This window comes from Xenopus tropicalis, chromosome 3, assembly GCF_000004195.4.
Source record: "Xenopus tropicalis strain Nigerian chromosome 3, UCB_Xtro_10.0, whole genome shotgun sequence".
Taxonomy (NCBI): domain Eukaryota; kingdom Metazoa; phylum Chordata; class Amphibia; order Anura; family Pipidae; genus Xenopus; species Xenopus tropicalis.
The window spans coordinates 69,906,526-70,185,002 of record NC_030679.2 but is presented as its reverse complement, the minus strand read 5'-3'; the positions used below and the strand labels follow the sequence as shown (position 1 = coordinate 70,185,002).

Here is a 278,477-nt window from a genome sequence, read left to right as displayed (position 1 = left end):
TTTCTGTCAGAAAATGGGCAGCACTTCTCCCTATAATTCCAGAATAATAGTGATAGTGAGGTGGTAGAGCACCTAATGCAATTGCGGGAGATGAAAAGCTTTGGTACTGAGATTTCTCACTTCCGGCGCACTGCATCAAAATGATACCTGTGCCCAATTCTTTAGATGCAAGTGCACTGCATCTATTCATGCAGACCTGCACACAATTTACAAAATGGGGTGGGACAAACCAAGTGTTAAAGAGTAAAATATGAAAAAGTGAAAGGAACACCTTTTGATGCAAGTAAATGAATGAGAGTGACTGCAACTTGTAAATGAATCATTATTTTATGATAGCAGGGCTAATCTATGGTTGCCACCTGTCTGGGTTTTGAACCAGGAATCCTGAGTTTTCTTTTATACCGTGTGGGGTGTGACGGCATACCTCTGTCCCCCAACATTACCAGGCCCATCCCTCAAAGTCATCAGCTTGCCCACACTCTTTGTCCGGCTTTTACTGCCAGGAAAAGAGGCAACCACAGCCTAATCATATGCACACATGCTATTTTACTTTATATCAGACAGATTATCTGATTATTTGATTATCAGATTATCGTCTTTCTTACTATTATTCCCTAATGTAGTTCTCAAAATGCCAACCTAGAAGCAGAAGCCTATATCGTGGGACAATTTGAACCCCAAAGTTTTGCGGCTGTGCTTAATTTAAACTGACTTGAAATGTTTTGTTGCATTTTGAGTCTACTCAGTTCCACAACAGAATAAAATGAACGCAGTAATTTATGTCCTTTTTCCTTAAACCTTAGCACTATCCTCTCTTTTTATTTGTTTTACACTTGGTTGGACATGGCCTGCTATCCTCTGTTATTACATTATTTTTGTGAAGCATTCTTTTTCATTAATATACATGACTCATATCCTCTACTAAAAATTGAGGCAGGATAGAGTTTATTTACGTAGTGAAGAACAGGGTGCAATGTTCAAAATATTAAGCAATCTGCCATATTTCACCACTCTGTGCCTTGCCCCTCACATTGAAAAGTTGCTGCTGGTCTCTGCACTCCATTTCAGAACAAAGAGACCTGTTTCCATCCCATGAATATAGCACTGCCTGCAGTGGGATTTTACTTTTTATGAAAAATAGTTTTTTAAAAAAGTAGAGCATTTAATGTAAGCACATGACAAGAGGACTCCTCAATTGACCCTTTGCCTTGAGGCACCCCACTGAACCCCCTTGTTACATACCTTAATAAAACACCAGGAGACAGAGGTGGAGAAAATGGCCACATAATTTATTCACATTTTATCAAATAAATAGGACCTTGCCAGCCTAACCCAAGGCAATATTCCATAAGAGATCGCTACTATGCTCCGCCGTTCCTCTCTGAAGACTTGAATGAGTATTAGACTGCCTCTACCTACAGAGAGGATGGCCGCAAACTCTGCTACCAGCAGGAGCTTTATTACCAACCATGAGAGATGATAGGAAATCCAAGCAGGCTGTCACCTAGCACAAGCAGTAGTAGCGTCTGTACCTATCAATCCACCGTGCAGTCACAGGATAGATCCTCCTTTCTCCCTCTGCTAAAATGACCTGTGCAGTACTCTGGCAAGGTCCTACCGTTTCTGTGACAAATAAAACTTAAAATATATTATCATATATCCACTGTTTTAATCCAGAGGAAGGCAAAAAAAACAACCTGAAGCTAGTGCCAATTATGCTTCAAGAGGGAAAAAATTCCTTCCTACCCCCTTGGTGATCGGAAACATTCCTTGGATCAAGCAATCGTAGTTAACATGAATTAAATACAATGCTGACTTTCAAGTTTATCCCGTATAAAGATACAGAAAGCACAATATAGCAATGCATTCACGAAAACATCCACATTCAGTTATTAATAGATAATATGAAAACAAAAAGAAGAGAAACTCCTGACATTTTGCAAAATATTCAAAAAGGGGGAGGGTGGGTGGGATGTTTCTACCTGTTCAGAAGATACAGAAGTGAGTGCTTATTTTTTCTGACATCACATCCCTCTCATTTTCTTCACCCCCGGGCCGGCTTTCTCCTGCCTTAACTCTTTCCCCAGACCCTTCTTAAGTAAGGACCCCCACAACACACTATTCAACATTGAACCTCATTTTCCAGTTTGCTGCCCAGTTTTCCAATGTTGTCAAATCGCTCTGCAAAGTGGCAGCATCCTGCATGGAACTTATAGTTTTGCACAATTTAGTGTCATCAGCAAAAATAGAAACAGTACTTTCTATGCCCCCCTCCAGGTCATTAATAAACAAGTTAAAAAGCAAATAACTAAGGACTGACCCCTGCGGTACTCCACTAACAACAAATGTTCCATTTACATCCACTCTTTGTCATCTATCCTTCAGCCAGTTCTCTATCCAATTACAAATATTATTTTCTAGGCCAATATTCCTCAATTTTATCATTAACTGTCTGTGTATTACTGTATCAAATGCTTAAGCAAAGTCCAAGAAAATGACATCCACTACTATCCCAGCATTGAGGTTCCTGCTCACCTCCTCATAAAAGGAAACTAAATTAGTCTGGCAAGATCTGTTAAGCATAAAACCATGCTGGTGCAAACTCAAAATAATATTTGAAAGAATAGATCATGGTAATGCACAGATATATGCATGGTTCAACTAACATTAACTTAGCAGAAGTTATTAGAAACAGATAAGAGATGCAGAACAACTTATTATCCTGCCCCTCAGCATGTCAGGAATCCTCTATGCAGCAACTGAACTAGCACAAACTTTGGCGCTGTGAATTGGGGCTGACTGGTAACAGGTTGCACACATTCTGATGCAAGAGTCTAGTTGCCACAGGCATTGAAAGCAGCCAATAAATTATATTATAACAAACATGATTTAGGATATCAAATATTGTTTTGGCAATGCAAATGACATGTTTTGCTTTGTAACATTTTTGTCATGTTACCAAAACCATGTTTCATGTTCTCATGAATTTTACAAAAAATACAAAACAGCAATGTATATACAAACTATTAATATAGTATTCTGCAACAGATCCCCATAAGCAATGGTAAGGAGAACAGTGCACATATAATGCCCTCATATAATGGACTTTAGTTTATCTGTGCACTGTTAATCTAATTATCTACCTTGCACGGCACAAACAGGGCATTCTCCTTATTTGCTCACCTCTAAACATTAAAACATTAGTGCAATAAGGCTGTGACCTCAAAATTCATTCATTCTTAATGTCCTATATATTTTGATAATGGGTTAGTGCAGAGGTTCTCTTGTCTTTGTCTATATGAATTTTGTGGTCACTGCCTCATTTAAAAAAGCTTTCAAGCTAATGCTGGCATTTAAAGTGTTCTGCTATGCGTTTCTTAATCTAAGGGGAAAAACAAACAAAATTATTTTTCAATATGATATAATGGTTGAACGATTAATATATCTATAACTATAAAATACATTTTAAAAGTTAATTGTTCATTGTGTATTATTTTAAAAAGTTGATATATTTGAATTCTATAGTTAAGGATGTTTAATATAGTCTGGCAAAGTGGGAATGAAGGGAATACCTTGGAAGAGGGTTGAGCCAAGGCAGAGATAAATATTGCATACAGTGTATAGTGAGCACAGAAATGTCTGCATGTAAAGTTCAGTAAAATAATTATGGATTGGAAAATGCTGTGAGCAGTATGGTATATGCTATTTAGGTAACATAACTAGATAAGTAAGGATGACAATGTTATGTAACATTGTGATTAGCAATTATCTCTACAGAGAAAATAACATATCTGTTTTCACAGAGAACCCAAAGTCTAAACTACAGTCTAAGCAAGATGGAAACTTCTAATTTCACACTTGCAGTATATGATAAAACATTTATAAACCGAGCCAAATATTTGTTAGATTCCATGCAAAATGATTTGAAGCATATAAAGAATATGAAGAAAATATAAAGAAATTTCTGGACTTTGAATAAAAATTCCATTAAGATGATAGAAATGGTAGGATAAACAGATCAGTTAAAAATAAGTTAGCAAAGAAGAAACCTGTGTAAGGAAATGTGGATCTATAAAAGGAAAGAAACCTTTATAATTCTATTTCCTTCTAGTGCCCTTTGGATATTGGTATTTATTTAACCAGACAGTGAGGCAGGGGCAGCCAGTTACCAGGGGTGGCAAAAAGCCATCTCTGGTAAATTTAAGAGGCAAATTTTCATTTTTAAAAAGGAAAATTTAGCTTTGCTAGTTCAGAGAGCGCATTAGCACTAGTGATGCAACCCCCTCTGGACCGGCTACAACGCTAAAGTTGTAAGAGTTGATTTAGGGCATTCTATGCAGAATAGTGATGAGTGAATCTGTCCCGTTTCACTTGGCCAGAAAATTTGCAAAACCTGGGAAAAATTAATGAAATGGTGGAAAATTCATGAAACACAACTCTTTCTGACGCAACCGCAAATTTTTCGAGCCAAAAAAAAAAAACCGCTGATGGTGAAATTGCGGAGTTTCGCTGTGAAATTGCTGAAAAAAGGTGTAAAATCCAGGAAAATGTAAAATCAAGGAATATTGTTAAAGCAACTTATTTTTCAGTTACTCAACGATATAAGCACAGAAGTCAGTTCTACTTTAAAATACAATATTTACAGTCTTTAAACAGTGCATCAAAATGAACAGAGCAAAATGTGCATCAGATTAGAATTTTACATTTCTTAATTTCATTAAAATATTATTCAGAATACACAATTAGCCATTTTTGTGAAAAAGGATAACATTTTGGTGCAAAATCTAGAAAAGGCACAGGTTGAAAATAATTATGAATTTGTGAAACCACAAAAAATGATGTAAAAAGCAGGGTTTCCAGATATTGGATCCTATACCTGTAATTCAAACTAAAAATGATTTCCTTTTTTTCTGTATTAATAAAACTTGATCCCAACAAAGATATAATTAATCCTTATTGGAGGCAAAACAATCCTATTGAGTTAAATTAATAATCACATGATTTTGGAGATTGGAAAATTACAAATTTCCTTATCAGGAAACTCCCAAATCCCAAGCATTCTGGTTAACAGGTCCTGTACTTGTATTAGGAAAAGCACCGAATTTGTGTAATTTCCCTGTATATTGTTGTATGATACTGTTGTACTAAAAGTGATTTGCCCAAGTTTAGTTAGGCTCTGTAGGTTTCCTCCTACAGCTCTAGGAATACAAGGGTATTTGTGTCCTTTTTGGCCACTAAAAAGTCCAATAGGACTAAAAGGGTTACAGCATGACTGTGATGGTGAAGGCCCAGCATGTTCCCCATCTCAGCTCAGTCTCTTAGAGGCAGAGGTTGTTCTGTTTTTGTGTAAAACTAATAATCATGGGAAAACTAAACAGCTATTTAATCCCTATACAGTAAATTCTGATTTCTGAACCTTTGAAAGCTAAAAACCTGTTACACAGAAAAAAATCATACATTGGCATCTGCATTATTGAAACAGTTGTTGGCACAAATATATTTGCTATGTTCCAGAAAAAAATTGAATTTCTATGGAAACTGAGATTTTCTTAAATTCTCTATAGCCAAACATAACAAACTGAGAAGCATATCATCCATTAAAATGTATAAACAGATTCCCATAAAACTACAAAATGTAGTGATGAAGATGGCAGCAGTTAATGTACATCCTGGAAATCCTTATATATTTTTATGCTAAACACTGCTTTTGGTTGCACACATACATCAGGCTAGGGTCTAGAAATCAGTTAAATATGTAAGTAAACCAATTTAAACCTGGGCCTAGCATCTACCTGCATTTATAACCTTAAACACATCATGGTTTTCTAAGATTTATTTTTAAATCAAACCACCATTTTTTCAACAAATCATTTCAAAATATGGTATGATCTGAATGTTTTTACTTCTCTGCTATAATAAAATAGCAATGCAAAAACCTAAATAGGGGGAACTACCCGATATCCCTTCTAAACCCAAAGTAGGACACCAGTCGACAGATCAGATACTAATGGCATGAGGCCTCTTTATGGAAAGACAGCATAATATCTACAGCTACACATTCCAAGAAATCTAAGCAAATTATACAATTTTGACAAAAACCTTCTGAATATTGGGCATTACCAATGTTTGTCTGTATTGACAATTCTAAAAGGTATTTTACGGGGTCTTTTTTACATATTTTTCATTGCTTTCAAGCTTTACTTTGAACACTGCTTACTCTTCTGTCTTTGGTGTCAGCTTTACCTGGCTATTCTGTATTAATATTCACTAGGTTTAAAAAAAAATGATCATTGCTGTTACGTGTTTTCTTCTCAGCTACTTATGTACTGAACGGTTACATTACAAGTGAAGGAAAACAAACTGCTGACTATTTGATCATATTTGCAGGAGAATTGCAACACATTTCAAAAGTGTACTAGATTTCCAACAACACAACAAAGGAGTGGATAAGTTGCCCAACTGTACTTTAGAATGGGAGAGTTTTGGAGACGTTCACCTACAATGACTTTTGTCAGTGATTTTAATGAACCACAAATCATTTACAGCCAAGCACACATATATTAATTCCTGGGACGGTAAAACTTCCCAAATACTTTTTGATAAATCATTGTGTCACCAAACTAGGGATAGAGCACAATATATTTTAAATAATAAACACTGTCATGATGGTGCTGATGTTGTAAATGCCTGTCATGCTCTCCAGGTAAATTTCTATTTGATATTACATGTTTGCACAGCCCACATCTGGCCTTTTTTAACTGTTTAATTCATTTCTAAGGGCACCCTACTAGTGGGAGATATTGGCCTAGATTCTTATGGTTGGAGTGTGAAATCTATGTTATTGTTATAAATATAATTTAACTCATTTTATCCACAAAATTATTTCTATATGCTTGCTAAATTATATATTAATTATTATTATAACTTATTGTAGATTGTAAGGGCCCTCTTCACCGCTTGTATCGGTTATTGATTGCTTTATATGTTACTCTGTATGTCCAATGTATGAAACCCACTTATTGTACAGCGCTGCGGAATATGTTGGCGCTTTATAAATAAATGTTATTAATAATAATAATAATAATAATAATAACTTATAATTATATTATAACTTACAATCTAGAAAAAGGTACAGGGAAAGGTGAAAAAGGTACAGGGAAAGGGGCCGTGTTCATTAATACTAAACTGTAATAATCCAGACTTGTTACGTGCTATCCATCTCAACATGATTCAGCAATTTTTCTTCTAATTAAACTTTTTCATTGCCAGGAAAAAAAATTATACTAGTATAAGTATTTGATTAAAACATACCTTTCTATGACGGAGATTCCAAAAAGAATTAAAGCATTCATTGCCAACAGTTTATAAGGAAAAAGAATCTTCAGACCTTTTTCATGACTATAATGATATAGAATTACGGAATAAGGTGTACTTAAACATAGTCTTTCATTGCTTGCTTTAGTATTGATTTTGCTTAAAGGCACATTAACCTAAAAGTTTTAAGAAGACAGCGTGACAGGGTGCTTTTCTTCAGTCCTAGGTAAGTATATATGTGCACACATATATATATATACTGTATATACTAGTCAGTTTATAGTTAATGCAAAAGTAATCGTTGATGAAAATGTAATGGAATAATTGTACATGATCTCTGTGAAAATAATATTGCTTAAATGTTACACACCTTTATGTATATCTTAAGCAATGTTCAGCCCAAATGTTTTTCTTGAGAAATTATATTATATGCCTGTAAGAAATATTATGCTTTCTTAGAATGCCTTGAACACAAATACGTTGTGTTTACACTGCTATAAAGAAGATACACTTCCAGAGAATAAAGCTGCATAAATGTAAATAGATAAATATATACTGTATACTATATATAGAGAGAAAGACAGACCGTCAGACAGAGATCTATCATCCATGTTAATGCAAATAATGTTTTTTTGCATAGTGAAAGAAAATGTAATTCTAAAGAACATTCAAGTTATATGTAAATGAAATTGCAGTTAAAAATAGTTTCTGTCTGCCCTTTGCTGTTCCCTTCTGAGTTTGCCTGATTACTGGAACGTCAAAACAAAGACTCCAATTCAGAGCTATATTTTGGCTCAGTGCTGCCCAAGGCACCAGACCTCTGTGCCACCATTCAGCAGAAGTGATGTCATAATGTAAAACCTGTGTGCACAACTTCACTTCCATGTGCATGACATCACTTCTATGTGCATTGCAGCACGGTTAGCTCACCACCCCCACCGCTTTCGTAGGAAAGCATCTAGCGGCAGTGGAAGAATTTTTTTCCAAATAAGTTTTGTTTAACAATCTGAGGGCCCCCCCTGCTGCCCTTGGCACAGGCCTTTAGTTCCTATATGACAAATATGCCATCAATTCTTAAAGTGCCTTGCACATTTTTGTTTAATTTCTTCTCAAGTCTGTTAATAACCACATGCAAGGCATTATGGGATTGTTTCAATGGCATAAGTAGTCAGGAAAGCAGAGAAAGGAATGCAGGTTATATGGTAAGCATCTTACAAAGGGAACTACAATATTCTTAAGGGCAAATGCCCATACCTGGTGTACTCTTACCTTCCAGTTTGTGCCTGTATGTTACCCAACCACTTAGATTGTAAGCTCTACGGGGCAGGGACCTCCTTCCTACTGTGTCTCATACCACATGGCACTTATTCCCTGTGCATTTATATATATATATATATATATATATATAAACTTCCAAGTAAATGCCGGCACTCACGTATAGATAAGTTGCTGTTGCCTGGGTGCAGGTCCAAATAATGTTGAAGGTGCTTGAGAGAGGGTCAGCACTCACAGGACTTATACAAACAAATTATTTTATTAAAGAGGAGACTAACGTTTTGAAAAAGGCTAGAGTGCTAGCCGAAACGTTAGTCTCCTCTTTAATAAAATAATTTGTTTGTATAAGTCCTGTGAGTGCTGACCCTCTCTCAAGCACCTATATATATATATATATATATATATATTTATTGAATGTATTTATTATCTCACTTGTCCCCTTGTACCCTTGTGGCGCTTTATAAATAAAGTTATATATACATTCTCAAAATTTGCTGTGGTTGTCATCTTAGGTAGCCAATAAAGGGAAGCCCTGGAGCTATAAGGGCAGGGGCTGCATGACAAGGGATCCAAATGACCAGCAGCCAGATTACACTGGTTTATATTTAGAGATTGTAGAATCAGGTGCAACAGTGATTAGTTAGAAGGAAAGAGTTAAGGCAGGAGTAAGCCAGGCTGGGGGCGGAGAAAAAGAGGGATGTGATGTCAGGAAAAAAATCACTCACTTCCTTATCTTTTGAGCAGTTTGAAACATGAGGCAGAGCTCTCTCTGTAATATAATTCTCTTAGCTGCTGTATACATAGGGTTGCCACCTGTCTGGTTTAGACCCGGACAGCCCGGCTTTCAGAAGGGCTGTCTGGGTCAAAACCTCCTGCCCGGTTTCCCAAATTAAGAAAACTAGGAAGGACTCACTAACTGCATCATAGCCCCACCCTGTGACAGCACAGCCCCGCTTCTTCACCACCCCACAATGTCACGGCACTACCTCTTCCCCCCCCCCCGCTCCCTGCTAAGCTAAGAAAGCTGGCAGAGGTGGCAACTCTATGTATATACACATTAACTCCTCACTATACTGTTTGCTTTAGGAGTAGAATTATTTGGGCAGGTTGCTTGTTAGTCTCTTGATGTATATTAACTGTTTTTGAGCAAATACTTTCACTGTTGTCACTCAGACAGCATGGAAATCTGCCTTTGCCCAAAGAGTATCCTCTGTATTATATATAAAAATCTAGGCTCTGACACTGAGATGCTGCTACTGCAACTCATTACAGTATACAGAGAGCTATAATTAGAGAATACAGAGAGCTGTAGTTGAAGTATACAGAGAGTGCTGTAAAGCCTTTGCTTTATTAAGCTGCCCATTTCCATAGATTTAGTAACTTTATTCAGCAGCCTGATTCTGACCCCAAATTTTACTTGGTTTATTAAATCTGTAAAATAATCTCAATATAGATGACTTTGTCCATGCAGAGCTTCTAGGCTAGTTATATACAGTGGCTTGCAAATGTTTTCGGCCCCCTTGAACTCTTCCACATTTTGTCACATTACAGCCACAAACATGAATAAATTTTATTGGAATTCCACGTGAAAGACCAATACAAAGTGGTGTACATGTGAGAAGTGGAACGAAAATCATACATGATTCCAAACATTTTTTCCAAATAAATAACTGCAAAGTGGGGTGTGCATAATTATTCAGCCCCCTGAGTCAATACTTTGTAGAACCACCTTTTGCTGCCCTTGCCCATTCTTCTTTGCAAAACAGCTCCAGCTCAGTCAGATTAGATGGACAGCGTTTGTGAACAGCAGTTTTCAGATCTTGCCACAGATTCTCCATTGGATTTAGATCTGGACTGTGACTGGGCCATTCTAACACATGGATATGTTTTGTTTTAAACCATTCCATTGTTGCCCTGGCTTTATGTTTAGGGTCGTTGTCCTGCTGGAAGGTGAACCTCCGCCCCAGTCTCATGTCTTTTGCAGACTCCAAGAGGTTTTCTTCCAAGATTGCCCTGTATTTGGCTCCATCCATCTTCCCATCAACTCTGACCCTGCTGAAGAGAAGCACCCCCAGAGCATGATGCTGCCATCACCATATTTGACAGTGGGGATGGTGTGTTCAGAGTGATGTGCAGTGTTAGTTTTCCGCCACACATAGCGTTTTGCATTTTGGCCAAAAAGTTCCATTTTGGTCTCATCTGACCAGAGCACCTTCTTTCACATGTTTGCTGTGTCCCCCACATGGCTTGTGGCAAACTGCAAATGGGACTTCTTATGGTTTTCTGTTAACAATGGCTTTCTTCTTGCCACTCTTCCATAAAGGCCAACTTTGTGCAGTGCACGACTAATAGTTGTCCTATGGACAGATTCCCCCACCTGAGCTGTAGATCTCTGCAGCTCGTCCAGAGTCACCATGGGCCTCTTGGCTGCATTTCTGATCAGCGCTCTCCTTGTTCGGCCTGTGAGTTTAGGTGGACGGCCTTTTCTTGGTAGGTTTACAGTTGTGCCATACTCCTTCCATTTCTGAATGATCGCTTGAACAGTGCTCCGTGGGATGTTCAAGGCTTTGGAAATCTTTTTGTAGCCTAAGCCTGCTTTAAATTTCTCAATAACTTTATCCCTGACCTGTCTGGTGTGTTCTTTGGACTTTATGGTGTTGTTGCTCCCAATATTCTCTTAGACAACCTCTGAGGCCGTCACAGAGCAGCTGTATTTGTACTGACATTAGATTACACACAGGTGCACTCTATTTAGTCATTAGCACTCATCAGGCAATGTCTATGGGCAACTGACCAAAGGGGGCTGAATAATTACGCACACCCAACTTTGCAGTTATTTATTTGTAAAAAATGTTTGGAATCATGTATGATTTTCGTTCCACTTCTCACGTGTACACCACTTTGTATTGGTCTTTCACGTGGAATTCCAATAAAATTGATTCATGTTTGTGGCTGTAATGTGACAAAATGTGGAAAAGTTCAAGGGGGCCGAATACTTTTGCAAGCCACTGTATGTATTTAGACAACATTCTAGCTGCCCCTGTTATATCCTATAGAGGCTACTCATTTTCATTTGTTCAGTGTGTCTAGGGCTGAAGAAGTTTTACTGTGTTTATATATAGGTATTTAGGGGAATACAGTACAGTTGCCACGTGAGTGTATCAGGAGAGCCTGCACACAGTAACTGCAGCTTTAACACTGGTTGACCTGGCTCATATTCAATTTGGGGCAGATATAGCTTTTCCTTGATTTATCCAGGTGTTCAGCGGGTAGTGCTGCCACTGTGGATGGAACCTACACACAGTAAAATCCTGTGTTAGTATGTCTATTAGGTTTTGATATATGGATTTATGTATTGTGAGAGATGACATTGGAAAAGATCATTGTTTGTGTATTTTCCGCCAGTGTTGAAGGTGGGATACATGTAGCGCCAGGTAAAATGCCTATTTTGCAGCAGCTAATGATGTTTGCAACTTACTGGCATAGGAAAAGTCAAATTAATAGGTCCCTGGAGTGAATGGAGGGAGAGCAGGAAGGACCTTCCATTCCGTACTCCAGTTAGTTTTTCAGTTGGCCGGCTGTAGGGAGCTGCCTGATTAGGCTGCAGGTGAGCAGCAAATAAAAGGTCTGTGTGATTACACAGCAAGGGGGGGTTCAGTACCTGAGAGAGGCCGGTGGGACTGAATGCAAATTCCCCTGATTCTGGGACTCCAGAGAAGGACTGCCGGGCACTGGCAGTGAGGACTATGTTAAAATCATTTATGGAAACTACAGTCTGGTGAGACTTTGTCTTGTTGAATTTTTATTTGCAAACACAAAGCTGTGATATTGTTTTGCTGTAGGAAATAAAGTACAGGCAGGAACCTGATCGTTTTGTTGCAAACCAGAGTTGCCTGTCTCATCTGTGAAGCCCAGATTGCTATCCACTACCGGCTGCTACCAGCTAAACCCCCACAGTATATATTCATATGTGTGTGTGTGTGTAAGTATGGCATACAGCAGCAGGACACTGTAGGTCCCACAGAGCCCAGTTTATATATGACTGGAGCAAATAGATTTTGCCACATCATATAGAGCCAGCTCACTATGCTTGACTTTTTGTGTGCCTGGGGCAGATACAATTCTACTCTATATATACTTAGGCTGCAATCCAGACGTGCCTGTGAAAATATTAAGCTCCTGCAAAATGTTGCTTTCAGGTTCATAGCACTCAGTTTGTATATGCAATTTCACCATATCTGTGCACAGATATAGAATTTGACAGCCCCAGAGATTATATCATTTAAGGCCTGCTCCAGCTTTCCTTTGTGTGCCGGGGGGCAGAGGTAGGTTTACTATATTTATATTCATTTAGGTTATCATTTAGCACCTCCTGGGACTATATCATATAGTGCCTGCACAATATTCACCTTCATTTTCATAGAGCTTCGGTTTTAGTTGAACAGGCATAAAAGCAGTTTCACCTTTGCTGGTATAACATTTGGTAGCCATCTAGCAACCCCTTTTGATTACACCTTTCAGACCTGCCCAGTGCTATATTGTCAGTACTGCAAATTTTTGTATGTAGCTTGGAATTGCTTAAAGCAGTTAACATATATGTGGTTCTTTTTGCAAAGTACTGTTTGGCAATATTGGCAATTTTATAAAGAAGAACGGATCTATTATATGTGTGTTTTTGTGGACCCTGCATATTACAGACTCTGCATAAATAATATTACCCTTAATAGAATAAGGTAACAAGGGAAAATGCTGTATGGTGCTCCTATCCGGAGGTGGGTGGCCGCAGTAAGTGTGGTCGTCTAATGCTAATAAGCAATGCTTTTTTTTTACCTAGTGTAATCAATAATCAGAATCACAATTTGAATATTTTGCCTAGGCCAAATTAGTTTTTATAGACAGAAACAAGCGAACACCTACGCAGAACTGAATATGCAATAAAATGGCTAAAAACAAAATAAAATGACTAAAAATGCACCAAAAATATAATATTATGACTGAAATAACATACAAAAGGTATTGCACAGTGCAGTTAGAAAAAACACTTTGCAATGGCAATAAAAATCATTTTCAGTTGTGTAAGTAAGAGCTTGCATATACAGTACTTGACATAATAGGTGTTGTATGCGTGTGTAAGTATGAGTGGTGGGAATGCTTGAAACCTCCCCCACATTCCCCAAAAAGTGTGTGTGTGTAAGTGTTAATATGTCTATTAGTGTAAAAATTGCATGATTGTGAATTTTGTGTGTGTTTTTACACTCTTGGGTAGGTATGCAGGCTGTAGATCCATTTTCAGACACACTGGAAGAAGTGCAGGCAGCAGCTGATACATAGTTTCACCGGCTGCTGCCTATGGAGCCTCTAATTTCCTCGCTCTGCTCATTGTCTAGGGGCTTGGAAACAAGTGGGGAGTAAAAAAGCATCTTTAAAGTCACTCCTCCACTTTCCAACCCTAATGTGCTGCAGATCATAGAATCTGCAATCTGTGGCACTGCAGTCCCTTTAACTATGGTAGATTCTACAATATGATACCTCCCAACTTTCCCAAATTTTGAGTAACGGTTCCCCTTTAAACAGCCTCAGCCAGCAGTCCCAGATTCTTACTAAAAAGTGTCTCATTGGAGAGCCCAGGAATCTTAACAAGCTTTACCTGCAATACAGTGTTTCTCTTGCTTAATTTAATAAGTGGGCTTTTGGCAGGGAGCCCAGAAAGTTAACAAGGTACACCTGCACTGCGATACAGTTGTAACTAATAAACTAAACGGGTCCTGCAGCTTAAAGGGCAATTTCAGCTTCATTAGGAAAACTGTAATAACAAAAAACAACCCCTAAACCTCCAGAAATGTGTTCAAACTTTAAATAACCTGCCAAATTTAGTAAAATGGGAGTTAGGGGGTGTGGTCAAAAATTTTGCTGCGCTATGAACACCATTTATTTTTTTCTCTTCCCTGGAGAATCCTTCTTTTGCCTTGAAACTTTAGAGGTTTCAGATTTTTGAGCCTGTTTTTTGTTTTTGTGCGACATTTCGAAAAAGTCACAGTTTTCATACAACAAGTTAAAAAATTCTAAATTTTCGGAATAACTCGGCTGCATAAATCCATATTGGTGGCAAAACAATCCTGTTGGGTTTAATAGATATTTCAATTAGTAGAACTAAGTTATGTTAAACCAAATTATAGAAAGAAACCCCAGGTTCCAAACATTCTGGATAACAGATCCCATACATGTATAATACATTTTGCCTAAAATGCCCTTTGGTTTTGCACACAATATAACATGGGTGATGTTGATGATGATCCAGATGTCTTACACTTAAGGTGGTCTAAAGCACACTTTTTGTTGGAGCCTAGGCCATGTTCCGTCAGTTACACAACCTCTTGCTTCCTTGAGCAGCTGCATCATATGATCACAAGATCTTTTTTACATAGTTGGACTACAATAAGCTACAGTATACCACTATCTTCTACTCAAAGGAAACAATCCTTATGTACACTAAGGGCACCAAGTACAGGGACACATTCAAAGGCTAATGGCCCATGGTTTGGTTTCTTTACTGATGTATAAATAACAGTGGAGAAAAGCTCTCCATAAATGTATGTGCACTGACAGACATGGGGTCAGCCAGTCATTGTGTACACAGAATGGATTTCAGATCTGAAAATCCAAAATGCAACTACCCCTGAACTACCCCTTTAAACAGCCCCGACCAATGAGTTTTCAGGTTAACACCTGATCAATGTTTTTTTCATTTGGGAAAATTGGTCATGGCAGATGCAGCAATTAAGCCTGTTCAGAAAATGTGCCCTTGTAAGTATTGTAGCATGTGTAATAAAACTTGGAATCATAAAGTTAGTTTGATTCATTGTTACTGTATATGACTATGAACTCTTTTCAGGGTATCACAAGATAATGCAGTAAAATTATACATAATACATTTAAACATACTGTAAGTTAAGCTTAACTTCATATGAAAATACATAGGTGTGTAGTTAAAAAAGCACATAACAGTGAACTTTGAGCCACTAAAAGCAAGTAGCAACTTCAACAGCATAATGCCTTTATTGGTTTCATAAAACAATGCCTGATGCTGTGCATCCAGCAAGTGGGGAAAAATATGTTTTTAAAGGTCAACCAGTTACATTTAAAGGAGGTAAATTACTTTTAAGTTAACTTTTAGTTATTGAATGTCCTCTTCATAGCAACTTTTAAGTTGGTTATGTTTATAATATAAACTTTTTATAGTTTTTTTAAATAATTATTTGCCTTACTTTTCTGTCTTATCGAAGCATCAGTGGGTAATACTGACCCTGGCTGCCAATAAGTAAGGATATAGTGCAGGGGTGGGCAAACTACGGCCCGCGGGCCACATCCGGCCCCTTGGCCTTTTGAATCCGGCCCGCCGACGACGCCAAGTCTCATCACGCGAGACTTGGTGTCATTGGCGGGCTGGAATTAAAGAGACGAAGGGGGCGTAACGCTGGCCTGGTCCTGCCCGCCCTGGCCCGGTCCAGCCCGGGGGTAAGTAAATGTGGCCCGTGAGCCAAAAAGTTTGCCCACCCCTGATATAGTGTTATTGTTGTTTCTTTTTGTCACTTATCTTGCTATTCAGGCCTGTCATATTCAACTTCATAGGGGGCCGTTTACTAACCATATTTTTTTCCCCTGATCAGATTTTTTCAGTTCAGGCACTTTAGTAAATCTGCCCTAATAGTCACTGATTTAAACCACTTGGGTAAGATAATATGAAAACCGCAAAAAATAAAGAATTAATACCAATTGCCCATTGTCTCAGAATATTACTACATCACACAAACACCTACATATCCTAACTTCCTAGGTCTAACATTTGATTATGTAGTACAAGTTATGCTGATGTAGTAAGTACATACTGTAATTCCTTTATGGCAAATACTAATGCTGGTGGACTCCCACACGTGTATTACAGTAATGCCCTCACACAGGTGAAATTGAATCTAATGTACCAACAGCTATATAGGGGCACATGAGATAAAAAGTGAAAAAGAAGTTGCTATAAAAATTAAATCATTTTATTTAGACATGGAAAAAAATTTCCTGATGTGTTTTGTGTCTGAATTGAAACTTTGGGGCTGATTTCTTTATAGATTTTTTTTCCAAGCTAAAAGCATGCTTTCTGTTCAGCCAGTCAAACACATTCTAAGGAATGAACACACTGATCTAATCTGATGAATGTGCCAACTCATTAAACACCTGCCAGGAAAATGTTTGCTAACTATGAAAAAAGAGTTAAACTTTGAAGTTGAACACTTCAAAGTGTGCGCCCCAGGAACCAATTGCAAAGTTTCTAGAAATAGGATGTTCTATAACATATTAAAAGTTAACTTAAAGGTGAACCACCCCTCTAAGAGTTACTTGCACATCTAACAGCGTTAAAAATAATTTTGGGGGTTGTACAGAGGACTTTGGTTTCTTTTCAAGCAACACATTTGGGTTAGGATCTTATATTCATTGGATTAGGATGTGACATTATGAACTTTGCTCTTACCTCGCAAACTTTATTAAGGAATCCTAGATCGCAATTTCATCATGCTGTGGTTTTACATCTCCTGAACAGCAGTCATTAATGATATGTATTTATCATTCCTCCAGAATGAAATTTGCTGAGCAGTTGAGTGGGGATTCATGCACAGCCTATTTATTTTCGAGAGAGAGCACAAACTATGAATACAGTTTCTGCTAATGCAAAACAGCACACCAGTTAAAAAAGGGCTTAGTTACAAACAATTCCAGTCCCATTGAGTCCATGTGTGGATTTGTGCTTGGTTCAGTTGTGTCCAATGCACTAAAACGTGCTTGTGCATTTTGACAAATTAGGTACAACTGCACTCAAAATTGTTGGTGGGGATTGAATCATTTATAGTTCTTGGCATAATGGGAATCGCAAAATGGAATTACCACCTGTGAGGTGGAGGTACTTCAGGATTGCCCTGTGTTCGTAGAAGAACGTGTGTGTGTGACTCATCAGAACAGAATGGGTAAGCACTATAGCACTTGAAGAAAATGCAAACAAGTCTAGGGAGATGGTTTAGGTGTAAATACTTACCTTTAACAAACGCTATAATATTAGATTATATGTCTATAAAAATATTCCAGAATAGAAAAATACTAGGAGCTTGTTTTGATTTCATACAGAAAGAAATACACATTTTAGTTCAGGTAATAGGCAAGATAAGTTTGGCCCATGTTATTGTAGTAGTAATTTTGGAAAATGTGTATAATGTGTGTAATTCATAAAACTATTGCTAACTATCTATTCCAGGCCTACTTCTTACTACTATACCAATTGGCATTTGGCCAAAGTGCCCTCCATCACCCTACAGTATTTATACTTTTTTTAATCAGTGCCCATAAACACGTGCAGCTTCATTAGCTGCTGTTCAAAGTGCAATTCACAACATACCTTGGATTATGTCATTCTTCCAGGTCATGATATACAGCAGGGGTGGCCAATACGTTGATCGCGGTCCACCAGTTGATCCCACGTGGATTTCTGGTGGGCCGCGATGAAACCGGGGATGCGGATGTGCTGCGTGAAAGTGTATGTACGCCGCATCGCGTAAGTACACATTCACGCCACACTTCCGCATTCCCCGGTCGTCAGTTGATCACGGAGGAAGAAATCTGCCCACCCCTGATATACAGTATCTAGTAGAATTAAGTCTAAAACTTAAGACTTAATTCTACTAGATACCTTGGATTAGCAACTTGAAAACTGTCATGGTGTGAGAAAGCTGTTGGCTATTAGGGACGTGCTATTATGCCTTTCCAAGGCTTTGTCCTCCTAGAATAGTACTGAAACTCAGTGAGCAAATCAGATATTGTAACTAGTAAATTGTACAATTTATTATGTGCTTTAAGCTTTCCTATGCTGTCCACTGAGCCTTTTATGTTTGCTTTAGTATCAATAGCATGCTTATTGCACTGCAGCCATCAATTAGCACTTTATATTTTTTTTTGTTGTATTATATAGAAACTCATATTAAATTGCTTTTTCTAAATCTAACAACCAGAATTTGTATTTAGAAAAGTGTGCTTATTAGTGATCACCCCACTAGGAACCAAAATACATCTTATACAGCCTCCTTAAGTCAATAACTTGCACATGCATCTACCAAATCATTATATATAATTCAGTTCTATGTGTTTATCTTACAGTAGAGATATGAGATCCGTTATCTGGAAGCCTGCTTTCCAGAAAGATGCAAAAGCCACCTCCCACAGACATTTTATGCAAATAATTCAAAATTTTAAAAGTGAGTCACATTTTCTTTGTAATAATAAAACACTACCTTGTACTTTATCCCCACTAAAATAGAATTAATCCTTATATGCAAAGCAAAAATAGTAATTTGAATTAATGTTTAAATTATTTTTAGTAGACTTAAGGTTAGGAGATCCAAACTACAAAAACACAGAAAAATAATAAATCCGGGCCCCAGACAGCATGCAAATCAATAAACTCAAAAAAATATACGGAGCACCAAACGAGAACTGGAATATAAGAGTAACCATTTATTTAGTCATTTAAAACAGCATGTGCATGTATGGACCATACACTTGACGCATTTCGCAAATGCTTCCTCGATTTATTACTTCCTCAGCCTGTAAGTTCTTATTGTATGTTTTTTCCCCACTTTTCCTTGCTGATCACTTCTAATTCCCAGCTATTTCTGGGCCTTCTTGCATGCTTAAGATTTTCACCTTAAGCCAGGGGACTGTGAGGGCCATTTCAAAATCTTCAGTTTGCTTTTCTTCAAGTATCTCATGGCGGCTTTTGGAGTATCTTTAGGATCATGCGCAATTCAGCTTCTTGACTGGTTTTATGTTGGAATAAATAGATGTTTCCTGTGCCACTGGTTGCTAGACAACCCCATAACATAATTTATTTTCAACAAAGGGGGCTCCTTTTTTTCTACAAACAAACCTTTGGCAATTGAGGCCAAAGAGCTACATAAATTTCCTTTAAGTTAAATTTACTTTAAGTTACTTGGGTTCACAGCTGTTGTTTCCAAAGGGCATCTGGTTTGTCTACGTGCTGCTTGCATACCTCAGTTGTTGATGTTTGGAATAAGGTCACAGGTAAGCCTTCCTTCTGGTGACTCTTCCACAAGATCCTGCAACAATGCACCACCTTCCATGTGTCAGCCAAACATTGCTGCAGGTCTTTTTCAGTCATATGGTGCCTTTGCCTTTCTGGACAGCATACAAGCAGTTTTCTTTGAAAGGTTTCTTGACATTCTTGACTCAAAGGTCTCTATTCCCCTCAATTGTCATTTCTTGATGACTTTACAGACAGTGGAAACAGTGAGCTAGAAGCTTTTTTCTATCTGTTTATAGTCTTTATCTGTGTTGTAGGTATCAGTTAGCTTCATTTTTAGATCCTTACACAGTTGCTACCAGGGGCCCATGGTTGTTGAGTAACAGCTCAAATATTTTATTGGGTGCTGCAGCTGTCAACAAGTGACACCTCCTAACAGTTATTAAGGACTAATGAGGTAATTAGAGTCACAGACTGTGAAAAAATTGTATTTTTCACAGCACTGTTTGCTTATCTAATAATATTGCATGAATCTGCTTCCTTATATTTGGCTGAAAAAAATTGTTTAATAATTTGCCATCTCTCATCACTGCAGTAGGGAACCCTGGAGTTACCGCCACCTCCTGACCAGGCAATAACTCCAAGGTTCCCTCAATGCCCTGTGTCAATTTGCAGAGTTCAGTTGCCTCATAAAAATCTGGCATACACCTCACTCGCAAGTTGAACACCAGAAATGATACCAGCGAGCATTCATATGATAAGTAGATAATTTAATAATTAACCACATTTTCAGTCTTGTCCTCTAAAAACAGAGTAAGTTTGGAAACTTGTTCTTTTGATCATACGTATTTGTTAATTTAATAAATAAATAAATAATGTATTTTTAACAATGGTGAATAAAAAGCTTGATATGCAGTAACTGGCAGTTGGCAGCAACCATTTGATACTAAAAGTTCATACTGCTCCATAAGTGCCTCAGAGTTGATCAATACTGAAGCTAGTAAAACAATAAAAATTTATCGTTAACTAAGTTTGAAAAAATGTTTCACTGGTTAAAGGTGATTGCTTAGAGAAACATTAATCAGGGCTGCCTATTTAAGGGTCATTTCTTGAGTTTTTGCACTTTTACAGGTGACCAGAGCCTGCTAACTACCACAATGCGGGCTTTTCTCAGATACATATGGATGTACCGTAGGCTTTGCTTGATTGTACTTACACCATTACTATTGCTGCCTGTGCCACTTATCCTTAAATCAAAAGTAAGTTCTTTTTGCATTGTTTATAAGTAACATTGTTAATGTGATATGTAAATGCTAAGCTACAGAGAGTAATGAAGCAATGGCACTTAATTCCATATTGCTATATAGTATATGGCTAAAACAGTTGTATCTAGTTAAAAGCAAGGATCTCTGATTCAACTGGACAAAGCTTTTATGATACATGTTATAAAGCATAGAATCAAGGACTATAAGAAAGCAAGGCAGAACCCACTGCCTATAGCATACTAAATTAAATTTTAAGGAGAGCAGCCTTTTTAACTTTGATCTATCTTTTGAAGTTTGGATAGGCATAATTAGCACAAAGTAATGCATTATAGAACATTTGTAGTAACTATTACTAAAAGTACACCAAACAATATTTTTCTAGGCTATTTTTGAAAATAAGATCCAAGTAGGAGTATCATTTACTTAAAATGTAACTAAGCACTATTCACTAATTATAGGTTATAAAATGCATTAAGACATGCCAAATTGGCAAGTGGCAAAATGCAAAGTGACGTTTCATTGAGGATATTATGATTTCATTACTTTAACAGAAGGTCAGGACACTGTTCGCTCTAGGCTAGAATACTGGCTTTATAGCAGTTAGTTATGCAAGGACATAGTGTGAAAGCAACACATATTTTTCCAAAAGTTTTAGGAGAGGGCTTGATTCATTTAAGAGAAGATTGGACATCTTTTTTATTTCAACAAAAAGGCATTCTAATATAATAAACCACTGGAAATGTATAGAATTCCAGAGTAATTTTTCTCATATTTTATCGTTAATAGCAGAGAGGACATTAAGGGTTTTATGTATTAATGCTCTAATATTTTTTTTTGCACTACTAATCATGAATTTGAATTATAGTTTAAAAAAAGGCTAAATTTTTATATTTATCGAGTGGGAAAAACACACAAAAAACTTGGATGTAAAACTTCGGCATCTGAAAGCTTGTGAGGTCATATAGAAGTCAATATAGTCAATTTAAGTTTTTCGAGTTTCGAGTTGAAGTTGTAAAATTACAAATTCAAGGTACTTTACGGTTTTATTCCATTCAGATTTCTAAACAAATAAGGTAAACATTCGTGTTTTTTTTTAATTTTTGATCGCTTTTCAAAGTAGATACCAATATGAAAATAAATAAATAAGCCTTCACAAGATAATAACATACCCTGGCCTTTAGTTTTATCAACAGTTATACTCTCTGCAAGTGCAGAGAGTATATCTTAGATGAAGATACATATTTATAATGATAAAATAATTATAATCTGTAAAAGGGTGAACATATTGCATTTATAAATAAACTATGAGTGCACCAAATCAATGTCCCTTTATGACATGTCCCTTTAATGACTACACTGCGACATCATGTAAATTAGATAATAAGTAATGGCACTTATAGCACACAGTCATTATGAATCCCTGCTGCTATGTTCCTTCCAGGGAATATTCTGCCATGAAATCAGGTGGGAAGTCCTGTAATCAGCAAATTGCTTTCCCCTATGCACACATGTTCATGGACCAAGTGCAGTTTGGGGCCACTTGCTTTTTATTGGCACATTTTCACTTCATGCCAGTACTGTAAATCCATGGCTCTTAAGATGTTTCACCCAGTCTTCAGCAAAAGTATATTTATAGTTTATTTATTAAATGCTTAATTTACTTTCTTACAGCAGATCATATAAATATGCTTTTCTCACAGTAAATCTATCAAATCTAAGCCAGAAATCCATTTAATTTCAGAAGTCTCTCACATTTGCAAGCATACTTCTGTTAAAGCGGGCAGTCATTAATATAAACATACACTCAAAAACTGTAATGGATAAATGATTATTTTTGACAAATCTTGTTTTTTTTTATTTATTAATGGTTAATTAATGAAGCTGACATTTTTCCCTACTGCAAAGAACCCAAGCATGCTGTTTGTCAGCTGTGCATGCAAATTGCTGACATATGCTGGATTCGGTCATTTTGACCAGGTCAGGTCCACCAGCAGCTCATAAATGTGTTATTTGAAACTGGAAAAAAATAAAGCTAAAGAGCTATCAAATAAATCATTAAATATCTAATCAACTGTAAGAATAAAACACAATACAGACTAAATGCTTCACCAACCCTGGGTGGGCAAGGTGCAAAGTGCAAAAAAACATGCACATCTCATCACCCCACAAGTTACACCTGTGCAGAGCATGACAATGAATTATATTCTGTTAATAGCAATGTGTGGCAGCCCTACTTGCCTGTTATTCATGACACAAAAATAGAAGTGCATGCAGGTGCAAGGTGCTTTAGAAGCCTTTACATATTGTCTGCTTACAACAAGAATTAAGTACAAGGATCATTTGTGCAGCAAAGCACTGTGCTTTTTCAGTTCAACACTAAGCAGAGCAGAACTTTCACTGGGCTATGGTTAGGCACAACGTATTTGCACTACTTACTGTATGCCACTATAATGAGCACAACATTGCATCCCTTAGTACTCCAGTAAATGAGATGGTATATATGTACGTTTATTGAATTTTTTAGGGTTAGGGTTACCCTGTAATTTTATTTTTGTACATATGTTTTCCAGCTATTGTTTTCTGTTACTTAAAGCTCTTATTCAATGTAATGCTGCACACATACTTACTGATAAACTTGTTTTATTTGCTCTGAGATGCAAAGTATTTTTATGTTTTAATAAATAAAGCTTATATCACAAAATTTTAAAGGTATGCCAATGATAAATCAAAGATCACCTATTCTGCTTATGTCAGGTTGTATAATGTTAATACTAATATTGCTTTTAATTGTGTATAATTTCCTTTCCGTTACAGGAAACAGAATGTGCTTATGTGCTTTTTGTAGTTGCCATTTTCTGGCTCTCAGAAGCTTTGCCCCTTTCTGTGACTGCTTTCCTTCCAGCTTTGATGTTTCCACTGTTTGGAATTCTACCATCTAAAGCAGTAAGTGCTACATAAAATTCTACCATCCAAAGCAGTAAGTACCACTTAGTCCTTCCTGCCTTTAATTCTGAATTGAGCACTGCTGCTCCTATTGATGCAGGGGAACCCTGGAGCTACCGCCTGGTCAGGAGGTCAATAGCTAACTGCCTAAAAACTTGGGCACAGACACAAACATGCCAAACACCAGAAATGACGGCAGGACTTCCACACCTTTGTGCCGAAATGCACACACAGTTAATTATTCTGTATAGGATCTGCAATTGCAGCAGGCACAGCAGGTTTACTGTGGCAAATTCATACACAAAAATATACTATGTTGTTAATTAAATAAATTACTACTTTTTTTTTTGTAAACTCATTTGAACTTTATCAGAGTTCTGCAGCATTTCCACTTGCTTCTAAAGCTTTGTTACTGTTGACATGCTCTAAAAATGTACAATGCAGAGCTAAGAAATAATCACTAGGCTACGATATTTGCACAGCTTCACTCCTAAAGATGTTTATGGTGATGATTTCTATGCTTCTAAAATATTGTCCTGTCTATAAAGAATCATGGATATAGCCTAAAGTTTGCTAATTCCTCATTGTCTGCTAACATTATCATGTAATCCAGTTTTAGAACACAAGGATATAACCTTAAAGCCTATATATAACAGATTATGTCATGTTTACTTTGATTCCAGGTTGCAGCTACCTATTTCAAAGATTTTCATCTCTTGTTGACTGGGGTAATTTGTTTGGCAACCTCAATAGAAAAATGGAATTTACACAAAAGAATCGCCCTAAGAATGGTCATGTTAGTGGGTGTAAATCCTGGATGGTATGTTTTTAAATGTGTAGTAATACGCTATTTACGGTAATTTGGAAAATGTTCACTTTATGCATTTCATCAAGTTAATCTTCTTCTTTTCATAGGTATGCTGCAAGTCTATTTACAATGTCTGAATTAATCATCTGCTATTTCCATGTATTTATAGCAGAGTAGATTATAGGGATGGTTCACCTTTAAATTAACTTTTAGTATGTTATAGAATGGCCAATTCCAAGCAACTTTTCAACTGTTTTTCATTATTTTTTTATCGTTTTTGAATTATTTGCCTTCTTCTAACTTTTTGCAGCTTTCAAATGGGAGTCACTGGCTCTTGGAGCCAAAAAACTATTGCTCTGTGAAACTACAGTTTAAAGGAAAAGTAACACTAAACATTTTTAACTAAAAAATCTATTCTACCCTTCCACAATAATTGCCCTATCCTGAAAACCATTTGTTATTGTGAATGCTTTAGTAGAAAATTCCTGTAAAAAACTTGGTTTCCGGTCATTTTAACAAAGGCGATATGGCGATGCCGGGGAAAGTATCAGGGATGCATCAACTATGCGGCGATTGATTGATTAAGCCTAGCCTTCCTTCTGTATAGGAAGGAGTCAGGCTAGGCTCAATTAATCGATCGCTGCATATTTGATGCATCCCTGATACTTTCCCCGGCATCGCCGCATCGCCTTTGTTCAAATGACCGGAAGTCAAGTTTATTTTCTTCTAAAGCGTTCAAAATAACAAATGGTTTTCAGGATAGGGCAATTATTGGTACAGGGTAGAATAGATTTTTTAGTTAAAAATTTTTAGTGTTAATTTTCCTTTAAACTGTAGTTTAAAGGAAATATGTTTGTTCTCTGTAATAAAATAGTACCTTGTCCTGTACTAGACTAGCAAAAATCCATATTGGTGGTAAAACAATGCTAAATGTTTTTTATTAGACTTAAGGAATGGGCAACCCCCTAGCATTCCAGCTAAAAGATCCTGTTCCTGTGTTTTGTTAATGCAAAATATTAACATGAATGACTACTGAGAAGAAGAAAGTGTTTTGTGATTTATGAAGGTAAGAGTAGTTTATGACACCTCATCTGGATGCAGTGGAGGATGATGGAAAATGCTACAATATACAGGTATGGGACCCATTATCCAGAAACCATCAAAATTACGGGAAGGCCATTTCCCGTAGACTCCATTTTAATCAAATAATATACATTTTTAAAATGCATTTCTCTGTTATATTAAAACAGTACCTTTTACTTGATTCCAACTAAGATATAATTAATCATTATTGGTGGCAAAACAATTATTTTGGGTTTATTTAATGTTTATATGATTTTTAGTAGATATAAGGTATGGTGATCAAAAATATGGAAAGACTCTTTATCCAAAAAAAACCCCGAGTATTCTGGACAACAGGTCTCATACTTGTACAGCATTTTAGTTCTCCTAATTTCACAATAATCTAGGCCTGAAGCACTACTAAATAGCTGCTATGCTACATCCCATTTGTTGGACACACATAATGCCATTCAGAAATGAAGCAGAGCTGATATCTTTTGGGTCAATGAATGACCTGAAATATGCCATGCTATTAATGCTTTTTCTAGTGGAAACCTTTAGTATATTAGCTTAAATTATTTCTGATTCTAAATGACAAGAGATTCTACTATTTGGCAGAGATTCTAATATTTTTAGTTCTAAACAGAAAGTCTCTTTTCCTAGATGTCAGTAGCTGACATATAATAATGCTATTTTAGGGACTTCATCATCTAACCAGATGCATGTCAGCATTCAGCAACTTAAAATATATCCTTTTTAAAAGTATTTTAGTTGAAATAAATATATATATCTTCTTCACGTCTGCAGGCTTATGCTGGGATTTATGTTTAGTGCTGGATTCCTGTCCATGTGGCTTAGCAACACCTCAACGGCTGCCATGGTGATGCCAATAGTGGAAGCTGTAGCACAGCAAATCATAAATGCAGAAGCAGAAGTAGATGCAATGCAAACAGGATCAACAGGTGGCATAGACAATGAGGCTTTAGAACTTGATGGTAAATATATGTTTATATTTTTCAAAAAAAAAAACAGATACGTCTTCCAGTCTGTCATACTTACAAGTGTGTTTTTGTTTACATATGGTCCTTAGAACAGTACTGCTCAGGCTACAGTTGGAATCACCAACTGCTATTAGCTTATGACTGCACTGAATACTTCCAAGACTTTGTAGCAGAATTTTATGATACTAATATGCAAGTATTATCTTCCTTTCAAACATACACTTTACATTCCATATTCCTTCTGCAGGCTCAGAACTCCAGTTATAATAGCCTAAGAGTAAATGCTGTTTCCATTAATTTGCTTTGCAATCTGAAACAGACCTGTGATGAACAACAATTGTTTATGTTTATAATCAACAGAAAAAAACTGTGAGAGTCAGCCAAAAAGTTCTGAATTGAAACCTGTTAATGGGTAAGTGAGTAAGCACATTTACTAAGCCACCAGGTGTCACAAAGTACCCGATCCTTACCAAGGATTTGCTCCTAATAAACACTGCACAAATCATGAAAGGAAAACTATACCCCCAGAATGGATACTTAGCCCACTAAATATGATATAAACTATTTGTTGGTTATTAAGGAATCCTACGAAACTGAAATATGTATATTAAGTAAATATTGCCCTTTTACATCTTTTACCCTATCATTTTATGATGGTCTGGGTGCCCCCTCAGATATCACATGACAGGAAATAATACAGCGCTAATTGTAACAGGAAGTAAAAGACAGAACTTTGTTCATTAATTGGCTGATGTGACCTAACATGTATATGTTTGCCCTTGGCTTGTTTGTTTGCACAGTGAATCGTTAGATCCCAGAAGGTGGGCCTTATTACTTGAAATTAGGTATGCACCGAATCCACAATTTTTGGGTCCGTCCAAACCCTAAATCCTTTCTAAAAGATTCAGCTGAATACCAATTCCAAATCCTGCAAATTAAACCATGGAAGAGTTTAATAGAAGTGCACGCAAACATTTTTTTACTTCTGTGTGTACTTAACCAAAAGTCGAATGATTTTAAGGATTTGGATTTGGTTCGGCCAGACACTTGAATGTGGCTAAATCCAAATCCTTCCCAAATCCCAAACCGAATCCTGGATTTGATGCATCCCTACTTGAAAAGACAATTTTCTGTTACTACTTAAAACTAAATTTTTATGTAGATGGTTTGTTTAGATGAATCAGGGTATTACATATAAGCTGCTTTATGCAATATAATTTATATATTTTTACATATATTATATATAATATACACATAATAACAGACACAGCTGCTTTGATCACTGCTATTTTTAAATTGAGCTCATATAGTTAGGCATATAGTTAGGCATATAGTTAGGCATATAGTTAGGCATATAGTTAGGCAGGTTATATATAGGCATTATGGTTGAACTTGATGGACGTATGTCTTTTTTCAACCCAACTTACTATGTTACTATGTTACTATATTATTATGTCATCTGGATATGTCGATGATCACATTTTTAAACCCTCTTTTTACACATATTTTTCAGATACAGTAATGGTTGTGTTACAAGTTATAATACTGAAACAAAGGCGGTAAGTTTAACATTTTTGTATTTAAAAGTTAATCAGTAATTAATTATTATTTTTAGAAAAGAACAGCTATAGCTTCTGACAGCGTATTGATTGGCAGATGTGGGGAGTGGGCAACGAAGATCATTGATAATGGAAGGAAGGAAAACTCTTTAGAGATTACTATCAACTAATTATTCAGATTTTGAAAATTAATACGAAACTAAATAATAAATATGACAGTTTGACTGCATGGTTAAATCATGGTAATGCATTAGTTAGCAAGTATTGTCTCTGTTTAATTCAAACTCTAGTAATCTTCTATTAAACCTTTACATAAATTAAATGCTATGCTAAATAAACAAAGAAAATGAATGCCAAACCAAGCATTACTGTTATTATAGGACTTATTAAAGAGAACTCTGGAAAAAATGTGCATTTGTATTATATCTGTTTACTATGCTAAAAAAACAAATTAAAACAATTGTTATGTGCTCCACAGGCATGACTAGAACAGTTCTGCCAAATGAAGATATCTTCAATTTTTCTTAACTAATGATTAGGAGGATTTTTGTATTATAACATATTAAGTATTTGTGAAAATAATTGTGCCACATCACTTGTCTTCACAAATTACCCAAGGAAAAGTTTGTTTTAGTACACTAATGTTCCTTTGCACTTATATAGGAGAACTGTATATGAAGTGAGCAGACTATAGTGCAGTATATTAGCACATAAAATGAGAAACAGACCATAGGGCCTATTTATAAATAGTTCACAAAGTTCAAAAACATTAGTTTAAATACTACAAAGATACTTGCACCATTACATGCTCCTTGCTCGTGCACCTGTAGGCACCCATGATAGCAATGCAACTAAAGTACTAATGATGGGTAAGGCCTTAATAGAAAAAATATTTCTTAAGCATTGGACCAAAAAACATTCAATATTGTGCACACAGGTCAGCTGTGTTGTTGGTGTTCTTTATGCTGCACAAAGCTGTGCCTCACTGGAACTTCAAATGATTTGCAAAGTAAAAAGTGTGAACATAAAACATAACTATAAACATAGACTGAGTACATTGTGAGTCTAAATATCTAAGCAGCATTAAACAATAAACACCCATCTCAGATAACCCCCTTTTTTATTAACTCCATTGCTGTTAAAGATTTGCAAAGATGTGCAAACTTTTTCCAACTAGAAATTTGAATTGTTAAAAATAATTAACGCATTCACTTTTAGAGACATGCCAAATCAGCAAGCAAATCTTTACCTCGGCTCATGCAATTTGGTTAACTCTTTTAGCAATAACACTGTAGCTATGTAATGTAACAAAAATATAGCATTTAATTTAATCAATAAAAGTTATTTTTAAAAGATTCCCGGTAAGCACCAATTCACCTATGGACTTGTGTGTATGTATATAAATATATATATATATATATAATCCACAGAATATATTTAAAGTGTGTTTGTGTTTGTTATTAAATTAACACTTACAGGTTTCAATATATTTACAGTGCTATTTTTGTAACCCATATTCCTGAGGATCTCTAACTGTTGTTGAAAAAAAGTCCTACATTTTTCTGTCATGAACATTCTTTGGAATAGTGTAGGGAAACTCCACCAATAAATATAGTGTCCGTAACAGGTACAAAAGACAAAAGGCCACAAAATGACACTGTTCCTCTTGTATAAGTTATGTAGCGTAATGCAAGTATACAACTAATACGTTCATGATTTTATTTAGAAAATCCTTCATTGTCACTCCTTTTATTTAGGCAATGGAAGAATACCAAGAATACCAAAATGAAGCATGCAGTGAACTGAAAACAGAATTAGAAGAGGTAGGAAGTATACTGAACAGGCAAAACATATTACATGCAATCTTTTACTACCTGTTAAAAAGGCCTTTCTGGAGCAAATACTGCACTTAAGATGTACTCCAGGTAATTGCTTTCTTAACTTAAAGTATGTGACACTACTAGTTATTTAAGTAAATGTAATTTCGAGAAAGGTGTCAAGGAACTTGTTGAATAATGTTTGAGGCATATTCTTAAACACCTCTGTAAGTGAAACTTGTGACCCCACTAAAACTGACCTCAAAATTACTATTATTATTATTAACATTTATTTATAAAGCGCCAACATATTCCGCAGCGCTGTACAATAAGTGGGTTTCATGCGTTGGACATACAGAGTAACATATAAAGCAATCAATAACCGACACAAGAGGTGAAGAGGGCCCTGCCCAAAAGAGCTTACAAAAATGTAAATTATAGTGTAACTACCATTATTACTGCCATTGCTACAACAACATTTTAACATATCATAAATAAAAAGGTACCCTGTTTTGCTAGAAATGCATTCAGTACATTTTTAAATCCCAACAACAAATCACTTATTGCCACTTGTGCTGCGTTACATATTCTTCTATATGTTGTATCCTGTGCAATATTCACAACTCAACAAGAAAATGGAGCAAGCCTGCAAAGAATAAATCAGCACTCATTTAAGTTGTAAATAATAAAAAAGGACAACAAAAGTGCAAGGCACACAGCTAAGTAATTCCAAAACTTTTTTTACAATGAATAAAAAATTAGATTCCATGGGTCTTTAAATAATTTTTGCTATGCAGTGGTTCTCTGAAAAGGGGTATAAAAAGTAGGAAGCAAAAAGCAGATCTAGTAACTTCAGGGGGGTCCAGAATATTAGAGTTTTAAATATATGTTTTTGAAAGAAATCAGCTTCCAGGGATACCTAAATATGTGCAACTACTTAATGACACATATTATATTAGATATTAAGCACACAGCACTATGAGATGCAGATAGCAGCAAGCTCTGGTGCAAAGGCCACCTTCTATCTACCACGTGCCATTAACAGGTGGTGTATGCAGGGCTCCCTTTGTGTATATGCCTACAGTCACATGCTGTTGCCCCAGCTAAATCAACATTCAATTGGATGTACACATTTTGAGTGTCAGAAACACTGTGCATGCTTAGGGTGCTCTTAGCTGCTAAGAAGTTTAGCTTAGAGGCTGTTTCAAATCATCAGAGATTAGCAGAGGTTAGCATTAGTGAGGCTGCATCTGCCATAGATGCTAACACTCCGTTCTAATGCAGAATGCACTGGATGTTATGCTACCGTGTAATCTGAAAATGAATGAGCTATCTCTCTTGTATCAATAATTTAATAACTATTAAATTATTGATACAAGAGAGATAGCTCATTCATTTTCAGATATATATTATCTATATGATATACTGGGAATCCGTCTCTAAGTTCAGTACTGAGGTCATTTTAAGATGTACCGATTTTCACTGCTAAGAGGCGTTTGTGAGGTTGAGTTGGTAAAGAAGCACTTACTACAAGTTACCGTATATACTCAAGTATAAGCCGATCCGAATATAAGCCGAGGTACCTTATTTTACCTAAGAAAACTGGAAAAACTTATTGACTCGAGTATAAGCCTAGGGTGGGAAATGCAACTGCTACTGCTAAGTTTCAATAATCAAATAAATAACAGATAAATAAATAGATAACTTTAGGGAAAGAAAAATGCTACAGCAGCAGACAAAAGCAAGTTTGGGAAGGCTAAGGAAGCTGCCATACTAATTATCAAGTACTTGGATCCCAGTGTACAAGTCCCACCACAGTACTACAATAGTAGTTACAAGGGCAAAATAATTCTTGATGCTGAACTTAGTACAAATTTAATTTTTGTAAATAACAAGTTATTGAACCAATTACTTAATCTGGCTCGTTGTGCAGATGGATGTGCAGATGTAACGCGCTCGTTGTGCGCACCCACCCTCCCTTCCTCCACTTGTGTCCGTACGTCCGTACGTCCGTACGTCCGTACGTACGTACGTACCTCCCTCCCTCCACTTGTGTCTGTTTATACCTCCCTCCACCTGTGCCCGTTCATACCTCCCTCCCTCCACTTGCGTGCATACCTCCCTCCCTCCACTTGCGTGCATACCTCCCTCCCTCCACTTGCGTGCATACCTCCCTCCCTCCACATGCCCACATGTGCCCGTGCATACCTGCAGTTGCGCGCACTCTGGCTGACTCTGGCTCGTTGCGCGCACCTCCCCCCAAGGACTGACATGAGTAAGTGCAGGCATGTGTGCACACGTCCGTCCACGAGTATAAGCCGAGGGTTACTTTTTCAGCACATTTTTAGTGCTTAAAAACTCGGCTTATAATCGAGTATATACGGTAAGTGGGCAATTTCAGATGCAATCACCATATTTTTTAGTCACAACGCAACACCTTTTTACATAACTTCAGAGTCATTACATCAACAAGGAAGAGATGTGCCATTTTGGCCGATTATCTCCAAGGGGGTAGGACAAGGGTTACCTTGCATCAATGGACTCCCTTGAATGTACTGTACATCCTAATAGCAACTTTTATAACAAAGTCAAAAACAATTCATGAAGAGAAACAGCTATTAAATCTCATTTTCATTACATAAATTAAAGTAGCTAATTTCTAACAGAAATGCAATGTCATGGTTGATGATAATATTTTATCTAGTGCATAATAAAATGTTTAATTCATCTATTCTAATCTTTAAAGCATGGCACTTTCTCCATACTTACTTCCTGCATACTTTGTACGTAAATGTAAAAGCAGTTTTTATGGTCCTGACATTTTGCCCGTCATAATGACTTTGTAATTCACTCAGATGTTTACTATCTCTTAGTTACACAATAAAATAATAAAAATGCTCAAGCCAGACAGCGTTCTTCAATCAAATGCCGGGTAACTTCTTAGGGCAGTGACTATAGGAACTTATCTCAGAACAGCTCATTAATTTTCAAAAGTTATTTACAGATAATAGGTACAGTTAAAATGCAATATAATATAAATGATGAGCTGAGGGCATAATAAATATACATTTACCATGAAAAACATGTTCCAAAGTTTCATATGACATACTGTGTAATATAAAAGATAATCACCAGTTCTTTCCAAAAAGTTTGAATAGGAATAGCAGCAAAATGCAAAGTACAGGTATGGGACCTGTTATCCAGAATGCTTGGGACCTGGGTATTCCGGATAAGGGGTCTTTCCGTAATTCTGATCTCCTACCTTAAGGCTACTAAAAAAATTTTTTTTAACATTAATTAAACCCAATAGGATTGTTTTGGTTCCAGTAAGTATCTTAGTTGGGATCAAGTAGAAGGTACTGTTTTACTATTACAGAGAAAAAGGAAACCATTTTTAAAAATGTTAATTATTTCACTATAATGGAGTCTATGGAAAATGGCCTTTCCGTAATTTGGAAGTTTCTGGATAATGGGTTTCCGGATAAGGAGTCCCATACCTATATGTAAAAGTGTCTGTTAAGCCTGATTGGTAAATAATCTCTTTACCTTTGTAATTTTGTTATCTTTACTATAGCTGTCTAATGTAAATGTATAAAAATGATACTTTAAAGGAACAGTAACACCAAAAAATGAAAGTGTATAAAAGTAACTAAAATATAATGTGCTGCTGCCCTGCACTGGTAAAAGTTGTGTGTTTACTTCAGAAAGTCTACTATAATTTATATAAATAAGCTGCTATGTAGCCATGGAGGCAGCCATTCAAAGGAGAAAAGGCACAGGCACATAGCAGATAACAGATAAAACACCATTGTATTCTACAGAGCTTATCTGTTATCTGCTATGTAACCTGTGCCTTTTCTACTTTTTTCCAGCTTGAATGGCTGCCCCCATGGCTACACAGCAGCTTATTATATAAATTATAGTAGTGTTACTGTAGCAAACACACCAGTTTTACCAGTGCAGGGCAACAGTGCATTATATTTTTATTACTTTAAAGCTCTTTCATTTTTTGGTGTTACTGTTCCTTTAAAGGGCAAATTTATCAAAATGTGAGTTTAGGTTAATACATAAAAACTCACCCACGTTCTATTCATTCCTATGGGATTTTTAGAATTGTATTTATCAAATGGTGAGTTCTAACTTTTACCCATTGATAAATAAGCTTCTAAACATCCCACAGGAATAAATAGAATGTGGATGAGTTTTTATGTATTAAACTGTAAACTCACATTTTAATAAATCTGCACCTACGTGTACACGGTTACAAAAGGCTTTAAAGGGGATGCACTTTTTTTTACTTGTAGGAACAACCAGTTTCATCAGACAAGAAAAGATACAGGTGTAAAAAAGACCACATGATGTGCAAGGCAATGGGTCTCTGTATAGCCTATTCATCAACAATTGGAGGACTCACCACAATTACAGGAACATCAACAAACTTAATCTTTGCTGAGCAATTCCAGTCGTAAGAAGTATTTGCTTTATTCTCAGTAGAGTTTTTGAAAATTAGAATTAAACTAAAGTTTGTAAGCATAGGGACCCTGCCCACACCCATCTAAACCCTTAGGGGCTGATTTACTAAGACACGATTTCGAATCCGAATTGGAAAAATTCCGATTGGAAACGAACATTTTGCGATTTTTTCGTATTGTTTGCGATTTTTTCGGCGTCTTTACGATTTTTGCGTAAAAACGCGAGTTTTTCGTAGCCATTACGAAAGTCGCGATTTTTTCGTAGCGTTAACACTTGCGCGCAAAGTCGCGCCTTTTTCGTAGCGTTAAAACTTAAAAGGCGCGACGTTTCGCGCAAGTTTTACCTCTACGAAAAAATCGCGACTTTACGCAACTTTCGTAATGGCTACGAAAAACTCGCGTTTTTACGCAAAAATCGTAAAGACGCCGGAAAAATCGCAAACAATACGAAAAAATCGCAAAATTACCGATCATTACGAAAAAAACGCAATCGGACGCATTCGGCCCGTTCGTGGGTTAGTAAATGTGCCCCTTAATGTTACTGCTTTCCAGACCTGCTTCCCTTGCAAGGTGACTTTACTTCTCCTTTAAATACATGTTATGGCTACCAGAATCAAAAGCAAAAAATACAGAAATATCTTAGACAACTATTTGGTGCATGTTTCATCAATTTTATGATATATACAAACTGAACTGTACAGAAGGTTAATTGAAAACAAAACACATGTTGAAAATGCTACATGATAACTATAAAAAAGGCAGAGAAAAGATCTGCTGATTTCTGATCGCTTTTGTGTTTGCACTGGCAGGCACAGCATCTGCCTGTTAGCACACTCAGAGGTCAGATTTTGGCTTATTTTGGCTTAAAAATGTATACAGGTATAGGATATATTATCCAGTATGGGACCTGGGGTTTACCAGATAAGGGATCCTTCTGTAATCTGGATATCTATACTTAAATCTACTAAAAAAAATCATTTATATGTTCAGTTAACCTAATAGGATTGTTTTCCTTCAATATGGTTTCATGCAGTTAAGGTAGGATTAAGTACAAGGTACTGTTTAAAGGTCCCTATACATGTTGAGATTCGCTTGCTTGACGAGATCACTAAGCGAGCGAATCTTCACCCGATATCCCCACCTATGGGTGGACCGTGTAGCCTGGGGCCAAATGATCGAATTATATTGGCGGGAATGGGGCAGTCGGTTCGGGGACCGCATCAACGAGCCGATGCAGTCCCCGATCCGACTGAATTTTCTAACCTGGCCTATCGTTATCTGGCCAATTTCAGGACAGATATTGGTTCGGCAGGCCCCTCGTTTCTGCCCTTACATGGGCCGATAAGCTGCCGAATCGGTCCAAGGGACTGATATCGGCAGCTACTATCGGCCCGTGTATGTTTACCATTGGAGAACAATGGGAAGGTAGCAAGATAGCAGCTCTCAGTAGATATCAGAATAGCATTCAATAGTAAAAAAAATCCAACCTATTGTTATTCTACTCCAGTTACACAGGAGTAGGGTAACAATAGGTTACCTGAAAGCATTTCTAATGTGTAGCGCTGGCTCCTTCTGAAACTCAAACTCAGGCACAATGCACTGATGGCTGCCACACACCTATATTACAACTAAAAAAATATATTTTTTTGGATCAAGAATAACATTTTAAATAGTAGAGTGAATTATTTGCTATGTAAAAAGTGTAATTAAGAAATTAAAAAGTACACCATAGGGATAGGGGGTACAGATCTGGACAACTCACCAGAGGTCAGAATTAGTCAGATATAAGGAAACACAAAGCATGGTACATGGAATAAGTGGCAAATAGTCAGGCATGAGAGTTGTTCCATAAACCTATGTTATACGTGTCATATGGAGGAAACAAAATTTTGCTAAGAGAAACAATGAAAATTAGGATAACCGCAATATAAATCAGTGGTGCTCAGAATGGTATAGGTGTACCATGGTTTCTAAATTTTTAGGACTTTAGCGTATTTGCCCAGGAATATAATGGAAAGCTTTTAATTGACCGTGATCCAATTCAATTTATTAAGTAGAGAATGGTTGTAGTTTTTCAAATGTAGTTTTGCAATGGTTATTTGCATATATTTATATTTGCATTATATAATTGTCATTTTCACCTGTTTCTATGCAGGAGTAGAAAAACCCTAGTGTTCCACTAGCCCTAATTACTAAATTCCTTGCTGCGTGTTTTTCTGATATTCAGGCTCTCCTCCCTCAGTCAATAAACAATGTGATTATTAAAACAAATGTTTCACCAAGATGCAGTCCTTACACCAAACTTGTTTTGTACTAAACAGTATTGTTGTTTTACTTTCAATTATTTTACTTAATTGCAACATTTTTATATTCTTCATGCAATTCTTTTTAGGCGCTACCCAGGTAGCACAGACATAAATTTTGGAACATGGTTTATTCTTTGCATTCCGATCGCTGTTATTCTAATGATTCTTTCATGGATTTGGTTACAGTGGCTCTTCTTTGGATTTGAGTAAGTTTACATGTTTTATGAGAATTATGTGAGTTACAGAAAATTCATTGGGATGTTTGCCTTTAAATTAACTTTTTTTATGCTGCAGATGGATTTATTTTAAACCATTATTTAAATTAAAAGAAAACTTCTCTTAGAACACAGCTGTCTACATTGTAATAATAAAACATAAATACAATAAATTAATTTTTAAATTAAGCTGCTCCTTATATAATGGAGATTCCTGGATTCTAACAACAAAACATTATGTGGATGCTTTACGTTTTATTTGTATACTTCTTTTAATACAGGTATAGGATCTATTACCCAGAATGCTTGGGACCTGGGGTTTTCCAGATGAGGGGGGTCTTTCTGTAGTTCGGATCACCATATTTTAAGTCTACTAAAATCATTTAAAATATTAAATAAACCCAAAAATATTATTTTGCCTCCAATAAGAATTAACTGTATCTTAGCTATGATCCAATATACAAGGCTCTGTTTTATTATTACAGAGTAAACAAAATTATTTTAAAGAATCTGAATTATTTGGATTAAACAGAATCTATGGGAGATGGCATTCCTGTAATTTGAAGCATTTTGGAGAATGGGTTTCCTGATACATGATGTAATGTATAACAATTATAGTTAGCAGTATACATTTTCTTACACTGTATAACCTAGCTACTCTGGGCTGGACCCCAACCATGAAAACATTTTGGGGGGCCTGGTGCAGAGTAGCAAACCCTACCAGCCCTTGCCCCCTACCCTTTATCCACTTTCTACTTTGATTTTTTTTTTTTAAATATTTGCAATTGTAATGTTTATATTTAGGTGCACTGTTTGCAGCACTAATGCACTTATTGTACAATAAAGTTCTCTACCAAGGGATACCTTGATAAGTAACATATACACCCATATCTAGACACAACTATATACAGTCATGGCCAAAATTGTTGGCACCCCAGAAATTTTTCCAGAAAATCAAGTATTTCTCACAGGAAAGTATTGCAGTAGCACATGTTTTGCTATACACATGTTTATTCCCTTTGTGTGTATTGGAATAGAACAAAAAAGGGAGCAAAAAAAAGCAAATTGGACATAATGTCACACAAAACTCCAAAAATGGGCTGGACAAAATTATTGGGACCGGGTTTCCGCTGTCAACCCAAAAATGGAATGTGGCCATTCATGCAGATACCATGCAGGACCAACCAATAAATGGTCAATTTAAGGGATTATCCGAATGGCAAATTAACTATGGGTGCTAACAAAGAAGAATGTGTAAAGGAGAAAGAAACAAGACTTTTAATAACAAATACACAAAGATACACTTGATAAGATTACAATTTGATCACATCAGGAAATAACCTGAAGGGTTTTTCAAACATGGCCGTTGCTTATCCCATATATCAGTTATGCAGGTTTGGTAGTAGTTACTAATTCTGAGTAAAGATAATTAAAACTTATATTTCTAGGTGTTTATCATGTATTTGTGTTCTATCACTTCAGCTTTAAGGAGATGTTCAAATGTGGCAAGGAAAGGACAGACAGAGAAAAAGCTTCAGCAAAAGTAATTAAGGATGAATATGAAAAGCTTGGGCCATTAAGGTTTGTACAATGTAACATATTCTAACTTCTTTGACAAAACAAAAAATATATTTACATACAAATAACAGTTTATTTGTTCACCTTTTTATTACAGCTATCAAGAAATTATTACTCTCATACTGTTTATATTAATGGCTTTACTATGGTTCACCAGAGATCCTGGTTTTATTCCTGGATGGGCTACTCTGTTTCCAAAGTAAGTAGTTTATTTTATAACATATTGTATTTTGTTGCTTTCTGTAAGCAAGTTTGTGATGTCTCTATATTCCAAGTGCTGAAGTAATAGTAAAAACAGTAAACAAAAAAACAGTTTCCTGGGTTTTCAAACAGTACAAAGAAAAAACATTACAACTAATAGCAATTTTGGTCAGCAGTAAGCTGCAATGGTTATTTTGGCAGTAAGGAAAATACATGTTACAAAGTTATTTATAAGCATTAATATTTGTGTTTTAATATTTAGCTATGCAGTTTGTGAGTCTTTCCTCAGATTCATCTGGGTGACAGAGGGAATAGTAGTGTTATCAAGAGACTAAAGCTGGCCATACACGCACGATAATATCGTATGAAATCTCGTTTCGTACGATATTCGGTGCGTGTATGGCAAGTCGGCGAGTCGACCGATATTGCAGGAGGCTGCTGATATTGGTCGACTCGCCGATCGGGCAAAATCTGCCTTCAGGGCTGAATCGACAGAAGGAGGTAGAAAACCTATTGTTTCTACCTCCTTATTTGCCGTTTCAGCCCTGAACGCTAGTGGGCCCACCGGGAATTTTCTTGGTATCCTGGTGGGCCAGTCCGACACTGCATGTGAGTGTAGATGGACATAAAATAATAGGAAAAACACAATACACAAAATAACAGTTTGTTGTTGCTACTAAGGTGTTAATAAATTACAAAGGTAAAGAGTCATCTTGGATGACTCTGCAAAGATAAGATCATAATGCTGCTGTGATAAATTCAAGCTGTCATGACTTGAAGTACAAAGGAGAACAGGTGGAGGTACTTGTGGGCTGCATCCAAACACAGTATTAGCACTTCCTACCTGCTGTAAAACACAACAGATGATTGTAAAAAAATACTTAGCAACTGTCATGTCTTTAAGGCAGCAAGGACAAAGCAGTTAGGACTTTGGAGAAAGTTAAGTGCAAGTCAAATTTTAATGTACCAGAAGACAAAGGTAGAATGGTGAACTAAATATCAAGCAAAAGTTAGGCAGACATTTGTCTTCACTCATCAGTAACAGGCCAGGAGTCAATATACAGAATCATAGATTAGAAACCATCCAACAACCATCAAATAAGGTTTTATGAAACAAAATTAATCACATGTAGTACAATGTTGCATAAAAGATAGTAAAACTGTACCCGAAGCTTAGCTTCTCAACAGCTGCCCAGAGTGTCGCAGAAATTTCTAATAAATCACAGATGGGGAGCTGCTGTGACATGTTTAAAGGCCTGTATCATTGCTGCTACAGAGATGCTGAACCTTTAGGCTGATGCAGGAAGTTCAGCATATAAAATTTACATTCATTTTAAAAGTTTCTTTCTTGTTATTCATTATAACAGAGTTGCTGTCACAGTGTTTTTTTTTAAATACATCATTTACTGACCTTTATTCAAATACTATCAAATTTAGGTTAATAATTAAAGGTTAACTGTTGCTGTTGGAAAAAAAATCCACTTAAGTGTAGCAGGTATTTAATAACCGTGTTTATTTTTTTTCTGTTTTACAAACAGAATTTCTGTTTACATTTGTAACTTTATTTTTGAATTGCTCAGTTTAACTTTTTTTTTGCGCCAGAAATTTGCTGCTCTACTGACAAACAGCATCGTTTTGGAATTGTTAGATTAGGGTTGCACCCTAATAAACCATACACATTTCAAAAGCTATAAAATAAATAAAGGTATGGAATCCCTTATCTGGAAACCCGCTATCCAGAAAGTTCCGAATTACAGAAAGGCCATCACCCATAGACTCCATTATAAGCAAATAATTCTAATTTTTAAAAATGGTTTCCTTTTTCTCTGTAATAATAAAACATTATCTTGTACTTGATCCCAGCTAAGATATAATTACCCCTTATTGGGGGGAAAACAATCCTATTGGTTTTATTCAATGTTTAAATTATTTCTAGCAGACTTGAATTACGGAAAGATCACTTATGCGGAAAACCCCAGGTCCCGATCACTCTGGATAAGAGGTCCCATACCTGTACAACCTATTTGTCAAAAAAAATTATTAAGCATACACTACAATTTAGGGGATTATTTCTAGGAGTGGCAGTTTCTCTTGAATATCCAAAGAAAAAAACAATGTTGATGTAATCATTAATCATTAATTACTGATTAAAAAAAATTAGTCAATATTTTCCAAGGTACTTAACATACATAAAGCTTTCAGCAAACAAACTTTATAACCATTACACAACAATAGTATACTCTTCCATTTAAAACTGAATCAAAGGAATTATCTGTCTATTAGGTATATGGGTTATGCTACAGATTCTACAGCTGCCTTGCTTTTGGGCCTTCTGTTCTTCATCATACCAGCATATCCATGGATTCGGGGAACCAAAGACAAAAGCAGTTAAGTACTGTTGTTTTGTTGGGAACATTTATTATGTCGCACACAAACAAATATTAAAATGTCATTTTAGAATTACATTTACAGTGAAAAAGTATCATTATCATATAACATTTCAATGACCATTTTCTCCCTTCTCTTTCTTTTTATGAACATTTAAAGGGGCAGTATACTCCTTTTTTCAACTTCAGTGCAAACCAGCCCCTTGGCATATGTTGGCACTTCATAAATATGTGTTGTTAAATAATAATAATAATAATAGTGAATAGGGCTTTGCTGAACATACTTTTTTTAGCTGTCATTTTCATGAAGAAATATGAATGTTTTTTTTTTTTATAAATTCACATTCTACTGGTTCATACAAGACCACTTAGAAGCCCTATTTAAAGTATTTTTTGGCATTTTTTTTTATTTATCAGCGGCTAAAATAAACTAAGATCTTTTTCTAAAGCAGATTAATAGTTCTAGTTTTCTAATTATTTTCAATGTCCAACACATTATGAGATTCTAGTAAAATTATTTTCCTAGGAATGCATAAATTGTGTCCATAGAATGTGTTTCCAGTGTGGGAGGATGAGATTGTGAGTTTGCCAAGAAATTGACAAGAGCAGTACAAATATTCTATTATTTAGGACATTATAACATCCATGTGTTTGCATTCCTCATAAAATGGCATAAACACACACTGTAACTACTTTTTATTATATACCGTAACTGCAGATATTTGCATCTTTTTATGCCCTTATTTGTGACATTGTTTTAATTCATTACAAGGCAAAACTTTAAACCAAGGAGCAATGAGGAATAGAGTAGTAAAAGCACGGAATTGATGGGGTGGTAAACTCTGAATAATTATTATTTATGCTAGCAGCTGTGGGAGTAGATCTCTGTCTATAGGGCGGAACACAAAAGTTTCAGCAATTTTCAGTGATATTTTTGATGTTTTTGCTGTTAGTAATACAAAGTCAATGAGTAATTTTATTTTGTAATATTGCAACATTGTTAGAAATAAATATATTTTTATAGATTCTTTTAGCTACGTTCCACTCATCACTTGGAAGGAATTTCAGGCCTGTATGCCATGGGATATTTGTATACTTGTTGGTGGTGGATTTGCCCTGGCAGAAGGTTGTGAGGTAACATGCTTAATTAACATACAGCTGTCTTTAATCATTTACACTTATTTAATACACTCAGTTCTTTTTTCCAGTTATTCCCTACATGCTACATAATAATCTTAGTTTAAAAAGCGTATGGACACACTGGTAGAACTACACATGTTAATGTATGCAATGGTGCAGTTTACTTGCTGTACCTATGCCATGACTGAAGTTGTTTTCTTGCTTGTTTCTTTAAGGAAATAAGGTTACTGTGTGCATAACTGTCACAAACCTAAGCTGCTCTATAGTATTGGCATGCATGTTCCATTACAGCACACTTACTAAAACGCAGTATCAAGCTACAAAAAGAGAGAGAAAAGATTGCCATCGCAATATAAATACCTTATAAATTCCTTATACAGCAACTATGTGTTATTAATTAAAACAGTCCCCATGAATATGTTAGGCTAATGCCACACGTAGCGTAGGTAGCGTATTCTCGGCAAGCGTATGGGGCATATTTTTGGATTGCGTTTTTCGGCCGAAAAACACAATCCAAAAATATGCCCCATACACTTGCCGAGAATACGCTACCTACGCTACGTGTGGCATTAGCCTTACAGCCAACATATCAAGGTGCTTATTCTAATATTTGAGTTAGTGGGGGGTGGGAATTTGGGGTCTCAGTGCAACATAGTTTTTAAGATTTTTTTTTTTTTTTACCATTGTACATTGAATAGGTGCAGTGTATGGTGTGTAGTGTCTACTTGTTTATGTCAGTTTTGCACAGGACATGTATCAAAAAATATATTAACCATAGTTCTTATCTATATAACTTTATATTGAAAATCCTTTAGGTATCTGGTCTATCTCAGTGGATAGCTAACAAGATGACTCCACTTGGGTCATTGCCAATATGGAGTGTGATTCTTATCTCAAGTTTAATAGTTACAACAGTAACTGAAGTGGCAAGCAACCCAGCTACAATCACAATCTTCTTGCCTATTTTAGCACCTTTGGTGAGTTTCATTTTAATTCTATGAGTATTACTGTTCATTTTTCCTCAAAAAATATGAAATCAATATAACTTTTCTTTTGAAGTTCCAGTTGAAAAAATGGTCTGAGTTTAATGAATAATAATGAATTAATCATAACTGATCTTGTGTTATCCAATGAGTGAGCTCACTGGCCATCAGCAAATACAGTACAGTTTAATAAATAAGCAAATTTCACAAAAGATTATACAAAAACTCCATGTGGGTTGAAGCTCCTATAATTTATTTGGAAAGGAAAACACTAAAGAATAGCATTAAATAAAATCTACCAACCCTGATTGAATAAGGAAATCAGATTCCAAAGTATAAAGTAATTTAACAAAGCCAACTTAGGTTTGCGAGAGATTGATAAAAGAACTATAGACAGATAGCAAAAATAATAGGAAAGAAACCCACTCCAGCCATGGAATGGATGCTGTGCATTGTAACTGGGAAACTTTATTTAGGAAAAGCAGATAAAGCTTAATTAGAAAAATGAAGTAATTACAAAATTAATCAAAATTTTTCGATTTTAAAGCCAGAATTTCCTCTCTAACAATTGCCAGAAGCATATGTTTACTCCTCTGGTAGCCCGCAAGGCATTGCTATCTTAATTTTCTTAGTGGCAGCATTTCCCCTGCATCTTTGCTACATTTTTTGGCAAGAATTAGAATGGAAGCCACCAAAAAGAAATATCATATACCGTATATACTCGAGTATAAGCCTATCCGAATATAAGCCGAGGAACCTAATTTTACCTAAGAAAACTGGAAAAACTTATTGACTTGAGTATAAGCCTAGGGTGGGAAATGCAGCCGCTACTGCTAAGTTTCAATAATCAAATTATTTAATAAAAGGACACTCACAAGTGCTTACATGACTACCATATTAATAAACATTAGGTATGGGCTGAAAAATAAGGGCGCATCCAACATAAGATAACCACATACAAGGTTGTACAGGTTAATATGTCATTTAATTTTACATACATATACAAGGAACTAAGTGTGAGCAATGTAAATCCAGTGAAAGAACTGTATATGTCTCTGAACAATGCACCAACTGATTTGTCTAACTCTTTGTGCAGCCACACTACAAATGTGGGAGAATCTAGGGATGCCGCTGCAAATGCAAGTTCTTTATCTAGTGGAGAAATATTGCATTTATATCACAAAACAAACTGTCCAGCTCTTGTTGAGCCAAAAGCATCAGCAAATACAGTTTTAGGTTTGTGTGACGGTGTCCTCAGCAACAACTCTACTATGGGAAGCAGTGATGGCAATTACAGTCTCCCCTGGTTTATCTCATAGTGCTGTACAGGCATTAGATATTTCTGATGCATGAAGCCTTAAAGGGTACCTTTACAAGCCCTTCCCTTGAACTCGGTTTCCATGATGCCGATATCAACCACTCGTAGGTGAGCATATCGGGAGTAGATCCTTTCTCTTGGTGATTTTGTCAAACAAGCGAATCTTACAATGTATGGCTACCTTAAGAGGTTAATTTTTACCATCCACTTAATATCAGAATATATCTAACCTTAGATAATGACAGACTTCCTAGCCTAAAATGCCAAAGGCAGCTACAGAAGGGTAGAGGGCTGAGCATGTCACATAACAAATGAATGCCTCCTCCCTTCCTCATTGGGTATATTTATCATGCTGTGTAAAAAGTGGAGTAAAACATTACCGGTGATGTTGCCCAGGGCAACCAATCAGCAATTAGATTTCAACAGTTAGAAAACCAAAGCAAAGCATCTAATTGGCTTAGAGTATGGCTTCAATTTTTCCCCACCTTACTCTGGTCTGGTCTTACCTAACTGATAAAGTGTGTTCTTAGCATGCCAGATTCTTGCAAAGTTCTTATTTTGCAGATTTGTGGTATTCTTGTTTTGTGAGAAATCACATTAAAATAAACAGATTCTGTTATATTTTTTCTTTTTTTTTTTTTTTACAGGCTGAAGCAATAAACGTAAATCCCCTTTATATCCTCATTCCCACAACTCTCTGCACCTCTTTTGCCTTTCTACTTCCTGTATCCAACCCACCAAATGCTATTGTGTTTTCCTATGGTCATCTGCAAGTTATGGACATGGTAAGTTACCTATAAGATTGAGCATTTATATTACAGAACCTAACCTTATAAACTGAACAAGACATGAAAAACCCTTAGGTGTCCATATCCCACAAGGCCACCCACTGGTTTGCCTGTCTAAAGGGGAACCCAGACTGAGGGGCCCAAACTTTGGGATCCCTACACAACCTATGCTCTGCTTCTGACCTTCACCTCTCTTCTTCTCTCATCACTTTATCCTATTCCCAGCTGCAAGAGTCTTGGGCTTTTGTCTGTCCTTGCAACTCCCCTTCCTTCCAAACTTTTAAACATTCCTTAAAGACCCACCTGTTTAGGGAAACTTATTCAATGTATCTTGATTGATCCGATATTACCTTTTCATAAATCACCAATTGTATTCATATTCCTTACGTTTTAAATGAACCCTAACCCTTTAGATTGTAAGCTCTTGTAAGTAGGGTCCTCTAATCCTATGTTAAGTTTGTAACCCTTGTTTCTTAAATTACAAACTGGATTCCAAAAAAGTTGGGACACTAAACAAATTGTGAATAAAAACTGAACGCAATGATGTTGAGGTGCCAACTTCTAATATTTTCTTCAGAATAGAACATAAATCACGGAACAAAAGTTTAAACTGAGAAAATGTACCATTTTAAGGGAAAAATATGTTGATTCAGAATTTCATGGTGTCAACAAATCCCAAAAAAGTTGGGACAAGTAGCAATAAGAGGCTGGAAAAAGTAAATTTGAGCATAACGAAGAGCTGGAAGACCAAATAACACTAATTAGGTCAATTGGCAACATGATTGGGTATAAAAAGAGCTTCTCAGAGTGGCAGTGTCTCTCAGAAGCCAAGATGGGTAGAGGATCACCAATTCCCACAATGTTGCGCAGAAAGATAGTGGAGCAATATCAGAAAGGTGTTACCCAGCGAAAAATTGCAAAGATTTTGCATCTATCATTATCAACTGTGCATAACATCATCCGAAGATTCAGAGAATCTGGAACAATCTCTGTGCATAAGGGTCAAGGCCGTAAAACCATACTGGATGCCCGTGATCTCCGGGCCCTTAAACGACACTGCACCACAAACAGGAATGCTACTGTAAAGGAAATCACAGAATGGGCTCAGGAATACTTCCAGAAACCATTGTCAGTGAACACAATCCACCGTGCCATCCGCCGTTGCCAGCTGAAACTCTACAGTAAGAAGAAGCCATTTCTAAGCAAGATCCACAAGCTCAGGTGTTTTCACTGGGCCAGGGATCATTTAAAATGGAGTGTGGCAAAATGGAAGACTGTTCTGTGGTCAGACGAGTCATGATTCGAAGTTCTTTTTGGAAATCTGGGACGCCATGTCATCCGGACCAAAGAGGACTAGGACAACCCAAGTTGTTATCAATGCTCAGTTCAGAAGCCTGCATCTCTGATGGTATGGGGTTGCATGAGTGCGTGTGGCATGGGCAGCTTGCATGTCTGGAAAGGCAGCATCAATGCAGAAAAATATATTCAGGTTCTAGAACAACATATACTCCCATCCAGACGTCATCTCTTTCAGGGAAGACCCTGCATTTTTCAACAAGATAACACATTCTGCATCAATCACAACATCATGGCTGCATAGGAGAAGGATCCGGGTACTGAAATGGCCAGTCTGCAGTCCAGATCTTTCACCTATAGAGAACATTTGGCGCATCATAAAGAGGAAGGTGCGACAAAGAAGGCCCAAGACGATTGAACAGTTAGAGGCCTGTATTAGACAAGAATGGGAGAGCATTCCTATTCCTAAACTTGAGAAACTGGTCTCCTCGGTCCCCAGACGTCTGTTGAGTGTTGTAAGAAGAAGGCGAGATGCCACACAGTGGTGAAAATGGCTTTGTCCCAACTTTTTTGGGATTTGTTGACACCATGAAATTCTGAATCAACATATTTTTCCCTTAAAATGGTACATTTTCTCAGTTTAAACTTTTGTTATGTGATTTATGTTCTATTCTGAAGAAAATATTAGAAGTTGGCACCTCCACATCATTGCATTCAGTTTTTATTCACAATTTGTTTAGTGTCCCAACTTTTTTGGAATCCGCTTTGTATTTCAATACCCTTGTTTTTTATAAATTAATGCAAAGCTCTGCATAACTTGCTGGCGCTATACAAAGAAATAATAATGTTGATGATATTGTATAAAGCTCTGCATAACTTGCTGGCGCTATACAAAAAATGATAATGATGGTGATTATATTGTATAATCCTCTTTTTATAGGTGAAAGCTGGCCTTGGAATTAATATCATGGGTGTTCTTGTGGTAATGCTGGCTATCTCAACATGGGCAGTTCCAATGTTCAATCTAGATACTTATCCTTCATGGGCACCTATCATCACTGCTCCTACAAACAGTACTGTAATACCATAAAAGAATTTGGAAAATGTAATTAATTTTCTGTATAAACCAGTACTCATTTACTGCTCTATAAACTGTATGATCCATATCAGTTTGAATCTGTATAAAGCTTAAAGGACATGTAAAGCCTACATTTGCCTACAATGTATATCAGTTGGGCACATCTCCCCCACCTAAATGGCATCATTTGTACTGCATATATCACCCTCCGCTTGCTAGCACCATCACATTTTCCTAAACCAAATAGCAGCTTTCATCTGGTGGCCATTTTTCCTCTGATAAATAATTATCACCCCCAAGTGACTTTAATCGCTTACCTTGTACCCCGGGCTGGTGCCCCTGTTAGGAGAAAACAGCACCAGCCCGGGGTACCTGTAGCGAGCGCTTCCTCCCTTCTGCTTCGTTTTACCGGCAAATTCCTGGGACCGGCATTTTCACTCTACTGCACATGCTAGTGAAGCAGGAAGGAGGAAGCGCTGCAGCTACCCCGCGCTGGTGCTCTTCTCTCCGAATAGGGGCACCAGCCCGGGGTACAAGGTAGGCGATTTAAGTCACTTGGGGGACTGCAAACAGCCTACACACACAGACCCTTATTCAGCATACATTTAATCAAGAATACAGGCTCACACAGGCACAACTGTCTGATAAAAGTTCTGCTTTGTTTGAGCTGAGCTCAGGAGGGTAGGTTGAGAGAAAAAAATTGAAGCAGACAGCTAGAGCTGAGTTTCTATGGGAACCAGCAATGCCATCTCTTCACTGGCTGCTAGATTTAGTAATCTGAGCTTAGAACAACTGAGCATGCCCACAAGCCAGAAGTCAAAGCAAATTCCTGAGGGAGGGGGGCGAGTGGGTTACATGAGGTTAAGCAAATCTAAGTGATTAAGGGGATGCTGCAGCCTTACTATTAACCTCTGGACAACCAGAGCGGCAGGTATTGAAAGATTTCAAAGAGGCTGTTCACTGATTACATTTTTGTGTGGGGGGGTTTACATGTCCTTTAAGAGTAGTTCTTTTTAACTGCTGACCATGTAACTTACAACTTTCTTTTGTCATGCTTATCTTCAAACAGCATATTCATTTTTTCTTGTTTGCAGGTGAGTTTTAAAACCATATTTACCATTTTTTCTAAATGATAGATATGTTGTTGTGCTCATTCCATTGGAATGTATGACAAACTCAACGATTTGTAATGGAGCATTATTTTCAACCAGCTTTTCTTTAGAACAGGCTTCCTCAATTTACAAGATAAAAAAATATAAAAAAAAACTTCACCTGGGTGATTAATAGCTTCACGGGCTGGCAACAAAATGCTCAGAATTGCTGCTTATTTCTACCATCCATATCCATGAACAGTTACAAATATTCTTCAAGCCTGCCTATATCAAGTTGTGAGAAACCTAATACAATATCATTTGATCTATAAAACATTTAAAAAAATATAAAAGCCACACAAATCGTCAGTTTATATTGGAATAACTATACAACTAAAATAATCAACAAACTAAGACAATTACAAGATGAGAAATTAAATTTGCTTATGTCAAGCTTCAGTACAAAGATTTAGTGGAAAATTCAAATAGGAGAACCCTGAAGAATTTTCAGCAGTTAGAATATTAACATATTTATTAACATTGTCCTTATTGTCGTAAAATATTTGTATCCAGATAGGTGATAATTTTGGCATTGTTCTCTTGCAGAGATTTTCAAGTTGCTTGAAATTACATTTTCTGCCACAAATGTAATTATTTGATTGGACATACCTTTTTAGCACATAGTATAAGATATTACATAACATAAATAAATAGGATAAGTAAAGACAGAAATACAAAAACAAAAGGTCAACTGAAAATTGTCTCAAAACATTACTGTTTTGAAATGGAAAACCTTCCCATTTAAGTCCTAATGCAATAATACTAACAGAGTAAATTAGAAAGATTGACTTGCAATGAATGTCCAAGCAATTGGACAATGCATACATATATATTATTTTTGTTTTTGTATTGACTTTACAAAATCAGTAATAGTTCTCACATAACTATTTATAGCAGTTCAGAATTGAAAGAACAGGATACATTTTCTAAAACAAAGCATGCCTTACATAAACTAGCATTTGAAGGTTTTATATATAAATATATATATGTATAAATATGTGAATAGAATATAAATAATGAAATTTATATACCTAATGTGTATGGTTTCAAATATGAATGTATATATTGCTAAATTTTTTATTTGGTTTGTGAGGAAGAAATTTGAACATTTAGAGGGGAACTGGCACTATTATAAAAAAAATATCCGCTATAGTGGATATCAAATATATTTCACAAATGGCTTTTATTTACTTTTTTGTTTTACAGTATAAATATTTAAATTCCTCATTAATATTTCTAGCTGCAAGCAGCCGATGCATGTTGCGGTCACTGACAGATGTATCCTGCTCTAACATTCCAACATGAGTCAGCAATATATCACAAAAACGATAAGAAAATATAAAAAAAAGTAAAAATCTGTTAGTGAAAATGTATTATTACACATGAAATATAGTTTCGTTTTTTTTTTAATAATAGTGATAGTTCTCCTTTAAATCTATTTATGCATAGTGCTATGGCAATTTTCTCAATTGTGCATTCTTCAAAGTCATGGGGTTTACCCTAAACTAAAGAATTTAGGGCTGAGGGATATGTCTGAGTGAGCTAACACAAAGGTACACTATGGGGCACATTTACTAACCCACGAACGGGCCGAATGCGTCCAATTGCGTTTTTTTCGTAATGATCGGTATTTTGCGATTTTTCGGAAAATTGTTGCGACTTTTTCGTAGCCATTCCGAAAGTTGCGCAAAATGTTGCGATTTTTTCGTAGCGTTAAAACTTGCGCGAAAAGTCGCGACTTTTTTGCAGCTTTCGCGCAGAGTACGAAAGATTCGGATTCATTCAAGCTTCAGTATGGTGACTTTTCTTGGGCCAGGTTGGAGCTGCAGGGTGCCATTGAGTCCTATGGGAGGCTTCCAAAATCATGCTAAGTCTGAAAGTTTCGGCCGCCGCTTACGAGCGCTCAATACGAAAAAGTCGCGACAAGATACGAGCGAATCGTAATGGCTACGAAAAAGTCACGTTTTTTTGCACAAGTCGTAATGGTTACGAAAAAGTCGCGACAATTTCCGAAAAGTCGTAAAGGCGACGAAAAAATCACAAAAAATACGAAAAAGTCGCAAAATGTTCGTTTTCCAATCGGAGTTTTTCCAATTCGGATTCGTGGTTTAGTAAATGTGCCCCTACATGTGTATATGTGGATGGTAAATTGTCTTTCAAAATATACAAAGAACTTTTTTACAGCAAAAATAACTCTACTTAAAAATATATTTTTATTTAAAACATAAATTTGAACTAAAAGTACTGTTTTCAGAAGAGACACAAAATGAGCAATTCAATCAAGGAAACAAATACTTCTATCAGGTTGTTTTAGATGTACTTTAGACTGTACTAGGTGTACAGAATGATGTCCTGTAGACAGACAGAATTTGTAATGAATTGTGCTCTATTGTTCATTGTTTTTTAAAGGTCTGTCACAAGACAGGAAATTCATTTCCTACATGGCAGTTTACTAATTTAAATAGCTTTTTTTTACTATATTTTTATGTGTGCACATATACATATTTTCTTTTTTCTCTGTTAATATGTTTGTAAAGTACTTTGAATTTAAAGTAACATAGAGTTGCATTAACTAGTTATTATATTTCACTATTAAATAAAACTTAAATGTGCTTTTTAAGAAATCCTGATATTCATTGTTTGTAAGTTTGGATCCTATTTCAGTTCCACTAACCAAGGGTATCCTGGTTAAAATAAAAATGATGTATTCAGGTATCTCATATTTACTAATATTGAAAATATTCCACATGTGTCCACAGGATGCTATGAAAAACTGCAGATTAGTATGGTTTATAATTTCACCAACTGGTTCAGAAAAAAGATTCACAGGGTGAAAGTAAAAAGATCCGACAACTATTGCTAGAATAACCAGCATATTCAGCATTTGTAAGAACAGAACTGTTTACAGGGTAACCCTTTTGAAATAAAAAATAACAAAAGTGGTATAAAGGTGATACCTTTATTGGCTAACTAAGATAATCATAGCAAGCTTTCAGAACATTTTAGTTCCTTTTTCAAGCTGATTACCACGGTACATCACCTTTTCCTGTAAGAACAGAACTGAAACAGCAACACATTCTTTATAAACATTTTCCTCTTTCAGTCTTTGTGGCTGGTAAATCAATGTTATTAAAGGAAAAGTAACGCTAAAAATTTTTAACTAAAAAATCTATTCTACCCTCCCCCAATAATTGCCCTATCCTGAAAACTATTTGTTATTTTGAATGCTTTAGAAGAAAATAGCTGTAAAAAACTTGGCTTCCTGTCATTTGAACAAAGGCAATATGGCGATGCCGGGAAAGTTTCAGGGTAAGCGTTCACTATGCGGCGATCGACTGATCAAGCCTAGCCTTCCTTCTGTATAGGAAGGAGTCAGGCTAGACTCGATCAATCGATCACCACATAGTTGATTCTTCACCCGATACTTTCTCCTGCATGGCCATATCGGCTTTGTTCAAATGACCGGAAGACAGGTTTAACAGGTATTTTCTTCTAAAGAATTCAAAATAACAAATAGTTTTCAGGATATGGCAATTATTGGGGGAGGGTAGAATAGATTTTTTAGTTCAAAATTTACTTTTCCTTTAAGTAGTTTTAAAAGGAATGTGTGTGCTAAAACATACTTTTTATATGTAAAAAAAATCCATTCTGACTTCAAAACTGCTTTCAGTCCAGTCCCTGGATCAGCACTGTACTATATGGATAAATACCAATAGCCTTGTGTTCAGTCATGTGTTGAAAGGGCATTGAATCCTTTATTGAAAATAGCAGCTAAATCTGGCAGTGCAAACTCTACTGGGAGAAAATTAGTACAACTTTGCTGCTTTCTGTATTAAGAAAAAAAACCAGTTTGCACTGCTGTAATACAGAGCAGAATGCTGTCATGGGATTAAATTAAGGCTTCTTGAAATGCAAAATCCAACATTGATTGACCACATAGGTCAGAAGGTCTTTTTATAAAATTCTTTGTTTTGTATGGCATATTTCATTTATGTTATTTACTTGCTCAAGGATAAAACATGAAAAATCTGTGTAGTACTAATGATAACACCAAAATGTTACTTTCCAACACAAACAATCCAAACAGAACCAACCTATTTTATGAACAACTAGAAAACATAAAAGGCCAGATTCAAATCAACGAAAATGTTATTTTATCACATGAAAACTTATGGGTAAGATTTAATTTTAGAAGAAAACCAGTTTCAAGGACATGTCAACCCCAAAAATATTTTTTTGTCTAATAAAAGTAAACTTAATTCTAAGCAACTTTGCACTTTACATTCATTACAAATTTGTAATGGTTTTGAGTTATTTATATATATATAATTGCTATTAAAAGCCCTGCCCTGAAACAATGCAATGTAAAAAACACCAGCAGATTTTACAGACCTGTCTTGCTGGAGGGACCTGGCACTTGCATCGTTGTTTATAAAGTAACAACCAGGAGTTCAGCAAATGCTTCTTTCAAAAGCAATTACATTTACACATAACTTTTAAAGCACTAATAATTTTTAATCAATTGATATTGAAAAGTTGGTTAGAATTATGTTTTCTTTTATTAGGCAAAAAATAATTTTTGGGCTTGACGTCCTTTCAGGTAGGAGAAAATTCCATAAATCTGGACCAGAGTGTCTTAATTGCTCTGTATTACAATACAGAATGGCTTTCCAACACACAAAAAATAGCACAGAAAATGAAACAAAAATTATGCAATGAAACCGTGCATGTTGCAAACTACCAGATTGGCATAGCTGTGAGGTTCACAAAAAAATATTAATAAAATACTCATCTGGCACAATCTCTCCTCTTACTACCTCTGTGGATGGGCATATTGAATATTTTTTTTAACTAATTTAAAGGGCTATATAATGCCTGATGCTGTATGTATTTATAACTTTATTTATAAAGAGCTACAAGGATACACAGCGCTATAGAATCTTACACTGTACAAAAGTACACACACGGTGGACAAGTATTATTATACATACAATGCATACATTTTTGGAGTTAACAAGCTCAAAATTTTGAGTTTGAGACTATGGCTTGATTTTGCCTATGACAACTCCCATTGACTTCTATAAATATTGCAAGCTTTTACATGGCAAATTTTTACATTAAAGTTTTGGGGTTTTTTTGCACTTAATAAATACCAGACATTCAAATTTGAGTTTTTGTTTTTTTTTTTAAATTGTTCTTTATTGAGTTTTATTTAACATAAAGAGAAGAAAGAAGAAGCAAAGGAAGATAGGAAAAAGTAGAAAGAGAGATAAAACATCATGTCAAATTTCTTAATATAGTCAGTCTGAACAATGAGGTCCTTATGTAACAAATCAGTACAGGCATTCAGTTTCCTTGCATTGTTATGTTATGAAAGTATAAGGCCTTTACATAAATGACTGTATAGACAGCTGTATATAGTTGCAAACTTAAATTTGTGCTAATAAACTATTTCCCAACTTATGATGTTTAGTGTTGTTTCCAGGGGGGAGGGTAAGGGAAGGGGGGGGTGTAGGGGGGGGGGGGCTGACTCTCCTTTATGGTGATAATGCAGGTAAGTGTTCAGTTAGCCAAAAATTGTTTGGGGACAACCTCTGCATAAGTACGTCAGGTGATATAAGGGGACTGAGCTGTTGATTAGGTAGATCCATTGTCTTTTTTTGGGGGGGTGCTTCGAATTCCACTGAAGGGTTATCAATCTCTTGGCTTGTATAAAGAGAAAGCATAATAGTGTTCTTTCGGCTGGGGTTGTGTCCTCCACTTGATTTAGTAACAGTAAGAGTGGGTCTAGAGGTATTATTAGTGCCAGCCGGCGTCTAATTTCTTCAGTTATTTTGATCCAGAATCTTTTTATTGTGGGACAGTCCCACATCATGAGTATATAGTCAGCCGGGGACTGGGAGCATTTTGGGCAGATGTCAGGGATTTTGGGGTTGATTAGGTAATTTGTCATAGAGTTTGGGGAGTATGGGATTGCTCGGTTTGTTGAGTAGTGCGTAGAATTGGGATCCTGGTTTGAGTAGGTTTGGTTCAAAGACCATTTCCTCAATTCTTCTGGGGGTGACATCTATTTTGTTTTTCCCAAATTGGGCTTGCAAAGCATGGCGCAATTATAGGAATCTACAATTTGTTGGGCAAGTTAAATTTCCCTTTTAGGGTGTCAAAGGTGGGTATTTCACCTTGTTCCATGATTTCACCTAGATATTTTATTTGGTATTTGGCCCATATATTGGGTTCAGGGATTGTTAATAAGTGAGGGAGATGTGGATTGTGCCAGAGGGGTGTGTTTTTTGAATACCAGTTTTCCTTTCTGGGAAAGTACACTAGTGCCGTTTTCCAAGTGTTTACTGTGGTTTTCATTGGGGGGGGGGAGTGTTTTGTTATTATTGGTGCCTCGGTAGAGTAGGTTTTTTAGTGTTTCTAGTGAGTTAGCCAGCTGGGCTTCCAGTATAGTGGCTGCATTGTCAATGGATGGGGAGGCCCACCACCGGACATTTACTAGTTTAGTAGCAATATAATAGAGAAACATATTGGGGGCGGATAGCCCTCCCATGTCAGAGGGATATTGTAGTGTTGTTTTTGTTGAATTTTGGCTAAGATTTTTGCGTCTACGTTTATTAAGGATATGGGCCTATAAGAGGCGCAATTAAGGGGATCTTTGCCCGGTTTTAGTAATAGAGTGATAAGGGTCTCGCTCATAGATGCCGGCAGGTTTGCCCCCTCTAAAACATTGTTAAATAAACAGGTTAATAATGGAGCTAGAATTTGCACATATTTGCAAATTTGAGTTTTTTTAGTGCAAAAAAACTTGAATTGAGAAAAAAAGAATCAAACTCGACCATTAGTGCCATGTGGTAAGAAATATAGCAGGAAGTTGGTTACTCCTTATTCTGTCTGTTAAAGATTATTGCTAGTGGGGCTCTTAGATTGCTACTTGCATAGTTTTACAAAAAAAGAAAACAAATTATTAGCCCTGCAGAATATGTTGGCACTTTATAAATACAGTACACGTTGTTACTAATTACAGTTTGGATGCTTTGAAAAATCTAAGAAGAGTATATACGTAAACATGTCAAGGTACAAAACTATAGTTCATGTTATAATATGAGGTATTAGTGTAATGGTCAATTAGTGTTTGTCACGAAGTACAGAGAAAAAACCCATCAAGAGATTAAATACTGAGCTTTTTAGCACAGAAACAGGACAGCCTGCATATTCTTCTTCTATGCGAGTGTATCTTTTATGGTATGATTTGTACAGCTATGTTGTATATTTGTCACCTTTCACCAAAATGCTCATACATGTAATAAAATTACCTTTGGTGCGGCGGAGACGCCCGCCGCACCATCGGCAGGGACGCCTGCCGTGCCGCTCCTCTAGCCGGCTCCTTCCTAATGCGCGCGCGCCGCGCACGCCGGCTATTTAAAGGCGCAGGCACGCTGGCGCGTGACGTCAGCGCGCAATGGCGCCAAATTTGAAAAATTAAAGGGGTATTTATAGGGGTTTTCTGGAATGCTTCTTTGCCCGTGATAGGTTTATTCCTGGTGCCTTTCTGTGCTTTAAGCTTCTGCCTGATTCCTGATTCCTGCTTTGACCCTGCCTGGCTTTGACTATTCTGAATACCTGTATCCTGACCCGTGCCAGTTTTTGACTACTGATTCTGCTTAATCCTTCTGTCTGATTTCCCGGTGTGACCCTTGCCTGCCTGACGTTCCTCGCTATCTGCCTGCCTCGACCCGGTCTGTCTGACTTCGTATCCGCTAACTCCAGTCTGTACCGTGACCGTTGGCCTTAAGACTTTTTATACTGTCGTGCCCCATTGCTGGCCAGAACTCCTGCCCTGCACCTCTCGTTTAAGTCCAGGTGGCATCTGAGTAGCTGAGGGCTCCTCCCGAAGCCAAAGGCGGTCACATTACTGGCGAAGCACGAGCCGAGACCAGGGTGCTTAGCGTTTGTTCTGGCATTGGGTGCCGACCGTGACATTATCACGGGCCAAAAAAAAAAATGGAAGACAATGGTCACGAAGCTGCTGCTGCTCCTTCTACCACTGAAGTGTTGCTGACCACCTTACTTCAACGCCTAGAGGAACAAGAACAGAAACAAAACTATCTTCTGCAGGGTTTCCACAATCTGACCCGTAAGCTGGAGACTCCTCAGCAGTCCAGTCCTGTATCTTCTCCTCCGGTAGGTTCTACTTCCATGTGGGGTAACACCTTTAGGCCCCAAGAACCTAAGATCGCCTTCCCCGATAAATTCTGTGGGGACCGATCTAAATTTTTTATATTTAAAGAGGCTTGTAAGCTGTACCTTAGTTTCTTTCCTCATTCTTTTTCTACTGATGAGGAAAGAGTAAGGTTTGTAATGACCCTCCTTCAAGGTGACCCTCAAATTTGGGCCCTCAGATTGCCCACTGCTGACCCAGCCCGTTCCTCCCTAGACAATTTCTTTGACTCCATGGCGATTCTCTACGATGACCCGGATCGTGCATCCACTGCCGACGCCGCGATTCGTAGGCTTCGTCAGGGGAAACGGGATGTGGAGGTGTATTGCACTGAATTCCGTCGGTGGGCAGTGGAAACTGGTTGGAATGACATGGCCTTGCGCAGTCAGTTTCGTATAGGCTTGTCTGATGCTATCAAGGATAGTCTGGTCAACTATCCCCTATCTTCCAACCTGGATGACCTCATGTCTTTAGCCATCCAGGTAGATAGGAGACAGAGGGAAAGAAGGGGTGAGAGGAATACCTCTTTTCGTTCTAATTTTTCCAGCTCTTCTAAAGCTGTGTCTAACTTTGAATGTCCTGGTCCCTCCGTACCTTTACCTCAGGAGGAACCCATGCAATTGGGTGTTTCCCGCTTATCTCCTGAGGAAAGGGTTCGCAGGCGTTCCCAAGGGTTGTGTTTATACTGTGGGGAGAAAGGTCATTTCTTAAATCAATGTCCTAAGAGGCCGGGAAACTCCCAAGCCTAAATGGAGAAGGGGAGCTCCATTTGGGTGCAGGTGTTTCCTCTCCCCTATCTGCCTCTAGGATTTTGATTCCGGTCAAACTGACCTTGCCTAGGGGTTCTATTATTTTAACTGCTTTCGTGGATTCAGGGGCGGAGGGTAATTTCCTGGATGCTGCTTTTGCAGCTAAACATCATATTCCTCTAATACCTCTAAGTACCCCCCTGAGAGTTTTAGCAGTGGATAAGAGACCCCTAGGGTCAGGTATAGTCTCCAAGAAGTCTATGTTATTATCTATGTGTGTTAACAATCATCATTGTGAGGAGATAGCTTTTTTCCTCATTGAAGGCGCTTCTTCGCCTCTCATTTTGGGGTTGCCATGGCTCCGGGCCCATAATCCCCTTATTGATTGGGTATCTGGGGAGATTATTCAGTGGGGTTCCAATTGTGGGGGGGTCTGTACTCTTTCGGTAGTAGCAACTACCTCACTAGAGGGTTTACCTGCAGCTTATTCTGAATATTCTGATGTGTTTTCCAAAAAAGCTGCAGAAACATTACCCCCACATAGGCAGTATGACTGCCCAATTGACCTTATCCCTGGCTCTACCCCTCCTCGTGGTCGAACTTATCCTCTTTCCTTGCCGGAGGCCCAGGCAATGAAGGAATATATTAATGAAAATTTACAAAGAGGTTTTATTAGACCCTCTAGTTCTCCTGCCGGGGCAGGTTTTTTTTTTGTAGGTAAAAAAGACGGTAGTCTACGCCCTTGTATTGATTATAGGGGTCTGAACAAGATCACCGTAAAGAATCGTTACCCTCTTCCTCTGATCTCTGAATTATTTGACCAGGTTAGGAATGCAAAATTTTTTACCAAACTTGATCTCAGAGGAGCTTATAATCTCATCCGTATCAGAGAGGGGGATGAATGGAAAACTGCCTTTAATACCAGGGACGGCCACTATGAGTACCTTGTTATGCCATTTGGCCTTTGTAACGCACCTGCAGTTTTTCAGGAGTTTGTAAATGATATTTTCCGGGACCTATTAGGATTATTTGTAGTGGTCTACCTAGATGACATTCTAATTTTTTCTTCTAACCTGTCTGATCATCGTAATCATGTCCGGGAAGTATTGTTGAGGCTAAGAGGGAATAATCTCTATGCAAAACTTGAAAAATGTATTTTTGAGGTTCCTTCTGTTCAATTTCTAGGTTTTGTCATATCCGATGAGGGGTTGGCAATGGATTCTGTGAAGGTTAAGGCCATTCTTGAATGGGCTCAGCCTTTGTCCTTGCGTGCACTTCAGAGGTTTCTGGGGTTTGCGAATTATTATCGTCAATTTATAAAGAACTTCTCTTTAATTGTGGCTCCCCTCACTGACTTAACCAAGAAAGGTGCAGATCCGAGTTTATGGTCCTCCAAGGCAGTTCATGCATTTGAATTTCTTAAGAAGGAATTCGTATCTGCCCCTATCCTTCGCCATCCTGATACTTCCTTACCTTTCATTGTTGAAGTAGACGCCTCGGAGGTGGGAGCAGGGGCAGTCCTTTCTCAAAGGCACCCGACGACCAACAAAATGCACCCCTGTGCCTTCTTTTCCAAGGAATTTTCACCTGCAGAGGTGAATTACGACATTGGGAACAGGGAGTTGTTAGCCGTCAAATGGGCCTTTGAGGAATGGCGGCACCTTCTTGAAGGTGCAAAGTATCCCGTGATGGTCTTTACAGACCATAAAAATTTGCTATACATAGAGTCTGCTAAACGCCTTAATCCTAGGCAGGCCAGATGGGCTCTATTCTTTTCTAGATTTAATTTTTCCCTTACATTTAGACCGGGATCCAAGAATATTAAAGCGGATGCTCTTTCTAGGAGTTTTGAATCTATCCCTTCGGACTCCAGAGAGTGTTCTCCCATTATTCCTAAAGACCTAATTGTGGCAACTTTAGAGTCCGACCTCTCTTCCTTACTGACCCCTTTACAAACTTCAGCTCCTGTTGATACTCCTTCGAATAGATGGTTTGTACCTGAAGAGTTTAGGGAGCAAGTATTGAGGGAGGTACACGATTCCAAAATGGCAGGTCATCCAGGTATTGCTAAGACCATTGCTTTGCTGTCTCGTCATGTTTGGTGGCCTTCACTTAAATTAGATGCTAAAAACTTTGTTAATTCTTGTCCGATTTGTCAAAGGTCTAAATCCTCTCATAATTTATCCCAGGGTCTGCTAAATCCATTACCCATTCCTGTAGAACCATGGACCCACATTTCCATGGATTTTATTGTTGATTTGCCCCCATCTCAAGGGAAAACTGTGATTTGGGTGGTAGTAGACAGGTTTAGTAAGATGGGCCATTTCATTTCCCTCCCACACCTCCCTTCCGCTAAAACCTTGGCTGATCTGTTCATTTCTCACATTTTTAAGTTACATGGCTTTCCAGTAAATATTGTTTCTGATAGGGGGGTTCAATTTGTTTCTAAATTCTGGCGTGCTTTCTGTTCCTTAGTTGGTACTGAATTGTCCTTTTCTTCTGCTTACCATCCCCAGACTAATGGTCAAACCGAGAGGGTGAACCAATCCCTTGAGCAATATCTGAGGTGTTATGTCTCAGATAACCAGTCCACGTGGTCCGAACTCTTGCCTTGGGCAGAGTTCGCATACAATAATTCTACTCATTCTTCCTCTGGGGAATCTCCTTTTTTCATAGTTTATGGATTGCATCCCAAAGCCTTTTCCTTTTCAGGTTCTGCTTCTTCGGTACCCTCTGCTAATTCTTCTGTGAGACTGTTTTCTGACATTTGGTCCCGAGTTCACGATTCTCTATCAGCGGCTTCCTCTGCTCAGAAAAAGGCTGCTGATAGATCCCGTAGGGAGGCACCTCAGTACAAGGTGGGGGACTTAGTGTGGTTGTCTACCAAAAATATCAAGCTGAAAATTCCCTCTCCCAAACTTGGTCCCAGGTTCATTGGTCCGTATCCCATCATTTCCATAATTAATCCTTCTTCAGTTCGTTTAAGGTTACCTGCTAATTTCAAGATTTCCAACTCTTTTCATGTTTCCCTGTTAAAGCCTGCTGCTGGTGTTCGACATTTGTCTGTTCCTCCCCCGGTACTGGTAGAGGGGCAGCCGGAATATGAGATCCAGGAGTTCCTCGACTCCCGCATTGTGCGGGGTAAGCTGCAGTATTTAACCAGGTGGAGGGGCTTTGGCCCTGAGGAGAACTCCTGGGTCTCAGTTGAGGACATTAAGGCTGACCGCCTCAGAAGGCGGTTCCATTTAAAGTTTCCTGGGAAACCTGGGGGTCCGGTGGCCCCCCCTAGAAAGGGGGGTAATGTAATAAAATTACCTTTGGTGCGGCGGGGACGCCCGCCGCACCATCGGCAGGGACGCCTGCCGCACCGCTCCTCTAGCCGGCTCCTTCCTAATGCGCGCGCGCCGCGCACGCTGGCTATTTAAAGGCGCAGGCACGCTGGCGCGTGACGTCAGCGCGCAATGGCGCCAAATTTGAAAAATTAAAGGGGTATTTATAGGGGTTTTCTGGAATGCTTCTTTGCCCGTGATAGGTTTATTCCTGGTGCCTTTCTGTGCTTTAAGCTTCTGCCTGATTCCTGATTCCTGCTTTGACCCTGCCTGGCTTTGACTATTCTGAATACCTGTATCCTGACCCGTGCCAGTTTTTGACTACTGATTCTGCTTAATCCTTCTGTCTGATTTCCCGGTGTGACCCTTGCCTGCCTGACGTTCCTCGCTATCTGCCTGCCTCGACCCGGTCTGTCTGACTTCGTATCCGCTAACTCCAGTCTGTACCGTGACCGTTGGCCTTAAGACTTTTTATACTGTCGTGCCCCATTGCTGGCCAGAACTCCTGCCCTGCACCTCTCGTTTAAGTCCAGGTGGCATCTGAGTAGCTGAGGGCTCCTCCCGAAGCCAAAGGCGGTCACATTACTGGCGAAGCACGAGCCGAGACCAGGGTGCTTAGCGTTTGTTCTGGCATTGGGTGCCGACCGTGACAATACACTTATTAAGTATTACCCCAGAATTAGCAATTTCCTTGTAAAGAAAAGTATAAAATCTTACTGATAATAGGGTTAGAAAGGATAAGTTTCAGTGTTTTCACAAAACAATGTAATTAAATTTTCTTTAAAAGATATTAATTTTCTTCACCACATATAGCATTTTCTATAAATTAAAGCAAAAATATGATCTTTAATGATAATAATTCTACAGTTTGATATTGTAATAAAGGTAATTAAGATATTTTAAAATGGATGATTATAGCTTCCAAAGCAAGGTTCTAATTTGTTTTAGTTTCTTAATACAGTTTAAAAAACAGAGGGATCATTTACAAACGAGCGTTATGTGTATACCACAAGCTCACACAAATCACTGCTTTTTATTACAATGCAAGGTTTCTCCGTGATAATTCCTCTGTAATAGCAAAAGCCCCTTAAACAATGTGCGCAACTGGAATGCAATTATCTAATAGAGGTGCAGGAAACAAGTCACTTGTGTGTGAATTCACAATATGCTCATGAAACTCTGCTCCCTTTTGTCCACATGGGCTGTATATTTAACAATTATAACTGTGCACAGTGCAAAGTAAGCTGAACCAGCACACTTGGTGCAACTATATTTGTAAATAGTGTTTAAGCACATAAGATTGTTGTAGTAATATGTTTGGGGACTGTGCATACATACCTGCAAGTGTATAATTTTAGTATCATTTAATTGTATGAATGTACATAGGGCACAAGATATCTTTATAGATTTAAACAGTGAGTCAGTCAGATGTTAATTAAGTTGCTTAATTTGGGAATGCTTTGAAGTGCCTTTGTGTTGGTTACCTTGGTATTTATTATAGGGGGGTGATCAACACCAAGATATCACAGGAAGCCAACTGGAGGGTCTTTAGCATTTCAAAGTTGAACTGTGTGTACAGTTGTTTATGGTGAGACGGCTCCTTATGGGAACTACCAGACTGACTAACACAATAAGATTCTGATACCTGATTATCTTGTCAGCCAATCAGAACACATCCCTACTTTGGTCAGTGAGATTCTAAGAGTATAACTAAGGAAACTCTGATACTCACATAGATGGACAGTAACGTAGAAACACACACAAAGATAGAGAGGTTAGGTTAGGGAGAAGTCCTGAAGGCTGATCCCTATAGAACAGATCCTGTGGGCATATTTAAAGGAGCTCTGTATCATTTGCTGTCTCTGGGCTGGATAATCGAAATAAATTAGCTTCATCTCTGGAAAAGAACCGTGGTTGTTTCCTTTTACCTGGCTGTGGTAAATATTGGAATATCCAGTATATTTGTAATAATATACTACATCTACACTATACACAACAATTGTGTGCTCATTTTAGCTCTTTGAAAGTGCATTTTTGTTGGTAATTCTGCCCATATTTGTAATCTGAATTTAATACAGCATGTAGTATTTCTAGCAGCCAATCATTTCCAAGGGACTAATAATATATGAATGTTCATTAATGTATTCATATAATTACTTCTTTCATTATCCTTAATGGATAACAGCAACTATACCATTGAACTCCCAGGAGACTGCCACATCAATATAATTAATGGTATTTATGTCAGACAACTAGAATCTTATTACTGATATTTACTATATTAATACGTTTCACAAGACCATCCAGCAGAGCTATTTCTGTTTCATTATCTTTGGGAAGCATTGAGACTAAGCATTTACTTGACAAAAATAATCCTGTCACACAAATAAATATACAGTTAACAGTGAACAGGCCATCTGTTAATTCAATTAATTTAAGTAACTACATTGTCCTTTAGACTAAATTGATTTATGTAAATTCTTTGCATTTATAGGATATGTCTTGGCAGTTTCCCCAATGAACAGATTATCGGTACATGCACTCTGTAGTTCAAAACAAAGGCTTTTGCATGATTCAGTATACTGTAGACTATTTCTTCTTGGTGTTTCATATATCTAAAGGCTGTTCCCAGTTGCTTTCCCCTCTTTGTGTAGGAGGCAGTTATTCATGCAGCTGTGATTTATGGTTTATAAAACTCAAGAGGCACTTATACTACCACTAGTGAAGATACAATGACACAATAGAAAACTCAGTTTTAATCATACAAATATTTGACCCCCAAAACATTGCAACTTAAAGCTTAATTTTCTCTTAAGAACTCATGACTTATTTGTATTTCATCTGTAATATTATACATCTATGCTCAAAAATCAGTAAGGAAAAAAGAGACAAATTTGAGATTGTTACTGAATGTACTTTTATTCTGTTGACATTATGTTACATACTTTTGTACAATGATTACTTTCACTAAAGGCAAAAAGACATATACCTGAAATGGCAGATGCAAGTGACATTTATGTTTAAAAGCTAGAGGGGCCAATTTATTGATACATTTCATTCCAGAGCAGAAGATGAGTATTGGATTGGGATTAAGGATTTGGATGGTTCTTAGCATTCAGCACTGCTGAGTATTGACACCCATTCAAAATGAATGTGTGCTACTACTCAAAGCAATCAAACATATTCTGACAAATCGACACATCTATCTGATTTGATAAATTTATAAATTAGAGTCAGAAAAGTGTTGTTAAAAAGGAATAATGACTGAACTTCTAGAAATCCTCATTGCCAGTCTCTATAAAAATATATGACATAATATAAACCATATTTTAAACACTGTTTCAAAATAATAAAAACTTTTCTTGAGAAATATATTATTCCAGTCCTATGCACCATTGGTGAATCCCAATCTGAATCAATGATGTTAACCACTTACATACAAACCAAGGCACTGAGCTAGCACACACAAATCAAGGGCACTCACACATTAGATTACAGCAGGCTACAGCAGGAAAGAAATGGAAGGGGTTTTGCCTTACAACTGATCAGTAATGGAGCACACAGACTACATAAAAGGAGACTCAAGGTAAAAGACAATATTTATTTGCATAAGATTCTTTAATAGGTCACTTACAGTGGTGTGAAAAACTATTTGCCCCCTTCCTGATTTCTTATTCTTTTGCATGTTTGTCACACAAAATGTTTCTGATCATCAAACACATTTAACTATTAGTCAAAGATAACACAAGTAAACACAAAATGCAGTTTTTAAATGAGGGTTTTTATTATTTAGGGAGAAAAAAAATCCAAACCTACATGGCCCTGTGTGAAAAAGTAATTGCCCCCTGAACCTAATAACTGGTTGGGCCACCCTTAGCAGCAATAACTGCAATCAAGCGTTTGCGATAACTTGCAACGAGTCTTTTACAGCACTCTGGAGGAATTTTGGCCCACTCATCTTTGCAGAATTGTTGTAATTCAGCTTTATTTGAGGGTTTTCTAGCATGAACCGCCTTTTTAAGGTCATGCCACAACATCTCAATAGGATTCAGGTCAGGACTTTGACTAGGCCACTCCAAAGTCTTCATTTTGTTTTTCTTCAGCCATTCAGAGGTGGATTTGCTGGTTTGTTTTGGGTCACTGTCCTGCTGCAGCACCCAAGATCGCTTCAGCTTGAGTTGACGAACAGATGGCCGGACATTCTCCTTCAGGATTTTTTGGTAGACAGTAGAATTCATGGTTCCATCTATCACAGCAAGCCTTCCAGGTCCTGAAGCAGCAAAACAACCCCAGACCATCACACTACTGCCACCATATTTTACTGTTGGTATGATGTTCTTTTTCTGAAATGCTGTGTTACTTTTACGCCAGATGTAACGGGACACGCACCTTCCAAAAAGTTCGACTTTTGTCTCGTCGGTCCACAAGGTATTTTCCCAAAAGTCTTGGCAATCATTGAGATGTTTTTTAGCAAAATTGAGACGAGCCATAATGTTCTTTTTGCTTAAAAGTGGTTTGCGCCTTGGAAATCTGCCATGCAGGCCGTTTTTGCCCAGTCTCTTTCTTATGGTGGAGTCGTGAACACTGACCTTAATTGAGGCAAGTGAGGCCTGCAGTTCTTTAGATGTTGTCCTGGGGTCTTTCGTGGCCCCTCGGATGAGTTGTCTCTGCGCTCTTGGGGTAATTTTGGTCGGCCGGCCACTCCTGGGAAGGTTCACCACTGTTCCATGTTTTTGCCATTTGTGGATAATGGCTCTCACTGTGGTTCACTGGAGTCCCAAAGCTTTAGAAATGGCTTTATAACCTTTACCAGACTGATAGATCTCAATTACTTTTGTTCTCATTTGTTCCTGAATTTCTTTGGATCTTGGCATGATGTCTAGCTTTTGAGGTGCTTTTGGTCTACTTCTCTGTGTCAGGTAGCTCCTATTTAAGTGATTTCTTGATTGAAACAGGTGTGGCAGTAATCAGGCCTGGGGGTGACTACAGAAATTGATATTGAAATTGATAAACTACAGTTAAGTTATTTTTTAACAAGGGGGGCAATCAGTTTTTCACACAGGGCCATGTAGATTTGGAGTTTTTTTTCTCCCTTAATAACGTAAACCTTCATTTAAAAACTGCATTTTGTGTTCAATTATGTTATCTTTGACTAATAGTTAACGGTTTTTGATGAGCAGAAACATTTAAGTGTGACAAACATGCAAAAGAATAAGAAATCAGGAAGGGGGCAAATAGTTTTTCACACCACTGTATGAGTATAAAAATTATCACATAACATATACTTTTCCAATGGGCTATATATAAGACTCATGTCTCATCAACATTATAAGACTCTCATGAACAGTAATGCTTTAAAAACCTCATACACTGTAGCCTTAAAGAGATACTTACACCAAAAATTAAACCTTTTTTTTATATTTATCTTAACATTGTCTTTGCATGCAATTTATAATTTTGCTTTTAAAGGACATGTAAATTCCATACACAAAAATTTAATCAGTGAACAGCCTCTTTGAAATCTTTCAATACCTGCCACACTGGTTGTCCAGAGGTTAATAGTAAGGCTGCAACATCTCCTTAATTACTTAGATTTCCTTCTCCTCCTGTAACCCACTTGGCCCCTTCCCTCGGGAATTTGCTTTGATTCCTGGCTTGTGGGCATGCTCAGTTGTTCTAAGCTCTGATTACTAAACACACCCTCCAGTCTAGCAGCCAGTAAAGAGATGGCATTGCTGGTTCCCATAGAAACTCAGCTCTAACTGTCTGCTTCAATGTTTTTCTCCTGAGCTTAGCTTTACCTACAGTGCTCAAACAAAGCAGAACTTTTATCAGAGACAGTTCTGCCTGTGTGATGAAATGTATGCTGAATAAGAGTCTTTGTGCGTGTATGCTGTTTGCAGATTTAAATCTGATTATGTATCAGAGGAAAAATGGCCACTATTTGCTACTATGTGCTTTAGGAAAATGTGATGGTGCTGGCAAACGAGGGGACATATGCAGTACAAATTATGCCATTTGGGTGGGGGAGACATGCCCAACTGATATACATTGTAGGCAAATGTAGCCTGATGCTTTTACGTTGCCTATTTGATCCCCCATGTTCCTCTATGAGGGGGCAGCCATATTTGTGCAGCAGGAGTCCAATAGCATTAGAAGCTACAACTGACAGGCTGAGAAGGGACAGTCAGGTTGGCAAAACAGTCAGGTCTAAGAATTTCAAGTAACAATTACTTACAAAAGCAGGCATATCAGCGAAAAACGATCAACATGACTTATATGTAACTTTTTATGTACATTAATATTTTGAAGAGTAGTTTTCTAGTGTCAGTATCACTTTAAGATTTGCTTGTAGGTTTTGCCCTACGATAAACAGTCACAGAGCATTATTCCCCCATCACCAAATTTTACCATGAGTTTTATGCTCCCAGGCAGGTAATGTTCTCCTGGAATCTGCCAAACCCCAACATTGGCAACATGTGGCATTATACATAATGCTAAGTTATTCTCTAATCATTCAATAAAAATAGTTCCTGTGCAGACATTGCCTCTTGAGACAGCTTAGATCTCATCAATAAGCGCTCCAACTGAGGACATAATTTTAGACATTGTCTAGATAGTTTTGCCCATATAATATAATAATAGTATATCTTTGATAGATCTAAATATAAATCACGTTAAAGGGACATGATCATCAAAATAAAAAGGTTTTTTTTTATATTCTACTTGCATAATCTAAGTGCATAGCAGCTGGTGAGAGGGAGTTATATAGCTATAACTGCAATTATTTAAAAGACCAATAAAATCAACTGTGCAAATGAACCATGCATAAAGGGTGCAGGGTGTCCATATTTGTTACATATGATAATGAGCTTTTGTAAGGCTTCCTTGATAATAATTTATATTATCATATGCAGAATTTTGCTACCTGATACTGCAGTCTTTTAGATGGTGTAGGTCCATTTTTCAAAAATATATGAGAGAAAAGAAGTTCTTTGGCCATCAAAATTTTTTAATTCAAATGGTACATTTTAATCTTAAACTAAATTTAATATTTCTTATTGTCATTTTCTATTTTGCACCGCTGAGGAACGGCACATGCAAATGGGCAGTTTGCTGGTTAACCTTCCTGCTAGTCACTCTTCCCTTGGTAGGTGCTCTATTAATTTTGTATCATGACCTGATATCTGTTAAAGACCTCTTCTTGACCATGTATGATCTCTACCTGCCTTGAACCTTTACCTGAACTTTGAGCTTTGTTAAACCTTGAATTTTTCCTTGCCATGCCTGCTTGTTACATGTGCCAGTACCTTCATCCTCCTGTGTCTTATTACCCTACCAGTGCAGCAACACCTTGTTTTATTAGGCTGATGTCCCATGGAGTGTGTTAGTTGCCTGTGATAAATCTCTGCTATCGGGGGCGACTAACCACTCCAAAATGTATGCAGTCTTTCCAATTCAAGTTTTTAGAGTTTTTTGGGGGTTTTTTTTAAATTTTTTGAGACTTTGTAGACCCATTTAATATGATGGGTAAAATACAAATTTGATTGTTCAAGTGTTTCTTTTCCAAATTTTTAATAAATAAGTAAACATTTAAGTTTGGTAAAATTTCAAGTTTATTACATTTGAAAAAAAAAAAATCTCTAAATTTCACAAACTCAAAAATTGATAAGCCTTTAAGTATACATATATTTATTTTAGTATGCTTGAAATACCATACATTTGATTTTATGAAACTAATATGAAGCATACTGACTTTTTAATTAGATAAGCTTGCCAAGAACCAGAAGACAGATGGTTCTTCATCTCATACTGTTATTTGGCTGAACATAATTCTTTTAGGAAATGTTTTTTTATCTGTGAAACATTTGCATAGTCTGCATGATTTGTGTGTCAGTGCTATGTTAACCAACATAAATATTACATTTTAATTACAGTCATTAAAAATGTGTTGTATTCACGGTGGTGACACATCTTATGTGTAAAAATCAAAAAAGACAATTCAGCAAAAGAATACAGGTGCTAGTATATTTAATACATGATTATTATTGTTAGGTATAGAAAAAACATAGATTTTGCTTTATAATATAACATTGTTCAAGGTGGAATGCCTTATAGATGAGACATTTATACTTTATTTACCCTCTTGTAGTAAACATGTAAGACACTACATTGGTGGCTTGCAGCATCATTTCAAAAACAGCTACATGTGAAAATGTCTCTGCTATTACTAATTTTTGGAGGATTAATAGCAATCCTTTGATTTACTTTTCAAGATAAACTAAAGCTCAGCAAGAGATCATTATTTTTTCCACTTTAGGCCTTGTTTGCCCTGCAAATATATTAATGTCCAGCAATTAAATAGGGAAAAGGTAAACTCAACATAATACAGAAATAATGTATTACATAAATAAACATGCAGGCACCAGCAGCAAACACTTTATCATTCCATGCAAATAGAAATTCCCCCTCATAAATAAAGAAAACAAAAAACCCTGAAGCAGAGATAAATGTTGTGAACTCAAGAGGTAAATCAAGATTTTTTTTTGCCTCAGCCACATTAGTTCATCTTTACAGTACTTTTTGCTTTATTCACTGAATATTTGATACACCATGAAACTCTAGATATTTTACCATTTCTCTCCAACAGACAGATACATGTTTGCTGTAGAATTTTTGTGCTGTTCAATAATGTAAACTAAAAAACAGCAATTACTTATGTCTCATTTCCTGTAAATACTTCCTGTTTAACTTAACCTCTATTCCCCCCCCCCCTCCATTGAATTTCCAGCTGCTTGTATCTCTCTTTATTGGCTAATATTTCTTCTCTCAAGCTTTTCTTTACTTCTTACTTACTTCTTTTATGGTCTGCCTCTGTATTTGTATCCACTTGTCTTCTACTTAATCTCTTTCTGCTTAACAGTGCTCATGTCAGATTAAAATCAAATCTGATGCCAGATGATGAAGATGATGCCAGCAAGCAGCCATATTACTAAAGGATTGCTAGCAGGTGATACCATGTAATGTATTGTGGAATACAAAAAAATAATAGATACAAGTATATATACAAGAGAACTACAAATCTTTCAATTTGACAGATATCCTTTTTCATTAAAGGACAATGAAAGGTTAATATAAATTAAAAGTAAGTCTAAAGGCATTCTTTTTAAGTACTTACTGCATATCTAAATTCCCAGATCCCTGCTTGCTTCTCTGAGATATGGCGCTGGCAGCCTACAGCAGTGTGAAGACTCCAGTGACATCACTGAAATCTCTCTTCCCTTCCTGTAGGCTGCCAGCGGCAGCTTCCCTATTCTCTGAGCATGTGTGTAACTTGATCCTGTCTCCTGTTCTGAGCTACACATGCCCACCAGCCAATCAGAAGCGGATCTGGCAGAGGGGGGGGGGGAGGGAATGAAACACATGTGCAGTATGAAGCAAGGAGGGAAAGGAAGGGAGAATACCTTTTTAGAGATGGCTGCCTGTTCTAGAAAACGTGAAGTAAGTGTGACTGAGTAAATATTTGATTAGGTGAGCCAAAAGTGGGGCGTTTTTACTAAACAATAGGAGGATTATTGGGCAGTATGCTTTTTAAATTTTGACTTGCATTCTCCTTTAAGGCATTTAACACTAATTACTGTGAAAGCTAACAAATTATATCCAACAAAGAGCAGAATGAGTTTGCTTTATCCTCTTCCAATGTTTTAACATTAGAAACTACATTCTGTAAAGTTACCATATTATGAAACCCCTATAATAATTATTAACCAAATTTCTCTTTACTGTTCTAATTCAGTTTACTAGTGTGCCTGTTTACAATGAATATTCTAATGAAATCCAACGCTCAGTAACTTCTAGTCTTAAACAATTGTCAGTGCCGCAGGTTTGCAATGCATTTTTATTTACATCCCCACACCTTGCGTCTCAACCACTTTTCCTATTAAATTGGAAGCTATTTTGGGCAGGGCCCTCTTCAACCCCTGTATCAAATTTGGTTGCTTTGTATGTAATTCTGCTTGTTCAGTGTATGAAATGATTTATTGTACAGTGCTGCATAATATGTTGGTGCTTTATAAATACATGTTAATAATAATAATAATAATAATAATAATAATCCATCTTTCCTATTTAGTTCTGACCATGATCACATTAAAATATTGCTTAAAATATTTAGAAAGCAGAAACTAAGGGGCAGATTTATCAAAACATGAGTTTAGAGCTCAATACATAAAAACTCACCCACGTTGAAAGAACTTGAAAGTGAGTTCACCATTTTATAAATATGCTTCTAAAAATACCATAGGTATGAATAGAACGTGGGTGAATGTGTATTAAAAACTTGTAACAGTAACGCCAGACACGCCGGACAGCAGTATATATTTCTAAAATGTAATCTTTATTCATCCATTAAAAACAAGCACATTTGTGTACGAAACGCATCAGGCGTTCTTGTTTTTAATGGATGAATAAAGATTGAATTTTAGAAGTATATCCTGCTGTCCGGCGTGTCTGGCGTTACCGTTACAAGTTTGGAATTCTCCCTTGGCTGCGGGTTCGGGGCCCTGGGTACCCGGACCACTACTGGATTGCGGTGAGCTTTGCTAATGCACATAGAAGCATTTATAAACTTTGGATCGGGTGATTGACCCGGGGTATTTACACCTGGGTCCCTGCTGTACTTGGTGTGGTTTTGATCCTTATTATCTCAATTCAATATTACCACACTAATTTACTATTTATTTACTTATTTACTTACATTTATTGTTTTGGTGCATTTCCCTTAATAGTTTTGAATTTGAATGTGTATTAAGCTCTAAACTCACATTTTGATTAATCTACCCCTGCAATCTGCATCCCTTTTATCTTACTAGCCACCATCTCTTATTCATCTTCCATTGTCATTCAATCCACTGTCTGGTTGCTAGGTTCTAAAACAGCAACCAGTTAAAATAGCTGTATTTGAAAATGCAAATATACAAAATGAAGGCCACATGAAAAATGTCTTAGAATATTTAGCTAATTTGTCTTTTGTTTTGCATAATTAAAGCAATGATAATTATAAGAAACTTCTCAATACACATTTAATTAAAGTGCTTAGTGATTTAAAGTTATTTGTAAATTTGTTTGATATTGAAAGCTGTATGTCTTTTTTTCATCTTCTCTCTCCTGGTTCTGAAGCAATGTAGCAGAAATCAGTTCTCCTCTAGGTCTGCAAAATTTAGTGGCTTCTGCTACATTTTTCAGAGTCAGAATAAGTAGTGCAGAGAACATGAACAGATACTGCTTTTAATAGCATGCATTTACATATATTGCACATATTATATTTACACACATTGAACATTTTAAACATGTTTTATTAATGCTTATATAAAAGTTGCTTAAAGGAGAAGGAAAGGCTAAGTCACTTGGGGGTGCCAAAATGTTAGGCACCCCAAGTGACTTAAATCGCTTACCTTGTACCCTGGGCTGGTGCCCCTGTTAGGAGAAAATAGCACCAGCCCGGGGTAGCTGTAGCGAGCGCTTCCTTCTTCCTCTTTCTTCTGCCAGCGAAATCCCTGGGCCAGCGCATGCGCAGTAGCGTGAAAGGCCGACTTTCTTATTTACGTTCGGGTTTTCACTCTACTGCGCATGCGTACGCATGCGAAACAGGAAGAAGGAAGCGCTCGCTGCTACCCCAGGCTGGTGCTGTTCTCTCCCAACAGGGGCACCAGCCTGGGGTAAAAGGTAAGCGATTTAAGTCACTTGGGGGTGCCTAACATTTTGGCACCCTCAAGTGACTTAGCCTTTCCTTCTCCTTTAAATGTACATTTTCACAAACTTCATTACGTAAGGCACTGGTGGAGATCCACTTTAATATAAAGACCTTATCCTTTAAAATAAGTTGAAGGCTACTGCAGGCATTATGTTTGCCATAGTGTGATTAGGTTTTCTCAGAACATGAAAAGTTCAAAATGTTCACATCAGACAAGTTCTGGCTACAGACCAAGACACCCGTTTTGTTTAAAATGTTACAGTCTGTCTATCAATAGAGTTACTTATCAAAGTAGTGAACAAACAGACTCACCAGCAGATCACTTATCTGCATTTACATGTTATTGTGCCAATATTCACAACATGTTTGGGAATTCTTCCCCTTTTATGAAGTATGTGATAACTTGATGTGTGTATCAAAACAGTACATGCAGAGAATGCAGAGAAGGGATCTGCTGGTGATAACTACATTGATAAATGAAACATTTGAAATGGCTGTTACTGTAAAGATATATTTTTGAACTAGAAAGGGAAGTTTGAGAACAAACTTCATGTTGGGTTGAAAAACGTGAAGTCACTGAATGAAACCTGATCTGTTGGGCCGGGCCACTTTTTCTAACCTTGAACCAAAGTTATATAGTAAAAACCACAGTGCAAAGTTTGGGGCCCTGGTTTTAATATGGTCTGAATGGCAGCAATTTAAATTTCCCCACTGAAAATCAACGAGTGACACGTGATTGGTGGCTCCGCCCCCTTTTTCTAACCTGGAACTGCAGTTACCCAGTGACTAACTCTGCAAAGTTTAGGGACCCTAGGATTAATAGTTAAAAAACGGCAGCAGTTTAAATTTAAACCAATAAAAGTCAATAGGTAAATTGGTGGTTGGTGAGTGTGCCCACTTTTTCTAAACTTGAGTCAAAGTCACCCAGTGACAAACAGTGGGCACCCTGGCATAAATAGTGTGAGAATGGCAGCATTTTAAATTTAAATCAATAAAATTCAATGGATGGAATCTGATTGGCTGTTAGTGGCCCAACCCACTTTTCTTATTTCTGAACTGCAGTCCCTCAGTGACCAACTGTGCAAAGTTTGGGGACTTAGGCATAAAAATTGTGAGACTGACAGCATTTTACACTTCACCATTGAAAGTAAATAGGTGAAATGTGATTGGCTGTTGGTGTCTCCGCCCACTTTTTCTAACTTTTGAACGGCAAATACCCAGTGAGTAACTCTGAAATGAATACTTAAATAATGGCATCAGTTAAATATAAACCAATGAAATTTAATGGGTGGAAATGGGTTGGCTGTTGGTGGCCCCACCCACTTTTCTAAACTTGGAACATAGTCACCCAGTGACTGACTGTGCAAAGTTTGGGGACCCTGACATTAAACATGTGAGAATGGCAACAGTTAAAATTTCCCCACTGAAATGAAAAGAAAGATATGTGATTGGCTTTTGGAAGCCCCGCCCACTTTTTCTAACTTTGAGTACGAAGTCACCCAGTGACTGAATGTGCAAAGTTTGGGAATCCTGGCACCTAACCAATAAAATTCAATAGGTGAAATCTGGCTGTTGGTGACTCCGCCCACTTTTTCAAAACTAAAACTGCAGTCCTCTACAGTTGAACAGGTTGAATTCCCCTAATAAAAGTCAATAGGTAAAATCTGATTGGTTGTTGGTGGCTCTGCCCACTTTTCAGAAGTAAAACTGCAGTCCCCTAGTGACCAACTGTGAAAAGTTTGGGGACTCTGGTGTTAATTCTGTGAGAATGGCAGCAGATTGGATTTCCGCCAAATCAATAGGTAAAATCTGATTGGCTGTTCACAGCTCCGCCCACTTTTGGGCATCCAGCAATCATCATATTTTCATTCAGGCTGACCCCATGACTATGTGATTCAAGTTTGGGGAGTGAAGCCTCAAAGCTGTAAGATTGGCAGCAGTTTCAATTTCCCCATTAAAGTCAATGGGTGAAATTTGATTGGCTGTTGTTGGCCTCTCCCACTTTGGGTTCATCCAACAAATGTCGCTGTTTCATTCGGGGTGACCCCATTATTAGGTTATTCAAGTTTGGGGGCTGTAGCTTTAAAGCTGTAAGTGTGGCAGCAGTTTAAAAAACTTCCCTGTCAAAGTCAATAAAAAAATTGGGGTGTTCGGAGGGGCGCCACAAAAAGACGGGGGGCCGGATCACTTAGAAAAGCACAAGCAACCTGCTCCGCTATAGGGCGAAGAAGCATGGAGAGTTTGGGTGTTGTACCCCTAAAACTGTAGGAGGAGTAGCGTTTAGAAAATGGGGGGCGCTAAGAAGAAGAAGAGGAAGCGGAAGAAGCGGAAGAATAAGCCAAAGTCGAAGAACAGTATGTTGGGGTTTTCAACCCAACACAATCAAGAGTTCCCAACAGTTTTGATGGGCTACAAAGTTTCTACAGTTACAAACTGGGCTCAGCTTGGAAGAGATAAGAGCGTATCAGTAGTAAGGTGACCAGGTAACTTAAAAATTCAGGGACATGTTTAGAAAATTCAGCTAGAAGTGCTGCACTGATTGCAATTAAAGGGGACCCGTCACACTAAGAAATAATTCCAAATTGTTTTTTATTGTGTTTGTCAAGCAAAATAAACTTTACTTACACCATATAAATTATTTGAATCTTATTTTCTTCAGCCTTGGAATTCACAATTGCAGCAAGCAGGCAGGTGCCATTTTGTGGACACTGTTATCAAAGCAGGCATTGCATCCTGCCAAAATCTTGTTTCTGTGCCAGTATGGGGGGACCTGATGCTCATGCCTATGCACTGGTTACAAAATGACATGGTGAGGAGGGAGGGGGAAAGTGAGATGTGCAGTGACATCTAATAAGGTCTGAATTGAAAGTGAAAGTAACTCTCTGCCCCACCCCTATGCCTAAGGCATAGAGGCGGGGCAAGCAATATATGATTGACAGCTGGGATTTTTAAATGCTTTTATAATGGGTTTGGATGTGTTAATATAAAAATGAATTTGAGTTTGATGTTTAATTTGAAAAGGGCTTTTATTATACAGCTTTTTATGTCTGGGTGACAGGTCCACTTTAAATGTAAATGCAGGGAGGCAGACACACCTATTTTGGCGCAGTGATATCAGATTTACCAACCTTAACACAATAATGACATAGGAACGCATTTTTCTTTAGCTAAACAGACCACATAGTGAAACTAGAATTTTGCTGTCAAACTATGTTGGTGAAAAAGTTTGCTTAACCCTACTCACACTGTATGCACTGCAGACAAAGCTAGTATGTTAAGATGGACAATATTAAAACAAAGAAGGTAGAAAAAGGTTATGGCATTCAGACAGACAATTTAGAAGATACATTCTGATAATATTTCAGATATTTCTGTTTTAAATGCACATTATGATCTAAGCAATAAGTATACAGCAGAACCCCATTTTTACATTTCCCAGGGAACTGCATTAAAACATTGTTAATTCCGGGATAATGTTAAATCCAGGAAAGAAAAAACACAGCTCATCCGAATGGGACTGCAACAAAAGGGCGTCTGTTCTGAGAAATCATAACATCAGGGTTTTACTGTATTCATTAATCACCACTGTGTAACGATACCTGGTGGTATAGTGGGGTGGTGGTGACGCCTCCTTCAGTGCGGGGACGCCCGCCATCTTCCTTAGGCGCGCGCGTGCGCTTACACTCTTTTGACGCACGCATGCGCATACGCGTTCCTTCGCTCGGCTCACGCGTGACGTCATTTTGCCACCAATTTTGAATATTTAAAGAGCTTACTGGCCTGTGTTCATTGCCCAATGTAGGTTTTTCTTCCAGAAAGTTCTTGGGTGTTTTCCTGTTTTGAATTGCTCCGTTCTGACCCTTGCCTGTTCCTGACCATTCTCATATTGCTGCCTAAGCCGACCTTTGCCTGTTTTGACTACTCTTCCGGATTCCGTTTTGGTACCACGCTGTCTGATCGTTGTTGACCCCAGCCTGACCTCTGACTACGCTGACTTGTTCCCCTTCTCCCTGCCCCACGGTTCTGGTTCCCTTGCTTGCTCAGAACTCTCTCCTTGGGTCTCTCACTATAAGGACCTGGCGGCATCTGCGTAGCGAAGGGCTCCTCTCGACGTGAAAGGCGGCTGTTATAGGCAGAAGCATGAGCTGTGACAGGACCCTTGGCACCTGTTCTGAGTTTTGGGATAACGACCGTGACACACTGTTTGTGTTTGGTATCACTTCTTTAGTGGCTATCAGTTTTTCAATTGCTTTAAAGGGGACCTGTCACGCTAAGAAATAACTCTGAATTATTTTCTATATTGTTAGTTGAGCAAAATAATATTCATATTATTTATTATTATAAATAATATAAATCTTGGTTCCTTCCGTCTTGGAGTTACTCAATCACAGTAAGTAGACAGGCACCATTTTGTGGACACTGTTATGAAGGCAAGCGTTGTATCATACCAAAATCTTGTTTCTGTGCCAGTATGGGGGGGACCAGATGCCCATGCCCATGCATTGGCTACACAATTAGATGATGAGGAGGGAGGGGAAAAGTGAGATGAGCAGTGACATTTAGGTAGTGCTGAACGGAAAGCTAAAGTTATTGTCTGCCCCTCCTCTATGCCTAAGGCATTACATCCAGTGTCAAAAGATACCCCAACTCAGTGTAGGTTACTTTGCCAGCCCATGCCTATAGCCCTTTGCATGAGGAAATTGGATTTATTTTTTTGTGTGATCAAAGAAAATTGCTGACTAAAACTATATCAACCAGTGATGATTGCATTTGTGTGTAGTTTTTTTTTTTCATGGAAAACAGTCTCACTGACAATCCCAAGTGGCAACATAACCTTTTCTTATTAATTAACACTAAAAAAAAGTGGTTACTTAGGGGCCTATTTATTATGCTTTGCAAAGTGGAATTCACAAAAAAAAGTGTAAAAAGCACCCAGGAGCTGTGTGTGTTGTTACAATTGTTTCCAAATCAGCCTAGCAGCTATCCTGCTGACAAGGGTCAGACTTGCTACTTTGTTTTGAGTCTCAAGCAAGGGGATCCAGTAATAGTGTAACTTTTGCCTTATAACAAGAGGTGACTAAAGGTTCTGTATTCAAAGGATTTGAGGAAGGCGAAATACATTTCTGTCCCACATATAGATTTAATATCAGATCCGACGACTATGACACCAGTAAGAAACAGAGGATGCCTTCCTACACTGATCGAGTGATGTACAAGAGCCGGCATCAGGATCATATCCATGTTCTCAAATATGGCTCTTGCTCACTTATAAGACAATCGGACAACAAGCCTGTTTTTGGGCTATTCAAAGTATGGATAAAACCAGGGTCCAATAACATTCCTTTGACTGTTTGAAAGAGAACTTTATATAACAGGACTAAAAAAAGAACTAACATTAAAGACAAGAATTGAGAAAACTGAAAACTAACAGTTTATTGGCATGGGGAGGGTGGCAGGGCCAATGACTTAGTTTTGTCTTTGAAAAAAACACACAAATAAAGCACTTGCACATTTAGTGAGGTACACAATATGATATAACACTGCGCTATATGAATAAAAAGATCAAGAAAGTAAATTAAACTAAGCAGCACCACAAAACCATGGATCCAAAAGTCCACTTGAATAAAGTAAAAGTCCTCCAAAGGTGCGCTATGTACAGCAACTCACTCCACGTTCCAATGGTACTCTGCAATTATAATTAAAAAAACGCACAATGGTGTCATACGATTTAACCAGTGTATAACCACATGTAGAATTCTACTTACAGGATAGATTTTTCATAAAGCATCTCACTGCAAGTAAAGCCGCAGTGCTCCTCTTCCCTCTCTCCACTCCAATACCTAGGCAGATAGCCGTGGATCGTGAAGAATGTAACAGTGGTTGTGCGCAATACCCCTGCTATTAGAGCTACTCACCGTGTGTCCAGGTCCATCTCTCACTGTTCGCCACTCCGTAGGGAGAACAAGCAGAAGCCTTAAAGATAGCAGGTCCCATCACTATGAGCTCCTTGTTGAAAAGGCTGATTGCAAAGGAAGCCAGAAAACCGTAAAGGCAGAGGATACTGAAGATTAGAAAACCCTGCATTACAATGATGAGCCTCAAGGCAAAACCGGTCTGTAGTTGGGAATCTGATCAGCTATTATAATTATCATTATATAACAAATTATTAATGATTTGTTTGTAACGCCACACAATGACTCTACCTAAGCTGATAAGAAAGCCCTGCACTACACTAATGAGCCTCAAGAAAGGCGAAACCGGTCTGTAGAGCTTTGTGCAGTGGCAGTATCATAGCCAATGAGGTCCAACCGAGGCGTGATTGAGCTTTGGGTGGAAGCAGAGGAGCTGTGATCCCATTAGGGAGGGCTGCTCGCTTATTTTTTAGTCAGGGGCTTTGCACATGACTCCTCCTGCCTTATCATGCTTTACTTCCTTTGCCCCAGCCATTAGGTGGGCGGGAGGTTTTTTTTTCTTTTTAGCCACCAGCTGGAGCCTTACCAAGGCAATTAATGGCATTGCACCCCCACACTTCTGCACCCTTTTTGTGTTTGATTTGTGCACCCTGGATAGGTGTCATAGTACTCTGGGCTTGACCCTAAGCCAAGACTTGGTGGTTCTCACCCTAGCTTTGGCAAAGGTGGATCTGCCCGCACATGCTGTGCATTGGCAAAAGCCTTGGACACATGAGCATCGGAGCCCTCAAATTTCCCCCATCTACCTCTGCATAATGTTTATGTAGGGATCTCCAAAATTGGGCCCTTAGAATAGTTCCCCTAGTACAGGCTCCCAAGGGTGGTTTGGGAGGTTAATAGTTAACAGGGAGTAGCCCTGCAGTTTTAGTTAGCAGCCACTGGGTGGTGCATTAGGTATATAAGGGAATGCAGCCATGTGCTGCCAGGTCTTTCTGCCTGGGGCCCCCTCTGCACAGAGGTTAATGACAGGCTAGTGTTTAGATAGTAGATCTGTAAGTAATAGCTCACTCTAGGAGTAGGAGACAGGTTATTTAGTACGGGTAGTCATCACCCCTACAGGAGATTTCCTTATCCAGTGGGTGCTTGGGCGTGAGTACCGGGGTGAGGTCTCAGAGGGGTGTCCCCTTGGCGGGAGTACCGGGAAGAGCCCTAGAGAGGGTCTTCTGGTGTAAATACTGGAGGGAACCCCAAAGGAGGATCATCTGGCGGGAGTACCGCGAGTAGCCCCAGGGAGAGAGGGTCTCCAAAGGGAAGTGTGTGTAACCTGACATGTAAGTGTGCTCCTGTATAACCGGCCTGTCTGCAAGTAATAAACTACATTCTACTGGTTCAACATCATACCAGTGTCCTGGTCTCTTCCTACAAAGAGGATCATCACTGCCTGGTAAGCAGCTACCCCAAAGGGAAGGGGCAAGGTACCGGGAGTGCTGGGAGTCCCTAAGCAGAAGTACAATATCAAGTTCTCAGGGAGGGGAGTTACAGTTCAATCTGTCCCTATCCTGGGTGGAGGCACGCCAATAAGTAAAGTAACATCTGTTCCCCAAAGTAAGCGGGGCTCAGGATCCGTTAGCGCCATAAGATCTCAGCAGGTAGCAGCACTGTCACTAAAGTGGGCTACATTTATATAAAACAGGAATTGGTTTATTGTTTTGAAGCATGATTTTCGACCTTTTTATGACCCCTCTATGTTCCCCCACTTTTAGTTTTACCAATATAATAAAGAACACCGTACATAACCTTTCTGAACAAATTTACATCTGACACATTTGTTGCACTTAAACATCCCTACTAAGGGAGACAATATACATATATTTCTCTCTCTGTTATCTTTAATTTATTCTTTCTTAATCTTGATGGAGCTAACATTTCTTTAAAGGAAAATGCAAGTCAAAATTTAAAAAGCATACTGCCCAATAGTCCTCCTATTGTTTACTAAAAACGCCACACTTTTGGCTCACCTAATCAAATATTTACTCAGTCACACTTACTTCACATTTTCTAGAACAGACAGCCATCTCTAAAAAGGTATTCTCCCTTCCTTTCCCTCCTTGCTTCATACTGCACATGTGTTTCATTCCCTCCCCCCCCCTGCCAGATCCGCTTCTGATTGGCTGGTGGGCATGTGTAGCTCAGAACAGGAGACAGGATCAAGTTACACACATGCTCAGAGAATAGGAAGGCTGCCGCTGGCAGCCTACAGGAAGGGGAGAGAGATTTCAGTGATGTCACTGTAGTCTTCACACTGCTGTAGGCTGCCAGCACCATATCTCAGAGAAGCAAGCAGGGATCTGGGAATTTAGATATGCAATAAGTACTTAAAAAGAATGCCTTTAGACTTACTTTTAATTTATATTAACCTTTCATTGTCCTTTAAAGTTACTAGCACGTCTAAATACTATTCTAGGTTTATCTCCTATAAAGGGCTCTAGATCTTTATTTCACTTTAATATCTCCCAATTTTTCTTAATCAGCTTCGTAATTGTATAACTATCTGCATCTTTTTACTTTCTTGGTGATCCCCTTTTGCTATCAACAGTTTATCTTTTGCTTTCTCTATGGTCGATGATGGCAACTCCCATAATTTATACTGGAGTTGGCATCCACCTCCTTAAAATATAAGGAAGTGAGAAAATTCAACACATTTACTGCATTTTTTATTGGGTAAAAACACAAAAAAATATCTGGACCCCCTAAACCATATACAGAGTTGCAAAATTGGGAAACAATAGCATAACATTTTTTAAAAAGTTGTTTGGAACATGGAAAACTATTTTACTAGGACATAATGCTCAGTGTAAGCAGAATGGCATTGTGGTTGTTGTCTTAAACATCAGCAACCCCTGTAGCATCCCTGACAATACAGTATAATAAGTAGGGTTGCCACCTTTTCTGGACAAAATACCAACCTTTCTATAGTTTCTTCCCTGTTAATAACATGGGGAGCAAGCATCATTTTAACCAGCCACATGGTATGTATGCATGTATGTATTATGTATAACTTTATTTATAAAGCGCCACAAGGGTACACAGCGCTGTGCAATCTTACAATATACAAAATTACACACAGGGAGGACAAGTGTTATAATAAATACAATAAATACACAGGGAGTTCTATTTGGTTAGACCAATGCTATATATCTAAGCACAGGCTCCATCTGCTAACTTTAACCCAATTTCAAGTATTAACATGATTATGAGCTATTGTGATAGTAAACATGGCTTCTTGGAATCGATTGTAATAAGCAAATGTCTGACACATGTTATAACTTGCTATTTCTGTATGCCTGAAATAACCAATAAAAATTTTAAGTTACAAAAAAAAAAAAAATACACAGGGAGTAAGTGCCATGTGGTATGAGACACAGTAGGAGGGAGGTCCCTGCCCCGTAGAGCTTACAACCTAAGTGGTAACCCTAATATCAAGATATAACTGAAATAACCAAATAACCCACCCACAGGCCCAATAAATCCCAACTGTCTACTACGGCATCTTATAGCAGCCCCTTTGTCATTTGCCAGAATCCACAGATTGCCAGTCCAGTCCAGGCTTTCTAAGGGTTATAACACACATACTGAATACAGAAAGAAACTGAAATGAGAAATAATGTTAAGAAATCCTCTGAATCCCTGTTTGTGTTCACACCTTGTAAAGCACTGCATACAATTTTGGTACTATATAAACAAATAAATACATTCATACACCCCATTGTACCTCTTCACTTACTCACTGAGCTACAAGAGCACAACATGAGGAACCAGAGAACAAATATTGGTGTTTCTCCTATAGCTTTCACTAGTAATTCAAAGGCTGCATCCATACAAAAAGATCATTACACTTCTGCACATTTAAATAATCTGTGACTAGTCTCCAGAGCTAACACTTCATTAGCATAGAAGCCAAATGTGACACTGGAGAAGATCAAAGGCATTCCAGCAAGCACCTTCACAAATGTGCCTGTCTTGGGTTTTACAATGTGTACTGAGTGACTAAGCTCACTAGGAGCATCTAGTGGTGACCTTTTCATTGCATCTTGGGTTAACTAAAATAGTTATCTTGTGATATCACAACTGGTTGTAACCAGACACATTTTGGGATGCCCAGCACTGCATCTGTATCTATACTTACAAACACAGCTTCCACTTGCATGCTGGTACAACACAGTGGAGTGGAGGTAAGTCTGAAAATGCACCAACAGTCCAAGTGCACTCGACTTAACCAGACTAAATTAGAACATTTAATAAATAACACTGAATCTTTGTTTTGTGGGTTTAAAACCAATTTAAAATTAATGCATTGTCTAATCTGTTAAAAGTCTTCTATAATGTAAAAACCTCAAAAGAAAATGAGTAAGTTAATTGTTTTTTAAAAAATCTGAACAAGAAATATAGTGACACATGCAAAAAAAGTTCTTTCAATGCAATTAAAGCTGTCCATACGCGTTCATACACTGGCCATACTACTACTATGGGGGTTATAGGTGCGTTTTAAGTATTCATTTTGAAATTTAACAGAATATACACCAGACAGACATCAGATTAAACTAAACTGTCTGGTTTCTTCACTACCAATTGGCCATATTCCCTAAACTGAAAAACACAAAATATATTCCACCACATTTCTCATATGCAAGATGTGCTGATAAAAATTGAGAAGCATTTTGATATTTTGACAAATCTGCCCTTACAATGAGTGTGTTTATCATTGCACACAGTTACTAAGCTACATGCCATCAGTGCACCTTCTCTCCTGTAGCCACTACTTTACAGTACATTCTGCCAATCTGCAAAGGAATCATGGTGGAGATTAGCAGCATCTTACACTACGGCTGTGTACACTTTTGTAAGCTGGCAATGTAATCATCACATTTGGAGGGGGGGGTGGTAACGGTGATTCATCACCAAGTGTATTCCAAACATTCTTTTTTTAACAAAATGCCAAAATGCAGCTAAATGTGTACTAACAGGGGCACATTCCTATCCTTCCTCTAATCAGTAAAATATTTCATCACTGTTGATTTGCTCTTTTTATTAGTGTGTGAGATCTTTAACAATGCAAATATGCACATTCCTTTTTTTAATCTAGATATAATTATAGAAACGCGTTAGCGCTTTGCTTTCATCAGAAACATTTCCTGTCCTATATTTGGCTGCCACCTACAAAGCTTTTCACGCTAAAGAAGCTTTAGCAAATATAACTGGGTATAGAAATATAATGTAGTTTTATGCTTGACAAGATTTTACCTTTGTCATTAACATTAGTGATGGGCGAAATGTTTCGCCAGGCATGGATTCGTGGCGAATTTCCGCGTTTCGCCATTGGCGGATTGTTTCGCGAAACGGATGAAAAAATTTGCCGCGGAAAAATTCGCCGCACGTCCAAAAATTGTCGCCAGCGTCAAAAAATAATTGTCGCGGGCGTCAAAAGAATAGGCGCGCAACAAAATAATAGCCGCGCGCCGAAATAATAGCCGCGGGCGACGAAATAATAGCCGCGTGCAACGAAACAATAGCCGCGCGACGAAATAATAGCCGTGGCCGACGAAACAATAGCCGCGCGACAAAGTAATAGCCACGGGCGACGAAACAATAGCCGCGCAACGAAATAATAGCCGCGTGCAACAAAACAATAGCCGCGCGACAAAATAATAGCCGCGGGCGACGAAACAATAGCCGCGCGACAAAATAATAGCTGCGGGCGACGAAACAATAGCCGCGGGCGACGAAACAATAGCCGCGCGACAAAATAATAGCTGCGGGCGACGAAACAATAGCCGCGCGACAAAATAATAGCCGTGGGCGACAAATTTTTTTTGTCGCACGACATTTTCGCCGTTTCGCTAATTTTTCGCCGTTTCGCGGATCTTTTTAAAGATTTGCGAATTTTTCGGCGAAGCGAAACGGAACAGATTCGCTCATCACTAATTAACATCCATTTGCTTGGTTTCTTGCATCAGCATATATGGTAATGTGATATTTTTTATATAATGAGTTGCTGCTTGTTTTGAAGATAACATAAAATACTTAACTATATACAATTAAATAAATAATAGCAAAAAAGGGAAAGTTGTGCTCAACCACTGAATTAAAATTCATGGGTCATAGATGTGCCTTAAGAGTGTAAATATATAAAATTGACTCCCGTGCGTCAGCCCTTTCAAATCATGCTCTGAAATTGACTTCTCGATTAAATAATCATGTAAATAGCTTAATTCAGAGTGTGTGCGTATATATGTGTGTTTTTAATTTATCCATGTCACTGGTTGACATGGACTAATGAATTGGCATACTCACTTATAAGACTATACATGTATGGATTAAAAGATATGTATTAATTTATCAGATGAAGCACTAAATTGCTTTTGTTTTGGGATTATTGGTTTGGGGTATGTTTGTCTTGGGGCCCCTTTATGCCAAATATTTAGTCAAACTATGCATGTCGGGCATCAAACTGTTCAGTGGACCCCTACCTTTCACACTTAGGCAGTTTCATTCTGGTATATAAGGTTACGTGGAAAATAAGATGCCGCATAATGGAAGCCCAGAGGTGATTTTTGTCAGTGTCATTGAAATCGCCATATTTAGCCAACTCTGCGGCTTGTGCCATTAGGTGGTGGTGCAATGAGGTTGTAACCACAAAATACATATAGAGAACAACAGAGATCCTCTGAACTCACCCATTATCAATATATAGGACATTTTAAGGGGTATATTTATCATGCTGTGTAAAAAGTGAAGTGAAGCATTACCGGTGATGTTGCCCAAGGCAACCAATCAGCAATTAGATGTCAACAGTTAGAAAACCAAAGCAAAGCATCAGATTGGCTGCTATGAGCAACATCACTGGTAATGTTTTACTCCACTTTTTACACAGCATGATAAATATACCCCTTAAGGCACTCTGTGCATTAAGCTACCAAGAGATGCCCTCCCATTTAAGCAAAACAGGGATTGTGTGTCCATATTTTGCAATATACCTCAATAAATATATAATAATTGAACAGTACAGAAGTATAAAAATAGAAGGCATATAGTACAAAGAATATGGTCGAACAGTCCCAAAGAGAGAAGAAAATAAAGTAGAATATAATATTATACATAAACACAGTTGTACAATTTTATAGTGTAGAAAGGTACACACACAGGAAAAACAAGCATAATAATAAATAATAAGTAACAAGCATAGTAATAATACATTAAGTTCCATGTGCTAAAAGACACAGTAGGAAGGAGGTCTCTGCCCCATAGAGCTTACAGTCTAAGATTGGAGATACAGTCTCAACATTAAGCAATACTTTTTACATAGTTTCATTTTTACCAGAACATAATTTACATGAATAAAACTAAGAGTAATATGCCTATTTTTTACTCGCAGTTACAAATCTGCTTATACTCATTGTAAGTTTGTTACAGCTGTGATTGGCTGTCCAGCTGCAGCTACCCAACCTCCAAATCCTGTGGGGTTTTGGGCCGCTGTCAGAACCGGATTAAGGCTAAATGGGGCTCCTGCCTAGTTTTGTGTCCTCATTCACAGTATTGAACAATAAGTAATTTCATGGTAGATTCAAAATCATCAACCTAAAGCAGCGTTTAGTTTAGTCTTCTGCTGGCATTAAGAAGGCCATACATGGGCTGATCCAAGTTACTGACTCTGTCCCTCTGGACCAAGTTGACAGCTTATTATTAGAGATGTAGCGAACTGTTCGCCGGGGAACTAATTCGCACGAAAATCGGGTGTTCGCAAGTTTGCGAACTTTTAGCGATGTTCGCAATTTTGGGTTTGCCTTAGCTGGAGCCAAATTTTGACCTCTCACCCCAGAGCCAGCAGATACATGGCAGCCAATCAGGCAGCTCTCCCTCCTGGACCACTCTCTTCCATATATAAACCAAAGCCCAGAAGCCATTTTACATTCTGCCTGTGTGTGCTTGATGAGTTAGCATAGCGAGAGAGCTGTGCAGGGGTTTGAGGGACAGTTTAGGTAGCTTTGCTGACTAGTTATCTACTTTCTACTGCTCTGTATGTAGCTGCTAGGGACAGCTGTCCTGTGCTGATCATCTGCTGTAACCCAATAGTCCTTGTAAGGACTGCTTTTATTTTCTGATTACTGTTACTCTAGTCTTCTTTTCATTGTGTACTGCAGCTCCGTCCCAGTGCTATTAGTCTAGCTTTGTTGGGGAGTGGTGTGCTGCTCCTAGTAGTTCACCCCCAGCACCAACCAGAGATCACTTTTTTTTTTAATTTTTTTTTTTTTAATTTAAGTTACTGTTCTTTAACGTGTCCAGTGCTCTTTGCTGTTATTCATAGTAGTGCACCAAACATGTTACACATAGTAGTGACATTGCATTGCAATAAAATCACCTGAGCGATGTTTTTCCACCGGCAATAATATATTCCGTATCCACTACTGCAGCGTTTTGTCTTTGCGTGTGAACCGGCTGTAACCTTTACACGACTTGATTGGCATGTAGACGCCGGACGTTTTAAAGCAGTTTATTACACAAGTTTAGAAATGTAGTGTGATTTCTGCCCTTTACAGCACAAAACGCAACGCTGTGTCAACAACATATTTTTCAGAGAAATTTTTGCCCTTGATCCCCCTCCGGCATGCCACTGTCCAGGTCGTGGCACCCTTTAAACAACTTTAAAATCAGTTTTCTTGCCAGAAATGGCTTTTCTAGGTTTTAAAGTTCACCTTCCCATTGAAGTCTATAGGGTTCGCAAAAGTTTGCACTTTTTGGCGGAAGTTCGCGAATGGGTTTGCGAACTTTTTTTGTGAGGTTCGCTACATCTCTACTTATTATCCATGTATGGGACTCACTATAGGGCTAGTCCAATGGTTATCTGCACTCTCTGTACTTATTAGTATGAAAGAGTTTAGTCTAACTGAGAAGAGTAAAATCTTTAATTTACCTGAAAAATTCTGAAGACATGTTCCACCCATCTTGTCTAAATTGTCTTATCTGAAAAAAAAAATCCCACAGATACTATAGTTAACATATTCAGCAACATTCAACTGAACTAATATGGCTAGAACAGCTTTATAAATTTTTTTTTAGATTATCTATAAACCTTCATACAATAGCTCAATCCATCTGTGACCATCGCATCAGAGGTGCTGTTGACTTAAAAGGATCACTAATCTGTAGCATAATCTGAGCAGCACTGAGTACTGAAAGCCATGAAAATGTACATGTTTGACTCAAAGCAGCTGATCACATTCTGGTGAATTGACACATGTACCTGTATTGATACATGTGTCAATTTGTTACCACAAAAGTTTTGCTTTGCTGGGAATCCTTCTCTAATCCCCACTTAGATCTTTAAAAAAAACCTGCCCCTAACAGTATAGACTGTATCTCTGCTGCAGTATACAAGATAGCGGCTTCCACTCATTTAGTAGTGGAAATGCAATAAACGCAAATATACAGAGAATGAATATGTTCACACATACACATTTTTTTTTACTAATTACATAGAAAATTTGATTTTTATGTATGCCTTTTTTCTTATTACAAGGTTCTATGTAGCTATAGAACAATATTATGAAATAAAACAAATATAATAATGCTGCATATACAGCAGCAAAACAATGAGTAGATGAGAGAATAGCTTTGTCTTGCAGATATCATTAAACTTTATTAAACACTATTAAATAACAAAGACAGTACTGTATGTGACAAACTCAAAACCCTCTTCCTGTGTAAGTTTTGAATTTTGCTAAAATAGGAAATGCCTTTTCAAGCATGCATGATTAAACATTGTTCATGATATATGAACTCTTCCTCCCTTTCCTACAAGGGTAACGTGATCATGTGTAACTTTGCAGCTTATGAGAGCTAGAATGAGGCAATCAGCTATAGACTGCAGGTGGAAGGGACAAATCTTCTGTTTTTAAAAATGTATGCAGCTCCATAAAATGCATTACATGATTTTTTGTTGCAACTATACTTAAATTAACCCCTTTACCTCCTTTTTTGATGGTTTATTTTTACTTAGCAATTATTCTTAACATTCTGGCTTTACTTCTACATCATTGTAGCACCCCAAAACCTACATTCATGGTAACCTAATGCCTTTAAAACAGAGTGCTGAACTTGGAAATGTTTTCCATGTAGAGGCATTTCATCCTTCAAAATGTACCCAGGAAAGGAAGATGCCAGCCTAAAAAAAAGCATGGCCGAAGATCAGTTGACTTCTAGGATACCAAATTACCAATGAAAGGGCCCCACACATGGTTTTGTAGCTCTGATCAGCTGGATAGATATCCTTTAACTGTAAGGTAGAGGCAAATTAAATCCTTTCTCACCTAGATTTAAGTAAGAGGAAAATAATTGATTTAAATAATGATGCTAAATGCAATACTTATCGTGGGAAGATATTTTTGGTCTTTTAGCATGGGAATACCTTGTTATTTCCTCTGTTTGCAAAATTCTCTATGCAAGCATGGCCTCTCAGTTAATTCAGCAACACTTATTTTGTCGTAATAGGCAAGTAATTCCAGTACAATGACAGTGCAGCCATATAATAAGAGAATATTTACTGTGTACCAACTGATGCTCGTGTTACCAGCCTCTTGTTGAACATGACCGGTTGAAGGATGAACACTGAAAACAGTAGCCAACTCTGACAGCTCTGCTTAGGTCTCCTGGAGCTACAGCCTTTGTGATAAATATTTTTCAATTCCTCCAAATAGATGAAAATGTTTCAAAGCTTTTAAACAGATTTGTTCCAATTCATATCTACTTGTTAGAAGCATCCAAAAGAGAAACATATGAAAGAACAGATGTTGTGGTGTATCCTAACATTTAATACATCAACTAAACATTTATGTTCTATATTTATCTGATTGTTAAGCTTCCAATTCTTCATCACTACAGCTATTCAAAATATTTTTAATGATTTCTGTCAGCTGTACTTCATATCCAAACAGGGTAAAATTAGCTGGATTTGTGAATACATACATAAATTAACACAATAACTACAAATTGAAAAATGCTTTATGTAGCATTAGTAAGCAGTTTTATAGCCTTTGATCTGTACTTTACAATAAAAGGATAAATGGAACTGAGGGCTCAGTGTTACAGCAGCCCTTTCATCCTGAAATGTCACTGCCAGTAATGAATACTGCAGTAATTTAAGTTGAACAAAGACATAATTCCTTCAGATTCAGCCTTTTCTACAAGCTGATTCAGAGAAAGGCAAAAAAGAAAACCCCCCATCAGACCATGTGCCAATAGATCTAACCCCATGGGTGGGGAAATCATTGCCCAGCACATAAGATCCATGGCTATAGTAATCTTACCATCTACAGTTAGTCGAATAAAGATATATGTATATATATTTTTATATGTGTGTATATTGATAGACCTGTATAAATGTGTAAGTGTGTGTATATTATATATATATATATAATATGAAGAACAGAATGCCGCACACTTCTTCAGTGGTTTGTCCCTAAAGAAGAACACATTTGGTGTTCAAAACATTGGATTAATAAAGATTTTTTGTTCTTTTTTTAAGTCCCTGTGTGTGCAGCATTCTGTTCTTCATTTACATAAATTTTTGGCCAGCACCTGGGGCAGTTGATTGTTTGTAGGGAGTGCTCCTTTTGTTTCTTTTATATATATATTTATTAGAGATGGGCGGGCTGATCTGATACCCGCGCGACCCACGGGTTCGGCCGACCATGCAACATCACTTCCGGGTCACGTGCCGGTTCGCGTTGAACTCTTCCGCTAGCCCTCCCCATCTGCGACCTAACATTGCCAGCTTCCTCTTCCGGCTTGTGAATTTTAAATATTTTATAAAAATATTCATAGATTTATTGTAGACACATTGTACAGAATACACTAACGTTTCTGTCTTTACTAGGACCTTTTCTCAAGGATCCCCCCCCCCACTTCAACTTATATTTCTCGATAAAAAGAGTTTAATAAAAGGTGTCTGAGGGAAGCCAAATCATGACAGAAAGCCACAGAAGAAATATAGGAAATCATTATTTAAGGACTCAGTAATGTGGCCATGAATAGACAGATGCAAAGGTTATTGCCAGAGATAAGCAGGAGATTCCAGGAAGGCTAGTAATTATGCCTTATTAATCTAGCAGGGTGAGTTTCTCATCAACAATTTGCCCACTATGGGGCATATTTAATAAAGTGTAAATGTTCTCTTCTAACTCTGCCACAGGTCAAGAGAATATATAAGACATTTTCACTGCAACATATTTACATAAACATACCACACAAAATGGTATTTATGCTGTTGCAAACAAAATGTGTCGAAATGTTCAATCATGTATGTGAGACATTAGCGTGGAAGATATGATGTAGATAATGACATGCTGATATGGCTGCTGTATCTTTACTTTTGCTAGCCTGGACCTGGCGAAATTACTTTTGCCAAAAACTCTCTTTGGCATTGGCAAAAAGATGCAAATGATCATCAGTGCAAAGTTAACATATTCAGATTTTAGTAAATTGTAGACATATAAATGGGAGAGCTATTGCATTACAAAGGACTTAGAAATTCACCAAAAAACAAAACAACTGCATAATCTGAGCAGTAAACTGCACAGTTTTGGCCTGTTTTGTGTACACACTGTTTGCAGTATCCCCTGCGTATCTACTGCATTTAGGGTCGTCATTTTTGCTTCCTTCATGATCCAGGCAAGGCTAGTGACGGCAGAGGCAGGGCTAGTGATACTGAGTAGCTGGTGGAAAATGATGTGCAGTAAAGCTCCAGTGAGTATACAGCAGCACATCCTAAATATCCATGCTGCAGGTGTCAGCTAACTGTAGGATTTTCCCCGTCCCTGGAAAAGGCAAATATGAATAATATATGTTGCTGGTTTAACTGCTATAAAAATTAATACTATCTGTAAAAATGGTCTTTTTATTGTACCTACACACCCTAGGCCACCATCGGGGAGACGAGGGGGATTTCTGCACTTAGGTTCCTATGGCAGAGTGAGGTCCCAAAATGGAAAAACACAATTGAGTAGTGACAAAATGGATGGGCATGTGAGTAGTGGAGGTGTTTGGGCATAATTGGAAGTCGCCAGGGCAAATCAAAAGCATGGCCATATGTGTTGAGTGGTATTTTATTTAATGGGGCTCAAATTTACTTAATTGCAGAGCCCACCACCCAGGGAGCCAGGAGACCAATGGGTTATAATTGTGGCCTCCTGGGGCAAGCGCCCTGCCAACTTAGTGGTATGGGACTCCATGATTACCTTATTATATTATACTCATCTGCTGTGTCTCAGAGCATTCTGGGAGATAATTTCCATTATAGTTTTTCTAGTCACTGTGCCACAATAATTAAATGTCTTTTCATGAGATTCAAAAATAATCTTTAACAGTGAGCTGGTATACAAAATGCTTAATATCTTTTTTGATAGCTGGCATGTGGCTTAAATAATTTTTCTATTCCAAAGCTTATTTTAAAGCCAGTGTGATTGCAAAGTAACTTCACCTTTTGCCTTAATTAACATTTTTAGTCTTAATTTTAAGCACAGAAATGTGTGACTTTGCACCCATCAAATTGTGAATTCATGTGAGGAAACAAAACCCTGCTTGCAAATTTATTCTTTTTTATATCATAAACAGTACAAGTAACATCATGGTCAGACAGGGCCTAATAAACAGCTCCTGCACTTACAGCACACCAAGATGCATTTAGGAGTTGTATTGATGCCAAATTCATTTTGTCCTTTTGCTATTGTTATTTGCCCAATGTGTTAGGTGTTTTCTTAGTTAAAAAAATGGTGTTTATTTATGGAACCCAGTGGGTTCTCCATCTCTAATCTAATAGTTTCAACACATGTGAGAGCCTATGAAAAAAACAGACATATGAAAGCTTGCTAGCTACCAACTCTGGGAATAATATAGTACTTGAATAGAACTAGGTTACCAGCACCCCTAATTTAAATGGTAGGTGTAAATAAAGAAAACACATAACCTTTGTATATAGCCATTGGCTGGTGGGGAAGTATGTCATCCACAAGGAAGGCACAATACAAACACTGTACTCAATGTAGCTTATTTACATTACATACACAAAGTCACATTTGACTTCATTTTCTAACTGTAATAGACTCGTCAGAACGAATTAGTAATTGGTTACTTTGTATAACTGCATTTGTGTAATTTAACATCTTGTTGATCAACAAGGGAGCCTGATCCCAACCTGAAAGAGAGAACATTGCGGGGTTAGGGAAAGAGATCTGTCCCATACAGCTAAAACTACTCTTCAAAATATTACTGTTTAAATGCTTGCTGTTCATTACCACTATTGATTACTCTGTAATATTACGTGTGTGTTACAGAATATGAATATGGGGCTCTGCGGAGTTGTTGTTATCCGCCAAGCCTTCCCTTTAGCAGTTTTGTACATAACCTACACCCTGCAGTTTAGAAAGATAAACCTGCTGGATTTGCTTTGGAGTGCGTCCCGATGAAGGGGTGCAGCTAACACAACTATGCTGAATACCAAGCAATAACGCCCTAGTGCGGATACGGCCTTAGGTTTTCATTAGCTGCTCCTTAAATCACCTGTTGTCTTCCTCCCGTCATTATTTGTCTCTGCCCAGGTTTGTCTGTTGCTCTGATATTACAGGACCGCGATCCAACTTGCCCACCTCCGAGTCCACGCCCACAGCCGCCGACCAATCACCGTCCGCCTGGAAGAGCAGGCTTACTGCCAGCAAGCAGTGGAGTCGCTGCTGAAAGGATCAGCCCTGATTAATCCCGCAACAAGTGACTTTTAAGGACCCAGAGGATTCCCTGCCAAACTTTTGGGAAGAGGTCTAAACAGGGGATTCAAAAAGTTGAGCTGTAGCTTCCTATACAGAGGTGGACATATGCAAGGCGCGACTGGAAGTGAGAGCCTGCCACTTCTATTCCCATTGCTCCTGTTTTTGGGCTGCAGGAAGCTGCTCCAGGAACCCTCAACGTGTCCGGAAAGGTACGCTCGGCTTGAGCCACGACTGGCCAGGCTCTGAGGAAAGTGAAAGGGGAAGTAGGGAAGTGAGAGCGCTGCAAGGAGGATGTTGGATCCGTCTTCCAGTGACGATGAGCCGGAGGACTTGCTGGAAGAAGAAACGCAAGATGTGTTGGTGGCATCGGGTGGCGGAGCTGCTCAGTGGGATGCCAGGGACAATGCTGCCCGCTCAACCCTGCCCAGACCTGCCAGTCCCAGTCCGTCGGTGCGGAGCGAGGGTAGAGAGGAACAGGAGAGACTGCAGAAAGAAGAGAAGGAGAGAAAGAACCGACTGCAGCTCTATGTGTTCATAATGAGATGCATCGCCTACCCTTTTAATGCCAAGCAACCCACCGACATGGCCAGGAGACAGCAAAAGGTAACTATCTCTGTTATTGTTCTTCTGGGTGCAACAGGCAGCAGCCGCCTCTTCTCCTGGAGGAATGCGCTTTCCTTTGCCCCTACCTGCTCAGTATCCATTGCGTTGGCAGCCAGTGCACCGCGGAGTTGGAGAGGGATATACTGGGCTATGGTACTGGCTCCTGCTGTGCTGCTTGGGGAATATAGCACCATTGGGCTCATTACATAGCTCTTTGGGACATGGACTCCTTCCTTTAATTACAATCATGCTTACTGCTGAATGCAGGAATGTCTTAGTCCTCCATCCAAAAATGGTTTGCATAGTGAATGGAAATGTGATTCTAAACTACCTTCCAATATATATTGATTTAAAATCAAATTGGTCTTAACTGCAGAAACAGTGTCTGTGTCACTGTTTACACACTCTGCACAGCTCTGACTGCTGAAACAATGTTGCAAGGCAGCAGATTAAAAGACCTGGAGTAGAACTGACACCTGTTACATTGTTTTAAAGGAGAAGGAAAGGCTAAATCACTGGGTGGGGGGGGGGGGGGGGCAAAATGTTAGGCACCCCCCAGTGACTATAATCGCTTACCTTTTACCCTGGGCTGGTGCTCCTGTGAGAAGAAATCGCACCAGTCTGGCGTATCTGCAAGCGAGTGTCTCCTTTCCCTTCTCCTGTCTTTGCACGCTTGCGCATGCACAGTGGAGTGAAAGGCCGAACTTTAACAAAATGCTGAACTTTTTTACTTTGCTGCGCATGCACCGGCCCCGGGATTCAGAAGACAGAAGTAAAAATGAAGAGGAAACACTCGCTGCAGCTACCCCGGGCTGGTGCCGTTTTCTCTTAACAGGAGCACCAGCCACTGGGGGGTGCCTAACATTTGGCATTTAACATTTTTACCTTTCCTTCTGCTTTAAGGCTAAGGACCATGTTACATTGTTTTAAGGCTAAGGATCCACGGAGCGGTCCAGTTGCTCATGATAGATCACTGCTATCGCAGGCCTAACCAAAATGACTTTCCACCGGCAACAATAGGAGTCGCCGGTGGAAAGTGCTTTGCATACCTTCAGTTTTCCAAAGTCGTGCTAAGTTGCCTTAAGGCAGAAACCTTGCACGACTTCCCAAAAATGGAGCGATGCAAATGGTTTTCCATCTGCAACTCCTATTGTTGCCAGTGGTTAGTCACCCGTGACTAACCACTGGCAATCTATTAATCTATTGTACTACTACTATAGTAGTAATCTAGTAGTAATCTATTGTGGACAACAGAACCACTCCATGGGTCAGAGAATAGAAAGAGATAAACAAAAACTGGCAACTGCAATTGCATTTACAAATAATGTTAAAACTGTTGGAAATGTTTCATTAATACATACTGGAACGTTTCTTTGAAAACATCTCTTTTTCATTAGGCCAAAACAACTCCTTTTAATATATATCCATTTAGACCATGGAGTTGAGTAAATAGATGGGGGGTGACAATAATATTCTTATGTACAGATGGACTGCTTCATGTTTTCAGATAGGCTGCATAAAATTGGTAAAAGTTAATGTTTATTAATGGTCACTGGGAAGATTTAGCAAAGTGTAGAATTAGAGCTCGCCACTTTCCATTTCTGTTGGAAAGTTAGAGTTCACCTTTTTATAACTGCTTTACCAAATATCCCACAGGAATTAACTGAAAGTGGAAGCGTTTTTCTGTTGTGAGCTGTATTCTCGCACTTTGATAAATCTGTCCATAAGTATCACGGCCAACAGTATAATATATTTAGGGAGGAAAGTAATTCAGTGTGGACCATAACTAAATTTTTACATTAAAGTTTTGAGAATGTTGAGATATTTAAGGGCTCTGGCACACGGGGAGATTAGTCGCCCGTGACAAATCTCCCTTGTCACGGGCGACTAATCTCCCCGAACTACCATCCCACCGGCGAAAATGTAAGTCGCCGGTGGGATGGTTCACTCCACGCAGGCGATTTGCTTAAATCGCGCCGCCGCATGTGCCATCCCACCGGTGATTTACATGTTCGCGGGCGACTAATCTCCCCGTGTGCCAGAGCCCTAATGTTTCATTTTTTCTAATCCTGCTGCAACAACATTATTGTGCTCTAAGGCATGTGTTTGGATATACATTAAGGGGGAGATTTATTAAGACACAAATGCTCGGAGCATTCATTCGAAGGCTCCGAGCATATTTTCGGTGTTTATTTTTTTGCGCTTGCGCGACTTTTTCGTACGCTTGAAAAATTCGGAAAGGTCCTGCCACTGTTTACAATCGTTCGGTACGAAAATTTCGTGACCTTCTGATCGCCAATACGATATTATTGTGACTAATACGATTTTTTCGTAAGCATTTTTGTGATATTTGCGAACTTCAGAAATGATCGTATCCAATCCGAATTTTTCCCATTCGTGATTCGAACTAGTGTTTTAATGAATCGGCCCCTAAGTATATTTATTTTTCTCTTTCTATACTTCATTTAACAGGACCTATAGCAATACAAAATATTTGATTTTATTTAGAGGGATTGGATTTAAATTACCTACACAATGAGTAAAAGTAGGGAAAAGCAAAAGTCCCCTCCCTTTTAATGGTTACTTTATTTACTTTAATGTCTGTAAATCTAAAAATATTTTTCTTAATTTAAATTTCCTTATACATCTGACTTCTCAGTCTAGTGCCTATTCATTATTAAGCATGCACACAAGCTAACCAATACCTATTCTGTTGGCTTTCTAGAAAACTGCAGTTCTGCTTATAAAGCTTTGAGCATTTGCTTATGACTCACTGGTGTAATTCTTTGTGGGGACCACAAGGAAACTATGTGAATTGTCATAATATCTTATAACAAGCAAAGTGCTAAACATTAGGACTTCTTTTCCACATGTTATCCTGATTCAAGCTGAAGATAACATAAGAGATAAGGAATAGCAACCATGTACAATATACAAGAGCAGCTCTTCCCAAATATATGAAAAATGTGGAATATAATAGGAATGTTTTGCATAACAGCAAAGCCATGGCTTTGGGTAAGGATGTCACATTTTTGGGGCAAGTTTTCAAATGTTTGCACTGCAATTCATGATTAAAAGCTTGGCAGCCACTATGGAACCACACAGGTTTAGAACTCAGAGTATGTGCTAAACCAGTGATCCCTAACCAGTGGCTCTTGAGCAAACCAATCCCTTGTTGCTCTCAGTGCCCCCAAACCAGGTAGTTATTTTTGAATTCCTGACTTGGTGGCAAGTTTTGCTTGAATAAAAACAAGATTTACTACCAAATAAAGCCTCCTGTAAGCTGATAGTGTGCATTTTATGAATGTGCAGCTCCCCGAGTATTTTTACTGTGTCTCACAAGTAAGAAAGGTTGGGGACCCCTGTGCTAAACAATAGTAGTGTTGAAGATTCCTTTAGGACACAGTCACACATGTTGGATGAGCCTCTTTTCTTGGCCTGTATATCCTGCATATGCTGAGACAATTGAATCTGCTCTTCAGCTCTGTGTAGCTCCTCAGACAGGCACTAAGTCTGAGCAGATTTTGACCTGAAAAATACACTCTGTGTAGCTGCACTCAGCCCAACCTTGTGCCTGTCTGTAGAGCTAATCTGAGCTGCAGATGAGAGTGGATCTGCTTTTCTCTGTCTGTGTAGAGAATGCAGGATGAGAAAAGGGGACCATCCACCACATGTGAATGTGCAGGTTTCTCAGAAAAAGAATAGGGAATCAAACTCTGTGTGCATTCATGCACATCTTATATTTTTTATAATTTGCCCAGGAGCAGTAACCCATAGCAACCAATTAGATGTCTGCTTTTAAACAGGTGACCAGTAAATGCTACTTGCTGGTTAGCTACTATGGGTTACTGCTCCTGGGCAAACTTGGTGCCCATTATTACATAACCCCAATAGTGTTTTTGAAAAAGTTTTTCCGTACGTTTTTTTTACTCCACCTCTTCTGGGCTTCCTATAAATCCTCACGCAACTTATATACGTTTTGCACTGGGTCATTTACATATGTAGTGATTATTATTATTCTATACAAATCAATGCTACAATTCAGATAGTATGATGCAATGTTGCCCTGGTTGTTTTATTGCTTTACAAATATTTGTCTCCCTGTTATTTGCTGTGCAGATATCCAAGTGCTACTGGAATTTCACATTTGCACAAAAAAAGATTTATACTTTCTAAAACTATGTCTTAACAAGCCTTGTTAAATTAAAAAAAAGTGCCTTGCATTTTCTTATTCTATTAAGAATCTGAATTGTGGGTTCAATTGATTGGTGTTGCTCAGATTGTTGTGTTGTTTTAAAAGTATGTGTAGAAAGTTTTTCAATCTATGTTGTGTTCCTTTTCTGTCAATGAGATATGAGGGAGCTTGTCTTTATTATAATTGCTTTTAACTGAGGTGGTAACTGCAGTTACCATCTTGGCAGAAGAATTTACTAGAAATCCAAGTGATTCTAAACATTTTCTATATTTTATATGTATAAAGGTATGGGATGCCTTATCCAGAAACCCGTTATCCAGAAAGTTCCAAATTACGGAATGGCCATCTCCCATAGACTCCATTATAAGCAAATAATTCTAATTTTTAAAAATTATTTCCTTTTTCTCTGTAATAATAAAACAGTACCTTGTACTTGATCCCAACTAAGAGATAATTAATCCTTATTGGAGGCAAAAAAATCCATGCTGGGTCTGTTCAATATTTAAATGATTTTTAGCAGAGTTAAGTTATGGAGATCAAAATTACGGAAAGATCCCTTATCTGGAAATCCCCAGGTCCCGAGCATTTTGGATACCAGGTCCTATACCTGTATTTTATTCCATTACTCCAAAGTGCTCTGCATAAGCCTGAAAACTGTAACTGCTGGAGAATCACTTGCAGCTGATCTGAGCATGCTCTCTGTTCTGTACAGAATAAGCTAGGTGGCCCCAAAGATAAATACAAATGTGACATAAGGGGGTTTATTCTGATATTCCACCCATAGACACACAAACCACATCCTTTTGAGCAGATGAATTACTTGAAAACATTTTTTTTTCTTATAAAAATGGGCCCTTCTCAGTTTCACAGTGTAGTGCATGTTTCCAAATTTTGGGGCTGGTCCACTAACATGTGAGTGGCCTTCTACAAGCTTCTCATAATTTGTCCCATTCCTCCTGACAGGTACAAGTAAGTCAGTCAGGTTTGTGGGCCTCCAAATCCAGCCACACTCCCTTTTGTGTGTATTTCTTAGATGGTGCACTCTCTTGACACTTGCCAAAGTCTCAATTACACTAAAGCAAAGGAAATAAAACACAGAAAAACAGAGCTGAACACACCAATTGTGATGGGGCGCTTAACCCATTTATTCAGCCATTTTATTTAACATTTACCTCCTTCCATCAGGATACAGAGTTTGTGTTGGGTTTGTTTAACGTTTAAACTAAAAACTAAGTAAGCTTAATCAGAAAGGTCTATGTAAATACAGCCATAAGCACTCGCAGAAAAGCTGCTTTATCAAAAGAAGCATAGGATTTCTTGTCTCCTTTTTTGTAAATATGTTCTTAGGATATCTGACTTCCTCTCTCAGAAAAATCCTTCATTCCCGGTGTGCAGTCCTCTCCTCTCTCCCCTCTCCTGCTCCCCCCTCCCATAAGAATTCATAAAATGCACTCTTCAACACCTAGGAATGTGTAATCAGAGTTATAACGTTTAAGCTGCAAGCAGGAAGCTGTGAAGACCAAGCTAAAATGGCAGCTACAATCTTAAACAAACAGAGAAAGCTTTTAGAGCTCTTTACTCAGGTATGATAAAGCTTTCTGCAAAATAAATATTGCGTTCTTGGTGGTACTAATGTGGCAAATCTTTTGGCAGTAAAATGCCAAAATGACTTTCCTTCTCTTTAAGGTAGGGTAATCCAAATTACTGAAAGGTCCATTAAATGGAAAACCCTAGGGCCCAAGCATTTTGAATAATAGATCCTATACCTGTATGTGGGGGGAAAAAAACAACATTAAAGAGGACCTGTCAACCAGAAAAGTACCTTTTAAATTAAACACTCACTTTTTTTTTTTTTTTAATTAAAGCATCCGTAGCTGTTATAAAGATATTTAAAAATCTCCGCTGTCAAATTATATATTGCCTGCCCCTCCTCTATGACGTTCACTTTTCATTATGCTTTTCTTAGATGTCACTGCACTCCCTCATTTACTGCCTTTAATTGTGTAGCCTGTGTCTGGGCATGAGCATCGTGTTACCCATTTTGGCACATTCTCAGGATTTGGGGATGATGCAAAGCTCATCTTCATAAATTTTCTCAAAATAGTTTCTGCCTGCTTGCTGTGGCTGTGCATTCCAAAACAGAAGAAATCAAGGTTTAGATAATTTATATAGTGTAAGTTATGTTTATGTTTCCCAAATAACACCATAGGAAAATATTTGAAATAATTTTTTAGTGACAGGGCCCCTTTAAAATGTAATGTCTATTCACAAGAAACATCATAACATCTAACTCTTACGGAGACCTTTTGGATACAGTGATATTAATTTCTAGGTCCAAAAAGCTTCCCTATGAAGTACAATTTTTTTTATAAGTTAGCTACCTTGTCTTTAATAAAAATGTCTTTAATAAAAAATATATTACTTCTGTTATACAGGTTGTGTAGGGAATGTGTGCAATAGACATTTAAGATTTGAACATTTTAGAAGACAAACTACTTGAATTAACTTATTTTGCCTCTTGTTGGAATCATGTTCTGTTTAAGCAGCACTTTGGTGCAGCCCCCCACCCACCCCAAATCATTGAAATGATGAATGTCTGAATAAATAGGTTAAGCAATTGCATAACCATCGGTGTCTACAGCTTATGATTTTTTGCTTTACTGGGCTTTGTGATGGCCACTGTAATATTTAATATAAATATTTGTTACTATTTTGGAGCAATGCTTTGGGTCATTGTTGAGCTTGAATGCAAAGCTGCTAACAAGATTTATGTTTCTGGCTAATGTCTTAAGGTGTTTTGGCTTATTGGGCATTATGGCTATCGTTATGGCCAAATTGTTCTATTTTTAAGTCAACTGACCACAAGGCCCTCCTCCCAAAAAGCTAGGTTTTTGTCCTGGTGATCACCTGTAAACTTCAATTTAGGTTTCTATGCCTGGCTAGGAGTAGGGGCTTCTTCTTTGCACAGCCTTTCAGACCATTGGGGATGCTCAGACTTCGGTACATAATGCTTCCATCTACTTAATCACTTCATTTGTTTTGTTGTCCTGGGGTTCAGTTAAGCCTTTTGAAGCAAAAATCGTTTGTCCCTGGGAGCCTCCCTCCTAAATGATTCAATGTCTGTGTGGCCCCTAGGGTTTTATATTTGCATTTTGTTTCTGCAGATAATCTTGGGACCTTCAGTTTTTTTTCCCAAAGGTAATTTCTACACAAGCAATTTGTGTTGTTTGCCTGAGGGCTCTTAATTCTTGCTCATTTATCTTTGTTCATACTAGGAAGTTTCTAATATACTGTATGTTCTGTTTTGGCTATACTAGGTAGATTAGTACAATATAGGACGTCATAGTGTTACTATCACACGCAGGATGAACTGGTGGACTAATTTTTTTTCTTGATATGCAGGGCTTTTCTGACAGTGTAGACATACAAAATCATCCAGTTGCTTTACTTTAATGATAATGGATTGCTGTAAATGAGTTCCTTCTATGTGATGGTTTGAATCTCATTGAAATTCAGCTCACACCAATGTGAGGAGCTAATGAACTACAGGCCATAATTCAAACTTTGTTGCAATGACATACTGAGAATGAGTATGGGACTTTACCACTCTATTCTTGATTATCCCTACAGTGGTAAATTTATCTTGTGTGATGTTTATAGCTATTGATTTATGTAAGCACCCTGTGAAAAGGATGTGCCTTATATTTGTAGGATGGTTAGTATGTTTTCCCCATACCCTGGTTGCTTAAATCATAATCCAATAAATTCAGTTAGCATTTTTTTATTCACTGCTTGCTTGTATGTTAGATCATTGCAGTAAAATATGGAAACAAGTCTTGTGTTCCATTCTGTTAATTTAAAATTAATGGCTCTGTCTGTCAGCTATACGAAACAAACTACAAAGGTAAAACCAGAACATGAACTCTAAAACCACTTTGTCAATACCCTGGGCACAAGCCAAATAATACCTAGGACTAATCTCTAAAAATTAACACACATTCTTCAACTCTTTGGCAAAAATCTTCCTCTGCAACTTTTTAAAAGAAATCTGGAAACAAAGACTACAGCTTTGGCAAAGGCATGGACACAGAGCCTAAAAACCTTGTATTTTATATACAAAGCCTACATACTCTGAACCTTTATGGAAAACTGTTAATAAAGCCTTAAATGCATAAGATGGACAATCTACATATAGAGTCTATGGGGTAGATTTATGAAATGTGAGTTTAGAGCTTAAAACATAAAAACTCTCCCACATTCTATTTATTCCTATGGAATTTTTAGAATCATATTTATTAAATGGTGAGTTCTGACATTCACCCATTAATAAATACACTTCTAAAAATCTCATAGGAATAAATAACATGTGGGTGAGTTTTTATATAATAAGATTTAGACTTCACATTTTGATTCATCTGCCCCTTCAGGTCTTGTGCCTAACTTGGGCAGCATTGCTACCCTGGCTGTTCACTGTTAGAACAGTCAGTATTAAGACACTAGATTCCAAAATAGTATAAAGGAAAAAAAAGGACATAGAGAACTGGAGCACTGAGAAAATATGCTGGGCACATGCCCTAAGGCAGTGATGCCCAACCAGTGGCTCATGAGCAACATGTTGTTCCCCAACCCCTTGGATGTTGCTCCCAGTGGCCTCAGAGCAGGTGCTTATTTCTGAATTCCTATTTCTGAGTTTTAGTTGCATAAAAACTATGTGTACTGCCAAATAGAGCCTCCTGTAGGCTGCCAGTCGACATAGGGGCTACCAAATAACCTATCACAGCCCATATTTGGCATCCCATGAAATTTTTTTAATGCTCACATTGCTCCCCAGCTCTTTTTGCAATTGAATGTGGCTCACAAGTATAAAAGGTTAGGGATTCCTGCCCTAAGGAAAACCCCTGACCCTAAAAGACTTTGTTAAATGCATCAGCTGAATTGCAACATTGTTTCAGGAGTCAATCCAGGGGTGCAACTACTGATAATTCTTAATAAACATACATTAGAAAGTACATATTTGATTATACAGTGTATATATATAATGCATTTTTTTCCTTTTTTCTCTGCAGGGAGTGTCATTTTTAATGGCACCAAAGTGTCATATATGCCTTAAAAGATAACTAATCCCTACAATTGAATATGGCTAGAAAAGCTCAGATGCTACAGGGCAGATTATTAATTGTTGATGCATATATATATTTGAGCGACGAGATTAATCATGGAATCCTTACTGAATTAAATAGTTTTTATTAACCGTGTAGATAGCTTTCCCTTTACCCACGATGTCTGTGTGTGTTATACATGGCAGAGGTTGGGGGATTGGGGTGTGGATATGCAGGTGGTGGGAGGGGTTATGTATGTTATATAAAGTTTTATGTGCTAGACCAGGACCGAAACATTGATGTTTTTTAATTTTTGTAATGTAACATTAATAAATGAACTAAAAGGATACAGGTGTGCGCACAACTATTAGGAGAGAAAGATGTTTTTAACACATCACTAGGTGTAACAATTTTTCTATTATGAGTGTGTTTACATGCAACAAACCATGAACAGCACACATCAAATATAGGGCATTGTAATTATAAAGAAAATTATTCCCTGAGGGGCAGCCTCTATTGATTTATAATGCTGAAGTGGTGTGTTTACATGTGCTATTTATTCAGTAGCAATCACCTGAATTGGGGAGCAGGTGCATCCACAATGTGGCAGATGTGTGCAGTTTTCGAGTGGTGTCAGGTGACAGCAATGTATTTCTTTGTAGTGTACATTTGACTCTTCAGCTTGTGTTATTTTCTAATTATGTATTATACCTTCCAGTATAAAAAAAAACTGAAAAAAAAATCACATTTATTACATTAATATTTTCTCTGCGTGGTTTACTTTTACAAGGCATACTGTCTTAACTTCAGTAACTAATATATGTAGTAATTATACCAACCCTGTTATTTCTTAAACCATACTTAAATGATGTGTTTTGTCACATATGAGAGAAAATGTGTGTTTGTATACGTAATATATATGCCATATCTGACTTATTTCTTCGTTTTGTTTGTCTAACAGAAAGAAGGAAGTAAATATATTTATGTTATAGCTGAGGCTTACTGTTCAGATGCAATTTTCAAAGATTAACAAGCATGGATGGATGCATTCTTGGGTGACTTTGTTGCTAAAGGATATATGAAAATTAGACAAGAGGTTTAACCATTTCAGGTAGCAGCACAAGTGGGGGTATATTTATCATGCTGTGTAAAAAGTTGAGTAAAACCTTACCAGTGATGTTGCTCATAGCAGCCAATCAGATGCTTTGCTTTGTTGGAATCTAATTGCTGATTGGTTGGCCTGGGCAACATCACCAGTAATGCTTTACTCCACTTTTTACACAGCATGATAAATACGGGTTATATTTATCATGGTGTGTAAAAGTTCAGCAATTAGATTTCAAAACTTAGAAAACCAAAGCGAAGGATCTGATTGGCTGCTATGGGCAACATGATCTGTAATGTTTTACTCCACTTTTTACACAGCATGATAAATATACCCCCTAATGTACCTGGCAAATGGGAAGCTCCTTATGTTTTGATTGCTACATCTTTCCTGTGGACGTGATATAACACCCAAGCTATTTTTATCACTGGTACATTCTATAGTTGAAAATCACCTACACCATGTATTCAGATTTTCAGTGGGGTTCATGCTCCCTGGATGTCTGGCTATGTATCGCCATGTAACACTGTTTTGGGTTAACGACAGCAACAGAACTCACACATTTAAAGCAGTTAGATCATTTTATTGAGCATGGCTGGTTACTGAAATGTTTTTGGGAATAACTCTTCCATTTGTGGGATGCTAACTGCAGTGTTTTTATAAGATAAACACCAGACTCACAATTGCTCCTATAGGGTCAGGGCAATTTTGGTAAATGTCTGAGGCCGTAGTGAGCATTTTGCTGCCTAATCACTAAGCTACTAATCATGCAAGGGGTAAAAACACCTACAAATTCCACAGGCTGAACTCTGAATTCACAGAATTTTTCAAGAAAATAAATATAACTGTATATATTTCACTGGGCAAACCATAGGTAAAATAAAGTGAGGGTGTACTGTCCCTTTGACAGGATTAATTAACAAATGATTAAAATAGGAAAGCTTTTGAAGGAAAAGGAAACAATAGTTAAAAAAAATGAATATACTTAGTGACGGAAGACTTTTCACCATTTCATATGTATCAAAATAAAATAGCTGTAGTACACTTGTATTGCACTTAAGGCTTTAATTAGCCTTGGAATACTCCTACAATCCTTTATGCACAATTTCTCCTTCATATAGTGTACATTGGGTCAGATATCTAGCACATTCATCCCCTTAGTGAAAGCTTCTCTCATGGTCTCACATAACTGCTTTATATTATGTATCTCCCCCTGATACAGTCCCTTTATATATGGAAATTATATATATAAATATATTATACGAGTGACGCCGCCAACACGGAGCTCGGACACACAGAACCGCTTACTAGACACTAGGTGCTACGGAGGGGTTGCTGTCGCTCCCTTGTGCCCCTTATGTTCCGCCAATGTTAGCTTGACGCTTAGTACACTCAGAGTTACAGTTCAGCCGATACAGGTTACGTGCCTCACGTTGGATTATTACTTTCACCTTCTTCACTTTCCTTTCTGGTAACTATTGGCTTTATCTCTTACTTTATTTATTTTATGTTTATTTTTACTTCTGTATGTTCTTTGTATTTATTTTATGTTATTGTTGAGTCAGGTACATGGGTGGGGGTTGTTACATTCGTGCAGTTTATTACGTCATCAGCTGGATTTGGCGCCATAATTAGGTTTAAATGTAGGGTGATTTGTATTTTGTGTTCACTTTGAAAAAGGCTGTGGAAATAAATCATCGTTTTTCTCTTCTAAGTCCTGTGAGTGTGATATCCTTTTCGTGACATGTTTCCAGAAATTTTCATACTGCACCCGAGCGTTCAGTGATCTTTTAAACGTGAGTGCCGGCTTCTAAAAGACATAGTCCAGAGTGGGAGGCACACCATAAAAAGAAAGTAAACCTAGGTGCCAGAGCTATAGAATCTGCAGAGAAGTAAAAGATGTCGGCACTCTTAGGATTTCCACAATAAGGCAAAAAAAATAAAGCTTTTTTTCAAATGCAAGCGGTGAATTTTATTGTTTCCAACGTTTCAGTCCTTTACTAGGACTTTCGTCAGGGATGATGACGATCCTGTGGTGATCGAAACGCGTAGATGGTATGCTGAAATAAATCACTGACTTGATTGATGCTGTAGCTGTGAGTGCTTTCTACTGTTGAGTTTGATGCATTATTTTTGTCAGCACCCAGCCTGTGCCCGATACTGGTGAGTGCCGATTCTTTGCAAGACTATATATATATATATATATATATATATATATATATATATATATATATATATATATATATATATATATATATATATATATATATAATATAATATATCATTTCCATGAACCTATGCCTTACAAATGTGTCTCACTAATGGTTTAATATTTTAAACCTCGACTGTAATGTCAGTGTTGCCACTGTATTAATGTAGGATTTGATGCATTTCTATTAAAGTACTATAGCATGAATGCCTATTCACATATGCAGATATTAATAAATGGAATATACTTTGCATACATTGTAGTTTCTTTATTTTCCATCTGTTTAATTGAAAATGAATTACTGGTACACCCTAGTATGAGAGCAATGAAGACTTTAGAAAAAAAGAGAGAAACAGAAGGTTTAGAACAACTATTCATGAGGAACCATTAAGCAATTTATCAGAATAAAGACAGTCATACATTTCTGTAAAACAGAATGTCAATTTTTCTCTTTGACATTTGGCATTCTGTGATATGCCTTGGTTTATGTTTCATATTCCTCTCTCATAAGTCTGTATGATTAGCTAAACTCCATCATTTAAATTAGTAATTTGTTTATTTTATAAATGAAGAATAAATAATATTGACTTTTTTAAACATTCTTTACTTTAGACCGTTTATTTCACACTGTAGGGTCCACATATTGGCAGCTAGGCATATTTAGAAAAATATTAAAGTGCTTTAGAAAAGAAGATTGGAGGAAATTTATTTACAGCCTATTGTAATTCCTTAATTGGAAAGTGTACAGCTATAGCATGTTCTCCTGAATGTTGTTTTTTGTGTGTGTGTTTTATTTCACATTGTTACTCCTTCTTGTAGTCTTTAGTTATTAGTCCCATTTTATGTTTTAATTTAAATTTATTTATCTGCCCTTGTAAATTTTTTTCAAGTTTGTATAGAAATGTTTTTTTGCCTAAATCGATTTAGCATACATCCCAACATTTGAAAAATGGAAAGAGGGACAAAAAGAAATGCCACACGTAGCATGGCAATTGTTTTTGTCCTTGCCCATTTTTGTGACCAAACCCCTAAATACCACTCCCATTTTACAAAATTTGGCAGGTTAATTAAAGTTTGAACACATTTCTGGGGTTTTGGAATTTTGTTTTATGTGTCACCTTCCTGACGAAGGTTCCAGTAAGAAACCGAAACGTAGGATCAATAAAACCTCACCTCAATGTAACTCGACTTTTTTGTTATCTCTATTCTTTTTGATTATGAAAAATTCCCGTGAGTGCTGTCACTTTATTCTAATATATATATATATTTATACAACAGAAGCCGGCACTCACGTGTAGATCAAATTAATATGCCTGGGTGCAGTCCCAAAAGAGGATGTATACGAATTCTTGGAGGAAGGTACCACTCACACAGGACTTAGAATTTAATTTTGAAGCTTTATTGTAGAGGCACGAGAACTGACGTTTCGGCTGTAACACCAGCCTTTGTCAAAGTTGTTTGTCAAACTTTGACAAAGGCTGGTTTTACAGCCGAAACGTCAGTTCTCGTGCCTCTACAATAAAGCTTCAAAATTAAATTCTAAGTCCTGTGTGAGCGGTACCTTCCTCCAAGAAAAAAAAAAAAAAAAAAAAAAAAAAATATATATATATATATATATATATATATATATATATATATATATATATATATATATATATATATATATATATATATATATATAAAGAAATGCAAAACAGAGTTGTGTGCAAAGTGCAGTCCACTCCCAAAAGGTTAACTTGCAAAAAGTTGGCAATCCCTGTCAACATGTAAAATCATAATCAAGTGTAGTTACCTAAGTTTTTAGCTTTAAAGGAGATACTAAAGCTTAATTATGAAGGGGTGCATGGCACAAAACACAGGAGCAATTGTACCCTGTAACATAGTAACATGGTAAGTTAGGCATTCATCAAGTTCAACCTTAATGCCTATATATAACCTGTCTAACTGCTAGTTGATCCAGAGAAAGGCAAAAACAAACCCATCTGAAGCCTCTCTAATATGCTGCAGAGGGGAAAAAATACCTTCCTGACTACAAGATGGCAATCGGGCCAGTCCCTCGATAAATATCTACTAAGAGCTATCTTCCATAACCCTGTATTTCCTAACTTGCTGAAAAGCCATCCAGCCCCTTCTTGAAGCTATATAATGTATCAGCCGGTACAACTTAAGTTCCGCAACTTAACAGCTCTCACTGTAAAAAAACTTTCAAAATATTTTAACGGGACCTCCTTTCGTAATGGGTTCCCTTATGTCCGTTGTAAGGACCTACTGGCAAATAAAGCATTAGTAATATTATTATATGATCCCCTTATATATTTATACATAGTTATCTCATCCCCCTTTAAGCGCCTCTTCTCTATTGTAAACAACCCTAACATGGCCAGTCTTTCTCCTTAACTAAGAATTTCTAAACCCTTTACCAGCTTAGTTGCCCTTCTCTGTATTCTCTCTATCTGAATACCGTATATACTCGAGTATAAGCCGAGTTTTTCAGCACTAAAAATGTGCTGAAAAAATAACCCTCGGCTTATACTCGGGTATATACGGTAAACATCTATTGCACCCAAACTGTATGCAATGCGCTCGTTGTGCGCACCCACCCATGGACGACCTTACGCTGCGTGTAGACGCCATCACGCGTCGTGCATGTAGACGCCAGTGCGACATCATGCGCGGCGCGACGCTGCGCCGCTTTGGCCGAGGGCTGCCCGCATTATCCTGAACGGTGAATGCAGCAGCTGCATATAGAGTAGCGCCCAAGCCGCCCATTCATCTGCTCCCTGCTGCTCTGCTTCTATGTATGTGCTCAGCTCACATAGCGGCATCGGGCAGCGCCAGACATTGCCTGCGGAAAGATCTGTTGCTCTTCGCAAAAATTGCGCCTTTTGCCCTAATGCTTGATGCCCTAATGTTCTATGCGAGGGAGAGCAGCTGACTTTAATGTGGGGGGGATCACCTGCTACAGTCCTGTGGTAAGTAGCTGCGATCGCTGGGCGTTCCTGATCGGGTCTTTGGTTTCCTGTTGCAGGGGCTGCAGAAATGATTTTCCTATTTATTCTTACATATAGAAACGGGGGTGGGGGGATATTATAATAGTTGAAGCTGGGTTTTTGTTTCAGTTTTGCTATGCAGCTATGCTGTTTGCTGTATTTTTAATGGGGCAAATAACTGTGGTGCTACCCCTTTTCCCTTCCCAGCTGCAGTCCTGTAAAGCAACCCACTTGTTAGTATGGTTCTGCTGGCCCCTGCAGAGTAATGAGTTGATGATGTTATTGATTTATGTGATTCTGGGCTTGCTTACCAAGCTGTGACCCTGTTGTTGAACTACAGCTGTGTGCCAGCACCCTTCCAATAGGTTTAGGTTGAACATCTCTGAGGTATGTGCTAAAGCAACATTTTTCTGGCAAACGTGGAAGTTCGAGATGAAGTCGCTGCAATACTTGGGGAAATGGGAACAACTCTAGATATGATATGTAACGAAGGTAAAGTGGTTGCTTTCTTTCTAATCTGTTATCCTCTAGTCATGCAAAGCACACAGCAGGATGGCAAGTACTTGATGATTAGTATGGAAGCTTCCTTAGCCTTCCCAAACTTGCTTTTGTCTGCTGCTGTAGCATTTTTCTTTCCCTAAAGTTATCTATTATTTATTTATCTGTTATTTGATTATTGAAACTTAGCAGTAGTGGCTGCATTTCCTACCCTAGGCTTATACTCGAGTCAATAAGTTTTTCCAGTTTTCTTAGGTAAAATTAGGTACCTCGGCTTATATTCGGATCGGCTTATACTCGAGTATATACGGTAATATCTATTTGAGCACTGAAGACCAAAATTGCACAGCATATTCTAGATGGGGATCAGCACACTGTAAAGTGGAAGAATAACCCCCTCCTCCCTATGCCCCTTTTAATACAGCTTAAAACCTTGTTTGCCGTTGCAGCTGCTGCCTGTTATTGTTGCTAGTTTATTATCTACAAGGACTCAAAGGTCTTCTCCATTACGTATTTGCCCAGTGCAATCCCACTGCAGATTGCCAATTTGTCCAGATCCTGCTGCAATGATGCCACATCCTGGAAAGAATATATTGGGCTGCAGCGTTTTGTCATCTGCAAACACTGATACATTACTTATAATGCCCTCCCCTAAATCATTTATGAACAAGTTAAACAAAAGTGAACCCACTACAGAACCCTGAGGGACCCCACTAAGAACCTTACTCCAAGTAGAGAATGTATCATTAACAACCACCCTCTCTGTTTCTTACACCCAATGCTGCATTCTCCATTAATTACAAAAGTAAGTAGTCACCAACATGTGAGCCCTCTCTTATTTATTTCCATTGCAAATTACAGGCCTTACACATTCTGTGCCTTAGAGGGCACTTGGTCATAGGCTATGCCTACTGTGGGCTACGTCTAGGATGTTAGGTATTTTTTTTTTTTCTACCACCAGTAAGGAATATTGAATGGAGACAGGGTATACTTGCACCTTGTTCCCCCTTTGTAGTTGAGCTTGGATAACTACACTTGATTATTAGTGATAAGTGAATCTGTCCCTTTTTGCTTCACTGAAAAAATTGTGAAACCGCAAAAATTCTCAAGATGCATTGAAATAAATGGACATTTTTTCATGACTATTGCGTGACTCTTTTTTTTGCAGCCATTGAGGTTTTATGGCCATTTTTTTGCTACAAAACCTGGCTAAAAACTTGGCTAATCACTATTGATTATGATTTTACACATTCACAGGGCTTGCCAGGTTTATGCAATGTTAACCTTTTTGGGAGGCGACTGCAATTCGTAAACTTTCTGAATGCTTATGCCTTCTTAGTTTTTTGTTTTTTTTAATAATGTTTTGTTATTTTAACCTTAAAAACACGTACCAGTTTTATAGCCAAAGTCTCCATACCTCCTATGAAATGCCATATTTACCATTAATTAATTAATTTTCTAAAGGTTTATGATGCGTCTTTTCCTCTGCTCTCTATAAAAAACAAAACAAAACCAAAAAACATTTTCTTTGCAATATTCATCATAAATGTAGGTATGTTTTCAGGAACTAAACACTAAGGGGCTGATTTACTAACCCACGAATCCGAATGGGAAAAATTCCGATTGGAAAACGAACATTTTGCGACTTTTTCGTATTTTTTTTTCGTCGCCGTTAATACTTTTCATAAATTGACGCGACTTTTTCGTAGCCTTTACGACTTGCGCGAATTGTCGTTATTTTTTCGTAGCCGTTACGATTTGCTCGTATCTTGTCGCGACTTTTTCGTATTGAGCGCTCGTAAACTGTGGGCAAAACTTAGCATGATTAGCATGATTTTGGAAGCCTCCCATAGGACTCAATGGCACGCTGCAGCTCCAACCTGGCCCAAGGAAAGTCACGATACCGAAGCTTGAATGAATCCAAAACTTTCGTACTCGGCGCGATGGCTACGAAAAAGTCTCGACAATTCGCGCAAGTCGTAACGCTCCGAAAAAGTTGCGACAATTTGTGAAAAAGTCGTAACGGCTACGAAAAAGTTGCGACAATTTGCGCAAGTCGTAACGCTACGGAAAAGTCGCGACAATTTGTGAAAAAGTCGTAACGGCTACGAAAAAGTCGCGACAATTTCCGAAAAAAATCGCAAAATACCGATCATTACGAAAAAACCGCATTTGGACGCTTTTCGGACGTTCGTGGATTAGTAAATGTGCCCCTAAATCTATGCAGTCTAAATTTAAAATTTTGGCTTGTCTTTATTTTACCTGTTCATCTTTTCTTTTATCAGTTGTAGCTGGGCCTATTCTAAACAACTTTTCACTAGGTCTTTTTTTAATTTAGCCTAGTGCCACGTGTGGCAGATTCTCGGCCTGCGGAATTTTGCTTGGAAATGCATTGTGGCTGCACCTGGCCCGGTTTTTCTGTATAGGGGATGATTTTCGGCCCATGTTTATCTGCAGACTGAGAATCTGCCCCGTATGGCACTAGCCTTATGTTTTTTTTTTTTTTTACAGATTATTGCCATTCCTATTCTGCTTTATTCTGGCCTGCAGCTATAAACGTACGTTTCATACGATTTCCGGACCTTGTGTGGGCTCCAGTCAGTCGTTTAGTTGATCAGACAGGTTACAAAATTTTGGTCGGATAACCATAAAATCTGCGCATGTATTGTGTATCTGATGATATCCTTGGGGATCTACAGTGCATTTCCAAGTCACTTTCCTACAACCAGTGTCAACTATTTCATGATCAGAAATCCTCCGACTTGTTATTTTTAGGACTTTATCCTACAATTTCAGTTTGAATATTAGTTAAAGATTGTTGCATATAAACGTATGATACGTTTGTCGGAAGAGGACTAAATCTAAACGTGTGTGGTCACCTTTATATTTAAGTCCTTATCTTCCTTTTGTGGCCCGTTTCTATTAATTTTTCATTCTGTTTTCTAAAGTACTACAGGTACCTTGTTGCTAAGGTCATTAAGGCTAGCAAGAAGATAGCAGATGAAATATCAGGTTTAAGAGTTACAGGAAAAATATGTAAATATAAAAAGAAATTTAAAAATGAAGACTAGTTTCATACTGTCTTAAAATAGATGTGTACATCATACTATAAGTTAATATATATGGTTAATTTAAAAAAACAAAAAAACAAACCCAAATAATGGGATTCATTTTTTGAAAAATTCTTCAATGTACAGGAGTAAAAAATATGATTGCTATTATTTATTTTAATTTTGTGTGTAGCAGTTTTAGCTCAAAGATTAACAAAACATAATTACAGATATGGGATCCGTTATCCGGAAACCAGTTATCCAGGAAGCGCCAAATCAAATAATTCAGATTTGTAAAACCGATTTCCTTTTTCTCTGAAATAATAAAACAGTACCTTGTACTTGATCCCAACTAAGATATAAATAATCCTTATTTGATGCAAAACAATCCTATTGGGTTTAATTTATGTTTAAATTAGTGGATTAATATATTTTAGTTTCATTGAAAAAAATTGTGCGCACACACCCTGGCGGAGCCCTTTGATGCAAATGCAGCTTGTGAATACAGTGTGAAACTATGAATTTTATTTAGTTTGTTTTGTATAATTGTATTCAACATTTATGTGGTCCAAAACAGCAGATATAATGAAATAAAATAATCCAGGGGAGTGCAGACATCCCCCATTAAATCCATTTGTTAAGGTTTTTGATTTTTTTTATTTACAAAGAAAGAGATAACAAACATGATAATAATCTATAACTGTATTGTAAATTATGTTTTCTCTTGTAGCTGAATAAGCAGCAGCTGCAGACTATAAGAGAAAGATTCCAGTCATTCCTTAATGGAGAAACACAAATTGTGGCTGATGAAGCATTTTGCAATGCTGTAAGAAGCTATTATGAAGTAAGTACCAAAAGTTTTTCATTCTGGCATACTAGTGTATGTCCTGTCAATGCAGAAAACAGGATTATGTGTTCATTCTTATGGTTGGTTTTCCCAATAGATTTCTGTTAAATTTTCATAATTTATGAGATTGTCATCCAATGTGGAGAAAATTTCCAGTCAGTACTAACAATGTAAAACATGTGATGCACACAGAGGGGTGACAAGCAGACCTTCACTTGAATATTTTGGACCTAATGTTCACCTACCACCAACCTATGTGTGCCAAGTATGGCACTATATATTCACTGGTATTTGAAGCAACTTTAGAAAGGGAGAAATTTTGTCTGCTGCTGTTTACTTGAGTCTTGAATTACACCTTTTAATAGTTGACGGGCCCAGATCACGCATTCAGATTCTTTGAACCTAGAAAGGGGAAATTCAGAAATTTTTCACTTCTCGCCAAGCTGCTGCTGTTGTTTCTCCACCTTCTGCTATCAGGCTTAAAGAGTCAACTTACCATCCCCCAACACAAATGACAGAATTCCCCTTTTTTGCATATTCCGTCTGCAGCTATATAATTTCACTTTTCTTTGGTCAAAAGTTAAATAGAGCAAAGAAACATTAATAACTTAGTTGTGACTTTCTAGTGAGACCTTTCTGACCAACTTTACAGTAACAAGTGGGGAAAAAAGTACATTGAGTTTGTAGGCACTAAGTCTATTACATATGTAATAAAAGGCACTAAGTTTCCCCAGTCCATAGCAACCAATAAGATGTGTGTTTGTAAACAGGAGACCAGTTAATTCTACCTGCTGATTGGTTACTATGGGTTTTCATGCACCTGGGCAAATATAGTGCCTTTTACAACATAGAATATTAAGCCTGAAGAATAATAAGTTTAAAAGCTTGAATAGGGCCAATGTACTCCCAAAGTCTGCCTACTCATGATAATTTTAGGCCTGCTATGACTTCACCCACATAGACAAGAATGAATTAAATCTCCAATAAAATCCTATATACTTTCATTAATGCATTTCTATTTTTATTCTTTAAGGAATTAACATGCTTTGTGTATGTCATGAATTGCTTGATGTCTGCTGTAAGATGTCCAGTGAAACCCGCTAACTGTTCCTATAATTCACCAATTAAACAAATGTTTGTGAGACTCTCCTCTTCTAAGTAGTTAATCATGGCTTTTTTTTAAAAAAAAAAAAGTGTTCATGTCTGTTCCAATTACAGCGTGTTAAAAAAAAATTGCAACAACTGTTAATTTATGCTCTTAGTTATTTATTCAGCTAAAGGGTGCTAAAATCTTAAGAAAACAAGACGTGGAGTGCTTAGACTTACAAACTGAAAGGTTAAAAAGTTGAAGACAAAGTTTAGCACAGGTTATGTACATTGAGTACCTTATGCCTTGAGGATATTCAAATCTTTACCATTCTGATGTGCCACCATGCTGTACAGGTATGGGATCCGTTATCCAGAAACCCGTTCTGAATTACGGGAAGGCCATCTCCCATAGACTCCATTATAAGCAAACAATTCTTATTTTTAATTATTATTATTGATTTCCTTTTTCTCTGTAATAATAAAACAGTACATTGTACTTGATCCCAATCAAGATATAATTAATTCTTATTGAAGGCAAAACAAACCTATTGGGTTTATTTAATGTTTATATAATCTTTTAGTAGACTTAAGGTATGGAGATCCAAATTACGGAAAGATCCCATATCCGGAAAAAATGTTCCCAAGCATTCTTTTAAAACTATGCTTAAAAGTGTATATTTACTGTAACATATACATTTTGGCCATGATTTGTAAAGGAAAATGGCAGGTGAAATAATTATATTTTTTACAACTAAATTGATATTCTCAATTTTTGGGGGGCGTATAATGGTCAAAATAAGTTATCTTTAAATGCTGAAAACCGAGGCTCTTGACAGATTCTAAAACAAATAACTGCATTAGACATTAGACAAAAAACAAATATTTGTTCATCCTGCCCTTATTGTTGTCCTTTGGTTGAAGTTGTTTATTATTTATTATGTGTGGTATGAAAGACTCCAGGCTTGTATTATTTTGAGAATATGATGTAATAAGTTTATGTGCTTAAGTTTTAACTAAAATGAAAAATTATAAATTGAAAATTAATTGCTTAATTATGCAATTTATTAATAATTTGTATAGTGTAGAGTTTCATTGATGTCAAAAGAATCCACAAGCACTTATAGCAGAGTTTGCAGTTTACTTAGAGTGCTGCCAAAACAATTTGCAGCCTGACAAAAGTAATACTGAAATTAGCTATTTAGCTTGCACAAAGGATGACTGCTATTGCAAGGGAAATTTACCATATCCAGTAAACATTGCATAAAAAAAATAGCGTAAATAGGCGATTGATTATGCCCAATTTTTAGTAAAAAGATGTCCTGAACTTGAAAATCATTTAGTAATTGTTTTACAATATGTTATCTATACTGTTGACTTTTCACATAATATTAGTATTGAAACTTTGTGTGTGTGTTTTTAAATAAGGTGTTCTTGAAAAGTGATAGAGTTGCCAGAATGGTTCACAGTGGAGGATGCTCTTCTAATGACTTCAGAGAAGTTTTTAAAAAGAACATAGAAAAACGAGTCAGAAGTTTGCCAGAAATTGATGGTCTAAGCAAAGAAACAGTATTAAGCTCATGGATTGCTAAATATGATGCAATATACAGAGGAGAAGAAGATCTGCGCAAACCTCAGAACAGGATGGCACTAAGTTCTGTATCAGAACTAATACTTAGCAAAGAACAACTATATGAAATGTTTCAGCAGATCTTGGGAATACAAAAAATTGAGCATCAGTTGCTATACAATGCCTGCCAGGTAAGTTAACTTGCATAATTATATGTTGGGTGTATGTACAGTATATATAAACAATAAATCATTGTTTTCTATTTCACCCAGCTTCATGGGGAAGTTAAACCCATCATTGTTTTCGCACATTTTTTTCAAGGAAAATTTATCAAATCGTTGTTTTTTTCACCCAGTTTCAAGGAGAAATAAATCCCATCATTGTTTTCTATTTCACCCAGTTTCATGGGGAAATTAAATCCCATCATTGTTTTTACACATTGTTTCAAGTGGAAATGAATCCCATCATTGTTTTTTATTCACTCAGTTTCAAGTAAAAAAACACATTATTGTTTTTCAAGAATGAGTGCCAATGCTCATAAAATGCCTGCTGGAACAATTCCTGTTAGGGAAAAATAAAGAGTATTCATTGAAATGAATGTCCATTTAAACTTGAATTTTTAGAATTTTAACAATACTTTCAGTTCGAAAAATTTGTATTTTTTCGAACATAAACTCGAAATTTTTGTACGACCAATAACCTCATTATCATGGCATTTTATAAATACAACAATGATTGAGTGTAATTTGAATTTATACCATGCTGAGTTTATATGAGTTTGAAGGCCCAAAAAATCAGCCCCTTTGTGTTGCTAGTCTTTTTTTTACAATATTAAAACAGTTTTACCAATCGCACAGCTAGTTACAGGAAAAGAACACAAAAAAAACATTTAAGAATATTTAGCCAAATACTTAGGGGTCTGTTGTTAAAGTGGCTTAAATTAAGTGGGAGATTTTACACACAGAATAAATGGCAAATATGTTATGGGCACTTTATTAAATTGCAGTTATTCTGGCAACACTCTGGCAGTTATCACACTCGCCAGAAAATACGCTACGTACTAATTAGCGCAAGTTTTACTATTCAGCAAAATGGGCTAAAGGCAAAATTGATGCCAGAATATTTGCAAACATTTAACCCATATAGCATATTGATGCTGTTACTGATAAATGTAAGAGTTTAGGGGAAACTACATGAAAGTATAGAATACCATATCAAGGAAGGATAAATAATGACACATTACTCAGTTCAAATGTATAAAACTAAAAACTTTTACTTAAAATAAAAAAAAAAGGGGGGGGGTAACTTAGGGCTTGCTGCCCTTGAGTTCCCTCATGTCCTGCTGCAGCTCGGCCACCTGGGCCTTCAGAGTTTCCAGGTCCTCCTGCATTGACCAAAGTGTGGGGTCAGTCCTCCCAGGTGTTGTTTGGGTCCCCACATCTTCGGTCTGGCGTGATGGACCCTCATCAGCAGGAGGACCTGGTGCCCAGCGCTTGGCCTGGGGAGAGTGTTGGGCCTGGGGGGAGAACTCAAGGGCCGGGGGGAAAGTGGGGGAGAAATCAAGGGGGGGAGTGTCTGGGGCCGCGGGGGACCCTGGGGCCTCGGGGGGCCGCAGGTCGGGCCTCGGGGGGCCGGAGGTCGGCCTCGGGGGGCCGGAGGTCGGGCCTCGGGGGGCCGGAGGTCGGGCCTCGGGGGGCCGGAGGTCGGGCCTCGGGGGGCCGGAGGTCGGGCCTCGGGGGCCGCAGGTCGGGCCTCGGTGGCCGGTAGAGGCTGGAGGGCCTGGGGTTGGGCCTGGGGAGGAGGTGCCAGCTGAAGTTCTGTAAAATAATATTGCAAGATGTTATTTTGTGTAATATATTATATATATATATAAATTCATACACCATCCTAAATAACGGGGCCCCTCACAACAACATTTTTTGGGCCCCCCTCCTCCCACGCCCCCAATGGCCCCTCCCCCTGTGAACCCTCACATCAATACAAAGGACACACAGACATTGTTAGCCAGGGCCCCCTAAAACATTCGTGGCCCTTCCCCAAATATGGGCCGCTCCCTGCTGCTTCCCCCCTGCTTTAAACTTATTTATGCATATGTATTTGAAAATAGATGTGTGTGTGTGTGTGTGTGTATATATGTGTGTGTGTATATATATATATATATATATATATATAATATATAATAGGAAGTGCTGGGAAGCAACAATAATACCTGGGTGCCTGTGGCAAAACAAAATCTAGACAGGCATGGGGTGACAGCACACACAGGATTTTCACAAGGATTTCACAAGGATTTTCACAAAGATGTGAAATAATATTCAGAGGTTTATTGTGAGCAACGTTTCAGTTCCTCACTGGCATTATGGTTGGACGTGATGGATGGATGTCTTTTTTCAACCCAACTTACTATGTTACTATGTTACTTTCATCATCCCTGACATTTCTTACATTTGTACCTTTAGTTCAAATTACTTGCTAAATCTTTTACTGAACGTATACTGTAAAAGCATAATAAAGTACAATAATTACCTTCCGCAATTTCAGCGACCAGTTCTGGGCTCCTGCGCTTAAGGTCGGACCACAGCCGCCGGAGCTGGTGGGGGCCCACATCAAGGGCAAACCTGGCGAGCAAACCTTGTCTTAGCTCAGCCAGGATTGCCCTCTTGCTCTCGTGGACCCCTAAGTCCCCCGGAGGTGGGTGCTCATATCCTGCACGCAGGAGCACGCTGATAATATAGCGCCTCTCCCCTGGTAGCAAGTCAGAAACCCCAGGCATCTCCTCTCAGTTTGGCTGAATGACACAAAATGGCCCCAAGTCGCACATGTCACGAGATTACAAAATCGCCACAAAATGTCCGCAATTCGCGAGATTATAAAATCGCGAAAAAAAAATATCGACAAAATATACATAGTAATGTATTTTTCGCGAAAAAAATATTCGCCGCTACAGTACAGTATATTTTGGCAACAACATATTCACCGCTATAGTACTGTATATTAGTAGCGAAATTCCATACATGCCAAGACTTTAGTAAAATTGAGTAAAAAGACACATACTTGAATAAATAACACTGTAAGTCCATATTTTATTGCAAAAAAATCATTTACTGTACTTTTGTATAATTTTTCGCCTGCCTGTAGTAGGTGTTAATTTTCGCATAGCCGAATGCGATATTTAGCGTGCAAAAGATATAGTGAATCATGCGATAGTATTCTTTTCAGTGCGGAAATTAACGTATGCGCTAAAACCTGTGCGAGAAATAACCATGCGAAAATGGCGATTTTTCGCATGCAATAATACTATGGTGAATCGCGCGCAAATTATTTTGCGTTTTTTACTAAAGTAAAGTGCGATAATTTTTATCGCACTTTACTTTAGTGAATCAGGCCCTTTAAGTTTTAACGCTACGAAAAAATCGCCAGATTTTGAGCTACTTTCGGAATGGCTACGAAAAACTCGCGTTTTTTCGCGCAAATCGTATTGGTAACGAAAAAGTCGCGACAATTCCGAAAAGTCGGAAAGACTCCGAAAAAATCGCAAAAAGTACGAAAAAGTCGCAAAATGTTCGTTTTCCAATCGGAATTTTTCCAATTCGGATTCGAATTCGTGTCTTAGTAAATCAGCCCCATAGTGTGTGCCCCTTTTGCAACAGCTAGAGTGTTAGCCATCAAAGTTCCTATGCATATTTTTATTTGGGTGCCTCTGCACCCCACATAGCTGGTTCAATCTATTCATATTGGGCTTTGGTGTTCATATTTAGGATGTTTTAATATGGTGCAGCAAAAGGCAACATTTGAGGCATTCAAATCTAATTATTCCTTCCTAGTAAAAATATCTTTAGGCCACTAGGTAGAAAAGAATTCAAACCACAACAAAGAGAACCACACCGCTGATAAAGTTATAGCCATCTTAGTAAAGGCCAAATTCTTAAACCAGAGAAAGGCACTTCTAATCTCATTGCAGCTAAATCACTGAAATGTAAATGTATGCATCCCAGTATTGCTGGAAACAAAAGACCTGCTGGTTGAAAACAGTGCTGCTGATTATGCTTTTTCTTTTAAAATAGAATTTGTTTTATCTTTATAACAGTTATAAACATGTTTAATAGAATATAACACAGCACTGAAAGAAGTTCTTACAAATTGTTTGGTTCGCATCACATTTCAGCTAGATAATGCTGATGAACAAGCAGCTCAGATTAGAAGAGAGCTTGATGGACGTCTACAGGTGGCAGATCGAATCGCAAAGGTAAAATATCACGGGGTTGTGTTATAAAAGGCTCTATGTTTACCCAGGTGCAGTAATCAATAGCAACCAATAGGCAGGTAGCATTTGATGGTCACCTGTTTAAAAGCAAATTTATTGGTTGCTGTTGTTATCTGCACTAGGCCAAACATAGCATTTATTACATATGGTGGTAAATCTTTTAAATACGTACAGACAAATTTAACAATACTGGGCAAACTTTCACCTGGGCAAACTTTTCACAAAGTTTTGTTCTACCTACAGCTGGCTAAAAAACATCACTGACTGATTGCTATGAGATACTACCTGCATGCATATTTGTTGAGTGTGGGTAAATGAACACTATGTGCTTCATGAAGTTACAGGAATGCCATTTCTTTAACTTTCAGGGCAAGCTAGAGCACAAAGTAGATTGCAAACGCCAATTCCCTAGCAATCCATATGGCTATCACCCTGCCAAAACAATTTACTTTTGGAATGTCCAAAAACTTCCCCCACAGGCACTAGTTGTGATACTCAGAGTGAAGTTAGTTTGGGCAGATCAACAGAATTTTCCAAAAAAAATCAGCAGTTGTGACATTTTTCATCCCATGCAATAAAAAGGTACTTTTTTTTCCTGTTGTACACTGTGTTCACCTTTAAATACACATTTTAACATGTTATAGATATACCCATTCTAAGAAACTTTTCAAAGAACAGTTGTCAGAAAGTGGCCATACACTCTCTAGACAAATGATTGAATCTTACTGTGTAAGGCCATCTTTCGAATACTGTTGTCTAAATCATCCTTAAAGTTTATTTTAAGGTAAACTGCTCCTTTATTTTTTTCAACTGAGAATTTATAAATGCATGAACATCCGTGTAACACCTCTCACCTATTGATAAATACAGGCGAATAAAGGCCATTTTTTTTTTGCATGCTATGTTTATGTGGACTCTGATTTAACTGTTCCTTTCTGAGAGAGAGTTTTAAAGTAAAGCCCCATTTATTTAAATCTTTTTTTGAGTGCATTATGTGATGTTACTAACATTTTTACATTTTTAAGGAAAGGAAGTTTACAAAATTTTTAACCAAAGAAATGGAGAGTATGTACATAGAAGAACTGAGATCTTCAGTGAATTTACTTATGGCGAATTTGGAAAGTCTTCCCGTGTCCAAAGGGGGCACTGAGTTTAAGCTGCAAAAGTTAAAGCGAACACAAAATCCAACATTTTTGGACATTGGTGATGAAAATGATGTTCAGCTGTCAAAATCGGATGTCGTGTTATCTTTTACTTTAGAGGTAGGTATGATTTTGGAAATATACTCACAGAGCCTGAGTAATACTGAAGAAACAAAGTTGGGGAGGCAGATTTATCCCACTAACATCTATAGAAACTCACCAGCTTGTACTGTGTTTCTTCATGTGACTTTTTGCATTTTTTTTCTTGTGTATTCTCGTTCATGGTTTGTTTTTGTATTTTTTTTTTTTAATTGAGAAAAAATACAAGCTCAATTTTTGATAACTTTGCCCTTTATATAATTTTTATAGATCTGGGTTTATTTATAATTTTGTCTTAACTACAATGTTTCTTAATTTTTAAATACTTTATTTTGAGAATAGCATAATTTAGAAATGTAAGTCCATAATGCATTTTCTGCACACATACTATTAAAATGTTAAAACTCAAAAAAAATCTGTTAAAGGAAAATTTGAAGAGGATATAAAGTCAAAATCTTAACTTTGTTTGTTTGTTTTTTTCACATCAAGACAGCCAACAGGCCCTGTAGGTTTCCAGGAGCTGTGATCAGAGATAATTTCAGGAAAATAGCATAAGATGAAAAATACAAAGACTTCTAATGGAAAAAAAACTGATTTTAATGGGTTTATATTGCAAATGTATTTCATTTTGTCTAAACACACACAAGGATTATGATTTTTGACTATACATCTCCTTTAAAAAAGGGTAATTAGTTCTTGTACACTTCATCTTCTCGCAACCTTAGTTACAGTGCATGTTTTATTTACATTATGTAAATTGGAAAAAATAACATCTTATGCACAAGCTATGAATTATATGAAATTTCGGAGGTGATAAACGACAGTTGTCAGTTTTCAAAGACAATGAATCCTGTCATATTTCCATATACAGTGTGCACATATATCCCAACTGTTCCGATTTTGGTGGGACAATCCAGATTTTTAACAGCTCAGCCCACAGTCTGATATTCTTATCGAACAGTTCCTCATTTCACTTTATCTCCTGCACTGAATGCCAAAAAAGATACAAAGTTTCTCATACTTAATTAGATAAATAGGCTTTGGCAGAAAGCTCAGAATATGCAACACCTGAACTTAGATACAATTGTAAATAATAAGATAAACAAGTTTCTTGGGGTAACTGAGGCTTGCATCTTAAAAGGCCATTTTACCTTCATTAGCAAAACTGTAATAACATACTAGAGAGGTACATTTCCTGAAGAAAATGTGAGTGGTGCTTGCCGTGGCAAAACTCGTGCCCCAATATTACAATGTTTCCTTCAGTTCTCTGTGACAATTGCCCCTGCATGGGTCTACGACAAACGATGGTTAATTGCCCCCTGCTGGGGCAATTAACCGCCCACCCCTCATAAAAGTCATAGCACCCCATTCCCGAATAAGCCGCACGGTTTGACACCTCATTCATGGGTCTACGACAAACGATGGTTAATTGCCCCCTGCTGGGGCAATTAACCGCCCACCCCTCATAAAAGTCATAGCACCCCATTCCCGAATAAGCCGCACGGTTTGACACCTCATTCAGGGGTCTACGACAAACGGTGGTTAATTGCCCCCTGCTGGGCAATTAACCGCCCACCCCTCAGAAAAGTCATAGCACCCCATTCCCGAATAAGCCGCATGGTTTGACACCTCCTTCATGGGTCTACGACAAACGGTGGTTAATTGCCCCCTGCTGGGGCAATTAACTGCCCACCTCTCAGAAAAGTCATAACACCCCATTCCCGAATAAGCCACATGGTTGGACATCTCATTCATGGGTCTACGACAAACTAGTTATTCGCCAAAATCCCCATTGGGGGCAATAAGTCAAATAAGACAATAAGTCAATTTGGGGACCTCTCTTGCCCCGGGGGTAAAACTTATACCCTTGTGCGGGGTATCTTCTGACACAGGTTGCAAACCTCTTCAAATGTGGTAAATTTCACGTTTCTAAAAAAATCCCTCTCTGCGCTACAATCCATCAAAGTTGGCCTCAATGTTAAGTCAATGGGATTTTTTGGGCCGGTTAATTGCCTCCTGCGGGGGCAATTAACTGCCCTCCCCTCAGGATAGTCATAGCACCCCATTCCCGAATAGGCCGCACGATTTGACACCTCATTCATGGGTCTACGACAAACTAGTTGTTCGCCAAAATCCCCATTATAAGTCAATGGGGCAAATTTGGGGACCTCTCTTGCCCCGGGGGTAAAACTTATACCCTTGTGCGGGGTATCTGCTGAGACAGGTTGCAAACCTCTTCAAATGTGGTAAATTTCACATTTCTAAAAAATTCCCTCTCTGCGCTACAATCCGCCAAAGTTGGCCTCAATGTTAAGTCTATGGGATTTTTGGCCTGGTAAATTGCCCCCTGCGGGGGCAATTCACCGCCCACCATTTAGAAAAGTCATAGCACCCCATTCCCGTATAGGCCGCACGATTTGACACCTCACTCATGCTTCTACGACAAACGGTGCGGGACTAGTTACGCTCCGAACTTTTGTACGGAAGAATAATAATAAGAAGAAAAATAAGCCTGTGAGATAATAGAAGTGATGCTTTGCAAGCACCACTAATAATAAGAAAAATAATAAGCCTGTGAGATAACAATAGTTTGCTTTGCTTCGCAAGCACCACTAATAAAGCAAGAACCCAAAACCACCAGAATTGTGTTCAGATTTTACATAACCTGCCAAATTTTAGTTAGGGGGTGTGTTCACAAAAATGGGGTTGGCCATAAAATTTTTCCCACATTAAAGGTGGCATTTCTTTTTGTCCCTCTTTGCATTTTTCAAATGTTGGTAGGTATGCACATTTTCCCCTGATATCCATCTGATGTAGCTAGCTACAGTTAGGAGTTGAGCCCCTGCTTATAATGCTGACACCGCTGGCAGCATGCAGAATACTGAGGTGCTGTTAAGGCTGCTCTGGTCATTGCTTCCAAAGCAACAAGCTGCTTTGTACTCGCCCACCTTTTTGTAGAATAGCTGCAACTTTATGGAAACACTGCAATCCACTTAGACATCTACAAGCATGCTGCTAAACATGTCTGATTTAATTCATGGAGGAAACTTTGCTCATACTAAATGTCTGCAGTGACTGTAACATCATTACCTTAAGTTTGCTTGTCGGTTTAGCTCTCCTCCTATCTAAAAGCTTGTGACAACTAAGATGTGTATGTCACACAATGACCTAAAACATGATTGTGTTAATCTAATGAGGTGACATTTTTAGATAATCAAGATTAGTTATTTAGAAAAGAGGAATTCACCTGAGAGAGTAAAGATATGCAGGGGCAGCACATTGTAATAATGTTGAATATGAACCTAAAACAACAAAATATTCTGGGATTCAGATATTTAGACTAGGGATCAATGTGTCAAGCTTTTCCATTTGCATCTATCTGCCCCTTGTTAGCCTGGATTTCTGCTGCAGTTATTTTAAAGTCAATACATTAATATTTAATGTTAGCATTTTAGATAGTTTTAGTCATGCTGGGAATTTTCAAATGGTAAAATTCATAAATTGTCTTTTTTTTTTGTTTTTTTTTGTAGATTGTTATAATGGAGGTACAAGGTCTTAAATCAGTAGCACCAAATCGTATTGTATACTGCACAATGGAAGTAGAAGGTGGAGAGAAACTTCAGACAGACCAAGCAGAGGCCTCAAGACCGCAGTAAGTACTTTCTGATCTTCTATAAACCATAACAAAATGAGGCACAAAATTAGTTTAGATTCATGGTTAGCATGTTAAACCCACTGCTGTTAGAAGTAGTAAACCTGTGTACAGTCAGCAATTTAATATGCCTTTTTAATCTATTTTCTACTGTGTGTGTGCAGTAAGTTAAATTACTTTTTGAATGCTTTAATAGTAATTCTACTAATTGTATGTAGTAATAAATATATACATATACATTTTGCACATAAAATATTGTGAATCTTTTTAGACTGGTATTGATATGCTCAGTTTTGGGGAAGCAAGCACCCTCAGCTATATGTGCAATGAGTTTGAGGTTCAAAAGTACCAGTGCACAGTAGAAAAACTACCATTTATGGTTGAAGTGGCACATTTAATTAGCAAATATTTTCCAGAATGCAGTAACATTTAGCATATATTTATAGTTCACTAGCAAACAAGGGACTACAAAAGGCAATAAATACGGTTTCAATGTGTGCCTTAATTTATAACGTGGCGATGTGGCTGCTGTGATGAGGCATGGACAGTGTCAAAAGTAAATGTTTGCATATGGTTGGTACATTGTTTTTAATAAACAATTAAAAGTAAATCATATTAAATACATATATACATGATTATTTCATACTTTTCGGTACAGGTGGGGAACACAAGGAGATTTTACTACAACGCACCCTCGCCCCATTGTAAAAGTAAAGCTTTTCACAGAAAGTACTGGTGTTTTGGCCCTTGAGGATAAAGAGCTTGGAAAAGTAAGTTAAAGGGGTTAACAACTTGACATAAATTTAGTCCAGCATTTATTAAAGTATTGTGTTTGTGTGCTTGAGAGACAATCCTATAGAATATATAATCTGTGTTAAACAAGCCTAGGACAGCTGTAAAAGGGGAAAAGTCATGTCTAGTCATCACATAGCTAGGAGTGCCGGCAAAGCTCATAAGTAGTGATGAGCGAATTTTTTCGCCAGCCATGGATTTGCAGCAAATTTCTGCATTTCGCCATTGGCGAATTGTTTTGCGAAACTTCTGTGAAAATTCGCAGCGGAAAAATTAATCTCGTAGAATTTTTATTTTGTTGCGCGTCAAATTGGGCACGGTTGCATCAAAAAGGGGCGCAGTTGCGTAAAAAATGGGCGCGTCGCGTCAAAAAAAGGACGTGGCCGTGTCAACTTGGGTGCGGTCGCGTCAAAGACGTGGGTAACAACAAAAAAAAACGTGAGACAAATGCGTTTTGCGAATTTTTTGCCGTTTCGCAAATTTTATGGGGAAGCGAAACGGGACAGATTTGCTTATCACTACTCATAAGTCCAAATGAAATGTGGCTCCTTTGGGTGGAGTTTGGGAGACAAAAACTAGCAAAACCTTGAATTACCTCATGATAGCAGTGAGAGCCCTATAACTGCCCGATTCCATTCTTCTTCTCTATTGAACTGCTGTATACTACTGTTAATGTACTTTGATATCTTTGTGTTATTTGTAATCGGACAAATTCTGATTTACATAATAAAAAAAGACTAGTCCAAATAAGCCTTTGGAAAAATTTAAGGCAAAGGCAAATTATCAAAAGGACATGAAGTCAAACAGTGAGACAGTGATGTTTTATCAAGTCTTTTGTTTAATACAGTCCTGTGGCTTTTAACCCTTTCAACGCCAAGCAGGTAGCTCCTACGTGCTGGCATAAAAAGGCATTAGGCGCCACGCACGTAGGAGCAACGTTTTCTTTATCCTGCTTTCGTTTTCTGCGCTCTGCGCTAAATCCGAGCGCAGAGAACGATCGCAGGATAAAGAACCCCCTAGAGAACGTGCAGAGGGGGGTAAGTGGTGGCCCCTGGGGCACGATCGTCCAGGGGCCCCATAGGAAACGCCAGCTCTCTTCCTTCTTCCTGCGCTCCCCCCCTCTGCTCCCCTCACTTCCTGTGCCGCCCACTTCGGATTTTTCATCGCAGCTGCTGCAGTCCTTGGGTCTGATGTCTCCCACCAGCGATCTCCAGCATCTTGACATGGGGTAGGTGCAACACATACACACACATACACACACATACACACACATACACACACACACATACATACACACACATACACACACATACACACACATACACACACATACACACACACACACACACACACACACACACATACACACACATATACACACATATTACACTAATACACACTTATACTTACACGTATACGTACACACACACTTATGTAATTTTGTAATTTTTTTTTATCGCGTCGTTTTTATTCTTGCCTGAAAAAAATGTTTTATTGCCATTGCAGATAGCTATTCACTAACCGCACTGCGCAATACCTTTTGTGTATTATTTTGGTGTTTCTACTACATTTTCTGTGATTTTGGTGCATTTTTAGGTGTTTTATTGCATTTTTAGCCATTTTATTGCATTTTCAGTTATGCATAGTTGTTGTTCGCTTGACTTTGTCTGTAAAACTTATTTGCCCTAGCCAAAATACTCAAACTGTTATTCTGACCACAGATATTATTAGGCAAAAAAAAAAAAATGATTTTAGTGATTTTTTTTATTTTTATCAATTTTATTGCATTTCACATTGTTTTTTTATTACTTGTCTTTGCACATGGATATTTTGTCTGCTGTATTTCAATTTGGCATCCTGTGTACCCCACATAGTTTGGTAAATGGGGCAACATGCAAGCTTTGTGCTGATTTTCAGAAATGTCACATAAACCGTTCTGTTTAGCATAGCTTTGTAGTTTGGTAGTTTGCAGTAGAAAGTTTTATTTACCCATTTTTGTTTTGTCAGAATGTGTACTTTCGGAAAATATATGGTTTTCTAGGGTCTTCGTACTGTTAGGGGGACTTATGCCACATAATACACATACTGGATGCAAAAATTGCATGAGCCTGGAGTGTCTTATGTGAAAATTCATATGCACTATTTTTATTTGGGTGCCCCTGTACGGCACGTAGTTTGGCCAATATATGCATATAGGGCATCAAACTGTTCAGTAGGCCCCTGGCGTTCATATTTAGAAAGTTTTATGTTGATACGTTACAAAATGTGGGGGGTACATAATGAGGTAAAATGCAAGCTTTGTGACGATTTTCAGAAATGCCATAAAAACCGTTCTGTTTAGCATAGCTTTGTAGTTTGGTAGTTTGCAGTAGAAAGTTGTATTTGCCCATTTTTGTTTTGTCAGAATGTGTACTTTCAGAAAATATATGGTTTTCTAGGGTCTTATGGCACATAATACATATACCGGGTGCAAAAACTGCATGAGCCGGAGCGTCATTTGTGAAAATTCATATGCACTATTTTTATTTGGGTGCCGCTGTACTCCGCATAGTTTGGTAAATCTATGCATATAGGGCATCAAACTGTTCAGTAGGCCTCTGATGTTCCTATTTGGGGTGATTTGCCTTTGTATGCAAGAAATTGTGTGAGATAAATGCAGCAAATTGCAACATTTTTAGGCGATTTTCTGAAATGTCATAGAAACCACTAACTTTAGGAAAACTTTGCAGATTGGTACTTTGGTGTAGAAAGGACTCTTTACCCATGTTGGATTTGTCTGAACGTGTACTTTCAAAAAATATATGGTTTTCAGGTGTTACCCTACATTTCTGCAGTTTCTATCCCACATAAAACTGCCATGTGTTTTTGAATTAGGTAAAGGTAAGCCATGAAATTAGTGTGCACAAGGTATATTTTGGGGTCTATAAGTGCCATGTGCTTTGATAAACCTATGTACAGTGGGCATCAAACTGCTCAGTAGACCTCTGGGGTTCATATTTTGGGTGTTTTATCTTGGTACATAATGACCTATAGAAAATAAGATGATGCATATTGGAGGTTTGAGGTGATTTTTGGAAAAAATCAGCAAACTTAGGAAACCTTTTTAGATTTCGAGAAATGTGTACTTTCCAAAAATATATGATTTTCTGGGGTGAGTGTACTTTTTACTAACTTTATCCCACATAAAATGATGTAAATGTGTTGATTTTGCAGAAGCTGAAATGACAGAAATGACGGCTCATATGGGGGTATATTCATATTGGGGCCCCTACATGCCACATACATAGGTAAACCTATACATATTGGGCATCAAACTGTTCAGTGGATCCCTGGCATTCATATTTAGGGTGTTTTATCTTGGTACCTAATGCTATGTGGGAGATAAAATACTGCAAAGTGGAAGCTTTGAGGGGATTTTTGGAAATGTCATCAAAATTGCTAACTTTAGAAATGCTTTGTGGCTTGGTACTTTGGAGTAGAAAGACACAGGTACCCATTTTAGATTCGGTGGAATGTGTACTTTCCAAAAATATATAGCTTTCTGGGGTGAGCGTACTTTTTTGTAGCGTTATCCCACACAAAATGATGTAAATGTGTTGATTTTGCAGAAGCTGAAATAACAGAAATGGCAGATCATATGGTATATGTTCACATTGGGGCCCCTACATGCCACATACTTAGGTAAACCTATACATATTGGGCATCATACTGTTCAGTGGACCTCTGGGGTTCAAATTTAGGGTGTTTTATGTTGGTACCTAATGCTATATGGGAGATAAGATGCTGCAAAGTGGAAGCTCTGAGGGGATTTTTGGAATTGTCATCAAAATTGCTAACTTTAGAAATGCTTTGCGGCTTGGTACTTTGGAGTAGAAACATAGGGGTACCCATTTTAGATTCGGGGGAATGTGTACTTTCCAAAAATATATGGCTTTCTGGAGTGAGCATACTCGTTTGTAGCTTTATCCCACACAATATGATGTAAATGTGTTGATTTTGCAGAAGCTGGAATGACAGAAATGATAGATCATATGGGGGTATGTTCACATTGGGGCCCCTACTTGCCACATACTTAGGTAAACCTATACATATTGGGCATCAAACTGTTCAGTGGACCCCTGGCGTTCATATTTAGGGTGTTTTATCTGGTTACTTTATAGTATCTTATCTCCTACAAGTCATAGACAGGAAGCTTTGAAGCAATTTTTAATACATTTCACAAAAAACCAATAACTTTAGGAAAGCATTGCGACTTGATAGTTTGGAGTAGACAGGCAGTTCTATCTATTCTGGATTCCACAGAATCTGTTCTTTCTAAAAATGTATAATTTTCTGGGATAAACCTTATGTTAGTGGAATTTGTGACCTTGAAATCTAAAGTATGCAGCTTTCTGGAGCAGTGCTTTGGAAATTTGGTAGGGTACTGCTGGGAGTTTTTGACCTATACAAGTGAGAAATCTCCATAAAACTATACAGGTATATATTTGGTATTGGCACGTTCAGGAGACATGGGACTTTCCAAATCAGTTGTATTTTTGTGCATAAAATATTTTTTGTTTCTGGTGTATGTGTTTATATTACGGAAAATATCATTTTTTTTTCATTTTTTAGACATTTAGAAGCCTATATCTTGTTACAGAATTGTAATTACACAAAAATTCTACCATATTTTGAAAGCTTAGGTTGTCCTGAAAAAAACGATATATAGTTTTCCTGGGTAAACTAAAAGTCCCCCCAAGGAAAAGCCCCTAAAGTGAAACAGTGCAAAATGTTCAAAAACTGTCTGGCAGTAGAAGTTCCACTTTGGTCCAAAACGGCTAGCAGTGAAAGGGTTAAAAGAAAACTAAACCCCACTAACTATTTTCAGCCATTCCTACCCATAACTTGCATAGACCTTTCTACTGCTTCATAATCTACATAATCTGTCAGAGAGATCTGTTGCTCCCCTGCGTCCCTAACACTAACATTTTATTATTTATTTTTTTCTTTCATGGTTCATATTTCTTTTGCACTAAAATATGTTTTTGTTGTGGGCAAAAATGTTTTATTTTTTTTTTATTTATTACGTGACAAAACCAGGACAAATCTGAAAGCAAGAATACACCATCTAATGATCACGTAGAAGTCAGTGGCAGGTGTCCCTTTCACAACATGAAGATCATACATTGCTTTAGAGGTTTTTTTTTTTTTTTGTTTTGTTTTTTTTAAGATGGAATTTATGCAACAATATGAAATGAAATGGAAAAAGCTGCAGTTTTCTGGGTTTTCCATGTCTTTGTTCATGCTTTTTTAATTTAGATCTTTTGATAAACGTCTATAAATTCTAGCAAGCCCCTCATAAAATTGCACATTTGCCTGTGATTTCCCCCCCCCCCCCTTGTTTTATAAGGTGCTGGGATAAAACGCAGTGGTGTAACTACCATACAGCAGATCCCACAACTGCATTGGGGGCCTGGGAAAAAAAGGGGGCCTGGAATGGTTATGTGTTCTGCTGCTACTTCCTGTCCCTAACAGAGCAAGCACTTAGAATTAGAGGGGTCAGGTGGGAGTTGGGATGGAGAGAAGTATGGTACTGTATCTTCCTATTCCATTCATTGCATAAATGGTATAACAGGTGCAAACTTATTGTTTTTACAGTGCTTCCATCGGTTCATTTTAGATCCACAGTTCATTGCCACTGCAAAATGCAATTTTGCCATTTTTTAAAAAACTTATAAGGCAGCTTTTCTTCCCTACTAGTGTAATTCAAGGGTTACTGTAGTCACCTGCAGGTCTGAAAAATTTCTAAGGCTGGCTGATGCCATATCCAGTGTGGGACTGACATGCCAGAAGACTAGGGCATGCATCCTGCACAGGCTGGTGGTGGTGGTGGTAGCTTTAGGATTCCCTTGAATCAATAGTCACAACTGCTCAACATTCTGAACAGGAGGCAGGAAGGGTCAAGTGGTCACTATATAGATGTGAAAGGAGGGCACATTGGTGCAAGTACCTTCCAATGAAATGCTGCTCCCAAGTTAGCAGGCCCCCACAACTGTAAGGTAAGGGTATCCTTTATACAGTACTTTTCTCCAACTGGACTCAAAGCCATTTTAGGTGCATTATAGGTAAGTATGCTGGGATACCAGGATTAAGTTACTTGTTCAGAGTTACAAGGAGTTGCCACAGGGAATCAAATGAGGGTCCCTTGCATATTAATGCACTTATTATAATGGCCTCTTTTGCACATTCCATTTTACATATGTATAATTAAAGCAGCATATGTTGCTCTGCTGACTGTTCAGTATGCATAAACCTTAAATGATATGACTGTACAATTTTAAATGAACGTCCATTTTAGTTGTTTCCAGTAATTTTTCTATTTTTTTGCTCAGGTAATACTAAGACCAACATCCAATAGTTTAAAGACTCCAGAGCTACATAAAATGATAGTACATAAAAACAGCCAAGATACAGCTCTGAAGATAAAACTGGCAGTAAGAATGGATAAACCACCTCACATGAAGCACAGTGGGTAAGAATAAATAAATCACTGCATTGGGGTGTGCATGCAGTCCTCTTTATGAGCTTGGGTAGGCCCCATGTAATGCAATCTCAACCCAGTGGCCAAAATACACTAGCAGCCAGATATGGCCTTTCACTTTGCAAAATAAAGCAAGAAAATGACTAGGTTGGTTCATGGCACTAGGGTGGTTTATGGTGTTTTGCCTGTTTTTTTCCTTTAAATGCCTTGTAGTGCTTTCTGCCTGCTAACATTCATTAGTAATTATGCTAAACTTCATCATGTGATTTCTGATATACAGAGAGACTGTTTTTGCTTTGAGGCTTCCTTTTTTTGTTGTCAATAAAATTTGGAAGGCAAACTAAGTACAGGTACAGGTATAGGACCTGTTATCCAGAATGCTCAGGACCTTGGGCTTTCCGAATATGGCATCATTCCGTAACTTGTATCTCCATACTTTGTCTACCAAAAAATCATTTAAACATCATTTAAACCCAATAGGATTGTTTTGCATCCAATAAGGATTAATTATACCTTAGTTGGGATCAAATACAAGGTCCTGTTTTATTATTACAGAGAAAAGGAAATAATTTTTAAAAATTAGAATTATTTGCTTATAATGGAGTCTATGGGAGATGGCCTTTCTGTAATTCGGAACTTTCTGGATAACTGGTTTCCAGATAAGGGATCCTATATCTGTATATTGCCCCTTGTAAGTGTTTCTCATTTAAACAACAATGAATACCTTTGTACATAAAATAATTGTGAATTCATATACATTTGTTTGATTTTTTTTTTTTTAAAATTTCTGCTTTTTACATTTCTTAAAGCGCACTGATTTTTGTTTTCTCTGGTTTAGCCAAATAGTTTTTTGTTATAGATAAATTAGTCCAGCCAGACTGCTGTAAATGAAAATAGGTTTTTCAGATAAAAATAATACTATAATCAAATTGATGTTTAGGGTTTTGACATGTTATATTTATTTTAATCTATTTTAGATGTGCCATTGTTTTCTCTTACCAAACACTTGGCTATTGTTATAATTTTTTTTTCCTACATTACACACACAAATACAATGCAGTAAGGGCTAAAATACATGCAAAATGCCAGCGCTCATCCCGGTGTAGTCAAGTCGTCACAGCTTGAACACAGTATTGACAGAGGAACTTGTATAAATGCAGATACCTTTTATGTAAGGCATTTAGGCACATGCAGCAGAGAGTGCCTAACTAAATTGCCAGGTAAGTAATAAAAAGTAATAATAACATTTTAAGCTCTCAGAGCAACAGTTTTTTAGCTGTTGGGGTCATTGAGAGGGAGATACTTCATAAACTATATAGAAAATAAATAATGAAGACTATTTTAAAAGTTGCTTTGAATTGTCCATTCTACAACATATTAAACGTTAACTTAAAGGTGAACCAACTGTTTAACTACTTTTTCTATTTAGTATTTTCTACTGCTATTTTTAGGATTACCTAGTCCATTATCACAGAACTTGAGTGCTCAATCAGGGCCAACTGCTTTTTGAACTGAAATTAATTTGTGTAAATTTTCATCTTTAAGCTTGCACATAATGAATTGTGATATTCGTGCAATTCATATGAATTTTAAAGCTTTAATTATTATATATTAATTTTGGTGTTAATGTGGTAGGTTGCCCAGCGTATTTGGTTATTAAAGCAAATAGGTTGTATAACTTTTTTGCATTTTCAAATTAAATATTCTAATGGAATAGAACATGTAGTATTCTCCTTTTTATTTTTTGTCTAACTATGTATCTGATGTGGGAACATTTTGGTTTTCTTTTGATCCTAAGACCAGTCTTTAATTTAAAGGGGGAAAAATGTTCGACAATAACAATGCCTTTCGTTGGTTATTTGGGCACTTCTCCCTTGGGATTGAATATCCTGTTCAGCATTCATGTGTTGCACTGAATGGAGTTGTCAGACTCATAAATATGTGCCTCTAGTGTAACCTAGTGGTGGTTAGTATTATGGCCCATTTTGTTTTTAAGTTAGATTAGAAAACTTGACTCTGAAATTCATGGCTGCTAGTTTTAATTTTTTTTTTATCAGATTTTGCAAACAAACCCTTTACAGTTGTATAGTTGTATTTTTTATTTTACATAACCTCTTCTATAAGTATATAAAAAAAGTGCAATGTTAAGGTTAGTTTAGGTAGGCAAACTATATATTGTTTTTTTTCATACAAAAAAAAAAAAAGAAGAAAAAATGCTATTTTTCATGATATAGGGATTTTTACCAGAAACATATTTTATTTTATGGACAAAAATTTAACTGATTTAAAAAGCCTTATGTCTCCCGAACATGCCAATACCTGATATGTATAGTTTTATTGAGATTTCTGACTTCTATAGATCAAAAACTCCCAGCAGTAAATTACCAAATTTTCAAAGCATTACAGCAGAATACGGCAAAGCCAAAAATCCTGGAACATTAGGTTTACACCAGGAAACCATATATTTTTTTTAAAAGTTCACATTCTGACGAATCCGAAATGGGTAACTATGTCCTCCAACTTCTAAGTACCAAATGGCAATGCTTTACTGAATTTAGCAGTTTCTATAAATAATTATGAAAATTCTACAAAATCACATCAAATCTTCCACTTTCAAGCACCTTATCTCCCACATAGCATTAGGTACCAAGAAAACACACCCTAAATATGAAAGCTAAGGGTCCACTGAACAGTTTGATGCCCATTGTGCATAGGATCACCATGTATCTGGCATTTAGAGATCCCAAAAGGAAGTTAGTGCAAAGGAATTGCCCCGGAGATCTCTTTAGCTACTGAAAATTCAACACGTTTACTGCATTTTCTGTGGAGTAAAAACACAAAAAAATACATTGACCCCCCCAAAACCATATGTTTTTGGAAAGTACACATTCGGGCAAATTCATAATTGGTACCCATGTCTTTCTACTCCAAACTACAGATTCGCAAATGGGATCCTTATTGTGCCCAGTTCTATTTCTCTGATGCAATATGTGGTAGCTGATATAGAAGGTATCCTGAATGCCACAATCGCCTTTATGCTTTTCCCCCCCTGGACTACCCTAAAGATATCATTGGCATAGGAACATGAGTACCAATGATCCTGCCTCTACCCTAGAATTTGAATCTTTTCCTTTTCTTTCTTTTGATATACACTATTTTAATGAAGTAATTAAAGCTATGTTTTATTTAGTCATATCTGATGTTTCAGAAGTGAGTGGTGCAAGCTGTGGATCGCTTGGGTTTTTCCCACTAGTGTAATTCTCTATATTGACTTTGATCCTGCACACTCTCTGCATTTTACTTTTTCTTTCTATAGGTGGTAGGTGCTCCCTTTAGTATTTACTGTATTTGATATCTCTTCTGAATTAATACAATGTACATGCTTTAGCTTTTTCAGCCTTTGCTGATGCAGGAATTTATTTCTTCTCTTGTTCACTGACCTCATACCAAACTAGAGTGAGTAGATTAATCATAATTCCCTAAATAAAATCTGAGTTTTTGTAATGTTTTTATTCTCAGTCTGGAGCTTTGCTCATGTTTTCTTTATTGAAATTAATTCTATCACGGGGACATGTTTTTTTTAAAGTGCGTCAGTTAATAGTGCTCCTCTAGCAGAACCCTGCGCTGAAATCTAATTTTTTAAAAGGGCAAATGTTTTTTTTATATTTAATTTTTAATTTAAAACCTCAAAAAAAAATAATCAACAGAACAAAGGTCAAGTAACAAGTAACCCAGCTCTCCCTGAAGGATTCAGCTGCCTGAAACAGTAGTACAGTGCTACCACTGCCCCGCTTTGGGCTTATGCCACATCTCTTAGAGAAACTGCCCTGTATTTTAGCAAGTGAGAAAATGGGAATAACTGCCCATACAGCCTCTTATTAACTTTAGGATTGGTGTCAGTGTAAATGCCCAGTGATAAAACATATGGATCATATTGCCTTTTCCTGCATTTTCTGTAATTTTCCGTAATCCATTTGTCTTACCACTTACTATTCGCATGATGCCAATGAAAAGGTATCCCTCTAAATGTTTAAACCCGTTTCTGCCTTTGCAGAAATGTAATGATTTTTAAGATGTGCAGCAAGGAAATATACTGTACACGTAGTTTCTTGTTTGCAATTGTAAAGCATCTGCATGTGTGAATATGGGGCAGTCAAGGAAATTTGTGCACAATAAGTATATAATTCTAGGGATGCTAGATTGAAGGTAACATAACAGAGGCTCTCACAGTCTCACACAGTCCAAAACCCTAATTTGTGGGCAGGAGTCGATGTCGCACACATTAAAAGTGTAGCAACAAGCCTGTTTAAGTTTAGATAATGCATTTTAATTAATCTGAAGCAAAGTCTAGATCTGGCTTTGTTTTGTCTTGTAGATTTAATGGCAGAACATTGCCTGTCTCAGGGAAAGCTTGGTTTCATATGTTCATTCGCAACTGAGTAACTAACGAACTTCATAAGCACAGGAAGACAGAAGGGGAAAACCACAATTCTCTACACCTGCGTTGATGATAGAACTGGCATGATAGTCAAATCAACTTACTTCTAATTATTAGGAAGGTAGCTGCAGAGATTCTTCAATCCCTGGGAGATTCCATGTTTGCAGTTCTCAGTGTCTCCTTTTTCTTTCCTAAACGATTCTATACAAACTGTTGCCTTTGTTGGAAGTTCCTGATAGGGTCTCTCCTCTATTGTATGGAGGACTGCAGAGATGTCACAGTGCAGTACCATAGGCATCCCCCAACCTACCGCAGAAATACCCTTAGCTAAGTACATTTATATATGGGAAATAATGTTGCCAAAGGATTTTCTGCTTAGTGATAAAATTGGTGTTCCATGACTGAAATGTGTGTATTGTAAAAAATAGATGTACATCCTCTTATAATACAGGTCACAGACTCCAAAGTGACTTCTGATTTCATACATTTCAGGAGAGGGAATTTTATGTAATATAATATGCAGCTGTGAAGTGTGAAATACCTAATTATATAGTTTGTTCACCTCCTAACTTTTGTCCACCTTGGACCAGCAACCTTTGTTCACATAGGAACCCCCCCCCCTTTCTGTCGCAGTCTCCACACCCAAAAAAAGCCTATAGGCAAAGTGCTTTTATATAGATCATGGAACTCCAAGGTGGTTTCCAATATCCCTATATTTTACAGCAGGGGGTACATCATTATTTATAATAAACAAGTTTCAGAGATTCAAAAGAGTGGCAAAAAAATTACATCAGTGATGCATCTATTTCAACTGATAACATCACTAAGCACCACTTATAAGGTTTTCATTAACAGGATATGTGCGGTTCTTGTGTGTTATATGAGTATTAGACGTTACCAAGGATTCAATGACTATGTAAAGGCATGGGGCTGGAGGCTGAGTGCTTTTATATAGGTTATGGAATTTCGAGGTAACGTCTAATATTCTCATATCTTGGAACATTTTTTATCTCTAAAAATTAATGGCGTTTTCTATTGTTCATAATGGAGTACAGTCTTAATAGTACAGATTGTGTTTTTTTCAGCCTAATGCATGAACTGTTTTTCACTTGTCAGTTCTCTTTCAAGTGTCTAAAGAGATATTTATTCAGAAAATCTGCCAAGGAAACTATTTTTGCCTGTATCCAATGTGTCTTTTCAAAGAAGTTCTATTTCAGCTTTTATTTTAATATGCTACAGAGTATTCTTGAAACAGGGGATGCCAAAGTAGGTCTTTTTTAGCATAACTGTATGTATTTCCTGGAATATTCTTCTTCCTGCTGTCTTATTTCCTTGTTTCCTATTGTATATTGTATTATAATGGAGCCCTGCATGGATATTTGCCTAAGTAATTAAATATCACTTTACATCAAACTGGCGTGACATTTTTTCCTTAATTATGCATCACTTAATATCATAAAATTAGCATTTACTTAATTATGCAATTAACACCATTCACATGCAAACCAGACACCGATATATGTTCTCCACCCTTTTCTGAGATGTTAACATTTGATTTAATAATAGGGTGCTTCAAAAATACAGTTGTAAAGGATCAAGTTGTTGATCTCACCATTCTATCCTTAGAGAGCAAATTATTGTGTACTTGCTTTTAATAATTCCAGCAGTAATTGCTGGTGGAAGATCATGGGAAACTGAAAGGGGTCTTGACAGGATACCAGTGCTTTCTAATTGACTAGGCTAGCACTGTTAATTAGACTGTCATTCTGCATTTGGACTAATTAGTCTTAAATGTGTAGAGAGACTAATAAGTGTGTGTGTTTATGTGGATTATAGTATACATTATTATTTAAAACAGAGTGGATATAATGAATCCTTTTGTATTTTTACTTTATCAATAAACCTTGCTTTCTGTCATAAAAAAAATAGCATTTTTTATGTAAAATAGTTTGTAAAATAATTGAATAAGTTTTGATTTTCAGAAACCTAAAGACAAAAGCATTTGCCTTCTAGGAAGGAAACGTGTATAATGTTTAGAACAGTGATCCCCAACATCACTGAACATGTTGCTCACCAACCCCTTGGATGTTGCTCACACTATCAAATAAAGCCCCCTGTAAGCTAATAGTGTGCATAGAGGTGACCTAATAGCCAATCTTAGCCCTTATTTGGTACCTCCATGAACTTTTATGATGCTTGAGTTGCTCCCCAACTCTCTTTACATTTGACTGTGGCTCATGAGTAAGAAAGGTTGGGGACCCTTGGTTTAAAAAGTGAGAGGAGGACTGTCAGCCTTTCTTATAGGTAACATGTAACCTGTAAATGGACCGTGCTTCTGTGTCAGTAGTGTACATTGTATGAGCCATGACAGTTTAAAAGGGTTTGAAGTTTAATAGAAATACAAGTTTATTATTATATTCTTATGGCTCAAATACCTCCACTGCTTAGTACCTCAGTTTCTTGTACAGCTCTGACAAAGTATGCCTTTTAATATTATTTCATTCAGGTTACTTAGCAGTCACCACAGAGTTCTGTTACCTGTACAAAAGCATTCGGCCCCCTGCCTTTATATGATCACAGAACCCCTCCATGACTTATAATATATAGGCAATAAAGGTATTATCTTTACACCACTTTTGTTATGCTTCATATCAAAAAAAGTTTGTACTTTACCTAGTGAGCACATACAGCGGCAGATATTGGGCTCATGCGCCAGTGGTTATACTGGTAAAGTGATGACCTCTACTGTACAAAGTTAGTCATATGCTCAAATAGATGAATCCTTTGTATCCATGTATATAATTGACAGTTTATAATTTCCTGTGGGCCAGCCTATAAATTATATCCTCATAAATGGCACACTCCTATGCCAGAATGCGCTGTTTGTAACTTAGAGACAAGCTCATGACACTGTGTGCATCTCTTGCAGTTTCATTGCCCTGAACCCTTACTTTTTTCACTGACTGGCAATGCCTGCAGTCCTTCTCTGCCAGTTCCTTCTTGAACATGTGGCAGGGAGTGGCCATAGAGAGAAGAGAACAGAACAGACTTCTGCATTTTGTAAGAGACATTGTGGGACATTCACGCTAACAGATTCACAACTGGCAGCAAACTCTGCGTAGGACTGGTTCGTATTCTCTATGACTGTGGCAGACAGAATTAACAGAAAATAGCTCTGGAGAAGGCAGGTTGTCATTACCACATATAAACTCTGGTGCAGTTTAAAGGGCAGATCGTCCATTCGTCCGTCCATGCGTCATGGATTTCATACACAGTCAGGAACTTTACACGCTTTTCTTCCATATGTTTCTTTTGTGAAGTCTGCTTCTCCAAGTTTGTCTGTTATTAACTCTCTGCCTGACTCATTCTAACAGAGAAAAACAAGTCTCCTCAGCATTGTTGTTCATGATGGTTTCTTCTCGAACTTTGTCTCCTTGGGCACTGTCAGTAGACTAAAAGCCTAATGTAAGCAATTATTAAAAAAACAAAAAAAGTGCTGTAAACTCATACCCTATAAAAAAAAAACATTTGTACCAGCCATTCTTCTGCAATAAAGAGAGAAAGGTCTCACCTGACTAACTTATATACATTTAATTGTAGATTCTTGCTATCATGAGACAATGAAAAGATTATTTTGAATCTACTAAGGAAATTTTAAAAAAAGTGTTCCCATTTTTTGTGTTGATGGTCTCATAACCCTTATCTTCAAGGAGAAGGATTTCGAGTAACAGATTGAATGTCAGTGGCAGAACTATACTATACCCATAAGATAGCCTTTAGACAGAACTTTCTTCCCTAAAACTGTGCAGTTGGGTACATGACATATATTTTTAAACAAGGATTCTTTTAAAGCAAAACATATGGCTAGATGGAGCCCCTGTTGTCAGGCCTTGTAGGAACTGATGAAAATCTGTTTGTCTCTCCTGCTAATGAAGTGATGATACTTCTCAGTAGTGGTAACTGGCCTTGCAGATTTTTTCCCTTCTTTATTCTTGGTAAATTACATAGCTTACTTTAAATGCTATCCATATGCTGTGATACTTTAATGGATACTGATGGATAATTACCACAGTTGGGATCTAAGTAGAGGGTACATGGATTTGTTTAACCTAGTATTTGCAAGTGGGATTCCATTTAGATTTGTGGATGAATACTAACATTAGTGCGGCGCCATACTAATTGTATGAAACCCATATTATTTTTTTTTTTCTATAAATGTAACACTGTATACTGTCTGTACTTCATGCTACAGCTCTTGTCATACTTAACTAACCAACCCTGCTTCATACTATTACAACTATACTTCTCATATTGGTATTGTATGTCATGGCATTTTTTTTGTTATATATGTAGTAGTTTGTGGAACTGTATATATGTATATTTTTATTTATGTAGCAATATGTACAGCATAATAATAAATTAATAGAACAAACAGTGGGTCATTAACATAATAAATGCAAATATAAAATACAATTGCACTAGATTAAATTCTAAGTGTTAAAGAGACTAGTATAGAGGTTCCTGTCCCAACGAGCTTACACTCTAAGTGGGTGGGTAGCTGTATATATAAACCACATACACTGGTACATACGTGTGATTTAAAATATATTAAGAGTGAATTTGTGTTTATTGACTTTACTATTGGCATCAGCAACGTATTTGGAAAAGTACTTCTTTTGCAAATTCTACCACTTTTATAGGACTTTGCAAAAGGTGAACACCCTCTTTAAAGTTAAGCTGCAGCCATGTGTGATTTGTTTTTGTGCACATAAGAAGCAAACAAGGGTGAATTTAAACTTAAGTAATATGTGAAGGATTCTGATCTTTTTTTTTATTTAATATAACTTAACTTTTTGAGGAAGCAGTTCAAATGGCATTGACCAGCTGCATATTTTAATTTTGCCACTTGGGGGCTGCATTGTAAACCGAAATGTGTCAGTATTTAATGGGAACTTAAACATCTTTCAAAACAAGCTTTATGATTGCCTTTCAGTATATAAATAACACAATGGATATTTACTGAACAGAACCAGCACACAAATGTTGTAAATAAAAGAATACTATTTTTTTTTTACATGAACTATTTCAGTTGGGCTTATGTAAAAAAGGTGCATAAGCACTATGTGGACTTCCAAAAATAAATCAATCTATTTATTTTTTTACAGACATACCTTATTCCACTAATTGAAAGGAAATCATGATACTCTATCTGTGATGACAGGGACCAGGTCCCAACCCCCCTCACAATGTAATGCAACACCTCCCTCACCTTGTTCCATTGTGAAGTGATAAATTATGGAACTTGATGCTGATGGCCCATGGAGTGAGTTAGTCAGCCGCAATCAATCTCTGCTAGTGCGGGCCACTAACCGCTCCGAAATGCTTTTCCACTGGCAACAATAGAAGTCACTGGTTAAAAGGCCTACGCATTGCTTCGACTTTCCAAAGTTGCAAAAAGTTGCCGGCAGAAGGAAACTTTGCGTGACTTTGAAAGCGATGTGTAAGCCTTTCCACCAGCGACTCCTATTGCTGCTGGTTGAAAGGCATTTTGGAACGGTTAGTCACCGGCGATAGATCGCTGCTAGTGCAGGCAGCTAACTCATTCCGTGGCCCATCAACCTTAAGCCCCTGGAATCCATGGAATCCATGAACTACACACTTTAGAAAGCATACGGGCTGCAAGTGCCAAAATCCATCACTTCACATGGCCTTTCCATGATGAACAGACCCTGCCCATTAAAGTTGGTTTGCAAACATTCTGTATTTACATTTAGATGCTTCTCTGTAGTTGTCACAGTAGTTTGTTATTGTGATGTGAGTTTTTATTGCACGTAGTGCATTTTCAAATGTGCTTTAAAGATGCAAGGATAACATTTTCAGTGGAAAGTTTTATTACATACCCTATGTACTGGTGCAGAATATAAATGTATCAATCTTTCGTCTACTGGCGATTTAGTTGCTAAACAGTTCTAGCTATATTAAATGCATGCAAAGGAAAAATTGTGCAAATTTTATTAATGATGTGGAGGTTTGTCACCCTCAGAAAATCTCTGCTGCTAGCAAGCAACAAATCTGAAAATACCTTTCCCTTCATGGAAATTGCCTCTTGTAAGTCATTTCCTCCAATAATGCCAGATTGCTGCATGTAAAGTGTTTTTTTAGTTAGTTAAAGTAGGGGTATTTTCAGGTGATGTGTTGCCCGAGGATAGCACAAATTTCATTTTGCATTCATTGCCCTTACCCAACTCTAGTAAAAATCTATTTTTCAAACACCATTAAATGCATCTGAATACACTGCTGTGAAGGCTTGAGGGCAGCAATTTAAGTTGAAATTGTGCTGTGTAATGCACAGGCTTACATATCGGATAACAAATCACAGGAGGATAAAGGGATCAAATGTCATTAATGACTATGCTGAACAACAGAATGAAAATCTCTCAGATTTAAAATAAAAACAAATCCTAAATTAATGCTCTTTTAGTACATACGTACAATATGTCAGGCTTGAAAGGCCACCTAAATGTGCTGCGGGAGAGAAAGGCTGCTTCTAGGGGCAGATTTATTATGCAGTGTTAAAACAGTGACAAAATTCACCACCCATGGCCAGGCTTTACGGTGTTAAAACAGTATGTTTTCTTTACATGTTTTATCTTAGAGCAACTTTTTAAAAACCACTACGAGTTGCACATTACAAAATTATAGGACAAGTAATATCAAAAGCAAAAATATATATATATACATTTAACCTGGAAAAGGTTTTGTTCCTATCCTGTATATGTCAAAATCTGATATTTATTGCAGCATGCGTATGAGCTCACCTATGTTGAGCCATCTTTTATATGCTATTTAACCACATTAATATAAACCAATTTTAATTATAATCTGTGAAATAGTTTACTTTTATTAAAAGCAAATTATGACTCTCGGTTACATACAAATCTAAAAATACAACTCAACCATGAAATACAAATTGCCTTAACTGATCACACTCTGAGGGGCTTCAAAGTGTTATTCAATCCAGTCACTGGTCCCTTTTAGCTTTTTAGCCCACCTCATCTTCTGTCCAGGTCCTACTCCATTGCAGGCTATAATGTTTTTTTTGTTTTTTTTATCATTTCTATGTTTGTAGCATAAGGAATCTGAACATACTGTATACTGCTTATTCTGTTTTATGCAGTCTTTAGTGTGACCAGATGATGGCGCTGGCACACTTAATTGCCAGGAAACATTTCTGTGTTGGAAATACAGCATGACATATATGGCACATTTGTAAATTTCAAATATTTTATATTGCGCTGTATCATATATTTTCGTATTAGCACTTCTCGTGCAAAACAAGTCATTCTCGTATTTTAGCATGACCAAATGTTCTGTTAGCCGATATTTTGGGAAAGACGACAGTAGCTTGTCTTTTCTATACTGGAAGTACCTCTATGCTTAAGGGCTTGATTTCATACATAGAACAGTATGTCAAACATGTCTCCAGTTGGACAGCAATCATCTAGAAATGTTTTTATTTTAACCACACCTCCTGTTCTCATGGTGCTTAACAATAGCTAGAGACATATAATATATATCGGCTGTAATTCAACACATTTTAATTGGTTTACAATTATTACTATTTGTTACTATTTTCAATATAGCAGTGACATATTTAGCAGCACTTAGTTGAAAATATACATCATTTACTTTCCCTGTCCAGTGTACAGTCTGAGATCCCTATCACTTTTACACACTCTAGGGGCAATTTTATAAGGAACCAGTTAACATTCCTTTAGATCTTTGGAGTGTGGAGAACACTGGAGTACCTGGAGGAAATGCATGCACATACAAACATATTGCTAACCATTGTGCCACCATGCTGACCTAGCAAAAACCTTAGTGCAGATATTTTTACTTGTACAAATATATACAAATTTATCAGAGAATTAAAATGTTTACATTTCACAGTTTAGATGCTTGCCAAGGAAACTGCTAATGCAACATGCAGAGCAACAACATGTTTGAAAAAGAATCTTCAAAAATGGCTACATTAAAAATAATGTAGGTGACATAACATGCTATATAGAACCAAAACTCAATGACAAAAGGTTAAATCAATCTAACCCCCCTAAAAAGGATGTATATTTGTATCTGCTGAATTTATTATACACAGTGCTGTACCAGCTAAGTCAGTTCCTTTCTGAGTAACTGTAAAATTGTTTGCTACCAATATGGATTCAATTTTTTTTCATGTATAAAACAATGCAGAAGAATTGCACTCACAGAATTTGCTTGATTGCCAGCAAATTACGCAATGTTTTATGTTGTGTCTCCGCTTGGGCACCCAAGTAGAAAAAAACTTTTTATGGTGTGCATCTTACGTAGCTCTCTCTCTATTTATAGATAGATATTGTCTAATATTCCTGTTTGAAAATTGCAGTTGGGGCTCCAAACAAAGGATAGAGGGTGGTAGATTTTCTGTGCATTTGTATAGCATGTAGTTTCGATTTACTGAACTGACCTTTTAATCTTTGAACCACATTTATTCAAGGAATGTGCTCAGTTTGATGCTTGCAGTATATTGTTTCTAATACCACCTAAGTGCTTCATGGGTTAATGGGATTTATAAAATGTGTAATGTGTTCCCTGGAAAACAGGTGATACAAGAGTAAAGGTTGTTATTACTGCAGGGTCAGATCAATTCATTTATCTGCAAGGGCCTTTCAGCTTCTTGAGAATTAACTACAAAATCAAATAAAGCAAAATCAAAGAAAAAAGAAATGTTCTATGGCTTAAAAAGATAAAGTTGTTTATGTAGTGTCAGTTTCTATTAAGTGAACAGTTTACTCTTGCAAACACTTAACTTTATAAGTGTAAGTCCTGTCTAAACAATTTTATAGTGAGAGGACTGCAGTATTTCAATATGTTACAGTGGTAGATGTGTATGGCATCTACTGTACCTTTGGCAACTGCACTCCTCTCATTCTTACAGCAATTTGCACAGTTTAACCTGCCACAGGTCTCATGCAGTGGTGGAAAGCGGAGATGCAAGGATTCAGCTTAACAGCAGGTTGTCGTGTGTCAATAGGTGGTAGCTGGAGATAGCTTGCCAATGGCAACTTCACAGACCACCCTGAATCATTAAAGCTCAGACATTCACATTCCTGTGGAGTTGAAAATAACTTAAAGTGATAATGTAGTAAATATACCTGTATGGCTGCCTATATAGATAAATATGTGTGTGTATTATATAAAAACGGTGTCTGCTTGCACACATGTACAGAAGATTGATACCTGGAGCATTCCTTGTTTACAAGCTATATCTATAGTAAATGGAGTACATTTCAAGGATGTGTACTAAAAAAAAAAATTTAAAGATGTCACAGAACCAGGCCAAAACTTTGACATGATCTATAGAAAAAAATGTTAGTACAGTTTTTTACATTATATTAAAATTTTTATTTTGTTTTTCTTTAAGTGTTTCTTAATCTGATAATGCATACTAATAACTCCTGTTTTGAATATTCCTGCTAAAGCCCCATGCATTCATGCTTGTGCCTATCCAGTATAATCTGACGCTTCTATCTGGCATTGACAGATGTTTAGAATAAAGCAAAAAATAACAGTATTCATTTTCTAAGTCACAGGTAGGAACAATGTCTGAAAGAGATACTGACACCAGAAAATAATCCTTTTTTACATATATCATATGTATATATGCTTTTACATTACCTGTCTAATCCCCAATGTTCTTCTAAGAGGGGGCATTAGAATCTATAACTGACCGGTTGGCACCACAGTCAGGTTAAGGAAGTTCAACTAAGAATTACTCATAAATGGCAACCTCTCAGCAAAAAAACAATCCACGTGACCTATAGCTAACTTTTGATAAACATTATTATTTCAAAGAGTTATTTTTTACTGTCAGTATCACTTAAACATCTCTTAGCTATAATTTTCTAAATTATTAGAATATGTGATGGCTAAAAATGAGATTTGCAACAGCCTTGATATGTTGGTGGTTAACTGGTATAATACTTGCTTACACTTCACAGTTTATTTACCATCATGTTAGCAATGCTGGAAAATATACTTTAGCCCCCCCCTCTACCGTGTGACCCTGCTGCTATAAATATGACTCTTGCTTTGCTATGATTAGTAATAGTTTTGTTTGTGTGTATGTCACTGGCATTGGATGTTTGTAAGCACTGCCCTATAGATTTACCAGCATTTTATTCCATGCAACAAAGACTTGTTTATATCTCCTTTTGAAAAGTGTAGAATGAAGAAAGTGTTTACTGCTTTACTGTGAATGACCTAGGCCACATTGCTTGTCTTGATTGTGTTGCGTTTCTCATTCCTAAGTAGAAACAAAAAAAGACTTAATCTTGCAGGGAGGCATAATAATAAGAATCCAGTCTTAGGAAGACTCCCTTTATGCAGGCACTGGCGGTACAACGTGCACTGCTGACTGAAAGTGCCTGTGGGCATTTGGTCCCTATAGCCTGTATTGTTGTCAGTTAAATGGGATCATGAGTGTTTGAAAGGTGTTTGAGAATGAACTGAAAATCATTTTCACAAGTGGATGATTACTTCTGCCACATGTTAACTGAACTCCATCAGAATGACCCAGATTTTTGAGACTGCATTAATTGCTCTTTCAACCTTGAGTGAGATTTTTCTGTTTAAGAAAACCTTTTGCGCTACTAGCTGGCTAGAGGTATTGAATTTTTTTTTTTTTGTATTTTGTTCATTGTCTGAGCTAAAGAAAGCCTTGTAAAAACTGAGGATTTGTCTTTCGGGATGTAGGTTGCTTCATTCCCTGGCATAAAAAAAATATGAAATCAAAATGGTCTCTGAAAAGTAATAACTGCCCTTTTTCACTTTTCCAGAGCTGAATAGTTCCACTGTTCAGTACACAATTATGTTTTTCAACTATTCATTAAAGCTGATTTTTCATCTTGAAGTATAACCATGAACTCTCACAGCATGGCTCTTTGCAAATAAATTGCCATATTTCTTTTCATATCCTTTTAGTGTAATAAAACAAAACTCTGATGTTTTGTGCTATGTGTTGAGATTGCTGGACAGGTTATTATCTTATAGCTTCACATAAAAGAAAAAATAATCTTTGTACTTGCAATATTGTGTTGTGCTGATTCCTTTATCATTGGCTTTTAGATTTGTTAACTGACTCCCAAGAACATTGGGTTATAACAATTTGATTAATTTGAATACTTTTTATTAATAACACAGCTTTAAATAATAATGAAAGTCCAAGTAAATAAAGTTATGTATGTGTATATTTTAGATTGTGTTATACTCTCAAGATGCAGTTGTTCATGCTGCGATTGAAGTGCCTGGTCTTTGCTACATTCAGTGACTTCCCACTGCCTGTCCTATCTATTGGTAGCCTCCCCAAATAAAAATGTTATTCTTCACCCCTGATGAGGATATAAAAAAACATGCTGCACAGGACTAAAGGACAATAATTGGCTAAAGCTTAACTTGCATTTATTTGTTGGGCTGTTCTGGGGGAGGACTCTTCCAATGCTTGACTTTCACTAATATAACATGTCGGAAAAGCCCTCTTCCAAGACACAATTTTAAATGCTGTGACCTTCTTGTGCGCCAATATATAATAACTGCAGAATTATGTTTGTTTTATGGCATTAAAGATGCAAATTATGGAATGGAGACCTACATTAGGAAATTACATTTGGACGCTCATAAAATGAGACCTATGTTAACAAATAACATTTTGGATTCATACATCTCACAGGAATGGGATCTATTATCCAGAATGCTTAGTAATTCAGGGAGCTATGTCTAAATGTAAAATATACTTTTAGAAATACACTTTTTCCGTTAACATATGATGGCTTTCTGGTGGATTTGTTGGCACTGATTACAACTTCTTTTTGATGATTAGTGTGCAACATGCTAAATTTGTCTACCAACAATGCAGCTTTATTTCCTACTGCTCCCAGTGTAGTTGTTAGCACTGGCAAAGTAATGTACTCTGCATCCTCACTGGCTAATCTCCCACAAAATGCAAAATCCAGTGTGTGTTGTGTGTGTCTTTTTTTTTTACTACATATTTCATATGTAGTAACCTAGTGATAGATGATTACATTCTAGGTATCATACAATATTTGAAAAGCTTTAATGTGAGGAACCATATTCTTGCAAACAAACTCTTCTTAAACCCAGTATTTAATAAAAGCAGTTTTAGGAGTATGTTAACGCCACCACAGATGTACAAGCACCTAAGTCTAGTTGTTCTATTGCACACTGATGCTTCACAGAGGCAAATCACCCTAGACTTTCTAGCTAAGCACTCTAGCAGACACTTCAGAAAACAATGCAAGTTAGTCTATAGACAACACTCAACTTTCCCACAAGCAAACAAAGGGTTAAGCAGACACACTTTCCTTTTTAAAACACATTTAACATACACATTCTGCTTAAGGCATAAAGGCTCATTTAAAGAACAAAGACAAACTAAATTTTATATTTAATAATCCAAAGTGGACAGTGCATATATGATATAAAAACAGTTAAGGTTACAAAAATGGCATATAGGTTGCAAACAGTTATAAAAAAAATGAGATAAAAATGCAGAAACCTACATACATCACCAATAGAATGGTCCTATGTAATTCCTGTTCGGGGGGACGGAGAAATAGCGACATATGCCTCCCGAGCAGCTTGGTCCCCAAAGGCATATATCTTCCCAGTTGTCTGGGCCATTGATATACAGGTTACAAGGTAGGTCACGCCCCCATCCAATGAGAAAGGTGAGGGCCGATACAGGGCCAAATTAATCAACAAGGTAACTAAATGATCATACCTGTGCTACAGTCGGGTGGTCTATCTCAGGGAAGATTTTTAGCTAGAGCTCCCCACAGACTCCAAACACTCCCATGTTATGATGATCCAATATTCTGATAAAACCAGAATAATATGTGTTAGGCCTGGTGTGTTTGGTGTCTATGAAAAGATAATTCTATTTCCCACATAATGCTCATGGTTCCATAATTTTAAAAGGTTCATTTAGAACACAAAGACAAACTTATTACATTTTATACTTAATAATCCAAAGTGTACAGTGCATATATGATATAAAAACAGTTAAGGTTACAAAAATGACATATAGGTTGCAAACAGTTATAAAAAAAATGGGATAATAATGCAGAAACCTACATACATCACCAATAGAATGGTCCTATGTAATTTCTGTTCGGGGGGACGGAGAAATAGAGACATATACCTCCCGAGCAGCTCGGTCCCCAAAGGCATATATCTTCCCAGTTGTCTGGGCCATTGATATACAGGTTACAAGGTAGGTCACGCTAACCTCAAATACTTATGGGTATACAACAAAATTATGGAACCATGAGCATTATGTGGGAAATAGAATTCTCTTTTCATAGACACCAAACACACCAGGCCTAACACATATTATTCTGGTTTTATCAGAATATTGGATCATCATAACATGGGAGTGTTTGGAGTCTGTGGGGGAGCTCTAGCTAAGAATCTTCCCTGAGATAGACCACCCCACTGTAGCACAGGTATGATCATTTAGTTACCTTGTTGATTCATTTGGCCCTGTCTGGCTCTTCACACCTCACAGTCGCCTAGCCAGGCAGTCTGTTTTCAGTGTCTATTTGTGAATTACTTCCTACTGTGAAGGGTTTCCCTCAAATGTGGATTCAAAACAGACTTCTAAATTGAAAACTTAACCCTTCCTTTGCTGACCCTTACTGCCCCAACATGACAGTTCACAAATTGTTTCTGGTATGTAGCAAGCAGTTAAAGAAGGACTATAGGTCCACATCTTGAAAATACCAATTGGCTTTCATTGTAAGTATGGCTCTGTAAAGTTTTGTTAGGCGCAATGAAAATACAGGATTACAGGGATTAGTAGACCATTACTACTTAGCACTATGGACAATTTAGATAAACCTATGGGAAAATGAATGCTCATCTAAGTTTTAATTACCTGCAAGTTAAATTTCCTTAGTGTTACCTTTCCAGATAACACCAATGGGGTTTGTTAAATTAAATAATATAAAACCATCTTAATATGTTAATTCTTGATTACTTTTAAGTTGCTAATCTGATGTGTCCTATGGGTGATTATTGGTTTGTCTTCTACATTTTGGCTCTGTTTTGTATTAGCTAGAGTTCAGCATGCTCTTTAAAAACAGGGCATACATTTACATACATACCTTTACATATGCCCATATGGTGAGGTTTTATTTTAGCGTGGATTACCATATTAGGCTGGTCCTATCATTTGGATCATAATGAGCCAATGCATTCCTCACCATGTAGTATTTTCTAACCTGTCTGATAAATATCTTCCCAATTTTATTATATTTGTCTGGCACTCTGTTTGGTGACATACACTGGCCAATAAGCTTTCTGAAGTTGGCAACTTATACTGGCACGTGTGACCAACTATAGGCTTTAAGTTCTTCCAGACTAGGCTTGGAGTTTCTACTTTTACTTTTGCTTTTAATTGTTATACTTTTGAATTATGTAGTTTTACATTAATGTAGTTTCACATTGACCATGTTTGAGACAAATAAGGCCTATAGTGTGCTTACATATTTCCATGAAAATTTTTTTTTAGATCTTTTCCTCACACTTCTCAAATTATATATAAAAAAAAGTGCTGACGCTAAAATTGTATCTTAAGAGCCTTACTACCAATAACAGATAAATTATGTTTTTGCATCTGTACCAGACAACCTAGTGCCTGGTATGTTGAGAGCATTTCTTTTTGTGGATGAGGTCTTACTGGCCCCCATAGTTCCTTGTAGTGCAAAGTGATGGCTCGATTATCACCCTAGGCATGTTATGATTTCTTGGGGAAGTGGTGGGAATTTATACAGAGATTGGAGCAGTATGCACCAGTTATGCTAGTCTTGGACTAGAATATTTTGTAAACACCATTAGAAGACAAAAACTGTTCCTAGCAGTTTTCTTAATTTCTTTGACTTCTGTCTTGATAGATAACATTTGCCTTGGATAAGATCTGTAGCAATGATATTCAAACAACATGCAAATAATTTAGTGCTGTAGGGCTTCTATGTACAAAGACTGTGTTTTGATATGGTCCTTTATAATATGACCAATGGAGTATGTACAGCGCATGTTTGGACAGTTAATTGTTTTGTTGACTTTATGATAAAGTGCTACTTTGGGAAAGTACTGCCCTGTGAGTTTGTAACCTCCCATGACCTTAAATGATCACTGTGTAGTTTTTCACTGGAGGTAAATGTAGGTGAACATTTTAAATGGGCCATGTATAGCAAGCAAATTTTTAGGTGCCCCTGAATTTTTTGTATGAAAATATTAATTTAATAGCAAAAGTGTGAAAGTAGGAATCAAAAATGATCTTGTTTTGAGGAACTTCATTTTTTTTCTGAACCCGAGTAAAACCTAACTTTCCTACTTCTTACTATAATTGTTAATCTTGGGAAATGCTGACAAAACAACACAAAATACATACAGGTAGGTGACAGGCTATGTAGAATACTTAATGCGTGGTAAAGCTTTCAGGTTGTTGTTTTGCAGTAATTTTAGTGAAATGATGTGATCTTGTGATTTTACATGACCTTTAAAAATCCCACAATTTTTAACTGGAGATAAATCTAATGAAAAACTTTCCTAATGCACTTTATGGAAAATGGCTTCTGGAAAGTTATGTTTTTTTAAGTAGACCCTGACAAAATTGCCTGTAGCTGGCAGACTTTATGCAGTATATATGCTATTGATGCTGTCTGTGTAAGTCAGCCTAACAGATGAAATGTAAAAAAAAAAATAACTTCTGTGTCCAAGAGGTATCTGGAATTATGAGGTTTTAAACTTAAATTTGACAGAACAGATGTCTAGTATGATCCAGTCTAATAGGTCCAAATATCTTGCATAAAATGATATGTGACGTTCAATTTATAATACATTTTCATTTGGAGTGCATCAGCCCAAATAACATATTTATATTGTTTCTACTTATGCTCAGCAAGTGGTCTTGATAACCAGACATCAGTGTGATATACCTAGTTTGTATTTGTGAATGATCTTTGCATAAGTGTATATGGAGATGATTTGTCATGAATATGTTTTATATTGTTGTTTTTGATGTGTACTGATGTGAAGTTAAGAGTAAGTGCTTTGCATACTAAGTGCATAATGTTGTTTTTGTTTTTTAGATATTTGTATGCAATGGGCCAGAAAGTTTGGAAGCGCTGGAAAAAACGTTATTTCGTTCTAGTACAGGTATGCCACCACACTTAACTTTCTTATACTAATTAGTATTTACCTGTAAGGCATTGACGGAGTCTGTTTGACTACTAAATGTGTATTCCATATTTAAACCAATAGAGCTTATAAGCATTATTTCTTTATGTAAAAAAAAAAGTGGGCTATTGTAGAATGACCAAAAGAAAACAAGGAAATAGCACATAAGTTACTACTACAGAACCTGTTGTACAATTAATGGTAAATGGTATTGCTTTAATATCACTAAACATGCCAAATAAGAATTTTATTAAGTCCTATTTATTTAGAGTATAGAAGCTATAAATGTGCGTATTTAAAATTTTATGTATGGGTTGTTGACCATGTCTTATTTTGCTAGCCTGCACACTGAGGGCCTTATTTATTATGGCTCAGGTCTCCGGGCTTAGGCATATAGTTATAGAAAATGTGAGTTCCTGAACTTACCCTTATTTTCTATAATTGGTTACTTTAGCTTGTGTCATCCGGATTTTAAAAGAAACAAGCAAATTTCTTTTTTTTAATAAGTGGGTTTTGGAAATAAATAAAAAGTTTGTTTAAAAAAAATCTGGTTGGCAGCATGCCAAAATAATTAAATTACAGAAAACAAGTTCTGGAACTCACTCATGCTTTCTATAAGGGATTACTCGGGAGGGCTCCAGCACTAATAAATAAGGCACCTAGTCTTATAATACATTAAAGTAGAAAATGAAATAATTTTGTGTATTGTAGCCAACGTTAGAGAATGGGGACCACTCCTCTAGTCTCTAAAGTTTGCTGCACATTATGATTTGGTCTTTAATTTGAGTAAAATTGGTCAATTTCTCACTTTAAACTGCCATAAAAGCCAGACTGATGCTTCTAAGTCCATGTTTGATCACGTTTTGATCAGTAGATTGTTTTTGTTTTTTAAATTCAGGTTGATTAGTTATGGCATCTTTCTATGCTTAGTCCTTTTGCTTACTGCTTTGCACTTCTGTGATCCAGTTATTTATCCAAGTCAGTAATTGGATCTGTGCAATTTGTACGCAACTTTGTACCATAAATTGGCCAAAAAATGTGATTGTTTAGCTGTCCAAGTCAAATGACTGCATGTTATGAAAACCATTATGTATTATTTATAATATTTATAATTCAGGGTTACATACTATAGGTATGTGATATTTACAGACCAAAGTGTGTGTATTATTTTGTGTGTATATTCATACTGCTTTACTGTTTTGTGTTTTGTTTTTGGTTTTTTTTTTTTACTTTTTGATTCATAATAAGTAATTTTAGATTCTTAAATTATTGTAGTTGGCAAGATTGATGTTTGATCATTGTTTTAATATATGCACGGGCCATATTTATCAAAGTATGAAATTAGAGCTCTCCACAGAAAAACTCACTTTCTATTCATTCCTACAGGATTTTTAGAAGTGTATTTATCAGTAGGTAAAAGTTAAGGTGGCCATACACGCACCGATATTATCGTACGAAACCTCGTTTCGTACGATAATCGGTGCGTGTATGGCATGTCAGCGAGCCGACCGATATCGCAGGAAGCTGCTGAAATCGGTCGGCTCGCCGATCGGCCAAGTTAGAAAATTTTGATCGGGCGCCATAGAAGGCGCCTGACCAAAATTCTCCCTTCAGAGCTGAATCGGCAGAAGGAGGTAGAAATCCTATTGTTTCTACCTCCTTACCTGCCGATTCAGCCCTGAATGGTGTGTGGCGGATCTGACGATGTTTCGTGCGACCGACGGTCGTACGAAACATCGTGAGATCGCCACGTGTATGGCCAGCTTTAGAGTTCACGATTTTATAAATGAACAGAAATTGTGTAGTTTTTCCATGGTGATTTCTAATCTCACAATTTGAAACACACAAATTAACATTTAGAGGCAGATTTATCAAACCTATAATTGTCTTTCCAAAGTGGAAGATTTACTAGCATTTAGAAAAAATGTTCAACTTTCTTCCCATGTTTTTCCAGGGGAAAAAATGTTGTTATTCTCTATTATTGGTTGAGGACCCCTGTTATAAAGGGACAATGTGCAGAACTTGTGATAGGAGTCATAAGAGGATAATGTACCACCTACTGTAATTCATTAAAAAACATAAAAATATGGCTTTTCTGCTAAACATTTTTATCACAGACACTCTTCTAATTTCTCACGGTTTCCAACTACTGACAATACTAAAGAATCAAAATTCTTAGAAATATGTATGATTGGGGCTGATGCCGCCTCTCTTATTCAGCTTACTTTGCCATAAATCAGGAGATTATCCACAGCTACAACTGCTTCTCCTACATCTACCTGGATTGTACGATCCCTCTCTTTCTTCTGTGGAATAAACGGAAACATGAGACTAGACCAAAACCTTATAGGGCATTGAGGATATTGAAACTAGGAATGGTCTTTGCTTGCTGCTTGACGAGGGGGTGGGGACAACCCCTGAACTGCCAGTATGCTTCTGTTTGGGACAAACGGTGCTGTAATTAGGCCTATTGCCACCCTAGCCACTGGGCTTGATGCATGCGCATTGTCACTTCATCATATAGCCGTCCATTAGGTACCCCTCACCCTATGCCCAGCTCTGCTTTAGGGCTTCAAGTGTCTGTATAGTAAATATGTTCCTGGGGACAGAGTTGAAAATGTGGGTCATGCTGCAGTTCTACTCAGCTGAGAAGCAGGCAACAGAGTGCTTGAACCAGGTCTCAAACTAAGTCCTGGCATTTCAGGTACGCAGAGAGCCAAACCACCCCTGTTAATTATTTCCTTGCAAATGGTGCTTAGTAATGTAATCAGTTATAACTTGTGCTCAGTGATGTAATTGGTGTCACATGACTTGTGAAACTTGTGTATCATAATAAAGTACTCTCTGTTGTAAAATAAGGGGACCACAAAATTCGCCACAGAGTTCCATCACCTTTAATATTATTTTACAATAGGGGATACATCATTTACTATATTTTTTCCAGTTAACTTATAGTATATCATGCATTGTATTTTTATGTATGTAGGACCCATTATCCAGAATGCTTGGGACGAAGGGTATTCCGGATAAGGGGTCTTTCCATAATTTGGATCTTCATACCTTAGGTCTACTACTGTACATTAATTAAACCCAATAGGATTGTTTTGCATCCAATAAGGATTAATTATATCTTAGTTGGGATCAATTACAAGGTACTGTTTTATTATTACAGAGAAAAAGCAAATCAGTTTTAAAATTCTGAATTATTTGATTATAATGGAGTCTATGGGAGATGGACTTTCGGTAATTCAGAGCTTTCTGGATAACGGGTTTCCAGATAAGGGATCCCATACATATATATATATGTGTGTGTGTGTGTATATGTATATATATATATATTTATAATATTATATAGAACATTAAGACATTTTGTGCATTAATATAATATACTGCTTCGGCACTCGCCAAACAAAAAATACTTGCCAGGTCGACCAACAAAATAATATTGCAACAATAGAAAGCACTCGCGACTACTAGGTCTGCATAGGTTATTTTCCAATCTTTATTCTGTACCCATGTCCTATACCTTCTCGTGTGTGTGTGTGTGTGTGTGTGTGTGCGATGATCTGTACCTTCTGCACTCTCTAGTACAATCCCTCTCCCCTATACCTGGCAGTGCAGCTACACTGGTGTCCACCATGTCTGGTCATTAGGCATCCTATATGCATCCTACAAGTCCTTGAGTGCTAGCAGCTGTTTTAAGGAAAAAGAACACTTATATTTATTTATTTTATTATGATACATAAATCTGGCCCTGTGTTGATCATTTTTTAAATGATCATGAGTTTTTAAATGTTCCAAAAGTAGATGGCATGTTGCTCATTATTCTACTTATGTAGGTTAGCCAGTATACATTCGCAATGTGCAACTACAGAGAAAAAAAATCAGAGCCTCAAGAGCTCATGCAGCTTGAAGGATACACTGTGGATTACACAGATCCTCAGCCAGGTAAGTAGTCATATTCTTTTTAATATATATTATATCTATATCTGTTGAAATGTTAACTTTAAATGAGATGACCCAAAACTATGCATATACACTTTGATTGCAAGGGCAATCCTTGACTCTTTTTCTGGTTTAGACCTGATTCTGAGACCACCCCCCCCCCATCCTTTCCCAATGCTCAGACCAAGGTAGGAGATGTGGGATCACTTGTGTAGAGATGTTCTTGGCTTGCATCTTGCAGATACAACCTTCTTCTGTTGTTTTATATTCTTTTGTTTTTATTGAATTACTGCCTTTTTCTTAAACTAGAAATAAAGAGGTACTTAAAGTTGGTAAACATAATCATCTAACCTGAAGGGAAGCTGGGTATGAATTCACAATTTACAAACAATAATACTTTGTTCCATTTCAACAGGTCTCAAGGGTGGCCATATGTTTTTTAACGCTGTCAAAGAAGGAGACACAGTTATTTTTGCGAGTGATGATGAACAGGATAGAGTCCTATGGGTGCAAGCAATGTACAGAGCAACAGGGCAGTCATATAAGCCCATAGTTTCAAATCAGGCACAGAAATTAAATCCCAAAGGACTGAATACTCAACCAGACACATCTCAAAATTGTAAGAGTTTTTCTTTTTGTAATTTTTTGCTATAGGGAGTATTTTTAATATTAATTAGGTTCATTCAGGATATGTTATGGAAGACAAAGGGACATATTTATCAGAGCTGAGAAAATACTGCTTGGCCCAACACCTACCCCAACCCCTAGCTCTTGTATCTCACACCCTGTTTCTGCCCTCCTTGCTTACTGCAGCCCCCATACAAGGAATAATTTGCAAACTTGCCCCACTGGACCTAATATTTATGAAGCTGTGTAAAAATACAGGGTTAAGTTCTTTTCTTCAGTTTATTTCTCTAGGTCTAAGGTTGTGGAAAAATTATATGAATTATAATGGCAGTTTTGTTTGATTTGAGTGATTCATGACATTAGGGAAAAACATTCTAACTTACTAACTGGATATCCTTAAACAAGAAGCTCACCCTGGAAAACACATCAGTTTCAAATGGTATACTACAAATAATGTATTATTTTATTTCTATTTTTTACTAGTCTATACATTTTTAAGTTTCAAAAATGAATTAGTTCTTTCCTCTTATGTTTCCCAATATCAGTTCAATATTACCTGACTTTACATATATAAAAATACAAGGAGTTGGTATTTTCACAGCCAGTAATCTGGCTTGCTGAGCTGCCACTGAGAAAAATTAAACTTTTGCTAATTAAAAGTTTGTAAAATATTGGTTTTATAAAAAAAAGAATGTAAAAAAAAAAACAACTGTTTTGTAATGGTGAGCTGCTTGCTTAGGGATATCAACACAGTTATGCAAATTGTCACCATACAGTATATCCTAACTGTATGGCAATAACACACTAACGCTTTGTCATCCACTGGAAATTGCCTCTCCTGCAGCAATTAAGTTGGCTAAAATGCCATATCTGTGTGTAACTGCATGAAAACATGTTAAAGGACATATTTGTGTGATCCCACCAGGTTGTCTCATATAAAGTGGTTTATGGCAGAAACTTTAATGAATAAAAATGGGAAGGTACCTTCTGATGCTTTGTCACAAGTGGAAGATTTGCCATGGGCAACAAAGCACCCTGCCATCACCCTTAGACTTTACCTTGCCAGTTGTGACCATATCTTTCGATCCTATGCCTCTAAAAAGGTGCCTAAAATATTATGTCCAAATTCTAACTTAATTTCCTTCTGGTTTTTTTTTTTCTTAAATGAGACCACTCTATTAAAATTTGTTAGTTGGATTTCCACTTCTCCATTTTACAAGTTCTGAAATGTACAGTCTTTAGATAATGAATATTGGTTAAATTATAAATTGTGGCATTTGTCATGTTTTGAGCATTTAGTATGATAATTACGCATACAGTTATAAGAAAGTGTCTCCATGGAAAATGGCTATAGTTCCAATTTGTATTATAACTATTAGCATAATAATCATATAATAAAAATAATCATATTCAAAAGTTAAACTTTTTTTTTTTAACTGCTATTTAAAGCAAGTGATATCTTGTTGTCCTGTATAAACTTGCTTTCAACTGTGCCTATATAAAACATTCTTTGTACCAGATCTCACAATTTTGAAATTATTGCTGTTGTAATTGCAAAATATGCCTTACCTGTTTGCTTGTAAATAAACCTAATTTTATTTCTTCAAGGTCACTTAGTAAGGCGTATTAATGCACTTATGTTTTATATTTATTACTTTGTAAAATCTGTCACATGAATGTGAGTCTTACTTAACTAAGCCAGATGATGAGCATTATTATGTGTGTATTGCGGAGACCTAATTCTGGACTCCCATCAGGTTGAATTAAATAGTTCTTAGGGTCCTTCCATCTGCAAATACTGTTGAAAGTTGAACATGACATGGATCAATATGATCTGGGGCTAAATTCCAAAATGTGACTGATTATGTTAGCATCATGGCTACAGATCAATAATGAGTTTTATTATGGACCTGATTCAGTATTTGACTTTGATCAATAAGCCTTTGTTTGCTTCCTTTTAGAAAACTCAGGTTTGTAGCCATGTCATAATTTAGCAGCGCATTTTGAATACTACATTTGATGTAAGTAACCTAAAAAGATGTACATTTGAATTTTAAGGAACAAAGCACTAGAAGCCCTTTTGTTTGAGATCTGTTTTTAAGAGGATTTTAAACAGCTTGTTCACCCAAAATGAACTTTGGTATCAAACTGAGCTAGTGTTCTTTTAGATATGTATTCCTCTTGGCTTTTACTGTCTATATGTGACAGATAATGCACATGGATATTTTTAACAAAACATACCATTAATGAAAGCAATCAGTATGGCCGCATTTTGATAAACCCGCAGGGTCTAAAGTCGTTGAAAGATGCCATTTCTCAAGAACAATATTGCGGTCCTTCAACTGCCATTTAGGACAGTACATTAGAAGACGAGTATATGGCTGTTTGCTTTTCATTCTATGCTTGAAGGTTATAAATCCTGTTGTTTCTGTGTGCTACAGTACCCATTACTTTATCAAGGTTTGTCACATTAAAAGCTTGGTACAAAACAAAAACTGAAATTGACCCACCTTCTGCTGACATGTTCATTTCTGCTCTAGTTTGCCATTTAGGAAGTGGATTTTTAGCTGTAAAGAATGTGTGCGCATTTTGGTTTTGTTATCTGTATGGCTGTAGAAATTTCTAAAACAACAACTAAGTAGTACAGTGTGCCATATAGCAAAGCTTTTGTTTTCTCAGCCCATTTTCATCTCATCCCATTTTCAGTCTGTATGTCTGCTAAGTGCTTTAAAAAAGGTCACATAGTCAAGTTTTCAGTGAATAAAACTACAGTCAATGTGTTTGAAATAAAGGTGAGAGAGGAAATATTATACATGTCATACAATATCTAAGGACATATATTCTAAATTAGTTATTTTATAGTGTGGCTAAATGTTCTTGAAATTATTTTTCTCTCTGTGGACAGATACAGACCGTGGCCAGAGACATGGCATGGATGAATTTATATCCGCTAATCCCTGCAGATTTGATCATGCCTCCCTCTTTAAAGACCTTCAAATACAGACACTGGATCACCGATTAAATGATTCTTATTCTTGTCTGGTAAGTACTACAACCTAGGGTAAAAGAAATGAAGTGAGAAACAGTCGTCTCAAAGTGGTATTTTCTTCAAAACTCATTTAATAAGTGTTCTTGGTTTTGGGATAAAGGATTTCAATCGATTGACTTCAAATTTGAAAATTATACACTTGAAGATTGCTGCTGTGCCACTCAATAGAGAGGAAAATAGAATCAAACCAGCACTGAAATGTGGTTTATCAGCCCCTCCAGAGAGGGCTGAATAAAAGCTAAAAGCTTTACAAAGGCATAGAAGCCTCCATAGAGGAATTTGTGAACACAAACACTGGCATTTTTAAGTTAGGTCTTATTTTTCATAATTTCGTTACTTCAACATAAAGTCGACAAAAGTACTTTTCTTACTTACAAAGGACAACACTATAGCAGTTTCGATATTTCTAAATGGACTATAAGGAGGTTATTAGTGAAACTTCATTTTGATGAGATGTTTCTTATTGTTATGCCTGTGGACCCTGCAATGTACACACATTATCCTGTAGTGATAACCCGAGGGAAAGAAATTGTTTTTATATTTGGTTAGTTGTTTAGTATATTTAAATAGAGTAAGGGCTTGCACAGGCACATCGGTAGTATTAAAAAGTAGTTATCCTTTATATAACATGCGAAACATTTAACAACAATCAATTTTAATCGCAAAAATACAGAAAATAACACATGATATTATGATGTAATAGAAAGCACTAAAATGAGCACAGGCAAAAAGAGACACACAGGTAAGCGAATATACTTGCCAAATTATTTAAACATTAAAAGACAATAGTTTTGCCACCAGCATGCAGGAAAAAAAATGCCCCAAAAAACAATTAAAGAATTATTTGCTAAAATTAGACTTTACATGTAATGTGATTTCTGTACTTCAAGCTTTCTGGATGAAACAAAATTTCAGCTTTCTTATATAATATATATAATATAATAAGTGCACAAAATTGACATATAATAAACAACTAGAGGATTCCCCTTAAAAAAGGCTTTCTGTGCTGAAATGTTGGTCAATTTTGTGCACTTATTATATTATATATATTATATAAGAAAGCTGAAATTTTGTTTCATCCAGAAAGCTTGAAGTACAGAAATCACATTACATGTAAAGTCTAATTTTAGCAAATAATTCTTTAATTGTTTTTTGGGGCATTTTTTTTCCTGCATGCTGGTGGCAAAACTATTGTCTTTTAATGTTTAAATAATTTTTTAATGGATTTAAGGAATGGTGCTCTTAATTATGAAATTATATCTAATCTAGAAAACTCCAGGTCCCAACAATTTCCGATAATATTATTTCCACACATGTATCCATATTCCAGACTAAATGCTTAAAAAAACCCTACAACCAACCAAAGCTAAAACAATGCTCTCTGCATATACCCAGTCTAGGCCTAGGTTTCTTAAAGAAGGTTTTGAACAAACATGTATACAGCATTTTAATGACATGCCTAGTTGTTAACTTTCTGAAGCCAAAATATAAAACTGCTTCAGAATTAAGATTGTAAGTGTCTAACAAAACCAAAATTACAGCATCTTCTCTTGGAATTAGAGGTAATATTTTCCAAACGATTACTTATGTATCTGGTTACTGCTAATTTGTCATGCAGTACCCACTTTGAAATTTTAAGAGATCATCTGTTAATAATGTTTTGCACCTCACTACTGTGGTAGATTAAAGTGATATTATTTGTTAAATGATGCAGTACAAATGTTGTATTAGACTCTTTGCAGTGATCAGAGCTGCAAATATACCATTTTAAAATGGAAACATTTAAAATAAGTCAAAATCGATACAGCAATCTTATCAGCATAGAACCATCTATGCAGCTTGGACAGTATAGGTCAAAACACATCTAGATTTGGCATATCCTGTTTTGTTTATTACATAGAAAATCTCTGCTTTGTCTTTAGTCCCAATCCTGACAAATCTTCCTGTCATTGGCTTGACAGAATCCTTTTATTGACAGTCCTCTGCTTCCATCAAATGAATATGTATTTTGTGGTAGCTTAACACACAGGTACATATGGTTAGTGACATTTTATTCAGCAGTTTTTGACGTAAAAAATGCATACTGTTACTTTATTATATGTTAAATTGCAATTTACTTGCATTAGTATATGCTGGTGGAAAAGTGCTCAGTTGGCAGTTTAAGATGCAGTCAGTGGCTCACATGCCATCAGTTGTGTACCTCTTATTGACTTCGTTAGAATAAGAAAATCTGGTGTAAGAGGCCACTATATGGAACCCATGGCCCCACTGCAATCTAGTAAAGGGCCATTTATTAGATTATCAGCACTTATCAGTTGTGAGTAGTGGTAGTGCAGCCTTGGTGGCCTTTTTACAAGTAAAAACCATTCACCAAACTGCAAAGCTTGGGGACCCCCCCCAACAAAAATTGGAACATGTATTGTAAAAAGTAAAAAAAAAAAACACTCGTACAGACACACTAATACCATCTTTCCCTGAACAATTTACCCTGTTTCTGCAGACACAAGGATACCTAAACCTGGGGATTTTTTTGCTTTTACATTTATAGAGACACCGACACCAGAAATGAAACTTTTTTTTACATCTATTATAACAATGTCTTTGCACCATATTAATAATTTTGCCATAAAAGTATTTGTCCAATGCTTTTATATTACCTATCTGATCCCCTATGTCCCTCTATGAGGGGGCTGCCATATTTGTGCAGCAGGAGGCTGTTAGCATTAGAAGCTATAACTGACAGGCTGAGAAGGGACAATCAGGTTGGCAAACAGTCAGGTTTAGGGACTTCACTTAACAATTACTCACAAAAGCAGCTCTATCATCAAAGAATGGTCAACATGACCTATAGGGAACTTTTTATGTAGATTCATATTTTAAAAAGTAGTTTTTTGTGTCAGTATCACTTTAAGGGAGGAGCGATCAAGCACACCTTGAAAATGTTCCCAACAAAGGCATTTGGCTTTTCATTTGGGGCTTCTGTTGTAGGACACACCATAGGTGCTGAATATTACCCCTGTGCCAAGCTCATTTGGACACATTGCACAATGTAAATAATGTTTTACTCAGGGGTGGTATTTTTACTTATGTTAGTGGGTCTTGCAGTACATTCACCACCCATTGGGCTAGATAAATGACCAATCAGCACTCCCTTGTTTGTGCATTTGAAAGATGCACAGCTAAGAGGGTGTTCCTTTGGACAGGCTACATGTAAAGTAGAAAAAACAGGGCACTTTGCACCCATATATTTCCCTTTGCAAACAGTACCTTTATTAATAAATGATACTTAGTTGGAGGCATTTACAATCCCCCAGAGGAGGAAATGCAAGAGCATCAAGAGGCAAGGTGCACAGGTCAGTGTTGGGGCACAGGCCAGCCTTGTTCTTAGCGCCTGTGATAGGGCAGGTGATTAAAAAAAAAAAAGGCTGATTGCTCTTTTATCACACTTTGCAAACAACCTTCCAAGCAGCTTTGTTTATTGGGGCCATGGTGTCTGACATGATATTAAAATACAACATTCAATTGTATTTCATATGCATTGTTTGCATGATTCTTTTTGTTTTCTTTTTTCTGGAAAATTTATAAATCAATAAAAAAAATGAAGTAACAAAAAAACATGCATACACAAAATAATAATAAAAGATGAAAATCAGTTGCAAAACATTTTACTTTTTAGGCAGAATTGCCCCCTTTTTTCAGCTTCTTTATGCATTGAGCATAGAGACACTGCTAGCCATAATTCAAGAGTGCATCAGTTTTGCTAGCATCCATGTTAAGATCATTGCATTGAAGGATTATGCTCTGTTGATCTCAAATAAGCCCACAATCTCAGTTGCACTTTGCTGCCTAATTAATATAAATACAACTAAAAATAAAGGGGTTTCACACAGGATCAGAATTTTCCACACATATGGAATCTGTAGTATAGCAATTTCAAACCTTTTATTCAGCATACCAGAAACTCAAGGGGGCATTTAATAATGCTTTATATTTTATTTCGGGTTTTTGTCAGAGAAAACCTCATTTTGTTGCGGAACAAAACATTGTTTTTTTTTAGCATTTTATTATGCAACAAAACAGTGACAATTCTGAATGCCAAAATACACCAGTTAAAACCTGTCGATCATGTAGAAGTCAATGGCAGATGTCCCTTTTACAATTGGAAGATCTTTCTTTGCTTCATGTTGTAGAGGTTTTCAATTAAAAAAAGTTCTGCTTTTTGTGTTTTTCCCCACAACTTTTTTTTCGTTCATGCTTTTTCAATTCAGATTTTTTGATAAATGACCATTTGTGAAAATGAGTTTAGTCATGAACAAACAAAGTGTACTTTTCCAGAAGATTGCCTAAGAAAATTCATCTAAATCTGGTACCTTCTCTGCTTTTTTTTCCCCTCTTTTTAGGGCTCTTACACATGGACATTTTTTAATACAATCCTGTGCAGTGTCTTTTTTTTTATGCATTCCACTGGACAGGAAGGCAGGACTAAATAAAACATTCAACATGAAATTGGCATATTGGTGTGGTCCCAACTTAACAGGGCCTATAGTGAAGAGTGTAATATGTTACCTCCTGAGTCCCTGTGTGGTGAAACACATTAAAAAAGCAAAAAAAAAATACCAACAACTGACTCCTGATAAATTTCACACAGGGGTCCAAAACATGCTGTGTTCATTGCAATAAACACACTCATTTGCAAGTACAAAGTGTCACTGTGGCCCCCCCATTGTCTTGATTTAACATTATATGTTTGGGTACATTAAAAAAAAGATTTAATTAAGTTAATTTGTTTATTTTCATCTGTTATTTGTTAGTGTTCCTAATAACTTATTCTTTTTTTGCTCCAATGTAGAAAACAGATTTTTCCATCTTGTCTTATCTGCCATTCACACAATATCAACTTGGCATATACATTGGGCACAGAAATGTGTGTGTTGCTATTTAGAATCATTTTGTTAGGATAATGAATAGAGAAAACATTTTCATAGTGCCAGCTGGTGGGATAGAGGAATTAAGCTTTTCCTAAATAAAAAGCATCAAGTGATGCCAAAAGACCCCTCTCTGCTAATGAACTAAGTTACTTTATTACACTCTACCTAAAATTAACAAGAAAACTTCACTTACGGTAGTTTTTTTTTTTTTTTTGCTTATCTGTGAACTATTCTTCCAGTTTAATTATCTTTGACACTTATGTCATAAAGCTTTTCCCAATTTTAACCAAATGTGCCCCCCACTGAAAACATTTCCCCAGTTCAACCATTTCTAAAGATCATTTACTATACATCTCTGCCAATATCTTCCATGTTATTTCTTCCTGGCCAGTTTAGACATTTCTCACTCACAAGTATTTATGAATAAAGCTGTGTAAAGGCTTGCCAAAAATTGTAACACACTTTGTTAATTCATTTTCCAGACATATTTTTAAAATTTAGCTCTGCTTTCGTGTTTTTCATGTATAGGGTTGGTTCAGTCCTGGCCAGGTTTTCGTATTAGATGAATACTGTGCACGATATGGTGTTCGTGGTTGCCATCGTCATCTCTGCTACCTTAAGGAATTGATAGAGCATGCTGAATCTGGGGCTGTGATTGACCCAACATTGCTTCATTACAGCTTTGCTTTCTGTGCATCTCATGTTCATGGTAACAGGTAAAAACTTTTGAAATTTTTATTTACTCAATGGGGCTAAAGCTAGAAGGTTAATAACAAAAGGTATCCCAAACTCAATGCAGTTTAAAAAAAATCACATCTTTATTCAAATATCCATATTAAATACATACAGAGTTGTGGGGTTTGTATGTCTTTAGCATGGATATTTGAATGAAGATTGATTTTTGAAGATTGAGTGATTTTTTAAACTGCATTGAGTTTGAGATACCAAAGTGAATTAAGTATTATTATTTTAGCACTAGGTAATACTGGTTTAGTAACGGTTAGTAAAATGTCTCACCAGAGAATCCAACGTGCTGCAGTCAGTCAACATTTGAAGCCACTGTAACATAAAAGTTTGGCTCTGTGCACATCTGTAGTTGAAGTGGCTCAAGAATGCATCGACCGATTTTACATAATAAAACAGTACCATGTGTGTGATCCCAGCTAAGATATAATTCATTCTTACTGGGGGTGAAACAATCCTATTGGTTTTGTTTAATGTTCAAATTATTTATTTTTTTTTAGTATTTTTAATGTAGTGATCCAAATGACGCAAAGGCCCCATATCCAGAGAACCCTAGATTCCAAGCATTCTGGATAACAGGTCCCATACCTGAATCTGTATTTTGTGAAATGCTTCTTGGTTAATAGGGGCCAGTAGCCCTTCACCAAGTAAATTACTTCATAAACTCATAGGAAGAGAACAGTAGTTATAAAATTATTAGATGAAGTACTGGTGTACTACATTTTTTTAAAAAAAAAAATAACTTTTTTGTGAAACAATTGCTGTACTGATAAGAAGTTCTCCAATCCAATTGAATGTTGCAGTGTCATTGGTGATATAAGCAGACCACTACCAGAATTGGGCAGTAAACCAACCGAGTTTGCAGGCAAATATATTGCATTACTAAGCTCAGCACCCTTGGAAACCTCAAATAATGTATTTGTTTCTATAGTTGCTTTAGAGTTGTTTTCCAATACTGTGAATGATGCAATCTTATTATGCAGATGTTTTGTGATTTTTATTGTAAACTTGGCACACTAACTTATCTTGCTTATTACCTCTCTATATGAAAAAAAAATGTACCTTGTATTGATGCTTGCTAAGCAGCAGAAACCTATATTTCGTTCAAAACAGTCCTATTGGATTAATTAAATGTGTAAATGTTTTTATTAGACTTCAGAATTTGGTGATCCAGTTATAGAAATACCTCTTATTCGGAAAACCCCTAGTTATTTAGGGGGTTTGGTATTTAGGATAGTAGATCCTATAAGTTTGAATCTGAGGTGTTCAGTGCAGGGCGGCCAGTACCAATAAAATTTCAAGTTAATGCAAAGGTAAGCAGTCACAACAGCCAGACAGATGGAGGACCACACTGTTCTATATAGTCCATGTGGGTAGAGACACAGTATAAAAATAAAATAAATTAAAATAAGTGAACCAAGTACATTGTGGGACATATAAATGATCAATACAATAAAGAATTTAAGAAGTAACAAATATACTTTCAGTTAAGTAGTAGTAGTAAGTAGTTGTAGGTGAGAGAAAAGGGAAAAAACTGCATTAATGGAGTTAGAACTGATTGTAAGAGTTTTCTTTGTATTTGGTTCAATCTATCCAGAATCCATCCAGCTGGACCATATATTCATTTACCATCTACATGAGTGTATATTTACTAGAGTTTGCTGTCAGCCTAGTTCTCTAAATTCAGCTGCTAACTGTAATGGTGATTTTTTTTTGCAGTTATACTAATCTCTGTAGTTGTTTAATTTTTTTTAAGGTGGTGTTGCTCATTTATTATGGGCTGTGGTAGTATTCGGTGAAAAACCTGACTGGGAAATATCATGTGAATCCAAAGAAAATTTTATGCTGAGATTGGGGGAAGGAGGAAGCCATGAAGCTGGTGAATCTGGCTTAGGCAGTGATTTATCAACATTTGAGTTTTTTGTTGTCACAATTCGAATTTTTAGCGCTAAAACTCACAAAATTAGGATTATGGTTCAAAAACTTGAATATCTGATATTAGGTGCAAAAAACCTGGAAACTTAGTTATAAAACTTTGCCATCTAAAAGCTTGCAAATTTGTATAGAAGTCAATAGGAGGTGTCCTAGGCAAAGGAAAGCCATATTTTTAATTCCAGTTCCAATTTACATGCTCATCTACTTGTCTGATCAATGACATTACAGTATAATGTTTAATTTGAGAACTTCAGTACACATATTATTCTCCCATTTCAACGATGTAACATCACCTTTCAAAGGCAACACCAAGTACCTTAGCTAGTATAAAATATAATCGTTTCTCTTGATACAGGTATTTATTTCTGTATGGGGCAAGACACATGATAGAGTGATCCAACAGTCTGGAATGTAACAAGAATGGCTGAATCACATATGCAGTCTTGCAATCATTTCTGAGTCAAGACTGTATAATCTGATTTGCATTAAAAAAAACAGACCTACAGTGTACAATCCTTATCTAGCAGCATGGGTCAGCAACACAAATGTACCCCCCACCTCTGACGCTGGATTTCATATAAAAGGATCCAGTGGCAGTGGAAAGGGTTTTCTTTCTTTTTCACAAAAAAGATAAAAATGTTACCCTATAGGCATCCGAGGGCTGCCCCCCTAAAGCTGCCTCCCTAGGCACAGGCCTTTGAGTGCTACTTGTGAAAACAGAGCTGTACAATAGAGCAATACATTAATAAAGCATAACAAGGTCAATAAAATATTACAATATACCGGTAAGTAAATTCAAAGTATAGTTAAATTTAAGATGGTAAGTGAAGTGGTAAGTATTAAAGAAACAAGAGGAGTGAGCTCTGCCACATAGAGCTTAAAATCTAAGTTTATGTGTGGAAAATACCATTTCCACTATACATTGACAGAAGTCCATCTGGATTTATGGCACTATTGCTTGTGCTTTTTTTAGTTTCAAGATCTTATTGCTTGCATAAAGATATAAAACATTAGCTTTTGATTTCCATTATAGTTTATCAAATTTCTTGTATAGAATGATTGTGTCAAAAGGAAGAGTGGCATAATAGATGTGCTTCTATTTAAATACCACTAACATGTTATTTTTATTTTTTCGGAAACCTTTTCAGTGGGTTTTTTTTTATTCGTTTTAAGATGCACAGTATGAAATAAGGCACCTGTGGTGCAATGTGCTAGTCGTTATAGCAGAATGTAATGAGTTAAATAGTTTTCAGGGTGATTTGGAAACAATCAGAACCGCAGAGTGGCTGTGAGTATTATTGAAATAGTGTATATAAAGAAAGATCCAAGGACAGAAAACACAAATAGGAAGCCTGAAAAGCAGAGATGCAGCCATATACACAAGCATAGCACTCACAATACCTTCACCCACTCAGCTAACTCAAAGCAGCAGTGAGATGAAAGGTGGAAGAAAATTTTGCATGCAATATATCTTACAGTAAGTCAGAGTTCAAGGTTGTCTTATCAGCAAATGTGTAGCTTTGTAAGTCCTGTAGAGTAAGGGAAAGACAAATGAAGCAATACAAAGAGTCTCCAGACCCCAATTAAACATCTCAGACCGATGCATGAACAGCGTGTTGTGTATTTCCTTTTCTTCACGACTGCAGTTGTTGTTTTTAAGCAGACCATAGTGCTGTACACAATGTATTGGATTATAAGAGGAAAGTGGGCTAATACTCCAAAATGTTTCTGTTGTGGTTGCAAGCTTCAGAGCGTTTTGTAGTTGATATTTTGAAACAAGCCATGAAAGACATTTCAGTTTTACCATGCTATGGAAAAATGTTGCTTGCAGCCGATAACAGACTATAGCTAATGAAGTGCATATATTTTACTAATAGTGTTGTATAATTAATCATTTAGTCCAATTAGTTGTCTTTGCTGCTACTAAAAAAACTCTGGTCATGTAGAAGGATAATTAAGGATATTTAGAAACGTGCTGTTGAAATTTGAGTTCACATTTTCCTTAAAAGCAATTAAAAGGGGGAATGTATGTCTAGATATTACCATTACTGGCAAGCTATTCCTGCTTAATTTGTTGTGCAGTATAGAATTAAAACCAGGTACATTTTTGCCACAATAATACAATTAGCTTGGAAATTAACTTTGTCCTATACCATTCTCTCAACTGTGTGGATTCCTGCTGTTCCCTTTATGTTTCTGTAAGCACCACTTTGAATTCAACAAACCTGCATCCAGCTCTTTGCAGCACAGAAACTGACATTTTTTAAGCCTATATTTTGTTCTAAAATCATTGGGAATTCTAGTTCTAAATGATTTAGCTGTAAGAAAAAACTAGTTATGACATTATATCCCATTACATTTATTAGCTGGTTGACCTGGTTGCATGCTGCTTTACCAAAAACAAAGCGTATACTTCGCATCACCTGTTTACAGATGCTTTATGTAATTCTAATGTAGTGGTTGACATTCCCTCTTGTAGTATTCAGTTTCAATCATTTTTATTGAAAACTTTTGTTGTATTGTTTCCAACACTTCCATATATGCATAAAAGAGTAAGTAATAAAAGATTGCAACACTTACAGTGGCTTGCAAAAGTATTCAGCCCCCTTGAACTTTTCAACATTTTGTCACATTACAGCCACAAACATGAATCCATTTTATTGGAATTCCACGTGAAAGACCAATACAAAGTGGTGTACATGTGAGAAGTTGAACGAAGAATGGGCAAGGATTTCAGTCTCTAGATGTGCAAAGCTGGTAGAGACATACCCTAAAAGACTGGCAGCTGTAATTGCAGGAAAAAGGTGCTTCTACACAGTATTGACTCAGGGGGCTGAATAATTATGCACACCCCACTTTGCAGTTATTTATTTGTAAAAAATGTTTGGAATCATGTATGATTTTCGTTCCACTTCTCACGTCTACACCACTTTTTATTGGTCTTTCACGTGGAATTCCAATAAAATTGATTCATGTTTGTGTATAATGTTCAGGTAACATCATGTAGTAGCCACATAAAAGTATCTGGTAGTCACCCTTACATGACATAAAAATTCTAGTCTGTTTGTTTTGGAAACGATATTAAAAAACAATCTATCATAAGAACAACAAGGAATGAAAGAACTGAAGATAAAATAAGGAGAACAGAGAGAAAATAGGAGAAAGAAAACAGAGAGTTAGGTGCTGCCTATATGGATCATATCAGGGCATAAACCCCATATTTAATTCCCTCTTTTCTATACGGTTGCACACTACAGTGGTGTGAAAAACTATTTGCCCCCTTCCTGATTTCTTATTCTTTTGCATGTTTGTCACACAAAATGTTTCTGATCATCAAACACATTTAACTATTAGTAAAAGATAACACAAGTAAACACAAAATGCAGTTTTTAAATGAGGGTTTTTATTATTTAGGGAGAAAAAAAATCTAAACCTACATGGCCCTGTGTGAAAAAGTAATTGCCCCCTGAACCTAATAACTGGTTGGGCCACCCTTAGCAGCAATAACTGCAATCAAGCGTTTGCGATAACTTGCAACAAGTCTTTTACAGCGCTCTGGAGGAATTTTGGCCCACTCATCTTTGCAGAATTGTTGTAATTCAGCTTTATTTGAGGGTTTTCTAGCATGAACCGCCTTTTTAAGGTCATGCCACAACATCTCAATAGGATTCAGGTCAGGACTTTGACTAGGCCACTCCAAAGTCTTCATTTTGTTTTTCTTCAGCCATTCAGAGGTGGATTTGCTGGTGTGTTTTGGGTCATTGTCCTGCTGCAGCACCCAAGATCGCTTCAGCTTGAGTTGACGAACAGATGGCCGGACATTCTCCTTCCGGATTTTTTGGTAGACAGTAGAATTCATGGTTCCATCTATCACAGCAAGCCTTTCAGGTCCTGAAGCAGCAAAACAACCCCAGACCATCACACTACCACCACCATATTTTACTGTTGGTATGATGTTCTTTTTCTGAAATGCTGTGTTACTTTTACGCCAGATGTAACGGGATACGCACCTTCCAAAAAATTCAACTTTTGTCTCGTCGAGCCACAAGGTATTTTCCCAAAAGTCTTGACAATCATTGAGATGTTTTTTAGCAAAATTGAGACGAGCCATAATGTTCTTTTTGCTTAAAAGTGGTTTGCGCCTTGGAAATCTGCCATGCAGGCCGTTTTTGCCCAGTCTCTTTCTTATGGTGGAGTCGTGAACACTGACCTTAATTGAGGCAAGTGAGGCCTGCAGTTCTTTAGATGTTGTCCTGGGGTCTTTTGTGGCCTCTCGGATGAGTTGTCTCTGCGCTCTTGGGGTAATTTTGGTCGGCCGGCCACTCCTGGGAAGGTTCACCACTGTTCCATGTTTTTGCCATTTGTGGATAATGGCTCTCACTGTGGTTCGCTGGAGTCCCAAAGCTTTAGAAATGGCTTTATAACCTTTACCAGACTGATAGATCTCAATTACTTTTGTTCTCATTTGTTCCTCAATTTCTTTGGATCTTGGCATGATGTCTAGCTTTTGAGGTGCTTTTGGTCTACTTCTCTGTGTCAGGTAGCTCCTATTTAAGTGATTTCTTGATTGAAACAGGTGTGGCAGTAATCAGGCCTGGGGGTGACTACACAAATTGATATTGAAATTGAAAATTGAAATTGATAAACCACAGTTAAGTTATTTTTTAACAAGGGGGGCAATCACTTTTTCACACAGGGCCATGTAGATTTGGAGTTTTTTTTCTCCCTTAATAATGTAAACCTTCATTTAAAAACTGCATTTTGTGTTCAATTATGTTATCTTTGACTAATAGTTAACGGTTTTTGATGAGCAGAAACATTTAAGTGTGACAAACATGCAAAAGAATAAGAAATCAGGAAGGGGGCAAATAGTTTTTCACACCACTGTATATGAAGGGGAAAGGAGAGAAGTTTCCTAAAGGCATTAAATAACAATATACACTTTGATATGAATCTATGGCAGTTAAATCACTGCAATTAGTCGCTGCTGCAGAGTTTTTAAAAGTTGCACCGACCGTTCGCCCCTTGTTTCTTCGCCCTAAACCCTACTACTCTACTACTAAGTCATCTAGACTTTTATCCACAAATTGCCTGGGAAAATCACTGCTTACAGGATAAGAAAAGAGGTGTCGCTTGATGTTTGATAACCTGGTTGCTCTGTATTCCAAAAAACAATTAACATTCAACCTTCTTATAAATGCAATTCCCCTGTTAGCAATACAATTACACAACTGTTTGTACAGCAACTTTTGCTATATTTCATGCATCCTTGATAATAAAGGTATACAAAGATTTTACTCCACACACTTCCTAAACACACCACAAAACTAATACTTGGTTGAAGCACCCTTTGATTTTATTACTCTGTAAGTTTGGAACATCTGGACTTGGAAACTTTTGCCTACTACTCCTTGCACAAATTTTCCAAATTTGTTAAATTGTGAAGTCATCTACTGTGCGCAGCTCTCTTCAGGTCGCCCCACAGATTTTTAATAGGATTAAGGTCTGGGCCGTTCCAGAACATTGATCCTCCTTTGGTGAAGCCATTGCTTTGTTGATTTGTTGTCATGCTGAAAGGTGAAGTACCTCTTCATCTTCAGCTTCCTAGAAGATGTTTGAAGGTTTTTTTTTTTTTTATAAAATAGACAGAGACTAGGAGCTATTAATGATTCCATCCTCCTTGACTAAAGCACCACTTCCAGCTGATGAAAAGCAGCCCCAAAGCATGATGCTGCCCCCACAATGCTTTACTGAGGATATGGTGTTCTTGTGCTGTGTTTTTGCAGCAAGCATACCTTTTTAAATTATGGCCAAATAGTTCAACCTTGCCCTCATCAGACTATACTAAATTTTTCTACACAGTTGTTGGAGACGGGGCTTAACTTTTGCAAAGTTTAGCCGGATGATTTTCTTTGTGGCTAAAGGCTTTCATCTTGTTGCCCTACCCCCATCCCAGTCCTATGAAAAATATGACTGACTGTTGTCACATGTAGGGAACAACCAGTACTTGTTAAAGGAGACATATCCTATAAAAATTATGAATGTACCAATGAATTATACTCCTCTAGATATAGAAGGATTGTGCTTAAAAAAGTTGTGTTTCTGACTGATTTATTGAGAAATTCCACAAAAACCCCACTAGCCCCGCCCATCTGTTCTGGCTGAATTCTCTGGATGAGCTGGGGAGCCGGCGGCCCTCCGTACCCTGCACTGTGGGATAGGAACCAATCAGCAGCTAGGCTGACCTGATAGGGAACTAAAGCCTGTCTGTGCTTGTGTGAGTGCAGGGCTGTGATTGGCTCTCCCCCTCCAATTGTGCTTCTGGCAGGGACCGTTAGGACACGCCCACTCTTCATTTCAAACTCAGACAGAGAAGTGATAGGATCTATAGGGAGCTCCAATAAAGGGGCCATTGTTACAGAGAGGATTAATTTTTAGCACAAAGTGAAACCAGCACCGGATATTATTCATAATTACCTACAAAATTACCTTTTTTCCCATTTATCCAATATGTCTCCTTTAAGTAATCCTGCAGCGCCTTTACTGTAATGTTACTGTAGACCTCTTGGTTGCCTCCCTGACCAGTTTCCTCCTTGTCTTCTCATCTGTCTTTGAGGGATGTCGTGATCTTGGTACTGTCACTGTGCTTTATGGAATGTTTAAAGGAGAACTATACCCCCCTGCTATAAAAGCCCCCTTAACTATCACTTCCTTGACCTCCCTCACCTCTCCCTTATCGCATAGTTTTTAAGCTTAACAACTATCCCTATTGATAACCCCAAGCTAAAACAGCAGAATAGTGCAGCAGCATACCTGGACAACATCTTTTTAGCACCTGAAGAGACTTTGGGTCTCTCCGCCGATACGAACCCTGCTTGCGCATGCGCAGTTGGAGGTAGTAGGAAATCAGCTTCAACTGCGCAAGCGGGGTCCGTGTCGGCGGTGAGACCCGAAGTGTCTTCAGTTGCTAAAAAGATGTATGGTATGCTGCTGCACTTTCTCTGCTGTTTTAGCTAGGGGTTAGTGATAGAGACAGTTGCTTAAAAAGGCATAAGGAAGAGGTGAGGGGGGTCAAGGCAGTGATAGTTAAGGGGGGTTTTAGCGCCTGGGGGTATAGTTCTCCTTTAATGATATGGATACATTTTTGTACCCATGCCCTGATTGATACCTTTTATTGATGAGACCCTTTTCATGTTTTGAAAGTTCTTTGTGGACCATAGCTTTTGGAGTATGAGACCAAGAGAAATAATCGGGAACAGCCAAAATTTTCATAGCTCAATCAGAGCCACTTTAATGGATGTCAGGTGTATACTAACCAGTTTAAAGGAGAAAGAAAGGAAAAGTCACTTGGGGGTGCCAAAATGTTACATTGATGTCACATCAAACATCTCTTTTTTTATTTTATTTTTTAAAGTATAGCATAATAAAAAATTAGTCAGTTACAGTCACATACATTCTTATTTTTTGGCAACTAAAAAGTGTTTACCATATATTACAATAATTAAACAAGCTGTAGGCAAAGACTTGCTTTCTGTAATACCCTAGCCCTGCTCTACATATGTTTCAAATGTTCGGGGGTTCCGCCGAACCCAAAAAAGTGGATTCGGTGCATCCCTAATTTATACATAGTAAAAAGAAATGTGACTTTCTTGGAACCTTTATATTTTTTACGTAGAGGAAATATTAAGAATATGGGGTTTTATTGTTATTCAAAAAATATTGCAATTATATGCCATTAATTGTCCTATTTACTTTGTCTTCAGGAATTGACTTTATGCTTGGTGTTGCTTTTATCTTATGCTTCTAATTTGCAGCCACAGACATTTCAATTTCTCATTTACTGTCTTGCCTTATGAAACTGTGCCTTAACATTTATTCACATTTGTATTCATAATTAAGACTGAATGAAGCAATCAGGAAAAAATTAAATGGAATGTTGTTCAATTAACCTTGTAAAATGACACAAATTATCTTTTTGACCTAGATAAATAACTTGAATATAAATCATATAAGTGATATTAAATTGTGACCCTGTAGACTTTAGAGTAGAGCTAATTTTAGAACTCTTCAGATGTGTTGTTATTTCTGAAAGCACATGATCTAAAGCAGCCAAATATATTTATAATAATAGTAACACACTGCTCTTTCATTGGTTTTATGTGACAATTCTTTTGAAGGCACTAGACTTGCCTGTTTTATTAGTTTCTTTTTTTTGTTTAAGGGGAACTGTCACTGATGTAAAAATTCACTCAGATTGTAATACATGCTTAATAATTATTTTTTATACAAGTTCAATTTGAAATAGACTATAATGTATATTTAGGATTTTTTTAAATTCATTTTTTAGGATATTTTTTCTAACCCCCAACCAGTGATGTGACGGCCCGCTCCCCCCCCACCCCTGTTTTATTAAATAATCCATACCTGTTATAAATGTATTTAAAAAAATCATAGCTGGCAACCATATACAGTCAGGGTCCAAATTGTTGGCACCCCAGAAATGTTTCCAGAAAATCAAGTATTTCTCACAGAAAAGTATTGCAGTAACACATGTTTTGCTATACTGTACACATGTTTATTCCCTTTGTGTGTATTGGAACAGAACAAAAAAAAAAGGGAGGAAAAAAAGCAAATTGGACGTAATGTCACACAAAACTCCAAAAATGAGCTGGACAACATTATTTTCACTCTTTCAAAATTGTGGATAAATAAGATTGTTTTAAACATGTGATGCTCCTTGAAACTCACCTGGGGCAAGTAACAGGTGTGGGCAATATAAAAATCACACCTGAAAGCAGATAAAAAGGAGAGAAGTTCACATTGGGGCATATTTATTATGCTAGGTAAAAAACGGCGAGAAAATTCACCACACATCGCCAGGCTTACTCCGTTTTTTCAGCGAATTAGTTTTACACAGCATAATAAATACGCCCCTTAGTCTTTGCATTGTGTGTCTGTGTGTGCCACACTAAGCATGGACAACAGAAAGAGGAGAAGAGAACTGTCTGAGGACTTGAGAACCTAACTTGTGGAAAAATATCAACAATCTCAAGGTTACAAGTCCATCTCCAGAGATCTAGATTTGCCATGGCTGTATTGCATGCCCCACCTTTTATTTTCCATTCAGCACTTCTTAGATGTCACTGCACTCCTTATGTTCCCCCCCTCCTCACAGTCTGTAATCATGTAGCCTGTGCATGGGCATTAGATCTTGAAAGATCATTTGCAAAGTTGTTAGGAACAGGACATGGTATAACATACTAAAAAAGAATTTAAAGGTGAACCACCCTTTTAATAACAGTGTCCACAAAATGGCAACTGCCTGCTTGCTGTGACTGTGAATTCCAAGACTGAAAGAAACACATTTGAAATTATCAGTTTAAAGTTGAGTGCTAAAGCTCTAATGGTTGTCACCAAGCTTTGCCAGAAACAGATCTGCACAATGTATTTACCTGCTAGCTTAACTAGCAGAAACATATTTCACTGGAGTGGTTGGAAAGTTAAATAGCAGCACTGGAGACAGAAGACATTTGAGGGTAAATAATACATCCTTTCGTACAAAATAGATGCCATTTAGGTCACAAATTATATTTCCGTGTAATGATTTTTATGTTAAATTAATTCTGTTCTCTTGAGCTCTTCCTTGTATAAAAGATAGAGAGGACACAATTACTTATTAAATGATTAATGCCATCACCACTCAAGGTGGCTACTGACACACTGTTGCTACAGTAACAGAGACTTCTTTACCCATGTTTTTCTTGTGGTGTTTATAAAGGTACCAATGCACACAACTTAAAGGGATCATCTGTAATTTATTTCTGGCTATTCAGCACAGGATAGTTTCAGTTTGGCTCAGTCATATTGGGAAAAGAAGCAACCTGCACGGAGTGACTTGTGCATGTAATATGTGGAAACATACATTCTGATATTGCTTAGTGTGCAGATCTACGTCATACATATCTTTTATAGACTTATTTCTCAATTTTCGAGTAAACTCGCATATCGAATGGTCGCTTATTTATTAATAAGGAAAACTCATTTAAATAAAAAACTCAAATATCTAATATTTTTCAGGTTTACAAGCTCTAAAAACTCAAAAAAAATGAATTTGAGAATATGGATTGACTTATATAAACTATAAAAAATGTGCATAAAAATGTGCAAACTTTTAGATGCCGAATTTTTGCTTCGGAATTTTCAGGTTTTTTCGCACCAGACAAATGCAAGACATTCCAGTTTTCAAACCATAAATCAAATTCGAATTGAGAAAAAAAATTAAACTCGACCATTGATAAATCACCCCCTAATATATGTTAAATTAGAGCTTAAAGGAGAAGGAAGAATAATGACTGGGGGGTGCCAGATGTTGTGGGGGACCCTTTTGGTGATTCCTTCCATTTCCCTTGTGCTGCTATTGTACTTCTATAATATTTCAGATAACTAACCCTAATCTATGTCATCTTAAACTCAAGTTTTTTTTAAAATTCTGTTATTAATCTAACCTTCGATATCTAAAAAGAAGTTCACATTCAACGTCCAGTTAGCCATTTGTAATATTTCAGCTTTCTGCCTCCCCATGTCATTTTAAAAGTCCTTTAAACATAAAATAATTGTAGCAAATTTGCCTTGTTTGGACACGCTCTCTTATTTTAGACTCACCCCACTGTTAATATCCCAGCGGACAATTCCTCCACCTGATTAAAATTCACTAGGTTTCGATTTACAATTAGTGATAAGCAAATCTGTCCAGTTTCACAGAAAAATCAGTGAAACTGCTGAAAAGTTTAGGAAATGGCGAAAAATTTGCAAAATGCAGCTACTGCATGACTTTTTTGTCATGGCTTCAGGCTTCTGCCAATGAAGCCGATTCCAGGGTGTCTCTTATCTGAGCCGCCACAACACTGCAAACTATCATGTACAGGTGTAAATGGATCCAGAGGATCTCTGTTATATGCGAGTATGCTGAATAAAGCATGTTTATATAATTGTGGCTCTGCTGCAGGCACATGCACAGTTCCGGGGGAGGGGGGGCGGTGGCTACGCGATAGTTCATTGCCCCCACCGCGTATTGACAAGCGGCAGGGGCAATGAAAAAGGAGCTAGGGGTAGGCAGGAGAGGTTCCTGCCTGGCGCCCCCCCAGTGTTTGCGCCCTAGGCAGCTGCCTCTTCTGCCTACCCCTAGTTCCGGCCCTGCTCTGCTGTAGTGCAAATAAATGGCAGTGATTAGAAATGAGCCACATGGTAAATGCCCATGGCAGTTGGGGACACAACAATGTTACAATTGTCAGAATTACTTTAATGGTAGCAGTTGTGCAAGCTGCTGTATAACAGCACAAGCATTAGTCACAGACTGCCTCTGCTCCACTGCTGTGAGAGTAAGTGATAGTTGGTCTGTGTGTAGAGGAAGAACAGGGAAAAGGGCAGGCAATATATGGGGCGGTATGTGGTTTTATACTGATTTCATGCTGCTGACAGGCTGGATGTTTGACAGGTGCAAACTGTCCTTCTCTTCAACCTCTTTCCAGCTTTCAAATGCGGGTTACCATCAGCCAAAAAAAAAAAAACGCTTACAGGTATGGGATCCCTTATCCGAAAACCCTTTATCCAAAAAACGTTCCTAATTACGGAAAGGTCGTCTCCCATAGGCTCTATTATAAGCAAATAATTTTAATTTTATAAAATGATTTCCCTTTTCTCTGTAATAATAAAACTGAAGCTTGTACTTAATCCAAACTAAGATATAAGTAATCCTTATTGGAGGCAAAACAAGCCTATTAGGTTTATTCAATATTTAAGTGATTTTTAGAAGATTTAAGTTATGGAGATCCAAATTCCCTTATCCGGAAATCCCCAGGTCCTGAGCATTCTGGATAACAGATTCCATACCTGTACTCTGTTAGGTTATGATGTTCTTATTGTTAACCTTTTATTACTTATATTTCTATTTAGGCCAGTGACCAGTAAATTCTGCCTGTTGATTGGTTGCTATAGGTTACTGCGCCTGGACAAACATATTTTTTTTTGTGCCTTTTATTACATAATCCCTTAAAATTCCAAACTAGAGAGCTACTGAACAAAATGCTTAATATTAAAAAAAGGGCAATTGCAAATATGTCAAGATATCACTGTCTACTTTATGCTAAAAGCTTGAAATAATCTGGCCTCTTGTATTGCACCATTTTTGGCATTTCTTTCTTATCCTTATCAGCTGAAGTGAGGGAATGGACAGTCTAGGGTAACACATTGCTTTCTCATTTATTGGTAGGAGCAGCAATAGAGAAGCAATATTTGCTTGTTTGCATTAAAGTGGACCTGTTACCCAGACATAAAAAGCTGTATAATAAAAGTCCTTTTCAAATTAAACATGAAACCCAAAATAATATTTTTATTACCACATCCATACCCATTATAAAAGCATTTTAAAATCCCAGCTGTCAATCATATAATGCCTGCCCCGCCTCTATGCCTTAGGCATAGAGGTGGGGCAGACAGTTACTTTCACTTTCAATTCACAACTTCTTAGATGTTGCTGCACTCCTCACATTCCCCCTCCCTCCTAACCATCTAATTGTTTAACCAGTGCATGGACATGGGCATCAGGTCCCCCCATACTGGCAAAAAAACAAGATTTTGGCGTGATGCAATGCCTGCTTTTATAACCGTGTCCACAAAATGGCCCCTGCCTGCTTGCTGTAATTGTGAATTCCAAGGCTGAAGAAAATAAGATTAAAATAATTTATATAGTGTAAGTAAAGTTTATTTTGCTTGCCAAACACAATAGAAAACAATTTGAAATTATTTATTAAGGTGACAGGTCCACTTTAACCCTTTAAGTGCCAAGGGACGTAGATTCTACGTCCTAGGTACCAAGGGACCAAAGTGCCATGGGACGTAGAATCTACGTCCAATGGCACTGTCGGGTTTACAAGCGCTGCGCTCGCTTTTAAAGCAGCGCAGCGCTTGTAAACCCCTCAGATCCCCCTAGGCAACGAGCAAAGCAGCACATACTCACCGATCCGGGTCCCCCAGCCGCACCGATCGTCGCTCCAGCCAATGACAGCAGTGGACACGCATTGATGACGTGTCCACTGCTGTCCCTTTAAAAGTCGCCGCCTACTGTCGGCTCCCTCACTCCTGCTGCGCACGTTGGACCAGATGGAGCTCCCCTGCTGCCTGCCTGCTGGATTTATCGCCCCTGATCGCCTCTGATCGCCTGCCTGCCTTGGGTAAGCTGAACTACAACTCTCTACCACTGTTTATTTTGCTTATTTCTGTCTCAACTGTCTAAAAAATTTTTTTTTTTTTTTCAATTTTTTTCTTCTATCTTTGTCATTATTACACTTTTGTACACATACACACTTATTTACAACTTTCCCAAGCACACACAGACACTTACACACACACTTACACTTACACTTTTTTTTTTTTTCTTTCTTTCTTTTCTTTTCTTTCTTTCTTTGCTTTCTTTGGCAGTCTTTTTTTTTTTACTAAAACTTTATTTCTGATCTTGCTCTATAATTATCTGATTTATTTGGTTGCATTTTAGTGTTTTTTTGGCATTTTCATAATTGATTTCTGTTTTTGAATTATTCTATTGCACTGTAACTTTTTATTGCTATTGGGTGCTGAATTTGCAGTGACGTTGGTGGATCCAGGGCTCTGACCACCGATTTCATTGCAATTATTGTTCTTCTGTTGGTTTAGGTGGTTTTATTGGATTTTACTGATTTTATGGTGTTTTATCTTTGCATTGTTCTTTGTGTGTTTAGTGCCCCCAAAAAGGTTGCTTTTGCAGTGACATTGGTGGATCCAGGGCTCTTACCGATTTCATTGCAACTATTGTTCTTTGATTGCTTTTAGTGGGTTTTATTCCATTTTAACTTCATTTGATTTCAGTTGTTCTAGAAAGGTCCAGAGGTGCTAAGATTGTTCTGGTAGTTTCTATTGCCAAGGGTTAGGCTGATGCCACACATGGCGTAGGGCTGATTTTTTCAGCAAGTGGAAAAACGCTTGCCGAAAATTCAGCCCTACGCTTGCTACTTGTGCCTGCACCCGAATGAATGGGATACGCTCGGGTGCAGGCACATGTAGCCGATATACGCATGAAAACGCGAGACTTTGCATTCTCACGCGTTTTCATGCGTATATCGGCTACATGTGCCTGCACCCGAGCGTATTCCATTCATTCGGGTGCAGGCAAAAAAAAAGGGGTGCATAGAGTGCAGCCCCAATATTATGCATTTTCAGGTTTGGTGGCCATGTACTTATGCGCAACCAGACATAGGTATCGTTTTATTCAGGGGAACTTGCAGATTGATGGTTAGTAAGTTTTTGGTAGTTGCCGTGGAGATTTTGGGGAGAAATCTAGGTTTTTTTATCTGGTTTTTCCTTGATTTCTGACCAAAATCTAGGGTTGTATCTGGTTTTTCCTTGATTTCTGACCAAAGCGCTGACTTCTGCAAGGGACTGCGGCCACAATTTTCCATGTAGAAAGAGAAGAGTGGTGTCTCTGAATAGCTGAAGGTGTGCACTTTTCGTAAATATATAGATTGTGGGGGTTATCTCACAGGTAGGGGGGGTTAACACTGAAAAACTGCAGGTAGTGCACATAGAGCGCAGCCCCCAAAATTTCAACTGAAATTGCCCTTATGCATTGCCCCTGTTTTGGGGCATTTGGTGGCCACGTCTTTATGTGTACCCATACATATGGGGTATCGTTTTATTCAGGGGAACTTGCAGATTGAGGTTTAGTAAGTTTTTGGTAGTTGCCATGGAGATTTTGGGGAGAAATCTAGGTTTGTATCTGGTTTTTCCTTGATTTCTGACCAAAGCGCTGACTTCTGCAAGGGACTGCGGCCACAATTTTCCATGTAGAAAGAGGAGAGTGGCGTCTCTGAATAGCTGAAGGTGTGCACTTTTCAGAAATATATAGTTTGCGGGGGTTATTTCACAGGTATGGGGGTGTTTAGACTAAATAACTGCAGGTAGAGCACATAGAGCACAGCCCCCCCTTATGCATTGCCCCTGTTTGGGGGCATTTGGTGGCCACGTCTTTATGTGTACCCATACATATGGGGTATCGTTTTATTCAGGGGAACTTGCAGATTGAGGTTTAGTAAGTTTTTGGTAGTTGCCATGGAGATTTTGGGGAGAAATCTAGGTTTTTATCTGGTTTTTCCTTTATTTCTGACCAAAATCTAGGGTTGTATCTGGTTTTTCCTTGATTTCTGACCAAAGCGCTGACTTCTGCAAGGGACTGCGGCCACAATTTTCCATGTAGAAAGAGAAGAGTGGTGTCTCTGAATAGCTGAAGGTGTGCACTTTTCGTAAATATATAGATTGTGGGGGTTATCTCACAGGTAGGGGTGGTTAACACTGAAAAACTGCAGGTAGTGCACATAGAGCGCAGCCCCCAAAATTTCAACTGAAATTGCCCTTATGCATTGCCCCTGTTTTGGGGCATTTGGTGGCCACGTCTTTACGTGCACCCATACATATGGGGTATCGTTTTATTCAGGGGAACTTGCAAATTGAGGTTTAGTAAGTTTTTGGTAGTTGCCATGGAGATTTTGGGGAGAAATCTAGGTTTTTTTATCTGGTTTTTCCTTGATTTCTGACCAAAGCGCTGACTTCTGCAAGGGACTGCGGCCACAATTTTTCATGTAGAAAGAGGAGAGTGGCGTCTCTGAATAGCTGAAGGTGTGCACTTTTCAAAAATATATAGTTTGCGGGGGTTATTTCACAGGTATGGGGGTGTTTAGACTAAATAACTGCAGATAGAGCACAGCCCCCCCTTATGCATTGCCCCTGTTTGGGGGCATTTGGTGGCCACGTCTTTATGTGTACCCATACATATGGGGTATCGTTTTATTCAGGGGAACTTGCAGATTGAGGTTTAGTAAGTTTTTGGTAGTTGCCATGGAGATTTTGGGGAGAAATCTAGGTTTGTATCTGGTTTTCCTTGATTTCTGACCAAAGCGCTGACTTCTGCAAGGCACTGCGGCCACAATTTTCCATGTAGAAAGAGGAGAGTGGCGTCTCTGAATAGCTGAAGGTGTGCACTTTTCAGAAATATATAGTTTGCGGGGGTTATTTCACAGGTATGGGGGTGTTTAGACTAAATAACTGCAGATAGAGCACAGCCCCCCCTTATGCATTGCCCCTGTTTGGGGGCATTTGGTGGCCACGTCTTTATGTGTACCCATACATATGGGGTATCGTTTTATTCAGGGGAACTTGCAGATTGAGGTTTAGTAAGTTTTTGGTAGTTGCCATGGAGATTTTGGGGAGAAATCTAGGTTTTTATCTGGTTTTTCCTTGATTTCTGACCAAAATCTAGGGTTGTATCTGGTTTTTCCTTGATTTCTGACCAAAGCGCTGACTTCTGCAAGGCACTGCGGCCACAATTTTCCATGTAGAAAGAGGAGAGTGGCGTCTCTGAATAGCTGAAGGTGTGCACTTTTCAGAAATATATAGTTTGCGGGGGTTATTTCACAGGTATGGGGGTGTTTAGACTAAATAACTGCAGATAGAGCACAGCCCCCCCTTATGCATTGCCCCTGTTTGGGGGCATTTGGTGGCCACGTCTTTATGTGTACCCATACATATGGGGTATCGTTTTATTCAGGGGAACTTGCAGATTGAGGTTTAGTAAGTTTTTGGTAGTTGCCATGGAGATTTTGGGGAGAAATCTAGGTTTTTATCTGGTTTTTCCTTGATTTCTGACCAAAGCGCTGACTTCTGCAAGGGACTGCGGCCACAATTTTCCATGTAGAAAGAGAAGAGTGGTGTCTCTGAATAGCTGAAGGTGTGCACTTTTCGGAAATATATAGATTGTGGGGGTTATCTCACAGGTAGGGGGGTTAACACTGAAAAACTGCAGGTAGTGCACATAGAGCGCAGCCCCCAAAATTTCAACTGAAATTGCCCTTATGCATTGCCCCTGTTTTGGGGCATTTGGTGGCCACGTCTTTATGTGCACCCATACATATGGGGTATCGTTTTATTCAGGGGAACTTGCAGATTGAGGTTTAGTAAGTTTTTGGTAGTTGCCATGGAGATTTTGGGGAGAAATCCTAGGTTTTTATCTGGTTTTTCCTTGATTTCTGACCAAAATCTAGGGTTGTATCTGGTTTTTCCTTGATTTCTGACCAAAGCGCTGATTTCTGCAAGGGACTGCGGCCACAATTTTCCATGTAGAAAGAGAAGAATGGTGTCTCTGAATAGCTGAAGGTGTGCACTTTTCGTAAATATATAGATTGTGGGGGTTATCTCACAGGTAGGGGGGGTTATCACTGAAAAACTGCAGGTAGTGCACATAGAGCGCAGCCTCTAAAATTTCAACTGAAATTGCCCTTATGCATTGCCCCTGTTTTGGGGCATTTGGTGGCCACGTCTTTATGTGCACCCATACATATGGGGTATCGTTTTATTCAGGGGAACTTGCAGATTGATGGTTAGTAAGTTTTTGGTAGTTGCCATGGAGATTTTGGGGAGAAATCTAGGTTTGTATCTAGTTTTTCCTTGATTTCTGACCAAAGCGCTGACTTCTGCAAGGGACTGCGGCCACAATTTTCCATGTAGAAAGAGAAGAGTGGTGTCTCTGAATAGCTGAAGGTGTGCACTTTTCGGAAATATATAGATTGTGGGGGTTATCTCACAGGTAGGGGGGGTTATCAATGAAAAACTGCAGGTAGTGCACATAGAGCGCTGCCCCCAAAATTTCAACTGAAATTGCCCTTATGCATTGCCCCTTTTTTGGGGCATTTGGTGGCCACGTCTTTATGTGCACCCATACATATGGGGTATCGTTTTATTCAGGGGAACTTGCAGATCGATGTTTAGTAAGTTTTTGGAGTTGCCATGGAGATTTTGGGGAGAAATCTAGGTTTTTTATCTGGTTTTTCCTTGATTTCTGACCAAAGCGCTTACTTCTGCAAGGGACTGCGGCCACAATTTTCCATGTAGAAAGAGAAGAGTGGTGTCTCTGAATAGCTGAAGGTGTGCACTTTTCAGAAATATATAGTTTGTGGGGGTTATTTCACAGGTAGGGGGGGTTAACACTGAAAAACTGCAGGAAGTGCACATAGAGCGCAGCCCCCACATTTTTAGCTGTAATTGCCCTTGTGCATTGCCCCTGCTTTGGAGTGTTTGGTTCCCATGTCTTTATGTGCACCCATACATATGGGGCATCATTTTATTCAGGAGAAGTTTGTCTTTCAAATATGCCTTTGTTAAAAAATTTTTATGAGATTTTTTTTTGTCAAATCCACATTTGATCATGCGTCCAAGTTTACGTTTTAGAAAAAAAAAAAAATGTCATAAAAATTTCCAAATTTCACAATGCACTGACAAAAGGTATTTGGCTTTTGAGTGAAAACTACATTGCACCTAGAAACCTGAAGGTCTGTAGTTTCTAAAGATACCAAACATGAGGGGATATTTTAGATTTACATATAAGTTATGCTGCATTAACTGTTACAAGCGCTTTTCTGCTTTGTTCTGGTGTGATATTGTACTAAGTATTGCTTTAGTTTGGGGGTTACTTCTGGACAGGAACTGTGGGGTACCACCACATATTTGGTATCGTTGGAATTGGGAGTATCAGGGCTTTTACAAACAATAAAAAAAAGTGAGTAAAATTAACTTTTCTATGGAAAAAAACCTCAAAATATACAGAAATTTTTCATAATTTTATTTTTTTTTTACATATTTCACCCAAAATACACATCATATCTCCAGAAAAGTTATAAAATTTGGTATGTATGTCGAAGCCCAATTAGTGACGAAAAAAACGATATATAATTTCCCTAGTTTCGTGGAGGTTTTCCTACCAAAAAACATTGTTAAAGTGAATGAGTACAAAATGCTTAAAAAACGTCTGGCACTGGGGGGAACCGAAATGACGAATTCGGCTGGCACTTAAAGGGTTAAAGTCCTGGTAATGTGCAGCAAAGAGTTTCTGCACCAAACTTGGTCTGAAAACAGTCCTCTACACAATCTGTAATTAGCCTATATGTTGCTGACCTTTGAGCCTGCACATTTACAACTATACATGTAAAGGAAAGCCAGTTCTAACATTTTGTTAGGGAAACTTTTGTCACTGAACTAAAGCTCACATGCCATTCGGCATTTATCTTTCCCTGTGAGAGTATGATTTACTGTAATTCAACCCAAGTGAGTCCATACTATATTTTCATGTACATTTGATGATATAAGTTTGATGGTGAAAATAAGTCAATAACATGACATTTCCAGTCTCCAAGTAATTGAAACAAAAACATGAGCTGACAGATGTGACAGTGTGCTACTCACTTGTCATTGCCTGATCCTCTAGCAGGGCTGTCATAGACTGAAATGCCCAGGTACAGCTAAATGTGACAACCATATTAGCTTTGTTGTTATGATACACAATCCTTTCTGACAGCTTACTTGGACAATTATATTTACTCCTCTATAACCATGTTATACCTGCTAACATGGATAAACAACTAGTCATTTAATTTGTGTAAACCTTTTCGTACATTTGTACAGGCTTTTGAAAGTGACTCTGCATCTTTATGCTCAAAACCTGATGTCAAATTCATGCTAAATGTGACACTAGGGGGCAGATTTATCAAAATGTGAGCTTAGAGCTCAGTACATAAAAACTCACCCGTGTTCTATTCATTCCTATGGGATTTTTAGAAGGGTATTTATCAATGGGTGAAATTTAGAACTCACAATTTGATAAGTACGCTTCTAAAAATCCCATAGGAATGAATAGAACATGGGGAGTTTTTATGTATTAAGCTCTAAACTCACATTTTGATAAATCTGCCCCTAGGTAATGATACATAAAATGGTATCATTGGAATTGGTAATTCGAGCTGCGCTACTTTAGACAATTACATTGTTTTTGAATGTCTAGTTCTGAACTAAATGTATTAGGGATGCACCAAACCCAGTTTTTTGGGTTCGGCCGAACCCCAGAACTCACCCTGATGGATTCGGCCAAATACCGAATCTGAATTAGCATATGCTAATTAGGATCGCTATGGGTTAAAAATTGCTGCGCCCCTAACATTTGACCCTTTCGGAAGTTAATTAGCATATGCTAATTTATGCTAATTAGGATTAGGTTTTAGTTCAGCCAGGACCGTGGATTTGGCCAAATCCTGGATTCGGTGCATCCCTAAAATGTATTGATTTTCTATAAACTGTAGTATTGTAAAATGGTAGGGACATGATTTTATATGATTTTATACTTTTAGGTTGGGCAGACAATCTTGACTGATATCTTGTACCATGGATAGTGGTTGGTTTATTAGTTAGGCAAGTTAGAAAATTTGGTTAGGTTGGCTTTTGGGGGTGGGGGTGTGTGTGTGTGCTTATATAATGGTAATTCTGTGCCTTGAGTTTCAGGTGCACTTTAATGCAACCCATCTACCAACAGATTGTGATAATAGTTGAACGGGAACTGAAACCTAAAACAGAATGTCTAGAAATGCTGTATTTTATATACTGAATTTAATGTAATAACCCCAAGTCTAAGTAGCCCTGTAATTTAATATGTAATGGACATGTAATATTCCATGTCTTCATAATTGTCCAAATCCGCTCCCGATCTTTGGATCTTGTAAGGCCATCTTTAAAATTCCTGTTGCACTGCACATGCTCATTGTGCTCTGGTCTTCTGTTACGCTGTAAGCTTGGAGTCACCTAAAATAAAAATATTCAAAAAGTATTCAGTTGCATTGTCAAATCAGTTATTTCGTTCTTCAGCATATAACAACCTTTTTTTTTAGTTGTCTTGATTTTTATTGCATTGTCCGAATAAAGCCCTACACAGTGCTGGCAGGTTCCATTGGGTGCAGTGGAGCCTTTTTATGTATTCATGTTAATGATCCATCCCCAAAACTCCTGCCATTCCAGGTATTGTTATCTTTAAAGGACAAGTTGCAACATTGTTTAAAAAGTAACAACCAGGAGTTCAGCAAATACTGCTTTCAATAGCAATTACATTTACAAATAACTTTTAAAGCTCTACAATTTTTTTATGATTTCATATTGGAAAATTGTTTAGAATTGTTTTCTTTAATTATGCAAAAAATTATTTTTGGGGTTGACATGCCCTTTAAAATAAAAAGATGGAAGCATTATGCTGTGGTCTAAAACATTGCAAGAGAGCTAGTTCAGTCTGCTAAGCTAAACTAAAGCTTGGGTTACAGTTCATCTTTGCCCAAAGTAATTTAGTAACTGCTCAGGAACAAAAAAAAAGTGAATTCCAACACTTTCCTTGATCTCAACCCAATGAAGACTCTCTGGCACTATTTGAAAATTCATGTAAATCCAACTGACCTGAAGAACCTCAAGCAGTTCTGCCTGGAAAATGGCAACATTATTACAAAACTGTGTGTGAAGTTGTTAAACTTAGAGGTATATTTATCATGCTGTGTAAAAAGCAGTGCTGGATTTCATTATTGGGTGCCCATAGGTCGGCGCCCTTCTCTGCTCCCCTCCCACCTTTTTGGCCTCGCCACAAATCCGGGCCTGGTAAAAAGTGGAGTAAAACATTATTATTATTAACAGATGCTTTTTGGTTTTCTAACTGTTGAAATCTAATTGTTGATTGGTTGACCTGGGCAACATCACCGGTAATTCTTCACTTTTTACACAGCATGATAAATATACCCCATAGTGTGCCCTGGGACCCTTTCTTATACTAAACCCACTGCACCACATGCCACCAGCTTGCAACTTTATCACAGATTTTTAACTTGCATCCTGTATAAAAAAAAAAAGGAACTGGAGCATCACATGATTTGTCTTAGAACCATTTTTATCATCAGTCCAGTCACAGATGCTCCAACTAATCTGAATTATAAAGTACAAGCCCTTGAAATGCCCCCAGCCCAATGGAGCTTTACCCCTTGTAAGGGCATGAGAAAATAAACATGGTAAGAAAATAAAACAATGGGAAGGAGTGCCTAGTCACGGAGGATCAGTTTTCATAACCAAAAAAATTGGTCATTATTTATAAAAAGTGCCTCCCTGACTTACATTCATTTGTTATAGTACACTGTCCATATCTTTAAACTTCACCACTATGTTTCCCTGAATGACCTAATCAATATGGGAAATGTACTGTTTCTGCGCATGTGCTAAGAGAATCCATCCCCTTTGTCTGCAACATCACTCTCTCTTGTGTGCTGACCTTTATATGAATGAAAGTTTAGCTCACATCCTGCTTCTGATTTCAAGGCGCTCTCCTACCCATGCTCCGGTCTTGGTTTTTCTCAGACCTGGAAAGAGAAGTCAGCGGTTTCTTTTTTTTTTCAGTGCACTGCTGCATAGAAAGGGTCAGTGTGGTGCAATCTAGACAGCTTTTAAGACTGTATTAAGTAAAGGCTTCTATTTGAAAGCGATATGTTCCTTGTTCTTAAATAAAAAAGAAGTACTAGTACAGGTATGGGACCCGTTATGCAGAATGCTCGGGACCTGGGGTTTTCCGGATAAGGGGTCTTTCCGTAATTTGGATCTCTTACCTTAAGTCTACTAAGCAAATTATTTAAACAGTATTTAAACCCAATAGTATTGTATTGGCTCTAATAAGGATTAAATATATCTTAGTTGGGATCAAGTACAAGGTACTGTATTATGATTACAGAGAAAAAGGAAACCATTTTTTCAAATGTGAATTATTTTATTAAAATGGAGTCTATGGGAGATGGCCTTACCGTAATTTGTAACTTTCTGGATAATGGGTTTCCGGATAAGGGGTCAAACCTGTACCAATAACAAACACCAAAGAGGGGTATTACTAAAGCAGGTTGGGCTTTTTGTCACTGAAAACTCTGTAACAGGAAGTAGTGTGGAAGCAAAAGGCCGAACACTGTCCATTAATTGGCTGATGTGGCCTAGCATGTATGTGTGCCTTGGCTTGTTTGTGTGCACTGTGATTCCTATGATCCCAGAAGGCGGCCATAATTCGTAAAATTTTCTATTTAGGAGTACCCAATAGCACATACTACTAAAGAAGTATATTTTTATGAAAATTATTTATTTAGATGAAGCAGGGTTTTATATATGAGCTTTATATATTTATAGAAACCCCTCAAATGTAACCCTTTCCAAATGCCAATTAGCATATGCTAATTTATGAAAATTCGGATTCGGTTGAAAAAAAGGCTGGATTTTGCCCGAATCGCAAACCGAATCTGGGATTCGGTGCATCCATAGTAGTTTTCCTTTAAATTAAAAGTTGAAATGCATACATATTTACTCTTCTTTCAATGGAGGCAGGAACACAGTACAAGGGATCCATTTATACGTGGTAAACAATTTATTTAAAGCTGGTTAGAAATTTAAGCTGGGAATTGAAATGCATAAATTAAATTTACTCTTCTTTCAATTGAGGTGCTGAAGTTGTATTCTTTTTCCCACAGGCCAGATGGAATTGGAACGGTAACAATGGAAGAAAAAGATCGCTTTGAAGCTATTAAAGGACAACTTGCATCACTTTTACAGAACCAGATAAGCCATTTTAGGTAATAATATAAAAGTAATTTTTAGGTATGATATAAAGCATTTGCTGGCAAAGATTGGCTGTAAAGGTGCAATTAAAATTTTTAAAAATGACTTTTTTCATGAATGTAGTTACTTTTGTGTCAAATTGCAGTGCGCAAAAAATGCTCCAATCAGCGCAGACCTGCCACTTTCCCTACAAATACAGTCACTATTAACAGATTGCAGTGTTTCTGTAGTTCTATCAAAAAAAATATGCTATGTGAATCCAAGCAGTAATCTGTTAATGTGGGTGTAACTAGTTTTAGTTTCTGTGGTTGCTCCATCAGTAGGGAATAGCTATATTTCATTTTTTAAAATTTACATTTTACAAAAACACTAAGGGGCAGATTTATCAAAACACGAGTTTAAATCCCGAATGGGAGGAATTCGGATTGGAAACGAAAATTTCTGAAGATCGAAAATTTTACGAAAAAATCGTATTAGTCACGATAATATCGTATTGGCGATCCGAAAGTCACGGAATTTTCGTACTGAACCATTGTAAACAGCGGCAGAGCCTTTCCGAATTTTTCTCACGCCCGCGCGAAAAAATCAGCGAGAATACGCTCGGAGCGTTCGCATGGGTCTTGGTAAATCTCCCCCTAAGAAATAAACAAAGTGAGTAATAAGCATTATTTGCAGAGTACTATTTTAAAATAAGTTTTGTAAACGACCCCATTAAATGACTTATGCAGGAGTAGTCTCATGACACAATATTGTACAGTTACAGCAGCTTTAAAATCTATATGGAAAAAGCTATAAAGAGTAGCATTAACAAACTCTGCCTGCATCAGTCATTTAACCCTATTGGGGTTCAGGCCACCCACCAACCAGCATAGAGGTTTAGAGTTGCAGTGTCAAAAGCAGTATCAAACGACCAATGTATAAAAAGTAAAGACGAATTGAAATAATTTAGAATGCAAAACTGGTAAGGAGAGCAATTTAACAGTAATATTTTTTTTTTGGGGGGGTAGCCTTGTTTCAGTAAGCATGCCACAGAGTACTTAAATGTGACACCTGTTCCTCAGTCATACTAATGAGCTAGGGGAGAGACACTGCACATGCCTATATGCTTCTATACATTTTCCCAGGTGTTTCTTTTTAGTTTTTTTTTTTTTATTATTCTTTTAGTTTGTCAACATCAGGGAATCTTATCCCTCCTGTGTTTTATTATTGATATGAGGTTGCTTAACCTATTGTAAAACATCCTACTGAATTATTGTTGAATTGTCGAAAAAAAATAACAAATAGTAGAAAATTATTCCTAATGTAATTCACGAGGATGTCAGGAACCACAACTGTGAAGAGCAAAAGAATAAAAAGCACAAGGCTGTAGAATAATTTATTTTATAAGCAGGTGGCACATTTTGCTTATAATACCTGAATTCTGCATTTAATCATCCTGATTCTAAAACTAGCTGCATCAGTCAGAGAAAGATCATAAGGAATGTGAACCTACAATGACAGACAATGACATGGGGCTCATTTCCCAACATTGGCAACTTTTTCTCAGTGAATTTTCATGAATTTGATAGACACATTTAGAATATATTGAAATAAAGACATATTCAAGTCATTAAGTTTTTATGTATTTAATTAAAAACGCATAGCATTTTAATATATGACTTTAAATGCATTTAACATGCATTTTTAGCAGAAGCGTATTTAAATGCCTGTTTGCATTAGGGAGGCTGTTACTATGTATGAGAATCTTAACCAAAGATGCTTGCCATACTGGCGATAAATATATAATCATGTTCATTATTTATAACTATTAAACAGTATTAACAAAGGAGCTCAGCAAATGTTTCATTATAGAGGCTCATCATGGATTGCCCTACCAAAATACATTAACATGTATAGTGTTCATACATATTCATACATACATGTGGCGGTAAGGCTTAGACTTCATTAGTTTTTACCAACTAATATTAAAATGACTTTTTCAGTGGGGGACTTTGAATCAGTGGCTGGGTTTTGCAGATCAGAACTTTGAGCAGTGAAATACCTGTGTTGTATGTATGTTGTAAAGGAGTTCTATAATAAGTCTTTGGCATCATGTATTTTCTGTGCGCCATTTTCAGAAATCTTGGGAGGGGGTTTTCTAAACCTTTTCTCAACCAAAATAATTTGTAGTTCACACTACTTTTAAATAGTTCCCGTATTGACATTGTTCTGGGAGCAATTCATATTTTCAAGAGTAGTTTTTTAGTGTCAGTATCACTTTAAGTAATTTTATCTTTGTACAAATGTATATTATTTGAATTCCTCTGGTGAGAATGCTTAACAAATGCAACGCTAATGCACGGCCCTAGTGCTGTACCTCCATGCAAAATATTTTCTGGTTTTATCAATGGCAGTAAATTATTGCAGGTGTCTTCCTGTTACTCACATTTAACTAGCACTGCTTGTGTATATTTGTGTTCATCTAGCCATACCTAAAACCTACTAATATTACAAAATATATTCTGTCAGTCAGCTTGCTTCACTGATTACAATGGTTTTACTTTTTATATATTGTTAATTAAGGCCGTTGCTACCAACTGTATATCTAATCCTAAATGAGAGGTGCTTAAAATGTGCTCTTTTATTTACACTTCTCCTGGGCCTAATGACACTTTAGAAAATGCCCAGTGGGATGTCTTTATCCAATGTGTTCTGAGTAATCCTGAGATCTGTAACACACATTTATAGACTGAGTTAAGAGATGTAAACAATGGGCAGCAAAGTAGAAGTGTGTGTTACTTATTGATAAAGACCTATTACACCCTGTAGAATAAAAAAATACCAGCATTATTTAAGGGTTATTTAAATGTGGATTAGGTGCAGAGATTACAGATTAATCCTGATAATTAACAAATGAGCTAGTTAACTTTAGGTGTCCCTAAACACCAAGCAGCAGGATTACAGAAGAATGGAGTTATATGTAAACCAAAAGATGAGAGGGAGGATTTGTGTTGTATGTGTTTTATTTTTGTTTCTAGGAATGTTTGTAGAGTAACAAAGGTTTTATCTAAACTTGTTTAAGATGCATTTTTATCATTTGAATGTACTTGTATGATATAGATCTTATAGCAAACAGGCTACAAAAGAATTGCCACAGATGCAGAGGCTGCAATGTCATTGCATCGGGGCTGGGAGGCCAGAATCCTGGGACTTAATTCTGTCCGTGGAAATCAAATGTTTAGAGACCGGTGACGCCTGTGAAGTTTACTATTCTTAGCTTCTTTTTGCCTGTCCTTTGTCTATATGCTGCTAATATTGGACAACTGCTTGATTTTGTTTCTTATTTTGACTAATCTTGACCTCTGCCAGCCCAGACACATTTTTGGAGTACAGCAGTGCTGTCCAACTGGCGGCCCGCGACCCCCCTCTGTGTGGCCCCCACCTGTCTGGCTGCTTTGATGGCTTACCTTTGTGTAAACTTTAAATAGTATCAGTACTGAGATTAATTGCCCCCCCCTGCATTGTTCTCACCTCAGATTTAGGCTGCAAACCCCCTGTATTGTTTAAAAATGTAATCCCCTGTGTTGTTCACACCTTTTAATCCCTGCATTGTTTACCCTCTGCAGTGTCCACACCTCCGGCTCAGGCTGTAATCACTCACATTGTTCACCTGTTCACACCTCAGACATTGTATGTACTGCCTGGCCTATGCTGTCTGTGTGTATTGCACACACAGGTAGGGCAGGCAGAGTATGGCACACACAGGCAGCATAGGGCAGGGAGGGTATGGCACACACAGGCAGCATTGGGCAGGCAGAGTATGGTACACACTGGCAGCATAGGGCAGGCAGAGTATGGCATACAAAGGGAGCATTGGGCAGGCAGAGTATGGTACACACAGGCAGCATAGGGCAGGCAGAGTACTGCCTGTGTGTGCCATACTCTGCTCACCTTATGCTGCCTGTGGGAGGTGAACCTGGCAGGGGTTTGTTCTGCAAGTTTATTAGCAGTTGCCATTAAATGGTCCCTAAGGTGTGTAATTATGTGCTGGGGGTTACTGTGCTATCCACAGGGGAGGAGGAGGTGGAATACGGATTTAAGGGTGTGTCTTAATATGACATAATATCATTCTTTCACAAATGAATGAGAGTTGATATCCCCGCAGTAAGGACCAAGCATTTGGGTTTTTGCTGCACTACCACCATTGTGATAAAATGGGTGTGATTTGAAGTGGGCGTGGTTTAAAAGGGGAGTGGTCAAAACTGGTTTCCATTAGCAGCCCTCCACCATGTATGCTAGAGAAATTCTGCCCCTCGGCACCGCAGAAGTTGGACAGCACTGGAGTACAGGAATGGGACCCTTATCCAGAAACCCTTTATCCAGAAAATTCTGAATTACGGGAAGGCCATCTCCCATATAAGTTTTTAAAATGATTCCCTTTTCCTCTGTAATAATAAAACAGTACCTTGTACTTGATCCCAACTAAGATATGATTAATCCTTATTGGAGGCAAAACAAGCCTATTGGGTTTATTTAAATGATATTTAGCAAAGTTATGGAGATCCAAATTATGGAAAGATCCCTTTTTTGGAAAACCCCAGGTCCCATGCATTCTGGATAACAGGTTCCACACCTGTACTTGATCTTGAATTTTGCTTAGCCCCTAGTACATTTCTATTGGTCTTTAACCAGCCTTGCCTGTACGGTTGGTTCTGCCTGTTTCATTTTCCTACCTTGCCTGTCCTTCACATGCTTAAATAAAGAATGAAGCCTGTTTTGCTAGTGTATTCTTTGAATTATAAAATTCAAAGAATTCATTGTTGTGATACTTTCTAAGTCATTTGTCAAAGACTTATCAATTAAGTAACTGTGGATTAATACCTCTTGTGCTGTAATCCATATTGTCAACCTTGATTCAAAAGAGGTCAGTGGTGTAAATCTTAACTTTAACTATTTCTATAGTAGTGTTACAGTCTACTCCTGACTATAGCATTTGCTATGCATAAAACTAATTTCTTGATCTTTTAAAATCTTAAAGTAAATAGTTAAATAGTATATTTTATTGTGTATTATAGATACTGTTTTCCTTTCGGAAGGCCAGAAGGTGCTTTGAAAGCTACTCTATCATTAATGGAAAGGGTAAGTTCTATATCCTTGTTCTCCAGGATCATTATGGAGGGAAGCGGACTAGAATCCAATAGCACTAAATCATTTTACCAGATTAGTTTCCAAATGTACAATAAAGTAGTACTAAATTAATTTAAGCATTTATACTAGTAATAGGTGAATCTGGCAAAAGTTTGGGGTAGCGAAACAGGACAAACAGTAAACATTTTCAAAATGTATAGAAGTCCTTCATCTCAGAGTCTTTGCCTTGTTTCCTTGTTTAACATTTGATGCAAATCTACTTGCATATCTCAGCAGTGGCATTTTATTTAATGGCCTGTTTTTATAGATTGTTCCAACATAATATTATTTATACTAAAATAAAATGTATGCGAGTAATGAGCTTTTCTCAAATAAGTTATATCGGTTATGTGATGAGGATTTTCACGAATACTATTTTAATTTCTTAATAACAATTAAAATGTGTGTGCACAATACTTGGTATGCATTGTGTTTAATTAAATAAAATATTACCCTTTAAACAAATCAAAATACCATGCAAGAATTCTGTGTATCTCTAAAAATCAATTGTAAAAATAGTTTTTCAAAATGGAAAAACTTGCTGTACCCCTTTATTTTTATTTCAGTTTTTTTATACAAATGCTTTATTTGACCATGACAATAATATTAACGGATGGCCACATATTGGCTATTTTTTTTCTATTTGATCAATAGGATATATTGATTAGGATCTATGTGCACTTAACTTTTATTTTTCTGTACAATTATTTTTCATTATATATAATAAAAGGGAATCCAAATGTAACCATGTAAGCTTAATTTTAGCTCATGATTCCAACCACTTAGATTGTAAGCTCTATGGGGCAGGGACCTCCTTCCTACTGTGTCTCATACCACATGGTACTTATTCCCTGTGCATTTATATATATTTATTGTATTTATTTATTTATTATAACATTTGTCCTCCCTGTGTGTAATTTTGTATTTTGTAAGATTGTACAGAGCTGCGTACCCTTGTGGCACTTTATAAATAAAGTTATACATACATACAGTATATACATGATTGAGTGCCTTTGGGCACAAAACACATAGGGCCATTGGATATATTCATTTTTTAACTCTACAACAATAAAGAATTTTTTACTTTCATCGTTTTTGGCCCTGTATATTCCTAGCGTGCTTGAAGGCCTTTTTTGCTGATTGTTCACCTTATCAGAACAAGAGAGCAGAAAAGGATACAAAAATACTGCTTTTAGTAGGTATAACATTTACAAATTGCTGGGTGAACATCTCCTATAGCTTAAAAACTGGTATTTTAAGTCAAGGGAGCCATGTTTAGTTTTGTTGCCATAGCAGAAATAGGATGGTCATAGAATTAGTAATTAAAGTGGTTTCATGTTACTGTCGTATTGATTATAAGTTTTCTACCCTGCAAATATCACTGCTCTTTTTGTTCAGGTATTAATGAAAGACATTGCGACTCCTGTACCTGCAGAGGAAGTGAAGAAAATTGTAAGAAAGTGCCTTGAAAATGCGGCTCTAATCAATTATACCCGCCTTACTGAATATGCAAAAATAGAAGGTTTGTAAATAGTTTTATACTATTTATGTTTTTTATTCTCTTAGTGTGAAATCAGATAGAATTCAACTTGACCTGTAAATAAATGCGTATGTTGTGTATGTTATTTATGTATGTGGCTTTAACTACTAATGAGTTTCCAGCCTAAATTACTTATTTTCTTTACATTATAATGATTGCTAAAAAACTATATCAGAAAAATAATTTTTACAAAAAATACTCATCAACTGTAGGTCTTAACCTAAGGTAATTCAACAGTTCTGCTATAGTGTAATATATTTAGCTGTTGTCATTAGTATATAAAGCCTTTTTACCGTATCACTAGTGTAATTGCCTCTTGTGTTAATATAACATTGTATATTATTATATAATTGTATAATAGAGCATTATTATATGAATATAATTGATCAGAAATTAGGTTTAACATCCCCTAATCAAATATCCATGAATATTTAGTCTCAATTAAATTGCATGCTTTAAAAGCTTTCTGAGGATATCACTGTAGGAAATAGTTGGCAGTACTACAGAGCTTTCTTATAAATAATATGCAGATCTGTTTCTGTAAATTTATAAATATTGTATAGCTTTATGTAACTGTATTGAGAGTATTAACATTTAAAGTTCAGCGCTACAGATTACGTTGGCTCTTTATAAACATGTGTTATATAAAAATAAATATTTATATAATAGTAGTAGTAGTAGTATATAATAGTAGTATATAATAATGATAATATAAATGCAGTTAAGCAGACGTCAGTTTTAATGTCCTCACCCATTATTCTTAAATAAAACCACTTATATCAAGTGTTAAATTAGTTCTTCTATCACTATACCAAATAGTATTACATAGTTACATAGGGTTAAAAAAAGACCAGAGTCCATCAAGTTCAACCCTTCCAAGTAAACTCGGCACACACAAACTATACTTACCTATTTATACACTCACATACATAACTATATATACAAACATTAATACTAACTGTAGATATTAGTGTCACAATAGCCTTGGATATTATGCTTGTTCAAGAACTCATCCAGGCCCCTCTTAAAAGCATTTACAAAAACTGCAAAAAAAAAACTGGAAGCTCCGTTCCTCTAATCTAAAAGGGTGGCCTCTGGTGCGTTGATTGTTTTTATGGAAAAAAAAACACCCCTTATCTGCCTATAATCCCCTCTAATGTATCATGTCCCCTTGCAAATGCCTCTTTTCCAGAGAAAACAACCCCAACCTCGACAGTCTAACCTCATAGCTTAAATCTTCCATCCCCTTTACCAGTTTAGTTGCAGGTCTCTGCACTCTCTCCAGCTCATTAATATCCTTCTTAAGGACTGGAGCCCAAAACTGCACCGCATACTCAAGGTGAGGCCTTACCAGGGACCTATAAAGAGGCAAAATTATGTTTTCATCCCTTGAATCAATACCCTTTTTTATACAAGACAGCACTTTATTTGCTTTAGTAGCCACCAAATGACAGGGAATGCCAGGAATTAGACAACTTGTTATCTACAAAACCCCCCACATCCTTCTCCATCAAGGATACCCCCAACAAACTACCATTTAGTAGATAGCTTGCGTTTATATTATTTCCACCAAAGTGCATAACTTTTGCTTTTGTCCACATTGAACCTCATTTTCCAGTTTGCTGCCCAGTTTTCCAGTTTTGTCAAATCGCTCTGTAAAGCGGCAGCATCCTGCATTGAACTTACAGTTCTGCACGATTTGTTGTCAGCAAAAATAGAAATGGTACTTTCTCTGTCCACCTCCAGGTCATTAATAAACAAGTTAAAAAGCAAAGGACCAAGGACTGACCCCTGCGGTACTCCACTAACCACACTGGTCCAATTAGAAAATGTTCCATTTACCACCACTCTCTGTAATCTATCCTTCAGCCAGTTCTCTATCCAATTACAAATATTGTGTTCTAGGCCAATATTCCTCCATTTCATCATTAACCTTCTGTGAGGTACTTTATCAAACGCTTTTGCAAAGTCCAAGTAGATGACATCAACTGCCATTCCAGAATTGAGGTTCCTGCTCATAAAAGGCGACTAAATTAGTCTGGCAAGATCTGTTACACATAAAACCATACTTGCACAAACTTATAGTATTGTGAACTGCAATGTATTCAAGTACCCTATCCCTTATTACCCCTTCCAAAAGTTTTCCTACTACTGATGTCAGACTAACAGGCCTATAGTTTTCAGGCTGAGAACTGGATCCCTTTTTATATAACGGCACCACATTAACAATTTGCCGGTCTCTCGGGACCCTGCCAAACCTCAACGAATCCTGAAACATTAAGTGAAAAGGTTTGGCAATCACAGCTAAGCTCGTTTAATACCCTGGGATGAATACCATCTGGTCCTGGACCTTTGTTTACCTTTACATGTTCAAGTCTCTTTTCAATTCCCTCCCATATTGGCATTATGTTAACCATTTTTTCTGTAATTTCATAGAGAGTGAGAAAGGGATTTAGTAATACTTTCTTCTTTGCTGTGTGTGTATATGTTGCTTTGACACATGCAGTTTTTGTTCATCTGTTCTCATTAAGAGCTAGGCACTATGCGCCACAAATGAACAATAAGAAATACATTTCAGCTTTTCCTCATGTTTGTAAAAAGGCTGTTGTTTATAGTGTGAATATGTTCATTAATCTTTTGTTGCCTTTTATTGTAACATAAATGTTACCTAGCAAAAGAAGATGTAATCCTAAGCAACTTGCTACTATACATTTATTACACATTTTCAGTGGGTTTAGATTTAAAAATTTAATTGAAATTAATAGTAGTAATTATATGTGACATTCTATACTGCTCATCAGGTCTGTTTCTGTTAAAGGGATTGTTCACCTTTGAATTAACTTTTAGTATGATATAGATTCTGAGACCATTTGCAACTGATGTTCATTTTTATTATTTGTGGTTTTTAAAACATTTAGCTTTTTGTTCAGCAGCTTTCCATTTTGAAATTTCAGCAGCTATCTGGTTGCTAGGTTCTAAATTACCCTAGCAACCAGGCAGTGGTTTGAATGAGAGGTTGCATTATGAATAGGGGCCTGAATAGAAACATAAGTTATAAAAAATAAAACTAAAATTGTAGAAAGTAAATAACATATATTGGAAAGTTGCTCAGAATTGCAGTTTCTTGACAATTTTAACAGTAGTTTGTAGATCATAAATTTAAAAATTTCCTCCAAAGCCTTTGTTCAGTAGGTGCTTAATTCCCAATCTGTTTCAAATTTAGTGCTTTGTCTATAATATTCCTTTTTTATTTTATAGATCAATGTGTCTGTAATATATGTTACCATTTTCTGCAGAAAATGCCATCATAATACATGTTCTACAGCCATTCTACAGACATGCTTTTATGACTATTCTGCACTAGTTCTTGCATTAGCATTTTTTTAAAGATTCAGCCTCCACTTTCCTTCCTAGCTTTTAGAGAAGAGCAGTTTGCATTAATCAGAGAAACAACATATTCAGATATCAATTTGTAAGCTAAGATCGTTCCCGGTCAGTCTCTGCAATAAACGTGTATAGATGAAACTGTAACAATTAAGGAAGCCAAAAAGACCGCTGCATTGCTATGGAGACCAATATTAGATCTCAGCTGTAAAGAGGAAAATTCCTTAGTGGCCAGTTTGCTATAATTTACTGTGATAGTTTTTGTTTATGGATATACTTTAACAAGAATGAACATCTTTTAGATAAGGAGCCGTCATGGTACAGTATCAGAAAACTTGTAATACCACTTGTCTCTAGAAACGGCATAGGGGGTTCGCTCTGTAGGCCAAGTTTGCGTTTTTACACTCTGCCATGAATATCAAGATGACTTCAACATAATAGATGAAAGATGCTGCAAAAATCTGCTGGATGATATTCTTTTATATATAAATATTTACATTTGTCTATGGGGCTGATTTCCTAAAATTCAAGATGGCATTTTTCATGATTTTGTAGTCGAGTGTTTTTATTGACTTTATGAAAATAGTCTAGATCAGTGCTGTCCAACTGGCGACCCCCCTCTGTGTGGCCCCCCACCTGTCTGGCTGCTTTGATGGCTTTCCTTTGTGTAAGCCTTAAATGGTATCAGTACTGTGATTAACTGGCCCCCTGCATGGCTCACACCTCAGATTGAGGCTATAAGCCCCCTGTATTGTTTAAACATGTAATCCCCTGTGTTGTTCACACCTTTTAATCCCTACATTGTTCACCCCCTGCAGTGCACACATCAGGCTCAAGATGTAATCACCCCCATTGTTCACCTGTTCACACCTCAGACCTTGTAGGTACTGCCTGGACTATGCTGCTTGTGTGTATGGCACACACAGGGAGCATAGGGTAGGCAGATTATGGCACATAGACATGATAGGGCAGGGAGGGTATGGCACAAACAGGTAGGGTAGGGCAGGCAGAGTATGGCACACACAGGCAGCATGGGTCAGGGAGGTTATGGCACACACAGGCAGGGTAGGGCAGGCAGAGTAGGGCAGGCAGAGTATGGCACACACAGGAAGGGTAGGGTAGGCAGAGTATGGCACACACAGGCAGCAATAGGGCAGGGAGGTTATGGCACACACAGGCAGGGTAGGACAGGCAGAGCATGGCACACACAGGCAGCTAAGGGCAGGCAGAGTATGGCACACACAGGCAGCACAGGGCAGGTAGAGTATGGCACACACAGGCAGGGTAGGGCAGGCAGAGTATGGCACAGACAGACAAGGGAGGGCAGGCAGAGTATGACACACACAGGCAGCATAGGGCAGGCAGAGTATGGCACACACAGGCAGGGTAGGGCAGGCAGAGTGGTGCCTGTGTGTGCCATACTCTGTCTGCCCTATGGTGCCTGTGGAAGGTGAGCCTGGCAGGGGTTTGTTGCGGGTTTGTTAGCAGTTGAAAATAGCCATTAAATGGTCCCTAAGCTGTGTAATTATGTGCCGGGGGTTGCTGTGCTATCCACAGGGGAGGAGGAGGCATATGGATTTAAGGGTTTATTTTAATATGACATAATGTAGTTCTTTCACATATGAATGACGGTTGATATCCCCGCAGTAAGGACCAAGCATTTGGGATTTTGCTGTGCTACCACCATTGTGATAAAATAGGTGTGGTTTGAAGTGGGTGTGGTTTAAAAAAGGGGGAGTGGTCAAAACTGGCTTACATTAGCGGCCCTCCACCATGTATGCTAGAGAAATTCCGGCCCTCGGCACCGCAGAAGTTGGACAGCACTGGTCTAGATTATATAGCTTCATTGAAAATCAATGGAACAATGTGATTGTCATTCACAATTGACTTTTTTCCAACAAAACATGCATGTTCTTTTCAAGGTCATTTTCAAATATGGTAGTGCATGAGAAATAAAGGTTGCATGAGTTTTGTTGCATTGTTTTTCCCACAGTAACGTTGGAAAATATCGTATCTGCTTTATATCTGAATAAAGATAAATGTAAAAATTATAAAAATAATACTGAAGTAGTGAAGTTGAACTTTGTACAAATCTGTCCCACCCGTAAGGACCTCATACCCAAGACATAGTTGTAGATTTATTTAGATTCTGATTTTCATGGTTTTAGAGTTCTTTTGAAACGACTACAAGTACTAAAAGGAAAAAAACAAAAACCTCAACTTTATCATATTGTCACACAAATTAAAGCATCAAAACCTGAAAACCTCTAAAATCACAAAGCAAAGAAAGATCCTCTAGTTGTGAAAAGAACATCTGCCATTGACTTCTACATGATCCGCATAGGTTTTAGGTTTCTTTTGGATTTGTCTCTGTTTTATTTTAAATAAATCATAAGAAAATTGTGCCTTTTTTCATGACAAAATCATTAGTAAAAAATATCAATAAATACCTGCCATAATTTACCATGATCTATCAGTAAAGCTACAATTTTCCGGCATTGCCAAAGTGCCTCTTGCTTCTGTGCCTTGCCCTTTCATATACTAACAGCTCCTATACTTCCCACCCCATACTCCTAACTTGGAACTTTATGTAATTTGAATGCATTTACACATAGATGCTGTTCCTTTTTTTTTTTTTTTTTTTTAAATATTCAAATTGGTATTTTAATAAAGTAGTATATTTTGTGTTATTTTACTGGTTTAAAAGTAAACTTTTGTTTTTGGTGACATGATCCCTTTTAAATCAAGCGTCATTATTACAGTCAGGTACAGGTAAGGGATCCCTTATCCAGAAACCCAATATCCAGACTGTCTTCCATAGACTCCATTTTAATCAAATAATTCAGATTTTTAAAATTGATTGCCTTTTTCTCTGTACAAATAAAACAGTGCTTTGTATTTGATCCCAACTAAGATATAATTAATCCTTACTGGATGCAAAATAATCTTATTGGGTGTAATGTTTTATTGATTTTTTAGTAGACTTAAGGTATGAAGATCCAAATTACGGAAAGACCCCTTATCCGGAATACCCTTGGTCCCGAGCATTCTGGATAATGGGTCATATACCTGTATACACATGCACAGACACACAAGAATTATTTTCATGGGGAGACTTAACCTGCGTGTATGTTTTTGAGAAACCAGAATATCAGTATTACTATGCAAACTCTGATACAGTTTGCTTTAGAGGGATCATCTAGGGTAGAGTAGCCAGGAAAAATTGGTAGCAAAAATCAATGTTTAAAACAGACTTTGTTTAAAATTCAACATGATATTTTCAGAGAATATTTGCAGACATTAAATTCTTTTATAATGCAGGCAAATATTAAGCAAATTGTAAATGAAAAAATGTGAAGGTTAGTTACTATTCCTGGGAATTATAAAGTATTTGATCTTTAAATGGATGTATGGTCTTAGAATCTCATTACAGGATATGGATGAACTTCACCATAATTCATATGTATATTTACTACTAGGGTTCTAATCTTAGAGCTCTATGGTTCCAAAATCACATCTCACCATAACCATTATAGCTCCAAAATTAACCAGTTTTCTATAATCAGAGCAAAAAGCACACTTAATGAAAGGCCAGTATACAAAATGCATACAGACAAGAAACATTGGATTGCAAATAACACAGACAATGGATATTTAAGAATACTGTCTTTGTTTTGATTGATCTAAGAAGAGCTGAGTTGTACACACCTTCAAATAATGATTGGCAACATTACTTATACTAAAATAATTGAGGAGGATGACAGATGCTGGATATTGTTGTGTTGGGTCCCCAGCTGCTGTTAAACCACAATCCCTGCATAAAGGTTGTTTACATGGTGCTAGGATTTAGAACCACACTTTACATCATTCTTTGTAATTTCAGAGTGCAGCAGCTTTATAGAATTGAGAAAACTACACATCTAACCTTTTTACAAATTTCAGTACTGCATTTTATTTATTTTTAATTTGTTTTCTTTTCATTCCCTAATCTTTCCAGTCGCAGTAAAGGAATCAGGTGATAATGCATGTTTTATCTTTCACTTTGTAAATTGCACATATTTACCTGATTTATAAGCCTTTTCTTTAAGATATTTGCTGTCATATTTCTAAGAATATTGGCATATGGAGTATTTTGACCACCACTGTGATCATGTGGCAATTAGTTGAGGTCAAATGCCCCTATCTGCATAATGTTTGAACATTATTGAGGGTTTGGCCTTTTGCCACACTGTATTCTTAAGGGACCTACATTTCTAGAAAGTTACCATGACCAAAGATGGGAGACCACCCCACTTTTTTTGGGTGATTGTGGTAGCAGTCAAATACCCTATTAGCCAAGCCTTAAGGTATTTGTTAGCTGTCTATCCTGATTCAACATTGTTTTCCTGTTTAATTATTGGGGGGTGGTTTATATGTCAGTTTACTGCATCTTTTGATCATGTATTTATAGCCGTTTGCTTATGGGTGAAGACACAAAGCACTGCTAGTAGCAGCTACTTGTTGATGCTACTAAAACAGACAATGTGGATCATTTACTGATAATTGGCTCTACATGTGTTTTAGCAGGGGCAATTCTCAGTATTGTCTATGGCAGGGTATTTTCTGGGGTTTAGTAGCCATGAAATATTAGCTTCTACTAGTAGCTCAGTGTCTCTTCACCCTAAAAGCATTCTGACGTAATGGACTAGTCACAGTAAAAACTCAAAAGGGAAAAAATGTAATCTGTCCTGATATCTTCATGTTATCTCTTTTGAGTCCTAGTTCTTATTGCGGTGTATTTGATATTCTCATAGCCAGTTGAGCTCTTACCTGATGCCTAAGCAAAACTACTTCTGGTCTTTTGTGCTTAGGGCCTGAAACATTGGGCATTTCTTTCTCAGGAATGGTATAGTATTCCACAAAATATCCCCCTCCACCCATCATCCTACCGCCTGTTATATTACCGAAGGACAACTAAGCTGTGGTTCCTATTCATTTCTTTATCTGCTGATATAATAGTGTTCATGCACAGGCAAACATTTTTACACCTGCCAGCTTGACAAACTGACTAATATCCATGGTTTGTAACCCCAAACATATATGTACCAGAATTTTCATTAATACATTTATTGCCAGTTTAAATCTTTAGGTAACAGAGCTGATAGCATAGTGCAATAAAAACCAGTTCTTCTTCAAATAAATAATGTTATACTTTTGTTGGATTGATATAACTGGTATGTGAAATACTTTACATTTCTATTGGTTTGTTATAATTGTTTTAATATTTTATCAAGTTATTTGTACACATTTAGTTATGTGTGGCTGTCTCAGTATAACCATGAGTGTTGAATGTAAAATCAGCACAAGCTTTGTGCATGTGGGACAGTCTATGCATTTGGGAATTCAGTATGTAATCTGATATCTATCTAGGTATGCTAAATGGTGACTTCTCCGTACAGTCAATTAGCTCCCTAGAGAGGAATAAAGATTACATTGCAATTAGGGGGTAAATAAAGGTATCAGTCGTATATTGCAACTGGGAGTTAATTGTACTTGTATATGAAAAAACTGCAAAATATTTACGTGTGAACTCATTAAACATGATGGTCCATTAAAATGAATTGTCTAGTATAGTTGGTATAGAAATATTTTTGAGGTTTAATTTTGTATCCCATATACAGTCTAATGCATGGTATCATTCTATACTCGGTTACATAGTTACATTGCAGGTTCTCTGTTACACTGAGATGTATATAATATATTTAGCCACATAGCCGTTTTTGTTTTTGAGCTGGAATCATGACTTTTTTATTTTACAAGTAATTCCATAACATCAGTTGGACATTAATCTGTAATTTTGGTAAAACAAATATGCCAAATCTCAAATCCCCTTTCCAGAGATTTTATAATTTGGGAAACTAGGCTCATTTATGTTTGTCCTATGTAGAACTCTCTCTAAAAATCTTCTTTCCCCTCCCTTCACTCATACCCTCGCACAATAAAGGTATGAGGGTGTTTTCTGCTGTTTTCTTATGTTGTAGGGCTGCTTAATTCATTTTTAAGAGCCCTTTGAAAAGCAGTTCAAATTTAATTGGTCTTTTAAATGTATTTTATGGCTTATGTTTTTAGTTAGGTTGTATAACTGGAGTTTATGAAAGGTAGGAAAATTTTAAAATATTTATTTATTCCCAATAATACACAGACAAATGTGATTTAAATAATGGTCCACTAACAAACAGGAAAAGTGTGAAACTCAAGGAGTGCAGAAATATTTAACATTAGAGAAACCACAGAAGCAGCTGGGCTGTGGTTCCCAGCTGACCCCCTGGGTCTGGAACAGTTGTAGTGGGAGCTCAGCCTATAAAGGCTAGTTAGTCTAAAATTTAGTGATAATGCTTATTTGCTCTCCTAAATACTTACGATATCCTGGTAGGGGACAATGGGGATGAGATTTGCGGTGAACACATATTTGCTGTCCTATACATTGTCCTATATAATCATGGTATATATAGACAAATAGCTGATAAACCAATGTTTTTCTATCCCTGTTGCCTTGTTAAGACTTAAGGAGAAGAAAAGTCATTTTGGAATTTTATTGCCAATAGATTTGCCACATTAGTGCCACCTAGAACACTATATTTATTCTGCAGAAAGCTTTACTATACCTGAGTGAAATGCCCTAGAAGCTCCCTCTGATAGCAGCTGCCATTTTAGCTTGGTCTTGGTAGTGTCCTGCTGCAGTTATAGCCATTGGAACTCAGATCACACATTCTTAAGGGTGGGGCAAGTGAGTTCTTATGCATTGTTATGGGAGGGGGGAGCAGGAGAAGGGAGGGAGAGAGGAGAGAACTTACTTAGTTTTTACCTATCCTTCTCCTTTAAGGGGTGCCTAAAAAAGCTGATCCTTCAGGGGGTTCATGAATCAAACATTTCCAACAAGCACTTTAGTGGAGGAATGTGCAGCATATGTATAGTGTTTACAAAAAATGGTGTCCACATTATATACAATTTAATATTATTTGTAATGCAAAGCTATAGTTGCATTGAGATGTTTCCAAAGACCTTGGTGGTAAAGTTGCAAAAACAAAGCTTTAGCTGCTGAAATGATGGTTTGTGTTTTTGACTTGCAGAAATAAGATATTGGATATCTTTCCTTATCGCAACAATGGTAACTTGCATTTAGGCTCATTTGTCACTTGCAAAGTACCAACCTAAGTGAAGAGACTATTCTCTGGTGGAGGGTTTTTATTCTCTATATTTGATTATATATGAACAGATCTGAGTGTGAAACAAAATCAATGAGTAAATATAGAATATACTTAGGCTGGCAACTTTTACATTATGTATGTTGTATCCCGTCATGGGTTTCTCAAGAAGCAGTGCAACAGTCCATTTGGACTAAATATGACGTAGATCTTTTGACTAATCTGACTTGGAAATTATTTTGTAAGTGCTGTTCTTGAACAGTGTACCAGTGAGTCATAATGATACCTGCAAAGCAAGCTGCACTGCCAAAAAATCATCCATAACAATCCTTCCATATAAAAAGAATACCATTTTTCTTTTTGATGTTATGCTTCTTTTAAATCTATAATTCTGTGCTTATTCAGCTTGGGTACAATGGCTAAAATAATTGCATTGTTCCTTCATAAGTTTTATCTAATTCTGCTGTAATGGTCTGTTTTCCTAGTGCTTGAAAGCATGTTGTTTCTGGCAAACTTTCTCGTTTGTGTGCAATTTATAATCTAAGCCACAAGAACCCAGCACTATGTTTTTTTATTCTGTTATGTGTTGTTTCATGTGCTTGAAGATAACCTGTATCTTAGGCTTTTCTGTTTTCTATTCAAGAGTAAGTATTCTTGGAATTTTCACATTTATAAAGTATAAGTCATGGTAAGGCTTGCACAGTAGGCAGTGCAATAGGAATAACAAATCTAAAGTGTCTGCTTCTCTTTGTATGCTAGACCTTGGAAAGAACTGGCAGTTTCTGGGGGCAGAAGTTACTATGAAGTTGCATTTCTAAACATTGCATTTTAATGTTTATAAATAGTGGCTAAAGAATACAGCTTAAAGACTAAGTCTCTTATGTTCTTTTATTTGCTTACCTATGTGAAATATGATTTGTCAATACTCTATTTTCAGGTTGACATCTTGGGTCCATAGGTCTGTTTTAGTTAAATGCTGATTTTTTTATTCCATAATATATTTTCTATATGTTTTAATCAGTTCAGTTATTAATATCTCAACTACCTTCACATTTAGAGTCAATGAACCAAGAATATGCGTCTAAAAAACTGGAAGATGTCATTAATCTTGCTGAACTCTGTATTGAAGTATTGCAACAAAATGAAGAACATCATTCGGAGGTAAATGATTATTGCCAGCTTCCTATTTTCCTATCAACCACTGCTTTTCATTCCTGAAGTATGAAAATATCTTAAAGAAACTTTTAAATGTTAATTGTTACTGTGTAAGCTCAGTGTGTGTGAGATGGTATAACTAGAATACTTTAAAACATCTGGTTTAACACACAGTATGAACACAGTTTTTAATCTTACATCTGCTATGTGTGAACTTGTTTTTCAAATTTTATTTTATTCTGAAGAAACATCTGTCTCTAAAATATGAAAAGAAATCCCTTGAGGGAAAGCTCTTCTGAAAAAAATCTAAATCAAAATACTTCACTTTCTTCTGTTTGAAATATAAATGTAGCTAAAACAAAATGGTCTAGGTGAAATAGTGGGCTTCCTAATATTATCTAACATATTTCAATGCTAAGGCAAGGCAAACAAATAAGCAGAACTATGTAAAATGTGGCTACACAAGTAGTGGGCAAAATCAGGCCAATCCATTTTTGTCCCCTGTAACCAGCTTTTTTTGAAAGAACTGTATACTGTATATGGCTTGAACCATTTTTTTGCTAAAGGGAGTTTTTCTCTTTTCCAATCCAAGGCTAGAACAAAAATCAATCAAATAGGCTATCATTGGGCCCCATAAGGGCCTAGTATGCTGCTGGTTCTATTTAAATCTGAGTGATTAGGAATTACTAAATTGGCAGAATTTATCTGCTGGATTGTAGCCAGCTTTAATGATGACCGATATTTAATTTTGTATTGATCAATACTGTCCAGAAAATTCAGTTCTGTTGTATGGTTATATGATTTATGTACCTTTATGTAACTTAACTTTGTGTGTATAAATAGAATTATTTGCTTTCATTGTTTAAACAATGTATTTTCTGCTTTGCATTGCATTTCATTCATAAAGGGAAAAGAGGTATGTGCAGAAATATTTAGTAAAGTACACTTTTTCAAATTGTGCACTGGGAATCCCACTTCTCAATGCCTTAGATTTTTTTTAATACAGTCAACTCTCTCTTGAGCTTGCTTGTCCCTGCTTGATGTTTTGTGTTGGAAAGATGCCCTTTTTAACCCTCCTGCCATCTTTAATTTCTGTGCTGTCTTTTTGTACTGTGTTTCTGTCAAGTATTAAATTCTTTTGTGTTTCTTTTTCCTTACATTTTCCAAATATAAATCAGACAACACTGAAAGACATATTTCCCAGTACAGTCATATAAATTACAACAGAGATATTAGAGAATACAAGTCATGGGGAGAGAAAAAAAAAACGTTTTTTTCCTGTTCCCTCCTTCCCCTTATATCTTATTTATTTTACTGCTTTGTAATTATAAAATCATCATAAACTACTATGTAGAAAATATACCATATATAATCGAGTATAAGCCGAGTTTTTCAGCCCCCAAAATGTGCTGAAAAAGACAGCCTCAGCTTATACTCGAGTATATACGGTGGACGGCCGGGTCAGGCGGGCGCACGGCTTCGCTCTGGGGAATATGAGGAGCACAGGGAACTTGTTGTGGGTCCCGTCAGGGGGGAGCGCTCGCAAGTATGTACTGCAGCACCCCAGAACACACCCCCCATGGACGGACGGGTCCCACCGGCGGGCGCGCGCGCACGGCTTCGCGCTGGGGAAAATAAGGAGCACGGGGAACTTGTTGTGGCACCTATATGTGAGTATATAGCAGTAGTATATAGTTTACATGCATTGTATGTGAGGAGCATGGGGACTGCATTGGGCTGGGGAAAATGAGGAGCACGGGGAACTTGTTGTGGCACCTATGTGAGTATATAGTAGTAGTATATAGTTTACACGCATTGTATGTGAGGAGCACGGGGACTGCATTGGGCTGGGGAAAATGAGGAACACGGGGAACTTGTTGCACCTATGTGAGTATATAGTAGTAGTATATAGTTTACACGCATTGTATGTGAGGAGCACAGGGACTGCATTGGGAGGGGGGTTTAGTGTACGATCTTAAGCTGTTGGTGATTTAGAACTGATTTATTTTGGGGGAAATATAGATGGTGATTCAAGAGCTTCAGGTTACTCAATTGATGGTTGCACCTCCTGAAATGTCATCACTAGGTGCAAAGAGCTCTGGGAAAGGGTGCAGGGAAACATTTTTACGGGGAACTTGTTATGGCACCGCATATGTGAGGAGCGCTCACAGTAACAGCACGGCTTGTTAAGGAAGCTCATATGTGAAGGGCTCCTATGGACTTTACAGCAGGCTGAAGTACAAGGTATAAGTTAACTGTTATTGCCATGTTATATAGGTATAAGCAAAGCGCACACAGCAGGATGGCAAGTACTTGATACTTAGTATGGCAGCTTCCTTAGCCTTCCCAAACTTGCCTGACAGTTAAAAAAAACAAACACGCGAGTCAATAAGTTTTTCCAGTTTTCTTAGGTAAAATTAGGTACCTCGGCTTATATTCGGATCGGCTTATACTCGAGTATATACGGTAATGTAATGCTGTTGCGCCATTATACTAAAAGGTATATTGATAACTGCTTGGGAAAACTAAACATTAGCATTCATTAACATTTTAATCAATTTCTGTCACTGCAGAATTTTGCTTTTCAAAATTATAATGTGATAAGTACTCTGTGCTTTTACTTATACACACTGATGCACAAATATTAGAAATTACTGGTGTTGGGTCATTACCAATGATAAATATTGGTATCATATGTTTCAGCTTTGTTCAAAAGACTACTCTGAGATATCCATAATATTTCTTTATCTACAGGCCTTTTCATGGTGGCCAGATTTATTGGCTGAACATGCGGAGATATTTTGGGCCCTGTTTTCCGTTGATATGAATTCAGCACTTGAGTCCCAACCCCAAGATTCCTGGGAGAGCTTCCCACTCTTCCAACTGCTCAATAATTTTCTCAGAAATGACTGTAAGTATTCTCCCCCCCCCCTTCTTTTTTCCCTCTTTATTAACACTAAGGGGCAGATTTATGAAAATGTGAGCTTAATACACTGCTCAAAAAAATAAAGGGAACACTTAAACAACACAATGTAACTTCAAGTCAATCACCTGTGAAATCAAACTGTCCACTTAGGTAACAACACTGATTAACAATCAATTTCACATGCTGTTGTGCAAATGGAATAGACAACAGGTGGAAATTATAGGCAATTAGCAAGACATCCCCAATAAAGAAGTGGTTCTGCAGGTGGTGACCACAGACCACTTCTCAGTTCCTATACTTTCTGGCTGATGTTTTGGTCACTTTTGAATGCTGGCGGTGCTTTCACTCTAGTGGTAGCATGAGAAGGAGTTTAGAATTCTTCTAAAAAATCCCATTGGAATGAATAGAACATGGGTGACATGTTATATATTAAGCTCTAAACACATATTTTGATAAATCTGTCCCTAAAGGTTTGATCAAGATTAGCCAAATATATACACTAATGATCAGGTTAAATGGCAGTTTTTAATTAACAACTTAATTGTAGCTCAGTACTTTTCTACCTGCTGTGTAAAATTGGTCCTTAAAAAGTTCAATACCAAACATAAGCCTCCTACAATAAACTATTTATTTTATATGATTTTCTTCATGCATTTTTCCCTTTAGTGTCTGTGAAAGTAGCACTGATTCTACTTGGTGTTTTAACCTTGTCTGAGCTGGTATTGTCTCTTGGGCTTGCTTGCTGCAAAAAAGGTGTTAAACCTGTGCACACACATACACAGTAGACCAGGTACCAATACCACACTACCAACGATAACACCCAATAAAAGGTTCACTTACCTGTAATTCAGACAATGTGGTATACCTAATAATATGCATGAAATGCCCCACTACAGGACTGTATGTGGAAGAAACAGGACAAACACTGTGGCAACAGAGGAACTCCCACAGGTTAGACTTTAAGCATGGTAAAACAGATGCCCCAGTGGCATAGGACTTTTGCAGCAATAGCCACTGCATCAAGGATCTTTTGGTCACAGTAGTAATAGGTAACTTCAAGACCTAAGGAGTGGGAATTTAAAATTATGAAGAATTTTAACACCCTAGAATATGGCCTGAATAGGGACAAGAGTGTTATATCCAGATATGACTTTAACTGTAAAAATCTTCCACCTAGAAAAATACAGCTAAGGTCAATTTACATCTCAAAAGACACTTACCTTAGGTTGACTTCACCTCAGAACAAGGTGCTAATTGTACTACAATTTGCATCCTTGGCAGAGTGAAGTTAAATTGGAGAGGAGGCTTATCCATATCTAGGACAAAATATTATCTTGTGTCTCATTTCCCAATTGTGGTTTATAATCACAGTTTGATATGGACTTTTGAAGTGGATATGGTCTAAATCCATTTGTTACCCACCCCATGTGGACCTTTACCTTGTCTCTTCACTTTTTGCTTGTCTAATTCCCACATCTTATTAACCGCACCCTATTCTTTCTTAAGGTGGCCATACACGTGGCGATCCGACGATGTTTCGTACGACCATCGGTCGCACGAAACATCATAAGATCCGCCACACACCATTCAGGGCTGAATCGGCAGGTAAGGAGGTAGAAACAATAGGATTTCTACCTCCTTCTGCCGATTCAGCTCTGAAGGGAGAATTTTGGTCAGGCGCCTTCTATGGCGCCCGATCAAAATTTTCAAACTTGTCCGATCGGCGAGTCGTCCGATATCGGCAGCTTCCTGCGATATCGGTCGACTCGCCGACATGCCATACACGCACCGATTATCGTACGAAACGAGGTTTCGTACGATAATATCGGTGCGTGTATGGCCACCTTTAGTGTGTATACATTTGTTATATTAGAGTTTCATTTAATGTAACATCGTTAAACCTGAAGAAGAGATGTAATACTATCATCTCGAAAGCTTGCAATTTTTATTTACTCAGTTAATAAAAGGTATCATCGAACCTTATATTTTCAGCGAATCATCTTTTGTGATTTTTACTTTATAGCCTTCTCTTTATAACCTTTGGTATATATGTTCTTTCATTTTAATTGAAGTTAATGTTGTACTTTGTCAAAGGTTACAAAAAACCTGACATTTTAGCTATTTTAAGTTATTTCTTTAATTGCTTCCATCATGATCACACCTCTTAATCAATCTTTATGTAGTTAAGAGAAAACAAGCTGACCTAACCTTTAGCAATATAAGCGAGAAAGCGAATAAGAGCTGCACACAGTTATTTCCCCAAAACATTATCTATATTTGTCACACTCTGTGGCTGTTATTAAACAGGTTAAGTGGCTTTTCATCACATCAGTACATGTGCACCCTATTTTGAACTCCATTGTAAATGGCTAAAGCCCTTTCAAACATCCAGTGAGCACAGAACCAAAAGTCTCCATTGAGTTTGTTTTCTTTGAGATTCTATTGCAGAGACAACTCTCTAAAGGGGGTAAGTAAGACACTAATTTTCAGATGTTTAAACTTTGGCAGTATAAGGGCATCTCTGCAAGATATTATCTGAAAATTACTTTACAGGCTTAAAAACAGAAGGAAAATTGAATGGTTTTTAAATGGTGCTTAACAAATACATGTCAGTACATTTCTGGCAAAAATTCACCCATGAAGCATTTACATCAAATCAGCTAAACTGTGAACTTTGTCCGCCATTCATTTTTATTTATTTTTTTACCTCTCTACAAGCAAGTCCCACAGTTTATGACATTTTTATTAATGGCCTATAATTAATTTATTTTCTTAATTTCAGGGAGCAGATATCATCCAGTGAGCTTAGTTGTCTGTTCTGGCTTTTAGTTCTTTGTTCATTTAAATATTTGGAAGTCCTGAAACATGTCTTCCACTGAGTCTTAATATCCTTAATTCTCGTGTTGGAGAAACAATAAATAACACATTGGTTTCTTTTTTCTCTTGCATCTTATTTTTTAAAATAAAATGAGTGTTGCAAATCATAGCGACTTCTCTAACCTTCCTAATACTTTCGTTTTGTTAACAATGACAATTCACCGTTTATTCTTTGAAGGTCAAATTTCCACTTTTCTGAAAGAAGATGTCTAAGTACACTATATTGCTGAGCTTATTCTTTATTTATAACTGGCTTTTTGACACTGCTAGTGTATTAAAGTAAGCAGCTAGAACTCTGCTGCCTGTCCTAAAAATATAATGCAGTCTTGCTTCAACAAGTTATTAACGTTCTATTTTACTTTAATCGAAACATGTTCTTTCTTATCACTTCAGCCATTATAAAGCAAGATAAATAGCAAAAAGAAAAAGCTAAAATGCAGTCCCATGAGAATAAAAAGGCTAGTGTTAATAATTATCATGGAAAGTGAAGTAGAGTCAAATTAGGCATAACAGAGCGCAGAGTGACTGGCAAAGTCAACTCTCATTATTTAAAAAAAATCATTAGGAAATGAAGAGGTGGAAATCCCACTGGGTTATTTCTACACGGAACCCTTAGTGAAGATTATTTTTCAGATTTCCTTTAAATGAGGAACACTAAGGTCGTCTTATATTACATCAGGTTACTCGACAACTGTTAAAAATTGGATAGCTTACATCTCAAGCTATATCCGCCCCTTAAAATCTTATTTAAGCATTTAACTTGTCTGCCACAACCAGCTTCAACGTATTCAAGGTGTACAAGTAGAATTCTTATATTACAGTGAGAAGTTTGCTAAATTGCTTAAAAGTAAGCTTAATTTACTACTATGTTATATTTTCATTTATCTTGAAGAAAGACAATTTCCTATTAATATAAATGTAACTACTATGATGAGCTTTAGCCATTGGTTAGACAACTCATTATTATTTGCAGGATAAGTTGTGTATTTGAATTACAGAATGCATGTGATATTATTTCTTTTCAAGTAAGATTTTTGAAAGTCTTCGATTTTTTGCAAGCTGAATAGATCTATTTATAGCTGTACTGTACCTCTTTGGGCCCTGTATGATATAAATACAAAAAAAACAAACAACTTTAGAGACTGTATGTTAGGTCTGATTTCTGAACATACAATAAATGGCAAATTTAACCGTTGCAAGCCAGCTGGTTAATAGAACTGGATCCTGTTACATTATTATACCCCAAATGAAAGAATGGGATAAACAAACAAACAGCTTTTTAAGAGCAGTTACATTTACACATAAGTTTAAAACCGCCATTTTTTATTGTCTTTCCCTATGCAATATATAATTTTTAGGTAGAGGAATATGAATGTGCCCCCTCCAGCCAGTACCAGATCATGGCTTTGCAACTACTACACCAATCTTACCTTACTCCCTCACGGAGATTTAAAATGGGGCTACTTGACGACCCTAAATGTTTGAGATGCAAAAAAGACGAAGGCCTATCCCACTGCATCTGGCAATGCCCTGTCATTCAACCGCTATGGGCACAGGTGTATGACTACTGGCACTAACTAACAAAACAAAACTTCACTCCAGACATCGAATGGGCCCTTTTTAGCATAATAAAAGGGGGACAACAGATAACCAAAACCAATAGAACACTAGCAGGAAAACTAGCTGCAGCAACCAGAAAAGCCATACTCCAGGAATGGATATCAACCACCCCGCCATCCATGAACCTTTTAAAAAACAAAATACACGTCCTTTTCCACATGGACTGGCTCGAGGAATCAATCAACAAAATAACTCAAACACATAGATTCTTTGACACATGGTCAACCTACATCCTGAACCTCCCTCCAGACATCAGACAACTGACAGTTGACACATTTAAACATACAACTTGGAACGACCAAGAGAGTCTTAGAGGTACTAACCCCCTACTTGCAAGCCATAACGGCTCCAGGGAAAAAATTAACCATCGCTGCCTCCCAGGATCCACAACATAACGGAAAACAGGTACCCTAATAATTTAACCCAGAGCGGTGAACTGAAATGTAAATAGTTTTACCGATCTTATTGAAAAACCTTACGTTATATATATTTTTTTTTGTTTACCGCAATATACCTATGATAGTTTGGCACACCTAAGTGTGAGACAGCCAACAACCCTCTCGCTCATACTGTGTGTCTGTCTAATTCCAATAAGCTCACAAATGCAACTGTTATGTACATTGAGACAATTAGGCACAAGATAATCTCTGTATAGTACTATCTCCTGACCTGACACTGTATATACCTAGCTTTAAGTTACATTATTCATTTTGCAAAAAACACCACTCTGTATACATGGAATCCGATTGTTATAAAATAAATAAAAACAATTAAAAAAAAAAAAAAAAGAATATGAATGTGTAAATGTTTTATTAATTTTACCAAGCAGTAAAAAATACTACCACTCAGTATTGCTGCAGTTTACAAGCTATGTTAGAGGCTAGCAAACCATTGAGTATCCCAGCTGTTTGCTTCCTGTCTATGGTAAGAATCCTATTCTGTGTTGTTATTGCAGAAGCCTGCCAAATGCCCCAGCAGTACTAATTGTCATAACTCATTAATAAAGATCCATTCCCTCAATACAGGGGAAGATTGATTCTTGACAGTTGGGGATCGTGGAAAGTCCAATATGTTATAATTTAGCAAGAAAAAAAACTATGGAAAATAATTTTCAAAAACAGCATTTTTTCTGCAGTTTTGCACCATTCATTTATCAGCTTGATTGAGAATGCACGTAAAATGTTATTCACTGCTTTTTCAATAAAATTTCACTGGTATACCCACTTGTGATTTTTCATCAATATCCACAAAATTATGGCTATGATGGCTATTACTTTGGCTTTTAGTTTTCCATTGCATTGTAACATGGGTGTGGCTATTAGATTGGCACATGGAAAGGTCTGTGTGTGACCACCTATTTTCTGTTGCTGTTGTTTGCTGCTATGGCACCTCCATGTTCTCACAGTCTTAACAGGGTATTCATTACTTTTTTATGCAAACAAAAATACATGTGCATTTCCTCAATGACTTTTGTATAGTTTTTCCAAAGTATAGATAAGCTGGGAGCATCAATAGCTGTATTGTATAACAACATGTTTTCATCTGTTAGATTCATGCAACAGTGTAAAAATAGCACAGTAGATTAATTACATCTGTTTGATTGGTTATAATTTTTTATATATATTTTTCCATGAAGCGCTTCTATGCAATGGAAAATTTCATAAGCATGTTCAAGAATGCTTTATGCCACTTGTCATTCGTTATATTGATCTCATGGAGTCCTCCATTGCCCAGTCAATTCACAAAGGGTTTGAACAAGAAACATGGCAACCAGTCAAGTAAGTGTTTTAAGGAGATACGTAAAAGAATGATGTACTTTTCAATAAGAATAATGTGAACTTGTTGTTGAACTTTGCTTTGAAATTGTGAAATGATATATAGCACCTTAAAAAACAAAGTATTCAGACCCTTAACTAGTTCTCTCATTTTACTAATTATCAAATCATGCACTAAAATGTTGTTCTCTGTGACATACTTTTATGTGGAAGCATTTTTTGTTAAAAAAAAAAAAAAAAAAAAAAAGCTTTTAATGTGATGATGTAAATTATATTGTAGAACCACTTTTTGTAGCAAGTATCACCTTTGCACACTGCTCAGTAGTGATTTTGCCCCATTTCTTCAGGCTGATTTGCTCTGGGGGCTCAGCACGTTTAACTCCTAAATATTAATTTTTTTGCCATATAGTACTAATGCTACTATATGCAAACACCATATTTTATGTGTCTTTATTCTTCTAAAGAGATTTTGTAACAAAATAATGTTGCAATAAAAATGTATTTCAGTTTCAGTGCTTTGAAATACAAATATCTCCGATCTACATGTCATTGTAGAATGTGATTTTTAAATAAAAAGATTGATAATGAATCTGAATACTTCTGCAAGACTTTGTAGCAACATGTACAATTACAGTGTGTTGTTTTATATGATGAATAAAACTGATAATATATTGTATTCATTCTGTGTTCTAACATTTAAACTGTTTTGACCTGTTAATTCCTTTACATAAAAAATAAAAAAAAAATTTGTTAACTTTCATTGCCATTACAAACCGTAAAGTATCTAACAAGATTATGTTTCAAATTGAATCTATAAACAGTTGTCCATCTTGAAGGCTATTTAGGGTGTGATTCACGGTATATGCTTAAAGGGAAACTATCTCGAAAATGAACATTTTATATGTTGCAGAAGCTTCAAACCATGAGAAAAACATTTCTAAATAAAATCAGTTAAAATGTTGTACTGTTTATGAACTAATCAGTTTATTCTATACTATCCCCTTCTCAGCAATCTGCCTCCATCTGTACCGACAACTTTGTGTCAGAGTAGGTTATTTTGAAGCAGTTAGCTCTAATACATTGTTTAGGCAAATGGAGTAAATAGCAATGTATCTAACCTTGAATATAACCCAAACTCCAAGTCTTGCTGCTGCTGTGAGAAGAATACTAAATAGAAACTCGATTATGTCTGAAACAATGCAGAATTCTTTTATTGATTACATTTAGAAAGTGTCATGAGAGGATGCTCACATTACATTTTCATTTTAGATATAGTTCCCCTTTAAATGCTTTCTTTGTTACTTATAGGAAGGTAGGCGGAAACAAGTGTTCTCTGTAACTATTACTTTATCACCTAAGAAGTGTCTATGCTAACATAGCTCATGGTATTTATCTATACAGGTTATGAATTCATTTAAGGATTAATCCTAAATTATATATTATTATTATCTAATTGGCTGAGTGTTAATAAATAGCCACACTCCAAATGATCAGAGCACACCCTCCTCTGGGTTTTCCTATTGGGACTATGACACTTCAAGAGGTCTGTGGCATTACATAGACAGTAAAAAAAAAAAAAGGAAATATATAAATATAAAGGGTAAAATTAAATACCTTCATATGGCACTTGGGAAAACAAAGCAAGATTAAAATAGCGTTCAACTCAACGTAAACCATAAATAAATTAAATATTAAGGTAAAGTGAACAACCAGATTTCCCTATAAGGCAACAAGAGACAACTAAAAAGATTGCAAAATAGTAGTTTAAAAATATATAGGCAGGTTACCTAATATCCAGAATGCCAGTGACCTGGGGTTTCTCAGGGGGTCTTTTTGGAATTATTTAACACTTTAACCAATTACTTGGGCTGCATTCAGAAGTAGATTCAAAAATTTATAGTAAATAGCTTATGACATGATCTCATTTTAAGAAACCATCAAATCAAGAGATCCATTAAGAAAATAGCTATTGCCATTTCTTATCATATATACATACAATAAATGTTGTCAAATGAGAAGCATTTTTATGTTCCTGAATTATATTTTTACAGGAGCATCACCAACAATCTTCCTACTGTTACTCTTCCAAAAGTTCCAAGCTTGACTCTTAATCTTCCACAGATACCTAGCTTTTCGGCACCATCCTGGATGGCTTCTTTATATGATTCCACGTGTGTATCAATGAGTGCATTTAAAATGCATGCCTGTTCTGCATGTCTTTGCCTGTGGTGTTGTTTTTTTGTAATGTGAGTGATGTACTTTGAATGTATGTAAGTGTATTGATCAGTAATAGTATTTCACTATCCGGATGGGCACAAGGTAGCTGAATGTGCAATTCTGCTGTTGCATGTTAAAGAAATACAATCATGTTTCTCTCTTTACAATTTTTTTGATTTGTTTGTTTTTAGTACCGTTTAATTTTTTTTTATTATATATTAGGGCCGATTCACTAAAGTACGTTAAAACGTGCGCTATTTATAGCATGCGTTAAAAATTTTATTGCGTCTAATTTTTCACGTCTTAACGCACGATTCTCTAAAAGCATACTTGCGTTAATTCAGATGCAATGCTGCTTGTGTTATTTAAGTCACGAAGACTATTTTCATGCGGTATTTGATGGAACGTGCGCTAATCAACGCATTGCGCACAAATAGTCGCCGCGTGCGCACGCCATATTAGCCATACACGCCATTACTTTTGGAAAACTACTTTTATGAAAATGACAATTTCCCTGCAAACTGGAGGCTGCGTCACTCTAGGGCCAACACTTGAATAAATCACACTGCAAAGTCCACATTTTATTGCCAAAAGCTCATTAACTGTACTTTTCTATAATTACCGCCTGCTTCAAGTAGGTGTTAATTTTCGCACAGACTAATGCGATATTTAGCGCGTCTAAGTGTTTTTGAATCATGCGTTAGTATTATTTCTGTGTGCTAATTAACGCAATTCGGTAAAATTAACGCATGCGGTTGCGCGTAAATTAATGCACGTGATATGCGACTTAACGCATGCAATAATACTTTAGCAAATCGCGTGTTTTTTTTGCGTCAATTTTAACGCAAACAAACGTGCGATAAAACTTATCGACCTTTAGTGAATCAACCCTATTGTTTATTTCTCGCTATGCCTATGACACATTGGGCAATTCTTGTTTATTCACCTGTGTTTTAATGTGAGCAATGGGTGGGTGTTTTGCAGCAGGTAATGTGCCTAATCAGTGCCCTGTGTACCATTGCCCTTAATGTGCAGAACAATTTTAAGTGGTGTTGCTTTGTTTATCATATGTGCTTCTGCCTGGAGGTGGGGAGTATGTATGAAAGTGTATTTATTCTTAACCAGTGTGTGTTAAGAATTCTATAAAATACATTATGTGATGAATAAATTACCATACTATATAAATATTGTGTCAGTCAGAGGTTATTAAAGTGCACTCCTGCTTGTTTGCAACATAGGGATTTCTGGCATGTTGTCTGTAATTGCTTACTCCCAAGAGAGAAGAGCGTTATTGTGTAGACAATACAAACCATGTTACAACCGATAAATTAGTAAACTTTACATTGGTGGCAATAGTGGGATCTAAAGTCAGTATCTTAATGTTAGGTCACATCAGCCAATTAATGGACAAAGTTCTGTCTTTTGCTCCCACACTTCTTCCTGTTAAAGTTAGAGCTGCAATATTTCCTGTCAGGTGATCTTTGAGGGAGCACCCAGCCCATCCCAAAGTGGTGGCGCAAGGTAAAAGATTTAAAAGGGAAATATTTACTTTATTATATGCTAATTTGGTAATATTCTTTAGTAGGTAACTTATTATAATATAAATTGTAATTTGGTTAAAGGAATAGTGTCATGGGAAAACATGTTTTTTCCAAAACACATCAGTTAATAGAGCTTCTCTAGCAGAATCCTGCATTGAAATCCGTTTTTCAAAAACACAAACAGGTTTTTTTACATTTTATTTTTAAAATTTTACATGGGGCTGGCCATATTCTTTATTTCCCAGGGTGCCACAGCCACGTGACCTGTACCTAGTCACACTTTACTGCTAACCCGCAAGGTGGAGCGCTATAACCCCCCTCCATTCCCCCCAAGCAGAACAATGGGAAGGTAGTACAGTTTTCATCAGTATTGCAATGTAGCAGAGGGGTGCTCAGAAATAGTAGATTCCACAACAAGCATGGCAATATAAAATTATCACCTGTGCTGGTAAATCGTGCCCAAGTTGCTGCATTGCCTTTAAGTATGCGATTGACCAGTTGCACATCTACTGTAGGTGTCACATATAAAGGGAAGCCTGCAATTACTCCTCCATAAAGAAGTCCCAAAGCTCCATTGTGCACCTGCTGGATATACATTTGGCACAAGTTGCAATGAACATGTATGCGTACAAGTACCTTTGTGAATGGTGTTTAAAGAGATACTGACACTAGAAGTTAAACTTTTTTTTACATGTATCATAACATTATAAATAGCATGCAAAGAAAATTATACCATTAAATAGTTACCTGATGATGTTACATTTCCTATCCAATCCCCCATATTTCCACTATGAAGGGGCTGCCATATTTGTGCAGCAGGAGTCCATTAGCATTAGAAGCTGTAACTGACAGGTTGAAAAGCGACAGGCAGGTTGGCAAAACAGTCAGGTTTAGGAAGTTTAAGTAACAATTACAAAAGCAGTCCTATCAGTAAAAAAATAATCAATGTGACCTATTTGTAGCTTTTATTGTACATTTGTGTGCTTTGAGTTTGCATTTGTAAGTGAGCCATCTTGACTCATATCTTGTTGTTAGTGCTTGAATGTTTCTTCTCTAATAGTTTGGAAAAGATTCCAATCTATAGTGCAAAGGATGTACATATATGGCCAGATAAACAGGTTATTAACATTACAAATTGTATAGAAACATGATATTGGTTAGGTAATACAGAATTCATTTTATGAATCTCCAAAGTGGGCTTTTATGTTTTGCTCCTATGTTAATAACTTTGGTCAGTATAACCAGACCCTAGCTTTTGCTGAACCTTTCATTCTTTAAACTCATTAAAATAACAACATCAAAGTTTGATCAGCTTGGTAACATATGCAATATTTTTTCTCTTGCAAATATACGTAGTGCTTATAACAAAATCAGCAAATTAGTTTCTATTTTTTGCATAATAACATTTCTGGGTTATTTTTAGGTTTGCAGTGTAGAAAGTGCAATGTAGAAAGTGCAGTGTGTCATGCGAATATTTCATTTTCTATGTTTTGATTGGTCTCTTGAGAATTTAACTCAAGGGATATCTTGGCTAGACGTGAGCTTCCCCGTGAATTAGTTGGCAATAATGGTACACAGAGAAAACAGCATCAATGAAAACAGATTTTTCTAACATTTTCAAGGTTTAACCATCTACTCTAAAACTATTAAACCTAGAAAAGTCTATTGCAGAATGACAATAAAGAAGACATTTGCTAACATACACTTTCTTTAGTCAGGATTTATATTGTTTTGCGCCAAAATACTATTTTGTCCCAGAAAAAAGTGTTTACGGTGTTTTTTGTTATTTATAATGCAAAAATCACTGTGACAAATCCGAAAGAAAAAATAAACCATCTAATAGCTGATGAGATCATGTAGAAGCCAGTGGCAGGTGCCCTTTTTACAAATGGAAGATCTTTCTTTGCTTTGTGGTTTTAGTGGTTTTAGAGGTTTTTGGGGTTTTTTAGGTTGCATTTGAGCAGCAAAACAAAAAAAGTTGTGGCTTTTGCAAAATTTTAACCTTTTTTTTTTTTTGGTTGGTGCTTTTTTCGGTTCAGATACTTTAATAAATGACTAGATATTTGTGGTTTTGGTGGAAATTAGTTTAGTGGTGGTTTAAAAAAAACTCTAAAACCATGAAAATATATCTGCCCCTAGATGTATTAAATGTTTAATGTTCTGTGAAAGCTTTATGATACAGAGCAATTTAAAGCATTTTATTTTCAACAAATAAGGAATTTCCCATCCCTTCCCAAACACACAGTTTTGAAAACTGTTAAAATTGCAGTCTAGTGCTACTGTATTAGTATACTGTCGTATTTATAACATGACTTTTTATTGGTAGAAAGATATGTGGGGGTAAGGGTTGGTTTATGGGGTCCATGTAATATTAGTTACATATCACTCAATTATTCTAGTTATTGGAGTATTATATTTTCCATATTTTATATAGGTTGATCTTTTTTATAATATCCTATTGTAGTAGAAGGAAAGTTTTTTTTTCAAGATGCACCTAAGTGTGTTGGAATGGCTGCCATGGAATGCATTTTAAATCTTTTGGTTTGGGGAAGCTTGATTGATCATTTTATTCCTAAAATAAAAAGTTCAGGGCATAGAAAAATTCTTCAATATATGGCAACTTCCAGAGCCCCAACCACCATATAACAGAATTTTGTGGCTTCTAGACATAACCACCAACTGAAAAGGTTCCAGGATATATTTTAGCTAGTCCTTCAGGAGGTATTTAATACCTCAACATGGGTGTTGTTTGCCATGAAGAAAGATAAAAATAGCTGTCTCTGCAAACATTTAATAATAGCTGCCGTTGCCATTCCTTTAACTGGAAGTTTAAACCACTGTTAGAGCAGAGAGCACAAGTGCACTCTCTGCCTTTATGGTTGCCGCCCCCCTTGTCTCTTTTCAAGTGCAGGAGAAGTGTGCTTGTATAGGGGCAAATTTGGTGCTGGAATTAGGTCTGCCACCTCAGGTAGCTTATAGATATGGGAAGAGAAAGGAAAGACTTCCATAGATGCCAGTACAAATGGAAAGGCATATTTCTGCACTAATCCTTTCAGCCAATGTCATGTTTAGGTGCGCCTCTATATGCCATCATTGATTTCTGCAGACTTGATAAGATTAGTATTCATGAGCAATGCAATGGAAGCGCATGAAAAAAAAGAGAACAAAACACAAAATAGTGTAATATGTACAAAACAAAATTGTTTAGAACCCCATCTGTGCCAAGCGTTAAGTGACAAACAAATAATATAAGTGTCCACCACTGAACAGATGAGAGTATGCACACTCTCCAGAGTCCAGACCAAAGTCATAATATCCCAAAATAGACCAGGGTCAGTATTGATTGAAGTGCCAGCGAGATCCTCAAATTGTTAAAAAAGCAAAAATGAGCAGAAATAACATAATACCATTTATTATACATGTCTATACACGTAGAGGCGCCGTTTCCAGTGGTGCCAGTGAGTTCTATAGCCTTACAGAGTTGAGATGCATGCAGACGCTTTTCACTTCCGTGTTAGCTAAGCGGAATTGCAGGTATGCCCAGTCCTTGGTGCGACTATAAGAAAGTGTTTGGGGATTAGGTTCTGGTTCTTTCTTCTGAGGAAGCGTGTTGGTAACATGTGAAATGCGCTGAGCTATCCTTTTTTTATGATCGTCTTAGATCCATACGCTGTGAGTGATTTTTAATAAATGGTATTAGGCTATTTCTGCTCTTTTTTGCTTTTTTAACATTATTTTTCAAAAATAACTCCCATGATTCGCTATTTATTAATGTTTGGTTAACTTTTTTACCATTACCATTTTTTTTTACCATTACCTTATACCATTGAGCCCTATGGAGGCTTAAAATAGTAGAGGAATAGAATAGCCAGTGACAGCCTGTCCTTGACACATTTCCAAGGACAAGTAAATCCCCTCATTGTTTTTTATTTCACACTTTTCAAGGGGAAATAAATCCCATAATTGTTTTCAGTTTCACCCAGTTTCAAGTGAAACTGAAACACATTATTGTTTCCAAGAGTGTCAGTGCTTCTAAGATGGCTGCTGGAACCATTTCTCTTTGGGAAAAATAAAGAGGATTCGTATAAACAAACGTCTGTTTAAACTCGATTTTTTTGAGTTTTAACAATGCTTTCAACTCGAAAAGCATTATTATGACATTTTATAAATACAGCAATGATCGAGTTTAATTCGAATTCATACCATTTCATACCATACCATACCATACCATTTATTTCAATAAAATTGAATGTGTGGTGACAATCCTCAAATGTGCCAATGTTAAGGCAGTACCATAGAAGTCCGAGAAGTTCACCACCATGTATTTTGGGGGAGGGGGGGAAGAGTGACAAGTAGAACATCACATAGTAAGGCTCAAGTAACATAGGTTTGTTTAAGAGAATGTGTACTTAAAAATAGGAGAGAGAGCTACTACCCGTTTGTTTGTAGCCCCACACATATTGCGATCATGAAAAATCACTGCAAAAATGCTGCAAAGACTACCTCTATTTCTAAAGGCCTTCTGTGGTTTAACAACTCCTAGCTTCAAATGGATGTTCTTCACATAATTGATCTGAGGAATCTGGCTCAAGAGTGAAGGACCCATTTACTAAGTAAGTCCCTCTGTATGTGCTGCTGCATACATAAACATGGGCATCACCTGGCTGTCATTCAGAAGCGTGGAGCACTGGGGCACTCAAGGTGCCAGGAAGAAATGTACTTTCGTACTGCTTATGCCTGTCTGCAACTTGTGCTGGATTTTTAAACCCAATGCAAAAGCAGTGGGGAGGTGCCATATTCCACCCTTTAGTGCTCCAGCGCATGCACCTAATCATTTGTAAGAGAGCCCTTAATTTTTCATCTTCATCTTCTAAATCTTCTTTTTCTTTACCCAGTCTTAAGTAATGGGTCCGGTAATGTGAAATAACTATTGCCATCTTCCAGGAAATTATCTATGATGTTTTTTTAGTACATTTGCTCAGTTTCTTTATTTTTATTGAAGTTTAAAAACATAGTTAATACCCAGTGAAAGGTTTTCACACTTAATATAATAGAAACCCTATTATTATTTTTTTCTTCTAGCAATGGCTCTACAACCTCTGAAGATCTGTTCTGGAAACTTGATGCCTTACAGGTGTTTGTACAAGATCTCCACTGGCCAGAAGCTGAATTTGCAAACCACTTAGAACAGCGTCTTAAACTTATGGCAAGTGATATGATAGAAGCCTGTGTTAAAAGGTTAGCAAACTGTATTTTGTATTTCATTTAAATATACTACTTTACTTTAATGGACACAGGTGACAGTAAAAGAATTAACCACCAAACTGAAAGCAATTTGTCTCAAAGAAATGAATAAATAAGAATGAACTGAATTTTTAAATGTCCCAAATTCTGATGTGTGATGTCCTTTAGATTACACACTGAGGCCCACCAAGTAAGTGTTAAAATAAATAAATAAAAACATATATAGAAAGCATTTAGAATCCAAGTAATGTATAAACAAGCAAACGATTTATGTATGAGCGGAATAACATGTAAGTGATAAAGCATTCAGGATAAGTGGAATATGAGTATATGCAACAGCATACTTCATTAAAATGATGGTTAAAGTACATACAAACCCCTGAGAATTCAAGGCCAGCTCCACATGTACAATATAGCATTCTCACAAAGACATTTCAATAGATAATTTGTAGAGTATTAAAAGCATGATATAATGTATTCTCCTATTTGTTAAACACAACATAAGATTGCTCTTGTTATAAAAAGGCATTCTATAAATATCAATTTTTCATAGAATTTCTCATAGCCCTTTGAGTTACGTAAATTTGCTAAATTAAGTGATGTCACATGGGAATAATGCCAGGAAAACACTAATTAAATTTGTTTTTGGCATTATAGCATGCAGCTTTTATCACCTATGGGCAGCAGCCCCGTGCCTCATAAATTGCAACCCCTGTTTAACCTCCATTTATTTGCTATGAACATATATTGTAGGGGTAATTACTTTTTCTTAGTTTGTTTTTTAATATGCAGTGCTTTAAAACATGTTTTTTTCTGATTTTACTTTCCTACTACTACATATATTTCCATTGCCACATATAATGCAAGCTTTCACTTGGGAAGCAACAGCTTCACAGAACCAGCATGGCCATCTGCTGTTCTTCTCTTCACTAGGTACTACAAGCAGCCATTATTATTTATATTTTGAATTCTAGAAAACCTTAATAAAAATAAAAATTCAGCATGCTTTCCAGATTGGACCAATGATCTTCAGCCACAGTTCTTTTGGCTGGAGAATACAAAGCAGCTTAATTTGTTTACTATAGTTAAGCTGAACAGTATATATGCAACTTTTTCTTAGAAAACACATTTTAGATACATTTCCACCCATTTTGCAGCCATAGATGGATTGTAATTTCTGAATTCTACCATGCCACCAAAATGCATCACAAAATCCTCTCAAATGTGTATTATTAGTGCCCTAATAGTACACATGATATTCAGTGCTCCAGTATTCCATATGATTCACAGTACCCCTCCTTGGACAAAGCCATATTGCTTGTCACTCCTTTATTTTCACATGTTTATATGAAGGATCTGCTATGCTTGCAGTTTTCCCCTTTCCTTATCAAAAAAACCCCCATAGGTCTTCTTAAAGCCTATTTAGGTTACCTTAGGATGAAGTATAGAGAGTGACTCACCATTGCCTTAGTATTTTATTTGTCCCAAGATAAAATGGGAATTAGTAATTTTACAATCAAACATGTTATTTGAGGAGAAAACAGAGTTAAGGTAAATCAGATCCCATTGGGGCAGACAGCAAGGATTTGGAAATGAGATAACAGGCTATTTCAGGAAAGGCTGCAGAGGTGTGTAACAAGTCATGTCACTACAGGATGACTTGGTTTACCTGCAAGAAGCAAAATAAAACTGCAATAAAGTTAGGTTTGCTGCATTCTTATAAAAGCCCAGAATAACCCCACCATGGCAAAAAAAAAAAAATGGAAGCATCCTCCTGTCATCCTAGCTTGAGGCAAGCACAAATGTGCATTAGTGAGTCAGGACAATGCCATGCACTTAAGGGCATACCAATGCTGGAACAAGTAATAACCTAAGTGGTCTTACACAGTTACCATAATTTCCTGCGCCATGCCATATCTTTTTACCATCCTATGTTATATGTTTTATGTTGGTGTTGACCTTCATAATAAACATTAAAAGTTCTGTTTATTTCACTAGGACACGGGCAGCTTTTGAGCTTAAGTTGCAGAGGACAAATAAATCAACTGACTTTCGAATCTCTGCATCTGTATGTACTATGTTTAATGTGCTGGTAGATGCCAAAAAGCAATGTGCAAAGCTGTGTGTTCTTGACAGTGGGCAAGAGGTAAGTGTTGTTTAAAATGAAAAGGTGCTCATAATAGTGCATCAATAAGTATAATCAGAATGGCCATAACATTTTTTTCCGGTTTTGTATTGCCAGTGCTTTAAATCATGCCTGTCATCTCCTGTATCCAAAGCTGAAAATTACCTAAGAATTCAATTATCCGTTCTTTTTTTACTGACATGCACCCTTTTTCCCCAATTACTGTATGCCCATTCAGCTTCACATTTCTTAAGTCTGTTCTTTCTAGTCTGTCCTTTTTTAGCTGTTTCCTCAACATTCATTTATTACTTTGATCCCTTCAAAACAAAATGCAGTTTAAACTACTGGGTATAATATTCAAAGCCTTTAACCCAAACATTTGTCTCACAAGACACATTGCAGGATTAATTGCCCTTTATCAGAAATACTATTTACATACGACATACTACTACTGTTATTTTGACTGAGGTCAAAGAAACAAAGCAGTGAACTTTAAAAACACAGTTATGTAAAAGGTAACCCTCTTGTGTGACAAAATTGCAAATGCTACTAAAGCTAGCAGTACAAATGCTCACCAAACTCCTTGATTATTTGTCAGGTATTGGAAACTTTCTCCATCCTTCACCCTACAGATCTTGCTTTGGCCATTCCTATTTGAATAAAAATAGTTCTGTACCATAATTCAAATCTCATTAACTAGCGCTGTGTCCAAATTATGAGGATCTGTACAAAGCATTGCAAGCCACTACTATGGATACCTATAAACCCTTTGTCATGTTTACCATTTTATGGGTCTGTAGTTTCATCTGCAACTGAGCATTTAACCTTCTGTTATTTAGCACACTTATTTTATTTACGTTTTGTTGTCTCATTCCTGTTTTACATGGCTGAGCAATATATTAGCACTGCATAAAAAGATTTGATTAGTAATATATGGCATTAAGCACCTCTATTGTAAAAGATCATGAATGACATGCTTTTAAACAAGCCATAGGTTATTGCTAATATTTCCCATTTTCCAGTGCGGGGTGCACAATTTCTTGTGACATAACATAAAACACCAGTTATTAATTATAATGTCATTAAGCACAATTTTTACAATTTCTAAAGTATTATAGTTTTGTGTATTGTAATTCTCTTCATTTTTATTAATATCAAAATATTTAGCACATTTTTATTAGCCATGTATTTTTGCTGAAATCATTATTTTATGTTTATCATCTCTGCATGTTTCTTTATTTTTGTTTGTTTCTGGGTCATTCCTCTTCATTGTCCAGTTTTATAAGCAGTGGGTAAGTGTTATTTGACATTTATTTTTATTTTATTTGAGTAATTTGAGATATTTAGGGCCACAGTTAGAGGAGATGGGCACCAAGGCAGGGTAGGAAGGCTGGAGTTCCCCAAGAATAACTGTAAATAGTGTGATTGAAAATGACTTTTGCTACTGGATCTAGCATTGCATCAGAATAAATTAATCAAGGCTTTGAATGTGGATAATCAGTGCACTTGGACATTAAAAATATATCCTCAATTAATCACCTTAATTCATATGTTACTGACCAAAATGTATATAAAACCTTGAAAAACTGCCAATATCAATAAATATATGGCATGCAGCTTCAACAAATAGGAGCCTCCTGAAGAACATACAGTATAGTCCAAAATGGGTACTAAAAATCCTGATAGTAAAATACTTCCACTCCTGTGGGGCTTAATCTAAATTGCCACCCCATTGCTTCACCTCACTTAATATTTTACTAAATAATGCTAGAAATGTATTAAGTATATTTTTTAATTTAATACTGTATGCATTTCACAAGTTCTCTAGAGGGTTTTTGTAGTCATTTGGATTATACATTCTTCAAACATTTTGTTTGTTGGAGCTGCATATTGGTTTAGTTTATGAATGCAGGTGATAATTTATTTCTTTATTTGTTATTTATTTTGATTTTATTTTAAATATTTTAGGTCCAGACCTACTTTATGATTATATTATGTTGATGGCGTACTGGTGCACATGTTAGATATCTTATGCATGGTATGTCCTTTAGATAGTGGAGACATAAGAACTTATTTACATCTACAAGCACAGTGGGAAACCTATACTTTTCCCCGCAGTTGCACGTAAAACCATTTTTATTAACAGTACTTGCAACAAAATGTGTTCGTTGCTCCTCCCTATAGTGGCTAAGCATTCTGAATCGTGTGCTACTATGCCTATTGACATAGGGGAACCCTGCAGCTGCTGCCACTTCAGAACTAGGCAGTAGATCTAGGATTCCATCAGTTACCTGCCCTTGCATCAATCGCACCAGCACACTTACGCCAGAAGAATAGAGTGCACATGTCACTTGCACGCTGAACATGGGAATTGACGCCAGCAAATTCCAAAAACGATGCCAAGCAGACTTAGAAAATATTTGGTGCAATTGCCCTTTATTTAAAACAAAGTGAGTGCCCAGTTGTGTCCATTTTGGCTAAATAGATGCAATTTCAGAAGGCGCAGTTCAATTGCATGACGAGTATCTCCTTTGCATCTGCAATGACACATTTGCATTTTTGAGATTTTTGAATTGTGGGTAAAAAGATACATTATGGGGAAAAAACATGGTGATTGCACTCAAAATTGAACTTTGCTCATTTTGCCTCGATGTGCCCTAAAGTTTATTACAGTAGACAGTAAATATTCTATTTTCACCTGACTCACATTTTATGCCCTCCGTTAATCCTTTCATTTTCTTGCTGTCTTGGAATGTATTCCTAGGACAGTTCCTTGTTTCCACCCTGAACCTCTTTAGGACCCACTCCCACTATTTATGAAAACCATCTCTGACAGAGAATGACCCAGTTATTTACCCAGATGTCCTCTACCCAGACTCTACTAGACGTTTTGTAACATACACTATTCAATTCTCACTGAAACTAAGGCCTTTAAATGTGAGGTATCATTGCAAGATATTTTTGAATTTACAGAAGGTTAATACTACATGAGGCGAGTTTTCTGAATTTTGCCTCCACATTTGCCTAAGGAAAAGGCATGGTGTCAAAAACTAGTGAACAGTGGCAGACCAAAACTATATATATACTTTTTTTTTTTTTTAATCACACCAAATTACTATTGGACAAAATAGTCAAATCTCTAGCATTTCTGCCCAGAAGATGAAGCTTTAAAGGGTTTTGCAGTGTACAGTGTAAAAAGGCAAAGGTTCATTTGTACCATTTAGTAGGACAACGAAAAACCCTGTTAGATGAATACGTAGAGGCTCATTTTTTAAAGCACATTTAGGCTAAATCATGAATGTGAGTTGTAAGGCAGTCAATGCTGTATTAATTGAATCTTTTTCTAGTTTTTTGCTTGTCCAGCAAGAGCAACTCTTTAGAAAATTGCATTGCTACCTTAATTGTAAGAGACACAAAAAGTATCCTTCACATTCCTTCTCTTGAATGAGAATGGGAAATCAATTCAACTAAATAATAACCCTATTAGCTGCTTAACTCAGCATCGTACATGGGAACATTTTCAGGATAGAATGAGAAGAAGTGTTGACTGGAATAGATCATTTTCAAGGTTTTGTTCTTCTACTGTTCAAAGTAATATTTCATATATATATAATGGTGTTTTGCTTCTTTTTAAATGTTTTTTATTTCAAGAGTATTGTGTTCTTGGCTAATATTCTATTTTTTCTCTTTTCAAAACACAGCAACAATATCACTCTAAAATTGATGATTTAATTGAGGAAACTGTTAAAGAAATCATATCACTCCTGGTTTCCAAGGTAAATGTATAGTAATCTTCTTTGTTTTATTTTCTATGAATATTTGGTTGCATTATATAGAAAACACTTCAAAGTCTTTTTATCTTCTTGATGAGTTAACTCAACATTCTTTAGATTAAAAGACCACAAAGGCTTTAGGAATCTACTTGCATAGCATAAGGGTCAATATCAGTTTCTTTTCTGATATTTTATAAATATAAATACAGCTTGCTGTTAGAACTGATATCACTTTTGTCTTTATATTGGACTAAAAAATGGGAATCTGTAGCATTGATATTCTTCTATACATAGCCACTTTTTCATTCAAACCTTTAAAACTAGAAAGAAAACAGTGTAAAAGAGGCTTTAGAAGATTTCCAAGTGTTTCTAAATATTGTTATTCAGAAACCCATTCAAAAATGTTTTTAACATGCAAGTATTTATTCCTGTTTACGTGCCTTTGATTGATATGCTTTCATGTGTGGTCAACATTAAATTATATATTTTTGCAGGCGAAAAATAAAATATTAACGCTTACCCCTTTCTTTTTTTAATTATTAGTTAACTATACAAATATACACAAGAAGTACCAGTACTATTGAATTAGAGTGAAAAAAATTACTTCTGATTTAATGGAATAATTCTTATAGTATGCAATACTAATTCTGATTTTCTGAGGCCAATTTTTTGGCTATGGCCACACTGGCTGTTTCTTGGCCTTCATATAAGCACAGGACTAGAAAAAAGCCCCTCCAGTTGTGACTGCATTCTCCTGTGTTTGCACCCAGAATCACAGCGGAAGCCTGGATGCAGACACACAAAATGAATGTGGCATGAAAATGCATACCTCTGAATTTCTGAATTTCAGTACCTACTTCAGTTTCGAGTGTCTCCACCAAGGCCAATGCAGTGACTCTGGGTGCTGCCACAGGAGAAAGCAGAAGCACCTGGAACCACTTATTCTCAGCCCAAATTTATACACAGGACAAGAATCAGCCCCATGTGGCATTACCCTTTTGTAATTGAAGGCAGTGACTCTGGGTGCTGCCGCAGGAGAAAGCAGATGCACACAGAACCACTGATTCTAAACCTATGTTTATACGAAGGACAAGAATCAGCCATGTGGCATTGCCCTTTTGTTATTTAAATTGTGCAAACAGTGCATTTTTAAAAATGTGAATGTATGGATTTCATGTCTGACCACTAACAGGTCCAAACATTAAGTAACAGCGTCACTTTGAGGGCTGGGTAGGAATGAAGTGAATTGTTCAGTCTGACTTTCAGCTTAGTACAAAATAGTGGGTGTGAGGCTGATTAGAGTGGTGGCTTGGTATGTAGAGTGGCCTCTCAGCTGATACAACTACTGGCAAAAATTTACGTACCTAAAAAGTGTTTTGTTTTGTTTTTGTTTTTTAAATATATTTTAATAAGTGCTGGAAGAGGGTAGTGAGTGATCCTTCATGCATAGTGTTGGGATTGGCTAAGATGTCCAATACAGGTATGGAATCCCTTATCCGGAAACCCATTATCCAGAAAGCTCTAAATTACGGAAAGCCTGTCCCATAGACTCCATTTTAATCAAATAATTCAGATTTTTAACATTGATTTCATTTTTCTCTGTAATAATAAAACTGTACCTTGTACTTGATCCCAACTATGATATAATTAATACTTATTCGAGCAGAACAATCCTTTTGGGTTTGATTAATGGTTTATTGATTTTTTAGTAGACTTAAGGTATGGAGTTCCAAATTACAGAAAGACCCCTTACCCAGAATACCCTTGGTCCCGAGTATTCTGGATAATGGGTCTTATACCTGTATTTGGGCTTCAGAGAAGTTTTGTGTCAAGGAGAATTGAACAAATTGATTGTATAGGACAGGGCTTTCCTTTTCTTGGTTAGTGGCTCCATAGACTTAACTATATGACATAATTTTAATTGAAATTGGCCCTTCAACATGCTGTATGACAAATAATTGGCCTCCTAAATGTGATAACTTGGACAGCAATGGTGTTGGAGATGCTGATATGTCCCACTGTTCTGTAAATGTAATCCAATCATGTTGATAATATGGATGATGTCATCTTAATGGGCAAAGTTACATGACTATTGCCATGGTGCACAAAGTTGGGTTCATTTATAAACATTTAGCACATTGGTACATGGGCAGTTACCTATAGAAACCAGGCCAGCTGCAGGTAGATTATTTGTTGCTGTGGATTACTGCCCAGGTGCAAACCTGGCGATTCTTTATAAATAACCCCCAGTGTGCTTCAACCCTATACTGAGCATACATGGGATTCTTTTTCAGGGGGAATATGGACTTTTTCAGGCTCCCTTTATTTTAATTAAATGGACCTGACATGAACTGAATCATTTTTCCTTTAACCATCTCTATGAACAAAGTAGAACAGATGTGTAGGCAGTAAAACTGATGAATACAGCAAGATGTCAGAAGATTGTTGTCAGCAGTAGTAGGCCAAGTTAGAAATCCACTCAAGGCTTGATTGCACTGCTCTGCCCTCCACATGATGGGCACAGTAGTGCACACTGACTGTCTTAGCTAGCACTAGCTATTTTGCACATGCACACACCCCTGGGCTTGTCAGGTTAACCAGGGCCCAAACGAGAGGGAAACTGACAAACTGAAGAGGTGTGTGCCTAGCACCCCCTCCACCTCTGTGCCCTAGGCACATGCATCTTCTGCTTAACCCTAGTTCCGGCCCTGGTTGCCAGATATATGTATGCAAAGGTTTTATGTTTGCACACTTGTTAACTGCCTACTATGGGCAAAAACAAAAATGGGTTACATCCACAAGCTAAATTCAAAACAGTTAGGTAAATGAATATAGTCATTTTACTAATAATTATAAGATTTCTGGCTAAAATGTGACCATAAAATATTTTTGATTCAGAGAATACACTGTATTGTGGTTATCCGACTGCAGAGGAATATAAGGATGCCTTTTCTTCTAGTGGCAACTATTCTTACAAAACTGCCTGTCCTTGAGCAAACAAAAGTATCCTTCAAAGCTGAAGCTGCATGTACTGAAGCATAATCTGACTATTGCGCTCCCTTGTTAGCAGCCAGTATGACTTTTATAAGATACAATACATTAAAAACATAAAATAATTTGCTGGCTCCCTCCAAATGATGTGAGATGTGCAAAGCATTGTGATTCAGCCCTTTTTTTGTTAAAGCGTGATCTTTATTTTAAGCGAAGCATGCTCTGGGACTCATATTTCCTGCTTTCCCAGTACAAAAATAACAAACATTATCGTTTTTTGTTTGGCAAATAAGTTTCATGTGTTTATATCTTTTTTTAGTTCATCTCTGTCCTTGAAAGCGTGCTGTCTAAGCTGACAAAGTATGATGAAGGCACGCTCTTCTCATCAATACTTTCCTTCACTGTAAGTATGTATCTATTATGAATATATAAGTATGTTGGTAAATTAATAAAATGCAGAAATGCTTGCAGCGGGATGACTAATTAAATTATTTGTCTGTATAAAGCTAGGGTACACAGACTGGTGTTGCAGATTTTGGCTGTATTATTATTTTAAAAACATGGCATCTGTTTATAACTCCCTTTTTAACATGGAAAAAGATTCAGAAGGCAAATCACCTAAAATACCTAAATGATTAACACAGGGCTGTTTATCTGCATGTACGAAATACCAGAAATTGACACCTATCTTTACTTATTGTGCATTTTATGGTAAGAATCACATGAATAAAAATTTGTGTTATAATTTGGTGTTTCACAGCATGCCCTTAGGCAGCAATGTAGTAGATATTGGACATTTTGACATACTTTTGTGTGAACAAAGGTAACGTACCAAAAGTTCTCCATGTTCTATAGGTTTTATACAATTAATGACAATATTCACATGAAATACTATTTGTGATAACACTTGCATTATATTTAGAAAGTAGAAAGACATGTCAAAACACAAAGGTGGTAACTATAGAAATAATTATGTAAGTTGCCCATAGGTTTAAAGCTATGTGCCTTTAGATGTACACCTATCACCTTAACTCTGTTAATAAAAAAGAACTTGCATGTATTATGCTAACTTGGAACTGTATTATTTAATGCCATAGCCAAAAGTCTGTGTACTTGAATGTAGAACTCATTTATTTATTTATTTATTTTGGCATAAGGTGAAAGCTGCTTCAAAGTATGTGGAAGTACCAGTAAGTATATTTGCAAATTTTATTTTGATGTAATATACTGCATTTATGTCAATGAAGATTCTCATTTATCAAGGTCATGATATAAACACTATCTAGTAGAAATAAGTCTAAAACAACTGGACTTTGCTGAGTTTTCTTAAAAACGTTTTAACCACTTATCCAAGTGGCTTCAGTCCCTACCAGGCATTTGAACTGAAGAAGCCACTTCGATAAGTGATTAAACATTTTCAAGGAAACTCTGAAAAGTCCAGTTGTTTTAGACTTAATTCTACTACAGGTACATATACTGCATCTGTCTATCAATATATATATGGTAAACATATGGTTATCATTTAGTATTATATTAAACCATTACTGTCTAAGCTTGTACCCTATGTGGCAAAATTAACATACATAGAAATTATAAGCAGTGGTAAATCTGAGGGAACAGAGGCTTATTTTATAAATGCTACAAATGCTAGTGTTATAAAGCAGCAGTCATGAGGGCAAAAATAGGAATTGCATAACTGATTGCTTCATGTGCAAAGTCTAATACCAATTTTTTTTAATATCCAGTTATAAAAAGATGCCGGTTGAGAATGTTGCTCCTTAAAGGAGAAGGAAAGGCTAGTAAAGAGTTAATCTCAAGCTGCAGGCATACCTTCAGTTGTCTCAATAGTGCCCTTAAGTCTCCCCATATTTCTCCTGTTCAGATGATCAGAAGCCAAACAAGAGAAAAAACGCTGAGCTGTGTAAAGAAAGTTCCCATAATGCCTCTCTCCTGCACAGACATGCAGACCAAACTGAACATGCTCAGTTAGTTGGACTATGAATCAGCTTCCTGCTGATTGGCTCAGATCCACATTCCTAAGGGGGGGGAGTGAGTTCTTGAGGGAGGGGGGAGCAGGAGAGAGGAGACATCAGAGAGCTGTGTGTCTCTGGCACAAGAATTACAGACACAAGAAATAGTTTGACAGAGAAGTCAGTACAGCGTTTCTGTGAGTGCTTATGGCTGTATTTACATAGACCTTTCTGATAAAGCTTACTTAGTTTTTACCTTTCTTTCTCCTTTAAGGGATGGAGATATTTTGGTTACAGGTGACTCTGAAAACCAAATATGCTTATGAAAATGTTGTTATAATATTGAAAATATTTAGGCAAACATTTTGCCATTGTATAGTTTTTAAACATTTTGCACCGTTACAAAGTTATGGCTAAGTAATAAAGCAGCTTCCCATCCCCCACCCTTGAGAACCTCTGGATCCCTGGATCCTGGATCTGTGTCAGTGACAGAGTAGAGTGAAAGCTAATTTGTTGTGGTATGTCATGATGCCACACCCCTCAACAGCAAACATGTGCAAAGGAAAAGTAAAGGAATTTGTAAAGGAGTGTCAGATAATGTAAGAGTGAATTGGGTTGAATTTTTAGAACTTCTTCAAAGTCTTTAGGAAAAGATAGTTCAGGTGGGGGTTGAAAATCATATGTCAGTCAGGAATGGTTGGACTTCTCTTCTCTGCTCAGACCACAAGTTGCCTGTCAGTACTAAGCCAAGTTAAGCAAATTGCAGTACACGATAGTTCTCCTTTAATCTAATCTTTTGCTTAAAGAATACAATAAAGTTACAGGACCCACTCTGTAAAGGGTCCTTATAGCTCAAACAAATTGTCAGTGGCTGACACAAGGTATGGTAAAGGGCATGGTACTAAAAGCAAAGTTAATGTGTACATTACGCATTCATGGAATACACATTGAATGTATTACAGAGCTCATTTTTGTTTAAGCCAGCAGAGTTTTTCATATTTTTTGAGACTTTTTTTTCCAATTTGGAATGGAAACCTATGGAATGAAGAAAGCTGATGTAATTACATTATTTACAAAGGTACTGTGTTTCCCACATGGCAAATATAGGTCCATATAATAGAGATCTGCGGTGGGCTAGTTCTTTGTTAAGGTTTGTTAAGTTTGTTAAGGCATCAAATTAAAGATTATGTTCTGAAGAATGACATTATGAGTAGTAATTAGCATGGCTGTATCAGCGACAGATTGTGTCAAACAAATTGCTTATTTCTTAACTTTTATGATAAGGTACAAAGAAGCTTGGACAGTGGTGTTGTAGCAAATGTTATCTACTTGGATTGTGGGGATAGAAATTGACATAATTGAAAGTAATGATGTAATAGTAGGACATTAATACAAGCAATCAAAAGGGTTTGTTAATCCCGTGAATACCTATGATTCATTAAATATTTATCAAGTCTAAACCCATTTCAAAGAGTGAAGTGAGTATTATAGTGATCTTGCATCACGTGAAATCCACAAATATCACCTTCATATCACCTCTCTGTTTATCCAGAGTATTTGTTGAATCTCTTAAGTACCAAGGGCTAAAAACACTTAACTACCCATAGGGGCAACCTCACACTAAGAGACCCAATGCCCTCCACAATAGGTCAACCCTCAAGGTTCTCCAACTCCAAACTTCCAAGGAGTATCTATGGATTAATGATGAGGCAGAATTTATACATGAAGACTTTTCTGTTATGCCTATACTTCACCATTTGCCCAGTGTCTTTAAGGGACTGGATAATATGTTTTCATTTTAGGACCCCTTTAGCATGCCTGTTATTAAAGGAGAACAAACAAGTAGAGTTACAAGTAATGCTGGCCATTGTTTCTTGGGATTCTGTACCAGCAATCACAACCCTTTATCAGTGACAATCTGTGCCTCTGAAGATGCCCCAGTAGCTCCCCAATTACAAAATGGAGTTACATTTTAAAATGGAATATAACAGGCTAAGCCTCACAGCATCAGCTTCTGTGACAGATGAACCTCATTTTCTGCTTGAGAGTTTGAGATCACCCCTAAGCTTGGCTTCTTAACAGCTGCTCAAACCTCACTGAGTATGTGAGAGCCATTGACACAAATTAACAAAATCCAAGATGGGAGCTCCTGTGATAACTTTATGGGCCTTGGTCATTATTGTTATGAAGATGCTGAACCAATAGGCTGGTAGACTTGGAAGTTAGTATATAAAATATTATATTTATAGCCATATATTAAATATTATATTTAAAAAATATATAAAATATTGTATTTAAAGCTATATTTATTTTTGGGGTTTAGTTCTCCTTTAACCCTTTTACTGCCAGCCATTTTGGTCAAAGCGGAACTTGTATTGCCAGACAGTTTTTGAACATTTTGCACTGTTTCACTTTAGGGGCCTTTCCTCGGGGGGACTTTTAGTTTACCAAGGAAAACAATATATTGTTTTTTTCAGAACAACCTAAGCTTTCAAAATATGGTAGAATTTTTGTGTAATTCCAATTCTGTAACAAGATATAGGCTTCTAAATGTCTAAAAATGCAAAAAAAATCAAATTTTCCATAATATAATCACACATACTAGAAACAAAAATTATTTTATGCACGAATATACAACTGATTTGGAAAGTCCCATGTCTCCTGAACGTGCCAATACCAAATATATATAGTTTTATGGAGATTTCTCACTTGTATAGGTCAAAAACTCCCAGCAGTACACTACCAAATTCCCAAAGCACTGCTCCAAAAAAACTGCATACTTTGGATTTCAAGGCCAAAATTCCACTAACAGAAGGTTTATCCCAGAAAATTGTACATTTTTGGAAAGAACAGATTCTGGGGAATACAGAATAGGCACAACTGTCTGTCTACTCCAAACTATCAAGTCGCAATGCTTTCCTAAAGTTATTGGTTTTTATCAAAATTTGTGATTTTTTTTTAAAAATCGCTTCAAAGCTTCCAGTCTATAGTATCTTATCTCCTACAGGTCATAAAGTAACCAAATAAAACACCCTAAATATGAATGCCTGGGGTCCACTGAACAGTTTGATGCCCAATATGTATAGGTTTACCTAAGTATGTGGCATGTAGGGGCCCCAATGTGAACATACCCCATATGAACTGTCATTTCTGTCATTTCAGCTTCTGCAAAATCAACACATTTACATCATTATATGTGGGATGAAGCTAGTAAAAAGTACGCTCACCCCAGAAAGTCATATATTTTTGGAAAGTACACATTCCCCCTAATCTAAAATGGGTACCCATGTCTTTCTACTCCAAAGTACCAAGCTGCACAGCTTTTCTAAAGTTAGCAATTTTGATGACATTTCCAAAAATCCCCTCAAAGCTTCCACTTTGAAGCATCTTATCTCCCACATAGCATTAGGTACCAAGATAAAACACCCTGAATTTGAACGCCAGGGGTCCACTGAACAGTTTGATGCCCAATATGTATAGGTTTACCTAAGTATGTGGCATGTAGGGGCCCCAATGTGAACATACCCCATATGAACTGTCATTTCTGTCATTTCAGCTTCTGCAAAATCAACACATTTACATCATTATATGTGGGATGAAGCTAGTAAAAAGTACGCTCACCCCAGAAAGTCATATATTTTTGGAAAGTACACATTCCCCCGAATCTAAAATGGGTACCCATGTCTTTCTACTCCAAAGTACCAAGCCGCACAGCTTTTCTAAAGTTAGCAATTTTGATGACATTTCCAAAAATCCCCTCAAAGCTTCCACTTTGAAGCATCTTATCTCCCACATAGCATTAGGTACCAAGATAAAACACCCTGAATTTGAACGCCAGGGGTCCACTGAACAGTTTGATGCCCAATATGTATAGGTTTACCTAAGTATGTGGCATGTAGGGGCCCCAATGTGAACATACCCCATATGAACTGTCATTTCTGTCATTTCAGCTTCTGCAAAATCAACACATTTACATCATTATATGTGGGATAAAGCTAGTAAAAAGTATGCTCACCCCAGAAAGTCATATATTTTTGGAAAGTACACATTCCCCCGAATCTAAAATGGGTACCCATGTCTTTCTACTCCAAAGTACCAAGCCGCACAGCTTTTCTAAAGTTAGCAATTCTGATGACATTTCCAAAAATCCCCTCAAAGCTTCCACTTTGAAGCATCTTATCTCCCACATAGCATTAGGTACCAAGATAAAACACCCTGAATTTGAACGCCAGGGGTCCACTGAACAGTTTGATGCCCAATATGTATAGGTTTACCTAAGTATGTGGCATGTAGGGGCCCCAATGTGAACATACCCCCATATGAACTGTCATTTCTGTCATTTCAGCTCCTGCAAAATCAACACATTTACATTATTATATGTGGGATAAAGCTACAAAAAAGTACGCTCACCCCAGAAAGTCGTATATTTTTGGAAAGTACACATTCCCCCGAATCTAAAATGGGTACCCATGTCTTTCTACTCCAAAGTACCAAGCCGCACAGCTTTTCTAAAGTTAGCAATTTTGATGACATTTCCAAAAATCCCCTCAAAGCTTCCACTTTGCAGCATCTTATCTCCCACATAGCATTAGGTACCAAGATAAAACACCCTGAATTTGAACACCAGGAGTCCACTGAACAGTTTGATGCCCAATATGTATAGGTTTACCCAAGTATGTGGCATGTAGGGGCCCGAATGTGAACATACCCCCATATATACTGTCATTTCTGTCATTTCAGCTCCTGCAAAATCAACACATTTACATCATTATATGTGAGATAAAGCTACAAAAAAGTACGCTCACCCCAGAAAGCCATATATTTTTGGAAAGTACACATTCCCCCGAATCTAAAATGGGTACCCATGTCTTTCTACTCCAAAGTACCAAGCCGCACAGCTTTTCTAAAGTTAGCAATTTTGATGACATTTCCAAAAATCCCCTCAAAGCTTCCATTTTGAAGCATCTTATCTCCCACATAGCATTAGGTACCAAGATAAAACACCCTGAATTTGAACGCCAGGGGTCCACTGAACAGTTTGATGCCCAATATGTATAGGTTTACCTAAGTATGTGGCATGTAGGGGCCCCAATGGGAACATACCCCCATATGATCTATCATTTCAGCTCCTGCAAAATCAACACATTTACATCCTTTATGTGGGATAATGCTACAAAAAAAGTACATTCACCCCAGAAAGCCATATATTTTTGGAAAATACACATCCCCCCGAATCTATAATGGGTAAATATTTCTTATTGCTACAAAGTACCAAGCGGTAAAGCTTTCCTAAGTTTGCAGATTTATATGACATTTCGAAAATCGCATAAAAATGTTGCAATTTGCCGCATTTATCTCTCACAATTTCTTGATAAAGATCAGATAAAGACAAATCACCCCAAAAAGGAACACCAGAGGTCTACTGAACAGTTTGATGCCCAATATGCATAGATATACCAAAGTCTGCGGTATGTACTGAACCCAAAATGAAAATAGCGCATAAGGATTTCTCGCCTGCCAGCTCAGCTTTTGCACACAGAGCCCCCTGTCAGTGTATTATGTGCCAAAACTTCCCCTAACCATACAGTGACCCCCACAAAACCATATATTTTTGGAAAGTACACATTCTGACAAATCCAACAAGGGTAAAGAGTCCTTTCTACACCAAAGTACCAATCTGCAGAGCTTTCCTAAAGTTATTGGTTTTTATGACATTTCAGAAAATAGCCTAAAAATGTTGCAATTTGTCGCATTTATCTCACACAATTTCTTGCGTACAAAGGCAAGTCACCCCAAATAGGAACACCAGAGGCCTACTGAACAGTTTGATGCCCAATATGCATAGATATACCAAAGTCTGCGGTATGTACTGAACCCTAAATGAAAATAGCGCATAAGGATTTCTCGCCTGCCAACTCAGCTTTTGCACACAGAGCCCCCTGTCAGTGTATTATGTGCAGTAACCCCCCCTAACTATACAGTGACCCCCAGAAAACCATATATTTTTGGAAAGTACACATTCTGATGAATTCAAAATAGGTAAAGTTATTTTTGTACACCAAAGTTACACCTGGCAAAGCTACGCTAAAAACAGATCAGGAACACTTATACAGGGATAAAATGTGATAAAACCACAAAAATTGTGCAAATCAGTGAAACAACAAAATAAGTTACATGACAGTGTAATTAATGGCCAGAATATCTGATCCAATAGTTACGCTGTCAAAATAAACAGTTTTTAGGTAAAAGAAAATAAAAACAAAGTGGTAAAATGAAAAAAAAAAAAAAAAAAAAAAGCAAAACAAAAAAAAACCAAAGTGTTTGTGTATACATGTGTGTACATGTGTAAAAGTTGTGTGATAGTGTGTAAGTGTGTATATGAGTGTAAATAAGTGTATAAAAGTGTGAAAAATGAAAAAAAATAAAAATAAATAAAAAAATGCTAAAATGTGTGCTGTAAGTGTGTGTAAATGTATGTAAGTGTGTATAAATGTATGTAAATGTGTGTATAAGTGTGTAAAAGTGTGTAAATGCAAGAAAAAAAAAACTCCTTACCTGTTCCTGAAGACCGATCGCCTCCTTCCTCATTTGGGCCGGCGCTGGGGGAGAGGGAGGAAGCAGGAAGCAGCAGACGCGATGCGATCGCGTCTGCTGCTTCCTGGAGGGTCCTGCGAGCGATCGGCTCGCAGGACCCTGATGACAGCCCCCCTGGCACATTGCCCAGGGGGGCTGTCATTGTTAGAAGCCCTCTGCAGCGGCGGCACATGCCGCCGCTGCAGAGGGCAGCGCTTAAACGCCAACGACGTATGAGACACGGCAGTAAAAGAGTTAAGGATCCAGCTGTCTAAAATTCATTAGGCATCCATGGAGCTGTTGTACTTGTACCTCTTAGATTTTATTGCATGAACTTTTACAAAAAGATGATTGGATGTGCAATAGACTTTTATATGTTGTTCTGCTGCTAAGATAGTATCAGGTAGCACTCCACTTTTAAGTATATCTGTACGTACAGTATTTTTGTATACTTAAAATAACCAATACAAAATCATTATTTAGAAAAAAAGTTATTTGGAATGCACTGGCACAAATTAAGGTACTTGCAAAAGGAGGCAGAAACTATTTGTTTGAAAGGGACGTGAGTTCTAAAAGCCTTGTTTAACTGCCATTTCCTATTACTTATTGGCAATTAAGAAACCAATTTTGTTGCCGTTCATGATAAAGTGTTTCTGTGAAGCAGAATTTCATTTTTCTGCCCAGCGTGCTGTCTGCAGACATCTCAGACTACCTGTTTATAAAAGGCTTGTACATGACTTACCTTATTTTGAGCAAAGCATAAAAATTCTCCATAGACAAAACTTCAACACCACTACATACTTATGACATTTATGAGTTTTGTAGCTATTTTTGTCAGTGGTGAATTTTTTGTAAAATAGACATAAGTTAAATAAAAACATATGATATGCTTAGTGTGACTCATTTGATATAAATGGCATCTTCCAAAATTCTTCCACACTTACATTTGTAATAGGGGACAATGTTACATTTTACTGACTGGCAGCAACACTAATCCTTTCTGTGTCTGGGTGCTATTGATGGTTTAAGTTATTCAGCTTTTCCTCTTATTTGCTCCATGATTCTGGGCTACCGCCAGGGTTGGACTGGGCCGCCGGGACACCGGGAAAAATCCCGGTGGGCCCCGGCGGCCCAGTCCGACCCTTTCCGGCGCTCCCCCTGCCTGACTGTTCCTCCCCTAACACGTTAATTTTATACGCGCTCGGGGAGGACGTCTGGTAGGGGCACTGCGGGGGTGGGGTTAGGGGGCACGGCCGGTGGGGGCACCTGCAGGGCCCCTGGGGCCCCCCAGTCCGAACCTGGCTACCATTAATATGCCTAAGGCAGAAAAAAAGGTCTTTCATTTTTTTTTTTTTTTTTTTTTTTTTTTTTAAATTGCCTGAGAAATGAAAAAGAAGTGACTTGGAATTACATTTTCCTTACTACCAAGGTAGGGCAGCAAGAACTAATCCATAGACCTTTACATCTTTCTTGCATAATTTAGTTGAAAATATCTACAATAGATGGATTATTAAAATATTGTGCTTAATATTAATGTTAAGAATTCTTTTGTGCTCAACTGATATGGAAATAATACAAGAAAACTTATGAAAACATCCATAAGGAAGTATTTAATTGTGTTTTGTAAACAGTATTCATTCTGAAAGAGTGAATGTTTCCCTTAGGATGTATTAAAACAGAACCATATTCCCACCTGGGTAGAGTAGAATTTGGATTATTCTCAGTGCACTCAGTAAATTGGGCGGGGAAAAGATGTAACCTAGCAACTTACACAAATGCTAATCCTTCTGGTTGGCAAAAAAGGCCAAACCTGAAACTAATACATTACATCTAAACTGTCTTTTGATCTTCACTACCTTAGTATTTAAATGAAACCTTTTTGTCTTCTATCTACAAATAGAGACAGGTATTGTTAATATCCTGGTACAGCTGGGTTTTTTTTTTGCGCTTTAACTGTGAAATTTCACTGATAAAAGATCTTGCCCCAATGTTTATACTGGGTGAGATCTTTCCAATACTAGAAGTAAACCAAGTAACTGGTGGAAATCATACATTTAGGGTGATGACAGTTAGAGAGATTTATCCCTTGTAGGCAAATCTGCGCTACCCTCAAGCAACAAATCTTCCGAAAATACCTTTGCAATGGCGTCAGTGTGAATTGCCAGTAATAACACGTATTAATTGTGTAACTGCCCGAAATCATAAGAAAAAAAGTTTCTAACAATAATAAAGTGCAGAAGAAGGAATTTCCCCATCACCTTAATAGTTTATGCATTGTATAGTGCATAATGTACCAACACATTAATTATATAGTATATTAGTCAGTTAAAAGTGTTGTGCAGACTCTTGAAAAACCAAAGTGCTGCACATACCATATAGAAACCTATTTGGGGGTGAATGCTTGTAGATGTATGTGTAGTATTATCCATTGGCACATACCAAAATAAAAGTAGATGGTAGTTGTCAAACTTTTTCAGTTCAAGTAACCCTTGGAAGAGTAACCTTCTTCATGACACCCTACCCCCCTCCCCTGCCTTGTCCTTATCAGTTGCTACCCTGCAGCTTCCTACAGTGGGAAGGGGTATGACATTTGGGGGTCTTTGTTAAAACATTGTCATTTTTGTAGCTCATTGCTTCAAATATTTATTTTAAAGGGCAAAACTATATTAAGCTACTTATCTGTGGTGGGAAAACATTTAACGTCACACCTCCTAAGTAAGTGAACAATAGCTCAATTAATCAGTGGAATGTTTCAAGAAGCTTTACAGGACTGACATAAGGTATAAGATTGTGTTGATGGGTTAAATTCATTAGGTTTGAAAACAGTCCAATGATCTGAGCATATTAATATTGCCCCAAGATATGTGCAAAAAGAGTTGATTCCTGATCTATAGCATTTGTTTTTGAATTGTTAAAAACTGGCCTGACATTGTTCCTGCTTTTACCACATGACCCATACAGCCAGTATGATAAAAGCAACACATGGTCAGGTTATAACTGGGACAATTACAGTGTGTTTACACCCCAGGATATTTAGATTAATAGGAGAGAGAGAATACTTTGAACAAATCAACTGCCTTACTGCTAGATCCCTATTAGTCACCGTCACCAAAATGGGAAAAATTCAGACTTTTCCCAATTACTGTGCATATTGGGCAATATGGTTCAGAACTTAAGGCAGATATATAAGCAGCAAGAGGGATGTCTCTGATCTGGAATCCTCAAATTAGGGTGAATACCTATTTTTACAAAAAATCATTTTCTTTAACCTAACACCAAAACATTTGGATGGTTTTAATCAACTTCAGTTCCACAGTTTATTCACAGTAGATCAGAACTATGTGACTGCTGTAGATCTCAAATTAACACTATATATATCCCACCTTTGGCCAGTGACTACAGTAACTCTGCTGTCTTTCACTGGAAGACATTTTTATGCAGAATCTAGGTTTTCATATTTTTCCGTTTTTACAACACTTGTTCTTTTGCTTTTACTCCCCTCCCAAGCCCATGTCACTGCCTTTAGAGGCCCTGATGAAGGACTTTTAATTTTCTATCTAAACATTTGGTTAGTAAGTAGCAAAACACTAATAAATGCAGCCCCTTTCTAGCCATTGGCAAGATCAGACCATTAAGACCTCTATTCACTTCCACAAGAAATGCAATGCCAGTAGTATATATATCTTTTTTTTTTTTTTTTTTAATCTTAGTAGTTGAGTAGTAGGTACATACAATTTCAGCAGGTCTAACTGTATTCTAGCCAAAAATGTTCAAATGGACAAGTCTTCATTTTTACGTTCATTTAATAATTACATGTTATGTAGTTAACAAAATAAATAGAATATATAAATTGTCCATCCTCTAACTTTTTCTAAATAGCTAAGCTGGTTCTTGTGTATCTAAATGGATTGCTTTGAAAAATGACCCTGAAATCCTCCCTGCCAAGCATTATCTTGTACATACACCTGTGGGATTAGGTGCAACAGCAGGAAGTAAGAGCATTTACAGCATATAATTAGGAAAGAATTTTTGCCTCCCTGTTTTTAGGCTGCATATCAACCTCATGTTAGGTTAACTAGTGATTAACTCCTGGAAGAATCTATTGCGGTCTGCGCCTTTATTAAGCTTGCCCTTCTGTATTCAGTTACTTGTGTAACCAATGACAAAGTAGTCCTAGACATTGTTTGATTTGTTAATATGCTTATGTTTTCATGCTTCAGTGGTGCCACGCTAGTCTATTTTATCTTCTGTCTACTGCCTTAATAAAATAAATAGAGGGTAAAAGATAAATATCTGATGTAATACAATAAAGGGCATTTCTCTAAAATAGAAAGTGCTAAACCCTAACTGTCATTGCATTCCATATCAGAAATAAAAGCCAGCTTGGTTTGGAACTGCAGTTAGATGTAAACACTAAAAGTAACAAAGATTTAATTTAAGAGAAGCAAGGTAGGGTAATTATTTTGTGGACAGGTATTAAAATGACAGTTTCCTAACCTAGTTTTCAAGGACGGAAAATAAGGGGCAGATTTATCAAATTATCAAATTAGAGCTCACTACAGAAAAATTCACCCACTTTCTATTTATTCCTATGGGATTTTTAGAAGCGTGGGTAAATATTAGAGTTCATCATTTGATAAATATGCTTCCAAAAATCCCATAGTAATAAATGGTAAGTGGGTGAGGGAAAAGAGTTTTGCTGTAGTAAGCTCCAATTTCACACTTTGATAAAACTTCCCCTAAGTCTTGTGAGAGGTGAATGCTTAAATAAATGGGAATTATTATTTGTATATTATTTACAACCATTTCCTAGTAATCATCTCTCTGCATTTAGCCATGGTTCTTTCATATATTACCCCATATTTTAAATTAAATAATTATTAAATATATTAAATATTGCTTGTATTCAAGGTGTGTATATATATATAATGTACTATATCATGAGAATTTTCCAGTTGATTGGTAAAATTAGTGTGTAAACAGAAGGTTATTAGAATTCATGACCGCAGGTATGAAAAAGCTACAGTAAAGAAAATGCATAGAAGCAATGAGCAACTGAGAGGTTCAGAGAAGATAATGGGGAAGTTGCAAAGGAAGTAATCATATACTTTAGTTTCTTTTGTATCCTTTCCAAGTGTTGTTTTAAATAAGAAATGTGTTCTGTTTAAATGAAGGGGAATAAGAGTCTTATTCCCATGCATGCTGGTTTACTATCATTATTATTATAAGAGATAAGCTGTTCCAGTGCTGAATCAGATTAGTGAGTTTGCAGACAACCATATTTAACTGAAATATTATACAGGTATGGAATTTTATTTATGGAAACCCATTATCCAGATTACGAGAAGGCCATTTCCTATAGGTTTCCTATAGGGCCCATTTTAAACAAATAATTTTAATATTTGAAAACAAGTTCCTTTTTCTTTGTAATAATAAATCAATACCTTGTTCTTATGGTAACTAAGCTGCATAAATACATATTGGTAGCAAAACAATCCTATTTGGTTTATTAAATGTTAAATAAAGTTCAAATAGTTGTTGGCTAACTTAAGGTATAGTGATTTAAATTACAGAACGCTTGTTTATCTGAAACCCCCACATTCTAGATATGAGTTCCTCTACCTGTACCATTAAACAGGTAAGGGTTCTCGATCATTAAACTTGCTACACTATAGCCTAATGGCTTAGAATAGTTATTTTTATTTTTAAAAAAAAAAAAAAAAGCCGACTGCCTATAGAATCGTGCAGTATAGCCATTCATATATTTTCTTTATTGAGATTTGTGCTGTAAATGTCTTCTTACTTGATAAAAAGGGTATGTTTTCTCTTCTGGGTCACATGGTCTTTAGTTTCTCTAGTTCTTTTTCTACAGATTGAGGATGTGCTGCATGCTGGTAGATATTTGTGTGTGTATATATATATATATATATATATATAATGCATACTAGGTACTTCTTACTATATTTAATAACCATCCATTGTTTAGTTCTAAATGAACCATAAAAACGTGTCAGGGATGCTCAGCAGTGCTGAAAGCTTTTGTGAAAAGAAATAATGGCTGGCATATAGCCAAGGCTGGTTGGCAAGTTTTCTGTGTACCTTTTACATTCTTACCTATACATCAAACAAATGTTTACTGCTGGTGAACTGACTTTTTTTTAGCATTAATAGTAGGTCAAATAAGAAAACACAATTTTAACTTTTTTGTTTTATTGGAAAATATTGTAAAGGAAAACTTTAGCAAAAGTACAAGTTGCTTCTATTTATAAGACCGTTTAGTCAGCTGTGAAATAGAGGGAAGATTATTAACTTACTGTTCCTCCCCAAATTCACATGTATAAGTACTTATTTTATAGCCTCTGACCTTTTCTTGAATGGCATATCTATTTAGTTCTGGAAATGCTTTCTAAATTAGTCTGTGCTTTTGTTCCAAAAATGAAATAATAACTCTTAAATAAAACCCATTTTCTTCTGTATAGTGATGTAAGCCTAAACTCAGAAGTTGTTTTGTAAGGTTACTTTATTTTTTTCATTAACAAATCTTGTTCTCACTATTCCAGTGGGATGTTTATGAAGATTAATACATTAGCTCTGTTAAGAAAGAAAAAAAGTGTAGATGGATTCATATATACCTTTAACCTATTTATTATGATTGGTATAATCTGGGGAAAACATTCCTTATAAGCATGATTTAAAATAGATTGATCCTAAAACAGCATAGCAACCAAAGCGGGTATAATGTTTTCTTATCTATACACCTATGCTCTTCTAATGTAGATTATTGGTTTAACTCCTTTTGTACTGTGCAAACATCACTGAAATTTATTTCAGGAGAAGGAAAGGTATGTAAGCTTTATCAGAAAGTGCCATAAGCACTCACAGAAACACTGCACTGAGTTCTCTGTTAAAAGAAACAGGATTTGTTGTCTTTGTTTTCCTGTGGCAGTGTCTGTGTAGCGCTCTCCTCTCTCCTGCTCCCTCCTCCCTCAAGAATGCTAAGAACTCCCTCCCCCCCCTTAGGGATGTGGATCTGAGCCAATCAGCAGGATTATAAACTGAGCATGTACACCGGTCTTGGTCTTGGTGCAGGAGCGTGGCATTATGGGAACTTTCTTTACAAAGCTCAGGGTTTTTTTTTTTCCTATGAGGCTCTGATAATTTGAACAGGAGAAATATGGGGAGACTTAAGAGCACTATTGAAAGAACTGAAGGTATGCCTGCAGCTTGAGATTCTCTTTATTAGCCTTTCCTTCTCCTTTAATCAATAGCACAAATTCAATGGTTTTCTCTTGGAAAAAGTGATGTAAACTGTGTCTTATGTTCTTATGTAATGTTTGTTTTTTTGTTTGTGTGTTTTTGTTTTTTTAAAGCTAACAAGGTTTTACACTTTTATGCTCAGATACAAATGGATAAAACCATTACACAAATGTATGTTATGCAAATAATTTTGCTTAAGGTGGCCATTCACAGGCCAATAAAGGCTGCTGAATCAGTCCCTTCAACCTAAGTAGGCAACTTATTGGCCTTTGTTTGGGGTCCACCAAAAGGACATAATGACTGGTATCTGTCAGATTTTGAATTCTTGATATTTTATTGTTTTCTTTTATAAATCTCAAAAAATCTCAGTAAATTGTGGAAAAAGTTGTGGTAGTGTTTTTTTTTCTTCGGTTTAAAAAAATATTAATAAATCTACCCCTTAGTTACTGCCATTGCACTCAATAAATACTTAATTATTAAGGTGCAAACTGTGAATCTTTGCTTGAATTACCCTTGATACCTTTGTGTCTTTGGGGGGGTAAATCTGTGAATTAGTTTCCAGGAAAGATTTTGTGTTGATTATTCATATAGTTGTACTCATATACTCAAATAGCTTCTTAGCTGCAGTCTTTTTTTTTTTGCCTTTCTATAGATTCTATAAAATTTAATTTTCTGGATTGTAAGTTAAAATGACACAGCAAAGCCAAGATAACATTTAGTACACTCATTGACACTCATTTATCAAAAATCATGGCTGGTTTCAACCACAACTTTTTAAAAACATAGTATTGGTTTCTTAAAAAGAAAGTGACCGTGAAAGATAAGAATTGTTGAGATGCTATTGTCGCCAAGGGAAATCTATTTTCAGATTTTGGCAAGAGGTTTTTTTTCATGAAAATGAGACCCTTAGATGCTCTATTGGCGTGAAAAAGCACAGAAAATATTATGATTGTGACTTTTACCACAATTTCCTCACCATTGTGATTATCTGATTTGTAATAAGTACTTTCATCTTAAAAAAAACTGGTCAATGTATATCCTGCCTCAGTTACTAATTATGGTTGCAGTGCTAGTTAATAAAATGTGTACAAAATTGTAGATACAAGAACACCAAGAGGCAGATCTCAAAGTGTGAGATTATAGTTCACCCACTTTCTATGCATTCCTATGGTATTTTTAGAAGCATATCTATCAAATGGTAAACTCTAACTTTCCTCCACTGATAAATACGTTGCAGCAGCAGTAACACTAAATTCTGGGAGAAGAATGCTGCATTGTGGCTAGAAAACATGGCAGTGTAGCCTGATATTGGGCACTTGGCAAGCCATTAGTAAACAAGGCCTATTAAATGTTCATTCTTAGTCCATCCGCCAACTAGCCCCCAGCTATTCATTCACCTTATAATTCCCAGTGGCACTGAACAGCATTACACAACGCACAACCAACTCGCTGCTTACAAGTTGCTCTGCTGTAATTCCCTCTGTTGACTTTCGAATACTCCTGAGTTCTTATTCTATGCTGTTCTCACTTGCACAAAAAACAAGACTTACAGACATTTTAGCTTTCCTCTGTATGAGCACAGAAGCAAAGTATTGCTATTGGTTAGTGCACCTTTGAAAATCTGAGTGAGGATTTATTTTACATAATGTTCTCAGAGTACAATGGTATTTCAAGATTTTTTGTATACATTTTTCACCTTCGGGTTTCTCAGACACATTTAGCTAATGCACCCATAAGTTACTTCCAGTATACTTATGCATTCATTGTTTCCATTTACGTTTAGAAACCAGGCCTGGACCTTGCAGATACTTATATCACATTTGTTCGTCAAAACCAGGACATTTTGCGCGAAAAGGTTAATGAAGAAGTCTACATAGACAAGTTTTTTGATGTAAGTACCTATACTATTTAATGGATACTTAAAAGATGTCTTTGGTGGTGATTGTAAAGTGCAACATAGCTTTTGTTTTTGATTGCTTTATTGTAAAGTGTACTATGATTCCATTTCCACTGTATGTCATTAAATGAAATGATTATGTAGTAGTAGTAGTAGTAGTAGTACTACTACTACTACTACTACTACTACTACTACTACTACTACTACTACTACTACTACTACTACTACTACTACTACTACTACTACTACTACTACTACTACTACTACTACTACTACTACTACTACTACTACGTAAGTACTAAGAATGTGGTTTCTGTGGGATGTTTGTTTACTGATTAAATAATTTGGAACACCATAGTACCACCCTCCCACTGCACTGGAGGAAGGTCCAAGTGTTCCCTGATATGCCAGTCACAAATGTTCTTTATGTTGTCTATTACATGTCACATTGCCAGTTTGTCAGGCCTTTAATTCACAAGTTAATGTCTCCATTAACTAATCTAACTGCCTCTGAATTAAAACAATATCCCGTAGTGATCTCTAACCCATGAACATTATGTAACTGACCCAAGAATACATTCCATTTAACACATATTTTGTTTGTTTTTTAAAGCAGATGTTTACCTTAAAATTAACTTTTAGTAAGATATATAATATTGTTATACAGTCTTTTGTGTGTGTATACTATAGTTTTGTTCTACAACTCTTTTTTATTTGGAATTTGAACTGTTATGGTCTTAACCAGGAATTAGCAGATGGGAATTTGAACAGGAAAGTTCTTGAATAGAAAAAAGTGATATAAATTAAAATGAAAATCCAGCCTCAAATATATATTTTTTTTTCATTTAGGTTAGAGAGAGAGAGAGAGAGAATAGAAAAGAAAACAAGACAATACCTCTACAAACTGGCAATCATTATTATGTCTACATAATACTAAAAGCTAAATGGGAAAAGTCTGGATGTATGAATGCTTACACACCATGCTGTTTGTCAGTTGTGCACTGCAAATTGCTGAATCATGCCAGTTGTTTGCCAAAGGGCCAACTTGCATTGACCTCTATTATGATGTGACTATTGGCCAAGGGCCAAACAAACAGATCAGCCCAATTTGGCTTAGCACATAGGAGCCACATTGAGCACATAGGAGCCACAAGATCAGCTTTTTTTTACGATTGTGCCAAAATAGCAGATCTTTAAAAGAGAAGGAAGGCTAGTAAAGGGTTAATCTCAAGCTGCAGGCATACCTTCCGTTCTCTCAATAGTGCCCTTAAGTCTCCCCATATTTCTCCTGTTCAGAAGATCTGAAGCCAAACAGGAAGAAAAAAACGCTGAGCTGTGTAAAGAAAGTTCCCATAATGCCTCACTCCTGCACAGACACCCAGATCAAGTGAACATGCTCAGTTAGTAGGACTATGAGTCAGCTTCCTGCTGATTGGCTCAGATCCACATTCCTAAGGGGGGGGAGTGAGTTCTAAGCATTCTTCAGGGAGGGGGGAGCAGGAAAGAGCAGAGAACAGAAAGCTGTGTGTCTGTGGCACAGGAATTACAGACACAACTAATCTTTTTTCAGAGAAGTCAGTGCAGCGTTTCTGTGAGTGCTTATGGCTGTATTTACATAGACCTTTCTGATAAAGCTTACTTAGTTTTTACCTTCAGTGTGTGGCCATCTTCAAACGTTGTTACGTTTGTAAGCAACTCACAGCATGCAAGTGTTTATTTTAGCCTGAATAAGAATGAGGAACTGACAAATGAATTGTTAAATATATAAACTGGAACGAAAAAGGAAAACCTATATTGCAACAAGTTTAACTTTTAACCCCCCCCCCCCCCCAATGGCACCTGCCTATCCTTAGTTTCAGCCCTAGTAGCAGTTGCCACAGTGGCCCATGTCATTCGCTGTGGTGCAATTGTGCTGAAAAAATAGGGTGTATCTGTCATTCTGTAATGACACAGAATTGGGACAATGATTTGTTCTGCTTGACATTAAAGTGCAAGCTCAATTGCACCAATTTTAACCCATTGTCTGCAGTTGCATCATTTTCCCCTGCAGACTGCAGTTGCACTCAAAATTGCTCTTAACCCCACTAAACTTGCTGTCATAATTAACCCTTCTTGCCTTTTTACATGATTATGTGAATATTTCTATCATTTTGCATATTATGCATGCATAATTATTTTTAGTTTATTGTAGAATGTGTATATTCTGGTTTGTGCAACACCATAGAGATTTTTCATTATGTTTATATGGCAACGTATTTCTGTTTAGATTTACATACCAATGCTGTTGCAACATGTCTGACTTTTGCAGTGCTGATGTACTGTTGTTTCAGTATTTGCCTATCCATTATTAAAACTGGGGCAGCGCAATGATGCCACACTATGTTTGCCCATTCCAGGACACAGCAATGTCATTGATGTTGGAAAGTGATATCCCTTCCAATATGCCTTGGCATGCTCATTTCACTTCTGCTGGCAAAATCGCACAAATACTAAAGGGCCAAACCAGCATTAGAATAAATTAAACTTCATTTAAAGTGCACTGAATGTCCTTTGTTGCAGCCATCAGATTTAATCCAGTTCTGTTTCCATCATTTTTGTTCTAGCTATTGCACTCTCTGCACTAGTGATATGACCCTCCAACAGGAAAAAATTTAGCACAAGCATTGACTTATCTGCACTTAGCCCTGAGACAGCGCTGGCCACTAGGCAGGTTTGAACCTCAGAGTTTGAGAAGCACTGCCTTAAATATTGATTAGCCATTTTGTCTGCCACTAAGTCTGCCAGTCTCTGACGACAGATATTGCAGCTAGTAAAGAAAATGACAGAAAATAGAGCACTATGTTTTTGGTGCAAAGAATTTATTTATATTGTGTTGTAAACAGAGAAGTGTGAGGACTTTTGAGAAAGCATTGTATGTGCCTTTATAAGACAGAAATCACAAGACAAATACAAGACAGCCTACAACTTAGTCTTTAATGCTTGCCGTCTTAGAATACCCTGCCAAATACAGCACTTGCCTGGAATTTAGTCAAAGCAGAACCCAGTCTTAAAATGTGTGACAACTAAACATAATTATTTTGTTACATACAATTTTTCTAGATTTTAAATTAGTTTTGGATTTGGATCAGTATTAAGACCGATATTTTGTAGAGGTTTACGTATTTAGCCAAACTCAAAAATTGCAAATTATGTGCATAACAAATGTAAAAAAGTTTTTCTCCAGCAGAGTAGTTTTCAATCTTGCCTTGCAAAGCTGTGGTCTTGGATTTAATGCTGACCAGGGTGCTATTTTTGTCAAGTCTGCATGTGCTTTGGGATTGCAAAGGTTTCCCCCCATAGGCAAGGTTAATTGGCTCTGGATGAAGCTGATGTATGTGTGTGTGCCTGTGGTGGGGAAATTTAGATTGTAGATTCCTCTGGGGCAGAGACTGTGAGTAATTACCCATACTCTGTTATTCACTGGAATATTCCAGCAGTATATGAGTAAGTATTATTAGTAATATTAGTAAGTAAAGGATAATACAAGAGGGTAACATGATTATGTAAAAAAAAGTAACAAGCTCCCTACACTGTCTTTTTTGTAACCAAATTTCCCTGCATTCCTCTAGTTGATACTGAGTGGTGGGAGCTGTAGTTCATAATATCGCAGGAGCCGAGGGTTTGACCTTCTAGGCCTCCGTGTAGATGACAAATTAGGTTTAAATACTCTGTAAACTTGTAATTTATTATTTATATACACATTATCGATAAGACTAATTCCAAAACCACTAATATTAATCCATTAATAAGATAATAATAAGATAAAAATAATACATTTTTTTTTTTAATCTGCCTCTAAGGGATATTTGACTGAAATCTGCTACAGTAGATCTAGAATTTTACAGGTATTTGCAAGTATTTAATCTAATATTATAATCTAAGTTATCAAAAATGTTAAATGTTTTCAGTCATCTTGTTTTTCTCCACTGTGGGTTCACTGTAAAATAAAGACGACTGGTAAATAAAGGCACAGTGTTACTCAACTTCCACTATTCCTATCCTCAGTGAGAGAGAATCTTAAAGGACAATGAAAGGTTAATATAAATTAAAAGTAAGTCTAAAGGCATTCTTTTTAAGTACTTACTGCATATCTAAATTCCCAGATCCCTGGTTGCTTCTCTGAGATATGGTGCTGGCAGCCTACAGCAGTGTGAAGACTACAGTAACATCACTGAAATCTCTCTCCCCTTCCTGTAGGCTGCCAGCGGCAGCCTTCCTATTCTCTGAGCATGTGTGTAACTTGATCCTGTCTCCTGTTTTGAGCTACACATGCCCACCAGCCAATCAGAAGCGGATCTGGCAGGGGGGGGGGGAATGAAACACATGTGCAGTATGAAGCAAGGAGGGAAAGGAAGGGAGAATACCTTTTTAGAGATGGCTGTCTGTTCTAGAAAATGTGAAGTGTGACTGAGTAAATATTTGATTAGGTGAGCCAAAAGTGTGGCGTTTTTACTAAACAATAGGAGGACTATTGGGCAGTATGCTTTTTAAATTTTGACTTGCATTCTCCTTTAAGGTTATGGGAGACTTAGGACATACTATTCAGTTTAATAGCACTGTGATCATACACCTTTTTAAAGAGAAAAAGTGTAGATTGTGAAACGGGGCATGGCGGGATTAGATAGGTTGGCTGAAGTGCACATCAGGACATTCACCTTGCATTTCAGCCATGGCTCTGTTTTAGACTTATCGTATTTGGTAGACACAGCTCAGAGCCACCTTATGTATGCACACAGTTTAAATTAAAATTATACCTTCATAATGAACAACCTTTAATTTATATCCTAATACATAACCATTCACCTTGAACCACCATTTGGCGATGTTCAGGGTGTCACTCACTGATCACCTGACAGAAAATAATACAGGTTCTAACTGTAACAGGAAGGAGCATGTTTGTAAAAGACAGAACTTTGTCCATTCATTGGCTAAAGCAACCTAGCATGTATGTGTGCCCTTTGCTTGTGTGTGAGCACAGTGCCTCCTACGACTAAGAGCATGGATATTACTTAAAAAAAAAGCAGTACTTTCTTCACTTCTAATTACTTATTTCCACCCCATTTTTTTTCTTTTCTCTCTACTTCCCCCCTCAACCATATCCCCTCCCCCTACTCTTCCCCCTTCTTACCTTTCCTCTTTCTACCTCGACTTTATACCACTACTCTCTCAAGCTTGGAACAAACAGGTGTTTGACATGTTATGCATTTATTTAACGTATATATATTCATAAACAAGCTGTGGTGAAGTTTTTGGAAAATAAAAAATAAAGCAGTATCTCTATTTGGTATCCATGGTACATACTACAGGTATAGGACCCCTTATCCAGAATGCTCGGGACCAAGGGTATTCCGGATAAGGGGTCTTTCCGTAATTTGGATCTTCATACCTTAAGTCTACTAAAAAACCAATAAAACATGAATTAAACCCAATAGGATTGTTTTGCCTCCAATAAGGATTATTTATATCTCAGTTGGGATCAATTACAAGGTACAATTTTATTATTATAGAGAAAAAGGAAATCAATTTTAAAAATCCTAATTATTTGATTATAATGGAGTCTATGGGAGACAGGCTTTCCGTAATTGGGAGCTTTCTGGATAATGGGTTTCCGGATAAGGGGTCCGATACCTGTACTAGAAAAAGTACATTTTTCATGAAAGGGCTTTAAATAAAACAGTGTTTTATATATGGACTATTTTATGAAGTATATTTTATAGAGGCCAGTGACATTCAAACGTCTAGCTTCCCTATATAGGAATCAGTGATGCCTTCTGTCATCGCCTTGTTTCAATGCACACACATTTACAAATGAGTTCCTCAAACTTTTATCCAGGTCTATATATATTAGTGACCACGTCAGTTATTTTATGGTTTGATATGTGCTATACTCCAGCATGTTTATAACCCAAGTTTTTCTTCTGATAAAAACATGTTTTTCGGACTAGTATTTTTAGGTGTGTACTGAATATTGGTGAATTTGGCCAAATGCTGAATCCGCCATAAAAGATTCTGAAAACAAAAAGACCACAACAGCTTTCATTCAGTTGTCCTGTACTTTAACATGACAATTAAAGGTTCAGATTCTGTTGGACCAGACAACTTAGGATCTTTTGTAAATCCAAATCCTGCAAATAAATCTGGCATTTTGGCTGAAAGATGAACCATTCCCTAGATTTGTTGTATGCCTGGTATTTTTCAGTACATTAATTTTTTACATAAGCTTTTTCTAAATCTTAGTGTTTATCTGTGAAAAGAACGATACTTTGCAGGGGTTGAAAAATAACTCATCCATCCAGCTGGCAGCTGTACAGAAAAGGAAAATCATATTCACAGTTGTTGCTCTGATTTGGCTATACACTAGAGATCTGTCAGAAAATATTTCATATACCTTCATTATTATCTGGCAAAAAATGGAAATGAAAATTCAATGTTATATACCAATAGTTTGTTTACAAAGTCTTAATGTTGGACAAATACATATAATATATGCCTTAGTGAATGGGTAAATATTGCATGAATAAAACAAATGCTGTGTGGAAAAGGTTTAAACCTTTCTCCTAATCAACTACATTTTATCACTATTCACAAATAGTTATAACACCCACTGAGTGAGTAGTTGGTAGAAGCAACTTTGGCTGCAGTTACAACTGTAAGTCTTTGTCACCACCAGCTTTGCATATCTGGCTCTTTAGATTCTATTTGGTGCATTTGCCCAAGCACTACCAAGTGGGAACCCTTGGCGAACCACAGTTTTCGGGTTTTTCAGTGGATTCTCAATTTAATTGGTGTGTGGACTTTGACTGGTCCCTTCTAAGGCATTCAGATTCTTGTTTTTCAACAATTACAGCATACCTATAGGTGTTTAGTGTTGTTCTTTTGTGCCCCTGTGTCTTGTATTCTTCAACAGGATTTCCTTTAAAATTGATCTGTAAATGGTTCCATCCATCTTGCCTTCAGTACTGTCCAGTTTCACAGTTCCTGCCGATGAAAGGTATGCCCACCACATGATGCTACCACCAGCATTAAGTCACTATGAGGATGCTTTACCAGCATGGGAAGTTGCATCAGCTTTCCACCTATAACTATTTATTGTGCTAAGACCAACAAGTTTAGTTCTGGTCATGAGAGCCTTTTCCAGACATTGGCAGTGTCTTCTACATGCCTTTAAATCTTTTATATGGATTTTTCTATGAGCATCTTCCATCTCCTGTAAAATCCAGCTTTGTGGAATGTCTAGGGTAGCAGTTGTCCTTTTTCCATTTTAGTTTGGATCCTTTTATTTGCCATTAGTCTTTTGGTTGCTTCTTTGATTGATAACTTCTTTAACCAATCAGTCTTAGCATCCTTGAACAGCCTTCTCAAGACAGTTGCAGTGGTGCCTAATTATTTACATTTTTAAATAATAGGTGCTCTGACGGCCCTTCAGTGCTTGGCGTTTTTTTTTATATGCCAATTGGTGCCTCCAGAACCTTTTCTCAGACTTGTTTTGATAACCAATTAAGACCATGATCTAATGTTCTATAAGCAGGTGTATTTCTTTTGTGGTCATGTGAATTGCACACAGCTTAAATTCTACAGGACAGGGACCTCCTTCCTGCTGTGTTTTTTGTCCTACCAGTGTGTATTGTAAACTGTACAGTGCTGCACCTCCTAGTACTGCTATATAAAGTTCTCACATAGGTGGACTCCATTTAACAAATGATGTGGCTTTTGAAGGTGAAGAGCTTGTTTACTGGTTTTACAGGAAAAGGAGTGCATGCATTTTTTCAGTTGAGACTGACTTCCTTAGTGTCCCCAGACTTTTGCACATGCCACAATTACCATTTTCTTTGGACCTGTGTTTTAAAGTTTGTGAAATAAAATGTAACTAATATAATTATAATGAGGCAAGAGAAGGAGAGGTAAAACCAAAATGTGGTGATGGCATCCAACTGTGTAGAAAAAGCAAATTTCAGAAAATAAACAACTCATTCTTCATCTGAATGCAACAGGTTAGATGTGATCTGATCTGTGCAGCATATATTGTCTAGCAATTGGCTTTGAGTCTTTTGTTGATTTCCCCTGTGGCAATTGAAACTCCAAGGAAAAATATGCCAGCTGTGACATAAAGTTGAGCTTTTAATATGGTCTTGCTTCATGGTCAGAAGATTTAAGAAAAAAGAAAGGATACCAAACTCTAGAGAGAAAGAAAGGTAAAAAAAAAAGTAAATGGCAACCTTAAAACTGGATACTGTACCTTTACACTGATATTGTAATGTCTTAATTTGTTTTTCTTTGGAAATAAATAAAAACAAAGTTAAAAAAAAAGAAAATGGCAGACAACTAGCAAAAATGTCTGATAATGTTGTCAGCCCTTGCTGTTGCGGAGGCAGACTACTTATATAGTTCTTCCTAGTACTTTAGGGTAGTAGCTTAAATTTGTGTGGCAAATGCTTTTTCCTTTTATGGACAATGTAGGATTTTTCTTTTTAAGTGCACTTCACTGCCCAACAAAAAGAGGAAATATAGGAAGCATTAGCACAAAAAAGTGTAAAACCTAAGTTGTATTGCTAATATTTTGTTGGGCAGAAATATGAAAGAAATGAAAAAAAACATGTATTAATACATTCTAATGTATAAAAATCTTATTTTTATATACATAAAATACACGTTTTATTGAGTCATTATAAACTTTTTGCTTCCCCCCTTCGCCTTTTGACTCTGATAACTAACTGGTTACTAACACTAAGCAACTTTTTGCATGAGCAGTAACGCATAATGTCATTTATATACTTGGAAGAACACCTAAAACACATATTTGATTGGTTGCCATTGCTTATTGAATTAGGGAAAATGTTCCCATTGTTAATAAAATGTTCTAATTGCCTCCATAAAATCCTTAAACCATAAAATGGTCAATGTTTAGTAAAAAAGCATAATTAGAACAAATAGGGGTGCTGGTTATATTTAAGGTTGGTTACAGAATAAATCCTGGATTCCATAATGACATGAAAATATCATAAAAATTATATAAAATATATCCTATTTAAGCAAAATATTTTCAGGTTTGTTTTCACCATAGCACTAAATACGTATTGTGCCTCTTTTTTTAAAACATCTACAAACCAATATTTATACCTAACAATATGTGCAAAAAGGGTGTTTATGGGGCACAATTGCTACATGGTGTTTTAAACTAAGGCAGCCTTTAAGTTTCCCCCTCTAATCTAGGGGGTTAATTAAAAAAAAGTTTGCAGACTAGTGTTTTATGTACTTATTAGTCTAAATGATTCCATTATGTTATTAAGTAATAACTTGGCATAGGAATGCTTGAAAGCAACCATAACAAACTGTTTGGGCTGTGTTTTGGCTGTGGGTGGGACACAAAGTTCTGGTTTCAACTTTAGCTGTTTGTGAATTGTGATCTGTGAAATCTGATAGGAGCGTACCTAATTCCAAAAAAAGAATTCAACAAGTCAATATACTGTAGACTGTTCATTGTCTCATTTTTTCATAATTTATCATAATGGCAAAGAAATATGTGCATTTCTCAATAAGAGCCTTGAAATGTGATCACTGAACAAAATTATCATTTGGCAAGCTCCCAAATATACACATCTTTGCATGATGCACCTGGACATATGTGGCAGGTCTGCTAGAATCTGCTAATTAGCAGCACAGGCTTAAACAGGCTCCTCATCTGGCAGTGCATTTACTAGCCTGTTGGCGCTCAGCAGGTTTTGGTAGTGCTTCTTATTTTTCTATCCTAATGGTCTACTGCCCACCTAATTTTGCCTTATTGTGAGCCACTATTTACCACAGCTTGAGGCCCTCCCAGGAGGCTAAATTATTATCAAAGGATTAGGGAGATGTAGCCTTACAGCTCTGACATTTCTGATTACTTGTCTAAGCCAGAACACTAATTAGCTGTGACTAATCAAGAAAAATGTCTCTGCCATTGAAAACCATTTAAAAGGCCTGAGAAATAGAAAAGCAATTCAAGAGGCAAGTACAGCTTAGATGTGCTGTTAAATTCCATCCTAGTTCTTTTTATATTTGCTCACCTTTATGTGTTAAGGTCTCTACCCCTGCCCTCTTCAGAGAACTGAGGTGAGAATTGTACTTTAAGTGCTCATAAGAAATCTAAAATACAGCTCAGGCAAATAAAAACAGAATCTCAAATCAAGTAGAAAGCTAGTAAAATAAAAACTAGTTGCTGACATGCAATGTTGTAGTAATACTGTAGCTATGACATTTTCTCTACACATAGTTTTGTCCCATCCTACCAACAAGGCATTGCCTGATAATGAAATTAACATTTCAACAACACTTTAATGCCTAATATGCATACATTCTTGAAGCAGAAATTGAAAGAACAGTTCAAATATCAAAATTCATTAATACATTTTGATTGAAAAGGTGTTTTACTTTCAGGGATGTTTGGGGAATGGTGTTTGTTAGCAATATGCTTTCATCCTGTTACAGGGTTAAGCCAAATCTTTAAATGAATGCCTTTTGACAAGGAGCAAAACCTTTCAGCATTTCCTTTGTTCAAGCAAGTGGACAGATATAAAAGCCTTCCTAAACATACAGGTAACTCCCTTAGGTATTACATCATGCACACAGCTTTATCCCTGATCAGCACAGTATTCATTCTATCACATAGCGGAAATCTTCTTTCTTAGGAGCACTATTTAGATTCTGTAGAGTACACTGAGTTTGACCAATTTGGCCATAAACTTTCTGGGCCCAGTGAGGATGATCCAATGGTTTGGCCCCTGGACCCCCTGACATAATTGGGGTTTAGGGAGAGCTGTTTGGAGAGGACTACATTAATGTACCAATGAGGTTCTCGCCCAACAGTATTTTTAGACCTGCCAGATTGATATCTGAATTTACCAATTTTCTTTCTATATTTGTATGGACAAGATTTTGCAGTTTTGTAGATTTTGTAGTATTAAGTCTTTGTTGGTAGTCTGAACAAATCATAGTTATCAGTAATGCCCTGAGAGTGTGCAATAAAGGTGTTTTATAAAAGATAAAGAGTGGTGCTGCTCCAAATTCTTTCCAGTTTGATGTACCAATGAGAAGTGGCCACTGAATAACCTGCACTGTCCCAAAGCTTATACGACTTGCTGTGCTGACTACTACTTGCAAAGTCTGAACAAATCATCCTAAACAATTGTTATAATAAAACATTTTCATAATTTTGCATTACAGTTAGTAGCAAGTAAATTCTACCACATATAGCATACAATTAATTGCTTAAGGCACACCCTTAATATATGTACACTAGCACTGATCCTTAAATATATATTATGTCCCTGTTGTACTGCTTAATAGGGAGGAGGTGAGCAGGAGAAATTAAAGTGAACCTCCTGCTCTACTCACCCAACATAAATGCAGAATTTTCTATTTATATCAAATTAAAGACAAACTGGAGAAAAATATTGCAAAATTATTTTCTAAAATTAAAACAATAGTAGTACACTAATATATTGCTTTACTGCTTTTTATCATGTAAGCTTCTCCAAGGTCCAATAATACTGAGGCAAAACGTTGCATGATATTAAATTTAGGAGATATGGGGACCAATGTGGAACATCCATTGAGTGTTGTCAACCAAAAATAAAAATTTTCTACTGAAATAGGAAAATCTTGCCAATTTTCCAATATATATTTATTGCACGTTATTAATGGTTTTAAAGTTATTTGTTGACATGATTACTGTAGAAAATATTATCTGTCCTTTACTATTCCCTACTCTATCGATTATGACAATGTAGCAGAATCCAGTTGATTAAGAGACATGTGGAGGTACATGCAAGCATTGTGGGAAATGGGTCTTGGCTAGAGGAGATCTAATATCTGCTTCACCATTGAAAAAGGTTGTATTGTATTTACATGGCCTTTAATTATCTGTTAGAGTATACCTTATTGTGAGTTAATAAGAAAATAGCTGCTGTAGTTAGGCTTAGGCTGGTGGCACAGAGATAAGTCACCTACAGTTTTCCAAAGTTGCCTCGGCGTGTATGCCATCGCACCGGCAAGAGAGTGAATCGTCAGTGGTATGGCATATGCACCACTTCAGTTTTCTGAAGTCACCTGAAGTTTCCTCGTGAGGCAGCTTTGGGTGACTTTGGAAAACACTGCTCCTCCAGTATAACACAAATTGGATATTCAGCAAGTCCCATATACAAAAGCACAGTCTTTCTTCAATCAAATTTCTTGTTATGCACTTCCTATCTCTTTAATACTACTGAATGTAACCTCACATTTAAATACAATTTGGTCTAAGGCTGGTGGCACACAGCACATTAGTTGGCCATGGTAGCAAAGATTTATCTTTTGACTGCTTTTCTATATCTGTAAACATGGAACTTACTGAATGTCTAATCTGTGTTGTACTGGAGATGCAGTGTTGCCCTGCAATTATAAACTATTTGTGAACATGAAGAATAGTAACTGTTATCTTACTTGTTTTCAGAAAATTATATTCTAAAAATGGCAAAGCTCTAAAACGAAAAAAAAAACAAAAAAAACAGTTACATTTGGTGCCCTTTACTATCACATAGCAGCTGCATTTTTGATCCAAAGCCGTCTTGTTCTTGACTTCAGACACTTAGCAACAGATTTCAGTCACAGATACATAGCAGCCAATGCTCACAGCTTTCCATGACTGTCTTTGAGAAGTCATCACAGCTTTTTAAAGTTATGTAAACATTAATGTGGCTGCTGTGAGATTGGGTAATATTGTATTGGTCTCTTGCGAGAAAATCATTTTTCTTCCTTTAACATAGCCGAATAAGTGCACTTGCAAAAGAAAAGTAAGGAGGGGGGAAGCAATTTGCTTTAGATGTATTGCATTTAATTGAATCATTCCCCTAATAGGCAACAATAACCTTATATTATATGCATTTGTTTTGTACTGCCACTGGCCAATGGAGCAATGAAATTCCTTAACTGATTCTTTTTAAAATAGATGGGGGAAGAAAGCATGGTATGTTGCTAAATCTCTTTTCATAAGCACTGCGGTGAAACAACTCCAATCCTTGTTAGAAAATTGCAGAGTCTGGGACTGACAAAGAGCTCATGCTAGTTCTATTGTTAATGTTCTAATGTCCTGAGAGTGGAGCCCTTTACAGCTGCATGGATCCTGCCTGGCTCAGCTGTACTATTTTAGAAGAGAAGGTTTGTCAATTTCTGGTCACAATAGAGAGAGGGTTTTTCAGTGCCTGTTGCAGTGCTGAGCACAGTTGGGGATCAATGCTAGCCATTCAAACTGCACCCTCTTTCATTGCTTTGATTTGTTAATTCAAGACTAAAGGTCCACGAAGGGGGTTTAGGGTTTTTAAGAAAGCTGATGAACTGAGAGCGTTCATGGACTTGGTGTGGCAGTTTCCATAGTTGGTGGCAACTATTGGCTCTGAGGGAGCTGTGTCCTTGTTGACCCACTTGTTATTAAAATGCACAAGCACTGCGCTTCTCAATATTTCAACCCTATTCCATTGTCAATACCACCTTCTGAGCCCTTCAGCTTGTTGGTTGCTCTAAAGATTCTCTTTAGATTGGTTTGAAAACTTCACCTTAAACACTAGATTAGACTGATGTTCTGTTTTCCGTGCTCCTGTTGATTTGTTGAACCTTTGCAGGGCTGGAAAGCAAGTAGCAGCTTGATGGGGAGACAGGCTGCTAATATGATTTACCAGTCTACAGTCATGCACAATAAGTGTGAATAAATACAAGGGTCTCACAGAATCAACCCTAGCCTTTCCTTTTCTCTTATTTTTACTTGTCGGGAAAATAATGCATGCCCTTACAGGAGCTTGGTGTGCTTTGAATAAGATACAAAACAATACCATTTCTTTTTTTAAAGTGGTTTGGAGCTGTCAACTACTTTTTTTCCCTTAGGATGAGATGAGTGCTGTGGTGCAGACAAATAAATTGCTCCATTTTCTGCATGGCGTTATTGTATAACTGCTGCTAAACATTTAACTCCTCATGCCGGTACAGTGTGTTTATAGGTATGTGTATCTTATTTAGCCCACAGAAAATGTGGGCTAAGAGTGTATGTCACGATACCAAGTGTACATTTGATTATATAAGAACTTAAAGGTATAGACATAATTGTTGTTTTGTGCTTAACCTGATGTTTCTGGGCAAATGAAAACCCACCCATGTTGCATTTGTGGTAATGGTCACATTAAATACAGAAAAATGTGATTTCACAGATAGTTACCTGTTAACGACACATTAAATCACAGTATACATATATCTAAATGGTACCCTGTGACACTTTAGGAAAAGTATGCTGCACAATTTAAGGCCTAGGGATTAAAGAACTACAATTTTCTTTCCTTCTACAGTTAAAGGACCAATGTTGCACTAGTATAACAGCAAGAACGAAAGCTTCTACAGAAAATGCCTTGCTTGCCGGAAAATAGGCCATTCAGTCTGTGGCATTTGTAATTCTACATAACATTGCATAGGTTTCTTAAATTACTACTGATGAGTCATTTGTAATATGCATTTATGTGGCCTCAATAATGAGATTGAATCTGCCTACTTAAAGCCTGGAGTTGGACAGACCTATGTTTTAAAATGATGTGTGCAAAGCATATTTTGTATGCAGTACAACTTTTTAGGACTGTTCTTCAATATAAAATCTATTAGGTTACTATACATTTAATCACCTGTAGCAAAGTGTTATTTATTGGTCAGATTAAGGTTTCAAAAAGAGAATTAGATTTGTGGTCTTCCATGAGCATGCTAGAAAAAAATAGAAGACATAACAGTACATAACAGAAAACCAAAGGCACTGTAGAGCGGTGGTCTCAAATTGGTGGCAAACCTGCTGTTTCTAGATTAGAACTTCCAGCACCCTTCTACAGCCAGAAAATATGAGGGATGCTAGGAAGTCTTTTTTAGCACCGGCGCGGGTTGCCATGATAGCTTTCCCTAACCCTGTGGCTGAAAGCAAGATAAAGAGAGAAGTCTGGTGTAGTACACTGAAATATAGGTGGCAAAAGAGCTGTGCTCCATTAAAGAATTGAGATATCAAGAGGAATAGATGTATGATGTAAACAGAGTCACAACCTTTATATAGTGATTGTTGCGGAAGATAAATCTTTTCTCTGTTAATTGCACCTGCAGAAGCTCTGGCTGCATTTAAAGGACTTTGATTTGTTCCCTATGCAAAAAAAAAAAATGCCAAAGCTGGGTTTTGGCTGAAACTTTTCATCTTGTGTGTGAATGCACAATGCTACTCTTATTTACACTTCTGTGCACCTTGTTAGAAAAACAGGAAATTACATGAGGAAAGGATTTAAGCCCCTCTCCTGTGGAGAGACTCCCGATGAACTGGGCAGGGACAGCAGATCTCAATAAATGTAATCTCTTACTACTTAACAGGATCACATCCTTTCTCTTTTGAGTCTGACTGAGAAGCAGTTGTCTTTCTGTCTATATGAAAAACAAAGACACAACAATATTGCGTTAAGCCTTCGCAAGCTTTTGTTTTTTTTTCTTTAAACTTCATTTGAATGAGTGAGTAGAGTAAAAAAAAAATCTATGTCCTTCTGTTTGATATGAAAAATAAATGAAAGGCAAATATCGGCTATTACTGATCCACTGTAAAGAAAAGCGGTGCAGGTAAGGCAGGGAAGTCTAGCCCTGCACATTAACAAGCTGCTATTCCTCCATTCTTTTATTGCTACAATTTGCAACCAAGTACCTACAAATGAGATGAAACTGTGTTTGACATTGGTTTAAATTCTTTTTATTTTCTTTCCACAATTGTATCTTTTAATCATGCTTTTTACTACATTTTGTCAAGCCAATTGTAATGTTAGTGCTTGCAAGCAGAACAGCTAGTGTTAATTCACATAAAGAACAGTCCAGGTCAGCACACTTGATTTCTTGGCGAAACATACAGTTCCTTTTCAGGAAATTATAGCATTATTGACTTTGAGTGCTGCTCTGTCATCATTTCAGAGTGTTTCATTAGTACTCATTACCGTATCTGTTAAATTCATACTGCAGAATCTTTTTTTTTTTCCTGTCTCTTTCCCAGCAATGGTACAGCAGCTCCATAAAAGTCATATGTGTGTGGCTGGCTGACAGACTAGATCTTCAACTGCATGTTTATCAGCTAAAAACCATCATCAAGATTGTAAAGGTAAACCCTGCTTATTCTATGTAAAGGCACAATCATGCATAAATATTTTTTTATGAAGGGGTCACATTTTAAATCCAAATCTGTGGAAGTTTATGTTTTAATAATGTCCTTACTAACTATATTATTGACAGATAAAAAAGAATATTATAAAGTATAAAATTTTACATTTACACATAACCGTATTTGTGCGCAGACTGGGACAATGTTTCTAGTGACTGCAGGCAGAGCCCAGGAACCTGTGTTAGTAAATTATTATGTTATTTATATAGCCCTGACACATTTTTGCAACACTTTATTATAGATTATACATCATTCACATCAGCCCCTGCCCCAGTGGAGAATACAATCTAAGGTCACTATCACATTCACAAGGCCCAATTTTATCAGGAGCCAATAAACTTGCCTGTGTGTGGTTTTAGTGTGTTGGATATGGGATATGTTCTTATTTTGTTTTTGATCATCTGTCACAATGACTAAATTGCAGCAGTCCAAAGTTCATGTGCCACATCTATACATGTATCCCTCTACACAGACGCACACAACACTGTGTTTTTTCTCGCATTTTTACGTGGATGTGGTAGAAAAATACTTTCCTCCCCTCCCATTGGTTTACACCGTAAAACCATCTAGACAACCAGTGATTAAACACCCAATCTGGGAAGTGATGTGATTTATTCATTTATGTTTTTTTAATTTTTTTTTTTTGCAATTAAGAGGCAATCCTAAAATATTTCAAAGCTATTACCGTTACTTTACAACATGAAGCATTTTAACATCTAAAGCACATTTCCGTTACATTTTTTTTTTATAACTGGCAATTTTTATTGGTTTTGTTTGTTATTTTGCATTACAGCTTTAGCAGACTGCGTAATGCCATGTTCTGCGTCATCAAAACAGTTGTTAGATAATCATAAATAATAATATATATATGTATATAAATATAGAAAAAAGGAAAGGTAAATAAGAGAAATAAAAAACAATAACAAATAACAACGAGAAGCATTGTTGTAGCAGCTGGGACCTATTGTTTTCCTGGAGTAAGAGTTTCCATTACATTTTTGCTTGCATTATGCGTTACAGTGATTTGTTTCAGAATCATTTTTTCCCAAATGATGACAAGTTGATTCTCTCTTTCCAGCTGAGCTGAGCACACGTGTAATAAATACATGCATTGATGCAGCAACTGTGCCTAGGCTTTATTTCAAAAATTGATATCCCTAAACACTAAGCACATCTTTGCAAGAATAACTGGTCGAAACATTTAGAAGGACTCAACCAGTAAATGATCAGATAATTGCCTAGCATCTAAAAACACTTGATTCTACTCATCTGTATGATTTATCCTACTGAAAAAACCTTACTTTTACATTATAAGCAGAACCAAAGCTGATCATAAGGACAATATTGTGCAGTTTAAGCATCCGCCATTAAGATGTTTTTAACATTTTAAAGGTTGTAAATCAGTAGAAATGAAATAGAAAAGAAAAAAAATATGTATTCCATCTCCATAAACTGAACCTTTTGGACCTGCTTAACATTTATCCTTCACAGCTATATATAACAGTCAAAACATCCTGTAAATTATATCTGAAATCATTTTTTTGTCAGGTACCTATGATGAAGCAGTTCAGTGATTATATTGCCTGAATAACCCACAGTTCAGTATTTATGTTCTTTATCGGATAGCCATTGGTAGCTTCTCTCTGCTCATTTTGGAGCTAGCTGGTTAATCCAGTCGTGGCAGCAGATGCAGGGTTCCCCAGTTCTCACGTGTTGAATATAATCAGTGCAAGTTAGTTATACATTTGTAAGGACACTGAAAATGATTCATGAATGTGAGTACCATCTGTTGAGACTGGAAGGTTCATTTAGAAAGCACAACTGCAGTTGTGGTTGCACAAAGATGGCCACAGTCATTGCACCATTCATTAAAGGCACTTGCAACTAAAGCTGCTTTTTGCACTTCTGCATTGCTGCTCAGCGGAGCCATTTTTTCACCCCTAACCTTAGGTAAAATCGTATACATATGTGCCTACTGACACTGGGGAACCCTGGAGCAATCACCACCCTGAATTTCAGGTTTCCCTCAGAGTATTGTATCAATAGACTCACCAGACTTGCACCCAAAGAATTTCAAGTCAAGACCATATGCTGGAAATGACGCCATCCCCATTTCAAATTTAGCTGTAACTGCTCCCAGATTCACAAACAAATCCTCACACTATTGTGCTTGTTTTGATATATTGGATACAATATCAGCCAACACAAGTCTGCTTAGACACAATAGTGGTAGAAATGTGGGGGAAAATGCTGCATTGTAAGTTTAAAAAAAAAAAAAAAGTAAATTTGTGCCTGAAATTGTATTTTGCACACTGCCCTTACTTCTCCATTATGATAGCAAGTATTGGTCTTCCAACACTAGTTGACAATCTGAAATACATTGTCAAGGACATATCAGTATATACACATTAGTTATAATTCTGTGTGCTGCAAAAAAGTGTGTTATTCCTTGCAAAGAACCATGAGCATGCCTACTACTGAACTAGACTACAGAGTCAAATTATTATGCAAAAGGACTAAAGCATATTTTGGGCACTTAAACTGCAATATGTAATCTTTGTTTTGAGCGGGTTAATAGAATTCTATAATTTGGCTAACCTGTAAGAAACTGTTATCCACCATCTAATGCGTTTTTCAATTCACACAAAGTTTGACTGACATAAGCTGACTATACCAAGATGTAAACTATCTCCAGATGGTTGTTTTTAGTTTAAAGAAGGGAAAAAAAAGTGTGAAGCGGTGAGAAAAATGTTAGCCTTTGCTAAATTTCTTTAGCAATGTGTGAAAAACATGAATAGCAAAATCAAAATGTAAAAAGAGAAAAGTTTCCTGTAGATATAATGTGACTGTGATAATATTTATTTACTTGGCCAAACTGAGAGCACACCTGTGCGTTTTCTTTCTGTTGAACTAAACAACTGGCAAGATTCACATGTGATTCTAAATACAAATTTGAGATTACTGGTTTATTACTAAACGCATGTTATCTACAAACCACTCAAACTGAAAAAGATGAACTGTTTGTATATTGCCCCTTACAGGGCATAGAAGTGTACAATGTTTTCTAGTGATGGGTGAACTGAGAGCTTTTCCCTGCAAAATTTCACCAAAATGCATTCAGTCAATAGGAAGGCAGAATGCATTTTTCATTCAGTGGAGGAGAGCTTGAACCTGATGGCACAGCCTGCCATTTACTTTAATGGAAACTGCATGCTTTTCAACAAATGTAAAATTTGCACAAACAGTGCTTAAAAAGTGATATTAATCATTATTTTAGACAAATGGGTTTATGTAATAAAAGGTACTAAGTTTGCCCAGGAGCAGTAACTAACCCATAGCAACCCATCAACAAAAAGCATTTACTGCTCACCTTTTTAAAAGCAAACATCTTATCTGTTGCTATGGGCTACTGCTCCTGGGCAAACTTTGTGCCTCTTATTACATATGGGGGAAAGTCATGTTTGTCCACTTGATTGATTTCAAAGATATTTTGAGTAAATCAAGTATATTAAGATGTGTTAAAGAGGAACTTTTGGCAAAAACAGTTTTTGACTAATAGAAAGAAATGAAAATCATTTTCCAGTATACATTAATGTAATGTTTCATTCTCCAGTATTCATTCTCCTCCAGGTCTGTTACTGCTGGCTTCTGTTGCACTGAAAATATTGTATATGGAAAAGGTGCTTCGAATATCATTTATTATTATTATTCTCCTAGTTTTTTGTTGTGAAAAAAAAAGTTTTTCAGTAGACATAGGCCCTAACTGATTAGTATATTAACATTATGGAATTTTTTTTTATAACCCCAAGGGTCATTAGTGTGTTAATAAACCTTTAAATAATATTTTATTGTTTCAAATTTAAAAACAGCAACAGCCAGATAGACATTTGCACACAAGCATTCTAATCCTCTCTAATCCATATCCTCTTAATTCTTCACAGAAAACCTACAGAGATTTCAGGCTGCAAGGTGTGATGGATGGAACACTAAATAGTAAAACGTATGAGACTGTTCACCACCGTTTAACAGTAGAAGAAGCCACGGTTGCTGACTCTGATAGAGGAGGGCTTCAGGGAGTTACTATGAAAGACAGTGATGATGAAGATGATTGACATGCCATATGTATCCACCCATAAATGTTAGCAAGTTCCATCATCTAATCTCATTGTTGTTTCACTTTTCTTCGTATACAAATTTACATAACCTAGAACTGTCCAGGACTCCATGTAAATCTGAAGATGTTGGTTACAAACAACAATTATTGGCAGGTAATAGATTGTAAAAAGTGCATCAAACACTTTCCTTCTGTTTTTTAATGGGTTTGTTAAATAAATTCTGTTGAATAAAATAAATTGAACTGAGCAGGGATTGGCACTGCAGTTGTGGTACATACAAGGGATCTGTTATCTGGAAACCTTTGAAATAAGGCCTTGTCATTTCCCATAGTGTCATATTTAATCCTATAATTCCTTATTTTTGATGTATTTGCTTTTTCTCTATGATAGTTAATCTATAAAAATAACTAAAGTATACATTTTTGGTGATTTAAAAACAAAAAAATATTTTTTTTAATGTTTATATACATTAAGGCAATGTTGTGCCATATAATGGGAAACTCTCTAATTTGGGAACACCCCAAGTCCAAGCATTCTGGATAACAGATCCCATGTCTGTATTGTGCCATGGGTGTCATTAAGAACATCAAAACATTTGCATCGGGTCATTTAATGAGAAAATTCCTTTCCCATAAATAGCATGTAAAATAGGCATATTCATTGCTTGCCTTCTCTCAAGACCATGAATTTCTTGCTGAGGTTGCTGCTCTAAATATTTCTTACAGTGTAGCTTAAAGGTAGTGAACAAAGCAGCAGACCTTGTTACTCTTATACATATGACTTCTTTGGGGAATATGGAAGAATGGGAATGCTAGATTTCCATAATATATGGAAGGGGCCAGTTCTTTAAAATAGGATGTATATTTCCATTATCAGAAAGTGACCCAGTAGTAGAGAGAAAAAGCTTCAGGTTGAATCGAACTAATGCAACAGATGGTTGAAACGGTAAGATTTCTATCTGCGAGGAGTTGTTCAAGTATCAGCTACCAATCCCTTATGTATACCTGTACATTTTTTTCAAAACAGAATCTTTTTAATATAAATGTTTATGTAAATTTTTGTGTTTTAAAAAGCTTGATTTTTTACGTTTAAAATCTCTTATTAGAGAGCTCAACAGCCTATCAACAATGCCAATGCATTTGGCTGACTGTGCCATTTCATCCTAAAGTACTTTGTATTTCATTTGTTGGTGTTGGCCCCCACCCTTCCTTTTACTTTTACTCCAATATATATATTCTCCATCACCCTAACACTAGCCTGCCAAGAGAGTTCCTAACATTGTTTCTATGTATTTACAAGAAAGTTTGATATTAACCATATATTTGTCATTTAAATCATCTAATCGGAATTGTTTACTGTAATGTTGGGCACAATTTTCATGATTGTGAAAAGTATTTTAAGTTGGAAAATGTGTATCATTCATTTCTGAAGCGCTAGTATTTTCATAAAACCTACTACTATTTCAAAATAAAATGTTTGTATTTGTGCCTGAAATTTGTATTATTCACGTAATCGTTGTCACACACACTATACAAATGCATTAAAGGGGTCTTTTTGTTATTATGCTTGCGTGTAATATGTGGGTATAGTGGTATTTGTGACCTGTAACTAGTCTCTACTTTATGGGGTGAAATTCTGCATTAATCAGGTGAAAGTTAGCACAGGACTAACCAGACCAGGTGTGATTTTTATTTGCATGGATGGAAAAACATTCCCTATTTTGTCTACAGGGTAGGCAATTTCCTTTGTAGCCTTTTTGTGCAAAAAGTCTTAGGGGCAGTTGTTCAACTGCAAAGCAATACGGTCATGGGAAAATATATTTTTGTTTTTTTTTTTTCAAAACGCATTAGTTAATAGAGCTTCTCCATCAGAATCCTGCATTGAA

At 37.0% G+C, this 278,477-nt stretch overlaps 2 protein-coding genes across 9 annotated transcripts; both read left to right on the top strand.

Annotated features, from left to right (window-relative positions):
- The first annotated feature begins 20,781 nt into the window (after positions 1 to 20,781).
- On the top strand, positions 20,782 to 47,954 carry slc13a1 (solute carrier family 13 member 1). Its single transcript, XM_002934970.4, has 16 exons — positions 20,782 to 20,922; positions 23,743 to 23,871; positions 24,555 to 24,691; positions 26,549 to 26,736; positions 27,103 to 27,154; positions 28,256 to 28,301; positions 30,059 to 30,124; positions 34,423 to 34,583; positions 36,983 to 37,102; positions 38,594 to 38,692; positions 38,787 to 38,888; positions 41,174 to 41,277; positions 42,302 to 42,411; positions 43,233 to 43,394; positions 45,366 to 45,503; positions 47,743 to 47,954. Exons 1-16 carry the CDS (start codon positions 20,821 to 20,823, stop codon positions 47,890 to 47,892), a joined length of 1,866 nt encoding a protein of 621 aa, XP_002935016.2. The 5' UTR covers positions 20,782 to 20,820; the 3' UTR covers positions 47,893 to 47,954.
- Positions 47,955 to 93,654: 45,700 nt separating this feature from the next.
- Positions 93,655 to 278,155, top strand: cadps2 (Ca++-dependent secretion activator 2). 8 transcript variants are annotated; one of them, XM_031898987.1, is made up of 30 exons: positions 93,655 to 94,410; positions 114,287 to 114,400; positions 116,918 to 117,250; positions 121,225 to 121,305; positions 122,349 to 122,585; positions 126,095 to 126,216; positions 126,875 to 126,986; positions 133,380 to 133,519; positions 154,175 to 154,241; positions 158,102 to 158,210; positions 158,623 to 158,826; positions 161,740 to 161,876; positions 167,340 to 167,527; positions 192,920 to 193,021; positions 198,062 to 198,125; positions 199,572 to 199,695; positions 207,095 to 207,112; positions 211,339 to 211,442; positions 214,191 to 214,347; positions 220,496 to 220,637; positions 222,686 to 222,805; positions 229,475 to 229,630; positions 231,635 to 231,782; positions 233,039 to 233,053; positions 235,463 to 235,537; positions 238,845 to 238,928; positions 239,683 to 239,715; positions 256,109 to 256,216; positions 272,313 to 272,417; positions 276,419 to 278,155. In XM_031898987.1, the coding sequence occupies exons 1-30, from the start codon at positions 94,099 to 94,101 to the stop codon at positions 276,587 to 276,589; spliced, it is 3,882 nt and encodes a 1,293-aa protein (XP_031754847.1). In that variant the 5' UTR covers positions 93,655 to 94,098; the 3' UTR covers positions 276,590 to 278,155. The 8 variants fall into 8 exon arrangements, with proteins under 8 accessions (XP_031754847.1, XP_031754848.1, XP_017947783.1 ...); XM_031898988.1 differs by lacking the exon at positions 233,039 to 233,053; XM_012959963.3 differs by lacking the exon at positions 207,095 to 207,112 and having other exon boundaries at positions 93,656 to 94,410.
- Positions 278,156 to 278,477: the final 322 nt, after the last annotated feature.

Bases quoted from the DNA above. Each gene is read 5' to 3' on its own strand.
- cadps2 (XM_031898987.1), top strand. From the start codon at position 94,099: ATGTTGGATCCGTCTTCCAGTGACGATGAGCCGGAGGACTTGCTGGAA. The intron at 158,211-158,622 runs GTAAGTAGTCAT...CCATTTCAACAG, and splicing joins TTACACAGATCCTCAGCCAG to GTCTCAAGGGTGGCCATATG. The intron at 167,528-192,919 runs GTAAAAACTTTT...TTTTTCCCACAG, and splicing joins TCTCATGTTCATGGTAACAG to GCCAGATGGAATTGGAACGG.
- slc13a1 (XM_002934970.4), top strand. From the start codon at position 20,821: ATGCGGGCTTTTCTCAGATACATATGGATGTACCGTAGGCTTTGCTTG. The intron at 26,737-27,102 runs GTAAATATATGT...TATAATCAACAG, and splicing joins TGAGGCTTTAGAACTTGATG to AAAAAAACTGTGAGAGTCAG. The intron at 30,125-34,422 runs GTAGGAAGTATA...TTTTACTTGTAG, and splicing joins TGAAAACAGAATTAGAAGAG to GAACAACCAGTTTCATCAGA.